This window comes from Agelaius phoeniceus, chromosome 5 (assembly GCF_051311805.1).
Source record: "Agelaius phoeniceus isolate bAgePho1 chromosome 5, bAgePho1.hap1, whole genome shotgun sequence".
NCBI lineage: Eukaryota > Metazoa > Chordata > Aves > Passeriformes > Icteridae > Agelaius > Agelaius phoeniceus.
Genome location: NC_135269.1, coordinates 43,801,373 through 44,052,780, shown reverse-complemented (window position 1 = coordinate 44,052,780; position 251,408 = coordinate 43,801,373). Strand labels below are relative to the sequence as shown.

Genomic DNA, 251,408 nt, shown 5'->3' with positions numbered 1-251,408 from the left:
CACTAGAAATCTTTTCCATCCCCTTCAAATATTCAAACAGAAGCAGCAAGTCCCTGTTTCCAAATGTTTACAAACAGTTACCAGCTTCCAGATGACTCCTGGGTGAGTAGCTCTTCTGGGTAACTAGGTTTTAACACCATCATAATTCCCTCCTAACACTTCCTCTGCATGGGGGATGTCAGCAGCTTTTCACTCTTTGGGGGAATGGAGTAGTTTTCTGAAAAGGAAGTGGGAAAGAAATTGTAAGGGAGATGCTCTGTGAGGCTGGTACTCCCCACAGCAAACTCCTTGGAGAAAGGAAAAGCATGAATCCAGCTGCTTTGCAAAGAGGACTGAAGTAGCAAAATCAAATCCTTTCAGGAATATATCTTATATCAGCAGCACAGTCACAGAGATGCTTCTAATCTCATGCTTTTCCTTTAATGTGTAGCAGTTGGGGGGTGCATAAGAGCAGCTTATCTGATTCCGGCAGGCAGGTTATAGACCCAGCTCTCATGCTGTTTGCGACATCTGCAACACTTCTCTTCGTATTGAATTTCTTCTTATCTTCATTTTTCTCTCGTTTTTCCCGCTAAAAGTCCATTTCATTTCATTCCTCTGTTTTTATTTCCAATAAACTTTTATTGTTAGTGACCTAGACGGCGAGTTACCCTCCAAAGGCCCAAAATTGCTGTTATTGATTTGGTACCATCTGTATCCCTCTCCCTCCCCTTCAATAGGGATCAACATCGATGGTGACTGCTCTGAGACACTGCATGCCTTGCTGACCTTTCCTTTGAGAGTTCTGCAGGCACATAAAGGCACTTGATGTGCTGGTGGCTACTAGGTCATTTGGTCAGCAAAACACATAGTCAGACATGGTTAGAGTTTCAGTATTTAATTGTTCACAGAATCACTTGCTGAAAGCAGGTATAGCTTGAACCACCAACAGCTCGAATTAGAATATTCCAAAACTGCAGTGGCTCCAGCTGCTCCAGATGTTTGAGGACTTTTGCAAGGTTCATTCCCTGTCGGCTGTGGCAGCATTGCTGAGGATGCATGTGTGGCTTAACTTTAGTGTCATCTAATGATAGCACAAGTAGAGATAATTTCCAGTGATCATTGTTTCCATGTTTCCATGGTTACTGGATCATTTTCTATTTTTGCTTCATGAAGCTATAAAAAAAACAGAATGTCTTCCAAATCTTTGCAAGGTTAAAGTTAAATCATGAGTAGACAATCTAGCCATTTTTCCTTCATCTGTGCAACCTTCTTACTCCCTTTTCACCCTTTCCATCAATTTTGACCTGCTGATCCACAGCAAAGCTACTCTTCAAAAATAATCCCAAAGGGGACAACAATCAAATTCTTTCCTATGCAGTCCTGGAGAGACTTCAGACATCATTCATTCAAATAAAAAAAAAAAAAAAAAAAAGAAAAAAATATTGATTCTAAGGTCTAAGGAGGTTTGTATTCGTATAAAAAACAGTTAAAGCAGATGCAAAAAAGTCAGCAGTAACCTCCTGCTCCATTTCAATATCAATTGGCCCCCCTATTATAATTATATTATAATAGGCCTCCCCTCCATAATTATATTGCCCTCCCTACAAGGGCATGAACCTGTCAGCTACAGGTACATTTAGGGTGCAGTATTTAATGAAACTTCCATAGAAATACGTGTTGTTGCACTTAAAAAATTCAGTGGGTTTTTTTCAGTTTTCAGTCCCAGGGGATAAGAGAGCACAGTGATAGGTCCTTAGTTAGCACCCAGTCTGTACCAATAGGTTCTTCCACTCAAAGACAGAGGCTCAGATCTGTGTGAGCTATATGGCTATTTTAGGTCACTGCTCCTGAACAGTGTAGCCCTGTTGCTCTGGGGAGTGTCACAAAGGCACAGTGTAATACTGATCTGACTAGACTTCAAAGGTGTCTGCTCATTTGGATGTACTTTAGTGCCTTTCAAAGTGCACATGGAGGAATAAATACATATAGCCCAAATGTCCCTCCTGGCGTTTTAAAGGTTTCAGCTTCACATCACAGAAATACTCACCAACTTTTTGGAGACATTAACTATGAAGTTTACTAGACTAGAGATTTCTCCCCATTCCTAGAGATTTCTCCCCATCTTCTGTGGTCACTGGAAACTGCATTTTACTAAAACTCCCCAGTCATTGTATTGCACCACTATTGCATGTAAGTCTCAGAAAAATACAGCTACAGAGATTGGAAAGAGACTGCTTGAAGATTTTGCAATGCAAAAGAAATGTAAAAGTAAAGAAAATTAAAAGGCTGAGACATTAAATTATTCACTCAATTTCATACATGTCAGGTATCCCCTGCTTGCATATTTTATTAGGACTTTAGTCTTTCTAGTTTGTTGCTGTCAAATGTTTTCTTTGCTTCATATGATTCACATATACATGGACATGGCATGAAATATCCTAGGAACAGAATTAGGCATATTCCACCCTTGCATAAATTTCTGCTGGAGAAATTAGGTTTTTGAAATCAGAAGGCAGTTTTGTTAGCATCATATCCCCACTGTCTCATGCCATGAAACTGCCTCAGGGTAACTGCACTGGAAGTGTAAATTCCTCATTTCTTCCTCAACTGCCTTTTGGAGTTTCCTTCAGAAGAAACCAGTCTGCTTTCAGATACTGTGATTTGGAAAACAGACTTCAACAGGGCTTCAAGTAACAGCGAGTAGCATGCAAAGGACTTACAAAGCCACTCTTTTATGCCCTCAAATGGTGACATCCTATTGTTCCTTTGCAAACAGGAAGTAGTTAAATTCCTTTTCATAGTAATAGAAAAGACTGACAGCATTTTTGTGATGAAAACTTCAAATTTTATACTGGATTGTGTTTTCCTTCAACTCTATCAAGTGTCACTGAGGAGCAATGCTGGGAGTTCAAAAGACAAGCAACAAAAAGTATGCTGCTAACATGTTCCTGTCATGTACACTGTGAATACATTAATTTTTTCTTAAATGATGAAACAGAGAGACCTGTAAAGCAACAATCTATTTGTAATGGGATTCTGCACCCAGAGTCCTGGTACACAGTCTTGTCTGAGACTGAAAGTCTGCCAGTATCAGACTGAGACAAGATGAGGGGAAACATTTGCCCAGTGAGAGCACAGGTGAGCAGCAGAAAGTGACAAGTACTCTGCTACATCTCTGCCTGCACACAGCAAGGCTGGAGAGTTTTGCCAGTCAAGGTCAATCTGTGCAGATGGAGGGAATGGTGAAAGGCAGCTGGTGGGATAAGCACTTTTAAACACATGTATCTGCTGGCAGCTTTATCAGAATTAAGATTTAAGATTTTCTTTCTCCTAGTTTCTTGAGCCAAAACTTTACTTTGAATAATATTGGGGAATGTGAGACTGCTAGAATTTTGTCCTACTGACTGAATCTTTCTGGAGATCAATTCAAAGATGCCTTGAGTTTAAATAATATAAATTGGATATTCTTGTTGGGAGAAAAGTCTGGATATTTTTTCCTCACAGCTAGGGAGGAAAAGCAACAGATAGCATAGCACATTTTAAGAGTTCTAACTCTGAAGAAAAAAAGTGCTTAAAACAATCTAAAAGGGAGGAAACTAAAACATATCAGCCTCTTAGATAACTGTAATATTAAAAAAGTCATGTTCTCTATTCTGACAGTTTGTAGAAACCTGAGGCACTTACATCATAAAGAACAAAGTTATTTCAGCATTGTTCTTATTTTTGTAGAAGGAATGACTTTGAACTGTGAGCAGATTCACAATTTAATTTTGAAAGAAATGAATTTCCCCTCCCAGAATGATCTGCAGCTGGGACTGGTGTAAGTGGTCTGGTTTGCAGCCCCAGCACAGTCTGGGGATTTACAGAAAAAGAAGAAATTTCTCAATTCTCGCTGCAGGTGTGGCCTGAGAAGTCAGCTTTGTGTGCAGAGCTTATGTAGGTCCTGTGGTGTAAAAGGATTTTCAGATACTGATTGCATTCTATGTACAGCTTTGATCACACTTTCTCTGACTTGTTTTGCATCACCTCTTTGAACTGTGCCTGCTGTCTAATCAATGATTAACTTCCTGCACATACCATTGGACTCTGGAGGATGGTGGCCTTAAGCAATGTCCCTGAATTCACCCTAGATACAAAGGTGCATTTGTGTTCCCTGACTCCCTTTGACTTAGGGATGTGAGCCCCATTACACAGAAGCATCTCCTCACAAACCCCCTGAAACCACACCACAGAATTGATTGCACCATAGAAAGTTTCTGAGCAGCTGTGTGGATCAGAGGGTGATCCCAGGAGTTATCTCCCAGAGGCACCACACAGAGGCTTGGTTTTCAGCAGCACTGGGAACTTCACTGGAAAAATTAAGTTAATTGCAGATAATTGAATGCGTTTCCTAATTCAAAAAGTGTTGCACCTTGTACAGCCCATCAAGGGAGATGATGGCTGCAGCCATGGGGAAAGTGCAAAGAGAAGGCTGGTAGGAGTGACTTGAGGGGCAACCTTTCTATGAAGCACATGAGGGATTTCCTGGGGTGTCACTGATGCTGCACAGCACTGCTTGGAGAGTTTCAAACTGCCCACAGTGCGGGGAGCTCCCACTTCTGAGGGAGGTTTCTGAGAGGTTTCTCCTGGTCATGAGATTGATTTTCCCTGGTAGTACTGAAACTCTTCCTTTTCTGGATCTAATTAGCCTACAGATGTTACCAGTTATATTCCAGGACTTCCAGGAGTCAGTTCCTTGAGCAGTCTTTATCTCACAGACAGACCAGACTGAATTTCTTGTGCAGTGTCATGGCTTACCAGGATTAAAAAGTAATATGTCAGCAGGCACCTGCATGCAAGCATATACCCCTCTTAGAGAGACATCAGATGTGACACAAGTAGGGCGTGTAGGAGGATCAAACACCAGACAGTAACAGGCTACCAAGAGAATTTCAGCAGCTGAGTGTCTAAAGCAGCAATCTGTTCAAACAGCAGTGAGGGACACTGAGTATTCGGGGTAAGAAGGGTCAGATCTGTAATTTCTTTAATGTTTTAAAATGGCTTTCTTGGACTTTTTAGAGCACTTCTACAGGCAAGTAAGATGTAATTCAATGCTGGAAATGGAGGAAAAGGACTGAGTTACAGTAGTCAAAATCTGTTATAAAAGTGTACTGCATTGGCATGTCTTGATGGATGTGGGTTCTCAACCCTTTTGAGAGCATGAATATATATGTAGGTGGCAAAATACAGATTTGAACCTTAACTGAAAAGATTGTGAACGGAGATATTTTACAGGTACCTGTTCTTCTAATGAAAAAAATGATTTTTCCAACTCAGCCTTTCTCCCTCTTTTCTGTCAGAATTTTGATATCTGGTAGGCTACAGGAAGCATCAGCATGCTGCAGTACCTCAAGGCTAAGACCCTAATGCATGTGTAAGGGGTAAATGACCTTGGGATGAGGTAGAGCTTCCAAGTCAGAGAAGAAATGAAGTCTGACCACTGCAGGTTTTAGCTCAAAAGTTTCCACATATTGGCACAATCTAACTTCAGTACTAAACGAGACTAGGGTAGCAACCACTTATGACCCGCAGACTGAATTGCAGGATTCCCAGTAGACCATATGTCATTCCCCAGTCCACTCAACAGGTTCAGGGAAAGGTAGTTTGATTCACTCTGGGTGATATGCAGGAAAACCAGCAAAATTCTCAGGAGGCTCAACAACAAACTTTTATTTGAAAACTTTAGGCCATTAAGGTAGAATAAGGTACCTGGCAAATTTTAAAACAGCATCCAGACTATGTAAGGCACTTCTCAAACTTTAACTCAGCAAACTTAAACATAACCAACTTTAACCTTACTCAGACACAAGGAATTGACTGGAGCTTTTTTTAGTCTGGTTTACAATATTTTGAGAAGTTAGGAGAAGAAAGAGAGAAGGAAAGAGAAAGAAAGGAAAGAAAGAAAGAGAAAGAAAGGATAAGAATAGAAAGATGTTACCACTCATGGATCCAGTGATGAGGATTGATTGTTGAAATTTAGATGTCCCTTCTTCAAAGCAATGGTTGCAGTCTTGATAGAATTGAGGTTGGGGGTAGGGGGAAGCCTGTGAAACACAAAGTTCAGTGGGTTTTCAGGTATAGGTGGGAGTATGTGTTCGGGTATAGGTGGGAATGCCCACATACCTCCCTTGTGGGGGGAGTTTTACACTGTCTGATGCAACACGGTGGATCGTGACAGGCCTCTGATGGAAGGCCCCAAAAAATGAGTCTGTGGGTGCTTCAGGGGTCTTTGGTTGTTTATGACTCCTTCTAAGACATGACAGCTGCCTCTTACAACAGTATTTTTAGCCAGTTAAGCCTCCTCAAAAGGGATTAATACCTTCAGGCCTATGTGTAAATGTCCCAGTACTTCCCCAGAGGGAACTTTTCATACCTGAGCCAGTTGTGTAAGGGAGAACATGATAAAAAAGCATTATTCCACCTGGTAGGATCTGCTTCTTATTGGCCTCTTCCCTTATCTGGCTCAAAACCCAGATTTTTGCTAGACAAAATTTGATTTGTCATGGTCATCCTCTGGTGCTTATCCTCTCTGCACCTGGGCTATTACCTTGCACATTGACAGCAAAGCACCCCTGCTTTTGAAAGTGGTCAACTGTTTGAGCCATTAACCATTACATTTCAGTCTCTCACACCCTAAAAAACAGAAGCTGAGAAAGCAGAGTGGACGTTCTAGGAGGCTTCTGTTTGCTTTAAGCCTCTCCTGGAATAACGCACTGTCTTACGCCCCACTGGTTGTTACATCCCACTGACATCACTCTTTTTATTGGATTTGTACATTTTCATAGTTGGCTCTGCATTTATGTGTAAGCATACTGGGTTGTACAGTATCTGAAGGGAAGGTGCAAAGATGATAGAATTAGGCTCTCCTCAACGGCAAGATGAGATAATAAGAACAAATTGAAACACAGGAGGTTCCCTCTGAATATCAGGAAACAGTTTTTCACTGTGTAACAGGTTGCTCAGAAAGGTTGTAGAGTCTCTTTCCTTCGAGAAATTTAAAAGCCATCTGGATATGATCCTAGGCAACAGGTTTTACATAGCCATGCTTGAGCAGGGGAGTTGAACCAGAAGACCTGCAACTAACCTAACCACTTTGTGATTCTGCAATTCAGTGAAATGATCCCACTTTTATAGGTGTTTTCAGTGTTCGTCTCACATTTTTCTTGTCTCTCAGTACAGATACAGAAGCAACTCTAATAATGCCTTTACTATATTTGCAAATAAAACAAATCTCATATACCTGGTGGATACTGACTGAGGTGTTGGTCAAGAACACCAAAGGCAAGAATTTTGGATGACCAAAGAATGTTTCAGTGATCTGCTTTTGACTGAAGTTTCCTACCTGCTCCTAGAAAGGTTGTTATAGATTTGTGGGCAACAAATGTTCACTTCATATATACTGCTTGTGGGGAGCTAGTCACTCTCAGATGCTGCTTTCTGTACAACACGACTGATAATTGCAAAGCTCTGGTTTTCCATATGATGTATGTGAAAAGGTAAATGGGACAAAAACAGAGCACATGGACACTGGCAAAGGGAGGCTTTCTCCACACTGGAAAAATTCTGACTTCACATCTCCTAGTCCAGTGCAAAGCTGCTGCTTGGTTAGCCAGCGCTTCATTCCCATGTTTCACCCTCTATGGGGAAATTCCTAGCTCTGGAGATGTAGACAGCCTGGTTCATGCAAACCCTACTCTTGTCATAGTCCAGCTCAGGATTCCCCTGCTGAAGCCACCCCAGGAAACCTCTTCCCTATAAGTCCAACCTCATGACATAGTCCATCTGGGTACTCGTGATGTTCAGAACCAGTTGGCCGTCTGTGCTGGAGACAGCTAAATGCTCCTCAGTCTCAGAGAGCCCAGGTTAGCTACTCTCACTGTCAATATAAGGGAAGAGTGGAAGCTGGTGCTGCTGGTGCACAGTGAGAGTCACTGAGTGACTCTCTCCACAGTGAGAACACACCCCCAGATCCCCCACACAGCCCACAGTGCCCATGGATGTCACCATGCTAGTTCCACACAGCTGGCTCACATCATCTGAGCAGGCTGCTGCTGGCAGTATTGATCTCACTCACCAATGCAGCATGTTTGCCAAGATTTATTGTAATGTAGGAGGCTTTGGTGAACATAACTAAAGGCAAGGGATTGAGATGAAGCTCAGCCCACTTTGTCTCCTGAGCTCCACTTTGTCATATCAGAGTGATTCCAGCTAGCTGGAGCTGCTGCAGCTTGATCATAATGTTAAAGGGGAAGACATATTCCTTAAAAAACCCACCCCAAAACACTGTAAGAGTGATTTGAGATAGACCTGCACAGAATAAGTGTGCCATGCTTGGGCCTAGATAGATGTAGGAAAGGAAGAAAAAGGATGCAGCATAGGAGATGGAAAAGACATCTTCAGCCAGGGGAGCAGGGATAAAGACAGCTCCAGTGAGGGCTGCAGTGAGGATCATGCCTGCAGCTCATGCCAGGTGACATCTGTGAGCAACTGATGAGTTGAGAGTCCAGAGGGAAAGCACTGGCACATGCTCTGATCAGGATGGCCAACAGTTTGGGAAAAAAGTCAAAAAATCACAATGAGGTTTAGTTATTTCCTCCTCCTTGCTAATTAGTCACATGTTACAAGGCTGTCAAGGTTCTCTTTCACAGCCTCTTTACCCCATCCTCACTTACAGTGTTCTCAGATGTTTCTTCTTTTAAGGAAATAAAGAATTGAATTAACGCTGACTGCAAACTGTCACTCAGACTCAATTCTTGGCTGTTGTGTCTCATTCTCAGAATCTCTTGCCTTGCCTTGTTGAAAGATAAACTCTTCAGGAAAAGAACTGTTCAGTGCCCTGGGCTGTAGTGAAAAGAAAGAGTTTTTCAGCTGGGTACAGAATTACCAATAACAAAAATATCCTTTTTCTTATTTATGCTTGACAATTTTCAGGAGTCATTGTCTTGTGTACAAGTTGTGTGGTTATGGGTGAAAAAAATAGCTTATAGCTACTTGCATGAGTGATGATGCATTGTCAAATAAAAAACCCTATAATTAGTGATAATATATGAATTGAATGCTAGACTCCCATGGTTTGGTACTCAGACACTGATTTATGATTTACAAAAATAGCTTATAGCTATGATCTCCATGCTGCCATTACACCAAACCAATATTTCATCTCTATCTGTACATCTCCTGGGAATTTGAAGCACAATCAGAGCATGCAATCATCCAGAAAAGGAGGAAACATTGCTTTTATGTCATGGTTTATTTTCCTTTCTTAACTCTGATTTCTACCTTGAAGTTAGACTGGCTAAAAATGTACAAAAGTTGTTTCTTTGCACTTTGTGATATCTTTGACAAAATGATCTTTAAATTTCATTTCCAGAAGAATGATACAGTTTATGTTTAAGAGAAGTAAGCTTCAAAAAGCATAGTAGGGAACATTATATTCTCTTTGCTTGTGTTGAGGTATGGTGTCATTGATTTTGAGCTTTCAACTGATATCAGACAAAAAAGAGCCTTTCTTCTGAATCAGCTGCACTTCAGAAGTTGCAATTGGAAAGAAAATGGATCCATACCTCACTATATTTAATTCCTCAAACCTAAGCCTGAATCCCATAACTTTCTCTCAGTCATTTAAGAATCTTTATGCAGTCCCACTGTGTTTCATAGTTTTGTGCAGCCATCAGAGAAGACTGTGACATTGTTTGCTCCTGGTTTCATTCTCTGAGAGTCACAGGAACATTGCTTTGGGTTTGAGCTTCCTGGTCTCACTTTAAAATTTTGGACCTACAAACTCAGTGGGAAATGAAGGGTAATACCTGTGATCTTACAGAGTTGCACTGCAATACAGCACACAATGCAGGGCTGTGTTGACACGGCCCTGGAGTGACCAGGCCTAGCCCAGGGGGGCTGTTGTCACTCTGGGCCTGGACATGGGCTGGCTTCCCCAGACATCTCCAGGCCCAAGGGGACTGGATGTGGCAAAGCAGAGGGAAGAACCAGACTGGGGTTCTATTTTCATCACAGGACAGGGACTGGTGGCGTTTTAAGAGGATTAATGTAAAAGTATTTCACAGGTCTGGTTTGTATTCTGCTGCTTTCCACCAGTCTGTGCAGGGTCTGAATTTGCACACAAATTCCCTTTGTGAGTTGAGCTGCCTCTCTAGCTCTCCTGAGGGTGACATGTGGAAAATGGAGTACCTGCATTTGAATTTTAAATTTCTTGTATTACATGGGAATTACCATTAGTATTACTATACTGATAGTGCTTTAGATTCACTAAATGCCAGCACTGACTTTCTTGAAGCCAGCTTTACAACCATCTCATATGCAGTGACATAACTGTGAAGAAACTGTTGTGGAGAACTTTGCGTGCACTCAGCCACTGTTAATAGAGAGAGAAAATAATTCCAGGGGTTTTATTTTGACAAGCAGTGTCTCTGTAGAAAAAATAATGTGTAATAAGCACTGTGTGTAGGATCGCCAGCCAGAGTTAAATGGATAATTCTTATTTGATATTCACATACAGTGCATAATTCACTTGGCAATCCCAAGGTCTGTTTATCTTTTAATACTCTCATTTGGATGTGATTATGAGATATTGTGCATAAAAGTAAAAAAAACAATGCTTTCACTAGAAATGTTTTAGATTTAGTCAATGCATTTCAAAATAGAACTTTTTTCATCTGTCTTCTAAGTTTGAAAATACTCTTTATATTAGTATTAGTATTGTCCCAAGTTGTGGTATAAAAAAATTACCCTTTATGTCAATGTGTACCATGACATCCACAGAGCAGAAAAACAAACTTTTCCTACTGCCAGTTGGTTCTAAACCAACTTGTTTTGCAACAGATATAAAGAGCTGTGCCACACAGCCGTGCAGGGAAACTAATTTCATCAGCAGGCATGGCAGTGTGCTTGCCAGCATTTTGTAAGCCAAAATCTCCTGACAGCTTTTTTTGGAAGGATCAGCATAAGTCAGGCTGACCGTAAATTCAGAACACTTCCTTTACTATGTGGCTGATCTCAACATTTAGTGAGCACATGCAATAGTAACCACTTTAAGGATTTATAGCTGTACTTGGTAAGTGAGGAGGTATAAGATATACTGCCGAGCCAGCAAGACTGCAAAGTTCTACTGTGATAGATCTTACTGAGAGGAAGTACTGCAAAGCTGTCAATAGCTGCTTGTAAACAGTAGGGCTCAAAATAGGGAAAACGTGTTTTTTCCCCTGTCAGAATGGCACAAAGGCTTGGCTGAAGCCCTTGCCTGGCCTATCCATCTGGCTGATGTGAGAAATGAGATATCGATTTTTCTGATACCATACGATTAGAAACTAAGAGGAGCCACAAGGCTAGCAAACAACACACAGTTTATTACACTCTCAATGAGATGTTGGAAAACTTTTACAACACGTATCTTTTTATTTACTAAATAAAACTTGGTTCACATTATTAACAAAAGAAATGTAGAACACACACCTCTAGATTTGTTTCTGGTGAGAATTGATATAGTTAGGAACTGGCTTGCTGCAGCTTCCCATGCTACAGAGGATTTGTTCCTGAAAGGAAATAATTCCTTTTTTAAAAATCAGCTGTAAGTTTGAAATGTTTTAGAATCACTCCATTAGATTAGAAACACATTTGCTGCTCATCTCAAGGAAATGTGTGCAGCCAAACCCATTCTGCATCCTTGAAACTCTCAATCTAAGCACCCAGAATGATCTCTTATCTAGAAAATAGTGAACAAGAGGAAATCAGAGTGGAAAATATGATTTATATTATATTATATTATATTATAATATATAATGAAATCACAGGGTAAAGTCAAAAGTATCTGTAGGTACTAACAAGAAATTAAAATATCAATATACAAGAACATTAGATACTTCATTCTTTCTACTCAAAGTCATGTAGCTATAAGAATCAAAACATAGTAGTTTGAAGATCCAGAAAGAACAGTGGGAATGAGAACAACATGCTCCTGGAATCAGTAGCAAGTTTGCATTATTTTATCTCTGCTAGAGAGGCATGGTAGCTCAAAACTTTCTTAATAAGCCAAAAAGTCCCAGAGGGCTGCAGTTTCCCATAGGAAAAACATATTTTAATCATAGACCATATCTTTTAATGATAGTCCAGCATTCATGTCCTAAGCATCTGTTCTGCTGACTGCCATTACTTTAAATAGCCACGGCATCAGTCTGTCTGCATCTAAATGAGCAAGGGGATAAACAGGCATTTTTCAGTTTCCTAAAGTGTTGCCAGTGAGGAGGACAAAGGCCCAGCAGGACGGCCCCAGTGAAAGGCACAGATCCCCACAGCAGGCAGGCAGGCAGGGAGCCGCTCTGCTCAGAGCACCCTGGAGAACACCATGCTCCTCCTGACAAAAATTTTCCTAGGAGTTGCTTTGGAGCAAGCCAGTTCAAAAGAAGGAGTTGAATATTCCTCAATATTTCTCAAAAAAGACCACCGTAAATGCAAAGTGATCCTGACCATGCAATCATATGGGAGGAGATAAAACATGAAAAAACAAGTCCAGCAATTTGCATAAACAACCCTCACAATGAAACAAGCCTCATCATCTGTACATGTATCTAATTTGAAGAAAACATGTGAGACATGGAGTCCAACCTTGACTAGCACTAAGCTGAGAACATGGAGTGGGTGAAACTCCCTTCTTTGTGCCCTTTGTTTTTATTCAGGGTTCTGTACCCCATCCTGGGGCATATGCTAGCTAGCCAGGGGCTGTGGGTACCCCCTGGGCACAGCATGCACATCCCCTGTAACAAGGTCAAAAATTCCACCACCTTCCCGTGCAGGTCTCCTGCAGGTTCAAATTGGGTCTGAGCTCCATGAAGGCATGTGGGGACTGCCTGTGCCCATGTCACCCTGGGAATGCCTACTCAACTCATCAGTGGTTTGCAGACAGGCATTGGGGAGGAGGTTCTTCTTAGCTGGACTGTACAGTCGGGGTTTTTTTCTTTGTAAGTGGATCCTTCCAAAGCCAATGAGACTGAGGGCTCTCCCTAAGATAGAATAGATCTGCTGCATTTTTTATCTGGAATACTGTGTCCAAAACACTATGTCCCTACTTTGATGAATAGCCCTTCTACTCTATTTTGCTGTTCAGGAGAGAAGAGCTGTTTAGCTACAACCTGTTCTGTCCTGGAGAGCTTCACAGGACCTGACACTTGCTTCCTTCTATGGAAACATGTTCATTCTTCTTTAAAAATTCATTATATCTATGAAAGGTTCATAAGAATTTCTTCTCTGGTTCATTTTCAGTGGCATTCTTTGGCATTACAGAGTTTATTACAACTGACTTCTGATGAGAGAATTTTGATCCAGAATCCCATATGGCTTATAGCCATATAAGATCCAACTGTAAGTCCCTCTGAGCCAACAGTCATCTGGTGGGCCCTTGGCTAGGGGAGGATAGGGAGTGTGGGGTTACATGACAACAGCTGCACGCACACTCCCAAAGAGCACCACAGCTCGGGAAACACCAGTACCTCCCTGGCCAACTCATCCTGGTATCACAGGCCCATGCAGGGCTATACCTGCAGACCCAAGAGCACAATGCCTGAGTGCCAGGGGTGAGCCAGCACGGGGCACAGTGAGGGTGTGCTGCCAGTGCTTGACCCTGACCAGCACCAAGATGGAACAGCTGTTAATGGAGCCACCTGGTCTGGGGGCCAAGGGGAATGGCTCTGGGAGTGGGGCATATGGTGAATTCATGGTCTGAAGGCATGGCAGGTTCCCCACCCCGGGGCCACCAGACTCAGCACTCTCTAACAGGAATGGTTTACTCCAACCCTTGCTTTTGAGAAATTCTCACAGCCATCTTGCGAGCATATACATCAGGTCAGATGTATATACTGACAAGATGCTTGTTTTGACTCCCATCAAGGCTTCAGAAGGAGCTAGATGCTCAGCTGTCTAGCACATCTAGTCTGACAAGTTAAAGCCACCCTATTTGCTTGGGAGAATGCATGTGTTTGTGTGTGTCTCAGCTGTACTTCCAAATAGAATATCAAGAAGTATATCAGGACGGTATAGTTTCAAATGACCACTTCAAACAGTGTAAAGAAAGCCAGATGCTTTAGGTACCCCATGACTTGCTGTCCAGCAAAGGCATTCTAGGAGAACTTCTCTCTATTTTTCAGTCTGGTGTTGTCCATTTTGAATTAGTTGCTATACCTTTTTTTTCCCCTTTTAGCTTCCAGATTCAAGCCTAGAAGTGTATTTGTTCAAAGTGGTTATCATAAATAATTGAATTACACTAAGAAGTGGAAGTTTTCTTTGGCTGATTTGTACAGTTGGGAGAGCAAAGTGGTTGTGACCTTCTGGCTCTATCTTTGACAAGCATATAATTGGAAGGCAAGAGGGAAGCTCAAAAGCATGCTACGACATGGAAAATGAGCCACTTTTGCTTATGAAGATAAGACATTGTTCTTCTAAATGGCTTCTCATTTATGCACTGCACAGTCTCTTTTAACAGCTCTGTTGATTTTTCCAGATATTCTTCAGTGGCTTGTTTGGTTAGGTATGGCTTGGTTTTAGTGGTCAGAGAACCTGAAAGCAATGCAAGACAAATGAGTGAAAACATTGTGCACACAGTTCCAGGAACCTCAGCAGATAAACCTCAGGAACACAGAAAAACAAGAGCAGGGAAAGGAAAAGGAGGAGGAAAAATGTCCCAGATGAATTATTGTGGTTTTTTTCTGTCCCACTAATCGTCCTCAAAGAAAGGTGAAAACTCCTTCACATAGAAGTGAAGGGAATGACTTCCTTTGTTTTTTAATCATGAAGCAGAATTGGTCCCTTATTGGTCACTTGAAATGCCTGTGAGCTCATGTCCTCTGCAGTTCATTCACTGGCTTTAAATCTTTCATGTCAATGTAAATAACTTGTGATCACAAAGAGAGGATCAGGTTCCTTACCTACCTGTCACCACTTAAACATGGGAGGGACTTTAGAAAAAACACCATGATGCCATTGATTCTGCTCATCTGCACTGCCCTAGTGTTTTCAAATGGTTTATTATTTATGGAGACAATTTTAGGCATAGTGTTAAATACATTGTTCTTCTTGAAAAACCAAACCATACTATATTAAGCATGAATTTTATAGAATTTTTTATATTGTTAGCTCTTGATGCATACTAGGAAATGCACTTTGCAACAGTCCTTGTAGTCTCAGTGTCAATTTTTTATTAATGCTTTTCCTGTAATTCTGAATTTGTCTCTAATGTAGGTTGGGAGTAAACTGAAAGCTCTCCAGTGACTAATACGGCATTTTTGAAGTTTCATGGATGTTAACAAAAGACTGTGCAGTCCAGTGAATGAAGGCTACTCAGTAATTTATAAATTACACTAAGATTATATCCCATGTATATATTTTTAAACTAAAAATTATTTACTAAAAGGTTGTGACTGTAAAACAGTATTTTTAAAAGAATTTAGCAGTCCATGAATGAAAATGGCAAGTGCATGATCAGCTGCCATTCTGCTATTTGATTTTCTCTAAATCTCTGTGCATTGGCAGTGCTGAAAAACTCTTGACATTGGGCCCTTGGTCTGTGGAATTCAGCTTGCTGTTTCCTCAGAGGCATTCACTAAAGGGCATTTGAAAGTCCCAGGTGCAGGGCTTGGGGGTGCACACTGATGGAAGGTCCTCTCATCCACCACATGTCTTGCAGCAATTGGAGATACAGGAATGCAAGTGTTTTGGGCAAAAAGGAGACTGAGCTCAGTTCTAGGCTATGGCACTTAGCTGGGAGGAGAGACGGCTTTTTTTTTTTTTTAATCAGATTAAAAAGAAGCATTGGAAAAAGGTGGGAATGGGACCAGAAACGTGCAGGAGGTTATGGCTGGGCATTTACTTCCTGGGCAACTGAGGAAGGAAACAGAGAAGGGTCTTGCACTCCAGTCTGCTCCATCCCAGAAGAGCACTGAGAAATGCAACTGCAACACAGCTCAGCTGCATACAGCTCCTTTTTAGGTGAGTGATTCTAGATCTTCCCAAGGAGCCCTTGAAATCAAACATTCACCTGATTCATTACTGCCATTTCAGAGACTGCTCTCTGAAAATTTACAGTGCTGAAGCAAATATTTCAGAAAAAAATTCTCTATTTCTATTCATTTCTTCAGGCTAAAAATTTTCTGATATATACCTTACAAATTCAGGTAGTGATAAATAGAGTTCTTTAAAGACAGGCTTTGGTTTGACAAATTATGTCATTGTCCCATATCAATAACATTGCCGGTTCTAACAACACACATTATCCAGTGAGCTTATATATCTATTTTCTTTAAATACATTGAAAAAATGTTTGCTGCTTTAATGGGGTACATATGTATAATTATAGCATAGGCCTTGTAGGAAAGAATATAGATTTGAGGAACTACTACTGTACTGTAGAGATAAAGGTACACATGATTAAGAAGAAAAAATTATATTCAGAGTTCAAAAGAAGTTTTGCCCCAGAATAAATGTAAATGACTTTTCTGCTGTTTCAGGGTTTGGGGTTTCTTTCTGGGTTTGAAGTTATTATTCTGACCATACAGGAGGGAAAGTATATGCAGCCATACAAATAAGATCAAAAATTTTGTCCATTTGAACTTTGGCCTATCAACTAAAAAGGATGTGAATTAACTGAGGCTGTGTAACTAAGCAGAGCTAGGAAATGTCAGCTATGTTAATGAGCAAGCAGACATTTATCAGGCAACCACTGTGAAAGTAATCTTGCTAAGCCATTGAAGATAAACCAACAGGTTGCATCTGTAATTAGGGATACCAAGGCACACAACTTGATGTGGACCCATGCTTTTCCCAGCCATGGTGTTTCAGTCACATGTCTGCAAGTCTTTCTTGTTTTTTCTGTCTGTAATTTTTTGCATCGCTGCCCCTAATTGTGCACTCTTTGGAAAGCTGCCCCATATCAAATGGATCCTTTTTTTAGGACACTTCAAGAGACACAGACAGGGCCTTCCTGACATTGCCACCCAAGTTTCCCCTCAGAAACCAGAATACATTAAAGATACATTTGACTTATTTTATTTTTGCCTCAGTCAAACAAAATAGGTCAAATTTATTTCTCATTGTCATAAGTTTCACATTTTTATATATTTATAGCTTCTTTGAACTTCATCCTGATGGAGAAAGTGATGGAAGAGAACATCTGCACTATGCTGGATATGATATGTAAGTGCTCCAACCATACTAAAAACAATGGGCTGGTGACACTCTTTCATTTAGCATGTGAATAAATATTTCAGGGCCTGGCTCTGTGAGAGACTGAATGTCTTCCACCAGAGGACTGCACATGATCCCCAGCGTTTCAAAAGACAGTGTAAATCTAACCCACTCTGGGGGAGGTACCAGATGCTCCCACATACACCTGAACATACATTAACTTGTTGAACCCCATGTTTCATGGGACCCCCACGACCAAGAAGACCAGAGAGAACCAACAGGACACCTTCTGGATCCATGGGTTGTGATACCTTTCTACTTAATCTGTTTCTCTGTCACTCTTTTTCTCTACACCCCCTGCTTTTTTTCATATTTCTTTCTATCTCTGTCTCACATTTATTATTAAATAAAATCCTTGCTATAGACTTCAGCATATGGTCAGTTTGCACCTTAATTCAGGGGGCACATTCCTGGGAGATCCTTCCTTTCTTATTAGAGAGGTATCTCTCTAATAAACAAAATAATCAGATCTTAACACAGGTCCTTACATGAGGGAAAATCTCCAAAGGCTTCTCTGGGTCTTGGATCAACTTCCTGAAGTCTGTTGGTGTCTCCTTGGCAGAGGTCATTGGTTCTCAAGACAGCAAGCTACCAGTTGCCAGCATCTGCAGCAGCTCTCCTTCTGCTGCCAGGTCTCCATGGCAGGAGGCTCCTGTCAGAACCAGGTGCTTTTGACCCAAACCAGCACAAAGGATGTGGCCACACAGCCAGAAGCAGTGCCCACCTCCTGAGGACCTTGAGCCACAGCAGTGCAGCTTCATGTGCTCGCCCAGCCCCACTGCAGAGGAGTCAGCTGTACCTGAGCAAAGAAGGGGACAGCAGCATCCCTCAACTGCTCTTCCACCATCCCCTGACCATGTTCAGCTGCCTTTCATCAGTTGTGCAACATGTCTAAAGCTCAGCACCAGGAGTTGTTCAGTCAAAGACACTTTTTTACCCTGAGGAAGTTTTTTAACCACTGACCAGTATCTGCACTATTCAGTCAGTGCCATCTCAGGATTTTCTGGTGTAGACCAGTATACAGTACTCAGCAAAGACACTGTAACTTCACCTCCAGTTTTTCCCTGATCTTACTCTCAAAATCTGGAAAAAATTTATTACCAAATTCACTTGAAACCATTCCATATATTTATTTTTGAACACGAAAAGCATTTTGGTGACAGTGAACTCTCTGCTTCTCTATTTTCTCATAAATGTCCATGTGTCTTATGTTTTGATTCACACCAGGCAGGCAATGGCTGCAGTTGACCTTGTAGTGATTGATTGTTCAGAATCCAGGTTTATACTTATAAAGTAGATTAATGCAAACCTGCCAGAACACAGCTGAAGAACACAATAAAACACAGAAACTATTTCAAATACTAGATCAAACACAGTTTTGCCTTCATTATTATGTGTATTGGGCAAAATTCATCTCTCTATAATATTTACTTTTGCTGACCAGGTGTATATATTTCAGGAATATATTTCATATATGAACCTTAAATTCTAATAGCTAAAAAAATTCAAATTCAACAGCTGAGAAGCTTTATGTGCAAAAGGATATTACCCACAAGAAGTCATTCAAATACATGAAGCATGCAAAAATCCCTTGAAAGATACACAAATGACAAAAACTTGCTATATAAGAAACAAAAAGATCACTTAAACGGGCCATATAATGTCTGAATATCTGTAGCTTTTCTGGGAATTGATGAAGCATTTTAAATTTCAGTATAGGGATTAAGAAATTAGACCTATGATTGTGAGGGTGCAAACTGGCCTTCTGAGCTGCAGATTTTGGAAACTGCTTCTTTTAACACATAAGTGGATTCTTGGTTTGCTTTATTCATTCAAAAAGAAAACAAAGTTAATTAGAATTTCAGCAACCACTTACTCAGTTTGATTCAATTTCCAGAGCAATAGAAAACACAGATGAACCTGAAATGTGAAAACTGGGACTAAGGTAAGAACTTGACTCCAATATTTATCCAAATTCATTGGCTTTAATTGTACAGTATATTAGGAATATATGCACAGTGGGAATCCATATATTTGAGTTTTTCTAAAGGGATGGTTAACACTGCCTAAAACCTCTGAACCAACATGAGTGATCTCTAGCCCAAGGAGTGACAAATTCCATGTAAGAAAGTTTGAAAAGGTGGGAGAATAAAACCACCTGTTATGGAAGCCATGCAGAGAGAGGCCAACACTGAAAGTGATCTGCCAGGTACTGACACTGGAGCCACAGAGGAGATGAGGGTGGGAACAGCACCAGATAATTCCCATTTGTGAACATCCCATTGTGAACATCCCATTGTGACAGTGATGTTAAAAGAAAGTGCTCTTGCTGCTGAGGCTGGAGGCTGCCCAGAGCAAGCAGCCAGTGTCACTCACAGTGCTCAGTGTGGGTTTCTGCTCAGTGGTGGGGGTGTCACAGGCTCCATGGGCTGCGCTTCTCTTTCCTTTGAGCGCAACAGCAGCCAAACAACCTCTCAAGCTTACCAAGAGAGGAAAGAATAATTTCTTCCTCACCTGCTGTGTTCTTCAAAGGAGCATCAGGGCCCATCAAATGTAATAATTACCCAATGGAAATTTAAAATTAAAGAAGAGACTGATTTTTAAAAGATCATTGAAGTAATATCAGTGTTATCCCCTCAGCTTGTCACCAGCACTGTCTACAAGGCCAAATTTTAACACCTTCTTCATTAACTGACTTTGACATCTGTAACCACGGTATTTTCTGAAAAATCCCTTCGCCAGGATTTCTTCTCCTGGGAAGCTGAGAGGCCTGAGAAAAGAATGAAAACAATAATTTTCTGGTTGCTTGGGAATGTGGTCTGGAGATCGTTTACCAACAGGTGCATCTTTGATTGGGTCCATGTGAATTGCTTTTAATTAATGACCAATCACCATCAGCTGTGTTGAACTCTGAGGAGTCAGTCACAAGCTTTCATTATCATTCTTTTCAAGCCTGCTGATGAATCCTTTCTCTTTCTTTAGTATAGTTTTAGTATATAATTTCTAATATCATATCATATCATATCATATCATCATAATAAATAAACATGGAGTCAAATTCTCATCTCTCACCTCATCCTGGGGACCTCACAACACCACAGACATCCATTTGTCACCAGACTGACCCATCTGGGCTGTGGTGTGCACATGTTAGGGTGATATGGGAGCTCTTGGGACAGCACCAATCCCACCCCTGCATCTCTTTGCACTGACAAACCATGTGACTTGCAAAATCCACATACAGCGACCAAAAGGGGAGGCTTTGCCTTGCTTGCAAGGTTGCAAGAGGAATCAGTATGAGCTGGGTCATGCTGGTCACTGCTCATGGAGCACCCAGCTACATATTGCTGATAAAACCAGCAGGATTACACCTTTGGGTAGGGTGGTGGTGGTGCCTACAACTGTCTTGGGCAGGATGCTCCAGCTGTGATACAGTGCCTGCTTCAAAGGGGGCCACGCCCATCCTGCATTGGCCTTTCCAGGCATTTTTTACATTTTTAACAAAGGCACTAAGAAAATAAATAGGAAAATGCTGTGGTTCAGCCAGTCAGATGAAATATTCAAAAGCAGCATCAGCTAAGGAGCTTCTTGTAAAAACTAAGGTAACTATGCATAAGGCTGCATCCCACTTCTTGTTCAGAGCAGCAGTCATTAAAAGAGGACAGGACCAAGTTAACACCAGTGGGATTGGTTTTTTTGCTTTGTTCCCTCTTCCTCTCCATGAAATTTCTTTCCCCACCATGAAATTGCAGTGGAGTCTACTTTGTTGTTCTATTTAGATGGAAGCTCTCTATGTGTAGTGATGCAATTCTAGTTATTCTGGTTTTCATATATGACTCAGTCCTAAAATAAGCCCTTAAATGATTTTATTTTATAATTCCAAGCAATACTGCTGATACACATATGACATACTGAGAGTTATATTTGAATGGTAACATGAGATTACTGTGAAAACAATAACTATGCTTCATCTGAAATTTTGAGTTTGGCTGTCCTATGGACAAAAATTATGCAATCAATAGATTTTTATGATTTAAACTTGGAAGTTTAACTTGGAAGTTATAGAAACAATCTATGAAGAGATTAGTAGGATATAGGGATGTAGATCTCCTGCTATAGTAAACAATGCCTGTTTGGTATTTTATAGACTATATAATTTCTGACAATAAGAAAATACTGGTTAGTGCAGACCTAGATGAGTAAGTGATTTCAATAGCTGATTTTTTTTTTATTTTTATCATTCTGCATTAGCACCTTACTGTCAAAAAGAAAAAAAAGTGAAATACACTGACATGCTAGTGGCCATTCACAAGGCTGATAAACGGCCAGAGAGAGATGGAAAATAGGTTTCAACACCACCTTTTTCTTTTCAAGCCCTCTCTAAAATGCTTCTCCTTACTCAAAACTCCAGTAGTACACTTTGTCTTTTCTTCCAGGACAGAGGTTTGGCCAAATCAACAAGAAGCTTTTAATTTTTAATTGGAAATTAAAACAGCAACAGGAGACATAGCCAGCATTGTGGCTTAGTGAATATGACTGTGACTTGGGTAGAAGACACAACTGCAGTGGGCTTTTTACTGGTGCACTGAAGAGGAGACACAGGCCACCCACTCAGGAGATGCCAGAGCTGCTCTAGCCTTCTTACTTGTACTAGTCTGAAACATTTTCTTTTTAGAGTTGGCAAAAGCTAGCTAGCGATTTTTAGCTTAAATTATTAACTGCTTTGGGGACAAGCTAAACTGCATTTGCCTGTGAGTAAGTTACATTATTAAAAAATAACTAGCAGAGCCCTACTTTAAAGCTGCTGCTATTTTTATCTGTGAAACCAAGGGAGTTCCCTCCTATTGAGAGGGCATGTGAGCTCAGCACTGCCATTTGCTGCACTTTGGGGAATCTGTGGAGGGGGAGATCCTACTGCATGCACATCCTGCATTTGAAGCCAGCTCAAATGTGGCTCATGAGATTGAGGTGACCCAGGATGAACTTGCTGTAGGCCAGTGGAGCTAATGGTAAGATCCTATGCTGGAAATGAAGGAAGGCACTTTTACAGCCCTCCCTGCACAAACACCCACTTTTAGGCATCCTATAAAAATGCAACGGCTAGTATTGACCCTAGTAAATTTGTATGTACCAGAAATTTACAGATGCACAGTTAGGTCCCTTTTCAACAGTTTTACAATGCTGCTGAATTTTGTCAACTTGTTTCACCATAGCACAGAATTCAGCATTGTAACTGAAGATATCTCTGCCATTATATCTATAAGTCTATTAACTTAGGGCAATTACTCTGCAGAGAGGTGACAATTCCTTTATGGAAGTTATTGAATTTTTGGTACTGCAAACAGTGCATCAATAACGAAAGGCCAGTAAGACAGCACAATGACCCTGCATCATTCAGAATTGTTTTGGGGTTTTTTTATTGACTATATTGTCTAACAGATAATTTAGGCTTAGAAATTAGGCATCAATTTTTCATCATATTTAAATTTACTTTTCAAGGAAAATTAAAAGCACAAGGTACTAATTACTGGCTGGGCTGAACAGGAGGGAGATGGGGCTGGGGGGGGGGGGGAAGAGGGGGTGAAAAGGAATGAAAATGAGGGTCACCAATATGCCTTCTTGGAGTTTTCTGACCTTTAGAAGAACTCCCAACTGATTAGTAACCTTAAGCATTGATAAATTAGACAATATTCACTGAGCCCATTCTCATTTTTTATTTAGTAGAGACTTCCAGCTTTGTTCAGTAGTATGACTTCTGCTCTTTACATACATGCAACACCGAGTGTCTCTCCAAGGATCAGATTCAAGTTTTTACCTTATGTCTCAGTTTTTGGATTTTTGGCCTATTAGTGTACAGGCCTGTGCTTCACAAACCCACAATAGTAGAAAGATCCTCCAACACTCAGGTCATGGTAAGTGACAATGAAAATGGATGGTGTTTTGTCATCTATACACCATTTCAGTTTTGATTAAAAGCTCGTACTAAACACCAGTATTTATTAGAAAAAAGATTGAGGAAATATTTTGGAGAAACTTTTCCTTAGAGTTCTCATATTTGTCATAGCTCTGAAACCAAAGTCAGAGGATGCACAGAACCAGATTAAAGACATAGACACCTGCCTCACCTGCAACTTTTCTATTCACTGCCAAAACAGGGATGCTTACAATGTTACTTACAATGTTCTATGGATATCTACTCTACCAGCTCCAGCAGTTCTCTTCAGAGCTTTGTACAGCTACTCACAGAGCTCAAAGATTCTGCCCTTGAAAAATGTTCATTCTTTAAAAAACCCTCTGGTCTTCATGCATTTTCTATGTCTATCTTGTACCTATTCTTGAATTAAATTGAAGCGCAGTTCTCAGAGGGTATACAACTTCTGCTAAACCTTCTCTCAGAAACAGGCAAGCAGCAGCTCATGAAATCCACTGGAGATGTGCCTCAGAGTCTGAGGCAAAAACCTGACCTCCTGACAATTACTAGCAGGCAAGAAAACATTGCAGAGAAAGCATCCTTTTTGGAAGGGAGCTAACTCTCCTCTTTAAAAATAGTGATTGCAGATTGCCAGGGATAGGACAAAACAGAAAAAAACCCTGTGAATACCTGTTATTTGTGGACTAGACAAGGAAAAGGTTTTATTTGCTCTGGACATCTTCATAACTTTATTTTTTTCAATGTAAAATATCTATTTCAGTATTTTTCCCTCCAATTTTTAGTTTCTTGGACTTGTTTAGACTATTAGCATTTTGTGGCCTAGCATCCCTTGTATCCCATAATCCAAAGTCATCCAGATTCTAGGGAATACCTACTGGATACATGCAATTGCATGACTTTCCTTTGATCTCCTGCAGTACATGAAACTGAAGTAATATCTGTTTGCAGGAAATAATTCTGTTTTGTAAAACCACATACCTGGACCTCCCTTAAACTTCATATCACACAGGAGCAATATTATTGGAAGTTTTGCCTGTCCAGGTTTCATGACCATCTACTGAACTTGTAAGAGAGATGGTGAAGAGCAGCAAGGCACTTTGAAAAGAAGATGAGTACTAAAGTAGCATTTAAAGAATGCTGTCATCTTGGGCATCTTCCTCCTCTCCTCTTTTGTCTCCACTGTTTGTGATGCATTCTTTACAAATTCAGCCTTTTCAGTCTGCAATTTGTAAGCATTGCTTTATTCTTTATTTCTCTTTGAGAATAACACAGGTTTGGTCACGTACCCTCCTTTATTTACTGTCCCAACAGAGCAGTAGTGACAAAAGGGTTTGCATTTTGCAGTAATCCTCACGCATTAAGATCCTTCACACAAACAACAAAAACAGCTGCAGAGCTTATGGAAGACAAACCAACCCTTGGCAGCTGGGGAGAGGAGGAATTTGGAGAAGATCCCCTGCAAATCTGAACAGATCCAAGTCACACACAAATGGTCTCTACTGACTCTGCCAACACCCCACTGGCACACAGGGGATCTTTAGGAATGTGAATTTGCTATTTAATCCACTGTAATGACAAATTACTTATGTGTATCTTAACAAAGATAAGACATGATAGGCATAAGGCTGTGCTGGGCCTAAGCTCCCACACTTACAGGAGCTACACAGGCAACACTTCACCTGTATTGTCCAGATTCCCAGGAATACTGGCAAAGAAGTAACAGCATACATGAAAATTAAGTCCTTGAAAAGGAAAGATGGCACAAACAGAAATTTAAGGTAAGAGAAATATTTATTTAAATTTGCACAATAACGAGCTTATACTGAACAAAGTCAATCAAGAAATAATAGTAAGTGCAGTAAAACAAGGAAATATCGATGACTTTTCCCATCAGAAAACATTAAGAAGCCATGCCTGTGCATCACGGGTTTTCTTTATTTTTTTTTGGATTTTTTCTTGTTTTCTTTTTATTTTTTACAGTAACTTCTATCTTTTTTTTTTCAGCGCACATACTGTACATATCACATCTTAGCTGCTAGGTTCATTATTCCTGAAGGCTTCATCCCTTTACTCAAACATCTGCTAAGTTCTGCAGTAAGCAATCAAACACATTTGTGCAGTTCCAAATATGATTAGGTAAATCTGCTGCATCTGGTCAAGCGTTGGACTCTCAAAGCTTCAGAAGACCCTGTAAGAGCTCCTAGTTGATTTTAGATCTTGACATCATTATGTACAGCATTACAATGTGTCACTTTACACTAACCTAAACATTCTGCACAAGGATGCCAGACAGACAAATAGCCAGAAGATTTGGGCTTAACCTCATACAAAGGTTTACACATCTGAGCTTGTCTTGAGTTCCATAAATTTCACTCTGATTCAGGTAACTGAGTTCATCACATATCTGCACTTCAGATAGACAAAACCAACCTAATTTTAGTTTTAATTTTGAACAATTTTTGGTCTAAAGGTCTATTTCTGTGAAGGAAAATTCTTTATCCAGAAACTGCTTGTGAGAGATAGTTGTTGGTGTCACAGTTCCTGAAGGCACTGTGGATCCACTGAGCAACAGACATGGCCATTCTAAAGGATGGAAAAACAGAAAGAAGAATTGAAACAATTTGCATTTTGTACAAAACAAGTAAATTTAACAGCTCAGCTGCTTGCAAATACCCATCAGATTTGAACATACAGATTTGTAAAATACAAAAGATGTACAGACTTGGATCAGATTCACAACATTGTCCTCATGTCCTTATGTTGCCTGAGGGAACAGGCTATTATGATTCCTCTAATTGCTTAGCTTGCTGTGGTCTGTGTCCCAGAGCTACAACACTCAAACTGAAAGAAGCTGGGATCAGTGGAAGGAATGCTCCCCACATAAAGGTATCAGGCATCTGCTCAAATACCTAAAGCTGTTGAACAAGACAAGGCACTTGGGAGTTTTATTCATATGAGGTAGAAGAGATTCTGGGTTTTATTTAGCCCTGAATGCTTCAACTTCATGCATCCTGGCTGTAACACCAGCAAACATTAATCCACAAACTTTTTCCAAATAGTCCAGATATTCTTATGAGAATACTAAGGGCAATTAAGGGAACAGATTGCCTATGGACATCATTAAATACTGGAGAAATAATTTCTGCATCTCTACTACTTCTTAAGTCTGATTCTTAAAATGCAGATAAAAGTGACTATTATTTATAAATTAGTCCAAATACATTCAATTGACTAAACCAACAGGACTTATTAAAACCAAGGTCTGAATAATTCAAGCATTTTCTTTCACTCCTGTTACAGGAAGTTATAATCCTACTCTCCCCATTCTTAACTTGTGATTAGAATTGTTTTTGTGGCTAAGTCTGCTTTAGCTGATGCCCAGGTTTCTAAATTCTTAAAGGATTTGTGTAAACCTATTTTGCTATAGCTTGTTTAGAGAGGCTTAGACTGGAGCTTTGACCTTCCATGAGACGCTTTACAGAGAAGAGTGGGGTGACACAGGATGAATGAGAAGGAACACTATACAAACTGGGCACACCATACCCTGATCTGGAGGGAGTGGGCTGCTTGCCTGCAGAACTGCAATATTAAAATGCTGGCAACATGAGCAGATAATGTATTTCAAAATCAACACTGCTCTGTAAGGAGAACTGAATAAAATTTGGGCTTGTTTAGGAACTAAGTGGTACCTAACTAAGTGTTAGGCAATCACACCTTAGACATTAAAATTATGGAGTTTGGCAGAGTACCTGTTTTAATCCTCACTATGTCCACACGGCAGCAACGGATTTGATAAGTCTGTGTATGTGTTTATACTGAATACCAATTAGTCAGTGCTTAAGGTTCAGTCTTTGTTTAACACAAAAGGCCAGATGGGAGCAGCACTTAGGTGGCCATGTCAGAACTGATACATGCCTTCTGCATTGCCACTGATTAGGAGCACAACAAGAGCACATTTCCCAGCACCGAGTCTCAAAAGTGCTTCAGGGAAGAACCACACACAATAATTTCTTTTACAGATGGGGAACAGATGCATAAGAATCTTAGCAACTTGCCTGAGCAAAAAGTAACTTCTGGCATTGAAACTGGTGTAAAGCACCAGCTATTGACCTCAAAAGTACAGGTTTTTAACATCTTCTGAGCAACAGCTGGCTTTCTAACCATTAGCCAGTCTGTCAGATCACAGCATTTTCTTCTAACCACTGACCCATTCTGACATCAGGACAAATGCTGACACTTACTTGGTGCATACCACTGCCATTGGAAAAGGACTGTGCCTCAACAGCAGCACCTATTGCACCCAGTATTGCATCAGAAAAAGCAGAGGAAGGAAGTGATACTTGACAGCTTCTGCTGCCTGATCACACAGAATTCTCACAGAAGGAGGTGTTGAAGATAGATTTTTTTTTTTTTTTTATGAGCAACTTTTCAAGTAGTTAATTGTCCCATGTACTGGAGTTTGGGAAGCACCTTGCTTGAGAAGAACAGAGAATAAAGCATAAAATCAACTGTGAATTTCAGTAGTAATTAAGAAACTGGGCATGAATCTTGCTCTCTCTCCTTGGCTGCTGTGGAAACACGTATTGTCACTATTCAGTATTGAGTGGCAAAAACCAAAATTAACTTTATGATCTTATTTTGAATAGAAACACTTTTGTTAAGCCCTTTTTCTTTTTCATCCGCAAAAAGAAATGCCACAATTCACATATGCCTGTAGCCATTAATTTTTGTCCTCAATCAATTTCTTTGAGTACAAAACCAGTAAATGTTCTAAACACATTGATTAAAGTACAAAATCTATGTAATCATATAACTAGTCCTTTTTTTCAGAAAACAATTACTATTCTCAGAAAGCAATTCAATCAGTTCCAGTAACACTATAATATCACACTGAACAAATTTCTTGTGCAAAGTCTAGGCTCACAGAGCCATACTTGCACGTTTCCAAGACAGCATGGAGCTTGGAGCTCCATGTTTAAATTCGAATTGAGCTATCCCGGTGGAAAAGTGAAGGCCAGTACCTTGTCCACATCACTCTGCAGCATGGGTTGTCCTGCTCCTGATCTGCTAGCATGTCAAACTGTGCTTCTAGCACTTGCAAGAGTACAGTTAACTAAGCTGAACACTTTTACTGTCACCTCTGCTGCTTTAAAACAAGCGTAGACACCAACTGTTCCCTGACCAGACTCAGTGCCACATTAATATTTATGTGCCACAGAACAAGCTGGGAAGAAGCATCTCAGCCCCATCTTTATAACCTTGATTACCTTGCACTGGCAGAGGGTGCACTCTGTGCCATGCTTTATCCAGGAGGATCCAGTGAAGCGAATGACGTTGGTTTCATCCAGACACGTTTTGGTGATGTCGTTGCGAATGGTGTCGGCTTGGCAGGGGTCGGTGACACAGCGGGGGCAGCACTCGTTCTCAGGGAGCACACTGAACTCACAGTCCACCTCTGGGCATGGCAAGGGCCAGCAGTCAACCTCTCCTTGCTGTTTTCAGAGAGAACAAGATATTATTATTAGCTTTTATTCTGTTCCTCATCCATTCCTCTGAATCAGCATTATGTTTCCTAGCTGGCTACTCTTTCCCATCTGGTGCTGTTCAGAATTCAGCACAGAAAACATTGATATTCATTGACCGTGGGACGCACGGTGATTTTTTCAGGTGCTTTTTTCTGCATGCCATTCAGACAGTAGATGAGATTTAACTTGGTTCAGTAGACTCTCCATCAAGCTGCAGGTGAAAATTCACCACAAAATTATGCAATACAGGATTGTGGCCCAGCTTCTGCGAGGGAGAGAAGTTGTAACATGACTGCAACTGCAAAAATGTGCCAAAATTTTCAGGGCTTTTTTTCAATTTTTCGGTATTCTTTTTTTTTTCCCCCAATGTAATAGGGAACACCACCATATTTTCAATGAGAGGATCTCCACCCACTCCACTCTCCATCCACTTAGGATATTATAAGCAGAATACCTGAAGTTCCAAGCTTTATCACACCTTCTGCATGGTGGATTTAGCACAGACAAGGTAAGAAAAGGTCTGGGCAGAGACTTGTGTTGGGCCAGCATATCCTTATGGGAACTTACTTTATGCCTGAACACAAATCTAAAGATGTTTAATAAATCATATCAGTTACGAGAAGCTGAAATCAGCTTCCCATCACTCTGGACAAAGGCAAAAGTTACAGATCTATTGGTCAAAGAAAAGACTTCACAGAAGTCAATAATATCCTTTTTTTTTTTTTTTAAGCAGATCTCTGACTTCCAATTTATTCAGCTCATTTGAGCACAGATTTAACAGTCTGGACTTAAGGGGGGCAAAAATAACAGCATTTAGCCCTAGGAAATTGGTTTATTCACAAAATATATATTTAATTCTTTGGGAATGAGGAGTTTGCTATCTCCAAAGCAGAAGCTGAAAAAAAATCACAGACACTTGTAACAACCCCAGATTTCCTCCACTTGTTGCAGAAAGTATTGCAAAGTTAGTCTTTTAAAAAAATCTCATCTGGGTCAATCTTCTTCTTTTGAATTGTGTGATGGTAAGACTGAAAGCAATTTTTTAATCCAGTCACTGATCTTGATACTTCAATCTATTTTTTGCAGTGATGGACAGTACAGGGAGTAGACATTACTTTGTCACCCCAAAAAGTCCATGGTCACTGAAAGAAAGCAGACTTTTGCTACAGAAGTAGCATCTTGAAAACAAAAGAAACATCTATTGAGAACCTAAATTGTAGGTTGGTTATTTTTTCATTTTTAAGATATTTAATGAAGCACATGGTTATCTATTTCACTGAATTTTGGCAGTGGTAGCACTGTAAGCACAGTCTACAGAAATGGGCTTCTGGCTGTTATTCATGATACCCTGACAAGCCAAAGCTGCTACATGGACCAGCCTTTATACTTGGAAATAACTTATGATAAAAGCTAGTTGCTTTTATCCTGCAATTTTCTCTGTCACAGAAACTTCATGAGCAGTATTTTGCAGAATACTTTTTGCTTAGAGTCCAAAATACATGCCTAGGAAAAAGGTGACAAGCTTTAACAGATTTTTTCAAACTTCATTTCACTCTTTTGAAAAATGCAAGAAGTCTTATTATTTTTCTATTACTTGAAATGTCTGAATGAATAAATAAGTTTAAGTTTACCAGCATCCTTGAAAATATCAGCTGTGATAATAAATACGTATTTAGAATTTCCTTATAGAGCTTCATCAGTCTCTGAATAAGTGAGCGTGAGTGTTGCTGTGTAGGTGCCATATCCAAATGACCTCCACTATGCTGAAACCACCTTCATGATTAAGTAATTTATATTATGTCTATTGTGTCAAAGCACATTTTTGACAGAAACAGAAAATACTGACAAAAATCGAGGAAAACCAGATTTTAATTATACATGACCTTCAGGGAAAATTAAGTGGATGTTAATGCATGAAAATGAAACTATTCACAGATCAGAATATCTCATATCATTTTCCCTCCTGTCTGTGCAGCTGTAATCAGGGACCTTACCAGACAGCGGCACTGCTGACAGTTCTGTATCCAGGAATCACCACTGTTATAGGAAAACTCCCCACTCTGATGTAAACATTGACTGCTGAGCCTTGGGTCACACTCAGGACAGCAGAAGAGGTCAACGGTGGGATTTTGGCAGTCACAGACCATTCGCCGGCACATCACATATCCATTCTGGTATTAGAAGAGACACACACAGGGATGGCAGAAATTTGCACAACTAGCCAAACTCCAGCCAAAATTTTGTATTTTACCATGATTCTAAGCCATTAACAGCTCACAAGTTTTTCACCACACAGTATCTTTGCCAAAATACAATTCAAACCAAGCCAGAAATCCCCATACACACTCACTAACAACTGTAAAATTCCCCTGTTGTCTTACGCACATCCTTCATACAACTGATCTCCAGGCAGTGCTCCCCTGAGGTGGTGAAACCCAAGGACATCTTCCCCAAGGGTTAGACTTTAATGGAGTGCACTAAGTTTTTAATTCTCATATAGATGCTTGATGAATCTTGCTTTAAACTTCTTAGAATATCACGGTTTCATAGAAAACCAGATTGGAGGGTGTCAAGGAAGATCAATGCCTCTGCTCTGTAATTATTCACATAGGAAGACGATAGGTGATTTGAAACAAAACCATGTATGCTAAAGTTGAGCTGCTGAAATGCTCAGGACACTGTCAGCAGTGTTTTGGCCCTTTATTCTCCATCAGCACTTCGCTTGGGACCATACTTCCCACAGCAAACATTTGAGGAAGTTAGCTGAATTATCCTGCAGACACAGAACCTACTTCTATTTATAGTCATCTGCTTGAGATACTGGCATCAGACTCCAGCCCCAATAGGTGTCTAGACAGTTAATTTGCATGAAAATGCTGCTACTCTCACCCAGAGAACACAGGTGGCATCTCTGCTAACAAAACAGCACTGTCATCCTTCTCCCAGTACCACATAAGAAACTTCCAATGAATGTTTTGCTCATGCAGGTTGGAAAGAGAAAATATCTCCAAAACCCTATGTAATACATGATTTTATTTCTGTAGCTCCACGCATGCACCTGAGAAGGCAGCTGAAACAGGAATTTCACTTGTATCCTGATGCTCTGCCCTTCATCCCTACCAGCACCTTGCAGCAGCAGCTACTTGCATTTGTACTGACCTGGCACGAGCAGACAGAGCATCTGTCATTCTCCAGCACCCAAATCTGACCATTGTGCTTGATTTTGCCTTCATGGATACAGTCTCCTGTGCAGTTCTTGCCATGGGGACACCGACAGTCATACCCGCCGTCCAAGTTAAAGCACACAGTGTCATTGGCACAGCTATGCCTTCCAGTTCCACATTCATCAATGTCTGCAAAAACATGCCATGGAATGCTCTCAGACCACATCCAATTAACAAAAGTTTTCTTGTGGCAGTCAATACAAATGATTCTTAGCCATTAAGACCTTCAGCTGAAAATTAATTTGTAGTTCACCAGAATGGGGAGATCTTAAAAACGAACAAAAAATTCTTTACAAGTCACATCAGTTCTTTTGGATCATGTTTTAACCTGATATTTTGAGTTTTGCTATACATATTTCTAAGTCAATGCTATTGAGTACAGTAGATAGAATGAAGAAACCACAAGAAACTTGAGAGAAATAATAATAATTAGCTCCCTAAAAAGCCTTAGTTTGTGGCAACCATACATGAGACATGTTCTGTGAAACAAGAACAGCTTCAGAATCGTGTTCTTAAAGCCTTTTTCTGGCTCTGTCTAGAACATTGGAGTTCACTTGATGAGAATTTAATGTGAAAGGTGATGTCTGACCTGCAAGCTCATTTAAATAAGCACAACATGCTTTAAATTTCACCATTGATTAGAATGTAAAAACTAGAATATTTTAAATATTCAAGTTGCAGTGACAACCATAGCCCTTCTGTCTAGAATAGAAAATAAAGAAAAAAATCCTGTCTCCAGTGAATAAAAATAAATTACTTCAAAACAAATATTTCTCAAAGAATTAAAAAGTACTTTAAAGGCCTACTTCATCAAGGTACACACAACTATTTTGCAAAGGCAAGCTAGCAGCACACACTGCCTTCTACTCAAATAGTCTTTATTTAGTTTTTACAGCTGTTTAAATGGAGAAAAATGATCCTGGAAAGAAGCTTCAAAGGGGCATGAAGTAAATGGATATATGCAATAAAAAGTGGAAAACAGAGTAAAGACTAGAACTACAGTGATTGTAAATATTGAGATATTGAGTTCAACTGTAAACACAATTTCTCAGCAGTATAGTCCAAGTTTGATTAAAGTTCATTAAAATTAGTGATGTTATAATTAAATGTCCACCAGAGGAGTGAGATAAAATAAGCAATATGGTCATGCATGTATCTTTCACCACCAGCATAAAACCCTAAAAAATAAAACACTCAGCTTTGGGTTCAACAATGGAAATGAAACGTCCAATCCACCTCAAGCACACTCAGTTTAAAGCAAAATAATTCAATTACCATTTTAATTCTAAGCGTGGCTATGGTCAAAAAACCAAAAAAGTTAACAAGTTGCTAACGTGAATATGAATTGGGATGAAAAACAGCAGGGAAATTATTAGAACTCCATTGTACAAATCAGCAGCATAGCGGGTTTCCTTCAAATCCTTTGTGCAGTAACAGTGGCATAATCTTAAAAAGAATTGCAAAATTACTAGGGCTTATGGGAAGATTGGGGGAAATATCATTTGAGAAAAAATAAAAAGACGTGGATTGCTCATGGATTGCTCATCTCTAAAAGAAAACGAGCAAGAGGAGATATACCAAAAAAATAAAAAAAAGACTACTCCAAAGAAGACATGTTGAGAGCTTTTCTCTCCATACTGGCTAACATACTAGATAAGGGACAGTGAATGGAACTGAAAGACAACAAATTTATGCCTGATAAAAGCAAATAACTTTTCATACAATGCATAAACAAACTACGACACTCACTGCTACAGAATCCTAGGAGGCAAAAAACAATTGCATAGGCAAAAGTGTATAAAGCCAGCCAGAATATTCAATTTTCAGTGGTAACAGATTTTTGGAGAGATTGTGATTTTTGGATACATTTCATGTGTTAGGGCCCATGGTACACATATTTATGTAACAGATAATCCAGAACAGGCAAATCATCTCAGATCTCTACATCTTCTACCTCCCTGCCTTCTGAGGCATCTGGAGGCAGTCACTGCTGCAACAGGGCAGGAGATAACTGGGACCATGAACCTAAGTCAGTGTGTCTGAAACATGACTGGCCCATCAGACACCCCAACAGTCAGGATACATAACCAGTGGAACAGTGGCCCTGCAGAGGCTGTCCAGAATATCAGCCTGAAGGTTTTTAGAAAAGTAGAGAACAGGAATGGTTTGAATGATGCCAGTTTGGGCAGAGCAGGGATGGAAGAGCTACTCTTTCCTTGCTATATTTTCTCTTAAATCCAGCCAGAAAGTAATATAACCTGGCAATTTAAAATTAAGGTATAGCTGTTCTTAAGTCATGTAATAACAAGAACAGACACAAATTCAGTTTAAATGTAATGATTTGGATTAACAGCAAGATTATCTTTATTATCAAAGTAATTTTTGATAAATTACTTTCCAAAACTTGTATTCATTTGTTTAGGACACTCTTTTGTACATAATTTTCACACAGCTGTCATAAATTAATAATGTCACTTCTCAGCAACCTATCTACTTAACAGAAGGCAGACATACTTAATGAAGTAACTGGACAGAGTTCAGCTGTCATGTAAATAAGAAAGCTTTCCTTTAAACAACAAATGGTAATCCTATAAACACTGACTCTGCTTTCGGCACTCAAACACAAGTCTATTTCACAACTTTCCCATGAGAAAAAGGCTTCTGAGATTTATTTTTCAACACAGTCACAGTAAGTGAAAATAATGGAGGTTTCATCATTGACTCTGGTATTGAGCCGAGCTTATCTGGCTTTGAGAACTTCTGAAAATTCCCAAACTTGTTTTTTTCAGTTGTTTGATTTATGAAAATAAATGTTCTGGATAGGACAATTTAAATATCCCTAGTCACAGCAGGAGCTATTTACATTTTGATTCTAACCTAATCAGAAACAGCAGTGTGTTTATGATGCAGCAAGAGAAACAACAATTTTTCATGCATGAAACTCTCATCTGCATTATTCATCCACATCAAACTTCAGGCATTATCAGCAAAGAACTTGCACACATATCATCCATACCAAGCAAAACTTCGTTCAGTTATTTTTATTTTAGACTTTTAATAGATGGTGAATCATGTTACTGAAATTGTGCTTACAGCCATAACCAGCTATGGACAAGGGACACTGGGTGCTGCATCTTTTGTGTTTGAAAAGGGAAGATGGTAAGATTACAGATTGCATATTCCACTCTATCCAGCCACAAAGCATTTTATGACTTCTTCCATGCTGTTAACAAAACACACAATCAAACAACCTCCAGCCCTCTCCCAAAAGAAACTAAAACAAAAAATCCCCAAAAGAGTCCCCCACAAACAACTCAAGAACAAATAGTTCACTTCAGGCTATTTACAACACACTGCTTAAGAACCAAGCAGCTTGAATGTTAGGACATTAGAACATTATGTCTCAAAAGACTTGGAGGTTTGCCTCAATAAAAAAACCCGACAGAAATGAAATGTAACTAGTTATCCAGAGCTAAACTGAGAATCAGTTCTTATTTATCAAACCTACATGAAAAATTACAGCAGCTTTCATCTGTCTCATTTTTAAGGATTTTCCTTTTCTTACATCATCTCTTACAACCTAATGTTGCAATAACAAAGGCATATCATGGGAGAAGAAGTAGTGATACATGTTACAGAAAACCAGGAGTTAATTCTATTACAAATAATTTACTGCCCACACAGGAAAAATACCGGACCAAAGCCATACAATATGGTGACAGTAGTTAGAATGACTAAACTCCTTCTGCAGTATTTGGGAGACTGCAGACATAGAAAACTCCATAAAAATGGGAATTTCAATTGCTCCAGGTTGTGACCCAAGGTTGTATTTAAGAGATTCACTGACTGTTTCTTGGAAGAGGTAGTCAAAGAAACACAGAGGAACAAAGCACCATTTCATTTGGCCCTGAGCAGCAAGCAGCCTCTAATTCAGAATGTCTCATTGTTCTGATATTGGTTAGACTCACTTTTTTAAAGAAAAGTGAACATTTGTATCACTGAGAAATATTGGAAGAGAGGACTCGGGAGGGTGGACAGCTCCTTTGCTCTGAAGCCACTGAAGTTTCTCAGTTACCTTTGCTCTGAGGAATAGCATTAGCTCAGCAAGGTGAAAGTACCAGGATACCTGAGTACCTTTTGCTTAAGGCAAAAAGGAAGGAGTGCATTTGCTAGGGAACCCAAGCTCATCTGAACAGAAAGCTCTATTTCTGTTCTTTTCTGTCCTGAGTAGATCTATTGACTGGTGTAATCATTCTTCAAAAAGCAAGTGAATTGTGAATAATTTATTTCTGAGTTCATGTAAGCCACCTGTGAGAGTGCATACCAGATGTGGAAGATGAAGAGCTGAGACTTCAGATGTTGGTAACATCAGCTTGACAGAAATGTCATTTCCTTCTACAGTAAATGTGTTCAAATTGCTGTCTTATAAAATATAGCGGTCAAGTTTCTGTTTTATCAGTCCTTTTATAAAAGACGAGAAAATCTGGAAATTTTGTTTTCTTTCCACACTCCAGAATATTGAAATACTAATGTGTCTCCATATCTACCTTCTGTTTGGTGATGCTTAAGGTGGGTTCACAAATTTAATACTGAAGCCTTAATGCCTATAGCTCTATTTGGGATAAATGGAAAAAAGAAAGAAGTCACTTTATTTGCTGACCTTTAGTGATCATGAATAAAAGCAAAAGGATTTTGATGGAGCTTTGTGAGTGCTAGTAAGGTTTCCTGCTGAAGAGTAATGATTTTTTATTTCCTGTTTCACTTAATTGCTGTCAAAAACAAAGCTTCTGATAAACCTAAGTGTAGGACTCCAAACTGACAGTGGTTTTAACTTCAAGAAATCTCATGTACTAGTTAAAATGCCAGATGCGGTGTGAGATAAATTGAGACATCCCGACAGCCAGCAATTCCTCTGCCTTCCAGATCCAGAGACATAGATGCTAGAGTTACCATTTTGGACTTTGCTCACTCAGTAATGCTGGGGAGCATACTGAGGCTTATAATATGCCTCCATCCCTCATTATCCTGGATTGTTGAAAACAGACTTCAAATGGAGCCTCAGCCTCTGTGCTGTCAGGCTGGCTGCTCTGTCACACAGAGATTCTAATTCTGGAACAGGATGGCAGAAAAAACCCATAAGATACTTCAGAACAGAAAATCCAAATGGGACTTCACATATGGATAAACCCTTACAACCAAAAAAAGATTCTTTTATGAATTGGACATTCTGGATTGATCTAGCCAAACCTTTCATTTGCATCTGTCTCATTTAAAGAATGTAGTACCTGCTGAGAGTGAAGGTACATTGATCTCACATTCTATACTAACAACAGCTGGTACCTGACGGATACTCTTGGTAAGTCCTAAGGGGCTGCCTTAATTAGGTGAGCTTTCTTTGGATGTGGATGTGTGCCAAACGTCCAACAACTGCTGAGGCATAACCTGCACTATTCTGGTACAAACCAATATAGCCTCTCTCTTCAACTGATTATGGAAGCTTTTAGACATTGCAAAGGACAAATTCAAAGGAATAAGGATGTTACACAGAACTGCAGGGCAAACATTAATGGGGCCTGAACTTTCTTATTTTAGGATTTTGCCCTCAGTTGTTCTAGTTTTTTTTACTGCAATGAAGCCTGAGGATGCAATATCTACTCCCTTAGCCCAGCTTTCTTTATGAAATGGTACATAAGAGACAACCTTCAGTACCAATAAGACTGTTTAAAGAAACTATAAAGAAAAGCTGTCAGAGGCAAAGAGGAAGATACAAGTTAATATACCATACTGAGTGCTATATTTACATATATAAAATTTAAGACTTCGCAAAGCCATACAATCTCAAGAACTACATGGCTGATATTCACTTTTCTGGAAATATAACAAGGCATAACATAATTTTATTTCCAAGGGAAAAACAGCAAGTGCTGCTAAGAGGTTGAAGCCCTACAGCTGCATTTCCCATAATTTCTCTCAGTAATTTTTAGAGACACCATAGGTCTACCTGAGGGTATAATGTGAATCAAAACTATTAGCAAAGAGATCTCTAGGTCTTCCATTGCCTGTAGGTACAATAAAATGGGATCATGAATTTTTGCATTCAAGTACATTAGTCAAAATATTCAATATTCTCAGTATGCCGAAGAAGCAGCAGTAGTCAAGGTCAATAGATGTGTAAAATAGGCAATTCAGTGTCTATTATTTTATTATCAAGCATGGACAAAGTCTAGTGCTACCAAGGAGCCCAGCTCTAGGTAGGAATATTTAGTATGATGTCCAAAAAGAGATAGGTGCACCATTGGAATTCTGTTAAAATAAGGCTTTTAAGGAAATGCTCCTGTGCATCTGTGATTTTAACAGAGGTGTTTCCACATGGATTTTTAAAATTGGAGTCTTTGCTGAAGGAAACAAAGAACTGATTACACTGATCACTGAAACGCTTTGTGCAGTATTATCAGCACATGTGCAGGGGACACAAAGAGACCCAGCTTTGAGGAAGATGATGTAGAACAATCAAGAAAGAAAACCTCCCTTGGCTTTTAAAGGTTTTTTCCTCTAGAAGAAGGAACTTACTTCAAGGCAACTCTAAAACTTACAAAAGATGAGTCAAGTCAAGCCTATTATGCGCTCTATACAAAACAATACTTTGAAGTAGTTTGCACTGTTCCTTCTACAGCTCTGCAAGCTGAAGCACTTGCACAAGATAGAAAGTTTCAGAGGATGCTGGTCCTGGATAGAGTTGAACATGAGAATTGGAGAACTGTGATTCGAAATTAGAGATTAGTATAGCCTGGAAGCTGCTGCCCCATTAAAGTGACTGTCTAAAAGACCATCCACCAACAGCTCAATCTAATCACATCTAACTAGGGGTTACTGAAGAACTATCAAAAGCAATCCATTTTCTTTTGTCTGTAAACCCAATAGGGAAATTTCTTACAGGGGAAAGATCTGACAGCAGAGAAGACAATTGGTTCTGCACTACGGTGTTGTGCTCCTGCAAGTTCAACTTCCCACACTGCAATGGATTTTAGGTTGTCTCTTCATGCCCCTTCTGGTTTTATTTTTATCTGAGACAACATGTCACAAGCTCCAATCCAATAAAAAATGATGTGGTAAAACTAATCAAATATCTAACCCTCCTTCCCATTAAAGCAGGGCTGGAGCAACCTGGTCTAGGGAGATGTGTCCCTGCCCAGGGGGGTTGGAACTACGTGATCTTTAAGGTACCTTCCAATCCAAGACGTTCTATAATTCTGTGATCTCAAGTTGCTAAGGATCCCAAATGTTTGGAGCTGCAATCAATCAAACTGAAAGTGTTCCACTGTTAGTCACTAGGGTTGTCAGCAATGAAGATAGTTTTCTGGCATCTGTGATTTAATTCTAATTACTTGTTATCCTCTGTGTACGTTTAATAAAGAGCTTCTGGCTCTTTGTAGAAAAGGTCAAAACAGTCTAATAATTGGAGCTTCTGTACACATGTAGCAATCCCCACATTTCTTTTCGCTTGGCTTTTCATTTGTTTAGAATTTGCTGCTTAATTGATACCGGTTTGAACACATTGTAACACAGCCACTTTATATCTTGTATCTCTCTTGAGATAGCATGTGCCAAACCACTATCTTCAACCCACCAGGTAAGCCCTATACTGACACTGAAGATAAAACTTGGGATATTGAGAATATTTCCATAAATGCCTGGGTGGACTATTTATTTCCTGTGCCACGAGTGACAGAAGTGCAATGTTATAATCAGAGGGATCACAACTTATTCTTTGCACCTTCCTGTCCTAACTCCTGGCCAGCTAACACTGACATTTAGTTAGTTCTTGACAAAGAAAGCTCAACTTATGAAAGCAGTGGTTGCCTTAAATTGCTGATTCCTCCTGGGAATACAGGCTTTCAGCTGTGATGAAAATGTGTTGAAATAAAGTATTGATGATGGGTATACCAGAAAGGTCATTCTCACTCCTGGAGAACTGTCTGTGTGTCTGCCTTAGAGAAATTAATTCAATTGCTTCCCTTTGGGACTGATGCAGCCCACCAGTGTGAGTTTAAATAGCAATAAGAAAGCTTACACTGTGAGCACTGAATATTTCAGTACTCAGAGAAAGAAGGGAGTAAGGGTGATAATTTTTCCCTGAGAAGTGCATCACATAAAAAGACTGGCTTGCTCTGTTATTTAAGAGCAGCAGCATGAAATATCTTAAGATATCTTAATGAATAACATTATAAGATGTTATTAAGATTAAGATATCTTAATGAATAGCATTCCATACTAAGAGATCTGCATCCTAAAGTAATTGTGTTCTTATTAATCTGCTGTTCTCTCTAACGTCATTCATGAACACAAAAAACCTTTCCATCTCCTTGTCACCCTTGTCACTCTCTTGTCCCCTACACCTTGAGCCAGCCCTACATCCACTGAGCTCCCTAGTTTGTAATGCAGGTCTGCAAATTGCTGCCTTCTAGAAGCACTTAGCCATTACACAGGAGAAACACCACAGTATATCCAAGGTATAGGTAAGGGTCTCAGGGATACATAATCATTTTCTGTAGTGGGAAATATTTTTATCAAGAATTATTTCAGTGTACGAGGAAAACAAAGTGGAAGAAATTAGGTCTGGATTGAGGCCCATTTCCTATACACAAAGAATCTGACATACAAACAGATTACTGTGGAGTGACAGATTACAGTGCATGCTACCAGCCCACGGGAAATCACTTATGCAAGGGACAAGCACAGAAGCAGATGTAGGGCCAGAGAAATTGCATTTCAATCACCATGCCTGACTTTATATATTATGTTAGTAAAACACAGAAATGCTCCACTAATGCTCCACATTCTAGGAATATTCATATTTTTATTCTTTTGCCTTTGATGATGATGCTTATTTAGACTGTAATTCTTTTGGGTCAAGGTTTAAATTTCACTGCAGTTTTCAAGACAATGCTTGACCAGTACAATCTGAAACACTAGGCATTTTCTGTACATTTTCATGTGAACCATAAGAGTACCCCACCTTTTTTAGACACTGACCTTCACAGGATTCTCCACTTGGTGAAAACATCCCATTGTCATGGTAGCCATCTCTGCATTCGCAGTGGTACCAGCCGGGCAGGTTAATGCAGTTAGCACGGCTGTCGCACTGAACAAAGCCATCCGAGCACTCATCAATGTCTGTTTATTAACAACAACAAAACAGAGGAAAATTCACACAGAGAAAATTGCTGTATTCATTCAAGGAAAGAATGATATCCCTGGTGTTTCTAGGTTTCACAGAATTATTTTCATTACTGACACTTGAATTTGCAGAATTAATGGCAATGAAGTTTTGAATTGTTTCCATAAAAATACTTGGCTAATGATTTTGGGCCTAACAGCAGCAGAGGTAGTGCTTATCCCAATTTACTGCCTACATAGTAACAACTCATTTTGTCACAAAACATGACAGGTAATCTGACATCAGTTTAAACCGCCCCTAATATGAAGAAAATAATTAGGTCCCAGTTCATATAATAAGATCTTAACCCTTTGAGTAGTGCAGGCTGCCTGATAAAAGATATTTCTTTTTCTACGGGTATATAAAAACATTAAATATTTACTCCGGTCCTTGCTTATGCTTTTGGTGACACCAATTTTAGGTTAGAAGGCCTTCCCTATCCTGTGGAGTTCCTGTTGATTTATTGATTTATTGATTATCCTGTTGGTCCTTATTGACCAGCACCTCTGAATCTCAACATAACCGACTGCAGGCTCCTCTCTAATCATCAAAGAAAAGAACTAGGTTTCCAAGCAAATGGTTAAATCATGAGGATGAAACACAGCACATTCTCCTTCTCCTGGAAATTCCTTTGGGAAGTGTGTCTCTTAAACCAGCAACTTCCACTGACTAAACTTTACAATAGCAATTTATCATAGAATGGATTTTTTTTTAAATGCACTCACTAGATTCAAAATCCACCAAAGAATGTTCTAAAGACCTGTACTCATGGACTTAGCAGAGATGCAGAGAAGTTTGTGACATGTTCACTTCCAGTGCCTTCAGGTACACACTAAGCTGTACTAAAGAATAGGTCCCAGAGTATGAATGCTGTTAACAGGAATACTGGAGTATGGAGTCAAACAGGAGTAAAACTGAGCTGTTCCCCCATCAGATCACTGCCTTATCACTGCGTTTTATAGCAGAAGTAGCATACCTATCTGAGCATCAAGCTGACTGAGAGGTGCCTACAGAACCAACACTAAGGGAGGCAAAACATGTGCAAATTGCCTTGAGAAACAAAAAGCTCTAATCACCCTCCACCATGAGTTTGAACAATGAATAAACTCTCAGTGTACTGGCCACTCAGGCCAAAGCAAGGATTAAACCTTTCTTCAAAGGTTGAATCTTTAAAACGAAAAGCTGAAGTAATAAATTAAGACTCAAACTCTTGAAGTACATCAGCAGTTGACCTAGCATCCTCTAGGACACAGATATGAAGGAGAGTTGTGATGTGACCACTGAGATACATGTGAAATACCTCAAAATTCTGCCCACAGTTACCTCCCATTTTTATGTCATTTGCTATTTTCATAGGAGGAAGTGTAAACTGGCTAAGAAAATAAACTGTCAGCTACAATAAAGTAAGGAATCAGAATAATAATGTGTGGCTAGATAGACATACTCTTACCAAAAATTTTGTGAAACCTATTCAAAGACAAACTTTTTAAAACCCTGAGACTTCCTCATCCATTGAGAACACTTTGTTCCACATTTCAAGGTGATAAAAATATTAGTGTGTGGGGAACACCTGCATCAACTACAAGGTAAAGCGCAGTCACCCACATTTGGTTTTGAGTTGTGTTTTTCTTATACATGACGGGGGTATCTGGGATGCACTCTGGGTATTTTATTTTCATGCTAAATAATTGTTTTAAAAATGTCTTTGAAATAACTGTACAACTGTATAATGAGCATATTGGTTTTTAAAAGCTTTACAGATCTTTGACAAAACCTCATTAGAAATTTTTGCTATGATGAATCAATCTGATTTTCTATCAACAGTAGCTCTGAACAGGCATCCCTGATGCACATTATCAGTATTTATGATGATAAAAACAACCAATACTCCTGCTGCAATATTGCAGCAAGTGTACATTTTGCTGCTTTGTGCACCACAAATCAAGCCGTAAGTCTCTACTGGTTTAAAAAAAATTTCAACTCCACTATGAATTCCAAGATAATCATCTGAGTATTTGTGCTGCAGGACTGAGAAATGCCAAACCTTTACAATCTTCCACTGCTCAGTGTGTTTCTTTCTAAATCAGTATAAACTCTGGCCTTTTTCTTGTGAGCAGCCAGGAGCCAGTGGGACCTCAGAGGTGTTTGAGAGATCAGAGGAAGATCAATGAAAATTATGTTACAGTACTGAGAAAAGGTTGGCTTGCAGTCTGTGTCTTATCTACTGCTACTCACTCAGAAAGCCACAGATAACTCATGAAAAAGGAAAAGAAAAGAAGAAAGGACTGCAACCTGGAAGTTCCCTTACCACAGGGGAATATGCTGCCTGGCTGCCAGCTGGCCAGGCAGAGCAGAAGTGACCCTGCTGAACACTTGGGATCACCTGGCCAGTGCAACAGAACTTGTGGTTGGCTAAAGCTGCAAACCCCAGAGAACCAATAGTGCATGCCCACTCAGAGGCTGAAGGAGAAGAGCTGCTGTCAAGATTTGATGTTAATCCTCATACTGGCTACTAAAAAACGTCGCATTAAGATGCTGGATGGCATATACTTCTTTGGGAAAGTGGAATGCATTTATCGGTGATGAGCTGGAGAAACAAGTGTCATTCAGGTCGAAGTAACAGATATGAATTAAAGAAAGAGGAGTCTGTGCTCCTCTTTTCTGAAAATTTTATTTGTGAATCTATAAGCCTTACAAGTGTAAGAGCAATATCACTAGCACAAGTGGAATGCATTCAGATGAACTCCTTGATTATTCAGGAAAAACAAGCCATGAACGTCACATCAGTATTGGTAAAGCGACAACAAAAGCAACTTCTCTGTATTTATTTGCAAACTAGCTGATGAATCTGTAACACAAGAAACATTACTTGGAATGAAATGCTTTATCTGATGTCAATAAACAAAGATATACATTCTTCTGGTTTTGTTGTGACTGCATGCAAAATTGGAGTGGAGTTACATAAGAGAGCCTCATCGTAAGCATGTATGGAAGCACACTCTTGAAGAATGTCTTACTCCTCACAGACTGCATGCATTGGAACCATTGCTGCATCCATGCTGAATAAGCCATTACTCCTTTCAGGATTTTGCAGCAAAGAAAGGAAATCCAAAACACTTCTCACCACTAATTTTTAGGCAAATGACATCTTAAGCACCTGCCAGTCGGTCTCAGAATATAGATGTTTTTTATGCATAGAATTTTGTTTTCATTCTCACAGCTAATGCTGATTATTAATTCACATAGAAACGTGCTCTGTAATGGGACAAAGTGTGACTGTTGCAACTCTGTTAAACAGGAAACCACAGCAGAAATGTGTCTTACAAAGCAAAAGTACTGATTTAATGGAAAAATTTCTTGACATTTGGATAAAAAGATTTCTGTTTTCAAATAGGCATAGCATGGTTCAGGAAGTGCTGCAAAAGTATCTACAACTGAAATTATCTTATTAGTATGGGAAAGGCAGACAGAAATAATTTTCCCCTGTCCTATAGTGAAACCTTCTTGGATGAGTCATCTTGCAGCTGCTCAGTCAGAGGTGTAAGCTGACAAGAGAAGAAAAACTGATTGAAGTTTTGCTTGGCCAGTGGCTATGGTCTATCAGTGGGCTATATGGAATATTAACAGTGATAATGAAGTCCTGTTTGATGCTGTACTAGAAAAGCATGGAAAATGAAATATTACCCTATAAAAGAAAGTTAGCAAAAGGCTTTATATTTTCACTTATGCCAGTCAGCCTTCTTATTTCCATATTTTGTTACCCATTTTTCAACTCAAAATTTTAAACTTTTTTTGCTGAAGCCTCATTCTAATAAAGTAGACACAAAATCAGAGGCATTTTAAAAGTAAGATATGCCTAGCTCCCCTTGACATGACATTTGCTCTCCCAGATACCTTCCTTGTACCTTGGGATCACTCATTTCCTTAACTGTGCCAACAGTTTCAACTATTATACCCTTTTCTTTTGGGAACACTGAGAAAACTCTGCTCCCTGAAGAGTAAAGTAAGATCATTAGCAAATTATCCACTGGTACAAAAAGAAGAAAAGGAGAACTAGCTGTCTGATTCATATTATTAGAGAATTTCTGTATAATAGGACTTTTTGAAGACTGAAAGTGGTATAAAATTGCCAATTAGAAAGATAGCAGTTCTCTTGCATCCAGCAACAGGACCAAGCTCTAATGTAGTCAAGCTGCACTCAACAGAGCCATGGTGTGGGGGAGGGGTGTTGCTACCATTGTATTTTACTCACTTCAAGACTTAAATGTTAATCATCAAATCCTCCTCTTAGAAAAGCCTGCATTCACAAACTTAGAGGGACACAGAGCAAAACACAGTCCATAAATATTTTCTGTCATAAACTGCTTTATCCAAGTCAATACAAACCAAAGTCCTTGCTTGTCAAAAAGTCAACACCACAGATTGGAAGCTGTGTATATTTAGAACTTAGCTGTCTCCACACTGGAAGGTTTTCTGCAACAGAATAATATCTAGCACCTAGCTAAGATTGCCAATTAATAGAGATTCCCAATTGCAATAATCTGTCCCAGTGCTAACTGGGTTTTGTCACTGGGTATGGCTACAGAGATTAATGAGCAGCCAACATCTTCCAAAATGTTCAGTCATTCCTGACTCAGCCTAAATTTGAGATCCCATTTCAATGGCAACAGCCTTTCCAGCCTCATGCTAACCTCCCAAGCCATCCACATCCCAGCCCCATATACAGTATAAATAAAGTGCAAACAAACAACTGAAAGAAAAAATAATTTCAGCCACAGATCACTGAATAAGTGCTTTAGGAGACTTGGAAGCTGCTTAAACAGACAAATCTTCAATATTTGGGTTTTTTTCATGGGTACATTTGGAACAGTCAGACTCCAATATGCCTTTGCATATGTCAATACAATTTCAAGGATATTATGTCTGACTTGTATGTAAAAAGGTCATGTTTCAACTATTCAGATTTATGCTCAGATAACAGAATATACAGCAGTATTAAGATGATGTCTGGGTTATCTAATTTTAGTAAATACATATGAAAGAAGGAAAAGGCCTTATTCAATAGGACTAAATAAAAGTTCACTGTACTACATGAAGTATTTGCTATCAAGGACTCAATTTTCTGGACTAGCCTTGAAAAGGGTTCATCTCTGCTGCAAATTCTAAAGTCCCATGTCTTGCATTTAAGAACCAAAAAGTGTTTGTTTTGGATTTCATGTGACAACAGATTACTTCAATATACTGGAGCAGTATACTGGAGTAGTTCAATATACTGGAGCTATCTTTGTTAAAACAAAACAGTAAGGATTTTGGGATTTCTATTCCACTACATTCTCATATACCAATATACCATATGCATATAAATATCATAAAGAGGAATAAACCCCCCAAGAATATAGTGGCTAAGAATGCTGACATGATCCAGGAAGATATCAGTTATACCAGAAAACTTAAGTTGTTTGGAATTACTTTTAAATCTATTTTGTAAAGTTTGATCAGCTCCTTTTTTTTTTTTTGTAACACTGCACCTGACTTCAAAAAGAACTTTCTCCCTCTGTCAATCACAGTCCTAGAGCCTGCTTTTTGTTTACAGTCTCACTCTGATTTGTCATGTTTGAGGAACTCTTTAAAGATATGATATCATATCTTGATTACTAGAACATTCTTTTCACTGTATGGGTTCTCACATCAAAGTTGTCATTAAACCATAGAATATTCTTGATTTTAATTACAATTTCATCCCAACATTTTATTCAGTTACAAGTTTAAATCATAAACAGCAAGATTACAGATGGCCCATGGGACACAGCAGGGAGAAGAGTCACCCACAATTCTACCCTACCATAACACAGCTCCATGAGCAGAAGAACTTTCTCTACACAGCACTAGAAACACCAGTTATCTCAGATACAGCCTTCAGAGAAAAGTAAAGACTGTGGCACTTCCTCTCCCTGCTCCCCTGGATAATGAATAAAGCCTATCTTGGGGGAAAAAAAAAATATTTGGAATGTCTTTGGAATTGCTGCTTCCATCTCAACACCTCCCAGATCTAGCAGAACTTCTGGTTAAGTCATCTTAAAATTGCTTTGACAGGTGGAGCCAGTGCTGCAGATGATATGTTCTTCACTAAAAATTTCCAACTGTCATGTTGCATGAAAAAATAGCTACTATTATAACAGGTCTTTTTTTTTTCATTTTAATCCCAGCAAGACCATGATTGCAGTTTATAAAGTACCCTGTCCATGGAAAACTAATTTAGTTACATTAATGAAAAGGAAGCGAAATGTGATTGAGAATGTAATACAGAATTATAGTTCATTAATTCTTCAAGTATGCAATTTTCCAGACTCCTGATCCCCCATTGATTTCTGCACACCCCCATAGGTCCTGCTAAATGCCAGGAAAAAAGAAATTCAATCGTGTTGGTATTTCATGTGTGGCAGTGGCAGTGCTCCAAAATTAGACTGAAATGTTATCAAAGGGAATTTTCCACTGACTGCTTCACCATGTGGCCCTGCTAACAATTCTTTGTTGTGAAAAATTGATCAATCACAGATCACACCAATAATTGAAACTATGCCTCCCATTGCACACTCAATGTCATCAAAGGAACTGTATTTGTAGCAAATAAAAATTGAAATTCAGAGCACCTAATTGGCCATGAACTAGGTGCTTTCATGAATACTGTAAAATAAAAATAATTTATTTTTCAGCTCTATTGTGTGACACTGATTATGCCAATCCTCATTAGAAAGACTAATTAAGAGGAATTGGGCCTCTATTTGTAGTTGTTGACAAATAGGTGGTTTTGCTTTCACTGAGTTCATCATTCTCAGTACAGCATCTCATGTTAACTCTAACACATGCTTCTGTTTGCTCATTAGCCCTATCTTGAAAAAGAAAAGTACTTCTTTTCTCCAAGATAGCAAAATTACTTTTATACCTTGACATACCTGTTTCAGATACCTACTAGTATCTGAAAGTCACATCACTCCATCTGCACAAGAGAAACAGGACTAACAAACACACTAGTGGCCAGCTGCTAAAGATGGGGAAGGGTAGCTGAGTTCTAAGCAAAAGGGAACTAATTTGAAAAGAGAACTAGTTTTGCCAAATGTTACCTCTTTTCCAGTGGGTGTGAAGGAAGCCTTCACTTGCACAGTGTACTGACAAAAGGTCTTGGGTTTCCTCAAGTGAGGAGTCAAGACAGTCATAACCATGAGTTAGGATGTCTACACATGAAAGGCTGATGCAACCAGCATATTCTCAGCCTTGTAAAAGGTTGTTTCAGATCAGCTCTGTTAAGAATTGCAGTAAATTCCCAAGCATTTAGTTCAGAGGTAAATTATGGAAAACAAACAAAAGAGCCCTCAAAGCAACTCAAACACAGCTTGGGGAACTAGGAATTGTTTTTGACACCCTGATTTTGAGCTTGGTCTCCTGCCACAGTCCTCTACTCTTTGGTCAGGTTATTGCACATAGTATATGTGTGCTAAAGTTTAAGAAATTCTTACATACATGTTCTTATCAGTGGTTTCTTACCAGGACTCTTAGTCCACAGACAACTAATTTGCATTGCTACTCCTGAACTGTCAAATCACATAGAGATTGTATAAAACTGCTGAAGCACAAAAAAAGGAAAAAAACCACACACATCATTCTTTCATGCTATAGCTGACAACAACTCATCAAGAAAACAATAAATACTCTCAATATAAATATGAAAAAGCTGTAGAAACAGCTTAAAACTAAATCACTATTCCTTTGCTTGGGCTATAAACATATCATTGGCATGATACGTACAGAGACTGCAGACATCCTCATGTTGACAGCAAAAGGAAGAGCTCCATAGGGATACAGGACAATGACTGGCAGTGTTATAGATTTTAATTCCACTAATAGTTGAATGACTCATAATTTATGAGAGAGCTTACAGTGAGTGATGAAGGTCATCCCCATCTCCCTTATATAACAGAAGAAAATTCTATTATAATGCTGCCCAGCTGAACTATTCACATTCTATTTATAGCCCACTGTATTTTAAGAATGTAGTTGAAACTTTAGTTTTCATGTTTAATAAAGGACTTTTTTCCCCATAGCAAATAATAGCTAAGTAGTGGATGCATTTAGATTTTTTTAGAAATAACATGAAAATCCTGTCTCCTTAGAGCTCTTTTGTAGTATTCTCTCTTCCCTGGTTTCTTTCTCCCCATTTTTTTTTTCTTAAGGTGCTACATATATGATTGGAGTTTTGCAACAAGCTAAAGGAAGATATGAAGAGAAAAAGGTAAGTATCCGTACATGACTCTTCAGCAAAGAAAAAATCTTCTGTGATTTAAAACTGTTGACACTGAGGAAGGAAAGAAATCATATGCACACAAGAAGATGTGTCAGGCAAGGAATATGGAGAAAAAGACACAGAAGGATGAAGCAGCAAGGCATCTTTAGTTATAAAACTGAAAGGATGAGGTAAGCAGGGTTCATGCCTAAATCTAGAATGCACATTAAATTCAATATAGGCATTTTTTGTTTAAATTCTGTCAAAGATTTTCTTTGTGAATAGTTATAAATAAAAATGAAAGCAAAGTAAAGCAAGTAAACATTCTAAGCTTCTAAAGTAGTCTCACTGCCATTTTTGAGCTTGTTTTTCCTATCTGAGAAAAATTCAGGTGAGAACAGGGAGCCTGATCTTCCTTTCAAACATTTCAAGCTGGCAAAAGTATCTGATCTGCAGAACCCTGGCTTACCTCTTTGCTTGCTGCAGATCTCATTGTTTACTCTCAAAGGCAAGTTTTAAACCTTTTTTTCTTTTTCTCTATATAATGAGATAGCCAGTTTTGAAAATGCCCTCCGTGAAGGTCAAAGGGGTTTTTTTTAGGTTTTACAAATTCACTGTACTTCCCACTGACAAACAATATGCTATAAACCCCACCATGTTTTCTCTCAGCTATTGACATATTTAACAGAGGGGCAAGGGGAGAAGAAATGAGATTACCTGCTACTGTCCTCTTATGGAAATTTTGTCACCTATTCAATTTTCCCTGTGTGGCTTGATCCCAAATCTGTAAAATGAGGAGAAAGTGGGGTACCATCTACCCCTTGCCCTTTCTCTCCCTCCTGCTTTATTTGGTAGTACAGATAGAGCACAGAAGTCACAAGGACACTCACTGATAGTAATTGTCCATATTGGGGCTGATGTTATTTAATGCCTTCATTAATGCCATGGATGAAGGGATCGAGTGCACCCTCAGCACGTTTGCAGTGACACTGAGCTGAGTGGTGCAGTTGACACACCTGGAGCACAGGATGCCATCCAGAGGGACCTGGACAGGCCTGAGCAGTGGGTCCATGGGAATCTCATGGGGTTTGACGAGACCAAGGGCAGGGTGCTGCACCTGGGTTGGGGCAAACCCTGGTATGAGCACAGGCTGCGGATGGACAGATGGAGAGCAGCCCTGCTGAGAAGGGCTGGGGGTGCTGAGGGAGGAGAGGCTGCACATGACCCAGAGAGCCAAAGCTGGGCATGGTCCAGTAAGCTAAACACATCCTGGGCTGCATCAAAAGAGACAGGATTAGACAGTTGAGGGAGGTGATTCTGCCCCTCCTCTGCCCCTCCTCTGCCCCTCTACTCCACTCTGGAGAGACCTCACCCACAGTGCTACAGCCAGCTATGGGGTCCCCACCACAGGGAGCTCATGGACCTGCTGGGGTGAGTCCAGAGGAGATCCAACAAGATCATTAGAGGGATGAAGCACTTCTCCTATGAGGAAAGGCTGAGAGAATTTGAATTGTTCAGCCAGGAAAAGAGAAGACTTCAGGGTAACCTAATTGTGGCCTTCCAGCACCTGAAGGGAGCTTAAGGGAAAGATTGGATGAGACTATTTACAAAGAGCATGTAGTGACAGAACAAAGGGGAATGGCTTGAAAACCGAGAGTAGGTCTAAATCAGATGTTAGGAAGAAGTTATTTACTATGAGGGTGGTGCAGCTGGAAGAGGTTGCCCAGAGACGCTGTGGATGCCCATTCCTGAAGGTGTTCAAGGCTGGGTTGGACAGAGCTCTGAGCAACCTGGAACAGGGAAAAGGGTCCCTGCCAACAGCAAAGGGGCTGGAACTAGATGCTCCTAAAGGTCCCTTCTAATCTCAATCATTCTATGTTTTTGTGATACTATGATTGAAGTCTTGCATTATTTTTTTCAGACAGATCTCACAATGTAGACCACAAATGTTTTTGTAGAAATATAATAGCCCCCATACAGTTCTGCTGCTCTCTAAGGATGTTTGATTTTTACAGATACTTGAAATACTAGTCTGATATAGCACCAGCACCCAGTCATTAACTTCATATTGTTATACATTCTCAAGGAAAATATTTGGAAAAAGGGAAGAGCAGGAAGTTGTTTTGTACACAAACACGAGTTTCAGAATCTCACAAACAGCTTATCTACACCATTTATGCCAAGTTTGCAACCCATCCATTGGCTGCACGTGTCTATCTTTCTGTAGCCTTAATTAACACTTGGAACATTGTTAACATAGAGTATTCCTTGCAGGAATGGCACATTCTCCAGGGGTTAGCTGAACACAGTTTCTGAGATTGCCAATCATGTTTTCTTTTTCTGTTTTAAACTTCCTCTTAATAGTAAATACAAAGACTTGGCTTTTATGGGAGCATAGTTAGCTGAAGTTTGCTGAAATTGTTAATTATAATAACAATTGAAATGTCAATAATTTATTATTTGCTAGATTCTTATCAGTATTGAGGAATATACAGTATTCTCTTTTGAGCAACACTCCTTTCTGAATCTAAACTTGAACTGTAAACATCACAGACTCAGGTTTCTATGCTTATTTCTGAATAAAAACCTACAAATTTTTCAATCTTTTCCATGAGGAAAAAAATCTTATGGAGAAGAGTTTCAGCAGAAACTCTGTGCTGTAGTTTCTGGTACTCTCTGTAAATGATCTTCCAAATTATTTTGAGCTGGAGAATAAACTTTAACCACTTTATGCCCTTCACACAAATGAATGGAGAATCTTCAGGCAAGACAAAGGGAACACAGATGCTATGTTGAGTTTGCATGGTCAGGTTTTCTAAGGCAGAGAGGCTACAGCAGTGGCTGCTGTGAGAAGTTGTCTGAAGCTTTCCCCATGTCCAAGAGAGCCAACACCAGCCCCCTCCAAGTCGGACCTGCCACTGGCCAAGCCCAAGCTGGGATAGTGTATTTAAGAAGGAGAAAAAGGTACAACACAGTTAGCTACTGTAGAGTTTATCAACAGAAGAGAAGCTGGAAAGATGATGGTTCCTAACCTCATGATTTATGTAAGGCTTATCAAGAGGACTACAAGAACAAAAATACAGGAACCAAAAGCACTCTCTGCTCCAGAGCAGCCAAATGAGATTTTTCAGAAACGTTCTAGGAATATCAGATTTGACAGTACAAATTAGGCCTGTCTGCCTGGAACAGTCACGCTCTGTGAGTGGGGTTATTTCTCCCTATTTATCTCCAGTCAGAAGCAGATACAGATATTGTGCCCTATGCAGTACATCAGGAAACTACATTAACCAGAAGCATGTAAGCAGTGCAGAAGTCCAAATTCCTAGGATTACTGTTCTGAGAAACTATTTCTCTGAAACTGAGGCAAGTAAAAAAAATATTAAAAAAAAATAAATTTCCAAGTTCTGAAAGGACTTGGTGACACCACCAAGATATTGGATTTGATAGTTCATGGGAACCCAGTTCAGTATTTGAGTGAGTCATTGCTCTTATGCACATACAGTGCCTAAGTAGCTACTACATACAGTCGCTCAGAAGGTAAAATTTAATTTGTTTTCACCCTGGGCAACATGAAAAGTATAGTAAAGTGACTGTGCAAATTACTGTGTTGATTTTAGCCTACTCCTTACGAGTTCGTGTTTGCATTTCAAAAGTCACCTTATATTTTGAAAGCATTAAAAATTTTTATAGCCACAAGGAAAGCAGCAATGTTATCCCTCAGATGACTGGTATATTTATATGGCTTTGTAAGGATATACCTCATACAGCCATATCCTGCTAACCTCTCCTCAAGTCACCAAAAAAATTCTACCTGAGGATGCTTATTTCAAATTGCATAACTGTAGTTCAGTGATACGACTGCAGAACACAAATTATACATTCAAAATTCATTATTAAGGTTCCTGGAAATTTATCATAGCGACATATGAGTGTAAGTAAGAACTAGCCACTATGCTTAAAGAAGACACAGAAGCTGGTGTTATAGGATTCTTCCCATAAGTTTGCTCATGATTGTACTATCTGCTTTTCCTATGGACAACACTAAACACACTAGCTATGTGCATTGCCCCAGTAAACCAAGGCTAGCTCAAACACTGTTCTAGCTTCTGAAATGAGTAGCTGACATGCAACATAGCCATCTTTGAGAATGGCAAGACTGTAATGCAGACCACTCGTTACTCACCCTGTGCAAGCTGAGGAATGACTTTATGTAGCAGAGATGCAATTTATAAAGCATGTTTCAACATCCTCAGCAAAATCATTACATTATTTTTAGCAGCTGGCCCTGTCTCTTTCTGCTGAAATGGAAACCACAGAAGATATTATTAAATGAAGCGTAATTCAAAAGTGTTTCCATTTCAGAGATTCAGCTCCCAAGGATAAAAAGCACACCCTGTTAAAATTTAAGTTAAGCCTGTTTAAATAGGACATTGAGATCTCTGTATTTTCATCTACATTCAAGCTATGGCTGGAAAGCTGAAACCTCTGAACCCAACATGCCACATATCCAAATTTCAACAGGGCAGGAAGCTAGGAGACTTGCCAAGGAAATGGAGAGCACTTGGAAGTACTCAAAGAAGAAAAATGGCAATGATTCCCCAAGGCTATGGCAACAAAGTCCAGCAATGAGCTGGACATGTAGTAAACTGGATCTCAACTACTTGCAAGGCACAATTGAGTTTCTTTGGGCTCTGTTCAGGGCGATTTTTAAAGGTTTTTTTGGTTGTTTTTTTTTTTTTTTTTTGCATGCACCAAAGGAAAAGCTTGTATTAGCTCACAAACTTTGAAAATTACTGTCATTGAAATGCAAGACTTTCAGTGACTCCAAAGGCCTGACTTTCAGAACATAATGAATTCCTATGGAACACTGGCCTCTACTAAAATGTTTTATGCTGCAAATCATGCTTAAGAACTATTTGTTTGCAGAAGTTTTTTCCAGACTCTATAGAGTAGCTCAACTTCCTCTTATTTCCACGAATTCAAGTCAGATCTTAATGCAAATAAAATATTCCCTGACAAAAGTATCCTCTAACTTCTAAGTTTCAAACTTAGGAGCCCAAAACCGGGAACCTGAATACTCAAGACACCAAATTCCAAACAAGTCCAGTGGACTGTGAAAACAAATAAAACCGGGGAGGTGTCCCTTCTTACTCTTGCTTTGGACAGTCCATGCCTGTGTTCCCTTTATGTTTATTCCACTTCTCTTGCTCTCTTCTTCTGTTTGTTCCTTCACTAAACCCCCCAGCAATCCTTTAAGGATTTCAGAGAATGAAAATATTAGCCCTAATGTGCTTTCTGCTCAAAGAGTCTCTTGTTATACTCATCTACCCCAGGACACAACTGGCTTCCCCTGCTAGACTATGAAGGGCACACATCTTACTCCAGCTTTATGCAGGACCTTGCACACTTACACCACAAATTTCAGCCTCTTGGTATTATTGTTATAAATCCCAATCTGCTATCAGTAACTTAAAACAGAGCAAATGGCAGATTCCTGAGTTGCTCAGAAAGTTTTGACTGTGATACTCTCACAGCTTACAGATAGTGCAGCCAAGAATTCTTAAGAATTCTGCCAAAAGTCATTTTGGTTCTTAAAGCCTTGGTTCAAACTCTATAGGCTTCAAATACCATTTGTGTCACAGCTTTACCTTCAGAGCCTACCTGGCCACAAGATGATGGTGGTTGTTTGAACTGAACACAAGGGATCAAGAGCTTAAATGGAAGCCATTCTCTTGTCATGCTAAAAGTAATAAAACACTTCATTTTTGCAAACTCATCCAAATTAACAAGCTCTCTGGTTACTTTGACAAAGTCTTCTTTTCCAATACAAATAAAACATTTTCCCTAATAACTGGGAAATCATAATTAGAAGATTTTCACAAGCTTTCTTTGAAACAGAAGTAAAAACAGCCTTTAATACCCTGAGGTCTATTAGGGTCAGTGCACATGAAAAAACTTATGTGGATTTGCTGAGAAGAGTAATAGTTATGCATATTAATTATTTAGCTTATATAGATTATTTAGCTTATATAGAAAGTAGCACAAAACTGACAAGGTCTGATCTACAAAAATTATTTATCAAAACCACTTGTCTGGGTCATATTTCAGCATGCTGAACCACAAATGTTGCAAGAATCTGTTTTAGCAACATCCCTTAAGGGGGAAGTTTTCCATACATGGAAAAGAAAAAGGAGAAAAAATGCAGAGATCCAAATAATATCTTTTACTTGTCTTTGGCTATTTCTGATAAGAGCTCAGATGAGAGAGGGTCATCTCACCCTCATCTCACACTCACCACTTTTTTTCCATAAATTCAGTTACACCTTTAATTAAGCCAAATGCTAGTAATAATGTATGGCTGAATTAATGTAGAATCTCTAAGCTAAAATTTTTCTCAATTGTTGCTTTCAAAGGTAACAGCTTTGTCTGACAGTTTATTTTCAGCAGCTTGAACGTGGATTGTTTAGTAACAGGTGGACATGATTCCTGCAATAACCAAGGAAAATTCATTAGCAGGAAATTCAAATAGCAGAAAATCATCCAAAAACTTGCAGCCACCTGTTAACAAAATCTACATCAAAACACTACTAGTAGCACACTCTGCTTTTTTTATCTCATGCATAATTAAAAGCTGTCCACAAGAATACTCAAAGCACAAAACAAGTGTGGAAACTCAAAAAAGAAGCTGACAAGCAGCAAAAATGCAGTAATCTTGTATGCATACACTAGCAGATAAGCATATATAGTAGGAGAACAGGTTCACTCTTAAAGCTCTGTCACCAGATTAATGGAGAGTTGCAGTAACATCAAGCAAATCTAACAAAGTAATCCTGTTCTGAGTTCTAAATCTAACAAACTTCAAATACCATTTAAGACAGAGCTTAAAAATGCCAATTGAAGAATTCAAAATTTTGCAATCAAAGAAGACAGTATTAAATCAGGTATTTTGAAAAAGTTTACCAGGCACAAATACATTTGGATTTACTTGGTAGTCTCATCTCTACACTGCAGAAAGCTGCTCTACTTGATAAACTGCTGGTGTGCCTTATAAAACTTTAAATTTTTTTAATATATAAACCCCACTTCCCTAAGCCAATGAATGTATCTCCAACATTAATAATGTCTCAATCTGTATCCTTTGGGAGGAGACACAGAAATTCTCCCACTCATTTTTGTGACTTGATGACTTTTAGCCTAGATTTTATGGCTTAATACCATTTTTTTAAAAAGGTGGTATAGGCTGATATATCTGCATATAATTCTTCCATCTGCTGCCTCATTCCACTGGTCCATTTCCACATAACACAGGTCATGATTATTCTAAAAGGCTCCCAACAGATCATTCAAAGGTGTTGTAACAGCTCTGTGTGCTCTGTTAACTGCAAGACAGTCCACAGTGAATACAGCATACTGAAATAGCCAACCAGCAGTAACAGCTGGTTCTCCTTCTTGTGTTTCCAACAGAAATGAGACTCCTGCTGATGCCCCAGAAGCACCATTTTGGAAGCAAAAAATGGTATGAAACTCTTCTTACTTACATAGGACTTCACTTCTCTTTACAAATCCTGCAGAATTTAGGCTGCACAGGCAGGACCTAAGCATGGACAGCATCATCCCTCTCAGGCTTTGGGAGAAATATAGATACTGATTGAGTATGCAAAGATGGGTTTTGGAAAGGAAATTCTAAACAGTGAGATGCTCAATGCCTCCTTTTTTGGTCTTTTTAGGTAAGATTTGCCTTCAGGTGTCCCAGGTCACCAAGACCAGTGGAAAATTCTGTCTGAAGCAAGAAAAATCTACCCATGGTGGAGAAGGATCAATATCTAAATAAACTGGAAAAAAAAAACCAGGTCAATCAAACCTGACTGGATGCACCCAGGAATGCTGAGGAAGCTGGATCATGTCACACTTGAGGCCAACCTGAATTGTCTTTGAAAGGTCAGGGTGACTGAAAGAAGCTGCTCAGAAATGGAAGAAAGAAAATACCCTTCCTATCTTTGAACAAGGCAAGGATCCAGGGAACTATAGATTAGTCAGCCTTACCTCCACCCCGGGAAGATTATGGTATCCTCTAAACAGGATTAAGGACAAGAAAGTAATTTGGAACAGTCAACACTGATTTATGAAGAGGAATAAAGATGACTAGGTTTGGTGAAAGGGAGAAGAGCAATACATGCTGGTTACCTTAGTAAAATTTTTGATACTCACATAACATCCTGAGACAAGCTAAAAAGTGCAGGCTAAATAAATAGACAGAGAGATAGACAGAAAACCTGCAGAGTTCCCAGTGTCAGAGAGCTCTGATCAGCTGTACAACATCCATTTGGAGACTAGTCACTTATCAAACATACACCAAGGTAAACACCAGGCGCTGGGCCAGGACTGTTTAACATCTGCTCAATAAGGCAGAGAGCACCCTCAGCACATTTTCAGATTACTGGAAATTTGGAGGAGAAGTTGCTACACCAGATTTAGCGATAGTGACATTCAGAGGGACCTCCACAGGCTGGAGAAACTGGCCACTGGGAATTTCTTCAACTTCAGAGGGAAATGCAAAGTCCTACAACAATTAAGAAACAACCTCAGGCACCAGAAGGGCAGTGGAAAAGCTACTTGACAGAAACCAACCTGGAGGTTGGTGCACATGAGCTGAATATGAGGCAGCATTGTGCACTTGTAGCAAAGGTGGCCAACAGCCTGCAGAGTTGCATTAGGATGAGTACTGCCAGCAGGTCACGGGACACGATCGTGCCCCCCTATTTCATGCTGCTAGATCCTCTCTGCAGTGCTGGATCTTGCACTGTTTTCCCTAGTACAGGAGAGACATGGAGCAAACCCAGTGCAGTGCAGTGAAGATGATTTATGGATTAGAGCACCTGTCATACCAGGAGAGGCTAATAGAGCTGAGATGTTCAGCCTGGAAATCAAAAGGCTGAAGGGAAACTTGTAACCATGTAAAAATATCTAACAGGGTTGGAAGAAGCTAGAAACTCTCAGTCATGTCCAGAAAAGGGACTAGGAACATGGCAAATTTTATGTGAACATAATTAAAATAATTTTTTTGTACTCTGAGGGTGATTGAACACTGGAATTGGTTGCCCAGAGAATTTGTGGAGTCTCCAACCCTAAAAACACTCCAAATCGAACAGGGCACAGTCCTGTATGCCAGCTGTAGAAGCCAGTTGTATTTGACCCTGCTCTGAGCAGGGGGGTGAGACAAGATGATCTCCAGAAGTCCCTTCCAACTTCATCCTTTCTTTTCTATGATTTTGAGAAATGATTTAAACAGAACTCTTAAACCACCTTTTACAGAAGGAAACAATAAGAACTGATGATTGCATTTTCTAGGTTATTGTTGGGGTGTGGATTCAATCTCCCGATAATTAATTCATAGGTTCAGCAGCTGCCGACAATGTCTACATAACTGAATATTTTAAGTTTAAAATCCCAGGATTCTTCAATAAGCAGTTTTAAAATATGTGTAGCATAAACAGAAATAAGTGATGTGCAATTTTAAAACAAATTTGGCACCTTTACATGAATCCTCCCCCTTCTCTGTATGCGACAGCAATGGAAGACATCTGCCTAGAGAAGATTGCATCACCTTTGCAGACACAGAGACTGTTCAAAGGGAGGCTTCCAGCATAAATTATTTGTAGTACGAACATCTTGAAACATTTCAAGCCTAACGAGGAGTACCTTCAGCAAAACTCAGCTACATTCACGATGAGTGAATGTGTACTGTTTGAAGCTCCAGTTTTCTTTTAAGGCTATATACAGCACCCTCTTTCTTACAGTGCAGTCTCAAAAAAAATCAGCTTTTACTCTTTACCCACCAGATACTTCATCCATTTGCCACTCTCACCGTATTTCAGACTGCATGTTCCAAAGCCATGCACAAGTAGATGATGATCCTACTCTGCATATTAGTCTCCACATGAGGTCACCAGACCTATGCTCCTGTTGCCAACCTCTAGCATTATTTATTTCTACAGCAGGAAAAAAATACCATGTTCAACAGAAATTAAACAGGAGAGAGGGTCTTCTCCTCAGAAAACTAAGCTATGAAATTGGTTTGGGGCTGGCAATTGGCTCCACATCATAGCAACATTATCACTAGCTATGTGATATCCGGTCACCACCATACTAACTTGATATTAAACACTGAGATCAGGTATTCAGAAAGGCACAATATGTGCTCCAAGCCTCTGCCTGCCTCCCTATATGTTTCCTGAAGGGCAGGGAGGATGGAAGTTAGGCCAGCAGTTCAGATTCTTTTGAAAGACATTTGGGGCTGAATGCAGTTAATCTAACTTAAGTCAGCTTAAGGTACTTGAATTTACTGGACTGGGGACTGAGTGTCCCTGGTTTGTCCTATAAAGAAGGGAGTATAGGCAGGACTTCCAGGGTCAATTCTAAAAAGCCAGTAAGATCTCTCTTTGATAGTGGCTATTAATATTGACTATAGAAGGAAACTAAGGAGAATATGCTTCCAGTCTACACACTTCAGATAGGAGTACAAAGCTGCAGGAGATGATTATGCACTTTGAAACTATACATGTTATATTTAGTTGAAACCAGGAGAGCAGTTCAAGGAGCATATAAGACAGCCATCACTAAAACAAATTAACTGCTTTAATACTTCAGCAATATCTTAGCATACAATTTATTCCAAGCAGTGTTACAATGAAGAGACCTTGGTACCCTGTACTATGGTATGTACAGTCTGTAAAATAGTGAGCAATATTTGAAAACTTGTTCTTTTAACATTGTTTTAGAAATACATGAGCAATTAGGATGCTGCTTTTCACACAGCAGCCCTTGTTTGTTCTGTGGGGATATCTGATCAAATACAGAAGAATGAAAACAACCACATTTCTCACCTCTCAAATAGACCAGATAATACAGAATTCAGACTGGTCTGTGTTTTTCATTAAACAAGATATGTTTACAAGTCAAATGAAAGCAATACTTGCTCAAATGACCTCCTTTCTACTGTTTGGAAGATTTATTGAAGGCAATATAGAACAGCAACAATAGTCAATCATAGGTGGCAGACTGCCCTTTTATTAGGCATACTGAAGCCAATTAATCTAAGAAAGCTTTCTCCCTTTACCTCCTGGAGGCAAGTATGCTTAGAATGCACTTAAAAATTCTGCAGCAATAAAGGTGCTGAAGCTATTAATTTGAACTTTGAAAAATTATTTACAGGCACTTGAGATGCTATGAATTAACATTCTCCATACTCTACTGGGCAATATAATTTGATTAGATCTAAGACTTAAAAAATAAAGTTCTAAAACAAAGCCTTGTGATACTGCCATCCTCAGGGGTAGCAGGAGAAGATAAAGGAATGCTTGTGAAAGGAGGTAAAAGTAGTAGGAACACTGAAACCTGCCTTAACACTGAGTAAAATAAGCTGGGTTAATCACAAGTCTTCAAATAAGGTTGCAAATGAAGGTGGGTTACTGAACTGGGAACACATATACAGCACAAAAGTAATCAGTTACTTAAATTTATTTCCAGATGTCAGATTATCTGTTATTTATATGAGACACCAAAGGCCATTTGAGGTGAAAAGCAAGTCCGTAATAATCTTATTAATTATGAAACATCAAAACCCAAGATGTCTTAATTCATGTCCTAATTTTTGCAGTCCATGTGCTTCTAATTAGAATTGCTGTAATATATTCTCTTGGGAAGCATATAAGAAAAGTGAGTAACGTTTTAGTGGCAGCTTCCTCTTTTAGGGCAGAACCTTAAATTCTCCTTTATTCTTGGATTACTTGAAACATCCTCCTTGGATTATCTTCATTGTAAATTAAGTTATAATCTTACCAGTTTCACAGCTGGGCCCAGTGAAGCCTTGTGGGCAGGCACACACATTGGAAGCAATGCAGGCTCCTCCGTTCCTGCACCCGTCTTTGCAAAATGCTGCAAGATGCAAAAGCACAGTGTAAGGGTAAGAGAATCCCACTCAGCAGCCCTGCAGGTGGGCACAGTCTGCCAGCAGGCTGGCACAGAACGCCGCCCGTGCGGCACAGAGTGCAGACACTGCCTCCTCCCAAGGATAGAGGTCACAAAGAGATGGTTTATGGCCCCCCTGCCTCACTGGCCAGATGGGCTGACAAGCTACAGAAGGAGATTAGAGTAAATCATCTGAAGACAACAGCTCCCATATGTGCTCCTTCACATGCACTGGGAAGCAGTGAAAGACAACATCTTCCCTTGGAACAGACTCTCCTAGGGCAGTGCTGGTCTGTTCTGCTGCCCAAATAAAGGCCTGAACATAACAGGCACAACTGAATATTAAAGTGTCTGGCTACCTCAGTCCTTTATTAAGTAATTTAATAGAAACAATAAAAATACTAATTTTGTCTCAAGGGATTCTGAAGAACTTTGAAACTTTTAGCATTTACAGCTTAAAGTCAATCCTTGGGTTTGTTCTTTGGCATGCTGTGCTTACATATTTTTGGTGTAGCATTCTCCAGGAGTGTGTGCTTTTAAGAGCCACTTCTGTAGACCCAGAAATGCAACCAACTCTGCTTGAAAACACAGTAGCTGTTAGTTGTTCTGATAGCATCTGCAAAATGCTCTGGCCAGAAGAAACTGTAGGTGAAACTAGGCATCTGGAAGTTATAGCCAACACAAAGAGCTGCTTCGGGGCACTGGTCTAGCCCTGCCAGAGGTAACCAGCCAGAGGTGCCAGGCTTTGGTTTGCAGCTGCTCTGTGTAACTGCAGCACTGATGAGCTCTTATGGCTCAGGGAAAACTGTTATAGATTTGAGCTACCCAGCTCTCAGTTTTGAGACACCAGCCCTGTGGTGAGGGAGCATTTCCACTGAGACACGTAAGCTTCCCGATCCAGGGGTGCATCGTGCACAGGACTGCAGCTGGCAGCACAGTGCATGGAAAGCTGCCAAAGACATGGGGGCAAGAGGCATATCCAGGTCTCTCTGATGGACACTGGCATCCCAGCCAGGGCTGCGGAGAAGTACATGTTTCAGATTTCAATACACAGTCTTAGAGCCTTCTCTTGCATACTGTCTTCTCAATATTGAGGAGGGAGGGCAGGTATATACTTTTCTTTCACAGTGGGGCCAGGTGCCCTCTGAATTGTCAGATCTACAGTCAGAGCCCTTACTCAGAAGAGCTGAACACAGTGCTACAGGGTTATGCACCTTCTCTTTGATCCAAAGAACCTTTTAGTAGCTGACTCCCCTCCAGCAGAAGAATTTGGGACTACTACCAAGCACAGGGAAGGAATGAGCTGTGTTCTTCTGAAAGAAGTTGCTTTGGGTTTAAACCTCATCAGGGTAAGACTTTCTTCTTATTCCCCAGAGAGCCCAGCACAAAAGGACATATTTGCTGACACATGTCCCTCTACCCATGTGTTTGACTGGAAGTGAACCAGGGTGCGATGTTTTACAAAGAGCTTGTCTTTGGTAATATAGAAAAATTGTACTGTTAATCAGGTGATGGAATAACTAGTGCTAAGATCTTAATCAGACTTAGCAATTAAAGAAATTCTGGGTTGCTTAGATTTGGCAATAGACAGCAGCAGAAGGCATCTATGTGACATTACCAATGTTAGCTCTGGACTTTTAGATTCTAAGAGATCAAGAGCACCAAGGCCCAACCTCAGGAACACTGGCTGTGATATTGCTTCATCTGTCCCACTTCTCACATCTGAGCTTATTCCCCTACAGCTACAATACTTTTATTTTCAAGCACTCTCTATATCCTGTGGTCAGAGCTTGAGAAATTCCAAGGATTTGGGCCCAGCTACCAAGTATAATTTCTTCTGATGTGAAATGCAACAGGAATAAAAGCAGTCTTGTACCTCTGGAAAAGCATCTTTTTAAGACTAGAAATTTAAGTTCTAATATTTAGCAGTGAATCAGAATGTTAGAATACACATTAGAAAACACTGCCTCACTTGTAGTGGAAGTTTTGTATGCCCATGTCTACTGCTTTTCTCACTTAGGATAACAAGACATACCAAACAATTTTTAGTTCATCCAAGTAAAACAGCAAGTCACTGACCACGGACAATGTAAATCTGACGATGTTTTCACAGACTAAGTTTTTTGGTAACTGCAGGCCTCCTTGAATGCTGTACCATATATAGAAACTGCTGACACAAAAAAATGAAACATAACTACTTCAAATTTTAGAGCCTACTACCTCTGTATGCATCATCTTCAAATTACTGCAGACTGCCAATGCAAAGTCAGTGTATATAAGCCTGTGAAGATCATATAGGTGAAGGACCCAAGTGCCTAGCTTGGCATTTTGTCTCTCTTGTTCAAGGCAAACGACCAGAACTGCATCAACAATGACAGAGCATCTCATTCAGGTTTCCAGCAGCTTACCTTTGCAGATGGTGCCATTTCCCGTGTACCCCGGCTTGCAGACGCAGTTGTGCCCACCCACGGTGTTAAAGCAGAGTGCATTCTCATCACAGTTGTGCTGGTTTGTTACACATTCGTCATGCTCTGAAAAGGGAAGCAAGAATGGTCCTGAATTTTTAAAAACCACAACAAAATAGGAGATTTGTATAGGTTTCCAGATTAAAAAAGAGAAACACAGTAGTATTTACTGGCAATGTATCCTATGTGAACATGTAACCATGGGACAGGCAGGGTATCTATTTTTATCCCATACTAGTATGTAGTAACTGCACTGCAGCATAATTCCACCTTCATTAACAGGGAGCCACCATCATTACACTTTCTATGTGGGCTACAGTATTCTCTTAAACATTTGCCGAAGAGCTGGCTAGCATACTGAAAAACCATATGCTACTTCTACTGTGTAATTTATTCATGCAGGTTGATCTTATGTGGGATTCTTTGGGTTTCCTTCAGAAAGCTGACTAACGGTGTGAGACGCACGCTCCAATCTGCAAACGCCGTGGTTAGCAGAAGGCAGGTCTTCAAAGTGCAGCCCATGTTTTCCTTCCCCTCAGCCCATACAAAGCACTTTATTTAGATGAAATAAATAACCTGGAAACAGAGGTCTGCCTGCTTTTCAAGGGGCTTCTAGCATGGTATGTCTTAGCACCGGAGTGTGATGGATGAGACTCCTCAGTCTGGTGACTAGGACATGCTAGGAAATATCCCTTTTGGGAATAAATTAACAGTCTGGAGAATGCGATTTTGTGTTGGCTTCCAGTGCACTACTTAATCTGGAAAAAAAGAGCATTGCTTAAGTATTTAGGGTACAGAACTTTTTAATGTTTTAGCTTGTGATTTTTAAGAAATGGTAAATGGAATCTTAAAATAAGATGCCCTAAAGCGTCATTTCAAAATGATACATGAAAAGCTCTATTATTTTCAAAATGCAGTATCTTAGTCTGTAGGTGTCAAAATAAAATGCTTCGATCTTCTGGAAATACTCCTTGCATTTTTTGTTAAATCAACAGTATTCATCTATCCACATATAATTTCAGAGCCCTGAAATTTAAATTTCAGGAAAACCAGCTGTTTGGGGAACATAAAGACATCTAATTTTAATCAGCACACATGGGCTAACCTGCATGTGAAGTTTTCATAGCTATCATTCTGGCCAGGTTTTAGTGAATTTTATTAGTGCAGCTTAGACCAGTTCTGCCTTTTTAGCCTAAGTCTTAAATCTGGAATCAGATGCTCTTTCTTCCCCCATTTTGAGGGGGAAGACTGCTCTGAATCTTCCTCTTTATAAATAATGACTGCACATATCCCACTGAGTTGTCAAGAAAATTAATTTCTTAACATTTGCAAATCACTATGGAAATTTTCAACGTGCTATTTCAATAGTGGCCATAAACTGTAGGAGTATAAAACTGGCAGAATGACACATATCCAATCCATCAGTAGAGGCAAATTTTCCTCTAGTAATGGCAAGGACCTGTTATTTAAAAGGAGGAAACATTTACCTTAATATAACTAATAAATTTTAAATGCTACACAAGTTTAGTTTTATTTTTGTGGGTTTGCTGTTGTTAAGTGTTTATTTGTTTGGTTTTTAATAACATTAACCTAATATCCCTCTTCTAAACAAGGAGTTGTGTCTGTTGTATCACCAATCATGCTCTCTTCAACCCTCCCTGGGTGCAGCAGAGCACAGGCTGCAGGCCTCTGCCCTACAGCATGAGATTTAATTACTTTGCTCTCAGCACGAATAACCAAAATTGTTATTGTTCACCAAATGATCCAGCCCCTCTAAAATCCACTTAACAATATTTGACTCTGACCTCCTAACATAGTGAAATCACTTATGCTGGCTGGAACAGAAGTTATGTGAAACCACTCCATAATACAAAAATAAAGTAATGGTCATGCAAATTTGGTTTAAAAGTATAATCTATATTGTAACAGTACCCTGGCTTTCTTATTTTATGTTAATATTATGATATTATTTAAATATGGGGTTTTATTTAAATATTAATTATTTTGTATTTTTTAAATAACACACAAGAAGTAAATTATTATGAGAATATGTGAAACTTATTCAGCAGGCCAAAATACCCTGCAAAGACATTATCTTGGTATCTTAAGAGAAGGAATACGTCACACTGGTAAACTCAGCTTAAATAACTACATTTGACAAATTAAGTATCATGCTCAAAGAGGAAGCATAGCCATCCATCTTATGCCTTAGGAATGCAGAAGCACCCCTGGCATGTACAGCAGCTCTTAACGAGGGAAAAGAGTATATTAGAGAGCAGCAGGTGATTGCAGACTGCCACAGCAGGAGGAAGGGCTCTATGTGTGTGGCTGGAGCAGCTCTGGAAGCCCACCAAGGTTTGCAGGAGCAGAGCCTTGAAGATCATTTGCACAGGTGAGTGTCCTTCATATAAAGAGATGACTGCCACATTTGAGTGTGCCTTCCTAACACTTGCTTTTCGGGGGTAAGAAAAACTACTGAGTCTTTGAAGATGGAATTTTTTTTTTTCTTAAAGCATACAAGATCAATAAAATTAACTTTCCATGGGCTAAATAGCAGGACTTGGATGCAAAGGTAATATGCCTGGTATCCTACTCTACGTAAGCTTTGGGGTTCCTTATCCTCATGCAAGAAAGTTCATGGAGTATGCTTCTGCACAAACTGTATTGAAACAGCCATCACTTCTTCTGTGGTTACCTGCTCAAACTTCAGATCTATTTTTATTGAAATCACATATTACTGACTAATAAAAAATTCATGTTTTAATAAATTATTCCTGGATTGAAGTTTACATGTCATTTTTAGGTGGAAAATGTTTCAGAGTTAGGAGAAAATCTGTGATCCAATTAAAGGAGATTTTAATATGATTGGAATACAAAAAAATTGGCAAAGAAAAGAGGATCAGTGGGTTTTACAATCCATCTAAATTTGTTTCTCTGCATCATCTGATCTTAGCTTCAATAACACAAAATCATCTAAAGACAGTGCTGCTTCATACTGCTTTCTACAGTGACACCTAACAGAGCAGACAGCTTAAACTTCAGGAGTGGCTCTTTTATGGACTGCTTACATGGCTAAACTACACCTGAAAAAATCCTGTACAGAAACCATGTCACTACATCTTCTCTTTCAGCACTTGGCACACTATCCACACCAATTTAGAGCCCACCAGAAACAGGTTTATCACTAGTGATAACAAGACAGATTGTTCAGCTTTATTAAAACAGAAATACTTATTCTTAACAAAAAGGGTGGTGCTCTGTTCATAATTCTTCCTTAGTTCATGCCTTACACTTTGGTTTCTTTTTTTAATCAAACACTTGGAAAGTCACCTTAAAAGAAAAAGGAGAAAATTGCAGTTCCTGAGTTGAGCAACCTTAAATACCAAATCAGAAACTGCAGAAGCAGATAGGACCATGCATTATAAAGAAGCAAAAAAGCAATTTATAAAAGAATCATTAAAACAGATGCTACAATCTGGTTTTTAATTTCAAAAACCAGTCTTGAAACATTATTTGCCTGATTTAGAAATGCTAAAATTTTATTTCTCGAGGCCATTTATTTCAAAACTCTTTAGAAATCATGTCACATTAAATGAATGTTCCATACTTATTTCACTGCACACTATAATGAAGATAGGGACAGGCTGGAGACAATAGTATTACAGAGGCAAAGAAATTAAAATTATTTTTGCAGAGAAATTTCAATGAAATTTTAATGAAATTTTAATGATTTCCCAACCTGAACTTGCATAAACAAAGACCAAATGCACTGGTTTCAATGAATCCTAAAGCTTTATTACCTAGTATATCTGAAATCCATTTTGCACTGTCCAGGACTTAAGCTCAACACTGTTGAATTTCATAACAGCTCTGTTCTGGGAATCAAATGAAGTCTTAAATACTCTATTTATATTGACTAAACTACCTCTGGAATGAGATCTTTCTAGATAGAGAAAAAATTTTAACTCAAAATTTGCTATTGCCTTATGGTAAGAATAACAGTAAAAGTAAGTGCTTATGTATGTCTCTTTAAATAATTCTTAGGATGCAGACAACAAGGCAAAAATTATGTGATGATGCAATTTATTTACTTTTGCATATTTGTGTGTGCAAATACATTATGCACACAAAAATATATATACATATATATATATACATGTATGTGTATAATATATACATGCATGTATATATGTGTACATCTATACATACACATATATATGTATATATATACATATACAGGATATATGTGAAGAATATAGTAAAGGTTAAGAATTTTATTTTAATTTGACTTATTGTGAAATACTGTTTAAGAATATCCCACATTGCTTGTTTGAGAAAAACTTTACTTCAGCAGGGTATCTAGGGTGAAGCATTGCCCCCTACAAAGTGAGACTGGTGGAATAAACTGATCCAGACCTACTAGATGCTGTGATGCATCTCAATGCAGTGACAGCTGGGGACCTGTCTTTCCAAATTTGTTATCTGTGCAGAGATTCTTGCTGAACTTAGTAAAATTTAATATGTTGTCCACAAGGTGTGGCACCTGCCTCCTCATTCACACTATGCAACGTCAGCCCCTATCCTTCCTACTGCAGATTTTATGATTAAAAATAAATGTCTGTATAAAATTTCCTACATGCACACTGTGAGTCTTCCCAATATATGCCTTGTGTATCCAGATTCTGAAAAGGTCTAAGAAAAAAATATAATCATAATCCAATCCAATAGCAAATAGGAATGACAACTGAGTTGAATCCCTTACTTAGGGATGGAAAATATGCTGGCAGTTTTCATGAATCATCCATTAACAACACTGGAAAATATGGGCTGAGATAATTTTTAAGGTGCAGAAATGCATAAAAGTTCCCAAAAATTTAAATAGAATACATCCCTGCAACTGTAATCTTGAAACATGATGCAACAGATATTCACTGCTCCGTGAAGAACTTGTGAACCCAGATGAAATTAAAATAATTTAAATAATAAGAATGTATTAGGTATTTTTCCCTTTTGATCTCTCTGCATTCAAAAATTAAAATTACTTCGGCCTTCTGTCTCCTTTGCATTGATTTGGTATAGAACCACAGAACCATGGTGACCAGCTGGATATTTGATGTGGCAGTGACAACAGATGAGATTTACTTGAATTATCAATAGCCAACACACTTAAATGCGCACTTAGAGTTTATCTTAATTACAAGGGGTTTTTCTCCCACCTATAGTTCCTGTACAAGACAAAAATTAGTAGCAATTATATATGTAATATGGAAGACTTATTCCATTAAGATCATTTGAGAAATGACAGATGGTTAATCTCTTTTAAGACTTCATATTAACTCATTTAAACTCTAATTGGCAGAGTTAATTTAAATTGCAGTATATGTACACTATTTTTAAAGAGCAAATGCTGTAAATTTATTGATCTATTTGCGGGAAAGTGTCCAAAGAAGGGCACTGAAACTGGTAAAGGGACCAGAGAACAAGTCTTATGAGGAGTGTCTCAGGGAACTGGGATTGTTTAGCCTGAAAAAAAGGAGGCCAAGGAGGACCTTCCCCACAACCAGCTGACAGGAGGTTGTACACAGGTGAGGGCTCAGTCTCATCTCCAAAGCAGCAGGCAACAGGACAAGAGAATTGACGTCAAATTGTGCTTGGCAGTTTAGATTGGATACTAGAAATACATTCTTCACTGTAAGGGCTGTCAAGCACTGGAACAGGCTGCCCAGTGAAGGGTTTGAGTAACCATCCCTGGAGGCATTTAAAAGACATTTGTATGTTGCACTTTGGGACATAGTTTGGTGGTGGACTTGGCAGTGATGGGTTGGACTTCATGATCTTAAAGGACTTTTCCAACCCAAAAGAGTCAATGATTTTATATTTTCCATATATTTATGTTAAAATTTTTGATTTATATTCCCCAATCATTTTTTTCTATAGACATTTCTTAATTTAAAAGCAAAATAAAACCTGTGTTTTAATTACACATAGAGTTATAATCACACAGTTTACCCTTAGTTAATGCTTGAGTCATTAATGACCACCAGCTGGGGACACCAAAAGCTGGGGACACCAAAAGCCAGGTCTACAAGAGTTTGTTCCCTATTATCCTGTTGCTTGACTGATTTTTGTCTTCATATATCCCTGTATATATATTCTTGTCTTCATATATTCCCATATATCCATGCTATTCTCGGTCCTCATTTTCTAATTCTTTCTTCAGTGCAGTCATAAATGACAATTTCTGTAGAGCAGCTTCTTGCTCCCACCCACAGCAGGATCAGGGAGATAATTAGAAGGGGAAAAGCCATAAAACTCGTGGTTTGAGACAAAAAAGACAAGTTGATGGATAAAATGCATATTTTGTGGCAGGCCTACCCTTATTCCCTCCATCTTCCTCTACAGCTCTTCATTTAATGCCTTCGACTTTGTTAAACCCACCTAAGATTCATCTTCTTCAAAATGTGTTTTGTAATTTCCAATTTCATGGAAAAATACACAAATTTTTACAAAATACACTCCTCTCATGAAGGCTTCTATTGCAACATTAATCAGTGTTACTCCATGTAACATCCTGTAATTTTTATACTTTTCAACCAGTTAGGCAGAGTAAATATATTAAAGAATATTTTGCCTGACAGCTGAAGTTAAAAAAAGCTTTAATTAAACTCCACTTTCTTTCAAGTCTGCCATTTTCTATATTCCCTCTTCAACAGAAAAGTTTAAGAGAAGGATTTTCTAAAGCATTTAGCAGAGACCCAACTGTTTCCCCTAAAGGAATGTCTGTAATTCCTACTGATTACAATGGCAGGATTGTAGCATAAATGCAAAATTATTCTGAAATCCTACTTTAAGAGATTTCAGTCTAGATCTTGACATGGACCTTGTCACCCACTTCTTTTTGCCTTAATTCAAACTGATCTCTTAGAATCTTTCACCAGTGACATTTTAAAATGAGGTTTCCAGCTTTTAAAAGGTATTTCATTGAGTACACTTTCCAGACTTTCTTCACAGATTAATTTTTTTTTTTAAATCTAGCCAGATGCACTATTTATTCCCAGGTAAATCTTACTTAATTCCAACTTCTTTGTATACAAAAACTCCCAGACACTTATGATAAACTGATGCTTTCAATATCTTCTATTATGTGGTCAAAAGTGGTGATAGTAAATTCTGCATCTCCAGTGGTGCTCCCTACTTTATTGCTAGTAGAACAGTCAGACTCGAGCTGCAAGTACAATTTCCTCAGCCAACTGAAAACTGTATATTTTAATTTTTCTAATTCCAACCCTTTTATTTACAGCTTCCTTACTAAAAGGCTCCATGTTATTACAAGTCTGCCACTAGCAATAGATACCCGCTGGATATTTGGCCTCCCTCCCACACATATTTCAGCTACACAAATAAAAGCTGTAAAGTAACCTGACTGCTGTTGAGGCTGGCAACTTGCTGCCTGTTCTCATATTTCCTTAGTACCAACTTTGAGATTACTCACATGACCAGAAGGCTCAATAAAAACACCTCTGAACACTTTCTCAGCACAAAGTTAACAGAAGGTGGATATGCAAAAGTGATAGAAGGAAGATGTCTCAGCAATCAAAACTGCCAGAGAACAGTAATGTTCTCAAAACTCTCTAGAAACAGCTGGTGCTGCTTCTTTTCTTTTTGGAATAGCACTGTGGCCAGGGTTTGTCAACACATTTCAGGGGCTCCTGGAAAATCAGTTATAACATCACAGCACCATTACCTAAGTCAGCACTTGTCTGGCAAGGCACCACAGTGGTGGATGAAATGCTGCTGTTGCTTTGATCCTGCTCTTGTCTGCAGGAACCTGGAGCAACTTACCTAACCATAAATGTTGGGAAACAAATGGGCTTTTTTTCTTTCTTCTCATGCAACAGAGAATTCTTAATCCATTAAGTAGCTCCTCTCATTTCCCTGGCAGTGCTGTGACTCAGACACTCAGATCACTCACTGTCTATAAAGAACAGCACTATTTTTGATAAGACAAGATGCTTGAGCTCCCAAGGGAGAGAAGGCCTTCTTTCAGTGTTGCTCACCTGATGTTAAAGAGAGTTCTCTACTCAAAAACAGGGACAAAGTTATACTTCAGTGATGGTAAGGTAAGGCAATATTGCTGCTTTTCCCTTTGGTCAGCCTTGATGCCATCTCCAGTGATACAGCCAATTTTCCCTAGCATACATCCTCCCTGGTGGTTTACAGAGGCACACCAAAACAGCACAGCAGATGTATCCTTCATGAACAGTGCATGCCAGCTGCCTCCCCTGGCCACAAAAGCACCTGGGGAGAACGGCACAGCCAGTGCTCAGCACTGCACAGGATCAGGGAGGAGCTAACCCACACACCCGGCCTTGAGAGCCATGAAGTGCTCCTGCCTGCTGCAGTTCAGATAGAGCCCTTGGTGCCAGAAGATAACCTGCCTGAACTGATTCTAACAAAAAGCTGCACGGCACAGTAAAGGAGATGCAATGAATGTGCTCTCACCTTCCTTCCCCCACCACTGTAATGGTATGAAACTTGACACTGGCTAGCTTGTTTCATGGGTAGATTTTCCAGACCATGTGCTTTGGTTGCCACAGTTCAATTGCTACTGTCTATCAAGCTTACAAATAATTACTTCTGTACTTACATGCATCATAAAATCATTAAGGTTGGAATACCTATAAGATACTTACGTGTATTTTATATTGATAAATAAATACTTGCATAAGCACATCTTAGGAAACTGCATATATCTGAAAAATCCTGCCATCAAATTTGCTGCCTTTTTTAAGGACACCATGAATTGTTCTAACATGCAAAACCACAGATATGAAATCTACAGTATTTTTCAGGTCTCAAGAAGTCAAAATATTAATTTAGAATTGATCAAGTTAAGACAAAAGTAAACTTTGACCAGATATTCCATTTTGCTACTATTACTATCATCCCAGAATGACTTCACCTCTGTAACCCTACTTCCTTCACGAGTCTGCTCTTTGGAAAAGTTACGATTTAAGCAGAGATGCTGTGAACAACTCTGGAGTACTTAAATTTAAGATGAAGCCCATCCTATGGAAGGTGAATTAAGGTAAACCCCGGGTATTCAAAGCAGACTGTAATATCTGTTCAGACTACCACCAACAATAACTTTATTTACTTCTCAGGCATTAAAATGATGCAGAATTTAAGTGCACCCAATTTCACCTTCTGAAGGGTTAGGAACAAGGTAACAAACTTTTCTTTCCAAATATTTGCACACTCCAAAATTTCAAAAACACTTGAACAAATTAGAACAGATACTCTTGATGAGTGCTCACCTTTCTAGAAATCAATCTTATCTTGAGTAACACTGCCATTTATCCCTGCTTTGAGCAGTGTGAAACCTTTAGTTTTGTTTCTTTAAATGCACTGTCATTAAAAGACTCTACTACAGGTTTCCAAATCCTAAACATCAAAGTTAACACAGTGTGACAGCTGGTGTGTTCCAAACTCATCACATTTACGCATCTGTAACAGGATAAATGACACAATTACCTGCTGTAATTACTCTTGCTGACAATATATTTTTCCTGGTGATTGGTCTGTGAGACTCAGAGCTACTTGTCTTTGTCAGTCCAGTCCAAATCTACATTTCCATGTGACTTGGACATTAACTTACAAAGTATTTACAAATTAGTTCAAATATCTGTCAAGACAGATATTTGGGATAGTATAAATTCATCTTTTATTGCGTGATTAAGCAGTATACCACTCTAATATTATTTTGCATTAGAAAATAACTATGCATGATTAAATTCTGTGCCCCATTCAAAGTAAATTGGAAAGAAGACACACTCAAACAAGTGAGTATAATGAAGAAATAAAATCTAAATAAATAAGGACATTGATTTTTTTTAAATGTTTATTCCTAAAGCAAAACCTGAATTAAAAAACAAAAGGATAAAACATTTAGATATTTAATTCTAAATGCTTTCTTGTGACAATTTTAAAGAACAGCTACAGAAGACAGCAGTGACTTTTTATTTTGAGCAGTGGGAGTTACAGGCTAATCAAGCTAGCTTATGGCATGTGTTTTCTCTGGAATACCTTTTACTTTGAAAATATGAAATAGATACAATTCCTTGCACCATTTCTCCAAATAAAATATTTTGGAGGATGTGAAAAGACTGCAGCATATAACAACAGAAATAAGCAAATACTGTCTTTTTGAGATTATTTGGAAGCTTGTCAGGATGAAAAAATACTCCCACAAAAACTCCTGTGAACCATTTAGTTGGAGCAGCTTCCTATTTTATTGCTAAGCTTGTTGAGAGAGCTCTTGGTCCTTGATACAAACATTGATATATTCAAAGGTTTTTTTGTTATTTGATGAGATGGGGGTATGTCAATTTTTGCACAACTGACTACATGAAGAGTAAAGGGCATGGTTTCAAGAAGGTGAATGGAATACCGTTCCTGAAATAATTTTGATTTTCAGTTTTCTAGATCAGTCTTGAAGATGCCACAAACCCACTAGCGTTTTCTTAAAAAAAAACAAGACAGAACAGTTTTGTGAGTTTTGTGTATTGATAATACCAGGAAAATATCAAGTATCTTTAATAGACACAGTACTTTCAGAAACATTACCTCACAAAATGCAATTTCACTAAAAGGGAAATTTCAACCAAACCCCTTAGGATTATATTGTACAGCAGCACAACACAGACAACAATGCTCCCCTTTGTATCAATGTGATTTTTTCAAGTTACTGATGATGATTTCACTGGTCTTCCTTGGGGCATTAGCAGATCACAACCCTAAGGATGGCCAACATATTATCTCAGTGTTTGTGCCTTCTTGTTGAGCCGCTCTTTTTGAGTGCTGTGAAGAGGCCTTGCCAAAGACTCTGTTGACTTTATCCATTTACACGAGCTGGCAAACACTGACAGAGCAAATACAGGAACTGAAACTAGTTTTAGACAAAATCAGAAGGGCAGAGGAAATGAGAATTTAACCTGCACACTATGCAAATATGCATGACCAACCACAACCTGGCTGCAGTATCATCAGCACATTTCAGTGTGAACCAGAAGTTAACATGCAAAACTTAAAACATAAACCATTCTTTGGGACTCCACATAGGCATGCAGACACTGGGTGAGTCAGTGAAGTGGATAAATCCAGTATGTTTACTTTAAGCATTTCAAGGTAGACTTCATCATAATTCTGTGTGCAAAGAAGGACTAGGAAGGATGCAACTCCTGCTGTGGTCAAGGGGTCTCTACTGCAAGAAAGCAGTTTGGTATGGTGAAGTACAAGGTTTTCTAAGTTGATAATCATCAGTCCAAAAGACTGACAAAAGGTAGCAAATATTGATAGAGAACAATTGCAGAGACAAACTGTCACAGAAGATGACATACTTAATTGCAATGACTGACACTATAAAACAGGAATTAAGGAAATAGTCTTCCATTATCATAAAGCACATTAATCTCTCATAAGCATTTCATGAAAAACAAAGGACACTTCTAAGTTGTTTCAGGAGTCAGTGATTATAAGTTGTGCCATTTGGCATGCACTTGGAATCAAACTGTAAAAATTAAAGGTTCCCATGCCCATAGATTGTCTGAACTGAAATAATTCAGAAATTCCTATCTATCAAAACAGACATCTTCCATATTCATTCAAAGAAAAAATTGCAACTATAATATTAAAAGAAAAGGCTTCTGAAGCCCTGGAAAATATTAAAAAATATTATGTCTCCCCTTAACAGTATTGGAAGTTAGCTTTCTCACCCTCTGTCTTCTCTAAAAACTGTGTTGTCTTAGATTAGAAATGTTTTTTTGACAGTAGAATACCAAAAGACAGACATGATGCCCATATACTGCCAGTAGTATCCACTACCCTGAAACCCCAGTTAAATGGTATCATGGCTATAGACAACTTACTGTGAATGTGTAGAAAACCACTGACTCCAATACAGTATGATCACATAACCTTAAATAACCCCACTGTTCCTTTTTTTAAAAACTGTCTTGCTTCATGCAGTAGCTCCAGTCTCTCAGTGACCTTGGCTGGAGTCCCTCTGAGAGCAGGCAACACTCTCCCAGCATGAGGCAATCACCAGCTGGCTCAGACATGATAGATGTGAGCCATCCAACTTCCCTCACTTCTGGCTTGCTCAGTGAGACAGCAGCAGATTCCCATCTCCTGAGCCAGAAAGATCCTTATGACTTCAAACAAACTGTCCTCAAGGCTGCCTACTGTGTTTCCTGATCTGTACAGTCTATCTGTCACAGCCTGTGATCATCCACAGGAGGACAGGCCAGGGGACGTCCAGCTGTGAAGAGATGTCCCGCTGCAATGAATCAAGGTCTTGGGTTGGATCTGCTAATCCTATCATGATGATTGCCTCCAATCTGTCAATAGATAACTGAGTTGGGTCCAGCTGAATTCTTGACCTCTGTTGATTAGAATGTAAGTTTAGACAAAAGAGATGTACATTAGAGTGTCTTAACTGCAAACTAAATGCCACCTTCTGATTCAATGTCAGCAAAATTCTAACATAAAGGGTCAATGTAATTACCTCAGGAATTAATAATTCATTTAGTGCTGCATGATTTGTCAGATTTTCTATTTTTTACAATATACTGTGTTAATTTTGCTATACTCCTACACTTCTACGTTCCAATCATATTGTACTGACACAGCACATAACTGCACTGTAGAAGCTGACAAGGGATGCTGAGTGATTGAAAAGCTGTAGAGTGCTTCAGAACACTGAGAAAAATGAGGTACACTGGATGTCTGTCCTGATGCTGTGATATAAATATTAAGAAACATCAATGCTTGAAAATATTGTAATTTCAATTTTTTACATTTAAAAAAAAAGGTTTCGCTTTTTTCTGAGTTAGTTGTAAGCTGAGTATATTCTCACTTCTATCCTAGAAGTCCTTTAATATATTGAAAAATTCCTCACTGCAGGAAGAATGCAAAATAAATTATTCCTTGTAGAACAAAATAATCAATTCTGATGTATGCTTCTGCAGAAAGATAAATTTTAAACTGAATACAGAAATTGTAGAAATGCAAAATTGAGACTGCTTTTGATATAATACCATTTACCAACCTTTGCTCCCAAGGCCAATAGGCAATCCATGTTATATAGTGCATTGACAGACACATAGATAAGCACATACACACACACATATATCAAATAAATATGTAAATAATAAATATGAATAAATATTTGGTAAAAAATTATTTATGTAAAAGAATTAAGTATTTAGTACTGAAAATCATGCATTCACATCTTTGTCAAGGGAATACACTTTCTGTTTAACAACCCAAATCATGTTCTTCCAAGGACCCTTTAAAAATGCGTTGGATTTTGATTAGCTGAGAAATCCATCCTGCTATAATTGCATAGCCAGATGAACAGTTGTCATGAACTGGGTCAGTAACCAAGGAGAAGATGGGACCTAAAAATTATCCTCTAGGAAAAAAAAAGTTCTCATTCCAAGTTGAAACAGACTCCAAACTAAGTTGCCAAGGATAACCTGATTCAATCCAAATAAAGCATAATTGAGTTCAGTTGTATAAGATACAGCAGATATATAAAAATTACTTGTGTTGTTATCTTAGTAATGTGGTTGCATAGCAACAAGCTCAGTCTGAGCGATCATTCCTTTATTAGCTTTGTGAATTATCGTACCGCTAGGAAGTGGATATTGGAGAGAATTTATCCTCAAAGAAGATTGAGAGCTTTGTGTAGGCTGACATACTATAAAGCAGAATGGAAACTGGGCCAAGTAATAGAAACCAGAATCAAACAGGCTTTGAGTTAAAAAGGCTCCATGCACACAAGCTGACTTCTACAGTGCTTATGACTAACAGCAACCCTGGCAGTATAGCTGGACGCCATTGCCTCTGAGGAGTTTGCATTGCTCTGTGTGATAATGCATGTACACATTACTTCTAACATAACTGGGGTGGGGGTGTAACCAAAATTGGAGATGGGGAGACAGATGGTTCATTTGCCCACATCATATATTCTCCAGTGGTTTGCTGACTAAAACATTTCCTTAGTCAAGCTGTGGTATGCCAGTACAGTGATGTTACAACCAGCCCCTGTCAGTATGCTTGTTTATTGCTCTGTCCCTTGCACCATACTGAGCAATTATTCTCCTTTTATCTAAGCACTGTCAATGAACTCAGCTCCTCTATAAGCTGCAGAACTTGAGGAAAACTTGAATGTTGCTGAATTAATCAAAAATAAGTCAAGGGAAATAAACAGGAAGAAATTAGCTTTTTTATTGTTATTTCTCACATTGCAGCATTTTCATGTACCCAAGTTGGGACACTATAAGCCTATGACTCCTCTGAGGTAACATTCTACTTTTTTTAACTTCTTTGCAACAGTGAGGGGTAAAGGGCATACATAGTGCTGAATGAAGTTGAGGCCATATTTAGTCACTTAGTAAAATGTGGTCTCATTTATCGAAGTACTAAGCACTATGAGTTCTTATTACCTTCAGGACAACTTATGGATACACTTGTGTGTCTGAAAAAGCAGGCAAATTTTATACTTTAACTTAGGACAAGCATGCAGCTTTAAACAGAAGATGGATGATTTCATTCAACTCCGGATTACTTCAGTCTTACCCTAGCTTTTTTCCATGGAAACTCAGATAACTACATTACTCTTAGAAGAGATTAGTGTTGGTGCTAAAACACAGCATACACGCCTCACATGTAAGCTAGATTTATAATTTTAAATACATAAAGGTATTCCTTTTCAGTTTTCAAAACTCATTTTTGGGATCTGAAATGTTGAGTTGGAAAAAAAAAAAAAAAAGCTAGCAATACATGATATTGGAAAATACCCACACTTCACAGGTAGCTGAAATCCTACCAATGGGTAGGACCATTTTGTACCAACTGGTACAAAATCATTTTCCACCTCACATCAGAACCCAGAAATTAACTTTTTCTGAACATGTGAATTGGTATGTGCTCTAGGGAATAAAGATGGATTTTACCTTCAGCATTCTCACAAGAAACTCAACAAAACTTTTTCTCAAATCTCCCTGCCATTAACCTTCACTGCTACTGCACAGTATAGAAAAAAGTACGAGATTTCTCAGACTGTTTATGTCCCAAACAATTGATGGATTTATAAGTCAAAAATAAACCAATGAAATCTGAACAGAAGCCCAGAGGCAGATGCACTTTTATGAACTTGAGTTTCTAGATGCCAAGAGGAATCATTTTTCCAAAGTATGTCAGAGTACTATGTTAATAAAAACCCCATATGACAGGGACTGTATTTCCCCTCAAAAATAAATCTAGCTTGCAAGAAACAGAGGATAACAACTGGGCTAAAAGCTGAAGTCTTGATAATCTGGGCATCTGAATTACAAATGGTATGAGCTGTAATTCCAATGAAGTTGCACGTCCTCATAACTGGAATTTTAAAGTCCTTCCAGATACCAGACTGCTGGTTCCCAAAGTGGAGGAATCTGCTCTTAGGGGATAAAGATGGAATGCATTTGCACTGCAAAGACAGCACCTCTGTTTTCTCATAAGCACCCTAAGAAAAGTTATATTGTGAACAAAGCATTAATGAATGAAAAGGAGGCAAGCCCAAACTTTGGCTACACACTACATGAAAAAAAAGGAGGAAAATACCAAACTAAAAGGTATTATTCTTAAGCATGGACATCACTAGTGGCATTAGCTGAACTCCAAGCGGATGTGTAGGTTGTTTATAAGTCACAGATAGCTAGAAGAATAGGGCCAAACAGGAGAGCTTAGGAAAGACACAGTTTTGATTGCTATGGGCAAAGCAAATGTAAAATAAATCCCACTGATGTAGCCAGTTGGAAAACATTAATGGCTGCATGGGAAAAATGGCAGAAAGGTGGACAAAAAACTATCAGACACATAAGAGTTGAATAGGCTAAGCATGGCAATCAGTTCTCTATGCATTATGTCAAGGGGAATTTTTCCAGTCATCCCACAGGATCATTAGAGAGTAAAGACTATGGGTCAGACTTGAAAAACTAATGTCAAAAGGCAATGGCCACGTATCTGCAGGCCAGTACTTTCCCCTACATTTCCCTCTTACTATTGAAACCTCCCAAATAATTATTAATTAGTATTAATGTTATCATAATCCCTACTTTATGCACATTCATCATTGTTATGCAGCTAAATGTGTAGTTTTCTCCTTAAATCTTTTCCATATGTCAAATCAATCTCCCCAGCCTCTTAATTATTTTAATGTTGATCTTGGAATTCCTTCCAATTTGCAACAGATTTGTGATTTAATTTGATTTGCAAAATACGCAGAGCTGCCAGTATGCCCAAGAATTAACGTTTCAGGTGTCACTCAACTTACTACAACCATGTTTCTTGGTAATTTATGTGAAAACTATTATTAGACTTCAGTTTACTGTGAGAGGCTATCGCAGAAAATAAATGCTGCTGAATGCATTGACACCATTTTCAGAAAAATGTTGTTAGGAAAATCTCTGAGACTCAGAAAGACACATAGGCTGGGGCAGAGGAGGAGGGAGGTCCAGCTGGATGCAGTTAGCTATTGCCTGGCGAATTCAAAATACTCCTCATTGCTTTGAGTAGTTTTTTGCCATATGACCAAGTCAAAAAGGCCAAAGACCAAAGCTGTGGGCTTTGAGCAACCTGATCTAGTGGAAACTGTCCCTTCCCACGGCAGAAGGGTGGAACTAAATGGTCTTCTAAGTCATTTCCAACCCAAACCATTCTATGATTCCATGATTCTAAAGAACCACCTAATCTCTTCTATTTTGACTCTGAAGAAAAACAACCCCAAATGTACCCCACATAGTGATGAGATGTTATATGAAAATCCTTCACCATTTTCTTTAGAAGTCAGAAAACAAACCGAGGAGCACAAACGTGATGGTACCAGGCTATAATGTACAATAATGGTCTCAGACTTAAAATCTCCACTTGGCATGCCAAATTTTCTGGCAAAAAAATCAGCACGACTTGGCTAAAGTTAAAATTAAAAGGAAAGACAAAATAATCTGAAATGGATTGATGAAAGTGGTTATGAAAAAACATTATATGGTCTGCAGACACTTAAAACATGTATGTGAGCATCCAGCTCCACATGTGGCAGTGGTCGCACACAGCTCAAATAGAAATCATTGCTAATTTGGCCAGAGCATGCTTGGAAGAAGTAGCCCACAATTCCTGGTGTGCTTTCAATAATTAGTCAGTTAAGAATTCACATGTATTTTCTGCTAAAGTACAGCATAATTGCAAAGTCTCACTACTGGTGTCTGGGTACAAAGTTGTAGATTACTCACTTCTCTCAAAAAAAACCCAAAACTAAACCCTAAAAAACCACAAAACACAAACAGAAAAAAAAAAACTACGAGAAATATGTAATGCATAATTTCATAAACTCCAGAAAACAGCATGTGCAAACATTAATTCAGAGATTCTGGCTCCTATACTAACACTTCAAACGACTGACTGGAAGAAGAGCATATATCATCTTGCCCAGACCTCAGGCACAGGGAGAACTGAATATACTGTCCTGAAGAGCACCCACACTTGCCCCTTCAGTGCTACCAAATGTGAAACATGAGACCTCAGGAGGTCTCTGAGAGGGCCACATCAGCTGCATTACCTCACCCACATCATCTCAGTGACTCCAAACCCCAGAAGAGGCAGAGCACACTACCAGCACTTCCATCAGAGCAACTTCCCCCTTTTATGCCAAATGGAAAGCAAAAAAATAAATAAAAGGTGGTCCATGATTTTGCACATAAACAGAGCCTTAAAAGCCATCTGAGGCTCAGAAGATCCATGGCTTCTCCAGATCAGGGAATGCACCTTCCTCTGCCTTAATACAGTCTCCAGAGGAGGCACTAAGTCTCACAGGGTCTTGCATCTTCTCTTCAATTCTTATTGGATTACTCAGTTAGGTGAGCGGTCCCAATGGAGACAACTAAAGACAATTGTTGAGACTAAACATGATTGACCATTCACTGTGCTATGAGCCACAGTGTGAAAAAGAGAGCTCCCACCTCTCATTTCCTAACCTCTCCCATAATAAATTGTGGAGGAAAAGACATTCACTATGCTGCTCAGAGCAATGCTACCAGCTGCAAATTACAAAGCAGCCTGAAAGACTGGAGGTGACACTGTGTTCTTCCTTGTTTCCAGAAGGAAAACTTTCTTTTTTAAAGCCAAGAAACAGTACATGCATTTCTGTAATCCCATGCAAAGTAAAGATGTGAATATTATTATTTCAGAAAATAATTAAAGCATCCTGATCTGATCCCAGCTAACAGTGACAGTACAGCAGCACACTAGTGCACATATAAAACTACCCCAGCAGAGACTCATGCCGTTATCTACCTTCCTTCCCCTGGCACAACATCATTACATTCCAGCTTCTGGAAAGCAAAGTGGAAGGGGAATGAGACGTTATCATTGTAGGATACCAAAGCATGGTAGCCCAGGGCATATTTTTATGACTTTAATTTGCAGTTTGTGCACCCATTTGGCATATGGGTGTAACTTAGAAGTTGTCTGTCCTTCTCATAGCTATGATTGATTTCTGAACATAAAAATCAGTCATGAACAACAGATTTCTGTGTAAACACGGTTGTGACTAACTCAATCTAACCCTGAGAATCTTAGTTCCACTATGAATACAAATAACACTACCTGAAATTGATGTCTTCGTTACATCTTTTGTTGTGAAAATAAAAACGTAATTCAAATCTATTGCAAAACTTGCAATAAACAAAAGAAACTGGAGCTGTTTTGGAAGCAGCTATGGGTTGGCTAAATCAGTCTTTTGTGTGGACGACTCTGACAGAGATAGATAGCACAGATTTCTTTTCAAATGTCTCGTACAGGAGAAAAACCCTTCAATGTCACTGATTTTATGGCTCTTTTCTCTTTTGATCAATGACTGCTAAATTATATGTATGTTCACAGGATAGAACAATAAGGTATGTTAGTCTGCCAGCAAGTTGTGGACATCAGTTACATCATAACCTGCCTAATCAAGGTCCACACATAATTTTTCAACATCTTTTTCAGGGATTCAGCTATCCTGTGCAAACAATGACATATTAATGCCAAGTTACAGAACATTTTTTTTCCTGCTCAGTAATATTCCAAAGGATGTGTTACCAGAGCTGCCTCTCCAGTTTATAGTGGCAGCTATTTTACGCACAACTACAGTTCCATAACTGAATTAAATTACACGGCATTACAAGAAACTGTGACCTGAAATATATTTTAAAAATTTTAACACTTAGTAACACAAAGGGTAAATTGTTGCTTGTTTGCCCTATTCTTGTTATTCCTGAACTGGACTTAAAAACAGCCTCCTCCTCAGTTTCTTTGATATTTCAGTTGGCAAGTTAAACCTAGAATTGCCAATAAGGCAAATAGAGACTTGCTAAGAACTTTAAACTCTGCAGAGGGAAAAAGAGGGTTGAATAACTAATACATTTATCGCAAACATTGACAAAATTCAAAGTGCACTGGGCTTTGTACACAAGTACTGAGAGATTTAGACAGAAGTGCATACTATACAACCCCACCAACATAGTCCTGAATACATATTAACTTAATGACCCAGTGCCTCCACAGTGAAGGTGCTCACACAATAGCTGTGGAACCAGAAAAAATAATGCAGTTATTTTGTGACATATACACTTTATGATGTTAGGTTGCCATTCATTGAAATTCCATCATCCAGCAGGGACTGTATCCTCATGGTTGCCTGTGCCCAAAACCCAATATGTAAAATTTAACTTCAAAAAAACTCCAGGTCCCAAATAATAGTAAGTGGCATTGCTCATACACATAGAGTCTTTGACGTGCATACACAGCATGACTTACAGCTCAGATGGCCTAGCAGGTCTTATGATTTGAAATCTTACAAAATTTTTTCATCTAATTCCTTTTTTTAGCATTGACTTTTCCCAGCTTGATCGACAAAGGTGGAAAATAAATAATTCATTTTGTCACCCATCAGGCTGATTTCACAGGAAACTATGATTTACAAATGTGGAACTACATTCAGTTTGGAGTGTTGGATCTAAAACGGATTTCTAACACCTTTTACAGAAGTTTGACTGCCTAGAGCTCTTAACTACTCTGTATTTCATAACAGTTATGTTTCAGCAAGTATGAGGAATGCAATATGAGGACCCTCAAGAACTACCTTTATTATACTTATAGGCACCCAATGCCCCAGCAAAGTTGGTGATGCTTTACCATTTGCAAAGTTCAATCAGAACAGAAAGTTAAGGGAAGCCAAGCAGAAAAAGCATCCCACAGATTTAGATACAGTTGGTCCTAAAATAATCCCAATATTCACACTCAGGAGATAGTGAAACAATTTCTTTACTCAGTGGAGAGTGTGGAAAATGTAAGACAATGATCAGAAACATACTGGCTGCTTCAGGAAGGACCTCCTGTGGGCAAGCTTTATAACTTGGGCCTTCAAGAAGTGGGTTTACTGCAGTAAAACAGTGCTTGCCAATGTATGAGAGGAATGACAAGTATAGGTAAGACAGCATTCACAAAAATCACATGGATGTGATTTGAAATCCATGTCCCTGAGTGTTGTGCAAGTTCAGGCAAGGAAATCATGCGAGATCATAAGAAGCTGTTTCTGTACCAAGACATATCATCGATGCTAAAAATCCAAGACACAATGGACAGAAAAAAAATCAGAAATGAATTTCACAGTGCTGCCTTCACATTCCAAATACTCTCATACATTTATAGCAAATTTCTGTTAGATAATACAAACTTCAAGAACGCTTTACTGAAAAAATGAAGCCTTTTATAGAAAAAGCTGATTTGTTACCCTGTGCATGCCAAATAGGGATTCTATTTTTTTCACTGAGTAAACATGTCACATCATCAATTCATATTTTCTTTATCTATGTTGTAGGAAAAGATACATGAACACTTAGAGTGGGTCTGATACAGAAGGTTTTTTCGGATGTCCCATGTTCGTTCATCCCATAACCCTAAATTATCTTGCAATAAAAGAAGAGTAGAAGAGAGAAAGTCACTATGAAGCAAACATGTCCCCTGGCAGTAGAGCAAAAAGGGAAGATACAGAGGTGAGACTGACCATGTTGTCCAGTGGTTCAAGGCAAGCAGAACTCCTGCCCTCTGAACCTGGGAGAACTGAGCCTGAAGAGTCCAGAATGAGGACACAGCCACTCTTAATATGTACCAAATTTAAATCCATCCAAAGTTTGCAGAAGAGTTGCTATAACCCAAGAGAAGCTGTACTGGTGTGGAACATGAAAACCATGTAAAACAGCACTATTTTTGCTCACTTATTTTCTGCTTCAGTCTCCTACCTTCACCTTTTTCATCAGCACCCAAAACGGTGCAGACCCATAAGACAATCCAGCCTACTTTACAATTTCAGGAAAACAATATGACCTACACATAATCTGTAAAATTCATTAGATTTCTGTATCACATTATGGTGTTTATTCTGTTTAACATGTCATTTAGATGTTCTGTGACTCCAACAAAGAATAACTTCAGAAGAATCATATCAGTATTCCTAAATACCACCATCCTGCTATTTCCTTGCAGAAACACACAGCCCTTACCTGTACATGAATAATCATCAATGCGGATGTATCCAGTTTTGCAGACACACATGAAGGATCCTGGTGTATTCACACACATGGTGTTCTCACGACAGTAGTGCCGTCCTTCTGCACACTCATCAATATCTGTCAACAAGGCAAAGAGGAACACAAGTCAAACTCAGCAGTTATTTTTTGCAATCTCTCAATACATTGCTGTTCACTTCCATCAGAAGTGGGCTAGACTAAAGAGTTACTTAAATGCCAGTGCATTTTGGAAGCTTTTTGGCTTTCTCCTTTTAAAAAACCTGCTTGAAATATTCAAACAAGGGAAGCACCATGAGTTTCTGTGAACAGCTGTTAGTGGAGTTACAAAGAAGATTACACCGGCTTACATCTTTCCTTTTGAAGTACCTCTGATGTTATTCCTATCATTTAAATAGAACAGGGGAAAAAAAAACATAGTCCCCAACCACTGAGCAATGACCTCAGCACTGCAATGGCATCCATCACTGCACTCTGTGCAGTCACCTCGGTCACCAGCACACAAAACACACAGCTATATGCACACTACATGCCTTTGATCTAATGGGAACTGTTGTTTGGAAAGTAACTGTAAGGAACAGGGTAAGATCTGAAAAGACCCTGAAACTTAGTATAAATTTCTCTTAAAACAATAAAATAGTCAATCAGTATTTTTAATATATTTAAACACATGCATCTGTACCTGCAAATATCTACATACGTATGTACATAGATACATATGCACACTGTACCTGAAAGGAACCTGTGAGACTCTCACTCATATAAAGATCTGCTCTGACAGAACAAAATGCAACTTGATAAAATACTTGCTGGGGCAGAACACCTGTTGCAGTATAAGTTCCTAGAGCAAACTCCCAACATAAATGACTGTAGGCATGGAATTCAAAACTTAATTTGTTTTGGTACTCTCTTGGGTTTCAAAATCAGACATATTTCTTTTATCAGGTTACAATTCAATGGTAAGACAGAGAAAGCACTACGAATAACAAAAAACCTTCTGCATAGTATTATTATACTGTAAAAAAGAAAAGCTATATTAATTTGGAAGTGGTCAGTAGCACACTGTTCCTGTAACAGTAATGATAAAGACATCATTACTGAGATGCTCAGTACAGCTATTTCTATTGCCATGCAATGTGTCACTGAACCTTGCTACCAAAGTATGCTAAAAATCAAATGGGTGGATTGTTGGCCCGGTTTCCTTCCTGCTCATCAGTTTAGATTTCTTTCTTGTTTTCAATTATGTTTATAGCTTTCAGTGTTGAAAATAAAATCTCTGTATGGAAAAGCACTGTGTTGCAGAGTCTAATGATAACTCAAGATAAAAGACTGTATATACAAACTCAAATCAGGGTTGATTTCTCAATGCTGTGATGCTAAATGTCAACATTATTAACTCCTGCATTTTGCTCCTGCTTAGGTTGTATGCTTATCCTCCATTTCTTCTTATCCTCCCTGTATCTTTAAATCAAAAGGAATTTACCAACTGCACTCATTAACTGCTCTTTTCTTCCCCCCTTTGCATTCTTAGAAGATAATCTGCCTTCCTGTACAAACAGCGTGACACACTGAATATTACTGATTCTGTAGTAAGTTCCTAATTTCATCCAGTTTTGGAAAAAGAACTTTCCACAGGTCCTCTGCCCACAGGACTCTGCTGGAGAGGCTGGGGGCAGTTCACTACCTAACACGAAGGCGTCCACTGCAAAAGAATTTCATGGCTAATGTACTTTGGCTGGTTTCCTTCCCTTTACCTTGTAAATTCTGCAGGCATGAGAGAATCATAGGTGTATTAAGGTGCTAGTTTGGAAAAGTTAATATCACAATTTTTATGTACATGTGTACTTGCACAAATGAGCATGTATTTACAGTGAACACAGTGAGCACACTAAGGCTCCAAACACATTCTGTGAACTTCATCTAAGAACACCAAAAAAAAGTGAAGCTATCATAAGACCACTACAGCTGGTTTTGCACAGAGAGTGGAATGGGGCACAGATCTCCCAACTTACAGATGTTCTACAGAAACACAAGTGTGCTGTTCAGAAAAGCAGCCAACAGTTACAACATATGACTCAGCCTCTACAACAAATGATGCAACTTGTGTCTTTCATAATTCCAGCTAACAACTCCATATTAAATTAATTGTGTTGATTTATACTTAAGTAACAACATTAGTCTTCGCGTAATTAGAGGTCTTATGTTCTCAGTATCAACAGACTGCCTAGAAGCCAGCTCTGGCACTCTCAGAAAATTCTACTTAAAAATCCAGTGCCTCAGAACCATTAAATAGAGCTTTCTGAAAACTATAATAATGATTGCTTTGGAAGGTGAATAGCCACAGGAGATCCAAAATGCCAACAGTTTTTATTTTGCAGGGAAAAACTTAAAGTCACTCCTTTGATTCAAATCTCCTAATTCAGAAGTGCTCTAAATAAAAGCTTTCACTTTGCCAGCATACCACATATTAAGATTTTAAAAAATGTTTTATTTATAATCATCTTTTTTTCACAAACCTTGCTTGTTCAACTGATTAAAAAAAAGGGAAGAAAACTCAACCCACATCTGTTCAGGTTAATTCTGAAGTGTTCATTTGGACAAATCTGATGTACTGTTTTTTTCAAACTGATTTGCAAAGGAATTGCTCATATTTTTTAAATGCTCACTAGAACTCAGAACTCCCACCTAACCCTCTGTTATTGCTACTAGCACAAGTTTATTTTACATTGGCACCTGAACACCCTCTATACCATGGACACACAGCAGGTAAGAAGATACTTTTACAAACAATTTACAACTTTAATACTAGATAAAGATAATTAATACAAAAAAGGGTAAAATAACAGTCAAATGACAACTAGTCACATAGAGATTGACCATACTAAAAGCCTGCAATTCCATTCCCCCTTTGGCACTCCATATGGGAGCTTAGGTTAAGGTATTACAGATCAAGGAGTACTGAACTAGGGCAGGGAATGAGCCCAACATCTGTTGTCTTTCAAAGCTACCAAAATAAAAGCCTCTTCATCCTGTTCACTGGTTGAAAACACCAGTGTAGCCAGTCATGGTGTGAGCCCAGTCAGCAGCCAAGCCCCAGGCAGCCACTTGCTTACTCTCCAAACAGTGGGATCAAGGAGAGAATCAGAAGGATAAAAGATAGAAAACTTGTGGATTGAAATATAGACTAGGAAAAGCAAAGGCTGCACACACAAGCAAAGCAAAACCAGGGGTTAATTCACTGCTTTGCAATGGCAGGCAGGTGCTCAGCCATCTCCAGGAGAGCAGGGCCCCATCACATCTAAAGGTGCCTTGAGAAGACAAACTCTATCAGTCCAAAAATCCTCCCTTCCTCCTCCTTTCCCCCAGTGCATACACTGAGCACGATGGCACATGGTCTGGGATCTCCCTGGGGCCACTTTGGGTCACCTGTCCTGGCTGTGTCTCCTCCCAACCCCCCAGGCACCCCCAGTCTCCTCCCCAGTGTGGCAGCAAAACAAGTATGAAAGGCCTTGGCTCTGTGTAAGCTCTGCTCAACAAAAACATCTCTATTATCACTGTGTTCAGCAAAATCCTAAAATACAGCCCCACACCAGCCACTGTGAAGAAAATTAACCCTACCTAGGCCAAAACAAGCATGCCACCTTTAGACAGAAATGCACAACAGAAAATCTTATGCATTTCCATATCTAAGAAATCCTACAACATCTATCTTAATTTCCTTTTGCCAAAAAGCCTCGTTAGCATATTAATGCATATTCAGGTTTTACTGTTCAGCCAGTAAGATACTGAAGTCAGTTCAATAGGATGAATGCACCACTCCAATGGCTCTACACATTCAACAATAAAGACTTGTGTGCTTGAAGTCTGTGATGTGATACTGAGCCACCAGCTGTGATGTACTGACAACAGTGTAGTCATGGAGATCATCAACCTGCTCTGTTCCCAGTGGAACAGATAAAAGGGGCACCTCTGGGAAAACTGGTTAGTGCAAAAGTGTTTGGAATCTGCACTTCAATGATTTATTTATACTTGCAAAAACATCAAAAACAGAAAAAAAACCCTGAAAAACCTGCCTTTCTTGATTCCCCCAAGCACTCAAACAAAATTAATGCAAAATATATAACCGAAGAAAAGTTTCCCTGTATCCCTTTCTCCTGCACCCTAATGAGTTTGCTTCCCCAGAGTAAAATTCCCAGTTATATTTTACAATCCCATTAATAAGAACAGAACTTGACCTGCAATCTATAAATCATTGTTGACTAAAACCTCACAGTAACAAACAAAGCCTCTCCTTAGGCCTCCCTATATACATCACTGTCTTGATCTAGCACAAAAGCCTTCCAGAACAAATGAGTCTGGTCATTATCACTAAGTCAGTAATTATCAGCTGTTATGAGAAGAGGCTACTCCCAGAACTGAGTATCCTTTATGGATAGTGTCCTGCCTCCAGATAGTTCCCTTAAAACTCAATAGTGTCTAACACCAGTGATCCCTGGTCACCCTTAAAGAGGTATACGGCAGCCAGGGAGATCACTGGTGTTAGACACTATCCAGTTTTAATGGAAGGGCTAAAACTCTTGCAGGATTTTTTGCAACAAGTAACATTAACTACCCAAGAAGAAAGGGAACAGGGACATGAAAAGCCTTATTTATTAAAAAATTATTTAATAAACACATTAAAAATTACCCTGAACACAAGAGCGGAGTAGATTAGACCTACAATTTAAAATAAAACAAATAAAACCCCTATGGGTTTTATCTTAATAAAACAATATGTTTTCACAGCCTATAAATATCAAGCACCACCTTTACCTGCTCAAGAGGCTAATGTTTTTTCATCACTCACACAACTCCATCCTGATCTGAGGAGATCTGCTCTTACTCTGCTGGTAAGAGCAAGGGCATCACCACTCTCTACTCCTGTGAATCCCAGGATTCTCTCCCCGCTGAGAATCCCAAGGATGGATACCAGTTACTATGATCCCAACATAGGCCTTTCAGGCCCTTAGCTTTATCACTACCAACCTGACTCATACAGAGAGACAAGCAGGGAAAGATTGAGACTCTTCTCTTGGTCCTGACCTAGAAAAAGGGCATCATAAAATCAGCAGGTGCTACTCAACAATTAAGGTACTATGAAAATGAACAGTGACCATTCACAGCAACCAATAATACCATTGAAAAGGTAAATGAGGATTTAAAACCTTTACAGCAAACATAACCTGTTCTGCACCTGGAACAGGATCACAGAGGAAAAGAAGTTCTGCCCATTTACTTTCTCTTTGTCATCCCTCCACCAACAAGTCCTACCTTTCTCACTTTCTACCTCTGACATCAAGCTTCTCTGCTGTTTTCCTCCTGCAACCACTTTCTACCTACATTTAGTCCTGTCTTCAGATTTTGCTCACTTTGTCTCTCCTCCTGTACTCAACCCATCAGCTCTTATTCCTTAAAAGAAAAAGAACAGAGCATAACTTTGAAGTAAGATCCCACCAGCTTACCCATCTGTGAAAGTATTCGGCTTTTGTATTTCCACCACCAAACACACTACCTTCCCAACTGCTCAAATGTTTAGTATGCTAAAACTTCCTCATTGCTCTAATAAAAATATTCCCAGTAGGGTCTCTCCTACTCCCGTGATCTTATTTCCAAGCTCCTACTCTCTTCAGCTTCCCTCCATTTTCACCTACTGCCTAGTTTCAAAATCTTGTGTGTTTTGGTTTCCATAACACTATCTTCTACATGTCTCTTTTCGTATAAACCCTTTCTCACTTGCCATCTAAGATGAAAAAATATCTTGGGGCTCTGGCACAGCCCTTCCTCCTCCTCCTCCCACTACTATTTCTAAACTCTCCATCACCTGTCAAGCCTATGGTTTGACTATTGCTGTTGCCTCCAGTCAGTTACAAAACAATCATTGCACTTTTATTTTGCTTTGCTCTATCAAATCCACTGCAGCAGTTTTTACAACTGACATATCCCACAAAGGATGTAACCATCAACTTCAATCAAAATTGTGTATTTTTTCACATTATTTATTCCAGCTGACAGCACCACCATAGTTGTTATCACTCCTACCCTCTTTAGATAATTTTCAACTTTTTCTTCTCTTTAAACCCTGTGCTTTTGCTGCTACCAACAGCCAGTGAAAAGCCTGGCCCCTACAGCAAAATTAGCAAGAGGTAACATGTATACAATCTACGTCCAAAATTGTTTTTTGCTCTTGGGGAGTTTTATTACTTTTATTTTTGTCTACCTTTCTAGACCTGTGTGTCTCTCCTCCCCCAAAGAGAAAAGCACTAGAACCTAAGGAATCACAATTAATCTAGCCCTGTGAATCAACTATAAGAACATACTCCTCATGCTGAGTTAAAGCATACAAAAATTACCTCAAGCATACACAAAGACCAAGAAGAAAAGGGTAAAATAACCTTCCATTATTCCCACCATGCTGGTCCCAAAAAAGAACTTGGCTGCTAACAACTCATGCAGCAGTGCATAGGGAGGGTAAGAAGAATTGGGCAGTTACTAGTGTATATTGATTTTATTGAATTATTAACAGATCTGTAGAGAAACTGGGTGAGGTGGATTCTAAGTGTTAGCACTCTGTAAGTAATCTAAGAAGATGTTATTGATGAAATTGATAAAGCATTAATTAGACTAAAAATAAATTCTAACTGCTGCTTCTTCACATAGGGCATATTATTTCCTAGCCCCTAACTAAACTGCACAGTTAACACATATATATTGTACACATGCTGGTTCTTTTCCCTTCACGCTCTTTTAAATCTCTGATCTTTGCTTAAGTTCATGATTTCTCTGTTCATCTCCTGCAGCCTCTGAAGAGGCCACCAGGACAAAAAAATACTTGAAATAAAAGCAAAGTCACTCAAGGTCTACGTTCCTTGACTCAAGTTCTATATAGCTTTGCAAGGACACAATGCAACAATACAGCATTTCAGAAATATCATTTTTAACAGTACAAAGAGTTGTTTTTATTTCAACTTGCCCCAGTTTTTGGAAAGGAAGACAGGCTGTAGAGATAAAACTGTCCTTGTTAAGACATGCAGTAGGAGATATTGCTCAGCAGCTACTTGTGAATGTGAGACTCTTGGAAGAAATGGAGGTCTTTATCTCAGTCTTGTGAAAACATTACTGGACTCCACACTTATGTAGTTTTAAAAATATGTATCACATGAAAATTTTGAAAACAAATACTGTCTGCCATCATGGAATATTTTACTTGTCAAACTGCATCTTCCTACAATTTAATACCTTATAATTAATTCATATAGTAGTATACATGTGATGAAACAAGTACCTATATATAGCTATTTGTCAGACATGAAAGCATCCCAGGAGGCCTTTCGTTAGGCTCCAAATAACTGGTCTGATACAGTTGCATACTGAGAATAAAAAGGATGTTGTATATGACTAATTAGTCAATTCTGAAAATCAGAACAACTTACTGGAACTCCAGGTCATGATCCAACGCCCTTCAGCACTGGACTGACTTAGGATTACATCTTTAAATCTGAATTGCAAAATAATATTCTTCTTTTCTTAGTTAAGTATGACAACTTATCATTTTGAACTGTGAATGTCAAGAATTTCAAATACTTGCCACTCATCGTGTTTTGGTTTTCCCCTATTTTAAAAGGGTAATGAGGAACATTAATATTTTTATACAGAGACTACAAATATCTATTGGGTTCTTCTCAGGAAGACAAGGCACAGATTGTACTGAAGCAATGTACTTTAAAGCTCCCTCTTGGAAGACAGCAAAGACAGCACCTGTGAGCAGTGGTAAGGCCCCCATGAGTGGGTTAAACTGTCTTTGGGTCTAAACCATGCAGCATATTCTTGTGAGCTACCTGGTAGATCACTGCCTCTTCTACAGAAAAGTGCTGATACCACAACTCAGCCGTCCCTCAAACTGTGCCAAACTAGTTACAGGTACCAGAACAGATACAAACACTGTGGCTGCTATTGCTCTGCACTCTTCATGAAAGAACGTTTGTTTTAAATTCAGTTTGCCCTAACGTAAGGCATTTCTCTGTCCTTTTTACAACTCTTGGGAATCCAGCCTTTATGTATTGTTGCACTTTTAGACTGAGAAATGTTGCACTTTTAGACTGAAGTTTTAAAAGTTACAAAAGAAACCCGACCATTTGGCTGTGGGTACTTTTCACATAGTCAAAACACCTAATTTTTTCAGTAGTCACCTCCCAGCTAACAGTGAAAACTGAACCGAAAGTAAAACAAGAACAAAACTAAGGCTTTATTTTCTTTTCTCTTTTGCTTGCAGATCTACTTAATTTGTATGGAAACTCTCACCTTCTCATCTGAAGACAAATCACATCATATGTTTATATTGCAAGTGGAAAAGGGCTGCTCTCAGGGCAATAAAACCTCTCCTTACCAGATAGTAGTAGCAGAGTTTAAAAAAGTTTTCAAGAAGCTCCCTTCATATGATTAGTTTCAGCTGCTTGTTTTTTTCTTAATTGTAGTAACATCTTTCTCAACCCTGGCTATGGCTGGATGATAGAATCATTCCAAACATAGTTTGTATATGTACAAATTTTAGGATGTATTCAGTGTTACTTGATTTTGTTTACTTCTGCATTAATTATCTCACTGCTACAAGTGATGACACAATCTGTACCTCGGTGGGAACCACAGTCTATGAACTGGCGTCAGGGATACTGCTTCTGCACTTTAAGTTAGGAATAAACTTTACTATTTTCCTTAACTAAGGCTATATCAGACAAGAAGGATTGGTCCCACTCCACCACACTGACACATTAAAACTGCTTTTCTAATTCCACATATTAAGATTTCTCACTAACATAATGATGGAAATAAGATGACAGTGCTTTTGATGAGAAAAATATTAATAATTGATAATACATTAATGCTATTTAATATTAACATTTCATTTTAATATTAATACAATTTAATTAGTTTTTTATAGAAATTTGGAAATAAAATTCCTCCCTCCTAGAGTGAAAGTTTTTCTTTCTGCTTGATTGGTTTCCCAACCCCACTCAAAATGACTAGGTAGTGACTCAAACAAACTGCCAGCTGATGGAGATGGAAATCTTTATTTCTTATCTACATGTGATACTATTGACACTTTTCACTTCCAAAAAATACTTTTTCTCAGAAGAGGGAAGTGTGAGTCCCAGGTTCACAAGTCCCAGGTTCACAAAGCTGACAGTACTGCAGAGCTTTTAAGTAGGACTCTTACTCAAAAAAAATGGTGCATACCATGAAGACAGCAAAGCTATCAAATAGCTCAGTACTGTCTATTAAAGACCCAGAAGACTTGATAGAATATATTATAATACTTTGAGGGTTATCTCTATTATGGAAGTCTCTTGCTTACACTCTCCCAATATTACACTTAATTTAAGAAAAAGTATGTTCTTTATAACTCTTCTTGGCCAATATGATGCAACACATATCCTACTGCAATTTGATTGTAACTACTTATCCTTTGTAGGAATCTTCTCTTCACTACAATCTGTGGAAGTCAAATTAATTTTGAAAATGTACTTTATTTTTGTAATCCAGTAGTTAAAACCAACAAGATTAACAAGAAGATTAACAACAGATTGTACTAATTAAGTAAGTGAAGAAGTGAAATATTCCTATTTTTGGGGAAGAGGGTTAATAGTATTTTTAAGCATACACAGGGATAAATTAGTAAATCTTTCCAAACAGAATAGTAACATACAACTGTGAGCTAAGGGACACCTGATAAGGTCTAACCAAGTGTCTTTCTGACGTGCTCCAGAAATCTCTGGAACGAGGCAATTTCTCCTCTAAGACTGCTTACTTCCCTCCACTGGCAATGATTCAGATCAAGCCAGCTTATTCAAAAGCATATTTCTCAACTGAAAACCATCTCCCCTCAAGGGACAATCATCAGTGAAGCTGATGTAATTCTCAAATCCAGACAAAGTCATTCAGTCTTTGGTCTAATTTCATCTGCTACACTTGAAACTGGGACAAACATGACAACAGCAGAGAAACTAGAAGAGTTAGTGAGGAGAAAGAATAAATTAGAATATAAATTGAAAATTGTTTCACAAAAAATCGTTTTAAGTTAACTATGTTGTATACTGTGTAAATAGTACAACTAAATTTCCAAATATCAAAAAATAAACATCATGTCCACACACCCATAACATAAATTTGTCACATGTAGAGGGCTGACCCTGGTCAACAATTTGGCACCCAGCAGTTCCTTTCTTGCTCAACCCCTCAGTGGGATGGAGGGATTAGCAAAAAGAGTGAAAGTGAGAAAACACTCATGAGTTGATATAAATGAAATATTTTTGATATCATAAAATAACTGAAGGGGATAGGAAAAAAAAAGGACTCAAAGGTAACCACTCTCCAGCTACCACCAGCAGACTGATGCTTGACCAATCTCTGAGAAACAGCAACACTGTACTCCTGTTTTCACTACTGACAATGGCATCACAAACCTAAACCACAGCACCACACAGGCTGCTGTGAGGAAATTTAACTCTATCACAGCCAAGATAAATATGCGATGTAAAGTAGCCTCTGCATCAGGCAAAATCCTCTTGGTAAAGAAGTAATGCAGTTTTCTCAGGTCATGTTCTGTCTTGGTCTCCACAAAAATTATTGTATTTTCTTGTCTTCTTTCTCAAGCTTCCTCTGTCCTCTATTTAATCAGCAATCCTTGGCAGTACTTCTGAACTGAAACCATATTTTGCAGAGAGATAGTTGAAATATGCTCCTCTAGATGCATCAGATTACCTTGGCAGCCAAGAGTCACAACCTTTATCCTGAAAAGCCTTTTCAGCATAACTCCACCATCATAAAAGCAGGGGGTATTGAAAATTATTTGAAATATATTCCAGAGGGTAATCTTCAATTTGAGAGTACTGCACATGTAGCTTCAGAAAAACTAATTACACTTTACCAGAACACCTGTTTTAGTAAGCTATTATTGTTAGGTAGGATGCTGTATTAAAAGCACCTACACCTGGGCAGCAGAGCATAATCCATACACAACCTGCTCACAAAGTATCTCAAACTGCATAATAGCCTGAGGCAGAAAATAGATTTAAAAGTATTTGGAATAAGGCTTCCAGCATGTAAATTAAGAAATACCAATTCTTTAAGTACTGCTTTATGCAGTACTCTGAAGGAAAGCTAAATGGGATGTAAATATTAACAAATATTATTATAATATAACAACACCATAGAAGTATCTAGAGACAGCACACAGCTTTGGAAAAGCACTGGTTCATTCTAGGACAGAAGCCAAACTCTTCCATCATTCAGGTGAAATTTATGCAGCTTTTTCAGACCCACACTGAAACCAGTTTTGAGGTTTTTATTTTTGTTTTTCTCCTTAAGGAGTAGTTCTGCAAATGGGAGCATCATTACTTCTGTTTATTCTTTCCATTTTGATAGTGCTAGAGCACAAATCAGGATTGTATTTAGTGAAACTTGGCTCTAACACAGAACCAATGACATCCAATTTTGCAGTATATCTGAAGTTTGTGCAGTGCAAACACAGAAAGATCTGTGGGCTCTAGGCATTACAAAAAGCCTTCTATGAAAGGCTTTGTGTTAACTCTACAGTTCTATACCTGGCACTGCTTGCAATTAAACACCGAATAATAGCAGAGTGAAGAAAGGGTATCCACTGAGAAAGGGAGGTTGGGACATTTCAGCCTTTCAAGATGAGGCCCAGGACTCTGAAAAGACTTGGTGTTACACTACTGCCATTGTGCCTTTTGCTGTTTGTTAGTTTAGTATATAAAGTAAGAGTCTCTCTCCAGAAATAAAATCCCCTGCTCAAAGAGACACTTGAACTGAAAAAGGGATACAATAATAAAAGCACAACTCTGAAGAAACATGGGTATTTCAGTCCCCTGCTCCTTCCATAAAACAATCCTGAAGTTTTGATTTGTGGCCTTATCTCCCATCCTTCCAGCACACAACCCCACAGTCATTCAGGGATGGGCAGTCAAGGGCAGGTCTGGACCCCAGCACCAACTGTGCATGGCTCAAGTGTGGCGCCAACACCACAGCTACAGAACAGAACCAGAAGCAAAGCCAGGATGGTTTGCCTGTTGAGGCAGCTTCACCTCTGGCAGGGAGAACCTCTAGGGAAGTGAGCCAACTCCTGAGCTTTGCTCATGTGGGCACATCTTCCTAATGTAACTTACTCCCATCACCTTCAACATGGGCAAGTGTTCCTGGACCAGGAACGTTTTTAGGTTACAATTTAATGCCTATACCTGTAATAAGCAAAATTATTATTTTTATGTAAATAACATGTCCCAATCTTTTATTCACTTATGCATGTTCTCTGAAAGAAGTTAAGCAGATTCATAATTACCACCCAGAACCAATGTCATTTTCCCATACAGAAACAATTGGGTCAAGAAATCTTCTCAAAAGATCATCATATTGAAATCAGGTACTGCACAAACTGGTAAATCCTCTTATAATAAGAATGCATCAGCCTCACATATGATAATCTACTGTGCCCTCATCAAACATTTCACCCTCAATGCTGATTAAAAAGTTTCTTTTCTTTTTTTGCTTATGGCATGCCTGGCAAGTTACACACAAAACAACAAACTCTAATGTGAGAGACATGGAGATCACCAAGAAAGTGCAATTTGTTTTTTTGCTTTCATTTGGCAGAGTAACAATAGAGCTGCACGTAAAAAAACCTCTTAAAGCCCCTAAATTCACCAAAACTCCATTGCTCCAGTGACTCCCTAAAACAGGGAATGGCTGATGAGTTCCCAGGAACACAGATCCACAGCCTAAACCACAGCAGTCTCCAGGGACTCTGGTATAAAAAGCAATTGATGCTACAAGTTACACAGCAGGTCCTGGTGTCAGATACCTCCTGGAACATGATGGGGGGCAAGGGATTTGGTTCTGGAAGATTTTTAGTTCTGCTTCTCAAAATCAGCTTACATCAGAAGGCTTACCATAAAAAATAAGTAGAGATGTATATAAAGCTGCCTTAATTATATGCTCCTTTCCCAAAAACAGCCACAAATTCTCAAATGTAAGTCTACAAATGAGCATCCCCACTGACGTTAATGCAGCTACTAACTCAAGCAAGCACTGGGCATTAACTTCAGCAGAGTTCAGCCAAAGGAACAATCTTAAAAGGCCTCAATTTATCCCATTTATTGTGCATCACCAGAGAATAATGCAGGTATTAGGTGGGACTGCAGACTACCTTAAACTACATCTCCTCATAAATGCTTGACTTTCAATTTAATCTGAACAGAACTGCTTACTAGTCAAAGCCCATTCTGCTGCCAACACTTAAGCTTTATGGTGAGAAGGGCCTGACAGCACGCTGGTATTGTGTTTACAGAATCAGGGTTTTCATGAGGCAGAGCAACAGTTAGCACCAACACTGGGAGACTCTGCAGAGGACTTTGGCTTTCACTGCTGGAGTGCGGATGAGTTCCTTTCATCTGATGATGCTACATTGTACAGAAACACAATGTTTCTGTACTGATTAAATTTCTCTTCTGATTAAGTAGCTTGTTGCTTCCTGATAACAATAGAGCAACACAAATAATGAATCTTTACTCAGTAAAGATTAACAATGTGATTAACAATACTAGAATCTATAGCATTTCTTGCTTCCTGAGGAGAGAAAATAGGAACATGCAGCACTCAGAACAGAAACTAAATGTCACACTAGTAAGTTTTTCAAATGGTTGAATTTAGATTGCCTAAGTATCTGAATACCTTGGAAAACAAAGGAAAACTCTCCTATGGAAGCACGTTTCTAATTCAAGATCTCAGCCATATTAAGTGCTTACCTCCATGCTGATCAGATTTTTTTAGTTTTCTTTTAATGAACTTATTTGAAGAGATTATTTTAACTGATCAACATCTAATTCACTGTATTGAATATGTCAATCCCTTTGACAGCTTATGAATCAATGGACTCATCCCACAGTAATTTACAGAGAAGTGCCAAGCCTGTGCACAGGGCATCACCTTCACAGTAGGCATTGTCCTCTCGAAGGGCTCGGAAGCCGTCCCGGCAGCTACAGACAGCTCTGTCCTCCAGGTTCCGGCACACAGAATGCTCCATGCAGTTATGTCCTTCAGTGCAAAAGTCATGGCCTGTACAGAAACAAGCATGATTGAGGGTTAAAAAGAATCCAGGGATTACAAAACATACCTGTCAAAGACAGTGCAATCTTTTTCTCGGCTCTTTTTCTCAGTTAGGTCAAAGAATACCTTTCTATTGTCTGTGAGATACAGAAAAATAAATTGTACCAAGCATGAAATGGATGAGAGCAGTAGTAAAGGCCACCAGAGCGGACTGTCTCTAGGTCTTCAATTCAATTTCAGGTTATAGCACTGATCTGAAGCAGCTGGATAGGAGGCTTGCTCAAATCCCCTTACTGTCTCCTTGTCATTGTTAATTACTTTCACAGGACATGTCTTAATTATATAGTTCTTGTCATTTTCTTTTTTTGTGTGTTTGTTTGTTTGCACATTTATAAAAGACCTTAACAGCTTAGACATTCAGCATCTCATTTACTAGTGATATTACTTTTAGCACTTTTAGTTCCCAGGTGTATTTGCAAAATCCTTCTATATTTAACCAAAAGTCTTTGATTAACATTGACTTGTTTTGCTTTGCTCTTATCTCTTCCCTTCCTCCACTAACTGAATACTCTTTCCTTATTACATCATTCTTTCCATTACAGAGAATTTTATTTTTAAATCTCACCTGTTAGCCATCCCTGTTTCCTATTTTCTTATTTTTTTTCTTTTCTTTTTTTCCTGAGTGTGGCCATTTTACATTGTACCTTAATTATACATTTTTAAGATTATGAAGTTCTTTTCCAGGCAGGAAAATTTAGATTGAACCTTTCAACTCAGTAGGTTTCTTTTTAAATTTCTTCTGTTTGCTCTCATGAAATCTAATGATTTAACGCTGTTGAACAACATGAACTGGTTCTAGAAACTGACTTGAAGCTTTCACAGTTTCCAGATCTGTAGATAAAGGTGTAGAGCTTGTCTCCTTCCCTGTTTTCTCATTAATTTTATTTGTTTCAAGTTTCCTTCTTTCACTGAAGCATTAATTGATCAAGCAGCAGCAGTGTTTTCCAATAATTACTTTCTTCTCTGAAGACCACAGGAGACCTTGGGAGTATAGGCTAAGCTCAGGGGACAAGGACTGGTGTAACAGCAACAGCTCCAGAATGCAAGCTGGCATCAGGCTGCAACACAAGCCTCTTGCAAAATAGCAAAAAAATATTTTTGGCAGAAAAGATTATTAGTGTTATCATTCCACCTGGTTTCTGCTTCATATTTTGCTGTGAAAGAGCTTCTAACCCTAACCTCACAGAAGCTTAGTTAAACAAGGACCCCAAGCAGGACAGTGGCAGCAGAGATGCTTGGAGGTCAGGTCAAAGAAGTCTTTTGCACCTAAACAGCTCAGGAACAGTGTAAAACAACAGGAATGAAGCCGAAGAAGAAAAGGAAGCAGAAGATCCCATAAAGACAAAATGTTTTAGTACTGAGACCGAGTGACATGGTTATGACAGGAACAATCACAGACCTACTGTGATATGACAGGCCAATGCTTTTCTTCCTCCTGCTGCGAGTTGTTCCTCTAAACCAAAGGCATGCTTAGGTAATGCTACCCAGACATCATCATCCACCACAGCCACCACAGTGATGGGATCTAACACAGAACATTATGGAGCAAAACATTCTACAGTTTAATTGTGCCAGAGGGTCTGCAATACTCCTTGACGACAGCAGCAGCAGGTGCGTCAGGAGCAGCCTCTGGCCATGGCAACATCTCCTTTTTGCCTTTTTGCTGCCCTCCTCACTGAATCCTGAGTTCATGGAAAAGCAAGAGGCTTATTTCTGGATTGTATTGGATTGCATCAGATTTTGACATTAACTATGAAGATACATGTCATCCAGAAAGTATGAGGGCTTTCATACTGATTATTATTAAGATTCTCAACATTCATATAGCAGCTGCATTAATAAACAAAATGCATGCTACTGAATAATAGCCTACAGCAGCTTCTCATTTAAAGAATAAGCTCCTCGCCTCATGAGAAGCCAAGCTAGCATAGCTCAGGGAGGATTGAAACTATTCAGAAAGCACTCAACCAACATATATTAAAATTTTCTAGCTATACCAGCCATAAGAAACATAGACTCCTTTTCTCTAAGCTACTGAAGATTTTATAGAAAATTATCATTAAAAAAATCCTTTTGGACTGTGACAGACTTGAAGACCTGTCTTCTCTTAACTTCTTCTACTTCCTTATCCTTCTGCTTGATGTCATTAATCATGTTCTTCATGTTTGCGCTGAGTAGCACAGAAATAGCCATAGCTGCAATCTTTGCTGATGTATACCTAAAATCAGGCCAAGAGCCTAACACATTCCTTCATGCCAGGTTTCAATTTATCTTATTTAGTTATAGAAGAAACAGATGTAGCCACTTGAAGATGCAAATGCTAATAGCTTTGAAGATACCAGTGTTAGTCCAGATCAAAAGGGTGGGCCAAGGACTCAGAGCACTTCCTACATCACTCTCCTTTGGTAAGGATCAGACTGGGTGTAGCACACAAAGGTGCACAGCAGACAAAAATATTTCCCAGAGTTTCTGCTTATAGATGTAGACTACAACCCTAGAGAGGTGAACAGGTTACCCAAGTACTTGAACAACTGCTTAGCACAAATGGTCCTCTGAAAGAGATATCTCAAAGCACCCCAGAAAGATGCTGGGAAACATGAATATTTCTCCAGTCTATTTCATTTGGACACTGGAGTGGGTGAAGGGAAGAAAAATCAGTAATTATATACATGATTTCTTAGACTCTCCACCCATTTTTGGCTGGAATAAAACACAAAAACTTGTTTCACAGAATTTACATTACTAAACATTTTACAAACAACTTTCAGATGTCACAGTGCAGTTGTTACCTATTCAGCTTCCCAAGATCTACAGTGATCATCATGCATAGGAGTGTCTTATTCAAAATTATCAGAAAAAAAAAATCCATTTGCAATCTATAAGAATGAAAAATTACACTGAGCTTATATATATCCTGCTACTACCTTACCTTTACAGACTTTGCAGCAACTGTGGGATAAGGGGATCTGTTGAGATTCTGGGCAGTTCAAAGCTGGACAGATGTCTTTTGGAATTCGCTGCATTTTGTGGTCCTGTTAAATTGAGGTAATTGATCAATACTGCGAGATAGGAAATAAAGGAAGTTGTAACTTTAGTGGAGTTTCACCATTATAATGTACACAAAGCCAAGCCTAGGCCAAACTCCAGGTACCTTCAAAAACCATTTGAGAGGACAACATAGCACAACAAAAGCATCAGGAACTGTCCTATACTCAAACCTTTTCAAGCAAGCAGAAGTGTGGCAACAACTCTCATTCTTCTCTTATCATAGCTGTCAAGTAACTTGTCTCAGAAGTTTCTCTTAGCATTATGCCTGTAAGAGTTACAAGTATTTCTCAAAAACTGAGGCAGCAGATTCCAGAGTCAAGGGTCCCCATAATGAATACTCTAAAAGAAGCTTGTTATATATACAGCAAGTAAAATCAAACTTGAGCATCTCTGATCTCACTGCTTTCAGTGGCAGTAACACTGAAAGAAACTGGCACTGAGTCCCTATTAGGAAAGTAAGGTTTTTATTAGGCATCTGGAAGTGTACAACACCACAAGAAGGTGCACAAGTATGTTCAGGCACTCAGTGCAGGTCACCTGAAATTGCTGCAGTATGGCCACACAAAATGCTTGCCTTAGCAACCGGGCTACCATGGGTGTACCTCCTTTAGGCTCCCTCAGGCCATAAAGAATGTGTCTTGATGCACTCTAGTCATGATAGGGGCAAAGAAAGAAAATAAGGCAAACAATAGCATGTTCCTCAGAGGCATCTGCCATAAAATAAGTGATGTGGTTAAAATAAGATTTCAATGAACTCAGCACTATGCATTTCTGCATGCAAGAAAAACATCTACAATAATGCATCTACCCTTGTATGTGTGTGTATCATTATTATTATTATTATTAGTCTAGCATTTAATTTTAAATCCTCTTTAAGCATGAAATATAAAGATGAACATGTCCACAATGGCCAATATCAAAATGACTGCTCAAACTTTACCTTAAACAATCTTGACAGAGAGACCAGCCCTAATCTTATAATACAATAAAGCAAATCAGACAGACATGTGCTGTACACCAGAACAAACAAAACCCAACAATCCCATAAGCTAAATTAACCTTTGATAGAAATAACATCAATTAAGGTAGTCTGGATTTTATTTTAATCTTTTATAATTCTAATTTGGAAGATAATCTTTCATTCACTTATTTATAATATTCAAACAGAGAAGTGCACACCTATAGCATACACAATTGCAGCAGCCAATCAAAACAAAACATGAGGCTTTTAATTACATCCAGACAAAATGAAAAATTTCCATACATTGCCTTGATAACATCATTATAATCTTTCAAGCATGAAACCAGTACCTGTGCCATTCCTATTAATACCTCTTGACCTGAAGTCATTAATTATATCCTTTTATGAGAACTCTGGTAGAAATAAAATAATTCCCATCTATGAATTCCTAACTGACCAACAAAGTTTACAGATTTTATGCTCTCTGAATTATCATTCACGAGGCTGTTCAGCAGAAACTGTGCATACTTCAATCCTTGAAAAAGCAACATTTCAATCCAAGCCAAAGTTGCTGCTTACTATTTCTACCAAGACAGTGAGGCAGCCTACCAGAAAACGAGTCTAATCAACAAAACACAGACTAGCCCAGACAACAGAGGCATTTTTTTTTCATACAGTATCACAATTGCCAGCTGCAAGGAATACAAGGCAATGTCACATAACTTTTGATCATTGTTAATTATATCCATTGACTAATCATAGAATTCATGTCTTGGGTGCCATGTTGAAAATACAAGCTCATAGCCCCAAAAAAGCCTACAGCTGAATCCAAAATTATTTCTGGTCAGCTTCTTCTTGCCATTCTCAAAAGGATGTGAAAGGCCCTACTGCAGCAATTAAGCTCATAAGGATTAAAATCAACAGCAGTTAGAAAAGAATTCCCAGTTCTTCTTTGTAAGATACACTTTTTAACAACTGTATGAAAATGTTTGAGATTTCCAGAAACTGGTCTGATAGGCTGCTGCATGATGAGAAGGGAGAGGAAAATTGCTCGCCTCTTTTTCTCTGCTGAGAAATGTGTGTTCAGGTTTTCAACTCCAGCCCACAGCCTGCAGCTCTCTAAACAGACAGGATTTTCCCCCATCCCTCCTCTAGAGAGACAACACACAACTCACTGCAGCAGTTTGTGTAATTCTTAACCCACAGCTGTCCCTGAGGTATATTTTACCCTTAAAGTATATTTTTGCCCTGAAGAGCAGCTGTATTCATGCAGCAGGGCAAGACTGACTCAGCATCAGGTATATTCTGTTTACAAATAAAAACACCAAGCCTATCCCATTTCCATCACTAGAAATACCAGATACCTGGTGTACCAGCTCTTTTTCTTCTTTTCCCCCTAGCTTTTCCTCTGAAGAATGATCCTGAATTCCAAACTATGCCCCCATTACATCTGTGTATCTCTTACCCCTGAGCACATAATTTTGAACAATAACACCGCAGATGGAAACATAAGGTAAGCTGTTGATGTTTCATTACTGACGGTGGGGACGATACCTAGGGAAGAAAGAATGCTGCCTGATTGTCAAGCTGTATCATCAAAGCTCACAGGTATACAAAATAAATTTATTTGCAAAAATTTGACGTGGAACTCAGACAACATAAACACAGGACCTATTGGATGCCTTTTCTGTCACTTCCTAAGGTAGACCTACCTATATTTCAAAAGCGTGACTTTGATATTTCTAACATGCAAGAATTTTTATTCCATCAAGAGTATTCTTACCTTGCACTCAAAAAGAACACAGTCCCCTGAGCCTGAATACACAGTTTCTCTTTGTCCTTCAAAGTAGGTTCTGCCTTCAAATACACACACCGCTTCAGAGAGAAAAAACAAAACAAAACAACACAATGATTTTTGTATAAACATGTTGGCATGCTGCTTATAGAATAGATATATTTTCTTGAAGAGAATTGCATTTCAGAATAAAAAGACTGATTCAGCTGCAAGAATATTCTAAACCCATCTACACAACTCTAGGATATCATAAGAAAAAAATTTAGAGGAGAATAAGTCCCCACAAAGTCCCCAAAGGCACATGTAAGTAGAAAGGTGAAAGATGTTGAAGCAATATGGAGTAGAGATAGCTACTGAGAAGGCAGAAGAGACATGTCTCAGGTGACAACAAGAAAGGTGACTGCCTTTAACACAGCTCACGGCTGCACAGGAAAATGGAGTGTGAGAGCAGAGGCAGTGGCATTAATATATAATTAGTTTCTTGAGAGGAATGTTGCATGATGAAGGGTGATCACTGAAGCCACATGTTTATTTGTTATCACAGTCCTTTGATGTTTCCTCACCCCACACATTATGTTATTTAAATATTATGGATTTGTATCTTCAATGTCCCCATTCTTTATCATTACTGCTAAGGCATATTAAAGTATATGAATTTTATTGTACAGTAACTATTTTTGTGACTGTCTTTTTCTTATCCCCCAACAAAAACAGGATCAAGTCTCCAATGATCAAATGACAGACGGATGTCACCAAGATTGGTGTTTGTCATAGCATGGCCTTGGTGCCATTCCTGCACCCCAGCAGCACCAGGTTTTACAGCAGCATGCTGACACAGCTCGTACTGGATTGCTCACTAAAACTCCTATTCAGTATTTAAGACTTACATAAAACATCTTCACAGCAAACTGTCTTGCCTTTTTTTTTTTTAATGGGTCCATTACTGCAATTACATTATGCAAAGTATAAAGGCTGAGTAACATAACTGCTAGGTACAGAAAATCAGATGTCTGTCTCTGTTGCTTAGGACACAGTCAAGGCTCATCAAGTTAGCATAATCATGAAATAACAGGAATAGGTTACAACTTTCAAGTTCCAGATTACATAGTTAGGGGTCTAATTTGCTAACCATTGATTTGAAGATGCAAATCAATTATACTTTCACAGAAGGATTTCTCTATTATGTTTAAATAGACTGCATTTTTTAGACAATTTTAAAATATCTAAAAGTACAAGACTTCTTGTTTTATTCATTTTTTACTTTGAATGACCTATATTAATTAGCATTATTTCTGCTATTTTCATTTCTTCTTTACTTTTGTTTTTTAACTTGCAGCTCTTTCTTACTGCTTCATCAGCATGAAAAAATTGAAGTTTTGGAACTGATGATGAAAAATAAGTGATGAGTATAGCAACAAAAATGGGTTTTTTGAAAATCAAAAATATTGGTTATAATTACATGATAAAATATATATTATCCTGTGTGATATAAGCATCCAAAGTGCTCTCCCAGGCCTTATCTCAACTCACTAATCTTTTGTTACATTTTCTCTTTCCTATACAGCTATGGAGGGGAGTGGGAGAGCGGCCTTGGGAGGTGCCTGGAGTCCAGCCAGGGTCAACCCACTACATGCAGAGTGTGTGACTCACAAAGACTCATAAAAACTCAATACTGTGTCTCCTTCCTCTCCCCTTCTCCCCAGACTTCCTTCTCCTAGAAGGAAGTATATTAAATTATTCTATAAAAATCTTTACCACAAACTAGCAGATTTTGAATCTAGGCTAGACAAGACAATCACCCAGTCATACATATCACCTCCTATGCATTACATGCTATGACACTAAACTGAAATATTCAAAATATTAAGCCCTTTCCCTTGTCCCATACATTTCAGTTTCTAAGAACAACTAAATGTGACAGGAAAAAATACAGTGCAGCATTGCCTGAGGATAACACAATGGCAATGAACTGTTAATTTAACACATCCTCATGTTCCAACAGGAAGACTATGACTGTTCACAGAAAAGACAGAAGACATCAAAATCACTGTCATTCTATCTTAGAAGAAAATATGCTCCTGAAGCCAAAATACTCTGAACATATGAGTGAGACTAGCCAGGCATCTTAAAAAAAGTAAAACAAAGTTAAAAAAAAAAAAGTAAAACAAAAAAACACCTCAAAATATAGTCCACTGAATCCAGTCTCCTTATTAATGGCAACAAACCTGATTCTTCAAAGAAACATAGAAAATAACACGTACAGAAGAACCATCAAAAGAAAACATCCACCCTAGTGTGAAATCATAAAGCTATTTTTTATTTCACCAACAGTCTTTGGAAGTCTTTGCATATGAAGCCATTCTAATGCAGTGACACAGTATTAAAAACACTTGCTTTCAACAAGAAAATCAGCTCTTCTCCATAAAGTCTTGGAAACAAGAAAAACTTAGAAATTCTGAGTCTGTGAGAGATGGCTCTGCCCAGATGGCCCTTGACCCTTTCCCATGTATCTTCATGCACCCAAGGATTGTTTCTCAAAGGTTAGAACACGGCAGCAGAGTGCATGATTCAAGCCTGTGTGGTTGCCAGAAATTTCAAGCAGAGCTTACATGCCCACCTGCACCATCACAACACTTGGCCACCATGCAGCTAAGAAAATTATATCTCATCCATTGAACTCTCCTAAATAAACAATGCAAGCATTTTGCTGTAGTTTTTCCAGCAAGGTTATAATGTCTCCAGGAATCAGGGACCTGCCTATATAGAATGACCAAACTATGTCTGATAAAAGAGAGAAAACCCAACAAACAATAAATGCCCAATTTAGAAGAACTAATGGAAACTGAATTGTAAACCTGCTAAGCTGAATAATCTAAGCACAAGCTTAAGCATGTCTTCTTATGGACTGCTGCTCTCACTGACAACATTCGAAAGGGGTATTTCTTCTTAAAACCATGGCTCCATGTTTAGTTATCATGACAGACACTGGTGGGTTTTGTGATGGTGTAAGTTTGCTAGTGAATACTGTCCTTTCTTTTCCCAATGCTGCCACAAATGCCTCTTTTTCCCGTTTCTTGCCAGTCCACTCCTCTTCCACTGCCCACTGAAAGGCATCCTGACAAACAGTAAAGGGCAGATTTACATCAGGCTACCTCGAAGCTTCTAAAAACTTTAAAATAATCTGGTTAGGTGAGTATTAAGCACAAACAGAAAGATTTCTAGAAAGACAAATCTACTAACATTTTTCTGCATCCTTTTCATCCTAAGACATTGGCACCCACACCCCAGGTAGTGTGGAACAGAATGTTCCTCCTGCCTCCTGACAGCAACTGTCACAATCAGTAAACATCCCATGATGCTGGTAACTCCTGTCTTTATTTTCCTTCAGAAATAAAGATGTTTCAGCAACATGAACATCTGGACTAGAACTGTGTAAATGGAAAAGTCCGGTGAAGATTTAATTTCTGCTTGGCTAGCTGCTTCCCAGGATACTCTGATTAGTTTGTGATTGGTATCTCTCTGGGGAAGCATATCATCCTTCATCTTCCGAAGTCCTTTCATTCAATAGACTGAGTCACAGTCAAGACATTACCTGATGATTAGCTGTTCCAGATCTTGATAGTTATTGCCTATGTAGGATTTCATCTACAGCTGAAATACATCAACCATTTCTCTTGCCATCAAATTTCCACATTCCCCTAGTACCTAAAAATAATATATATTGTTCAAAGCAGAGGTTTCTAAGATGAAACAGGAAACCTACAAAACCTGCTTAGAAGTTTGACTACTCTTTATCTATTTGTATGCAGACAGTGATCAAATATTACACTGGTAAGCATCTGTGTACAGGGTCTAAAAAATTATTAGCAAGGTCTGCTTACATTTACGCAGCTGTATTAATAATGCAACTATCCTTTAGTATTATCTAAAGGATATTATCACATTGTGATGACATGGAATCTTCTCCTTGTTCTTCCAGCAAAAAGAATCTTTCAGGAGCCCCCTTGCTGTTGTGTCTGTTCAATTAATTATTAATAGTTTGTGAAATCATCCCTTCTCTTCCACAATCCTTCTTCCCACTGGCCTCCAAATGACACTTTCCTTTTGAATTATTTGAAATGTCCATGCAAGATCCATGACCCAGCAAACTCCTGCCATCCGTTCACTGAGTTCTCAGAATGTCAAGTAGAACATTTTCTCATTTCTGCATTCTGCACCTTCACTGTCTACATTGGGCATGCCTTCCCCTGAGGAATGCACATACACTTCCCTGTGGTATCTCAGCTAGTTTGGATTCAGACTTATCACCAAGGGAAAGCAGGAAGTTCAGCACGTTGGTCAACTCCTCAAACCACTTTAATTTCTTGTATTCACAACTGCCCAATGAGTGGCAGATAGGACTTGCAGTTTTGTGAAATTTGTCAGTAACTATGAATGGACAACCTAAAAACTGGTAATTAAGTCTATCTTGGCTCATTCTTTGTTCACTTATGTTCGTTGGTTGGCAGGGAGGAAACACATCCCAAATTATCTCACACAGAAAAACCCCCAAACCTGTCTCATTCACTTGTTTTTCCTACCTCCTCCCTGGAATCTCTTTGATCACATTTTCTACTGTTCAGAGATGAAGGCCTAGGCATTGTGTAAGTCCCATTAATCCTACTTTGCAAGCTTACATAGCGCAAAACCACAGTGTGGCTCTATCCTTACAAGTACAGAGATAATCACTACCTCCCTGAATTTCTTTCTCTTGACAGCCACATCATTACTAGGCATGGCTCTCACCCCTTTCTCATTTATCTTTGGGATTTGGGCATTATTTCTTCTTTGCTTATTTTCTGGAAAGCACAAACTCCTCTGTTGCTGCAGTCAGTGAGGCTGCAGACTTACTTCATTTCATGCCATCTCCCTCAACAATTCAAAATTATTCCAAATTTCAAGCTGAAAAATATATTGCAAATTTTTCCAGTCAATCACTGCTGAAAAGCTGCATATATCTGCTTCTGCTTCCTCAGCTGAAAAAAAAAAGTATTTGAAATTTTATCATGACAAGGAACCAATTACTATTTGTGTCTTATGTCTTATTAGCTGGAAAGGCTAAATGTTTCTCTTGCATTTAAAACACAAAGTCGCTGTTCGATATCCATCTTAGAATCACTCGAGAGTATCTACAGTGTGAGAGACACCTCCAACACTAACACGCTGTTTAGTCACAGTGGCAAGGAGTCAATCTGAAATCCTGAATTCCTTCCCCTACTTCTCATATTTCCTATATTTCCATCAACTGCTACCAGGAAATTACATAATTCATCTACCCAATGTGGTGTTGTTGAGAAGCTTTCTATAGAAATCATTTCAATCCTGGAATACAGGCTCCTTGAGTCATTCTTAAAGACTAAACAGGTAATCCAAGCTCTGAAAAAGCAGCAAAAACATGACTAAAAACTCTATTGACAGCAGTTCAGCTGAGGTAAATAGACCTAACAGCTGAGTAAAACTTTTAAAGTAGGCTGCCAGGCAGGGGAGTCTGGGAAAGAGGCTGCAGCCAATCAAAGCCAATGGACACTAATTGCACAAATGGAGGTGTATCTTGGTAAGCAAAGATCCAGTCGGGACAATGTGTTTGATGCCAGCTTCCCTTAAAAAGGGCATTACTGCTATTCACCCTGCAACTGCAGCTTGGTTAAACAGAGCAGCCAAAACGGTTCTACTGAATGACAGGCAAAACTTTGGCTTTAGTGCAATGGACCATATTCTGCTTGTTAAAGAGAACTGGAGTATTTTGGACTATATACATAGCATTTTCAAAACTTGGACATGCCTAATGTGAACAAAATGCCCACCCATTTTATAACAAATTCACTATATTCAGGTTTGTTGTCAATCCAGTACCCAAACAACTTTCAGAGCAAAATGTCAAACTATAAAATCAAATACCTTAGACAAAAGCCTTAGAGGGTGTCAAGAGAGGAAAAGCAATTGAGGTTAATATTAATTAAATGACAACTGTATTACAATTATCTTAAAGGTTTATAAATAGCATAAGAATCTGACAGACAAAAAGAACTCCAAGGCAAATATTCAAATACAGGCCTGCTTAATCCCTACAAAGATGGGATTTGACATTATCTGATCAATTCCTTATGTCAGCTATCCACAACACCAGTGACATAGCTATATTTAGTGAAGGTGCTAATAGATATTTTATCAAATGCTGACAGGGAAATTTGTACTTTGGTCCACCTTTTCTCAGCTGGACTGCTGGCTAGTTGTAAAAGATACTTTTCTGAAAATTTTGTTAAGAGAAAAATAGCAGAGTTTAGAAAACTAGACACCTTCCTAGAGCACCTTATGCTTCAAGACATGCTTAAATTCACCCATACACCCACCGGAATGCCTCAAGTCACAGGTATTCACATGGAAGATGAAATTGAATAAACTGATTCAGATTGAGTATTGAGAATTTATGAAATTAATGAAAAACTGCTTAAGACTTGCACACTTTTGAGTCAGTATTTTGAAATCTATGAGAGCTAAACAGGTATCACCAATCAGCATTAATTTATTACATAGAAAGAGGCTTGTGTTCTCCATTGTAAGTTAAAACCATCCATGGACATGACATGGGTGGGAAGACACACACCTACTGCAGCTGTGCTCACAAGATTTAACTCTGCTCCCCAGATACTTCCAACAGGTGGCAGAGGAAAAATCAAGTAATGTATTTCGTTCATTAGGATATTTTGCCCAGATTTGCCACTAAGAAAAAGAGTGCTCCAACTATGCGTAATTTTAAAAGACATACTTTTGCACATGACAACTGAGATGGTGGCTTTCTGCAGCTTTGTGGACACAAATGATGTGAACATGTTCAGTAAAAGGCAAGTGCCTCTCTGAGCAGCACCGTTTTCCCAGATTCTGACAGTTTCATTTGACAGCATTAAAAAGATCCTATGCAAGCTACAAAACTACAAGCTCCACCACCTTATAGTAAAGCTGGCATTTATTAGGGTGAAGAAAACTTGGAAGTGATGTTTCCATGCTTCCAAGTTAAAGGAAGGTTCCACACAGCTTCTGCTCCAAAAATTTACAGCAACCTTCAACAGTCATGGAGGATTTTGACCGACAGCTTGTCATATTATTTAAGTACTTACAGACTACACTTATATTTAAGCAACTATCAGGGACCCTACAGATGCTTTTATTCTCAACCAGAATATCCTTGGTCCAGAACAGTTTCCACAGATGTTTTAGCTAGAAATTCTGCACTATCACTTTGCTGCACACACCTCCCTAGTGAAGGCACAGCATGTGTGACCTGGCATCCATCTCACTGTATTTATTTTCCTCTCAGATCCAAGTTCTTTCACTTCTCCTAGGAACCGCAGCCCCTGGTTAAGCTGGCTGTTACAGCAATACTCACGTTTGCCTTCTTGGTGCAGGCCAGTCTGATGTGCTCAGACATTCTCAGGAGTCGAGCACCACATCCACTGCTGTTGTTAGATCTTTCTTTCAAAGCACCTGCATCTAGCTCTGTACAGCAACTGACAGGGTTTCATGCTCCCTACTCTTCTTCCACCCACTTCTGTTCCCACATAAGGAATCTGCCAATCCTTCCATCCCTCCCTTCAGCCAGAATGACAGGATTAGCTGGCATAATCCCAAACACTCCAGATAACTGCGTTTAACATTCTTAAGCTAAGTCCTTAGCATTAGGTCAGCAAAAGGTTTTTAACACAGACAGCAGCGTAAACGCATTTTTGGAAATCTTGATTAAAATTGGTTACCGAACTGGCTTTTTCAATTTTTTATATACTCAATCCCAACCTTCATTATCTAATAATATTTAACCAAAAATTAACATTAAAAAATCAGGTATTAACAATAGTTTTAGAAATTTTCAAAAGACAGTTTTTAAAAGAAACCTATGTGCATCTAACATGCTGTTTCCCAAGGCTCCTAGAAGTGACTATCATCCATTGTGCATTCCCAAACAATATAATACTTCATGTCTGAAGTCAGTTCAGGATTTGAAATAATTAAAAATTTAGAAGTAGCTGGAGCAGATGTTCACAGATTCTGCTATGTCACAGCTAATTTCTCCCAAATGTATCTGTCGATACTCCGATTCATCACGGAAAAACAGTAAACTGGAGTTCATAGCAGCTGTTAATGTAACTACTCCTTTTTTTCCTTGGGAACATTAGTGAAAGAAAGCTTTATAGTTGCTGATAATTTTTAAAAAATCATATCTGTAAATACTCCTATTGTCCTTAGGAGGACCTTTCTAAACATCAGGCAGAATTCACACACTGTGCAGTTAAGTCTGTTTATCTAGATGCAGCTGTATTCAACTCCAACTGAGCTCTGGCTGCAGCACTTTTCTCCCTACAGTGGCAAGCAGCATCTCTATATTCCTCCTATGTCCCCTGACCTTGCTTCCACTGGGCATATACCTTCCTTTTTGGCTTTAGCTCCATCCAAAAGGTCCCTTTTCAGTCAAGCTCCCCTACTGTCTTACCTGCTTGACTTCCAGCATTTTGGAATTGCCTGCTCCTCTTAAACACCTCTTAAAAAAGGGTGTTTAAGAAGTGACCAGCACAGACAGAACCAGTGATTCCCCAAGGATGTGATTTATTAATTTATATGTCTATTTTAACTTTCTACTGTATTCATCTATTCCCATGTTTCTTCACGGCAACTCACCAACAGAATACTACAAAGTTAATAAAATGAAAAACGTGTGCTTAGGGGCTCACATTGTACTCCCACCACTGTTCATAAAGAGTTACAGAAGACAATGGACAACATTTAAGCATCCCATAGTCATATGCTACTACTGTTAAGAAGCCTGTCTGAGAAATTCACAACAACCATACCCAAAACTCTTATCTCTTCTATGCTATACTCAGATTTCATTTCTCCTTTACATGCCTTGAAGATCTACAAGGTTTCTAGATAAAGCATGATGAAAACATCTACAAAACTAAATTCCCCTTTACAAGACTGTAAAATTAGCCTAGAGAGAAACACTGCACCTTAGTCAATATGGATATAACTTAGTGTGACATCTAAAGGAAATAATACCTGAATTTACATGTCTTTGTCAAAATAACAACAACATAGAGACAAGCATGCCTGTTCATCTTACCTACCTTCAAAGTACCTGACGTGCCTGCTTACTAGACAAAACAGGTTATGTGCCTATTTTCCAGATGATTCAAGCATATTTACTTGCTTTGATTTCAGGATGGGGGGGAAAATCTTACAACTGAAACCAGGTGTTTTCTGAACCGATTTATTGCATCAAACAATAATGTCACTGTAATTCTAACACTACTATGTGTGTAGTACATACATAGATATCAGAAACAAAAGGATACTTTGTTGGACAACAGGAAAAAAAAAAAGGAAACCGACTAATATAGTCAAATTTTTTCATCTGTTAGGAAAAGAAAAAAATTGTAGATGTAGAATAATGTTAAGGGATTTTGAGAAAATGTCACAAATTAAAATGAAATCAGGAAAACAGTCAAAATTATACTTGAAAATAATTTAAAGCAAGAAGAGGAACACCCAGAATTTTCACTTACAATCAGAATTTTACACAAATAATTTCAACAAGCAGAAGGTGAAAATAAACTAGTCAGCTACCCTGTAGAGAAAGGCTTAGGATAATCAGCCATCCTCCAAAACAAATGAACAGGGCTTTCTTCTTAATAGAAACTGGTAACAAATCAAAACACCCAAAAAGGCAAAACTTAGTAAAAATTCTCTATATTGGCAGAACAGAGTTACAGAAACACCAGAGTCCTGTGACTGGTACAGTGACAAAAGCAAACTGCAGAAACTCTGCAAATAAAGAGGATTGCAATGACCTTTTTGAAGGCAACAGATGAGGAAAGCAGGATAAAGGTCTGCTACATCATATCAGACAAGATTTTCATTTTAAAGTTGTGTCTCACATGGGACTAAGTGACCATTATTTGAAGCTGAATATATTTTATGAGCTGACAGATGTAGAAACAGTGATCAATAACAGCCTGGAGGTCTATACATCACACTTCAGATATCTGCAAGCAGTAGTTAAGAGAAGTATACCAAGCAGTAGATGGTTTAATTCAGTACATGTTTCCACTGAAAAAATGTCAAACTTTTGCAGTCCAAAAGACAGAAAGCCATGGGTTTAAATCATTATCTTCACAAAAAGACAAATAAAGGGTAACAGTGTACATCATTTTATATTAATCTCACTGAACGAACTTCATTCATATTTTACCATCCTTTCCACGGGAAATAAGATCACATTATTGACAGTTTTGTGGTGAGTTTTCTTCCAATAATTTATTTATTGAGTTTCAGCCTTGACAACCTTCCATTTTTTCATTCCACAGACATAGGCAATATCAAAAAACTGTATGTATGCCTTCTTGTACACTCCCATATCTCCTTCCAGTGTCTCCCCTAGGCCAGCTTTCCATCTAAACAATCCTTATCAATGTGGCAATCCTGTTCTGAACAGGAGTATGTCAAGTGCAGACTGGTCTTTGCAAAATTGTGCAAGCCAAGAATCCCATTTGGTTGGTTGGATGGGTTTTGCAAAGCCTTTACTCCATCAGTACTCTCTGACTCCAACTTCTCACACTTCTGTGACCTCGTCCAAAACCTTTAGTTCTGGGGGTTTCAGCTAAGGCTTTTCTCTTTTTTTTCCACAGCACATACCCATTGAAGACATTTGCTACTGATACTATAGGTATTTCCAAGATCTAGAGAGTAAAAGGTCCAGGCAAAACCAGAACATGAGCTACAAGCTGCTGATTTGGCAACGTGCTTCTGGTTATGGGACCAAAAAAAAAAATCCCCAACAACTCCCCACACAAAAACCCTGAAATAAAGCAAAAAAAAAAATAAAAAACAAAGCCCACCACCACAACCTCCCAAAAAAACCCAAATCAAACAAAAAGAACCTCATAGATCAATGATACACATATAGTGACATAAGCACATCACTGCTGAGAACAAACATATTGAAATCAACACACAGGCATGTGAATGTTTACATATCCTAGATTATTTTTATAATTATAATTAGAAACTTTTTTTTAAATTATTATTTCATAGCTACCTAAGAAATTCTGCTGAAATCAGCATTACTAAAGTTAGGGTACCAACTTATTAGAAGCTGGAACACTGCCAATCTGTCCACTCCCAGCTGTCTGAAAGCAAATATATTCATATCTAGCATCTGTTAATGCTTTATTTGCACTGGAAATTAACTAAAATAATAATACACTGCAGGTATTTTATATTTTATGAACTCCCTGGTAAGAATATAATGAAAAAGGAATGGAAAATATTAGCTCTTTTCCCACACAACCTCAACAAAATAGGTTATAAGGAAAGCATAGCATGGCCTACAGCAAAATTCTCCGTGTAAAAAAAATATTTTTAATTCTCTACCAATAAAGTTACCAATATTATGTTTCCATTTTCTTCTTTAGTGCAGATTGCTACATATGCAGTGTAATGTATTTTAATGAATAAGGATTTTCTTAAGCATACTTTATTTTAGTATTAACTCCTCAGGCATACAGTAAAACTACATGATTTTACCATTAACTGGAGTTCTCCTTGTATACTGATACACTGCCTCCAGATCTAGAGTCTTCTGGTGGAGCTCCATTATGCATGGGGTCCAGAGTAGCTAAAAGGCCACTCACCTAGGAGGAAGCCACACTTCAAGGCATGAAAAGTCTAAGACAGGCACAGGCACTGACTCCCCCCAGTCCTTTGGTAACAAGGAAAAACAAAATTCAAAGAACACAGGGAAGTAGGAAAGGAAACCAAGTAGGAAAGGAAACAAGACATTTTGAGAGGTCCAAAATTTCAATATGCTGTAAGCTATATTTTAATTTATAGAGAACAAAAGACATACAAGGAATGGGTTTCCTGCTCAGAGGGGAATTGCAAGTCAAAAAAGATTCTCTGTTTTCCTTCTGATGAGGAATACTGCCCTTACAAGGCTTACAAAGAACAAAGGTCACCTGAGACTTCATGCTCAGCAGCAAAAATCCCCTAACAATTCTGTCATGGGCTATTTAACAGAGATAAACCAACTATTGCTGTAGTGTAAGAGTAGTTTGAAAATTTCTATAGCTTTACAATAGAAAATACAGCAGAGACTGAGCACCTTGGGTCATGGGTTAGACTGGCCCTGCCCACCAAAGCCAAGGGGATTCCTTCCACTGTCTTCAGCTGGCTTTGAGCTCAGGAAAGGCCCCAAGACATTCTTAGAGTGTCTCAACTTCCTGAGATGTTACACATCCCAGAGAAGTGAAGTCTCTGAGGAGATCTTCCCAAAGTGTGTAAACTCCTGCTGGAAAGGACTGAAGAAGAGAAAGACAGGCTGCTCTCAGTGGTGCCCAGTAACAGGACAGGAGGCAATGGGCACAGACCAGACACACAAAAATCCATTTGGAGAGCAGAAAATACTTTGTTACTGCAAGGGTGACTGAGCACTGGCACAGGTTGCCCAGGAGGATGTGGGGTCTCCATCTGTGTAGATATTGAAAAGCTGTGTGGCCACAGCCCTGGGCAGCCTGCTCCACACAGCCCTGCTTGAGCAGGAGGGTGGGACCAGGAGGCCTCCAGAGCTCCCTTCCAACCTCAGCCCTCTGGTGAGACTGACACTGTAGGAGCTATGCTGGATTCGCACATGACAGGTGCAGCTAGTGCGCTTTTCTATTGCAGCTTTGTAAATCTAAAACATCTCCACTGATCTTATTGACCTACCTGAGTTCAAGGACGTGTTTTTTCCTCTTGCAAAAGTATTTAATTAGAAAAAAAATATTTTTGTCCTATTTTCTAAATGAATATGGATACTGGCTTTCTTTTGAAATCACAAAAAGTAATAAAATGGTTTAAACAGTTGGTAAAGTACAGTATAATTCATCTCAGTAGTACAAACGGTACAACACAGTACAAGTACAATAAAAATGCTTTTTATTTGTCATTCCAGTGTGGTACTATCATTATATGTAATTCAAAAGCCTGAAAAATAAGGTTGATGTGAATCATTTCAGCACAGAAAATCCAGAAAGTAGAGGCTAAATGGACACTATTCTGCTAAATAACATTCAGAAGTTCTGCATGCTGACTATGGGAGGTTATAGTAAATATTACAGCTCTACGAAACAATCTAGTGCTGGCTATAGTCAAGATATCTTTTAATACTATTTTGAAGTGAGTTAATTTAACTGAATTTTCATGTTAAAAAGAAACCTCAGAAGAACAGAATTTATGCTCTGTATGCACTTATATTCTGTAAATATAAGTATTTAAAATCAAATAAGTATTTAAAATCAAAAAGCAACTATTTGTTTTTATTAACCAGAATGTTGCTTCTCCTTTATATTCTAAAGTGTGCATTTTTTAAAGAACTATGATAAATGAGAAATCATTGTTTTACTGCTAAAAACTGCCTTTTCTTCCTGCAGTACTGATGCCTGCTCTGCCACCCCAAGCCTGCTGGCTGCCCACAGCCCTCAGACTCATGCCATGTTCCAGCCAGCCTGCTGGAGCTGCTCTTCCATTTCCCTTCTTCTGATTTACTTCAAGGATGAGATGACCTGTTCAGTCAGTGACTAATCATTTCTCCAAGCTGCAGCCTCTTCTCTGTGCCACACTGAATGCAGAAACTTCTCCAGCACTTGGCTGAACAAGGCAGGGGCTGGCACCCCACTTGGCTACTGATGGAAGTCACCTCAGGCTAGAGGATGAAAGCCCAGGGGAAAAAGTGGCAATTTTGTAAAAATATGGAACTTGGTAAACAGCACAGGCCTAAGTCCACAACGCTTGAAACTACCTGGATTAATTATGAATTTCAGAGTAAATTTAACCCATATTCCTTAAGTTTCTAGATTAAAATTTTGCACTCTTGCTGATGCTTAATTGCTGCTGCAAAGAAGAAGCAGATGGGCTTTCACAGCTCCTTCTCTCTGTGTCAGTAGACCACAAGCGCTGGAGTTTGCAGAAGAGTTTGGGGGAAAAAATGGGTAAATTATGAAAAGCAAGATGAGAAATCCCTTTAATTTTAATCATAAAATTAAAAGTTTCTGCAAGATAGCAAGACAGATCACTGCACCAGAAACCCATGCATGTTATTAAGAGCTACAATGTCGATATTTGCTTTAATTATTTTATTAAAAATCCAAGTTATAGAACCCCTTTACACACACTCTCTCTCCACACCTGCTAACACCAGAACTGTGACCTGATCCAATACAACACTAATGTTTCTCAAAGTTGCTTAAAATACTTGTGTTAGACTGAGAACTTGGCTACAATGCACCAGAAACCCATCAAGTATCCTGTCTCAAAAAAAAACCAAAACAAACAGCTATAAGGAAAAATCACAGCCTGCAGATTTGAGCATAATGGCTCAGATTTTAACCTCTACTGGAGTCTATTGGGATGGATTTAAATAGTTTGCTGTTAGGTTAATAAGTATCTGCAGTGTCACTGTGAGGAAGAGAGTGATGAGAAGAGAGCAATTGCTTCCTGTAAATCAGTCTTTGGTGATGGGAATTATTACTGCACCAGATATTGGCACAAATATCACTTCTGGTATTATAATAACAAAAATTACTTAGTTTGTTTAACATACACTAGTTCCATTTTAAAAAGAATGCATATAGCTTTTGGAGGTGATGCATTGGTGTTAATACACTGACTAATGAAAACATTACCATAATAGGATCTGCTGACCAAGCACCAATTCTCTCAGCTGCTAAGACATTGGCAGTCCTTCCACAATTCACTTAAAATAAATGAACTTGTCCTTGTACTTCTTAAGCCAAGCCTGTGGTCTAAAGCAATATTTATAGGTTCAGTAGGAAAGCTTAATCTCTCCTCAATTTGTACTGGTACCCATCACCACACAAAGCATTTGTCTCCACAGAGGACAAAAAAAATTAATGATCTTTTGCACATACCTTCTCAGAATTCTTTAAAATTGCATTGAGCATAGAAAAAAGTAGTCTCTTCCTTCCAGCTCCAAACAATTCTCCACAGGAAGCTCCCATTGACCTAAGATGTATGCTATGGCAGCTGGACTGAGTTTTGCATTGTCTACAGCTGAAACATACATCCAACACAATGGCCCATTCATCTGCCCCAGAAGATTGCTGCTTCTTTGAGCCCATTACAGCTAATAGAAAACACAGTGATAATTTGCATTCATTGCCATTCCCCATGCTACCAGCATCGACCTTCACACAAGACAAAACAGTACAAGTTGTCTGAATGGCCTGAAACAAAGGTATGGAGTTAAGAGAGAAGATCAGGGTTTGTGTTTTTGTTTGCTTTGCAGCTTTTTTCCTTTGGCTTACAAAAAGAACAAAAGTCAAAGTAACATTGGTTTTTAAAAAAATATCTAAACCATTACTTACTAAGTGTTCTTCCCTGAACTAAACATTTAAGAAAAACATGAATAGACAATTGTGCTGAAATTTCCACAGTGTTGAAAATGTCATCGAACAAGACAAAACAAAGCTTTGCTGTCCAAAATGTAAATGGGCTGAAATTTAATTCCTAGGATTTGGCAGCATGGGAAAGTCTCTTAGCACAACAGTTTAATGCCAGAATCAAGCTTAAAAATCCAGCACTTTCCATTCCTATCTTACACACCTGATATGCATCACAGTAACTGATGTAAGATTAGTCTCACGACTTCAGCTGTCTAAAAGTTCAGTATCTGATCTAATCACCTGGGCTCTGTATACAAAGCCATGGAAGGAGCTGTCCACTTCCAGAAGGCAATTAATCCCATCCCTTCCAGCCCCTCTCAGCACCAAGTGCCTTCTGGAGGAGCCAGTCCCTGCAGCTTGTTATCAAGAGAGCCAAACTGGTGATGTCCACAACTAGTAAATGAAACCCATCAGGTAAATGAAACAGCAAATGGCAGCAGGCTTGAAAATGCTTGGTTATGGTGTGTAACTCTCTCTGCAGTCTGAGTGTTAGCACACATCATGGCATCGTGTCACACTGTACCAGCCAAGATGCTCTGAAGCAGTGCCAAGCACAAGCTTGGGGCACAGCCCTGATCAGAGGCCATTCCCAGCCAACCATCTGGATGCAGATAATCTGCTGGGGGGGAAAGGGGAAGAGACTTCAGCCATGTGAGCCACAAGTGCCACAGGACTGTGCCTGCCCTATTTCATTTACTAGTATAAGTGAAGCCACTTCAGATTGTATTCCCAAATTCTACATGCCTAATACCATGCAGAATGACTCCATCCTCTGTCACTGAGGGGAAAAATAAAACCAACCAAAAAACCCCAACCAGGAAAAAAAAAAGAAACAAAAATCCCAGAAAGCCTGCTTGCTGGTCACTGAAGCAGCCAGAAGTGCTGTACTCTTAACTCTTCTCTGCCAGCTGTCATTAAATCCAACATCACTCTTTTGATTTTTGGTGGCTTTGTTTTAACACCAGCAGAAGAAAGGAAGTGTGGAGGGAAGCACTCAGCCCTGGGGGAGTGAGACACAGCCAAAGGTTCCAGCAGCTGTCACTGCCTGGGCACTTCTACTCAAACAGCCTGGCAGAAACAGCCCATCATCTGGTATGAGATGATAAATACCAGGGGAAGCATCAATATCCATACATGTTCTGTCTTGAAACAAATACTAAATCCAGCTAAAGAACAGTCTATCAGGCATCATTTTTTCTCAGCACTTATGATTGCTTATCCAAAACCAAGGCTATGGCTCCATGAGCAACACTCCCTAACTGGGGGTAACCCCCTAAGCTGTTTTCCCAATTATAAGCCATCTGTGTTCACTCTATATTATCCAGTCAGAAGCTACATCTCTTATTGTTGTTCTGAGCACTGCAAACAATTAAGTTATTCTCAGAACCTGTCCAAATGGAGCCACTGAGCTTTGAACCCCTCCAGCAAAACCAAGTTCAACAAGCACACTGACCTCAATCAGCTCAGACCCTGACCCAAAGACATGAAGACAGAATACAGCTGGCATATGTATATGAACTCAGAAACAACTTAGCATTTCCACCAATCTGGCCTGGAGAATAAGTGAGAGTCATGCAGCCTCCATTGCCTCTAACTTCCACTGTTTCACTGGAACTTAACTACCCTGTCAATGAGACTCCAATTCACATTCTCTGTCCTTTGGTTCCAGGAATCCAGCCACTGTAAAAATTGTGTGATTTTTATTTTTTTAAAGTCACTTTAAATAATCTAGATGAAATTAGGAAAAAAATGTCAAAAGCAATTTTTATTTATGTTTTCTGATCTAATTATTTTTCTGGTAGTTTGTCAAGAAAGTGGTATGTTTTCATGTTAGCTATAAATTGAATTATGTCCTGGCATCAAATTAGCAACACTCAAAGCTAAGACACTTTGATAATATTAAGAATATCAAACAGGAAATTTCAGACATCAGTGTGCTGTACCAGAACTGCATCTTAATTCAAAGAAGTATCAATGCTCTCTGACAAGGTCAGTGTCCATATGCTCATTCACATTTCTTGACTTTTGTCAAGACTTACAATAAAAACAACTTTGGAAGAAGTCATATGATGTGAGTGCTTCCCCACTAACACCCGAATAGAGAATTCCCAACTCAATTTACAGGCAGTACATTACAAAAACAAACTTCAGAGGATCAGGTTTTCAAATTCTGCCAACATGGTCAGAGATTCAGATAGCCTCAACAAGAGGCTTGAATGCCACACGTATCACATTCCTGAATTACCAATTACCCTGAGTTATCTAATATGCATGGAAATTCTGTGTAGCTGGTTAAAAAAAGTATTTGAATTTTTATTTCCTCTTAATTAGAATTAATCTACTTGAGTAAGTTAATAAGGTTTCATAAAAAGGGATGGTTTGTGTAACTTCTAACACAATTAAATATTAATAAACTCCTGTGGGAGCTAGATCAATGGAGTACAAAACGTCTTCCTGAGTTTTATCTTAAAACATGTCATTTTAACCAGTTATGTATTTCTCTACACTCTGTAAGAAGTTTTATACAGCAGCAGAACAGTGATGAAACCACACAGAAAAATCTCAACATTTACAGAATAAAGAAGTGTGTGCATCTCATTCTTAATTTTAAGAATGGATTTCACCATTCTGAAATAACTAGCTATCACATATGGAATACACATACATAATCAATCTGAAATACTATATATAGACCATCTAGATAGTGATTAACCTGAAATTCCCCTTCTCTGGCTCTACTCGCAACAAAACCAGAATACCATAAAACCTAAAGTTAATAATGTGTCCAATCCTAAAATACAAAATAAATCACCTTTTTCCATTTTTTCCTTTAATTCTTTAATGACCTTTTGTGAAATAGCACCCCTAGGTGTCTGGGTTTTGCTGGTTTCTTCTTTTCTCTTAACTAAGGAAGAAGAATCAAAAAATCTGAACCTCCATTTCTAAGCTCAATAACATAAGGTTGGTAGTACACTCTTCATGTGATAAAGGTGTTGGAGACCCTGGTCAAACATCAGGCAATTGTTCCTGAATTTGTAGCAGCTTGGTCTAAAGCATAGATAATGGAAGTCTGCAGAAAGCTTTGTAAGCAAATATTTTTTTCTTTTTAAATTTTGAAAATAAATATGTGTTCTAAATAAAAACAACACAACTAAACTGAAACAAAATATCCCACATGAAATATTAAGACCTTCTGGTTATCAGTTCCCCAGAACACTTGAAAGTTTGAAGTCTAAGTTCCCTGACTCCTCAACCCAACTATTTAATGACCAGTTCTTTCACTGACATACTTACAGAAAGGTTCATATTATTTAAGATTTCAAAGCATTCATTAGCAAGAGGCACAACAGTGAAACTTACACTGACATTCCTTGCAGCACTTGCCATCCACGTAGGCCAGGGCAGAGTTCGGAGGACAGTCAGCGAGGGGGCAAACCAGAGCCTCGCACTGCACAGTGCCGTTCTAGGAGAACAAAAGGTGCTTAGCTGGGGGTTTTATTTAGCAGTAGCAGAGATGTTCTCAAACACAGGAACTTGAAAATCTATTTTTAAACACAATGAACTTTCTAACAACGTCCAAAAAAAGATAGTTTAATGTGGGTCTTTTAATAACTGCAAGAACAGAAACCATACCTTCAGAATGTCACACATATAATCTTTTAACATGAATGATGTGCTCACTGAGATGATAATGATTAATTTTTTTTTTCAGAGGCAAACCTATTTGGAGGCAAAACATTCTGCCAATCAGGAAAAATCTGACAGATTACTGTGAAATGACAACTGCACAGAACAATACTCTGTGTCTGATTTTTTGTTAGAGAGAATGTATGTCTAAAAGCTAACAATATTATAGCAGTGAGAAAAATCCAAGACAAAAATATGCAATGAATTTAACTCTAAATTCAAAGAATTTTAAACATTTATCAGTCAGATCTGATGCTATAAAATACTAAAAGCAAAATGAAAAAATGAAAACCCATCCAGAAATATAAAGGTAAAAAAAAATATTAAGCTTAAAGAGACCCATTTAGCCAATTATAGATAGCAGTAAATCAATCTAAGGTGCAGTACACACAACAACCACCTTTTCACTGGCTTCTAATGGCCTTTGGATTAAGGACTTAATGAGTTCAAATGGAATTAAAGAGTTTTATATGAATGGACAGCAATACAGACACCCTAGCTTAGTATTTGGAAGGATACTTGCAATCAGATATGGAGTTGTGATACTGGGGAATCTTCCATCCACCAAATCTTTTTCATTGGTAATATAACAAAGCTTGCATATGACCCTGACATTTTACTTTTTATTACTTATTGAGAGGTAACCAAAGGCAACCAAAGGAAATCGGGCACAAGGGATCTATTAAATCATTTGCTAAGAAAAAGGCTGTGTTTTTAGAGACAAAAAGCAAGGAATTAAAATTCCAGAGAAACTGTTTGCAACTCAGTGCAATGGAATAACATGAAATCTAAGTATATTCCCTAGCACCTGCGTATTTATTAATACTATTCCTTAGATTTGGAACAGATTTTTAACTTCTTTGTTGCTAGTACCTAGCATACATCTGGAAGTTCTCAATAAACCTATTCAGAGGAAACACTGGTGTTCCTGACTCTCCACTCAAACCATAGCCATACCATGCAAGTGCAGTTCTTACAGCCATCCGTCCAGGATTCAAACTCTCTGTAGGTTGTGCCCTTCATTGTGCAGGTTCTCTCACAGTAGCACTGATCCAACTTGTTCATCCTCTGCTCAGCTTGAGACAACTGTATTTACAGTTCACAAAAATGGTTTTGAATTTTTAAGTGGCCTCCAAATTAGTAAAAACACAATTCAAACTGTCCCCAGTACACAGATGAGAGAATACATTTAGGAAAACACAATCAGACATAATAAAACAATTTAATCATGTTGTATTGTTAAATAAAACATGATTAAACCACCAGCCATTCAGAGACGGAAATTGAGAAGTGAGACACAATGAATTTCATCTTTCTTATCAACCTGACATCAGGGACATCATAAAACAAAATGAGCAGGTCAAGATGGGTACAGCTCCTCATTTCTCATCTTTGTATGGGCACACTGATCAGGAATCTTGCTCCACATAAAGTACTCGCAGACAGAGGGGCCAAATAAGCTCAGAACCGACATTAGTAATTTTTTCTGCTCTTCAGCCAAGGCATTTCTAACGTTAGTGTATCAAAGCAGCTAGGTAACAGCATTCCAGCAGATATCTAAAGAACTGACATTTAAAATCACAGCAGTCTATTTTCACCTGAACACATGAATGTTTTTGGTGTAATATTCTACAGGAAAGAAAGAAGAAAGTCCTGGTTTGGTTCCTGATTCTTAGTTCCTTGTCTTGCATATATTTTGTCTGAACACACCTTTGGCAGCTCAGGTCTTAAAAAGTCTTGGTAAGTCTTGCTGTAATAAACACAGTTACCTATTTCATTCTAGGTTTGATTGATTTATTAGCCTTATAGGTAGAGTTTGGATATCTATGAGCCCTTTCCTTGCTCAGGGATTTGGATGCTCTTTACTATTAAAATTCATGATTCTATAAAAATATTAAAACACAAGAAAACTCTCTGAACTGAGAATCTGTATGTATAAATTAGGCAGAGATATATAAAGACGCAAACATACCATGCAGGGATGTTCTGCACACAGCCATACAAGCATGAATAATCTAAAAATACAGCAAATAAAGACTGGCAATCCCAATTTCTTCTATGAATAGAGTCCTAGTAAACATTACCTTAGCTGATGTTTTTGCTAAAATGTCTTGCAGTTCCATAATTTTCTGCACAAGTCCATGGAAGTCATTACAAGTTGGGCATGCTGGAATAATACAATACATGTTAATAAATTAATTCACAATAGGTTCAATCATGCCAAAGTTGACAAACAATACACTTAAATCCAAGGTTTTAAGAAAGCTTGTAGGACAGAAAGAAGGTAAAAAGCACACCTTTCATTTTATGATACAAGAATTAATAGACTTACTGCGATTAAGATCTGGGCACTGAGAAATAAATCCTTGAGGCATGACAAGTAATTGCACATCTTGCATTATGCCCTATGTGTTAGTGGAGAGAAAACAAAAGGATACATTCTTTTTACCTGTCAAAATTATGTTTTTTCATTCACCATGTAAAACATTAAAGCCCACAAAGAAAAATTACCTGATTTAAAAAAAATACTTATGAATAAACAGATTTGTGTCTGGACCCAATTCAGTGATAGAAGAATAAGTAGAAATAAAAATAGATAGATGTACAGGCGTATTGAATAATTTTTAGAGACATAAGATTAAATGTCAAGATATAATTATGTGGCAAGAGTTTGGTGGGTTTGAATTCATTGTTATTTTTAGTTAGTCACTGCAGAAAAGCTTGCAAATGACCTTTAAAAAGTAATTTGAAAACAGCTGCAGTTTCAGTTACTTAGAAATACTCTTTTAAATAAAATGCAAATTTTTTACAAGCTATAACTCTTAAATATATTTGAAGACTAAAGAAACTAGAGTCAAGAAAAATATATTAATGCAAACCCTTAATGAGTTTGTGCTGGTTTTGGCTGGAGTAGAAGTAATTTTCTTCACAGAAAAGTAGCTGGCATGAGGTTGTGTTTTGGATTTGTGCTGGAAACATTGCTGATAACACTGGGATGCTACAGAAATTACACAACAGCAAGGCCTTTTCTGCTTCTCCTACCACCCTACCAGAGAGGAGGCTGGGGATGCACAAGGATTTGGGAGAGACACAGCCAGGACAGCTGCCCCAGCTGACCAAAGAAGGGGTCATATCTGAGACCATAGGGCATCAGGCACAGCATTTAAAGCTGGGGCAAGAAGGAAGCGGGGAACGTTTGGAGTGGTGGCATTTGCCTTCCCAAGTAACCATTACAGAGCCCTGCTTTCCTGGGGATGGCTGAACACCTGCTTGCCTATGGAAAGTGGTGAATGAATTCCTTGTTTTGCTTTGCTTTACCTATTAAACTCTGTCTCAAACCACGAATTTTTTAGCTTTTACCCTTCCAATTCCCTTCCCCATCCCACCAGGGAGGGAAGTGAGCAAGTGGCTAGGTAGTGCCAGCTGGGGTTAGACCACAACAAATTCTGATGGGGATCCTTCCACAAAGCTTGCAAAATGCTGAGAAACTACATGTCTGTTACAGAGGTGCAGAGCTGCATGTTGTTAAGAACTCAGGGAGATTTCAGCATGAAATTCAACTATGGTGTCTGGAAAGGGATGATTTCACCCAGAAGAATAGATCCCATGCTTGCTGGCAGATTTTACATGCTTAGTTAAGATATAATTAGTAGCCAGTACGCTGCTCTCCAATAGCAAAGGCCAAAGAGCAATTTCAAAGCAATCCAAGAGCTGCATTATGATTACAGAAGCACAAACTGACTGAGCACAAACAGATGACCTCCTGAGGGCATCTGCTCCAACTTCCCTGCTCAAGCAGGACCAGCTACAGCAGATTGCCTAGGACTGTGTCCAAGGAGCTTCTGACTATCTCCATAGTCGTCCTTCTTTGACAAGTCTCACAGTAGAATTGTTTTCTGATGTGGAGGTGTTTCAGGTTTTGCCCATTGCTTCTTGGCCTGTCAGTGGGCCCTAGTGAGATAAGTCTGGATTCCTTATCTTCATTTCCCTCACATTTATCCACACTGATGAGATCCTCCTGAGCCTTCTCTTCTCCAGGCTGAACAATTCCAAATCTCTCAGCCTCTCATCATATGAAAGATGATTCAATCCCTTTAATAATTTATTTCACTTTATCTTTCAGGGAATGCATACCTTAAAATAACCATGTGCAGTATTCCTCTGTCCCAGCCAAAAGGTTGTACCCAAAGGTAAGTCCATGAAAGGCTTCTCCACAACTCTTTCATAAATTCTGAAAAGGAACAGGAAAATACAATCCCAGGTTGTTATCATTTAATTTACTCAGAGCTCAAATATTTCAAATGTGACAACTTCTTATAAAACAGCACTCTTTACTTACTTATTGCAGTCCACATGTAAGATCAAGTGAGAGGCACTGATTGCTAAGGAAAGTCTGTGCCATTTATCATCTGCCAAAATGTATGGGAACACTTCTGTGTGGGAGCGATGACTGCCTGAACGATAATGCAACCTGATTTCATTTCGATGACCGCTGCTTTCCAGCTCCAGGTACCTGTACCATAAATGCATCATCATGTCATGAACCATTCTTTTCAGCACAGCAACATTTTACATAAGACATCTTCTCATCATCATGCAAGAACTATTTAAAAAAAGGAAGAAAAACATGCAGATACAAAGGCAAAAGTAGACCCTTTTCAGATTTCCACTGCATCTCACTTCTCAGCTACAAATAATAGCAGGTTCAAACTTTCATGTAACTACACAAGATTCCAAGCCAAATATGTTTTCCTCTAACAAAATCATTTTCCATAACATGATCTGAATTACACTATTATAAATAATTGCCTGATACAATGAAAGCACAGTAGGAATACTCTGAAGGTCTGAATGCACAAAAGACAATCCCAAGTTCTGCAGTAGCCACATCATTAGTAATTACCAAGGGAAGTAAAGACTGAGACTGAACACTGCTTTGTTGGCTTTTATATGAACTGTTACATCTTCTTTCATTTTCTGTAATAAAATTTCTCCAAAAATATATAAAATCAAGAAATGCTAACTCCTCAGAACAATTTATATATGTGTATTTATTTGCTTTGTTAAATTAGTATGTGTATTTGCAGGGTGGGTGTACACACACATATATACACATCTATATATGTATACACATATATATGTAAATATGGATATATATTCAGCAAAAAGCCAGCAGTGCAGCTGTGCTACGTGCATCTAGCAGATTGCAAATACAAGCTTTGATGGTGAAATTCCAGCTGTTCAATTTAAAAAGCACTCCACAACCAAACTCAGTTCTTAGACAGGCTGTCTCACATGTCGGACATCTTCTGGGAAAAAGCCTGACTAACTGTTTGTCTTTTTAAAGTACTAAGTTTCTCATTTTAAAATTCCCCAAGAAAATTATTTTTACACAGGAAAGAGAAACAGAAATAGAGATTCTCTAACAATCATTTGCAACCTAAAGTTAAAGAGCAAGGAGAATAACAGATGGGGTAAGATACACAACAACTGGGAGAATGGACAATTCCTTTTTGTCTATTTTTGTGGCTACATCTGCAATCAGACATGGCAGTGGCTTGTAAGCTGAGTGCATGTCATGGGTGGTGCCATTTACTTTAACAGACTATCTATATTAAGGAATAGAAAAAGACAATGATTGTGGTTTTGAAGAGTAAAAATGAGACCAAATCAAAACTATCCTGTACAATCATCATCCCTAGGAGAAGGCTGGGCTTACTGCACATTCTTGCTTCCTTCAGGGTGTTCCACAGTGGAACATACCTAGCAACAGCACAAAAACAACTAGTTTTTTGCAAAACCAGCAAAGGACAATTTCTTCTTCCTCCCCAGTATTAAGAAAGCAGTTAACTAGAGTCAGATATAAATTTTATAATCAATTTACCTCCTCATCACCCAAAAATAATTTTTGCATTGGCAAGAAGTGGAAACTAATTGAAGGCCTGGCTGGAAAAATTGCACAACAGTAGCAGGACATCAGTCAACTTAATAACCTCCTTCATAACTCAAGCTTCAAGGATAAAAATAAGGTTACTCTCAACCCAAAAGAGAAGGGGAACATTAGAGAACTTGACTCCTCCAGCAACTTTTAAAGGTCTCCACCCAGCTGCAGAAAATAAATGGAAAACAAAAGGCATGGATATGTTGAAGCATTCATTACCTGCTGGTAGCACTAAGAGCTCTCCTTCATTCCAAGTCAATAGCAGAACTGATGGCAGCACACAAAGATGCAGGCAGGGAAGAAACTACACTACTAGACATACAGTCACCACAGAAGGTATAAAACAAACATTTGTGTTGCCCTTATGCATGTAAGATAATGAAATCTCTGCAGATGAACCATGGATTTTCCAATAGAAACAAGACATTGCTGTATAAATTTCATGAATTAAGAACTGCTGAGAGAGGATGCTGGCAATCAATGATGCTGTAATAAGCAAGAAAATTTTCCTACACAAAGCTGCACAGAAACTGTGGACACTTTTGTGGTTTTGTTTTAATGGTGATTAACACACTGTTTTGATATTCACAGACAATATCTTTTGTTCTTCCATTTGGTAAACTAACAAATATAACTACCTTTGAAATGAGAAAACATGCATCAAAATGAAAAAGAAAATAACAGCCATTAGGAGAATTATTAGGAGAATCATTTATGGTTTATTAATAATCTGTAGAGGCAGCAGCAAAACACAATTAGAAAAGCAAGTAAAATGACAGCCAAAGCAATACTGCTTTCAGCTTGAACAAATGCCATGATGCTGAAATACAGACGTGAAAGTGAATCATTTCTACTCAATTTTTTTACAAAATGCTGTGCTTGCTATTCCCCTTTTCTACATTTGTTTAACTGCCTGGACTTACCCAGTTCTGTCTCATGAGTTTCAGGAGATAGAACAAGACTCAGCAGTGACAAACATATATGAGTGAAAGTGCAAAGTCTGCCCACAGTGAGGCTTCTTGTTCCATCCATGAGGCTCTAACACTTGGATACATGGTTTCCAAAGGTTTGGAAGAATCTTTCAGAAAATATGATAAGGATTAACAAACAGACCTGGATTTTAGAAATTCATGTCTGGTGACAAAACCACTCTATACTTCTCAGTACAGTCCAGATTACTCATCATTTGAGAGAAAAAGGAGGGTGCTCTCAACTCCTGAAGGACTTGCTCCCAAAAGAAAGAGTAACTGCATTGTACTGCAGTCTTCTCCTGGCCAAGAATCTCATTACTGAAAAGCTTCAGGGGAACCTCATCAGCTGAATCACCAGCTCCTTGTCCACATCAGCCTAGCCCAGCCCAGTCATTGCAGTAAGAGCAGCAGCCAAAGATATCCCATTTTAAACATCACTGTTGCTTCTCCCAACAGCTCCAAGGTCTTCTATGCTGCAGAAGGCAAATGACTATTGGGAATGAAAAATAAACCACAATGAGAAACCCAACACAACAGCAGAACCTGCACCTCTCTTTCTAAAATCTGTTGTTTAATCAATACCAGCCTACCTGATTTTAAGTCCCCCCAAACAACCACACCCACCTTGGTGTTAAACTTGGATTTAACTTCACAGGGAGATGATATGTGCTTATGTTTTGCTATGTTCAACATGCAGAGAAGAAAATGCCAACCTGGAAAAAAAGGTTGCTACATCTCTGTAGATCACTCTGTGTGTGCACAATCACTGCAAAGGCAACAGCCAAGGCCACAGCATCAGATCAGCTGCTCTGCCTGGAAACCAGCCAGCCAGTGATCCCTAATGTACTGACTGTCTTTGTAAGAGGAAGAAATTTGTTTTGAATGCCCTGGAGGAATCTGAGACAGAAAACAGTGATGCTTGCTCTGCTGCTCAGCACTGATCTATTGTAACTTCTAGGTAAGAGCTGGGACTCGGCAGATCTGCTCAGCTGTGGAGCTCTAATGACCATCCCCACAGGGCATGCGGTCACTCCAGCCTAGGCACCACCTGCTCTTTGGGAGGTGACAGAGGAGCACAAGGGAGACTCTGAAGTAAAAGTCAGGATGTACAGCAAAAAGTTAGAGATTCAGGGGGTGAAACACCAGCTGGTCTCAGTGCCCACAGCAGCAGTCTTTGCGAAGAGGGAGCTATGGCCATTCCAGCTAACAGGCAGTGTTGGCAACGCCAGGTCTTGGATGGCTCACTTGTTCATTTGGCATCCTTTCTCACACAACAAATGCACACACTTACTCCACACAACTAATAATTTCAACTTGCATTTACACCATGTAGACAAGTACTTCAGAAGCTAAAGGCAAAATATCATGTCTGCTGCTTATGAATTTATAACAGGGTGGTGGGGTTTCTTAACTTTTCCTACTCACATTTATAGGTATAATGCTAAAATATTTCTTCATGGCTCTTTGGCCTATACTGAAAAAAAGGCAAATAAATAAAATTAAAGAGCAATATGTACTTAAGAAAAAAAAATTAAAATCCTTATCTCCATTACCTATAAAAAAAATCTTTATCTGAAGATTTTTGCTATCAAAGTTGTGCCTTTTTTTTGTTGTTTATTAAAAAAGAAAAAGGAGATCCTACAAAGTAGGCCTCATTGCACAATAGCAGCAAGCAATCCTGCTAGGAGTAGATTATGAAGATATAAAAGCAACTCATGCAGCACTACCACATTCAGCAATGCATTATTTGCTATTTTTTGTGGTATCATGACTGGGTGGTCAGGAGCGTGAGTTTTATTCTTCTATCTTTCAGAACACTTAATTTGGAAGTAACACTAAGTGTTATGAAACACTAAGTACAAGTTTTTATTGCTTAGTGCATCCCCTAGAACAACATGGCACCAAAATATCCCCAGACAGATTATAATTTTTTCAACCGAAATGATTCTATGGCTATATGAAAAGTCAATTGGTAGCTTCATTTTAGCTGTAAGAATAGTTCCCACCTCTCACTCACATTACTGTTTGATCTTACTGGTTTTATCCTTTTCCATCTAGAGCTCTACCTAGACAAGAGAAGACTAGCATTTTTATCAGGGAATTATTAGTTAAAAATTTTTCTTTGCTTTTCTGGATAAGTTGTAGCCCTTAGTGCAAGTGCACAATGGGCAGGAATGCCACCAATTAAATTTCTCACCCTTCCTTTTGCTGAATGTAGTTTTAAAGGCAGACTGTCATTTTCTGATTTAGGGCATTTTTGTTCAAAAACATTGATCCATTCATTAAAACCAAATCTTTTGACAGAAATAAACATTCTCACAGCAAAACTTGTGGGGCCTAGGATGTCATCCTTGCTAAAATGGGAGAAAGAGAGAGAGCAAATATAAGATTCTCTGGAAGACTTTCTCAAATATCTTTAATGCCATGATTATTACCTATATGAAAGCAGAAATCCCAAGTGACGAGAGCTCAAAAATTAGAAGATCCATATCGACACAGATTATATAAACAGCAGAACAGCAAAACCATTCTCTCAAATTTCTATTATAAAACTGGCGCTCCACTTCAACTCATATCCATCTTGATGATCTCTCACACTTTTTCCCTGAAACTGGTGGGCTTTTCCACACTGACTGGTGGAAACAGGCCTGGGCCAATGCTGCTTCACAGACTGCCCTGACATCATCTGCAAGGGTACTAACTGCAGGAGACAAAAGCATGCCAAGGAAGATGCTAACAATTATGCAAAATGGACAGCAGCAAGCCAGTGCTCCAGCCTGGGCACCGTTTGGTTTACTAGCAAGCCCTTGGCAGGCACTGCCAACAAATCTGCATCAGCACTGCATCAACTGGAGAGAAAAAAAAAGGAGAATGTCAATCCTCAGGGCACTTGTCTAAGGTGGAAAAAAAAAAAAATACAAGTTCCTGCTCCAAACCAGGCAGAGCAGAAATTAACCTTGTGAGGAAAATGCCTCTGAAACACCCCAGTCAGACACCAACTGATCATTCTGGCATTTACATCTCTCTTGTTTATTTTCTTCCACCACAAAAACACTCATGCACTTCAGCTTTGTTCCAGCACAGCACTGCTCCTTGTACTGGACAGATATGGAGAACAGCTGTGGAGGAGGAAGGTGCATGCACGATGTGCTCAGGTGATGGAGCCAGCACTGGGACGTGCATGGAGGAACACCCTCCCTGTTGGGATGTTCATGGGAGAGAACAGCCAGGCAAGAGATAACAGCAGGGCAGAGAGGCATCATCCACACACATGCACCTGCACAAGCTACTGCTGCACAGCTTCTCTCCACACAGAAAGCACAAGGTAGCAGCTAGAAGTGAGACTGCAGTACCCTGATGTGGAAGTGGAAGTTAGGAAACAAGCACGTGAGGCTGTTCAAATCCTTTCCAAAACTGTGCCACTCAGTGTCTGTGCCTGATTCAAACTAATAAAGCAGGCAGGGAAAAAAACGTGTGTCAGTAAGATATTGCTCTTATCAACTCCTTGCAGCCCCTCATCTGATTTCATTGGGACTGCTGTGGTCTGGAAGCCTTTGAAGTCAAGACCCTGCCTCTCACCTGAGAGACCTCTTTGCTTACCTCCCAAATTTTGAGGTCAACCAAATCAGGGAGGCAAAATCTTGCCTTACCCCCACTGCAGTGTTCATAGCTTCTGCTGGGTTTAGTGCTATGATCCAAGAGCCCATGGCCATCGCAAAAGCAAGATCCTCCAGCCCATCCAATGCTACTGCTGATGACAAGGCAAGGCTCCCAGCTGGCCTTTCCACAGCCCTTATGGGAGCTCAGAAGGAGCCAGAAGCAAGAACTGAGGTCTCACCAAGCTTTTCAAAGCACTCCAAGGAAAGCTGTTCTTGCAAAAGGTGTGGGCTTGGTCTTGGAAAAATTCAACCCCAATATTACAGCACATTGCCCATGCCATTCTTATTTGGGCCATGCATATGAAATCAAATTCCCAAATTTAAGAAATAATTCTGAAACACTATTTCATGTCTTTGAGCAATTGCTCTCATTCCTCTCATTTCTCTCACTAGTTTCATTTATCAATATATAATATATATTCCATTTTGTTCTCACTAATATATATTCACATTCCCAGGAATATGACTCTTGCCTGCCTGAAGCTTCCTCTTCTACTAAAAATCAACAAGGGAAGAACTTTCTCAACTCAATCACTGTAAAAACAAATGGCATAAACCATGACTCTCATTCCCTTTTCTTGACAGATTTTCTCCAAGGAGAGCAAGAGGACTGTAAATACAATAAAGAACTTTCTAGTAGATGTATTAGTAAAAGAAAAAGGCAGTTTCAACATAACTGTTTCTACTTCCGACCCCAAAAGAATACAGATTTCTCCGTTATTTGTTTGCTCATAGAAAGCCTTATAAACAACATAGGAAGAAAACAAAATCTGTCAAAACTCACATTTCAGCTATTTCAGTGCCAGTTTTCAACATCACAGGAAGAAACAAATCTTCTGTCTCTTATTCAAGAAGGCCTGTCACTAATCTCAATTCAAAAGGTTCCACATGCATATAAGCATTCTGTAAGATGTTCTCAGGCTATTCACCCTGGATTAGCTGGCACTGCAATGATTTACACTGGACAGGCTGGCCTCACTTGATTTAACAAAAAGTTATGGAACAGTTAGGTGCATGAACTACAGAAACTTACATCCTACTGCCAATTATTTTTCTTTTTCTTTGGTCAAGAGTATAAGCTAAACTGAAGCAAAAAACGTCATATCCAAGCAAGAGTGACATGGCATCAACCAATTTTATGATAATCTTTGTAGCCAACACTCAAAGAAACACATCATCCCTAACACCACGAAGGCATTAAACAGAGTGTAACACAAAATAGCTGCTTTACAAATATTTCCATCTAACACCATGCTCAGGGATAGAAGTTAAATCTCCCAAACCAACGCAAACAAGGAACTTTTTTCTTTTGGGATAAAGAGCCTGGTCAAGCTGTCAGTGTCTATAGAGAGAATCCTTTGTCCCACAGAATCTTCTCACGCACTGGAAAAGCAGTGAATGAATGAATGAATGAATGAATGAATGAATGAATGAAAATACCTTTTTTTGACACCTTTGATGAAACATGCAAACTGCATCAAAAGAATAGAAGACTGACACCAGAGAAGTTTAAAATCACTACAGGAATTCAAAAGCTGTTACAAATAAATTCCAGTGTGTTCATAATTATTATCAGACCAGCAAGAAACAGAAACTAAGATTTAATACCAAATAAGCAAAATACAGAACACTACCTTCTCTCTTCCAACAAAGAACATCATGGCGTGTTCTAAAAGCAGAAATAAGCTACTGCCTCTTTTGGCACAGGGAACAGCCATATACAGCTTTAACGTTTGAAAATTAATCCCATATTACCTAACATCTGCTCTGCAGTTATTGGCTTAAGTGGTGAATATTGGCTTAAGCGGTAAATACTGAAAGCTTTTCTCAGTGTAAGAGTTTTGCAGCAGATTTTGTGGTGTCAGAGAGGACACTTCACACTGCAGTCCAGAAATACTGACACTCATACATCAAAAGCAGGGAACGTACAGTTCCACCTCTATTTTAATACAATGGTCAAATGAGAGAACAAAATTCATGCATCGGGAATTCACCTCTGGCAACTTATCTCCTTGTAGCATAAATCAGTATGAGAGAAAATGTCACAGATAAGTTCCTCCTACATACTGAAAGAGGTTTGAAATGGTTGTACAGTACAGCCCATTTGACTGCAGATAATCACAAGACACCAACTGCTGTGAAAACAAATGCTAAGGAAGGCAGAAATTGAATAAATTAGTAGAGATACAAATTAAGTGTAGGAAATGCCTGTCCATAACATACTATTGATTTCAGATCTCTGTTGCAGGATATAAAAAGCAGTAACCAAAGGAAAGAATCTTTAAACTACAACCCAGCAGCTTCATCCTTTAAGGGCTTAATATGAAGTATCTCAAGAGATATGAATGCAAGATTAGTTACATAAAGCCATCTAACCACAAAAGGAGGAAAAAGCTTTATTATCATCAGCTCCACTGTTGATGATTAAATGAAAATATATGACGGAATAGCAAGACCAAACATATATTACAACCCCACCACAGAGTAAAATCATCTCTCTGCTGGCTCTTCCATCAAGAAGAAGGTGAGACAAATTCAGAACTGAGGAGGATAATACAGCCTTAACTGCAAGATGAAACACAGAGCAATCAGTGTTTAACAGTGATTCTACTCAGATTTTAGGTATCCCTTCATTAACACAATTGAAAATATTTACCTTGCTACCATGAAGTACAACACATTTTAGGCAGGGCACTCTCTCTGGTCAAGGTAAAGCCCTGAAGCCAAGAAGACATTTATAACTTCTATCTTTCAGGCATATGTCATATAAATCTGCCATATATAAAAGATGTGTTCAGCTGCTTGAAATTCATCTGAACTATTACTGATGTGTAATTTGAATTCCCTGACACCACAAGAATTTTTTCTGAAATTATCACCTCCACACTGTGCCCAAAACTACCACTGCCTGAACTCCTTGGCTGCTCTAATCAGTGGGGAAAACGCAATGTCTGTGGAAATGTATGGGCAAGTTAGGAAAGGACAGTTACAGGTATTGTTTCAGATTCTTTAAGACTAATTTTAAAATATTTTAATACATTAAATACTACAGAAATGCATTATCATTGTAAGAGAGGAAGTCAGCTTTGATACTCAATTAGGAAAAGAACAAAGCATTTAAGTGAGTATGAAAAGGTTACTATATTTTCAGTAGAACATTTCAGGAGCATCTTTTTGTGATGACAGCAACAGCCCAGCCTCAGCAAATGCCCAAGCCTGAGACTTACACAGAGAACTTCTGTATCTCTCTGAAAGCCCAAGGACAGCATTCAACACATGACATTAGAAGGGAAACTGTGAGACCAGCCCTGTTAACTTCTTAAGACACAAAGCCTTAAATAGCTGCATGACCATGTCTCAGTGGAAGTACTCATTTTTGATGATTCTCAAAAGGGAGCCAGCAAAAAGGAACAAAAATAAAAACTTCATAAAACTAGACAACACAGACTGAATCACTCAACTCAGTCAACTCTGAATCACATAAACGATTTTAAGTTTATAAACAAAATTACACATTTAAAAAACCCCTACAATTTAGGAAATGCCAGAGCTAGTACTGACCTCTGTAAACTGAACTGCAAGGCAGCAGTTCAATGCTAGTGCAACTTTTTTTCACATCAGTGTGATAAAAGGCTGAGGCTAGTGCAAAGCTAGTGCCAGTCAGGTCTGGCATTACTACTTTTCCCACTAACTACAATAACTGCTGTGACAGAGACTTCACAAAAAGTTAAGAACTAAAAGAGCTGTTATAGCCAAGTCCCTGGTCAGAGGTGGGCAAGGTCAGAGGTGGAGATCCAGCACTGAAGAAGCAGCTGTTGAATATAAGCCATCCAAATGCTTCCTTTTAACATCTACTTTCTCTTGTATTTATTGTCATTCATCATAAAAGAACATTAAAACCATAAAAGAAACTACACAAGGTGCTTGTCTGGTTGCAGTACTACCCACACCTAGGCCAGCCCTCATTTCAGCACAGTTAAACTGAACAAACACTACTCTGGCACACACACAACTCTCCATACAACCCTAGCACAGAAGAGACCTGAACTTGTTTATTAAAAGCCTAAGGGCACATCTAATGCCATCCATGAGACATTTAACTACTCCTTTACAAGTATGAAAATCCTGTTATAAACTTGGCATAATGATCCTTGGGAGTGTTGTCCTTCTTGTTTGTTTTGTGGTTTGTGTTTTGGTTGGTCTTTTTGTTTGTTTTTTTACAAACAGCTAAATTGCAGAAGATGAGGCCTCTTCTGCAGAAATTGACTGGAGCATCTTCCAGCACAAAATAATTGTCACCATGCCTCCTAATGAAAACTTGTACCCTTATGTAAAAGAAACAGACATTTTGCTGTGCTTGAACATGTCTTTTTTGTTGTTGTTATTTTGTAGTGACACTGTCAAGAAAGAATTATGGGATGGTACACAAGAAAATAAAAATAGCTAGGAACCTAAAGCAGAGCTCACCTGTTTCTTGTGCTAATGACTGTTTAGAAAGTGCACATTTGAAAACTCCTTTTTATTCTGTCAGAGAATGATAGGGCAGTTATCTTTAATAGCTATTACTCAAGCATATATATATAAAGTATCTTATTTCTCTAGCAGTCTTGATTCTATTGAAAGGATAATCCTTAAATCCTATGTGTCATTCACTTTAGTTTTTTAAGGTTGACAACATTTTGAGTAAAGTGCTTTGCCATTCATGGGAAGATGGAAACCCATAACTGGAGGATTTTTTTTTTCTTTTTTAAGGACTGCTTGCATTGTCAAAAACAATGAAGAGGTGGACTTACAGGGCCAGGCTTTGTCAGTCAGTGTAGGTATAGTGACATACATAGTGACAGTTTTACACCAGCTGAGAATCAGCTCTTTGTGGTTATGAACAACAATGGAGAACTAGCTTGCCATGCCCTTGGTGGTAAGAGACATGTCAAGAAAAACCCCTCCCGACCTTCCCCTGTGACTTTTGACAAATCTGCACAATGTACCTATCCAAGCACTATAAATAGTTACAAGTTATCTGCTACACAAAAATTTTGTTCTAACTTATGTTCAATTTTTTATGCATGAATTCATATACTTGCATTAGCCAGCAGACAGGTATCAGTACTTACCTGTGATCTAAATGGTGAATAGAGAGAATAACCCCTGAATTCAAATGGGCTTGTTTTAAGGTCACCAGGATTGTGAATTCACATTTATTTCTTAACTTCTGAAAAAAGATTTCAGCTGTTTCTGGAGATGCCTTCACATTTCTTGAAGTACCTAAAATAAACATGGGAGGAAAAAACACTCAGTATAAAATCTTACTTTACTTTACATTCTCATTCAAATAGCTTACAAAATAACAGGCTATTTCTGAGAAGCACAATTGAACAGGCAAAAGCAGGGATCAAAGTATTTAAAACATTAGCTTTGCATACAGTGGAAGCCATTTAAATGAAAGAGAACACATTTTCTATGACACCTGTTCTGTTCTGGGGAGGGGTGGTATTTTGTTTTGATCCAGGGTCATAACCCTTACTTTCTTCAGGGGTGGCCAGATGGTACCTTTAATATCCCATCCAAAGCTTGAGCTCACTAGCAGTGAAGCACAGTGACAACACCAGGCATGAGCCTAAACCCTGACATGTGACCTGATCAACTTTTTAACAACTTCTAAAAGATGTTATGCCTAATAGCATAAATACATAAATAAATAAACTAATTTTAAAAACAATGAACAATTTACTCAGCTTGAACTAATAGTTTAAATATTCACCAAATTTCAAAATATTTTATCACTAATTAATTGCTCTATACTCCATTTGGGTAGTATCTTCCTGCTGCTTCTTGCACAGGATGTCATGAACATTTATTGTATACATATGCCACTACTCTAACAAAAACTTTTAAAAACCCACACAAAGCCTAGACTGATGCAATATTTCTGCTGAATTTGCACATAACATGCATAGAAAATAAAAAAGGCCCAAGCTTAAAACCTCTAGAGAGATAATTTACAAATAAGATGTCAAATGCTAGAAAAATAATTCCCAATCTCCAGAATACATTATACCAGAAAAAAAATTAATATACATTTTTAATGCACAAAATCAATTCATTAGCATGTGTAATCAACTGTTTAAGAGCTAAATAAGTCCACAAGCTTCTTGTCACAGCAATTTGACCATTCTGGTCTACTTGGGACACTAACTCAGGAACAGCTGTCAAGAGTGGACAGCAACAGAACTGGTGATTTTCTTTCAGCAGCACTGGAGCTGAGCTCTCAAGTACACCACTTCCAGCTTACATTATTCTTAAAACAGTTTTACTCTTTAAGCTGGACCTATGAAGATGCTGGTCTCCATTAACAGAAACAGTTTATTGTGGTTTATGGATCAGGAATATTTAAATATCTGTTCAGGAAACGCAACAACCTGTGCAACTGTGAAGTCCTAACCAAGCTCCTGAACAGTGTCACACCCAGTCGAATTTCATTTGTTTTACACAAAGGGGAACCCAAAAGAAAGAAAAAAAAGGAAGAAGTTAATTTCTACCAAATTCCTATGATAGTCTCATAAGCAACTGATGAAAAAATATATGCTTAACACCCTTACCCTTAAAGAAGGCCAGTCCATAGATTTATAACTATCCCCGATCCCACAGGCCCTTTTATTCTAACTGGAGCTATTGGGATGCAAACACTGCACTACAGCTGGCCTGTGCTCTAGCAAAGAAACAAACCCTCACTATCACATGGATGTCTCCAGAACCACCTCAGTCCTCATTGCTGTGTGAGAGGCAGGGGAAACACAGAGCTGCCACAACACCCACAAGGCAGGAATAATTTATGAGGTATCTTCATGTCACCCTGAATCATTACCTGATCACTACAGCGGATGAGAATTTTCCATCCTTTATTCTATAAAACCTTATCTGGGTACCCTATAATCATCCATTGTGACCTCAGACAACCTTCTCGTATACAGACAACAGCAGCAAGACCTGATTGATCATGCTGGCAGCCTAAATACTAAGGTTACCATCACACTAAGTGCTGGAGTCTTATATTGCCAAAACACATGGCCATTCAGTTTTGGTATTGCAAATAGGTCAGATTATACTTGCTGCTCAAAAAAGCTACACAGCCTTTTGAATTACTACTACTCTTATGAAGCACAACATTCTTTGCTCAGGGCAGGTACCAGGTGGATTTCTTAAAAGCAAGATGACTGAAAGGTCCTTGATCTGTCAGATCCATTCTTTTCACACTAACACAAGAGTGCAAATCCCTCCTTCCAATTGCCTTTGAACACTAGCAGTAGGTGTTTGATAGATCACCAGCTGTGCTCAATAAATATTGCTTCAGGCTTCTTCTTGATATTTGTCTCCTAGTAATCAGTTTAAGACCCAACAAAAATACTTCACTGGAACTGGGCTTCTTCCATAATAGCTTGGAAAAATCAAACTGGTATATCTCAGTCAATAATTTGCAGTTTCTCAATAGTTACATAAAAACCTCATACTGCAAACATTTCTAATACACAAAATCAGAGGCATATTTTTTTCAACTTAAGAGTGCAAAAATAAGGAGACAATTTTTAGTTTGAACAAGAAATTTGTCTCTAACCACAATATGTATATTTTGGGTTTATTTTCCTAGAATATTGCGTGTGTTTGGTTTGACCACAGCAATTCACAAATCTATAGTGTCATCACTCCATCTTTAACTTACAGAAACATGAAAGTGACAATTAAAGAAACAAAAAATCCAAACTCAAAGCATGTCTCACTCCTTGCTCAGGCTAGATCCTTTAAGAGTTAACATTGCAAAGCAGCCTGAAAGCCCAGTGAGGAAAACCACTGACCATAAGACCTGCAGGAACTCAGCTCTTCAGAAGACAAGCTCAGCAGCTGCCTGTGCTCCCAAAAGCCCCCGCTATTAGGATACATTTCCCCCTCAGAGACAATCTGCAATCAGAGCTCTGCAGCAAACACCCACATCACACTGGCGTCTCCTGGAGGTGTCAAGAGCAGACAGTGTCATTGCAGTCATGCTCATGAGATAATCATTACTGCACTTTACCAAAGACAGCAAGTAACTTTCACCAGGACTTGCTCCACAAGTCCAAAGGACTTCCACCAGTCCAAACAGGTAGTGGAGAAAGAAGCAGTTTTACCCTCTGCAGTCATGCTCTCATCTTCCCTGTGGTGACAACTGCATTCATAAAAACTTATGAGGAACTATTACAGGCAACTGATCCAGTCTTAACTGATCCAGCCATGCCTCCTCACAACAAACAAAAAACCAAAACAAAACAAAACCAAAAAAAAAAAAAAAAGGTGCTGGAAGTAGCCACCAACAAGTTATGGGCAGTAAGCAGGAAAATTTCCATACACAGCACCAGCAAGATACTAAATCATACTAAACCACAAGCCATTGACTACCATCATTCATTTCCAGACCACAATGAAAGAAAACAGTTATTAAATGGAATGAGTACCTTTTCCGAGTAAAGAGTGTGCTCTCAAATTTTTGAGGAGCATCTAAAAGTACACATACAGTATGAACTGAATCATAAAACTAATTCCGGCAGAATAGTCTTTGAAGGAGGCATTCTAACTAATTGAGCTCACAGTTTGCTTTATGTGCACATAATCAGCTTCTAATAGCAGCATCTATAAATCAATTCTGCATCTGACTGTAGCTCTGCTGAACTATCAAAATTAAATTCTAGTGGCTTGTGAGAAGAAGGAGGGCTGAAGGCTAAAATGAGGCTGAAAAATATAATTGGCTCAATTTTGTTTCAATTTCCTACACTAGGAGGGATGAGTGTCACAAGCATATATTCACATCCTGTCATGCTCCCATACTCAAATTGTTGGTTAATATTTTTGTAACTGGGGATTTCACACAGCCTTCAAAGGGCAAGTGTTTACTTTATATGGTTCTTTTATTTAGATAACAAATATAAACTAGGCTGCACCCAGTCAACCGGGCAGCATTCAAAGCCAATTCAATAGCAAAATCTTCACAAGGCTGACAGTACAGCAGGATTTTAAGGGGAGCACAGTGCATTCAAATTCAGGTGTTGCATTCCTCTAATGAAAAATGAAGATATAAAGAAGTAAAACAACCTTTATTAGACCAAAGCCGTGCTAGATGTGATATGCATTAAATTCTTCAGTAGAAAGGCTGGTTGTTTTGCTATTTAAACTGCTATAAGATCAGCTCATAAAACATTTTGAACTACTTTACCTATAAATTTTTCTGTTCCCTTCTCAAAGATTCCCAGTTATTTTAGAGAGAACAGCAAAAAAAGCAGCTGTTGTTTTCCAACCTACATGAACCTGAGTTGGATTCTCCAAGGCTGTAGCAAGGAGTTCTCCAAGAGTCTGGGGGAAGGTGCTGCAGTTTCAGCTGAAGTTTAAAAGACTACAAGATACAGCGTAAACACTAACCCTGTAAGACTCCCACTGGGGCCATTCCCAAAGGGTGTGCCTACACTACAGGGCCAGGAGCACTGCCCAGCTCCCAAACCTGGGTGAACTCTAGGACTACAATCGAAACGTACATCAGGATACAGCCAGGTACATCCAGACCTCTATGCACTCAAGTGCCCCCCATAAACTGAATCCAACCTGGTCTCCCCAGAACAAACATTCACAAATGCCAGGAACAAGGACTCTAGTAATTACTTTCCCAAGTGGCATGATCAGGAGCTTGGGGTACCCCACAGACTGTTTAGGGACACAGCCCACAAACTGCCCTTGTAGTTTTGACACCCCCATGGTGTGGCATTTCTGCCTTCGTATTTCCACTAAAGAAATGCTTCAGCAAGGACGCATGCAGATAGAAATGCAGTAGGTGAGAAGGAGAAAAGGAAGAGGGCAAAATGCTCTTCAGCCGAGACGAAACAATCGAAACAAAAACTGACTTGAAGCCAAATCATTAAATCAAATAAAAACAAGGGGGAAAATGTCACAGTTTGTTCTTGCAGCATTTGGGGAGGTTCCAACTGCCTTTGCTTTGTAGCTTCCTCTGTTCTGAATGTCAGCTACAGCTTTGGTGTGTCATCCAGCAAGGGCTTTCCTCCAGCTCAAACCATATGCGAAGTCCCACAAGTCACAATGGGCTGACACTAAAGACCAGAAGACCTGTTTCTGAAAACATTTTTCCCCCAATTACATTGGATGTTCATACTTATGTCCTTCAAAAACAGTAATCATATCACACCTGGACAAAACTCTGGCTAACCTATATGCTACATACTTTGATGTTTAAAGTCATTTTGGCACAGCTGAGAACAAATCCACTGTGGGACAAGAGGAGGGAAAGGTACTGAGAGCCTGGACAAGTGGGCTTGAATCAGGACAACTAGGATAGACTTTGCAAATCCATGACTGTCCGTGGAAGACGACAGCCATAATATAATACATATTCCCTGTGAACTGACAATATTACCACTGAAATCTGCCTAGAAGCATTCTGCAAGAGATGATACAAAACAAGTTTGGGGGTGATGATACTAGTGGCTGGGTTAAGCCTCTGAGCTGATATACCAACCAGCTGCTTCTAGAAAACAAGGCAAGTCAGATGGGACCAAATCGTTCTGCAATGGGTTCAGTACCATTGCTCTCTATCTTAGTCTTAACCTGCACAATGCTAAGACACTTAGACATCTTTCATCTTTCCTTGGGCTGTTATCCCTTCAGCAAAGAGGGAATTTATACCAGGATTACAAGTGGGAATAATTTCCTGTAATGTAAAACAGCCCAGCTGCACCACAAAAAGTCAGGCATGCTCTTCCAAAAATGTCAGGTCCATGAACAAGGATATCATGACTTTTGGACTCAGCAGGCAAAAAGTAAATAAAAGATAAATAGTTACAGAACAGGTTCTAGTGACTGTATCTGCAATAGCATATTTCTGACAGTTTTTCAAACCTTTTGCAAATGACAGGATAAAAAATCTAATTGCAGGCAAACCAGAACTTTGAACAAATAGGACTGCAGATTAGAAGTCTGTATTCGCAGCACAGGAGGCTGAAACAGCTGATTTGTTAACAAGCAATACAGATCCTGCCACACTGGATTGTTAATAAACAACTCCTATCAAACTGCCACAGAAAATGAGAATGTGCTCTCCTGAACACTTCTGAAAGGAATTTTAGAAATGTATAGATCAACACACAGGGAAGCAGCACACACAGAAAAGTACTATCAGGAATTTTTCAAGGCATACATGATACAGAAAACTTCTGTTCCTTGTACCCCAGAAATACTATCTCTTTCCCAGCAACTGTCATCATGCAAGATACTATCACCAGGAGAGAAGGTGCTACTCAGTGGGGACCTATGACAAGACAGCAAAATAATGAAGATGAAAGACTTCTGTTCTTGTTACTGAAATTCCACTCCTAGGAAATTAAAATGTGTGCTGCACAGTATGCTCTGCACCATGTATTTATCATTGTAATGCTTTCTGGTGATTTATAGGTTACAGGTTATCAATTTTAAGTCGCAATAGCTTTTTTGATTACCAGTTTTTCCTAGCCTATACTTCAACACTATTCTTAAACCCCTTTTAAGTTTTGAAGATGTTTTGTACCTGCTCCCTCATAGGTAGAATCACATACTGCTACTTAGAATTATGTTGTTTAGGTTTTGCACAGCCAATACCACTATAAAACCTACTATGTTTGAACAAGGACACGATGTAGCACAGAGTGGGATTTCTTTTGTTTCTTCATTTTGATGGAGATTCCAGCTATATTTAAAAGGTTACAGCTACTATAGCTTTATAAATATACATGTGTATATAAACATGAACTCCCTTTAGGCACAAAACAGCTTTCTAGAAGCTGCTTTGAGAACACCTTGAAACCTGTGGAGAAAATCAAGCCTGCCTTGTTTTCCTTGCAGCTGCCATCTGTGGCATATGCACCTAGTTATGCTTGGTTGCATACTGTCACATGAGCACTTTGTGTCAAAGTGACCTAACAACAAACAAAAGGATCACACCAAGAAATGCTGTTAACACTGGGACGTTGAAGAGCAGAAGAAAAACAATGCATCTTCTTCCAGCCCTACTAGTACTGTAATAAGGGCATGACACACATGAGAACTGCTACAAGACTGATTTTATTTTCATTGTATAACATGGCCAGGATTTTAACAGCTATTCAATTCACAGCAAAAGGGGAGGACAGGAGGAGGAGAAGGAGATAGTGTTGTCAGCCTTTTCCAAATGAAAGGCATGCTACCAAAGGTAAACAAAGCCCAATCAATTAACAACAATAAAGTACAAATTTAATGGCAATAATAAATCATGCAAGCAGATTATGCTAGTTGTAGATCAAGCTGCATCACATGCCCTACCCTTCTCTCTGAAGCTATGATGCAGCTCAAATTCCCAAATATATCCTATTCCAGTGGTGAACTATCATACAAGACAGACTGTATGAGATCAGCACCCACCACAGCACCTCTGAATTAGGATCATGCTTGGTGTAGGCAATCCAATCCCCTCTCAGCAACACACCATGTCTCCCCCTCACTTGGTTCTCACTGTGCAAGTCTCAGTTGGACTTACTCATGCTCTCTGCTCAGTCATGTTCTCTCAAAACCTCCTTTTATTGTGACAAGTATGCTGTTCCTGAGGACCTACCTCCTCACGCCTGCGTTTCATAGATTCATTTAGACTGGAAAGGGCCTCTTGAGATCACCCAGCCCAACTGTAATCATTTGTGGATGACCTAGAAGGTTTACCTTTTTTCTTCATGAAGAACCTGTTTCTCCCTCTTGGTAGTGATTTGGATCTCTCATCCTAATTTTCCTTCATCCCTGGCTTTCTAGGGTATAACTGGTTTTTGCCCACATTAGGGTTAACTGCCTTCAGCTAACAAAAACTCTATCTTTTAAGAATTTAAGTGCTGATTTCTTTTCACACAACACAATGGTAAGCTTAAGAAAGCATTAATATGAGATCATTTTGTAGATGACCACCACAACCATGAAGTCAGCATGAAAGATTAACTTCTGACACAAGAGAATGGCCAACAGCCACTAACAGATAAAAAGCACCAGAAAACTTAAACCTGTATCCTAACAGCAAAAATAGAGCAAGCAGGGCAGGGGGAGGGAGGCCACCAGTGAAAAAATTGTATCTGAACACATCCAACACCTCTGTTGTTAGCCACAGGTCTCCAGCAGCAGACTGAGCAAACAGCAGCAGATGGGGGGAGAAGGCTGAACTGTACTGAACTGTAAACAGAATTCAAGCACTAGCAGAAACAGGAAGTGGCAGAGAGACCACACCTGAGGGTAGAGGTAGGACACCAATGCCACCAACCATACTGGCATGCTTGGAAAAATCTCTACTCACAGAGTATCTATTTTGATGCCAGAAAAAGGAAAGAAAAAGACTTTGAATTGAGAACATCAAAGAGGAGAGATACCAAGGAATACCATACACACAACTCAGCTGTAAGCAGGGCAGACAGGTAGAAAATATATGGAAGGCTCAAGTCAACCTTTACCAGACATTTCAAGAAAGCTGGGAAAGACCAGAGTTCAGGCTTTTCAGAAGTTCTTATTTAAACCAGGTATTAACAGAGTCCATTCTTCCGTGAATGTGCTCACTAGCCCTGAATCAGCTACAGGCTTAAACTCATGCTCAATGTATAAGCTCATATGAGTTAAAATTATAAAATGCATCCAGGCTCTAATTTGCTATTGTAGGCTTACTTTAGCCCAGCATCATCAAAATATATGTAAGTGCACCACAGAACAAGTTTGGGGAGAATACAAAGGCGCTGGTTTGATAATTGTGTACTAAGTGTTTGATGCTACTTTGTGTCTTTGAAAAACTCTCCCTATCCTGATCAATTTCACCAACACTCCCACTCTCCAGAGTACAGAAAGACTTGAAGGGTCATCCACTCAGTTCTTAGCCTATTACCTGACAACTATGTACAATAACTACAGCATAGCTAATGCTTCCTAGATATTTTATTTCAGGCTATCTTCTAAAAACATCAAAAGTATGGAGATTTCCACCACTTCTTTTCAGCAGCTATTCCACAATCTAAACTAGTTCACTGTGAAAGTCTTCTTTTATCTTAAATCCTCTCCATTTGCAGTACCATTACATTACTCTTACCTCTAGCTCTTTGAATGCTAAATAATTCCTTCATTTTAAACCACTAAGAATCTTCTAATACTAGACACTTATCATACAACACTTTTGTCATTTCTTGGACAAGCTGTACATGCTCAAGTTCTTTCAAAAGCTTTCTTACTAAGCCAGACCTTTTGTTATTGTATAATCAGGTTTGCTGTTTTTCTCTTCAGTCCCTGCAATTCATTGATATTTTTCTGAAATGCAGAAACCCAGAGTGAATGCAATAACCCAGACGCAAATTTTTTACAAAATTCAACCTCCCAGATCCCTTACTCCCATATGCTTTCCTTATGCTAATGATGTGTGCAAGGATTCTTAATAAGAGCAACACTGAACAGGGTACACAAGGTTTTCCTCAAGTCAACCCTCTTCCTTGAATGAGAGCTGAGCAAACCTAGGGACTATTTCAAGTTCAAGGCATATTAATGTTACAGAAAATCTTAAGACTGTCTTTGGAACAGCTGGGGCACAATATGCAAATGCATGCTTAGGGAGCTATTAAAACACAGATTATTGACCTCAAAACTAGAAAATATCCTTTGGAACCCTTCTGGATCATTTCACAGCTGTATCTAAAGACTGATGGATATCCAGACAGAGTCAAGGCTGGTGCATGTCATCTTTGCTTTTAGAATAAACACTATGGACGTAACCACCATCTAATTATACTTAAATAAGCATTTATGCTGGGGAAATTGCATAAACATTGCTCTAACAGAGTATAAACATTGCTCTAACTCTACAACTGGAGGTCTTTTTGTTATTATACTCCATGTTTTCAGAGAAGGAAATAGCCACTCAAATTCCACTAACAGAGTTCTCAGTTATGGATCGCTAGCAATATTGATTGTAATGGCTCCCTTGGAAACATTACAGTCTATCATAGCAATTTTGGTGCTGCAGCAAATATGTTAATCTGCTAAAAGCCTTTTGAACATTGTGTCTTTGGAAGACTCTTTCAGTCTGCTGGTTCTTTTAAACCATGCCCATTGCTTTAGCACCTTGCAAGAGCCCAGAACTGTGAGCAGCCACTCATGAGATGACTCAAGCTAAAAGTCAGCTAGTTCTAAGTTTTTCCCTGTTTGTCTCTCTGAAGTCATCAGCATCACACACACCTCCCAAAATCAAAGCAAGCACCAAAAAACCAAAAGCAAATAAAACATTAACAAATAAGAATTTTTTGCTGTGGAATTCTTCCATGTTGAAAATGGCTACAGAAATTTTTTTCAATCTGAAATGTCTAAGTGAGCATTCATAGTAGGTGTTTATTGTGGAAAAAATGTCCAGGCTAAAAAAATTTAAAAACCAGAGTACCCTTTCTTATATTTCTCCTCAGATTATCCTGAGAGGAAATGATTTGGACAATGCCAAGATGGAAAAAAATAGCATGTCTTAAACATTGAGACAAAATATAGAGGAGTTTAGGCAAAAACAGATGGACAGTAAAAAAGAATCCAACAGTGAAAAATCCTTTTTCACCCCTTATTCAGCTGTGTATTAGTAGCACAGGTAGGAAAATACAGATGCTCAGTGGATCTGCACCTTGGCACAAAACCAAATGGGACAAAATATAGGGAAGAGTCACTACAAATTACAGATTTCTGTGACAGCTATATAAAATTTCCAGCCCTTACCAATGGTTTTAAATAACTTATGAACTCAGTGCTGTACATCCCTTAAGACTCAGTGGAAGCAGTGAAGTTAACCATACCTGGAGCTATTTTCCAAGGTAGCACCTGTATACCCTGGAGGATACAGACTAGAAGAACATAAGCTGGGGAGGAGGGGAGAGTAGAAAACCTATTTCCCACATCTTATAAGCAAAAAGTAGAGGGAAAATAGACATTGTGATTGATCTAGAAGGGATGTGTAGGAAATGCTGCTATCCTTTGTGGCATCTGACTGAAGAATGAGCCATGCTGCAGTGGGGGAAGAAACCATTAAAAAAAAAAAAAAGATTAACCTAGCAAGTCTCAGGCACACTTTGTGACTACAGAACTATGCCACAGCAAAAGTAATTATATAAGGGTAGCAAGACCTCATTTTCCCCCATCACTTCCTCTTGCTAATGCATTCCTCCCTCAGCAATATGGAAAGATGCACTTGACAGCTACCTAGAAGGGCCACTGTCCTCTCTCTCAGAGCACATGTGCTGGGTTCTCTGTGGCACACAGGACAGAAGCTGTCCTGCTGTCAACATCACATCTTTTAACCTCAGCAAACACCACTGCCCAGAGAGGCTGCCAGGTGAGCAGCCATCTGCACCTGCCTGCCCTTCACAGGGATATCAACATGGAGAGAGGCTCTTTGGCCCCACTCCTCCAACCATCAGGTCCCTTCTCACAGCACCAACCATGGCTCTGCCCCACATCCCCACACAGACACCATTGTAATGTATTCCCCTTCCATACGTGCCTTAGAGCTGTACATAATACTCATCTTCAGCTTTCCAACAAAATGCCAGCTGGAGCCCTGAGATAATACAAGCCCCAACAAGGATTTTGTACTTGCAATATTCTAGAAGAGGTGTCATTGTAAAGGCACAAAGAAGCAAATGCAATTCTGTTTCCCTTTAGTCAGTATGAATCGTTTGGGGCAATACTGAATATATAAACAATACATGGTTATTTGCATTAACTTGAAAAAACCAGACACTCATTAAAAAAAATTTTAGAGATTCATCATCATCCCAGTAGAAAACAGACCCCCAGGGACTTCAATTTATTGCAGGTATCAGATACAACTTTGCTGTGAAAAGCACAGGTTCAAGTCCACAAGAACACAGTAAAACACAACATTGCTTTAAATTGAGTCACACCCTGCTGATAAATAAATGCAGGTATTAATTCACTCTAAAGGCTGAAGTATCAGAGACTGGAGATGTTAGCTGTCATACCAAGCCCAGGCAAAGCCACCAAAGTCATGCTGGAATTTAACAGACTGAAAGGTGACAAGAGCCCGTATCAAGACACATGGAAAGAGGCGGGAGTAGAAAAAAAAACAGGGAAGGAAACCCAAAACCAATCAAACAAAACCCCAACAAAACAAAAACAACAAAAAAAGCCCACAAGCAACAAACAACAACAAAAAAACCAACCCTAAATGATTTAAATGGAATATTTAATCTCTGAGATTATTACCTCGCCCTCCCCAGAAAAAGCCCACTGCAGAAAACCAAAAGAAAACTAAACAAAAAAAAAGGACAACAAAATAACACTTTGTGTAAAACACCTTTCCTTGGGATGAATAATGACAATGTTTAGACCTGAACATAAAACAACTTTGTTGCTTAACACTTATACTTCTGTGATAGTAATGTCAAATACACACTCTCAACAACAATATTTATTAGAAACTTTCAGCATAAAACAGATGCAATCACCAAATGCCACAGGCCAGGCCAAGTTTTATGCCATTCCTTAACATTATTTGTGTCAATTCTGAACTAATGACTACATTCAGAGATTACAAGCTTTTCTTCTCTCAGTTTCTGTATCTGCAATACTTCAGGTTCCTGTTCACTTTCCATTTCTCAGCCTTACCCTCTACTGTACCATTACAAGCATCAATCAGAAGCTCAAGATATTTAAGTCTTTCTTCCATAACTTTTTCCTCTTTATTTTACAGATAAACCAGCACAACCAGTTAGCAAGCAACACAGTCTCCAGTTCTGGGCATATTGATGAATATTCAGTAGGGATAAGTGTATCATAGTTCTCCATGCATTAAAATTCATGGTTTAGGATGGAAAATTGATGCAGGACCCTCACATGCTATCTCCTTTTATGGGCGGGGTTCTCAAGCAGCAGACAGTTCGCAAACACCTCCTCTTGCTACAACTGCTCCCCCTGCCCAGAAGAGGTTGAGTTCTTCTGGAGCAAGGGTATGTCTCAGAGGAGCAGCTTGACCAGCAAAGGCAGCCCAGCTTTTCAGGGCTCTCCTGCTCTCCCTCAGCACCCAGCCTGGCTCCCCAGCAGCATTAATCACAGTCCTGGCAGTGCCCTACCACAATGGTTACTGTTTGCACAGGTGCAGAGGCGACTTTAGAAAGTTCTAGAAGTGAAAGGCAGCAAAGGGAAAGCTTATGCTGTTATTCCAGATACACCAAAACCTTTCTGGCTACCACATTGTCAGAGAGCAATTGCTTACAGGAGGCATTTCTAACATCAAAAAACATGCCAGTGCCTACTGAAATTGAACTTTGATTAAAATTTCTGTTATCTACAGATGATCTCTGTGATGCAGGTCCCACATTTTGAGGATTCAGTGCTTCTGAGTGAAAACAGTTTGCATGCAAGACAAAAAAAAGCTGCAGTAAGTATTCACTCTGCAGTCAGCTAAGACAGTTGGCAACATTAACATCCTCATTCCCAGCTGTCTGTTACCACTCCTTTGGGAGATGGATACAGCTGGAGAAAGGGGATTTTACAGGACTGTAATCCATGTCACTGCAGTCAGCCAGGTTTGCTCCTGAAGCTGGCTGATTTTGCCATCAGCAGACACGGGAACACTCGGATAATCTCTTGCTTTGGAGGAGTTGTGGGGACAGTAACCTCTAGCTTCTGGGCAGTGATGAGCAGCTGGGAACAGAAATATTTTCAGCAGGCTCAGCTGGAACCTGGAGAAAGCATCTGCCCACAGTTTCAATGACAGGTGGCAAGGAAAAAGCAGTGTGCGTTGTAAAGTGCACAGGCAATGTAAATCCTATTTCTGTGACAAAGTTTACTCATCTCTGCTTTTAAGGCTTTTTTTAGCTTCCTTATTTAGTAAGTGTCCAGAGATGACATCATGAGACAAAACAGAGTGAACTTTCCAAAGGGTTATAAGATAGAGTAATATTTTCTTGCTAGCATTTTAAAATAACACACTAACGATCCACTCATACAACAACAGATAACACATCACTTATACCAAGAAGCCTGGTTTAGGGGTGCTTTTCTTTTCTGCCAGCATTTTGTGCCAGCCAGCACCAATTCAAACAACAGTACTGCCGAGTCCTTTCATTCATCCCACTGACAGATTAAATTATTTTCTGGTGTTTCATAGCACATCTTGATCCCCATCAGAATATAGCATATTTTGCCTCTAAAATTGCCCCTCCTCTGAATAGATTCCAAATTCTGCATTGAGATACATAATCTCTCACATTTTCATGACTGACACGTCCTTTTTATCTTTTACTTAAATGCATGTCTCTGTGTTTGTAGCCATCTGACTGCACTCTTCTGTCCACCTTTTAGCCTTCCCTTTGAAGAGAATATACACCCTTTGATGGGCATATACTGTCCTCACACATCACCTGGCTTTCATTTGTGCTGCCTCTCATCCCCTGATTTACAGTGTACCTTCCACCCCTCTCCACTGGTGCTGGAGGCAGTTGGAAGGTGTCTCCATTACTACACACACACACTCTCTTTGGACAAAGACAGTCTGATGAACAGTATCTGCTCTCGACAAGAGAGACCCAGAATGACTACTGAAATACTCTATCTATAAAATATATATAATACAGAATTTAAAGGGAGGGTGACAAAATGTTATTGCCTAGTGAAATGCCAGAGAGCAAGTTACTCTTGCAGCCCCTCTTTAGAGTGTCACATCTCAGAACACCATTTCCTACTGCCAGTTGAAATATCTGGCTTTACTGGGACCTTGCATGAGCTTCATGCTGTATCTCCTAGTACAGACTTCAGTCATGCAAAACCTTCCTCATCCTTCAGCCTCTGTTGTTGTGGTTTTGTCTGCTTCTTCAAACTCCCCTGCAGTTACATATGCAATAAGTCCTCTTGAAGCAATATGATTTCCATATTTACATAGGAAAGTAGCTACATTGGACTTTCATCTTCACCTATCTCCTCAAATCGCATTAATGCAGTATCCTTACAAAAAAGAACTATAAGAATGACAATGTGTATTTCTCCAAAAGCCTTTTTAACAACATTAATTACACTTCAGTCCACCCATCTGGTTTGGGCTTTACACAAGTGTCATCCCTGTTTTGCAAAGGGAGGAACAAAGGTGTTGAAAATTTCACTGACTTACATAAACAGTTGCCAACAGAGAGACATTAGTGACACAGATATCCTGACTTCTGCTGCTCTGACCAGCAGAGGAATAATTTTCCTCTCAACATATTTTGACATAATAATATCTGCTGTTGGCTAGAAAGTGCTGGCAGATGTTCACATACAGCAACACTAACATTTTTGAAGACTTCCTCCTGTTTTCTATTCATAATTGTATCTTCCCACAAGCTACACTGGAACATTTTACAATTACTTTGCAAATCAAATTTCCAGAAAAAGAAGTCCCTGCAGCTAACTAGACATAGATTACAGTAGCATTCTGTTGCTACCATTCATGACAACCAAGGAGCACCAGACACCTAAAAAGCTTTAGAATCCAGCACCTAAATCTGCTGAAGTCAAGTACACACACAAACACAAAAAAAGTCCAAGTAACAGCAGATTTCAAATGGCTAACATTATTTTTAAATCACGGCATGACACAAGACTGTATGAGTATAATCTAAATTATCTTGACTGGACAGTACCAGACTAAAATTACCTTTAAAGAGTAACTGCTTACTGTCTTATATGACCTAGAAATACAAGTACCTTTGAAAAGTCACTTACACAAGGGAGAATTTGCCAGAACAGCCAATCAGATGCTAAACTCCTATATTGAAAATTGATGCTACATCTAATTAAGCAGTCAAAACTGACTTTTTGCCTAGAAACTAAAGAGACTATTCTGCTTTAACTATATATATAATTTTCCCATCATACATCTTTAATTGTCTATTACCTGTTGGCAGTTCAACATGCCACATTCATAATTTCCTTCTAAAATAGAGAACAGCATTTAGGACTTCTGAATGCTTTAAGCTCATGTAAAGTAAGGCTTTAGAGAATGTGGTCTATCAAAAAGGCAGCATACTAAAGTGTTGTAAATACCTATATGATACGAGAAAAGATTCGTGTCTGAAGAAACTGAAAGGCAAAGAAAGGATGGATCACAAGTTGGAGTTTCCAGAGTAAGTTCACAGATCATTTAAAGTAATTTGCATCATTCCCACAAAATCTTTTCTGTATCTAGGACTAAGGCTTCAGCTGGAATAAGGAAAAAACCCACACAGACAAACCAAATTTCAAGGCAACACACACACGTTATTTGAAATTCACACACTGCAAATACATACATTAAGAGGCACACATTGCAGCAATGTTCCCAAAGTGCGAGTTCTAAGAGCAGAACAAAAATGACTAAGTGGACCCAGTGGTCTGATCAAGGAAGGAAATTTCTCTATTTCTAAATGCAAGCTCAAAAATTAAAATCTCTCTGCTCAGTAAGGACCCAATTTACTATAAGAAAATCAGTAGTCATCTTATGCAGTAGCAGGGAAAATTATCTCCAGTCCTGCAGGGCATTGAAGACTTCCTAAGGGACACTGAGTGACTTCAACCACCATTTAGACACAAGTATTTTCATCCTTGTTATTCCTCCAATTGTTCTCAACAAAATAAAAACGCTGCTGGGAAAATTTAAAACTCCTGTCTTCTTTTGTTACAAATAAACTGCTAACCCATTTGGGAACTATGTACACTTGTAATTGCAAAGAACGAAGGAAAAACTTGAAAAAAAGTAATTCTTTAGTAACCCAGTAATTTTTTGTCCTGACACTGGGAGAATATACCAGCAGGTCTTATTCTTCCAAACCTCAAATCCTGCAACCACTGAAGACAAAGTGAGTTTTAACTTCCCCCCACTCCTTCACCCCAATCCACTGTAGCACAATGGGGCTTCAACTCAGAACTTAAAAATTACACCTATTTTAGGACACAACACCAATCCCACTGGCACACAAATGCATTTACATGCTAAGCAGCAGACCCCTTCACAGAGGTCTCTGCTCTGCAGCCAAAAGCTCATCACAGATGTTTAAAGCCAGCTTGTGCCAGTGCTTCTTAAGGCATATGCCCATGTGTCTCCACATTCATGTCCATAGTGACACATGCTGGCAGCTCCAGGGAAGAGCACCACTAGAGAGGTCACCTTAAAAAAAAAATCCTTTGGCAACTATTAGCTTCCTGATAAATTATCTCATTAATGCAAACATGAAAAAGAAATTCCCTTTCTAGATCTTATCTCCCTTGGATGTTAACTCTCCTGTATGTGAAACACAGCCTCTTGTCTGTTGCACTAGAAATCTCTTCAGATCCAAGCTAAACTCCTGGCATGACACAAGACACCAACAATGAAGTTCCCCTACCTTGAAAGTGCAAGCTGAGGTGGAGATGTACTTGTTTTTCATCAGATATTGAGCCACACTCCTTCTTCTTGCTTAGTCATAGATTATAAGGAGCATTTAATCATCTTTCAGAGAAGAGACTTGCTTCTAAAGGCCAGTTTTAGGCTTTCTTTTTGTTTAAATAAGATAGACTTGGGGTTTTTTTTCCTAAAAATATTTTTGATTCCAGCTTCATTTAACGTATTAGTATGTTATTAAAGTGTAATTTCAAAAACACACTGACAATGAGCAAGTGTATGGAAAGTAACCAATGCCAATATATTCAACAAGATATTGAGAGTTATTTCACAGTCTTTTACGAATTACAATATAAGAAAGCTTAATAGTTTTTAATAATCTCGAATAAAACTCCTAAATGTATTTTTGGAAGAGCAAAGACTACTATTTTATTTCTATTCCCACTATTAACAAAGAAACAATCACAAGCACTAAAAGAGACCAAAACTCATTCATGGTTTCTCAGGAGGGGTATGTCACAGAAGCGCCAAAGGGCCACTTTCCTTTGGCAAAAAAAAGGTTGCTCTTATTTCAAGCCATCTGCCTCCCTCCTCCGGGGCACTTCATTTCAACATTTTGCTCGACTCACATAAAACTTTCAGTGAGGTTTTCCTTAGCTGGAACTGGGATATGTTTAGCGTTTCCCAAGTAAAGCGGTAGAGTGGGTGGTGCTATTATTCATCACCGCACCCCACGACTCACAAACATGCCATCTGCCATCCCCGTTCCTGCTGTACTTTAATTAAGCGTCTACCAGTCAAAGAAAAAAAAATGGGGTGAGAGAAAAAAAATTTATGAAATAATGGGAGGGGAGCGGTAAAGAAGAGTGCAAGAAAAGCGAGCAGGAAGGGAAGGTACGGAATCCGGAGGTCTCAAAGCGAGCAAGCCTCTGGCGGTGGGGGGACCTGGGGGGCCGTGCCCGTGCGCGGCGCCGGGGCCCGACGGCCACGGCCGGGGCTGCGGGGCCGGGGCGGCCGTACCTGTGAAGAGGAAGGCTTTGCTCCCGTTGTGCAGCCCCGGCACCTGGCGCACGCCCTCCGAGGAGCCTCCCAGCTGTAGCTCGGACAGCACGTCGATCTGCAGCGAGGGGTCCACGCCAAAGCCTGAAACTGACCGGAAAGTGCCGTCACCCACCCGCCGACACCGCAACTTCCCGAGCACCCCCCCAGCCCCTCCGCCGCTCTCCGCACCTGCGGCTGCCCAGGGGCCAGAGCATCGCCGCTGCGAAGCTCCGCCGGCCCCGCTCCCGGGCGCTCTCCCGGCGGGTCCAGCATCCGCCTACCTGGCCCCAGGCAGAGGAGAAGGCAGAGCGTGCTCAAGCGGATGCCCGACTCCATGGTACAGCGATGCGCTCAGTCCATAGTCCCCCCCTCCGGCTGCTGCGAGCGAAAAGCCTCCGGGGCACGGGCTGGGTCCCTCCCCGCCTCACCGAGCGGCGCGGACCCCGCGCCGCCCCGCAGCGCGCATCACGGCGGGCGCCGCGCCGCCCCGCGCCGGCCGGAGCACACAAAGGCGAGGGTGGGAGACGTGCGGGCAGCGCAGCCCTCCGCCCGCGGGCAGACAATGGGGGAGCCCGGCGGAGCCTCCCGCCGCCGTGCGAGCGAGCGAGGCCGCGGCAGCCGCAGGCGGCGCGCCCGTGCCCCGCAGCTCCCGGCCCGCCGCCGCCAGGCGAGCCCCTCCGCTGGAGAGCAGCCGCAGCCTCCGCCCGGACCCCAGGGCAGCGCCGCTCTCCTCCCCGCCGTCCAGCGGGGACAGCGGCGGCGACGGGAGGGGCCGCCGGTTTATGCCACGGCCACAGGAGCCGCCCACCGCCTCCGCCGGGCCGGGCAGGGCTGGGCAGGGCTGGGCAGGGCCGGGGGAGGCGCCGCCGCGCCGCCCCGTCCGCCGGGGGAGCGGGAGCCGCTGTGGGGGGCTCCGCTGGGAACTTTGAGGGGAGCGGCGGGGAGGGCCCGTGTGCCCCCGGAGGCCGCGGCTGGCAGCGCCCGATCGGCGCTGGCCGTGACCCTCGGGGCGCTCTCCTGCCTGTCGGCAGTTCTCGTCTGCCTGTGCTGAAGTCACCGCTTGGTTCCCGTCCCGAGGTGGTGCCGTCCAGGGTCTGGCGAAGCCTCCGGTCTTTGAGCACGAATAAAAATAATTTGGGAAAGGTGGGGGGGAAGGGAAGAAATCAGGACGTTTGCAGTAGCTGACTGAGATGGGAATGTGCAGAGCTGGCGCCGGGCTGACAGCGGCAGGTTCGTTTGCCCTGTCGTAAAGGACGATTCCACACAGCGGTCCTGTCCTCTTTAACAAACCCTCCTCCCGCCCCAGCAAGTGACATTTCTGTGCCGTACTTTGTGTGCTTATAAAGGGGGCTAAGAATAGCCTTATTCTTCCCTTCCCTTTCACAGACTCCCAATGTGCAGGGCAGAAATCTCTTGTTGCCAGTTTGTCAAATTCTGCAGGATGAAGGACTGGGTTTTTGGTTTTTTTCTCCCTAATTTCATATGCATGTCAGTAAGACCCTGACGTCACCTGGTGATTCCAGTATTGTATATTGACCTCCCCCAAGTTCATCTTCTATGGTCCTTGCAAATTATAAAATCTTTACAAGTAATCTTTCACATCTTTCTCAACAATAACTATGAAGGCTGAAAGAGAAAGCGGTTCTTTTCCTCGGGGTTTTTTTTCTTCCCCCCAAGATAACCATGAGAGTCCATGGTAAATCTCCTTTGTGGACTAAATTAACCAACTGAGATACTAAGCACCATACTATGTAAACACCCTTTTCCTTATAAGAAAGGAAAAAAAGAGAGAGAGAGTGTCTATACATGAAAGTGGGAAATGCAATTCATCCCTCAACCCAAATCCAGAGTATAGGCATTAGAGCTCAGTTCCAGTGTGCCCAACATGCACGTCACCCTCAGAAGAGCTACAGGCTTCATCTCCATTGGTGAAGCCATTACAGCCATTACATTGCAACTGGTCTAAAAACAAACAAAAAATAAAGGAGCCCTGCTGCTGGTACCACCCATGTAACTGGTCACACAGCATCCCTGATGTTGTATGTTGCACAGTCATCAGTGAGATCCCGCCCCATGCCAATCAGCCTAGCATCTCTTCTGCAACAAAGCTTTGTCTCCAGCCTGTTGCCAACATGGAACTGTGCTTCCAAACTCATGAAGTCCACTGGCTGCCAAAGCAGTCATAATAAAGTTTTCCTTGGGAGAGTTAACAGGAGACAGCCACATATCACTGATTGTTTTCATGCTATTTCAATCACATTGGTTACAGATAAGTCAGCCAGAAGCAATTAATTTGTGAAGAAGTAGGTTCAATGTCTAGAACAATAATGGTGCATAATGAGCCCCGCTGCCAGTTGGATCAGGCATACAAGTGAACAAAGCAAAAGAGGCAAACATCTGCCCGAAGTCCTTTGCAGCTGCCAGCAGACAGTGACATTCTCCATTTGCTGGGGCTGCCAAAGCAACAGGAGCATGTAAATCAGGGGAAACCCATCCCTTTAATAATCTGCTTCTTTCTCAAAAGATCTCCAAGGAGTGGCCACTCATATTCACATATATGAAAAATCACTCGAAACACCATCCAAGCTGCTTTACCTATTCCCCCAGATCTATGTGGAGCCCAGGGCAGACCTTATACACATTACATGGAGCCGTGTTTCTGCTATGTTAAATGTCAATAGTGACAATATTCAGCTAACCAAGAAGTGAGAAGAAATAGATCTCTACTAACACAAGGAATTATTGATGATTAAATGTTTCAAATGCATGCCTAGCCATGGAATCACTTTCTGATCACTCTAAAACCACAGTTTCACAGTTTTTTGGAGGCATGTCCCTTCTTAAATTTGAATAGTATGGAAATACCTGAAAGAAAATGGGTTTTATACTTTTAGATAGCAGGAATGCTGTTCCTTTTGATGGAAACTATGTGTTTTAGCCAAGAGAACTACAAACACTTCAAACTGAGGCTCACCATAACCTAGTCCACACATGGAAAGGTGGACAAACCTAAGAAAATGGTGCAGCATATGTCTCTAATAACCATGCATCAGTGAAAGTGTTTTCTATGTTAAGCAAAGTTTCTGTCTAAAGAAGCGCATTTCAGATCCTAACCTTTACATGTCTCAGCAATTTTCAAGGCTCTCCAAAGACTAGATGTCTTAGAGGTAGTTTGGGTTTTATTTGGTTTTGGGAGATTTTTGGTTGATTGATAAGGCTTTTTTTGAGTTGGTTTGGGATTTTTTGTTGGTTTGGTTGGTTTGGTTTTTGATGAGCTAAGATGGTTTTTACCCATGCTCAAGGTGAGATTACTCAAGGAAACATCCGTAGAAGACAAGAGTAATCTTCAGCACTTTTTATTCTTGTCCTGGGGCTTTCTTTGAAATGCCACCTGGTCACAGGTATTACTACATGTACATTAAAACACCTTCTCTTAAACTTCTCTTTACAAAACCTCTTGGATGAAATGGCATCCTGTAATCCCACAGCGATGGACATGTCAACAATAACACAAACACATTTTTTCCAAGTGCAAGCAAAAAGGCTTCTTGAGGAGACAACCCTGGAATCAGTCACCATAATCTTATATTTACAGCAATTTTCATATTAAATGAAGAAATAAGGCATGTGTTGCAATCCTCAAATTCATGAATGGTTTCATTTTAAAAGGGAATTTCATATTTATTATGCACATATTAATTGCAATCATATTAATTAGACTCATATTAATTACACTCATATTAATTATAGGTAATCAGCTGGACCAAGTAGAGCTCTTAAAGCATGCAGAAGCCAATCCAACACCAGAAAAGCATTACCTCTCTTACTGCAGCTTATGTGGGTCTATTTATTTTTAAAGAAAAACATGAATATTTTATTCACAGTAGTTTTATCCATGTATTTCTATGCTGGAATTGGGATAGTCCATGTGAATTTAAGAAATACATAAGGAATTGTCACTGACCTACTTATAAAACACTGATGCAACTTTTTTCTGAGAGTATATTGCAAAACACAGAGTTGTTTACTCAACACTATAATAGTGCTTTAATGCAGCATTTATACAAAAAATATTTGTAAAACATGATGTTCCATAATTAATACCTTTTGAAGTGGAACAAGAATAGTCTGTTGTCACAGAGAAGCAGCTTTTTAATTGAGTAAATTTGATACTGCTGGGCTTGAGGACTTTTTATTAGTTACAGTTAGGGAAAATGCAAGAGGCAAATTATGTTGCAGCACTTTCTGTCAATACCCTTCAATGTGGACTTCTGTCTTCATTATATCATTATGATCCTCGTTTTCTGTCTATGAAAACTGTCATATGTAAAAATGGTACAATTGTTGGGTGATGTGTAAAATGCCATGAGGGACTAAAGTGAGACCACCATACCCATTTTCACTTGTTTTCTAAATGATGGCTTCAACAGTGACGAACAAACTTAGATGCTGTTTTTGAAGAAACCCCAGTTGTTTTATCAGATAGTTTTTTTCTTGCCAGCTTCCTGACCAGATCTGTGAACTTCTTTTGTGGTACTCTCTCCCTTCAGCACATATCCCCTTATATTTTATCTGTAAAGCACAGAAGACTGTGCAGTCTTTTTTTCCCAATTCCCCAGATACTTTCCGTCCTTTAGCAAAGTCCTCTCGCACAGGTGCTCTCTATTTCCCTCCTTCTCAAACACAAACTTGCGTGCACAGCAACTCTTTTGCTCATCTTCTTGCAATTTTTTAGTCTTGCAGCCCCCCTGAGGCAAGAGCTAGTACCAGTATTAGCATCCTGCACACTGCAGGCTACACTCTGCCTTTCTGACCAGGAGAACTTGACATTTAAATCCAGCACTTGGCAAAGCCCCAGCAGAGACTGACAAACTGAGTAAGCTACACACCCAATGATGACAGCACCAGCCCTGCTAAAAAGCTTTGGCATCAAAGGCATCCCTCTCAAGCATGCATCAGCTGAGGAGGCATCACCCAATTTTAGCTGCAGTTATGAATGTTTCATACTGATTTGATATCGCCCCACTTGTAATTGCAAAATTTACTTGCTATCAAAAATAGAGCTGTGAAACAAAGACTATAGCTATTTGAGGAACACACCTTAAGTCTCAGAATGCTTCATGCCTTCCTGGGGTTTTATACCATCTTCACTTGATTATGCTTCACACCCTGAGCCTAAGGTTGCAGCTTTGGTGAGTGGACCAGTGCAGTCAGCAGTGGAGAAGCAGCACTAGGCAGGGTGGAAACGACATGGTTGTTGTACAGCTGCATTCTTCTGAGTGCAGAAAGAGAAATGGAGGCAATTACATTAATGAGAGGTAGACATAAAGGTATTTTTCAGAGTTTTCCCAAAGATTCTTGTTTGATTCAAGGGCAAGCAAGAAAGTCTGCAAGTGTTGGTTGTGCTGCCTTTTTCCTAAATTTGAACTTAGACACTTCCGAGTTGCAAGGTCCCCACATTAACCTTCCTTGCTAAAGTCTTGTTTTTTATACTAGCTTTATTTTCTTCCTCCAAGAGAGTGCACATCCCTTTGATGTAAGGTAGAAGTGATAGACTGCCCTGCTGTCAGCCTTCACACATTATGATGCCTAAAAATGTCTTTTCATCGAAAATGTCAGCTAGGATTGCTGGCATTGTATTTGGCACATGGAACCATATGAAAGAGAAGAGGACAGTTCATGATCAAGATTTAATTATCTCAGTTCTGTCTGTCCAGATCACAATAACAACTAGGCAAGATTAGAGTTAAATTACCTTGACCTAACTGTGCTCCGTGCTTTGATTATTTTCTCATCTGAAGTATTATTCCCTATTAAAAAATGAATCTGCATATCCATCAGAGATATTTATGATAACAAAGCTGGCATGAAAAGACTTTAATATTGTATGTTTTATTTCTGTAATAGAGAAAAATATCTATGCAGTCCTCACTACAGCCAGACATGGGTTGGAGTACGAGTCCCTAAAAGAAGGTGGGTGTAATTTCATTCCACCACCTAATATAATAAGATAATTCTATCTACAGGTACTAAAATTGGGAGAGAATTCCTGGTAATAGAAGACTTTCTGTAGAAAGCAAAGGGAAAACACCATCTAGTATCTGAGAATCAAATTAGAACAAATTCATATTTGACAGCAGAATTTTTAATGACCGGCAAGAGGCTCAAGGAATCCTCAAGGCATTCTCTCTTTTATTGCCATTAAAAGAAGATGCCATTTTAGAGAACACAGGTTTGTGTTAGGCATATACACACTGGAGAAATTTTTTACAGCTTTAAGTCATGGTCAGAGTCAGTGGAGAGATTTCAGACAACTTTGGATCAGGGGCCAAATCCAGACCCTGTCCCGAGACCTCAACCCCATCCCCAGACCCCACTCACTCAGAAAGAACAAGAGACACTTGTGATGCTGGGCCCTCCTTTGCTTTCCATGTGCTCAAGCTGCCACATGAACAAATTTGCCAAACCTAACACTGATAGCTTAAAAACATCCAGTCCTGGGTGGGACTACTGTGGAACAGTCATGATCCATTAAGTTTTCAGTTGAGCTAAGCTAGATTTTGGCTCTTGCATGTAGAGAGAGGAAAAAAATAGTTTAAAACATGGTTGTGACCTCAAAGGTACAAATTTTACATCTCCTAGTATAGTCTAATTGCTTCTGCAGTACTGGGAGAGAAAGTATCACAGGATCTCTTAAACTGCCTGACAAATAATAGGCTTTTCAAACTTGATTTGTACAGTTTTCTCACCCAAAGTTATATATAGTAGGCAAATGGAAATAGTTTCAATGATTCTATCAGTCTATCAAATAATTAAGAAGGCCTTCAAATAATTTAGAGGGCCTGGTGTAGTATTGTGTATTAGTAGTAACAGTATCAAACTCCAATTCTTAAAGGACTTTGGATTTCTCCTGCCTAAAGAGAAAAATGTAGAAGAGAGGGACCAGCCTGGGTAGTGGAGGAGGTGTTTACACACTGGTGCAGACACCTGGCCCCATCTGGCTGTCCTGCTAGGAGAGCTCTGAAGCCATATCAGCTCAGGCCCTGCAGTGCTGGGACATTCAGGGTGGCTACCAGACACCCAGAGGTACTTTAGGAGAGCACTGCACTCTGGCAGTGCCTGGACTGGAGATTCCTGAACCCTGTGTCACTGCAGAGACTAAACATGCCCAGTCCCAGTCTCACCAAATCTCCCTGCAGCCAAAGGGAACCCTGACTTGCATTGCTAGGAAGAGAAAATGCACGCTATACCTCAGGCCACACTTCCTGGGTTAGTCCTACAGGGATGAAAGAAGCTCCAATTCCAAAGAGCCAGAACAGTCTGATAAATCATTACTGAATATGATACTAAGTAAATTCCATTGTTTAAATTTTTGAATAAACAAGAGGAAAAGAAAGATTTCTACCTGTTTGTTTTTAAAAATTATCATTCATAGACGCATATTTTAGATCCCATTCCTTGTGCCCTGAATAGCAAAAATGTATGTAGGGCTAGGATGACCACGTTCAAGTACCTGCTTCATCTGATTACAACTTATTCTTCATCCTGGTTTGTCTCGACTGCTAGTGAGAACCTAACTCTTGAGTTATTTCTAGCAGAAAATTATTTCATCATAAAACACTTGATTAGTCCTAATCTAAGTGGTCTGTTTTTCAAAAGTCTGAGCACTAGGCATTTCTCATGAACATCACCTGTAGTTTTACTCATTACTTATTCAAGCACATATAACTTTGAGGTTCTGTATTTTAACAGGCTTGGGTATGGGAGGCAGACTGTTAATCGGGACAGATGGTGGTCAATGTCTTTGGTACATAACCACTGATGGAAAAGCAACTTCAGATGCTGGAAATTCCTTGCCTTCTTGTGTCTGAGTGCTAATAACTGTGTAATCTTGAGAAATAAATTAGACATGTAAAATAACATCTTCTTGAATGAGGGGAGGAGGATTCATCACAGGTGTGCAAATAACAAATGTTACAGAGATACAGAAGGGAAGGGTCACAGATGATTGAGAAACCAGTACTAAGTTGGGAAGAAATGAAGCAACTGTGATAAAGAAACTCTTATTATAAGGGAATATCAAAAGATGTTCAATGATTAGTTTGTTTAGAGGAAGATAAAGGCAAGAGTTAAAATGTGCTACCTAAACCACTGAACAGAATTCAACATGTGTAGGAGAAACTGACTCTGAGCACACAAATTCTAGATCTGAAAAAAAACAAATCCAGTGCTGTAAACACAGCACATGCCATGAATCAAAATGAGTAAGCATGAAGAAATACTACATGTAATGGAGTTCATTAACTACTGGATTTGTTTCAGAGAGTATGGTCCCAAGTACAATAATTACTATGAAAATAATTATGATTGATTTACATGAATATTTACCTTGAAGCTGATAGAATTACCAGCCTGGGTGAATGAACTCATATTCAAGATCAATAACTTGAGCAAAATATCAGCATTTTAAGATAAAATATCAGCATTTTAAGATAAAATATCAGCATTTAAACCAGGTATTTTTCTCCCAGAGAAATAATAATTTTTTTAAATGTTATGAATGACTTTAGAGTGGAAGCTATTTATAACCTGTGCTTTAACAGATCTCCATAGTTCAGAACAAAGAAACAAAGGAAGGCATAGGATAATTAAATGGTAAAATTCCAGGAACAATTTTTATCCCCAAAGCATCTTTCAGGAAAGGATACTCAAAGCATAGCAAATAAAATGGAAGATTTGACAGGCAAAGTACAACTCATACATCAAGTTGAACCTCAGAAAATATGCAAAACCAGTCAAGGCATGATGACAAAGAAGCAATGCAAGTAAATCAGATATGGAAAGCTACGTAGGTTTACTGGACTGCTAAGTGTAAAGAATTAAATCACAGGGTGAGGAAGGATTGCAGTGAAGGTAAATGATTCATTTGGGAGTCAGAAAAGAAGGGCTTGAGAGTGAATATTTACTCTGAAGTTACATGCAATGATGTGAAATCCCTATTGGGTAAAAGATATCAAAATTATCAGTGGTGTAATAACTTCAAAAATATATGTTCCAATAACTCATAGAACCAAATGGAATTTATCGGAGACTGAGGAAATCCTAAGAATGGAGCACAATTTCAGCCTACCATAATTTATCATTAAAGATATGTAATTCATCATTAAAACAGCCACTCTTCTGGGTAACTGGAAAATGGCCAACACTGTAGCAATCTTTAAAATAGCTCTAAAGAATGACCCTCAAAACAGAAATCTGAAAAACCTTAATTCGTTAATGGACAAAATAGCTGAGAAAATAATTTAAAATACTTATAAAACACCTACAGGTGGTATGTAGGAGAGAGGGAAAAAATCAGGATGAATAAATTGCAAGTCAGCACTGCTCAGCAGAGATAAATTGATATACTTATCAGTGAGGATAAACTGTGCTTTTCTAACCTGTTCAAATGTTACAAAGTGGTGGCAAAATATTGACTAAAAGAGAATCACAAGATATGCATTTACAGAGACATTTGATAGTATCATTCACCACAAGGCTTTTAAGGAAACTCAGTAGCTCTGGGGTAGGAGATAAGAGTTTTTATGGGTTAAAAGAGAGAGAAAAAGATGGCGATAAATGGCAGATAACTGGGATGAAAAGGTGGTAAGAGTGTGATGCCACAGAAACTGTGCCAGAGGATCACTGCTGGGATTAATTCCACTCTTTCTCCAGCCCCATCTATTTATTAATGACCAGGAAGAGACAGAATACAATGAGATGGCAAAACTGCTGACAACACAAAGCTGTTAAATTAGATAAAACTAAGGTGTCTGTAAATAACTCTTGTGACTTGTTGCAAAGCTAGCAACAGGAAAGGAAATTATGTTCAGCATAAGCAACTGCACAGATATGGCCATTAAACAAACTACTTAAACTGCTTATACTCATTAATAGGGTCTGAACGAATTATGGGAGAGCCTTGCTGAATTGCATTTAAGAGAGAACTACTATATTTTCTTTCTTATTTACAACTAAATAAGAAACTATTTTACAGGGACTATTTTACAGTAGAAAATAATACAAAAAAATCTCCTGCTTGTCTATATAAATAGTTTGGATTTCATTTTATCTGAACCTTTCCTACCCTCTGAGTGGTACTCCATACTCACAGTGACATACCACCACTGAGAAGGGCAGTGTCTGCCTCTCTCTTCATAGTTGAGAAACCTTGGCAAGCAGATGGTTCTGTGCAGTGGGGCCAGCTAAGCAGTCTGTCATAGCCTCCTTCCATCACCCAGTCTCAGAGCCAGAGGACTCCTGCTGTGGGAGTTTTTATATCTCTTCATAAAAAACACCGACGACATGCTAAAGATAGCCTCTGCTAACGTGGGGCAAGCCAAACTGTGCACAGAGGGAAAAAAATGAACAGCCTTTCCATATGGCAAGATATTTTTCACACATTACGGTGCTGTTGGAAGGGGCTTTGCTGGAAGCTCCTCTTGGCCAATCCATGGAAGAATTTGCTTCCCTTTTTCTGACCCCAAGTGACTCCAGAATATATGAAAGGGGGAAGAGGAGGAAAATTCCAGAGGTGCACTTGCACGGAAAACCTTTTGCTGGGTTTAAGCCGCTTTTCCTTGCACTAATGTAAATATGGAGTCACACCACAGAATCCAGCAATAGGGCTGGGAGAGAGAGCAGCATGTGGAAGGACCAGCACTTGGTCCTGAGCTGTCATTGCCGGCACCTAGCCCCACATCATGGATGGATGCTGCTGGCATGTCCATCTGTCCTGCTCAAACTTGTTCAATCCTGAGCAGAAAGAGGATACAGCTGACAGGGATGGACTGATTTCCCAGGACTATAAGAAGACTCTACGGTCCTGCCGAATGTCCTACTGTCGCCATGCTTTAACGAATTAAATAAAGGTAAACATTTCCTCACCCCATCATGAAGTTATCAGCAGTGGAAAGGAGAATTATTCACTTCTTTGCCTGTTGACTGAAATATTCCTTAGGGGATGGGAATAACTCAATAGGGAAAACATTAACCCAGAGCAGCAAACCTTTTATGAAAGCTTGTGGGGAGGGAGGAGAATAAAGGGCACACAACACAGAAATGATAATCACTGCTACCCCGTCTGACCTTTCCTGCTTGTACATACCTGCATTTCCCTGCATTTATTACAGTTTAAAGTATCTTTGCAACACAGATGAGCAGAAATGCATATGATCTGAACTTAATACCTTTTCCATGATAATAATTCCTTCACAACTCTGCTGCATATTCTCACCAGGTACGTGTTGGAGCATCATCTTTAGCTGTTTCTCATAGCCATATAGCATGGGGGAGCTTATGGGCATCCTATGGTCAATCAGCTTGTTCAGCTCTCCTTCCTCCAGTTCAGGAACCCCTTTTCTACAGCAGAAGTTCTGGTGATTAGTCTTCAAGGGCATGATTTTGCACTTTGGATTATTAAATTTCATGCTGTTTCTGTTCTGCTGTTCCACAAGGTCATCTAATTTTTCCTGCATAATAATCAAGTCTTTCTCTGGACTGTATTAGCTGTACATACCAGCTTTGTGTCATCGGCAGATTTTGTAAGCGCATGTCTAGTTCTTACACCAAGGTCACAAAGGAAAACAATGAGCCAGGCTGGCCCCAAGGCTGCCCTCACATGCAACATAACTTTTGCTCTGCAATCCTGTTGTCCAGCAGCCTCCTCAGCTCTACAAGGTCAGAATTAATCTCCTGTCATTTCTTACTCAAATATTAGTTCCTGTGAAGCACACCCAGTATCAATGTTTTTCTTAAGGCTAGAGAGATTCACTCCACTTTTTATTTGCTTTTATCTTCCATATTTCTTCCCTAAGATCTTCTCTGGTGTTCAAATAGGATTTGTGATTATCTCCCTCAAACACTCCTTCCTTTTTTCTTTTACTCTTGTCACGAAGCAGCATGTTTCTCTCTAGGGATGGCACCAGCAGAGGACAAGAACTCTGCCACCATCTCCTGGGGAGAAAAGAAGCTCCTGATCAGGTGAAGTGTCAGGACAGATAGAAGTAACATTTGAGCCATCACCCAATCCTACTTTTGTGAGTTTGTTTTGTTTTATTTTTTTTTTTCTTTTTCACTAAATCTTTAATAGGTTTAACAAACATGCACGTTCAATATTATTGGGGGCATTTCTTTCAAAGGACCTGAGACTCTTACTGAAGGAAAAGAGCATTCAGGAAAAGCTCCCTGTACTGGCAAGGACTCCTTGCAGCTTTTCCAAAATGAAAGAATGCTGGGGCATAGAGGGGAAGATGCTTGGGAAAGGCAGGGCTGAAGGCCAGGCCATGCAGAAAGCAGGATGAAACTGCAGCCTGATGACTTAGAGAACAGAGAGGGAAGAGAGGAGAGGACTGCTAAGCAATGACAAAAGATATGCTCATCCACCAAAAAATGAGCAGGAGGAGTTCAAAGGGACCATCTCCCACATCCACCAGCTCCTCAGCTGGATGTGGGAGTCAGTTGGGTTGCCTTTCAGATGCATGTGCAGGGCTCTGACAGCTCAGGACTTGTTCAGTTTTTTTTTAATATATATGAAGCTGCCTTAGTTTGTATAGATTAGGGGAGCATCAACTCTCCAAGCCTCTCACTGCCCCAATATCATTATCAACCTGGCAGCCAGCTAACCCTTCTCGCCTCACCCAGCACAGCAGTGGAGACAATGTAGTCAGGATTAGTGCCAGCAAATTGTTTTAAATGTTTGCCCTGCCCATGGCAGATTGCTCAGGTTTCCCCTTTCAATATGTTCAAACCCTACAATAAAATTTCTGTTTGCTCAAGGCCATCTGCCTAACTTAGAGTCTGGGGGTGGGGAAGTGTCACTTGCTTCTTGCCTGGGCTGGAACTAAGTTTCCCACATTTCCAAGTGGGTGCTGAAGCCAGCTTTACTTCGGGTTTTCACTAAGGATGGCTCAAAATGGGATGGAGCCTCTCAAGCTGCCAGGCAGTGAGTGCTGGGTGGAGGGGCTGCATGAGAGCAAGGTTTACTTTTCTGCAGCCACACTGGTGCAACCCAGCAGAGCCCACTTCACAGCTGCCTTCCACCTGGCCAAGCCACAGCAGCAGCAGAGCTGCTTCTCACCTGATGGCAGCATATTGTGTCAATGTGCCATCTGTTTGCTTTGCCTCAGGAAGGGATGACTTCCACCACCCTGCCATCCTCATTCACATCCCAGTGCTATCTCTAGCCAGATCCTGGGAATGGGATTCATTTACTGTTTGGCCATACCTGGGATTAATCTTTCATTTCTATCTGTCAGCCAGCAGCTCTTCTTGTTCTCTTTTTGTTTAACAAAATATAGCATCTCCTGCTATTTTTTTCCTTTGGTATTTTTCACAAGGTACAGCTCAGCAAGGCTTTTGAATGTTTTTGGTTTAGCTCTGCATTTTCTGACCTTTGGGACCCAGCAATCCCAGCTTTCAGTTTCTTTTCCATTAGAGGCAGGTTTTTTCCCTTAAATTGGGCCAGTGCTTATTTTTGCCCGGTGGGTCAACTTTCCTTTCCTACCATTTTCCCCTTGTGCCTGCAATATGCAAGAAAACTCTTAAATAATACACTGGCTTAAATTAACTCCAAGCCTTCACATTAAAATTTTTGAGCTCTTAACTCCACTGAGCCTTATTTCACACACACAAAAATTGTCATTCTGAATCTTACTTGTTGACCTGTTTCAATTGATTTGCAATCACTGATCAAAGATGATTTTTGACAGCCAGTTCCTTTGTAACTCTGTAAGATTCTGAGTTTAAAGCAGGATCACCTCTGGTAGATATAGTGACCTTATAGCAGAACATGCAGACCTTCTCATCCAAAAATACCAGGACTTCACAATTTCTGGTAGCATAACTTCCCAGACTATATGTACAAGTCAAAAATTCCTACCAACAGATAATTCTTCCATCATCTTACAGAGATCTCCACCCATATCCACAGCTGAGCTTGAGGAGATCCACAACAGATGGCTCTGACAGAAACATATTTTCTTCTCTGTGCCTTCTGTTCATCACAAAGCTTCTGTTCCTGTACCTTATTCCGACCATAAAGCCCTGAATAACGTAGTAGTACCTTTTCTTGCCCTTCATAATTATACAGTTTCCCCATTAAAAAAAAAGCCATTTAAAAAGCAGGGAAGTTTTGATGGCTGTCTCAGCAGTGCTCATATTTTACTTCAACTCTTGGGATGTTTGCTGTTTTTTTGAAGGCCACAGCTAACAGCAAGTGATTGCATGAGACTCTTAACTTTCATTAAAGAAAAAATTTTTAAAATTAAAAAAAAAGTGGTTTTCATTTATATTTGTAGATAAAAGCTTGAAAATATTACTAAGATGCAGCTGAAAACTTTGAAGCAAGAAATGAAATGAGGAGACCCCTGAAATTATTTTTTCTTAAAGGCCAGCATAAGAAATGTCAAAAGATTTGGAGTCTGAGCTGAGGTTTTAGAGAATTGAACCTGAGGGCAATACCGTGATAAATAGAGGGAGAGACAACTGAAGGCAGCTCAATGCTTGTATGCACTGCAGAAAAGGAGAGGTGAACCTGTGCACAGGAGTGACCTGAAGGATCACAGTCCTTGTATTAAAATTACAAATTATCTTCTATCATTGGCACCAGGAATCATGAGGTGAAGTAGATTTCATGACAATGAAGTCTTTTAAAGAAGCCAGGAAAGTGGTACAGAACATAGTTTCACATGTAATAGACTTTGAAATATTTTATTACAGGTGCAGTGATGTTGAAAATGGTTTAATCAACTACTGTGTGCTCCTTTCCTAGGGTAAGTTTACCATACTGTTAAGATACTTCAAATAAGAACATAGATCATGGAGCACTCCAGTATATGAAGAAAATACATAGAAGCAAAACCTTTCTTCCCTTGATCTCAAAGCTCTCTGTGGTACAATGTGCTTGGAACCAGTAAGGGCAATACAAATTTTGCAGTGTGCATTTTTGTGTGTATTAAATGACTGAATAAAATCAATTGGAAAAGACACATTAGCATACAATAGGTGTTACAAGGGAAGTGCATAAACTTCTGACAATTCCATGAATTACACAACTAGATTTTAAACCTGGACAACTAAGAAAGAGCTCATCCAAAAACACAGTAACAAGAGTCTTCCTTTAATTTCTCACCTAAATCATACTTTCTCTTCTTTTCTCCTACTTTTTATTGTTTTTTCCTCCCTTGGGTATTAATAATACGTTTGTGTCATTTTTCAGCTGGAGGTAAAGACCATGTGGATGCCATCTTACCTTAATGTTCACAAGGTTATCGTAAATAAAAGAACACAGAACATTAATAAGTAGCAGAATAACATGTAATGCCATTTTGAAGAATTCTCACTACTGTTATTCATCTTCTGTGACCATTTAATAGAGGAAGTGTCTGAAAGGACAGATGGGAATTGAAAGCAATGGGCTCAGAAGAAAATGGAGATTACAACTATGCCTCCAATAATTTGAAACTGATTCTCAAGCGTCTTCAAAAATAAATGCAGAGCTCAAGGTCAGAAAATACATTACTTAGAATCAACCATTAGAATGTAGAACAGCCCCACAGCAGATTTTGGTGTCTGCAGATATCCTACATTTGTCTTCATCAGCAGTGAAGTATCCAAGTTACTGCGACTGTCATGGAATACTGGGATCAAGTAGTTTATTGATTGCAATATACAAGCTGTGCAATAGTAGCAAAACTGCAGATACCCAGTATCTGCAAAGTCACAGACTAAATGAACTCAACAAACTCTAATAGGGATGATCTGCTCCTAAGTAAATATTGTCTGTATGTAAATATATATGTATATGTATATGTGTGTATGTGTGTGTATATATGTATCTATATATTTATCTATATATTTAATCTCAGAGGACTGGAAGTGTGATGACGGTTAGCTCCAACATATTGGAAAGCCTGGAACCTGGCATGACAAAAATATTATGGAATAACAGCTGGATACTGTTCTGGTTTTGGCTGGGATAGAGTTAGTCAATTTTCTCCCAAGTAGCTGGTACAATGCTGTGTTTTGGATTTAGTATGAAAATAATGTTGATAACACATTGATGTTTTAACTTTTCCTAAATAGTGTTTAGCCTAAGTCAAAAACTTTGCTGTTTTCCATGCTCTGCCAGTGAGGAGCTGCACAAGAAGCTATGAGGGAGCATGGCCAGGACCTAAACCAGCCAAAGGGATATTCCATACCAAGTCTATAAACTTGAGGGAAGTTGGCTGGTAGCTGCCCACCACTACTTGGGATGGGCTGGGCACTGGTCACTGAGTGGTGAGCATTTATATTGCACATCACTTGTTTTTCTTGGGTTTTATTCCCTCCTCTCTTTCTCTCTCACCCCCTGCTCCTTTTCATTACTGATATTATTATAGGATTTATTATATTATTTTACTTTATTTCAGTTGTAAAACTGTTTTTATTTCAACACACAAATTTTAACTTTTTCCAGTTCTCCTCCATTGCACCAAGGTGGGCAGCTGGGTAGCAGCTGCATGGTACCTAGTTGCTGTCTGGGATTAAACCATGACACTGGGTCACATGTGCCAGTGCTGATGGATTCTGACACTATTTGGTAAGCCACATCTGTCAGTGCTGGGCAACAATACAGTGGAGAAATGTTTCCATGACAATGAGTACTACTTCTTTCTCTCCCCTCCCCTCCTACTTCTTCCTTCCTCCTCCTGACTTGCATTCATAATTGCTCTGCAAAAACTCAGTGGCTTGCTGTAGATGCTTTTGGACACCAGCCCGTGAGAAATGGTAGCTCTGCTCTCTGGGTGGCATGCTGTGGGGGAGGTATGCAACATGGAGAATCTCTAGTCCTGTTGGAGCAGGTAACCAAGATGAAGCTACTGTAGTGACTGAGCTCAGAAAAGTGAGGAATTAACTTCTAGGTCTCCAATTCAAAATTACCCCATACTTCAATATCATTCAAAATATAATTTTTGAACAGCTTACTATACATTCTTGATTTCTTCAGAATCATTATTGCAATCTTGTTTTAGGAAAGAAATTTCTCTTCCTTTAAATTGCTTAGCATGTTTCTATCTTGTAGTGGTCTGTCTCCTCTGGGTTTGACCTGCAGTAGTCAGTTTCTTAGAGATCTGCAGAAGCAGATGGCAAATATAAAGTTTTAGCTGCCCTCAAATAGTACCACTTCCTGTGGGAGATGTATAGACTGGAACAGAATTTGCATTCCCACTGCTGTTGGTTTTACAAAGCTAGCAGCATCTTCCTTTGTAGAGGATCCCTCCTAGCAGTGAGAGAACCCAACACCAAATGTAGAAATTGAGATAGGCAGCAACAGGAGCTTTTCTGGCCCTACGTCTGCCTTTTAACAAAATGCAACACTGTGCATTGACCAGATACAGTAGGAAAAGGCAAAGGTCAGGGATGCATTTGGCTCAGTGTCTATCCCCACATGCTCTGCACCAGCTGTGCTGAATCCCTCTCTCCTCCCTTCCCTGCAGTGTCACTGCCTCTCAGCTCAGTCCATTTGCTGTTGATTGTGCTGGGGATACAGGGAGGCAGCATCAGTACTGGGACATTTAGCACAGCAGCTCCAGTAGAATGCAAAGGGAAGGGAGGGAGAGACTGTACCCTGTGTCTCCAGCAAGGAGAAGACAGATCCTGTATGGCCTCCTTAAGTAAATCACAGAACCACTCCTCTGTGATTAAGCAAAGCAACCAGGTGGGTTGCCAAGACTCTGCTGTTGCTTGATCCAGAGTACTTCTCTGCCCAGTTCCAGCCTTCTCTCATGCCCTGGGCAGTGCCTTTACTCGTCAGACAGGGTTTTGAAGGGAAAAGTGGCCAGATTTCATGTCAAGCACGTCACTACTTCCAGTGCTGCTGGTTGCAATCATGTCATGACTGTAGTGGCCTGCTGAGCCACCAAGGTGAAGAGGAACGTCTAGATTAGTAGAGTAGACTGGAGTCCCATGAAAAGACTGCAAAAGGTGAGTTCTTGAGGATCCCAAGCTGCTACAGGGGCATTTAAATCACTTTATGGTTCTAGTCCCAGTTTTCTTCTGTGTAATCAAGGACTCACTTCCTGTAGTCTGGTGGGATGAGTGCCAAAGGATGCAACTGAGCTCCAGCTTTTTTGTGGATCTCCAACTCCAACTGATGTGCAGCAGCTTCTCTGAATGTGAAGGGTTCTTCTTCCTTTTCTTCTTTGTCTTCCTTCTTATTCTTATTTTGCTTCTTATTGGTCATATTCTCTCACCTTCTGAGTGAGCTTTAAAATTCAGTCTTGGTTTGCCAGTGCTTTATCAGAGTAGCTCTGTCAATCATGTGTCTTTCTAAACATGGGGTATTGCAAGACCTCTAGAAAGAAGGAGTCAAACTAGAATAGGCAAGTAAAAATCAAAAAGAAAAAAGAGTGTCCCAGGAGGTACTGAGCAGAATAGCAGCAGACCCCAATACCAAGGAAAACAAATATTGAGTTGGGTTTGGAAGGCATCCCTAACTTACACATTTCTTGCAACTTTACTAAATAGCTCATGCTGTAAGAAAACAAAAATCAAGTTGTTCTCCCAGAAACTAGTGGGTGGGAGGAGCAGAGCCCTACTGTCATTCAGTGTAGCAGTTACACTGAAAAAATCTGTTAATGAAATAAATATGGGGCCATATCCTGCTTCTCTTATTTATTTTGGCAGTCTCATGAAAGTTGGTGGTTCATGTAAATACATGAGAAGGATTTAGCTTGAGGTGACAGCAGGTGAGCCCTCAAGCAATGAGGGAACGGAAGTGAGACTGTCCAAGATTAGAAATCTAATGCTCTCCCTAGATTAATTTAATAGGGAAGACTGAAGCTGTGTGGTGTTCAGCCTACTGTACAGCAATCCATCATTAAAAATGGAAGAGGCGGAGAAGAAAAATGAGAAAAAAAATAAGATTTCTCTGCAGATAGACAGTTTTCTAAAAGGTACATCTCTCTAAAAAAAAAGGCTGCAAGGGTTGTATTTGCATATTTAATCATTGCTTTTAAAGATCTTTTCACTTTGAAATTTCAAAGCATAAGGAATTTATTAGTAAAATGACATTTTGTATTGAATTTGAATATATTATAGCTTAGATGATAACCTTTATACAACAAGAAATATTTTTAAATAGTCTCATTTAAAATTGATAGATATACATTCTGTGCAGCCAAATGTTTAATTTGCTACAAGTACTGCCACCATTTTTATTTCTTGTAAAAGGTCTTCAGAACTATGCAGACACAGCATGGCCACTTTGGTTAATCTTTTCATAAACAAGCAGTTTTCTTTCATGTAAATGTGTTAAAGGAAATTTGCTTTTGTGCTATGAGTATTTGAGGGAGGAAATGGAATCTTGAAAAGCTTTGAATTCACTGGTCCACACCAGTACTTTTATAATACATGTGAAAATCTGTAAAGCGACATGTGATTTTCCTGTAATGAGTTCACTACATTGCAAGTACAATATTTAGGGATGCTGTTCTATAAAAGGTATGGGAACTAGTTTTAGATACCTTCTGGTACCTTTACATGAGCCGCCTTGTAGCATGTCAGGTTCATTTCAGATATGTACAGTGTAAATCATACTTTTCCCTTTTGCACTCCATCCCCTGTAGTTATGGCAGGAACAGCTTGCACCAAAACTGTCAGTTTTATAGCAAAAATCTCTCAACGTGCAATGCATATTCTGAGCAAAAATGTCAGGATGCATTTTCCTGATGTGCGTGTCATGCATTGTTTTCATCAATCTTTTAGGAGAGCAGGAAAAAAAGGCCTGTTTTCCTTTGCAGATGAGAAAAAAAAAGGAAGAAAAATAATTTAGTTAACTTTCCACATTACTTCTATTTTCTTCAGGAAGATGGAGCTGTATTTCATCTTCTAGCATATACTCTACATGCTGCACACTTGTTTCTAAAAATATTAAGAAAACCAAATCACAGTATCAACTGATGGTCCAGAGTTTTGCATTTTAGATCTCCTGTCTGACAGCTAAGTGTCTCTGCAATTATCCATTGTTTGTGCCAGCTCTCTACCTGCTTAGACTTCTGTGTCATACAAATGCTGCTTGTGAGAAAAGAGAATAAGTGCGTGCCTTGAAACATGACACAGAACTGATTAAAAACCTGTGGGGGAGAGTTAGTATTTTGGGGAAGATTATAATACTTCATATCAGATTATAATCATTGCATGCATTGGGGTGTCAGGTAGCAGAGTGCCACAGTGGGACACTTTGGAATATGAGACAGGTAGATTCACATTTCTTTTGTATGAGTTTGGGGTGAATAGGTTACATATAAAGGCAAGTGGGTAACAGACATTGTGCCTTCCTCAAAAGAAGGAGTATTTCCCCCCCTGCAATTGATAAACAGCACACTGTGTTTTTATAGCAGCTCTCATTTGCATTGACTTTCCATTGACGAGCGTAACACAGGTATGGATTTATTAGATGGAAAGAAGGGAATGTTCAAAGGGGCTGTAACCACCCTTCTCCACTGTCAGCATGACCTGCTACTGCATATACATCTCTCATCCCAGGGCACAAGGCCTTGTGGTATAACACAACCTTCCTGTTTGCATTTGATTGGGTTGCAGCTTTAGCTTTCTGTGGAGGAAAACATTAAATTATTTTTTCAATATTTATCTTGTGACAGAAGAGCTGATAAATTGAATAATTTTTTGTTAATGTGGATCATCATTAAGAATGCAACAAAACATTGTTCAAGATAAGCTGTATCATGATCATTGCAGAAAATTATTTGATATAACTGCAATTTGAGCACTCTAGGGAATTAAGATCTTATCCATGACCATCAATCTCAAACAGACAGTCTAGGAAACATGACCTAATAGAACTAAAGAAATCAGAAAGAAATTAAGGATTGAATTCTAGAGAAAACTTCTCAGCCTTCTACAGGACAACCCAGGAAAAACGGTAGATAGGTATATTCATTTCACCTAACCTGAGACCTTTGCAATACAAATGCTTCCATCTGAGCTTATAACACTAAATACCCTTCATCTGGAGGAGGCACTTCTAGGTCTTGAGTCATCTGACCCACTTTAGATGTTGGCTTCAGTGTGAGATGATAATAGCACAGGAGACCCAATTTCTCTTTATAAAGGAAGTCTAGATGACCAGCGGTGCTGGGTTTGGCTGGGCTAGAATGAATTGTCTTCAAAGTGGCTGGTACTAGGCTGTGTTTTGGATTTTTACTGACCACAGGGTTGATAATACAGAGATGTTTTTGTTATTGCTGAGCAGAGCTTACACAGAGCCAAGGCCTTTCCTGCATTTCTTACTGAGACACTGGGAAGGAGACTGGGGGTGCCTGGGGGTTTGGGAGGAAACACAGCCAGGACAGGTGACCCAAAGTGGCCACAGGGAGATCCCAGACCATGTGCCATCGTGCTCAGTGTATGCACTGGGGGAAAGGAGGAGGGAGAGGGGGACATTTGGAGTGATGGCATTTGTCTTCTCCAGTAACCATTACATGTGATGGGGCCCTGCTCTCCTGGACATGTCTGAACCTCTGACTGCCCATGGGAAGTAGTTTTGTTTTGTTTTGCTTATGTGCAGCTTTTGCTTTTCCCATTCTTTATCTCAACCCACGAGTTTCTAGCTTATACCCTCCCAGTTCTCTCCCCAGTCTGCTGGTGGGGAAGTGAGCAAGCAGCTGTGTGGGGCTTGGCTGATGGCTGGGGTTGAACCACAACACCAGCTCAGACCTAGATGTGTACCAATCCATCATCAGGCAGAGCAAGTTTTTACAGCATAAAGCAAGTTATAAAATGGATCCAAGTTCTGCCACCACCTTTGTTTTATGCAGTGAGATATCTGTACTTGCCAGGGATGTTTGGGTCTCTTCTGAAAGACTGAGTCATTTTAAAGGTCTTAACTGGAGCTGTTATCAACCACACTGCGTTATCTTAAGAAATGGTGTTTCCTTAAACTGAGGTGAACAAGAAGTATATGCTACTAACTCCAGTTTCCAAGTATCAACTTTGGCTCTCTCTGAAGTTCAACTAAAAAGTGATAATTCAAAAAGATACTGTAGGAGAACTTACTCTGTTCAGTTTTGCCCATGATCTGGATAGCCAACTGCTGCAGCCCAGAAGTTACCTCAGTGAAACAAATTTTTTTTGTCTTTCTTACCATAAAATTTCCCAAGGCAAATAATTTCCAGGCAAACTAAATTATTAAAATCTCTAAATCTCTAGAGAAGATAAAGCAAATCCAGTTTTCTCTTACTAGACACTGATGAATCTCCAAAAGCTCAACATTTCTGAAGTCCTCCAAGGAAAAAAATAAGAAATCATATCTGGCAAAGGGTATGTCAGAGATGAAATGACAGCAGAGGAGGTGAGAAAATAGAATGTTGAGTATACTCAAGATTCACACCACATTTTAAAGAAAGGTCATTTGAACACCTCACTTTCTTCCAACCCTGCCTGCTGAAGTCTCAGCCAGAGCCTGCAGCTTCTTTTAGTCCTGTGTAGTGATTCACTGATGAGCCTTTTGGGCCACAGACCAACAGGGAGGTTGTGCACTCTGCTGCTGATAGGGAAGGGGTTTGCTAAACCTTCTTTTAATGTGATTTATAAACAACCTCCCACAAACTGTTTGCTTTTTTTGAGGCTGCACAGCATATGTTCACCTTGGAAGGAGGTTGCTGCAGCAGAGAGAGCAACTTCTCCAACAGTCCTTCAGGCTTACACCCACTAGCCCCTGCTTTTTGCCACTCTCCATGATCCCTTCCCCCACACCAGCTATTTTTATTCTAGTGAAAATATCAGCTGTGCACTAACTAAACTTATTTTCAGATCTCCCTTCCCTTAGAAATGGTAACAAATACTGTACCCAAACACTTACACTTCAGTCTATGAAGGGCTTTCAGCTGCAATGGTGAAATGTCCCAAATCACATGTCAGCTGAATTCACATCATTATTTCTAATATGCTTTTTGAATTTTTTCTTTATAGTGTACTTACTTTGACTGTTTTGTCCTCTTGCAGCTGCATTTTCTTTCTATACTTGTGCTCATTTCAGTCATTTTGTGTTTTATGGGGTTTTTTAATATCTTTCCCAATATATCACAAATGTTGATGAAGGAAGAGAGTGGTTGAAGAAAAGAAAGTGAAGTGGTACAGAAAAGGAAAAGGAAAGTGATCAGCCTTTGGCTTAAATCATTCCAATGGTTAACCATGAACCTAGTTTTGTTCTGCTGCCCTGATGTTGGGGGAGGGCTCATAGATTTGGGGGTTGGGTTTTTTCAACCATCTTCAGCAAAACAAAGCAGAATTTGGTATGTGTTTCTTCATTATGCTGGTGAATATGTTCAATACACCTTCTTTACAATTCCCTCCTATTAAAAAAATATTGTATAATCAACAGGGATTTTGTGGCTTTGTTTTCCAGGCTTTTATTACCATGAGAGACTGCAGCCAGTGCAGCAGTAGCATAATTACTTTTGTTCAGAAAGGAAAAATGCAATTCCTCAGAATTTAATTGGCTACACTGAATTAATGACCTTCCTGGTCCTAATCAGAAACAATACAAGGAAAAATTAAACCAAGAATTATCCATTTCCTGCAAAATCTCTCCAAATTATGTCAATGCAGCCATTAATTGCTGAATCCATTTTATGACTGGGTGCACAATAAAACAGTCTAGCAATTTTAGAAACCTTTACTAACTCTCTGCATATTTGTATCATAGCACTAGAAGTTCCTGTAAAAAAGTTCATCAGCTAGTGTGGAACATGCTCACAGGTGAGAGAAACAGTAACAACCTAAGTCACTAAATGTGAAATTTCAGCTGCTAGACATAATAACTTTGTTTAATGTAGGCTTAGGGTTTAGAAACTGTGGGTTGGGGGTTTTTTAAGTAGATTTTGACAAAAACCAAAACAGAGTGAGAGCTTTGCAGATGTCTCTTAACCTGCGTGGCTTGGCTGGCACAGAGCCTTGTTCAAGGACAATGTTGTTTGACAAGTGGCATCAGACTGGGCTGGCCAGTGAAGGGGAAGACAAAAGCCCAGGAAAGAGTAAAGATCACCACAGCAGGTGCATGGGGGTGGTCTGGGTCCTGGTGAACCTTTCTGCTTAGTAAGCATTTCGTAGAAGCATAAGGGAAGTCATTAGTGGAAACTAATGCACATAATTTAAATCTAATACTCTTCTCTGTGGGTGTTTTCATGCACAAACACAAAACATAAACAGGTATTTTCAAATCCCTGAATAGTATATTTCTGAATATGACAGCTCTTTACTCCTACGTAGACTTGATCCTCTGCACACAGGGTGGTTTCTAGAAAAATCACAGAGCAATCTGAGGAGAGCTATATTTGGAATGCCTGGATATTTATTCAAGTGCCTGACAAGGACTTTGGGTTAGTTGAGGGGGTGAGAAGTCCAGCTAAACATCCATGGGCAGTTCATATGCATCCTGCACTGCTCTGTGCATTTGACAAATCCTGCAGAAGAAAATGTCAGAAAGGGGAAACAAGACTGAGAGAACACAGGAAGCACCATCTTGCAGTGATTTGTATCAATACTTCAGGAGCAGAAAAATCAGAGTACCTGCAGAGAGTGAGGAAACATGGAGAGCGTTACAAATATGAGGCAGAAAAAAACATTAACAACCTCATGCCTTTAGGCCAGACTCTTGGAGCTTGGATGCAATATTTTCCTCTTCTGTTGGGTCTGATGATGACTGGGGTCACTAGAGAACAAAGTTTCTAGTTCCAATAGGGCCAGGATGTGTTTCATGAAGTAAGCTAGATAAAAATTAAGGTTATTGGAGGACTTCTTTATGCCCCAGCCAAAACATAAGGCAGATTCTGGAGTGGAAGCTGCTGGTCAGAGTGCTAAGCAAAAGCTAAAGCTAAGAGCTTTTGCTTTAAACTTTTCAGAACCAGTGGGTACATTTTCTTTACATTTTCAGGCTGATTCCTCTTCATTTGAGGAATAGTATCCTGATTACCCCATGTCCCATCTCATGGGACTTTTGTGAAGATTGTTTTGCATATATGGGATGTTTTAATGTGATAATAAAAATCAAGATGGAAATGAAAATTTATTGTCTGAGAGGGTTCAGAGTGTGTAGGAAAGTAGACCTCATCCAAATGTATGTACTTCTCTCTCCCTGATTAATAATTCTTTCCCTAATCTAAAAAACCCTTCCTTTGGAGTCTGGTATATATGTTCTTGTTTTAAGAAAAATACAAGAGGCAAATAAGCATTGTGCAATGAAGTTTTGTACATTATAAAATCAATAACAAGCTTTGGGTGACATACTAAAGATCTTTGCTGTCAGTCTTAAGATTCTCTTTCCAGTACAGAGGGCTATGTGATCTTCCTTGACCATTTCCTCCAAATTTGCTCCTTACTTATTGCTGCCCTATCCTGAGGCTATTTCTTCTCCAGCTCTTGACTAACAAGTGCAAGTGCTTTTGCTACTTCTGTAGCTCTAATTTTCTCTCACCTTCGTCAATCTCTTTCCTCTCCATTCAGTACAATTGTGCTTTTTTTTTAATAGGAAATCTGTATTTCTACATCTCAAGTTTCTTATCTCAGTGCTAGTTTTACTTACAGAAGAATTTATTCTTCTCTTCAATCTCTCTCCAATCTGTCTCTTCCTGTGAAGAAATACCCCGTCTTAGTATTCATGTTAGAATCATGATGTCCTTGCTTACTCCCTAGTCTCTGGTCTCCTTCCCCATACTGGTGGGCAAAACAATCTCTTTCTCAGTGACTGGCTAGGCTGCTTAGCCAAACCTGTTAAAATAATTTTGCTGAGAGGCTATAATCTCAGGATAGAGAATTTCAAACAGAACAGACTTTAACTTGGTCATAAAAATTGGTTAAAATGGTCTCTTACAATCAGATAGGTTCTGTGCTACAGGCCCCAGGTATACTGAAGAGTCGTTTCTCTAAGATAACTGAAGCAAAGTAATCTATTGAAAGTGATATACTGCACCAGATACACTTATTCCAATTTATAAAACAGAAAGTTTCATGGCCAATATTAATTTTCTTTTGCTGCAATACATGGTTTTATTTCATGCTCCATTAACAAGTGTAGGTGTACTTGACACTAACTCAGCTCTTTCTAATTAGGTCTCATGCATTCATGCTCTTCCTCCTACAGTGCAAAAAGGGGGACAAGGTAATGTTAAGAAAAAAAATGACTTATTACTCATAGGCCTGAGAACTTTTAGTTTCTATGTACAAACTATTCCCAGCTTAGCAATTCCCTTAAGATGAAGGTGGTCAGCGACCGACTGACCAAACAACTAATCCAGCCTGTCCAGCACTGTCGTGGTTACAGGAGAAAGAGTGTCAATATGGGAGCAACCAAACTATGTCTTCTACACCCATCTACCTTATTCCTGGTGAACTGTTCATGGTGGGTAATTTGCAACAGCTGCCCGGCCCCTCAGGCTACCAGCTGGGTGTTTTGCGAGATAAGGTTAAAGAGGCAACCCTTCTAGGCACGATAATGTTTCTTTTTCTTCACACCAATGACTCATCCCCATTGTGAAGCTCCCTGCCCTGGGGGAGGTACGGAACATTCCTGTCTGGGTTTGGGGATATATAATCTGGGGACTGGGACCACTACCACCACTGGACATCCAGAGAAGGACACGAACTTCCACAGGAGGACCAGACCTTCCACAGGACCACTGCCTTTGACAAGACTGCAACCACCACTTCGGCAGGACTGCAACCACTGCTTAACTGGCCCATGCCCACCACCCTGACTGACAGGGGCCAGGTTGTAGTCTGACTTGGTGTATTTAAGCCATTTTTTCTGTATTGTTGCATTTATTGTAATCTTTCTATTAAATTGTAATTTCCATCGTGAAATCTCTTGCAAAGTATTTGTGTGGGGTTAATTTTTCTTCCACTGGTTTACCTTCAAACCCTCACAAGCACCTACACCCCTCCTTCTTCCAGACCCTCCTTGAATGCTCCCCAGCAGCTGTCCCAGAGTAAACACTTCATTCTGAGGTGGCACTGGGTCACTGTTTCCCCTGAGGCTTGGCTGCTCCGTATCTTGTCTATCTCCTGGTGTGTCATGTGGTCCCCAGGAAGGTGCAGCTGAACCATCCCATGGCCCTGATCTGCCCAAAGCAGCAGACTGGGGAAGGCTGGGAAGGAATTCTGTGATTATTTTGTAACTAATAGGACACTGCTGTCTGCCTCTTTTGCCAGGGTCAGCCTCATGGCAGCAGCAGGGGTTTATCTGCACACGCACGCAGTGGATGCAGGAGCAGTGAATGCTGCACAGGACCGCTGTAGATTGTCCTGTAGAATGTGGCTCTGAGGGCTATGGTCTAGATGACAAAGTGGTGACCAGTCCTAGGCTGGACTCAATGATCTTGGAGCCTTTTCCAACCTAAATGGCTCTGTATGTCCAGGAGATGGAGGCAGACCATGGGGCAGGGACTGTGGTACCTGGTCCTTACCAGCCACTAAAGGAAGCTTTGTGGCCTGCTTGCCTAGAATGGTTTAAACTAGAAGATAAATGTGCCTCTCATGTATCAACAGTGTGCTGTTTTTATGAACAGGGATAAACTTTATGAAAGCAATTCCCAAAAGCTGAACTGTTTTATCAATTATAGTGCAAGTAGTAGACTAAAATCCTCCATGCAGGTCAGCGTATCTCCTGTTAACCTCGCTTACACCTGTCCTGACTGTCAATAGTAATTCAGCTAAATAAGATGCCTGTTTGTAACATTTCATACTGCCAGGAAAATGTGCTGTTGTTAGAAGAAAATGGCGAACTGAGGTCTTCTGAGAGGAAAAAAATCCTCATATCAGCAAGCACCTAAGTAAGGACACTGTATAACACTGAACTAATATAATAAATCCATTTATTTGAGAAAATGTCTTCTCTAACACAAGATTGCTAAGTCATATCCAATTTTGCTTCTTACAATGATGGTGCATTTAATTACAATGTTAGCAGTATCATCATACTGCTGGAAGATGCAATTTAGCTGAGTTAATTTTGCAAAAGTACAGAAAAAATAGCATTTAAAGCACTCATGTTCAAAATAGGTGAGATACCCAGATGAGAAAGAAGGGATGAATTGTAATTCTCCTTTCAGAGATGAGGACTGACACACTGAGAGAAGAACCACTCTCCCTGTTTTTCTCTTCATCTCCTTGACACCAAGGTCACAGGGAATCATGGCAGTGAGCAGAATTGCTTTCAGCTGCTTTAGAGTGCCAAGCCCAGGCTTCAACCATACCCTACCTAAAGAAGATTTTGCAAATCAATGCAACAACAAAATTAGACATTTTGACATATCTTATTATACTTAATTAGATAGAATTGTGTCTCCTTAATTGCCTTTATTATATGCCGATTATATGCTGATGACAGGCATTGTGTTTTAAATTCTTAGGAAGAAAGCAGGTTTTTAAGCTCACCTTTCAAACTATCTTTTGTGGCTTTGGCTGTCTGTAAAAAGTATGGAAAGTTCCTTCATGGAACTTTAAATCTATACAGTTTACCACAGCTCTATGAAGGAAGCATTTGAAAGACTGCACTGTGGTTCTGGACTCATTTTGTTACCTTGCTGCTTTTGGATAATTTCCTGAGCTGTGATTCTTTTTTTTTTTTTTTTCCCAGAGCTGATCCCAGCTGGTATCTAGAAGGAAACTTCTGGGTCATTGACAAAAGAAAAATAAAACCCAACAATGTCTTGCAGTTATTTTTAAATTGCAGCAGGGAGGCTGGGGAAGCTAAGGAACTGCCAGATGTCAAGCTTTAAAGTGGTCTTGTATCTTGATTCTACAAAATAGTTAGGCATACTCTGAGATCCAACTTTCTTCCAGGCAGCAGGAGATTGCATTTAGGTACATGCAAAAAAATGTACTATAATAAGCCATCCATATATTGCAACCATCTGGGATGCATATAAAGTGTACAACCACAAAATCCTCCTTTTGCTGTACAAATCTATTTAATGGAACTAGTTTTATTTGTCCAGTAGTTAAACAGCAGTGGTGCCTGTTCAGGTGAATTATTTTGGCCAGAATTATTAATACCACCAGTTAAAGCAACTACCATGCCCTTTTTCCTTAAACTATAAAATCTCCTGGAAACAGTCTCTTCAAAGTGTTGTTTTGTTCTGAAAGTTTGTCTCTAGAAAATGAAGTTTGCTGCACTCCCGTGTTGTTTCTAAAGTATTGCATTGCCATCTTGTGGCAAGAAAAGCAATTTAAAACGGGTACTGATTCTGGCTGAGACAGAAATTAAGCAAAAAGCCTAAAAACTTAAACAAAGGAAATGAATTAAGGAATAAGTATCCTGAGGCAGAGGTTTTATTAAGAAGGGGTAGAAAATAATAATTTCTCTACTCTTCATCATATTTCCTCCAAGGGTTTCCCAAGTGGTTAGATGCGGTCTCTGCTTGGCAAGAGTTTCTTCCATTGAGTTGTTACATCAAACCCATCAATAAAGGGTCTTCAATACTTTAAACAGTGGAAAAACACAAAATTCTTGACAATATCGGCAGTTTGAGGTACCATCCTCTAAACAAGCTGCCCCAGCTTCACATCTTCAGGGTGCTTTTGGCATACACTGCACTGCCTGGCTACTTTCAGAGACCCATAAGCAATGCTGTACGTGTCCTACACTTGATACCTCTCCTTCCCATCAGCCCAGAAATCCCCCTTTTCTGTGTAATGATCCCAACACCATCTTGTCCTCACAACTTCACCACATCCTTTCCATATCTTTCTTTCTCACACAGATGTGAGTACGTGCAATGGTTTCACAGAATAAGCTGAGTTGAAAAGGACCCAAAAGGATCATCAAGTCCCACTCCTGCTCCTGCACAGGACACCCCAAGAGTCCCACCATGTGCCTGACAGCAATGTCCAAATTTGTGGACTGCCAGACTTGGTGCTGTGACCACTTCCCTGGGGACCTGTTCCAGTGTCCAACCACCTTCTGATACCAGGTAACAAAATGATGTGAAAATTAAATGTAACATTTGATGACTGGAGTAATATGGACTGGGAGAGAGGATAAAATTTCTGATACCTTACAACAGTCATAACTATTTTCTTGGGAGACATAGGATATATCATCTGGTCATGGAACAGAAGTACAGTTTTATTAATGAATGCCTTGACTACATCAGAATTAAATGATCAGCAATTCAGAAAACCTATTAGAGACAAAACAGTTCTAAAAAGAAAAAAAAGGACGGTAAAACCAAAATTTTTGAAAAGAACAGGTATATAAACAAATTAATAACAAGGTTGAGAGTTCTCCCAAGTTTTCTTTCACTGTACATTTTGTCATAACCAACACCTGTCTTAAGAATTGAGCTTTTATATCCAGGGTTCCAACAGAAATCAAAGATATTGAGTAAAGCTCCAGCCATTTAAATACTTATGTATATCCCTAATACTTTGCATGATTCAAGGAGACAACTAGCAGACCAAAGTAAATAAAACTGAATGTTGTCATGTAAATGCAACTTTTTTTGAGGGAAAAAAACCCCTCTGCTCTAAATTTTCTGGAGGGCTTTTTCGCCAAATTAAAAAAAAAATAACCTTTCTCCTGGTTTTTGGGGTTTTTTTTGTTGTTGTTGATTTTTGGGGTTTTTTTGTTGTTTTTTTTTTTTTGTCTGTTTGTTTGGTTTTTTTTGAGGAGGAAGGAGAGAAAAGGGAAATTAAGTTCAAACTCTTCAGTACCAGTCTTGGCAAAGAAAAAAAGATGCAACATTTAAAAACTAAAAGGGTTTTCTTGTTTGGGAGACTAGGATTTTTTTTCTTTATCCGGATTTACATTGTCCTTTTGCCAATCCTCTGTTAACTATCTACCTGTATTTACAGTCAGGAGGCATAAATCTGCAAGGAAGTTACTCCTGAAGTCATGACCCTTTTCCCATCAACCATTTTGCTTTAACTGCTGTAGCTAGGTCTGAATCTCAAATTCTCCTTTGCCTTTCTGTCTTTAAAAATCTATTATCACGCTAGACATGTAGGTCAATTTCTAAAGAGCCCTCACCAGGACCTCTGAATTCATGTCTCAATAAAAAACAGTATGCTGACATTTAGCTCCTTGATTGCAAACACAAGTGTTGCCTGTCACCTCAATGCAGAGTTAGATATCAAAATGCTCTTTCTTTTGCCATTTGTCTGAAAGAAAACAAGACTGTTGGACTGTTTGAGAATTTTTTTCTCTAGAAACATTTCACTCAATTTACAGCTTGTAATAACAAATGCTTTAATATTCTTGTTATTTTCTGTATTACATACACTGCTACCCTCAAAAACTAACATAGAGGTTTGAGGGTAGAAAAGCTACCCTCAAAACCTAACATTTTCCAGTAAATGACAGATGATATAATTGATAAGGGAAGAAAATGTGGACTTTGGTGAAGTTTTTAGGAAGCTGCAAAATGTTGTCTTCTGTTATGCCCTTATGGCATTATATATTTTATAATATATATTTTATTGATTTTATATATTATTCATAATTGAATAAATGCTAAACTCTTTTAATAATGAAAGTGTTTGTTTAGATGCAATTCTTCCCCTTCTTACCTTTTACATTTCTGTATAAGGAAATATATATACACATTAAATCAAAACATGTCCAAGTATCATGGAGCCCTGGCAGGTTTGCATTCAATTGAGAAAATACTGTTTGAATGGCTTTTTGCTTTGGCCAGATGGATATTTGGTTGTGTAGAAATCATACTGACCGATTCTTTCCTTTGCACCTGGAAACTACCACTTTTATTTGGGTTTGATTTATCCTTCCCAGAAGGACTGAAAAATTAATCTTCTTTCAGCTGTTGAATTCCATGTAATTTCAGTTGCCTTTTCACTTGTGCTAAAATGTTATGCAACTTTTATCAAAGCAGGTGGCCTACTGACTTCAGCAAGACAAAGTAAACATTGTTTGTCCATCTCTCATAATTCTGCCACCAGGGACCCACTCTGCTCATAAGTGAGACAACCCTCTACTCCTCCATTTAAAAATGCTCTTCTCTCCAACCTGGTCAACAAATACCCTAATAAATTGACTGAATGTCTCATTTTTCCCCTTTGCATTTCCATCGTATTGTGTCACTTCCAACTGCTTCCCAGAGACCCTGCTGAGGATATCTGTACTCCTATCCTGTGTCAGGGTATCCTGATAGTTGACAATGCCACAGGGCAGACAGTCACACTGCTCCTCAGGGCTGGTTATGTTTTACCATCCCTCCTTCCCATTCACACTAGTTTTTTTCATCTCTTTATTCTTGTTCCTCTTAATGCTGTGTTTCATCAGCTTCAGTGTCACTGTATTCATTATGTTACCCAGTACTAGTTCCTGATTCACAAGGGACACTTTGCCATCACCTCCAGACTTGACATCCTGGTCATTGATCCTCCTTAGGGTCTTCAAACTGAGTGTAAAATGCTGTGCCATCACTCTTTGACCCAAGTCAGAGGCTCACTAGGATGTGGGTAAAGGCTGCTGTAAAGGATCACAGCTAAAGATTAGCTGCTGTCTAATATCCAGCCTTGCTCTGCTTCTGCTGTCCAACACCCAGCTCTCAGTTCACTGGTCTCCTGGATTTTCTCTCTTCAGAAGTGTTTTGGAGTAGTTATCTGTAGGAGAGAAAAAGAAACTTTAATCCACAAGACAAATTATCAAATCTTCCTGTCAGAGTTGGAAGATCCACTGCTATTAAGCAAACAGAGCCCCATGGAGGTCAGTGGTGCTGTGTCAAATTACAATGATAAAAACTGGACAGTAAAGGCAAGACATACCATGTGTAACAGATAAGAAACATGTTGGCTGTTGGAAAAAAATCTAGTTACAAGATAAACTACTACTGCTCTACCATCTTTGGATTTATTGCTTATGATTGACTTGAGTTTAGTGGCCTTTGGTAGCCTTTAGTTCACATCAACTTCATTTTGTCATGTAACTGACAAATTCCACAAATTACAACAAACACAGAAAGGCCAACATCCAATGACAAAACATGACTAAAAATTAATTGAGTATAAAACCAAAATTCCCTATTGCCTAACTAGAGGCTACTTCTACAGGTCAAAGTTAAGGTAAATTTATAGAATAATGGAGAAAAACCTTTGCTGTGACCTCCTTCCCTTCAAGACAGTGTAAGCTCTGGTCAAGATCATCCTCAATTAACCTTGCATTGTGAAGTGACTCATTCAATGTCTCCTAATCACTGAAAATCTACCACATGATAAGGACACCAGACAAAAATTAGTTCCACATGTGCTCATGCTTGAAGCACACTTATAATGATTTGAATTGTATGAGTCAAATATTTGCTAATGGGCAAAGACAAAATATTAACTTGTTAAACAATAGACTGAGTTTCTCAGACAATATTTATACATTACCTAAAAAACATTAAATTAAAGATAACATTTTCAAGGACCCTGACTTCAGCTCCAATGACTTTCCCATCTCTTTTCTGTTATCTTTTTTTGTTCCTTTGAAGAATCACCTGATAAATATCAGGCTACTTAGATAACAATGTGACTCCAAAGAAGAGTTCTCTCCCATTAAATGATATACAATGCACATTACAGAGAAAATTGGAAATCAACCTGTTCACTATCACTGTAGACTTCAAAATACCTCATTCTAATTTATATCATTTGTCACATCACTAGTATTATTAATAGTCTTTATTTCAAATTAAGAATTTGTTTAAAATCTTGCCTGGAGTTAGTTTTGCATTAGCACTGGATGTGAATGAGAATCCCAAGTACAATGGCAAATCTCAACTCAGAGTATTTAATTTCAGCTTCCATCTTCTAAAATATCAGAGGTGGCTCTGCAGGACTTCGTTGCTGCTGTCTGTTCCTCAGACCACCCTGTTGGGCCTGGATCACCCTATTGGGCCTGGATTCTCCACAAATGCAGAAGGTCTTACCTGGATGTAGCCCTTAAGACTTCAGGCTTGAACTCCAAGAGCTACTCAGGAGTAGCTTGAAGTAATCCTGCAGCTGTCAGACTGATCAGTTCAGCTAGCAGACATTCATAGCCATACATATATTCTCATACTCTGCAGAGCTGATGTCTTTATATTCATTTGCTTTGACACTTTTTCCCTTCTAAAGACATACTCTGCCACTGACAAAGAAACAGACAACCATGCCATTTTAATTAAATAGCAAATAGTTGTTATTCAAGCAAATAGTTACTATAACTTAGTATGGCTACTTAATGTCATACTTAGTGACTTGTATATTTACATACATTTACATGACAGACTCAACAGTGGGAGAAGAGAGGAAAATATTTCTGTCATGTCAGGAGTGAAGAATGAGGAAATATCTATAGTTCAAAATCTATACACATTAAAAACCTACCAGAACTGTTCTTGCTAAGCCTTAGGCTTTTTAGCATGATGATTAATGGCCCCAAATAAATAAGAAAGATGGTGTGACGACATACTTCCCTATAAAAATCTCACAGCCTTTGGTTCAGTAATTCTAAATCAAATATATTCTTGGTAATTAAATTTCACTGTCAACATATTCTGTCTGTAGTTTAAAGAAAGGAGCATTTGCTAATGAATCTGTCTGTGATGGTTCCTTCGGGGGTCACATTTTTCACTATGAAGTCTAGAACAAGTTTTCACTGATAGAAATTGTCATTTCCTAAAGATCATTAACATCTGGCGATGCACAATTATAATTTATTTCTTAATGCCAGACACAGTTTTCCATTTGACCATGTGATGGCTCATTCATTTTTGTACAAACATCAACTAAAACACCTGCATACCTAAGAACAGCTGCAAAGTCCAATAACACATCCATAAGATAACACTGAGAAAAATACAGTGTTACATTTTCTTCATTTTATTTATCATATAATTTTATTTCCTACAGATTTTTTCCACTGACATTCCAAAAAAATCCCCAACACTATTAACAGTACCTTGTCAAGTAGATGGGAAACTTAAATCAGAAGGGATGGGAACACAAAGGTTTCTCTAGCCTGTGTCAGAGGTGAAGAAAAGTTTGCTCATTCTTCTCATTTGCTGAGTGACAGAGCAGCCTGGGCAGTGAGCTTGAAATGCTGAACATTTTTGGCCACCTGGGATCTTCCTCCTTTCGCCAGGTTTTCTAACCTCAAACTGGCTTCCCTTCCTATTCTCCCATTCTTTCCAAGCTTCACATCTGAGCTGGTTATTGCAGGGAAAGGCAATTAGATATATTTTTTGCAAGAATAGATGTTAGTTTCTTCTGGCTGGCCTTATGTTTTTTGTTAGCACTGTTTACTTTTTCCTTCTCAGATTTTCTCTTAGCACAAGCCAATTTTTTTCCAGAAATTTTCTTCTATTTTTTTTCCTTTTTCAATACCATAGACTTTACCTTGTTGGATTTACCAACAAGAAAAGAGCTGCATGTTACAAGGATGTGTCTTAGGGCTAGTGAACAGCCAGTCACCTACACCTTAGACAGATTTATGAATTCCTGGGAAAGGGATAAAAATGAATGGGGCAGTTCAACCTCATGCCACACCACAAGACTGGTTAGGCTTGGAGTCTTAAAACATCATGGATTTAATCAGAAACACAAACCCTTTTGCTCCATAGCAGGCCTTTCCATGGTCCTTTTTTCTCAACTCATGTTTTTACTTCTATTCCATCTTGTGGTCAGGGTGATCAGAGAGGAGTCAAGGGGAGCAGAAGTCTCTGTAACAGAGTTGCTCTTGGCTTTGGTGTGCTTAAAGCTTCAATTTCCCACTCTTCTGACAGGCTCTACCCTGCCTACTGGCAGCTGGAACAACCCATCCCTGGCTGCAGATATGCACTAAGAGGTGGTAGGGTGTCTGGTATATAAATCAGGAACATCATGAGGCATTTTCAGAAACACAGTCAGGGTAAGGACTCTTCCCATTACTTGTGATTTAGACTCTGCCATTGAAACAGCACTGCCTCCTGACAGGACTGACCACACAGATAGGCACAGAGCCACAGCACCCATGGAGCATGAGGACCAGCAGATGAGGACCAGTGCACAAGAAAGAGCTGTGCTTGGCCTCCAGCTTCCTTTGCTCCTGGACTCAGCTGGAGTAAGAAGGGCTGCTCCAAACAGCTGTGGAGATCTTGGCAAGTGACACACTAGTCCTTGCAGCAAAGTCCAAGAAAACCCTGCAGTTCCATGGGTCCTACAGTTCCAGCATGGAATTTATGTCTTTCTTTTCTCAGAAAGATGAGGAGATGAGGAGAGCTGACTGGAAGAGTCTTGTACTCCTGGCTGGTTATGCCTGGTTCAGAATTTTTATTTCTCTGCACTTCTTTCACACAAAGGTCAGTTAGAGCACATACACAGGGGAAAGTAAATTTTAATTTGCATGACTGCTTCTCCCTTTTGAAAGCATATTCTGGACACTCATTTTAAATAATTCCTGTCCTGGGAACAATAAGGATTATTAGAAAATGCTGGAATGAAGCCTTAAGTTACATTACAGTAATTTGTTATTTAATTATTTCCTTTGGCAAGAGTTAGATGTCAACATATGAGCATGATAATTATATATATACGCACACATTACTCATTCCAATTAGTTTTATTTTAAGTATGTCATATTTCATCCTTGTCAACTCTGACACACAACAGGACCAGTGGGTTCTTAACATTTGGTAGTAGGTTTATTTTTTCCAAGGAGTTTGACAGAGACACGTGAAAGACAGACACACATTCCATGTGACAGTAAACAAATTTAGAGTCAGCAGCCTCTATAAATAATCTATGTTCATCATCTTACATAAGAAAGTGGAAGGTTAGGCACTTATTCCAATCTATTAAATGGTTTGCAGCAGTTTAGTAAGAAAACCTGCAGGGTTTCTTGCTATCGCTATGCTGTCACATGGCTGCAGTCAGATGACACAAGAATAAAGTCCATAAACATGTGAATATAAATGGAAGTACAAGTCAGTGATTTGGAAAGACACACACACACACACAAAAACCCTCTAGAGAACACGAAGGAGCAATTTTTCTTTTCTGATTCTAAATAATTTGTCACTTTATACAATATTTATTGTAACATAAATGTCAAAAGCATGTGCACTAGTCTTTTCGCAGCATGGAGCATCCAGTCTGTCCAGGGAAGGATTCCTGAGGTTAGAGCACTGGAACTGAAAGGCATGGGGGTTTTTCCCAGCCAGGAGGACCCCTTGCACCATCTTGGAGGAGTCACTTTTCCACTCAGTGCTTCTTCCATCTGTAAATAATTGAAACGCACATCTACTAACCCACTTACAGGTGAGATAGTATGCACTATCCAACCCCTAAGCAGGGTAGTGTATACTGTTAGTACCTCCTAGGAGTATGAGATCTGGTTCTCTGCCTCCCCCAACCCCTGGGTACAGTAGGTGGGGTGGGCAGGGACTAGAAAAGTCTATAAGGAATCAGGATTTGTTCCACAGAAGCCATGCACAACTCAACTGTAAACTATAAGCTCAGATATGTATTTTCTATTCTTGTGCAAATTCACCCTCTTATTGTCAATTTGTAACCTTTTGGAAAAGGAAAACACTCTGCATACGGGCAATATAACCTTCTTAGTATTAGCGGGAAACTTTCTAACCAATTCCCCCTCCACTCAACTCCTTCATCCCAGAGATAATGCAGCTTTAAACTACCAGGGGATAAAAGATCTTGGCTATGATCAGAGTATGCACCATCCCATCTGCATTGCCTCTGTTTCTATGCTGCTCTCTGAAATCCTGAAAGAAGAATATGCCTGACTCAAACACAGAGAGGATGTGTACCAGTCCCATGCAGAGCAGTTTGGGAAGCACAGGTAGAGGAGAGCAGGGCCTGAATTTTTCCTTCCAAGCTTCAGGTACATTCTGTCAATCTTCAGGCCTGACTAGTGAGAAAGCAAATAGAATGGTGCAAAAATTCTGGTGCAAGGAAGAGAAGGAATATTAGGTTTAAAGGAGGCAGACAGGATAACTAGAAGCTCAGTCTGAGGAGAAAGACTCGTAAAAGATGTAGGAAAAAGTGTGCAACAGGTTGAATAGGTATCTCAAAACAAGAAGCAGGGGAGAACTGGAGAAAATATCCATGTAGTAGGAATATTTGGTGAAGGGAATACCTACCATGTATCAATGTCTCAGTACTGGAGAAAAGACTGACAGTTCTGTCTAATTACAGCACAGGCCCTCTACAGCTTGAGAGGGAACAAAATGTTCCCAGGTCTCACTTAGTGCAACCTTAGTGTCAGCAAGTATCTTCCCAGATATACCCAAATATACCCTTTCCCCGGAGATAATAACTTACCACTGCTATCAACTTCTTGCCTTAGAAGAAAAATGAAAATAGACCTCAGTGGTCCAAGCAGAGGTGGGTGAAACTACCTATATTTTTGCCAGTGGTTGTGGTGAGGGAAGCATCTTCAGAAGAGCAGAGCTGGGACCTAAACAAAAGACTTTTATATCTGAGTTCAGTAAAGATATTACTTATATATGAAGCTTTTCATATATGATGTGAGGCTTTTCTTCAAGTACTATTCATATCCTTTGAATGGCAAATTGACTATCCAAATGAATACATAATTTCACTGTGATTTTTCACTTATCTATAAAATGGGCATGATAGCATCCATCCACCTCAGGAATATGCTGGGATAATAAATTAACTAATGTGTGTGAACAGACATATATTTGAGAGCAACAGAGAGATTCCAAAAGGAAAATGATTATGTATTCAGAATGGGTTGGAACAGTGGGTAGTAAAGAAGGCATGAGAGCATACAGTGATCATTAGGAGAAAACCAAAATTCAATAGCCACTTATTCAGTTGAATAAGCCAAAGTAGAAACCATGAGAAAAAATACCATTCAGTCATGTCATTAAACATATTAGCTTTTATGCACAAAGAGGGCAAAGAAAGATTCTATAGCATAGTTAGTATTTCCAGCCTCAGCAAGGAGCAATCAAATGCCTTGATAATATTTCAAAATATAAAAAGAATGTAGCAGAAACTACAAAGCATTTTTAAAAATTGAGGATCTATATATTTATGTCATTTTTCCTGTGATTCCTGCTGTGAACAAAGCAAAGCTTCAGATATTGCCAACTCCTCTATGCTGTAAAATATTATTATGTCAGTGGGGAGGGCACACCTTGGCAACACCTGACACTAGACAGATGTTAAATTAACTGCAGTTAGGTTATGTCCATACTACACTGATAAAAACCCTGGATCTTTGGTACCTCTGACAAGATTCTGTTCTAAATGATGACTTCAATATGATGGCAGACAGGAAGGTACAATTTTAATGAAGCATAATTTCAAATCTGTAGACAGTCATAGTGTCTTCTTCCCTACTTCACTAAATGCTCTAAATAACTTGATTTCCTAAACAAAGGACATAGCATGTATTCTTTCTAGATGGATATTAGAATTAACCCTGGGGATTGCAGTTCATTTTCAACTGCAAATGCATATCAATAATATAAAGTCAGGACCCAAAACTTGTCTTTGTGACATCAGAGAACCAAAAGCAAATACAGCAAAGTTAGTGAAGCTACACCAGCATGATGTTCTAACCCAGTGTTTGTTGAAGTCAGCCAAACCTGATTTGAGTGGGCCCTGGGACATGGCCTTGAAACTGCCACCGTTGTGTGACAGAGATATCTGTATTTCCTTAAAATTCTCAGAATTGAGGTAATGACTTTGCCTGAAATTTATCTCCATGCAATTTCAGATTATGAGCTAAAGAACGCATTTTTGCTTGACGCACTTACATAATTTATGTATGCAAATAATAAATACATAAATTTATTTTCCTCTACAAAAAAAGACTGTTGAAATACAAACTCATCTCCTCTAAAGTTTAACACATCTTTTTATTATGTTACTACTGATCCTCTTGACACAACAGTGACACACTTCATATCAGGAGAAATACTTGAAATACTTAATGTTATTACAGCACATAGGAGACACAGTATAGACTATCCTATATGGACACTGTAAGAAGTAGAAAGTATGATGATGATGATAATGCACCTTTATAGGTAGGGTGCAGCTTCTTTTGAATACCCTAAGTATCTCATATCTTCCCCTCCAAGTTTAGTCTTCCTCCTTGACTTTTTCCCCTGCTTTTGCAACATCTGTGAGCTTAGTTTTGGCGTGTTTTAGTTTTTTGCACCGCTCTGATAGAATTCCTGTCCATTTTTTAATAGTCACAAAATTGCCCAAATTTCCCAATTTTCTTTTTTTTTTCCTCCAATTGCAATTCCTTTGATGCTATCTCCTTTCCAGCGTGTTTCTAAGTCCTTCTTCTGTCTTTTGGCCTTCAGCGGGGATCCATTTTGGCAAGCTTTGCTGCATCTGCCTGCACTTGATAGCATATGGGAAACTTTTTTTTTTTTTTAAAGCATCCATGCCATGTCTATTACATATGCCCCTCCAAGATTCGTCTTCCTCCTTGACTTTTTCCCCTGCTTTTGCAACGTCTCTGAGCTTAGATTTGGCATGTATAGTAGAGGAAATGTATTGTATTTGAATATCTGTATAGAGGCTTTGCCCCAGAGGTCCCGGTTGCCCTTGATGGGCTGCAGCTGTGACCAATGGGCTTAATTGGTCTGCAGCTGTGACCAATGAAGATAACTGGGATAAAAGGGGGCGGGTTAGCCAGTCAGGGAGAGCCTTGGAGGAGCCTGGAGCTGAGAGAAAACATCATGTGGAAGAAGGAGGCTGTGCTGTGAAGATCTGTGGCCATGCGACTACAGCAAAGTGGTATGGACTTTAGATGTCTGATAATATCATTATGGGGCTCTAGAGAAATAATAGAATAACAACAATTGGTGACTCTGATGTGATAGTCAGCAGAAGATACGACAGCCAAGAGCTGTGACAGAACACAGCCTTTGGGTCAAGGAGCTGTGAAAGAGTATGGCCTTTGAACAAGGAGCTATGTCTGTTGTACGTGGCCTGTGAGACACGGGGAAATGTGTGTGTTGTACTTGAACATTGTCCAACTCTTAAGAAAAAGAAAAGGGGGGCATGTAGTAGAGGAAGTGTATTGTATTTGAATATCTGTACAGATAGTTTGCCCCAGAGGTCCTGGTTGCCCTTGCTGGGCTGCAGCTGTGATGTCCTTAATTTGTCTGCAGCTGTGAGCAATGAAGATAGCAGGGATAAAAGGGGGCAGGTTAGCCAGTCAGGGAGAACCTTGAAGAAGCCCTTAGATGAGAGAGAAAAGAGGTAGAAAAAGGAGTCTCTGCTGTGAAGATCTGCAGCCAAGAAAATACACCAAACAGGTATGAATTTTAGAAGAATAATATTGTCATTACGGGAGTCTAGATAAATAAAAGAACAACAGGCATGTTTTGGTTTCTTGCTCTCCTGTGATAGAATCCCAGTCACTTTTCTCACAGTCACAAAATGGTCCAAATTTCCCAGTTTTCTTTTTTTTCTCCTCCAATTGCAATTCCTTTGATGCTATCTCCTTTCCAGCGTGTTTCTAAGTCCTTCTTCTGTCTTTTGGCCTTCAGCGGGGATCCATTTTGGCAAGCTTTGCTGCATCTGCCTGCACTTGATAGCATATGGGAATTTTTTTTTTTTTTTTTAAATAAGCACCCATGCCATGTCTATTCTATTTTCCCCTCCAAGTTTTGTCTTCCTCCTTGACTTTTTCCCCTGCTTTTGCAACGTCTCTGAGCTTAGTTTTGGCATGTTTTGGTCCTTTGCAATGCAGCTGATTTCCTCCCAGACCATTTCTTGAAGACACTAAAACTCCCAATTTTCTGTTTTTTTGCGGATTTTTTCAATTGCATTTCATTTGATCCTATCTCCTTTCCAGAGTGTTTGTAAGCCTTTCTTTACGGATTTGCAAGATTCCGTTTCCTTCCCGAAAGGAAATGAAATTTCCTTTCGGGAAGGGAAACGGAATCTTGCGATTTCAATGGGCACTAAGAGAGGAATCTTTGGTGCATGTCCCTGGACTTGATGACATGCCATGCCTTTTGATGCCTTGAACTTTTTAAAACGTTTTTTTCTTTTTTTTCTAGTTTTTTTTAAGAGTCCATGCTAGGTCCCTCATATCTTCCCCTCCAAGTTTAGTCTTCCTCCTTGACTTTTTCCCCTGCTTTTGCAACGTCTCTGAGCTTAGTTTTGGCATGTTTTAGTTTTTTGCACTGCTCTGATAGAATTCCTGTCCATTTTTTAGTAGTCACAAAATGGCCCAAATTTCCCAGTTTTCTTTTTTTTCTCCTCCAATTGCAATTCCTTTGATGCTATCTCCTTTCCAGCGTGTTTCTAAGTCCTTCTTCTGTCTTTTGGCCTTCAGCGGGGATCCATTTTGGCAAGCTTTGCTGCATCTGCCTGCACTTGATAGCATATGGGAATTTTTTTTTTTTTTTTAAATAAGCACCCATGCCATGTCTATTCTATTTTCCCCTCCAAGTTTTGTCTTCCTCCTTGACTTTTTCCCCTGCTTTTGCAACGTCTCTGAGCTTAGTTTTGGCATGTTTTGGTCCTTTGCAATGCAGCTGATTTCCTCCCAGACCATTTCTTGAAGACACTAAAACTCCCAATTTTCTGGTTTTTTGCGGATTTTTTCAATTGCATTTCATTTGATCCTATCTCCTTTCCAGAGTGTTTGTAAGCCTTTCTTTACGGATTTGCAAGATTCCGTTTCCTTCCCGAAAGGAAATGAAATTTCCTTTCGGGAAGGGAAACGGAATCTTGCGATTTCAATGGGCACTAAGAGAGGAATCTTTGGTGCATGTCCCTGGACTTGATGACATGCCATGCCTTTTGATGCCTTGAACTTTTTAAAATGTTTTTTTCTTTTTTTTCTAGTTTTTTTTAAGAGTCCATGCTAGGTCCCTCATATCTTCCCCTCCAAGTTTAGTCTTCCTCCTTGACTTTTTCCCCTGCTTTTGCAACGTCTCTGAGCTTAGTTTTGGCATGTTTTAGTTTTTTGCACTGCTCTGATAGAATTCCTGTCCATTTTTTAGTAGTCACAAAATGGCCCAAATTTCCCAGTTTTCTTTTTTTTCTCCTCCAATTGCAATTCCTTTGATGCTATCTCCTTTCCAGCGTGTTTCTAAGTCCTTCTTCTGTCTTTTGGCCTTCAGCGGGGATCCATTTTGGCAAGCTTTGCTGCATCTGCCTGCACTTGATAGCATATGGGAATTTTTTTTTTTTTTTTTTAAATAAGCACCCATGCCATGTCTATTCTATTTTCCCCTCCAAGTTTTGTCTTCCTCCTTGACTTTTTCCCCTGCTTTTGCAACGTCTCTGAGCTTAGTTTTGGCATGTTTTGGTCCTTTGCAATGCAGCTGATTTCCTCCCAGACCATTTCTTGAAGACACCAAAACTCCCAATTTTCTGTTTTTTTGCGGATTTTTTCAATTGCATTTCATTTGATCCTATCTCCTTTCCAGAGTGTTTGTAAGCCTTTCTTTACGGATTCGCAAGATTCCGTTTCCTTCCCGAAAGGAAATGAAATTTCCTTTCGGGAAGGGAAACGGAATCTTGCGATTTCAATGGGCACTAAGAGAGGAATCTTTGGTGCATGTCCCTGGACTTGATGACATGCCATGCCTTTTGATGCCTTGAACTTTTTAAAACGTTTTTTTCTTTTTTTTCTAGTTTTTTTTAAGAGTCCATGCTAGGTCCCTCATATCTTCCCCTCCAAGTTTAGTCTTCCTCCTTGACTTTTTCCCCTGCTTTTGCAACGTCTCTGAGCTTAGTTTTGGCATGTTTTAGTTTTTTGCACTGCTCTGATAGAATTCCTGTCCATTTTTTAGTAGTCACAAAATGGCCCAAATTTCCCAGTTTTCTTTTTTTTTCTCCTCCAATTGCAATTCCTTTGATGCTATCTCCTTTCCAGCGTGTTTCTAAGTCCTTCTTCTGTCTTTTGGCCTTCAGCGGGGATCCATTTTGGCAAGCTTTGCTGCATCTGCCTGCACTTGATAGCATATGGGAATTTTTTTTATTTTTTTTTTTTTTTAAATAAGCACCCATGCCATGTCTATTCTATTTTCCCCTCCAAGTTTTGTCTTCCTCCTTGACTTTTTCCCCTGCTTTTGCAACGTCTCTGAGCTTAGTTTTGGCCTGTTTTAGTTTTTTGCACTGCTCTGATAGAATTCCTGTCCATTTTTTAGTAGTCACAAAATGGCCCAAATTTCCCAGTTTTCTTTTTTTTCTCCTCCAATTGCAATTCCTTTGATGCTATCTCCTTTCCAGCGTGTTTCTAAGTCCTTCTTCTGTCTTTTGGCCTTCAGCGGGGATCCATTTTGGCAAGCTTTGCTGCATCTGCCTGCACTTGATAGCATATGGGAATTTTTTTTTTTTTTTTTTTAAATAAGCACCCATGCCATGTCTATTCTATTTTCCCCTCCAAGTTTTGTCTTCCTCCTTGACTTTTTCCCCCGCTTTTGCAACGTCTCTGAGCTTAGTTTTGGCATGTTTTAGTTTTTTGCACTGCTCTGATAGAATTCCTGTCCATTTTTTAGTAGTCACAAAATGGCCCAAATTTCCCAGTTTTCTTTTTTTTCTCCTCCAATTGCAATTCCTTTGATGCTATCTCCTTTCCAGCGTGTTTCTAAGTCCTTCTTCTGTCTTTTGGCCTTCAGCGGGGATCCATTTTGGCAAGCTTTGCTGCATCTGCCTGCACTTGATAGCATATGGGAATTTTTTTTTTTTTTTTTTTTAAATAAGCACCCATGCCATGTCTATTCTATTTTCCCCTCCAAGTTTTGTCTTCCTCCTTGACTTTTTCCCCTGCTTTTGCAACGTCTCTGAGCTTAGTTTTGGCATGTTTTGGTCCTTTGCAATGCAGCTGATTTCCTCCCAGACCATTTCTTGAAGACACCAAAACTCCCAATTTTCTGGTTTTTTGCGGATTTTTTCAATTGCATTTCATTTGATCCTATCTCCTTTCCAGAGTGTTTGTAAGCCTTTCTTTACGGATTCGCAAGATTCCGTTTCCTTCCCGAAAGGAAATGAAATTTCCTTTCGGGAAGGGAAACGGAATCTTGCGATTTCAATGGGCACTAAGAGAGGTATCTTTGGTGCATGTCCCTGGACTTGATGACATGCCATGCCTTTTGATGCCTTGAACTTTTTAAAACGTTTTTTTCTTTTTTTTCTAGTTTTTTTTAAGAGTCCATGCTAGGTCCCTCATATCTTCCCCTCCAAGTTTTGTCTTCCTCCTTGACTTTTTCCCCTGCTTTTGCAACATCTGTGAGCTTAGTTTTGGCATGTTTTAGTTTTTTGCACTGCTCTGATAGAATTCCTGTCCATTTTTTAGTAGTCACAAAATGGCCCAAATTTCCCAGTTTTCTTTTTTTTCTCCTCCAATTGCAATTCCTTTGATGCTATCTCCTTTCCAGCGTGTTTCTAAGTCCTTCTTCTGTCTTTTGGCCTTCAGCGGGGATCCATTTTGGCAAGCTTTGCTGCATCTGCCTGCACTTGATAGCATATGGGAATTTTTTTTTTTTTTTTTTTTAAATAAGCACCCATGCCATGTCTATTCTATTTTCCCCTCCAAGTTTTGTCTTCCTCCTTGACTTTTTCCCCTGCTTTTGCAACGTCTCTGAGCTTAGTTTTGGCATGTTTTGGTCCTTTGCAATGCAGCTGATTTCCTCCCAGACCATTTCTTGAAGACACCAAAACTCCCAATTTTCTGGTTTTTTGCGGATTTTTTCAATTGCATTTCATTTGATCCTATCTCCTTTCCAGAGTGTTTGTAAGCCTTTCTTTACGGATTCGCAAGATTCCGTTTCCTTCCCGAAAGGAAATGGAATCTTGCGATTTCAATGGGCACTAAGAGAGGAATCTTTGGTGCATGTCCCTGGACTTGATGACATGCCATGCCTTTTGATGCCTTGAACTTTTTAAAACGTTTTTTTCTTTTTTTTCTAGTTTTTTTTAAGAGTCCATGCTAGGTCCCTCATATCTTCCCCTCCAAGTTTAGTCTTCCTCCTTGACTTTTTCCCCTGCTTTTGCAACATCTGTGAGCTTAGTTTTGGCATGTTTTAGTTTTTTGCACTGCTCTGATAGAATTCCTGTCCATTTTTTAGTAGTCACAAAATGGCCCAAATTTCCCAGTTTTCTTTTTTTTTCTCCTCCAATTGCAATTCCTTTGATGCTATCTCCTTTCCAGCGTGTTTCTAAGTCCTTCTTCTGTCTTTTGGCCTTCAGCGGGGATCCATTTTGGCAAGCTTTGCTGCATCTGCCTGCACTTGATAGCATATGGGAATTTTTTTTTTTTTTTTTTTTTTAATAAGCACCCATGCCATGTCTATTCTATTTTCCCCTCCAAGTTTTGTCTTCCTCCTTGACTTTTTCCCCTGCTTTTGCAACGTCTCTGAGCTTAGTTTTGGCCTGTTTTAGTTTTTTGCACTGCTCTGATAGAATTCCTGTCCATTTTTTAGTAGTCACAAAATGGCCCAAATTTCCCAGTTTTCTTTTTTTTCTCCTCCAATTGCAATTCCTTTGATGCTATCTCCTTTCCAGCGTGTTTCTAAGTCCTTCTTCTCTCTTTTGGCCTTCAGCGGGGATCCATTTTGGCAAGCTTTGCTGCATCTGCCTGCCCTTGATAGCATATGGGAAATTTTTTTTTTTTTTTTTTTTTTTTTTAAAATAAGCACCCATGCCATGTCTATTCTATTTTCCCCTCCAAGTTTTGTCTTCCTCCTTGACTTTTTCCCCTGCTTTTGCAACGTCTCTGAGCTTAGTTTTGGCATGTTTTGGTCCTTTGCAATGCAGCTGATTTCCTCCCAGACCATTTCTTGAAGACACCAAAACTCCCAATTTTCTGGTTTTTTGCGGATTTTTTCAATTGCATTTCATTTGATCCTATCTCCTTTCCAGAGTGTTTGTAAGCCTTTCTTTACGGATTCGCAAGATTCCGTTTCCTTCCCTTTCGGGGATGTCTATTCTATTTTCCCCTCCAAGTTTTGTCTTCCTCCTTGACTTTTTCCCCTGCTTTTGCAACGTCTCTGAGCTTAGTTTTGGCATGTTTTAGTTTTTTGCACTGCTCTGATAGAATTCCTGTCCATTTTTTAGTAGTCACAAAATGGCCCAAATTTCCCAGTTTTCTTTTTTTTCTCCTCCAATTGCAATTCCTTTGATGCTATCTCCTTTCCAGCGTGTTTCTAAGTCCTTCTTCTCTCTTTTGGCCTTCAGCGGGGATCCATTTTGGCAAGCTTTGCTGCATCTGCCTGCCCTTGATAGCATATGGGAATTTTTTTTTTTTTTTTTTTTTTAATAAAGCACCCATGCCATGTCTATTCTATTTTCCCCTCCAAGTTTTGTCTTCCTCCTTGACTTTTTCCCCTGCTTTTGCAACGTCTCTGAGCTTAGTTTTGGCATGTTTTGGTCCTTTGCAATGCAGCTGATTTCCTCCCAGACCATTTCTTGAAGGCACCAAAACTCCCAATTTTCTGTTTTTTTGCGGATTTTTTCAATTGCATTTCATTTGATCCTATCTCCTTTCCAGAGTGTTTGTAAGCCTTTCTTTACGGATTCGCAAGATTCCGTTTCCTTCCCGAAAGGAAATGAAATTTCCTTTCGGGAAGGGAAACGGAATCTTGCGATTTCAATGGGCACTAAGAGAGGAATCTTTGGTGCATGTCCCTGGACTTGATGACATGCCATGCCTTTTGATGCCTTGAACTTTTTAAAACGTTTTTTTCTTTTTTTTCTAGTTTTTTTTAAGAGTCCATGCTAGGTCCCTCATATCTTCCCCTCCAAGTTTAGTCTTCCTCCTTGACTTTTTCCCCTGCTTTTGCAACGTCTGTGAGCTTAGTTTTGGCATGTTTTAGTTTTTTGCACTGCTCTGATAGAATTCCTGTCCATTTTTTAGTAGTCACAAAATTGCCCAAATTTCCCAGTTTTCTTTTTTTTCTCCTCCAATTGCAATTCCTTTGATGCTATCTCCTTTCCAGCGTGTTTCTAAGTCCTTCTTCTGTCTTTTGGCCTTCAGCGGGGATCCATTTTGGCAAGCTTTGCTGCATCTGCCTGCCCTTGATAGCATATGGGAATTTTTTTTTTTTTTTTTTTTTAAATAAGCACCCATGCCATGTCTATTCTATTTTCCCCTCCAAGTTTTGTCTTCCTCCTTGACTTTTTCCCCTGCTTTTGCAACGTCTCTGAGCTTAGTTTTGGCATGTTTTAGTTTTTTGCACTGCTCTGATAGAATTCCTGTCCATTTTTTAGTAGTCACATAATGGCCCAAATTTCCCAGTTTTCTTTTTTTTCTCCTCCAATTGCAATTCCTTTGATGCTATCTCCTTTCCAGCGTGTTTCTAAGTCCTTCTTCTGTCTTTTGGCCTTCAGCGGGGATCCATTTTGGCAAGCTTTGCTGCATCTGCCTGCCCTTGATAGCATATGGGAAATTTTTTTTTTTTTTTTTTTTTTTTTTTAAAATAAGCACCCATGCCATGTCTATTCTATTTTCCCCTCCAAGTTTTGTCTTCCTCCTTGACTTTTTCCCCTGCTTTTGCAACGTCTCTGAGCTTAGTTTTGGCATGTTTTGGTCCTTTGCAATGCAGCTGATTTCCTCCCAGACCATTTCTTGAAGACACCAAAACTCCCAATTTTCTGGTTTTTTGCGGATTTTTTCAATTGCATTTCATTTGATCCTATCTCCTTTCCAGAGTGTTTGTAAGCCTTTCTTTACGGATTCGCAAGATTCCGTTTCCTTCCCGAAAGGAAATGAAATTTCCTTTCGGGAAGGGAAACGGAATCTTGCGATTTCAATGGGCACTAAGAGAGGAATCTTTGGTGCATGTCCCTGGACTTGATGACATGCCATGCCTTTTGATGCCTTGAACTTTTTAAAACGTTTTTTTCTTTTTTTTCTAGTTTTTTTTAAGAGTCCATGCTAGGTCCCTCATATCTTCCCCTCCAAGTTTAGTCTTCCTCCTTGACTTTTTCCCCTGCTTTTGCAACGTCTCTGAGCTTAGTTTTGGCATGTTTTAGTTTTTTGCACTGCTCTGATAGAATTCCTGTCCTTTTTTTAGTAGTCACATAATGGCCCAAATTTCCCAGTTTTCTTTTTTTTCTCCTCCAATTGCAATTCCTTTGATGCTATCTCCTTTCCAGCGTGTTTCTAAGTCCTTCTTCTGTCTTTTGGCCTTCAGCGGGGATCCATTTTGGCAAGCTTTGCTGCATCTGCCTGCCCTTGATAGCATATGGGAAATTTTTTTTTTTTTTTTTTTTTTTTTTAAAATAAGCACCCATGCCATGTCTATTCTATTTTCCCCTCCAAGTTTTGTCTTCCTCCTTGACTTTTTCCCCTGCTTTTGCAACGTCTCTGAGCTTAGTTTTGGCATGTTTTGGTCCTTTGCAATGCAGCTGATTTCCTCCCAGACCATTTCTTGAAGACACCAAAACTCCCAATTTTCTGGTTTTTTGCGGATTTTTTCAATTGCATTTCATTTGATCCTATCTCCTTTCCAGAGTGTTTGTAAGCCTTTCTTTACGGATTCGCAAGATTCCGTTTCCTTCCCGAAAGGAAATGAAATTTCCTTTCGGGAAGGGAAACGGAATCTTGCGATTTCAATGGGCACTAAGAGAGGAATCTTTGGTGCATGTCCCTGGACTTGATGACATGCCATGCCTTTTGATGCCTTGAACTTTTTAAAACGTTTTTTTCTTTTTTTTCTAGTTTTTTTTAAGAGTCCATGCTAGGTCCCTCATATCTTCCCCTCCAAGTTTTGTCTTCCTCCTTGACTTTTTCCCCTGCTTTTGCAACGTCTCTGAGCTTAGTTTTGGCATGTTTTAGTTTTTTGCACTGCTCTGATAGAATTCCTGTCCATTTTTTAGTAGTCACATAATGGCCCAAATTTCCCAGTTTTCTTTTTTTTCTCCTCCAATTGCAATTCCTTTGATGCTATCTCCTTTCCAGCGTGTTTCTAAGTCCTTCTTCTGTCTTTTGGCCTTCAGCGGGGATCCATTTTGGCAAGCTTTGCTGCATCTGCCTGCACTTGATAGCATATGGGAATTTTTTTTTTTTTTTTTTTAAATAAGCACCCATGCCATGTCTATTCTATTTTCCCCTCCAAGTTTTGTCTTCCTCCTTGACTTTTTCCCCTGCTTTTGCAACGTCTCTGAGCTTAGTTTTGGCATGTTTTGGTCCTTTGCAATGCAGCTGATTTCCTCCCAGACCATTTCTTGAAGACACCAAAACTCCCAATTTTCTGTTTTTTTGCGGATTTTTTCAATTGCATTTCATTTGATCCTATCTCCTTTCCAGAGTGTTTGTAAGCCTTTCTTTACGGATTCGCAAGATTCCGTTTCCTTCCCGAAAGGAAATGAAATTTCCTTTCGGGAAGGGAAACGGAATCTTGCGATTTCAATGGGCACTAAGAGAGGAATCTTTGGTGCATGTCCCTGGACTTGATGACATGCCATGCCTTTTGATGCCTTGAACTTTTTAAAACGTTTTTTTCTTTTTTTTCTAGTTTTTTTTAAGAGTCCATGCTAGGTCCCTCATATCTTCCCCTCCAAGTTTTGTCTTCCTCCTTGACTTTTTCCCCTGCTTTTGCAACATCTGTGAGCTTAGTTTTGGCATGTTTTAGTTTTTTGCACTGCTCTGATAGAATTCCTGTCCATTTTTTAGTAGTCACAAAATTGCCCAAATTTCCCAGTTTTCTTTTTTTTCTCCTCCAATTGCAATTCCTTTGATGCTATCTCCTTTCCAGCGTGTTTCTAAGTCCTTCTTCTGTCTTTTGGCCTTCAGCGGGGATCCATTTTGGCAAGCTTTGCTGCATCTGCCTGCACTTGATAGCATATGGGAAATTTTTTTTTTTTTTTTTTTTTTAATAAGCACCCATGCCATGTCTATTCTATTTTCCCCTCCAAGTTTTGTCTTCCTCCTTGACTTTTTCCCCTGCTTTTGCAACGTCTCTGAGCTTAGTTTTGGCATGTTTTAGTTTTTTGCACTGCTCTGATAGAATTCCTGTCCATTTTTTAGTAGTCACAAAATGGCCCAAATTTCCCAGTTTTCTTTTTTTTCTCCTCCAATTGCAATTCCTTTGATGCTATCTCCTTTCCAGCGTGTTTCTAAGTCCTTCTTCTCTCTTTTGGCCTTCAGCGGGGATCCATTTTGGCAAGCTTTGCTGCATCTGCCTGCACTTGATAGCATATGGGATTTTTTTTTTTTTTTTTTTTAAATAAGCACCCATGCCATGTCTATTCTATTTTCCCCTCCAAGTTTTGTCTTCCTCCTTGACTTTTTCCCCTGCTTTTGCAACGTCTCTGAGCTTAGTTTTGGCATGTTTTAGCTTTTTGCACTGCTCTGATAGAATTCCTGTCCATTTTTTAGTAGTCACAAAATGGCCCAAATTTCCCAGTTTTCTTTTTTTTCTCCTCCAATTGCAATTCCTTTGATGCTATCTCCTTTCCAGCGTGTTTCTAAGTCCTTCTTCTCTCTTTTGGCCTTCAGCGGGGATCCATTTTGGCAAGCTTTGCTGCATCTGCCTGCCCTTGATAGCATATGGGAAATTTTTTTTTTTTTTTTTTTTTTAATAAAGCACCCATGCCATGTCTATTCTATTTTCCCCTCCAAGTTTTGTCTTCCTCCTTGACTTTTTCCCCTGCTTTTGCAACGTCTCTGAGCTTAGTTTTGGCATGTTTTGGTCCTTTGCAATGCAGCTGATTTCCTCCCAGACCATTTCTTGAAGACACCAAAACTCCCAATTTTCTGTTTTTTTGCGGATTTTTTCAATTGCATTTCATTTGATCCTATCTCCTTTCCAGAGTGTTTGTAAGCCTTTCTTTACGGATTCGCAAGATTCCGTTTCCTTCCCGAAAGGAAATGAAATTTCCTTTCGGGAAGGGAAACGGAATCTTGCGATTTCAATGGGCACTAAGAGAGGAATCTTTGGTGCATGTCCCTGGACTTGATGACATGCCATGCCTTTTGATGCCTTGAACTTTTTAAAACGTTTTTTTCTTTTTTTTCTAGTTTTTTTTAAGAGTCCATGCTAGGTCCCTCATATCTTCCCCTCCAAGTTTAGTCTTCCTCCTTGACTTTTTCCCCTGCTTTTGCAACATCTGTGAGCTTAGTTTTGGCATGTTTTAGTTTTTTGCACTGCTCTGATAGAATTCCTGTCCATTTTTTAGTAGTCACATAATGGCCCAAATTTCCCAGTTTTCTTTTTTTTCTCCTCCAATTGCAATTCCTTTGATGCTATCTCCTTTCCAGCGTGTTTCTAAGTCCTTCTTCTGTCTTTTGGCCTTCAGCGGGGATCCATTTTGGCAAGCTTTGCTGCATCTGCCTGCACTTGATAGCATATGGGAATTTTTTTTTTTTTTTTTTTTTTTAAATAAGCACCCATGCCATGTCTATTCTATTTTCCCCTCCAAGTTTTGTCTTCCTCCTTGACTTTTTCCCCTGCTTTTGCAACGTCTCTGAGCTTAGTTTTGGCATGTTTTGGTCCTTTGCAATGCAGCTGATTTCCTCCCAGACCATTTCTTGAAGACACCAAAACTCCCAATTTTCTGGTTTTTTGCGGATTTTTTCAATTGCATTTCATTTGATCCTATCTCCTTTCCAGAGTGTTTGTAAGCCTTTCTTTACGGATTCGCAAGATTCCGTTTCCTTCCCGAAAGGAAATGAAATTTCCTTTCGGGAAGGGAAACGGAATCTTGCGATTTCAATGGGCACTAAGAGAGGAATCTTTGGTGCATGTCCCTGGACTTGATGACATGCCATGCCTTTTGATGCCTTGAACTTTTTAAAACGTTTTTTTCTTTTTTTTCTAGTTTTTTTTAAGAGTCCATGCTAGGTCCCTCATATCTTCCCCTTCAAGTTTAATCTTCCTCCTTGACTTTTTCCCCTGCTTTTGCAACATCTGTGAGCTTAGTTTTGGCATGTTTTAGTTTTTTGCACTGCTCTGATAGAATTCCTGTCCATTTTTTAGTAGTCACAAAATGGCCCAAATTTCCCAGTTTTCTTTTTTTTCTCCTCCAATTGCAATTCCTTTGATGCTATCTCCTTTCCAGCGTGTTTCTAAGTCCTTCTTCTGTCTTTTGGCCTTCAGCGGGGATCCATTTTGGCAAGCTTTGCTGCATCTGCCTGCACTTGATAGCATATGGGAAATTTTTTTTTTTTTTTTTTTTTTAATAAGCACCCATGCCATGTCTATTCTATTTTCCCCTCCAAGTTTTGTCTTCCTCCTTGACTTTTTCCCCTGCTTTTGCAACGTCTCTGAGCTTAGTTTTGGCATGTTTTAGTTTTTTGCACTGCTCTGATAGAATTCCTGTCCATTTTTTAGTAGTCACATAATGGCCCAAATTTCCCAGTTTTCTTTTTTTTCTCCTCCAATTGCAATTCCTTTGATGCTATCTCCTTTCCAGCGTGTTTCTAAGTCCTTCTTCTGTCTTTTGGCCTTCAGCGGGGATCCATTTTGGCAAGCTTTGCTGCATCTGCCTGCACTTGATAGCATATGGGAATTTTTTTTTTTTTTTTTTTTTTTTAAATAAGCACCCATGCCATGTCTATTCTATTTTCCCCTCCAAGTTTTGTCTTCCTCCTTGACTTTTTCCCCTGCTTTTGCAACGTCTCTGAGCTTAGTTTTGGCATGTTTTGGTCCTTTGCAATGCAGCTGATTTCCTCCCAGACCATTTCTTGAAGACACCAAAACTCCCAATTTTCTGGTTTTTTGCGGATTTTTTCAATTGCATTTCATTTGATCCTATCTCCTTTCCAGAGTGTTTGTAAGCCTTTCTTTACGGATTCGCAAGATTCCGTTTCCTTCCCGAAAGGAAATGAAATTTCCTTTCGGGAAGGGAAACGGAATCTTGCGATTTCAATGGGCACTAAGAGAGGAATCTTTGGTGCATGTCCCTGGACTTGATGACATGCCATGCCTTTTGATGCCTTGAACTTTTTAAAACGTTTTTTTCTTTTTTTTCTAGTTTTTTTTAAGAGTCCATGCTAGGTCCCTCATATCTTCCCCTTCAAGTTTAATCTTCCTCCTTGACTTTTTCCCCTGCTTTTGCAACATCTGTGAGCTTAGTTTTGGCATGTTTTAGTTTTTTGCACTGCTCTGATAGAATTCCTGTCCATTTTTTAGTAGTCACAAAATGGCCCAAATTTCCCAGTTTTCTTTTTTTTCTCCTCCAATTGCAATTCCTTTGATGCTATCTCCTTTCCAGCGTGTTTCTAAGTCCTTCTTCTGTCTTTTGGCCTTCAGCGGGGATCCATTTTGGCAAGCTTTGCTGCATCTGCCTGCACTTGATAGCATATGGGAAATTTTTTTTTTTTTTTTTTTTTTAATAAGCACCCATGCCATGTCTATTCTATTTTCCCCTCCAAGTTTTGTCTTCCTCCTTGACTTTTTCCCCTGCTTTTGCAACGTCTCTGAGCTTAGTTTTGGCATGTTTTAGTTTTTTGCACTGCTCTGATAGAATTCCTGTCCATTTTTTAGTAGTCACATAATGGCCCAAATTTCCCAGTTTTCTTTTTTTTCTCCTCCAATTGCAATTCCTTTGATGCTATCTCCTTTCCAGCGTGTTTCTAAGTCCTTCTTCTGTCTTTTGGCCTTCAGCGGGGATCCATTTTGGCAAGCTTTGCTGCATCTGCCTGCACTTGATAGCATATGGGAATTTTTTTTTTTTTTTTTTTTTTTAAATAAGCACCCATGCCATGTCTATTCTATTTTCCCCTCCAAGTTTTGTCTTCCTCCTTGACTTTTTCCCCTGCTTTTGCAACGTCTCTGAGCTTAGTTTTGGCATGTTTTAGTTTTTTGCACTGCTCTGATAGAATTCCTGTCCATTTTTTAGTAGTCACAAAATGGCCCAAATTTCCCAGTTTTCTTTTTTTTCTCCTCCAATTGCAATTCCTTTGATGCTATCTCCTTTCCAGCGTGTTTCTAAGTCCTTCTTCTGTCTTTTGGCCTTCAGCGGGGATCCATTTTGGCAAGCTTTGCTGCATCTGCCTGCCCTTGATAGCATATGGGAATTTTTTTTTTTTTTTTTTTTTTTAAATAAGCACCCATGCCATGTCTATTCTATTTTCCCCTCAGAGTTTTGTCTTCCTCCTTGACTTTTTCCCCTGCTTTTGCAACGTCTCTGAGCTTAGTTTTGGCATGTTTTGGTCCTTTGCAATGCAGCTGATTTCCTCCCAGACCATTTCTTGAAGACACCAAAACTCCCAATTTTCTGGTTTTTTGCGGATTTTTTCAATTGCATTTCATTTGATCCTATCTCCTTTCCAGAGTGTTTGTAAGCCTTTCTTTACGGATTCGCAAGATTCCGTTTCCTTCCCGAAAGGAAATGAAATTTCCTTTCGGGAAGGGAAACGGAATCTTGCGATTTCAATGGGCACTAAGAGAGGAATCTTTGGTGCATGTCCCTGGACTTGATGACATGCCATGCCTTTTGATGCCTTGAACTTTTTAAAACGTTTTTTTCTTTTTTTTCTAGTTTTTTTTAAGAGTCCATGCTAGGTCCCTCATATCTTCCCCTTCAAGTTTAATCTTCCTCCTTGACTTTTTCCCCTGCTTTTGCAACATCTGTGAGCTTAGTTTTGGCATGTTTTAGTTTTTTGCACTGCTCTGATAGAATTCCTGTCCATTTTTTAGTAGTCACAAAATGGCCCAAATTTCCCAGTTTTCTTTTTTTTCTCCTCCAATTGCAATTCCTTTGATGCTATCTCCTTTCCAGCGTGTTTCTAAGTCCTTCTTCTGTCTTTTGGCCTTCAGCGGGGATCCATTTTGGCAAGCTTTGCTGCATCTGCCTGCACTTGATAGCATATGGGAAATTTTTTTTTTTTTTTTTTTTTTTAATAAGCACCCATGCCATGTCTATTCTATTTTCCCCTCCAAGTTTTGTCTTCCTCCTTGACTTTTTCCCCTGCTTTTGCAACGTCTCTGAGCTTAGTTTTGGCATGTTTTAGTTTTTTGCACTGCTCTGATAGAATTCCTGTCCATTTTTTAGTAGTCACATAATGGCCCAAATTTCCCAGTTTTCTTTTTTTTCTCCTCCAATTGCAATTCCTTTGATGCTATCTCCTTTCCAGCGTGTTTCTAAGTCCTTCTTCTGTCTTTTGGCCTTCAGCGGGGATCCATTTTGGCAAGCTTTGCTGCATCTGCCTGCACTTGATAGCATATGGGAATTTTTTTTTTTTTTTTTTTTTTTAAATAAGCACCCATGCCATGTCTATTCTATTTTCCCCTCCAAGTTTTGTCTTCCTCCTTGACTTTTTCCCCTGCTTTTGCAACGTCTCTGAGCTTAGTTTTGGCATGTTTTAGTTTTTTGCACTGCTCTGATAGAATTCCTGTCCATTTTTTAGTAGTCACAAAATGGCCCAAATTTCCCAGTTTTCTTTTTTTTCTCCTCCAATTGCAATTCCTTTGATGCTATCTCCTTTCCAGCGTGTTTCTAAGTCCTTCTTCTGTCTTTTGGCCTTCAGCGGGGATCCATTTTGGCAAGCTTTGCTGCATCTGCCTGCCCTTGATAGCATATGGGAATTTTTTTTTTTTTTTTTTTTTTTAAATAAGCACCCATGCCATGTCTATTCTATTTTCCCCTCAGAGTTTTGTCTTCCTCCTTGACTTTTTCCCCTGCTTTTGCAACGTCTCTGAGCTTAGTTTTGGCATGTTTTGGTCCTTTGCAATGCAGCTGATTTCCTCCCAGACCATTTCTTGAAGACACCAAAACTCCCAATTTTCTGTTTTTTTGCGGATTTTTTCAATTGCATTTCATTTGATCCTATCTCCTTTCCAGAGTGTTTGTAAGCCTTTCTTTACGGATTCGCAAGATTCCGTTTCCCTTCCCGAAAGGAAATGAAATTTCCTTTCGGGAAGGGAAACGGAATCTTGCGATTTCAATGGGCACTAAGAGAGGAATCTTTGGTGCATGTCCCTGGACTTGATGACATGCCATGCCTTTTGATGCCTTGAACTTTTTAAAACGTTTTTTTCTTTTTTTTCTAGTTTTTTTTAAGAGTCCATGCTAGGTCCCTCATATCTTCCCCTCCAAGTTTTGTCTTCCTCCTTGACTTTTTCCCCTGCTTTTGCAACGTCTCTGAGCTTAGTTTTGGCATGTTTTAGTTTTTTGCACTGCTCTGATAGAATTCCTGTCCATTTTTTAGTAGTCACATAATGGCCCAAATTTCCCAGTTTTCTTTTTTTTCTCCTCCAATTGCAATTCCTTTGATGCTATCTCCTTTCCAGCGTGTTTCTAAGTCCTTCTTCTGTCTTTTGGCCTTCAGCGGGGATCCATTTTGGCAAGCTTTGCTGCATCTGCCTGCACTTGATAGCATATGGGAATTTTTTTTTTTTTTTTTTTTTTTAAATAAGCACCCATGCCATGTCTATTCTATTTTCCCCTCCAAGTTTTGTCTTCCTCCTTGACTTTTTCCCCTGCTTTTGCAACGTCTCTGAGCTTAGTTTTGGCATGTTTTGGTCCTTTGCAATGCAGCTGATTTCCTCCCAGACCATTTCTTGAAGACACCAAAACTCCCAATTTTCTGGTTTTTTGCGGATTTTTTCAATTGCATTTCATTTGATCCTATCTCCTTTCCAGAGTGTTTGTAAGCCTTTCTTTACGGATTCGCAAGATTCCGTTTCCTTCCCGAAAGGAAATGAAATTTCCTTTCGGGAAGGGAAACGGAATCTTGCGATTTCAATGGGCACTAAGAGAGGAATCTTTGGTGCATGTCCCTGGACTTGATGACATGCCATGCCTTTTGATGCCTTGAACTTTTTAAAACGTTTTTTTCTTTTTTTTCTAGTTTTTTTTAAGAGTCCATGCTAGGTCCCTCATATCTTCCCCTCCAAGTTTAATCTTCCTCCTTGACTTTTTCCCCTGCTTTTGCAACATCTGTGAGCTTAGTTTTGGCATGTTTTAGTTTTTTGCACTGCTCTGATAGAATTCCTGTCCATTTTTTAGTAGTCACAAAATGGCCCAAATTTCCCAGTTTTCTTTTTTTTCTCCTCCAATTGCAATTCCTTTGATGCTATCTCCTTTCCAGCGTGTTTCTAAGTCCTTCTTCTGTCTTTTGGCCTTCAGCGGGGATCCATTTTGGCAAGCTTTGCTGCATCTGCCTGCACTTGATAGCATATGGGAAATTTTTTTTTTTTTTTTTTTTTTTAATAAGCACCCATGCCATGTCTATTCTATTTTCCCCTCCAAGTTTTGTCTTCCTCCTTGACTTTTTCCCCTGCTTTTGCAACGTCTCTGAGCTTAGTTTTGGCATGTTTTAGTTTTTTGCACTGCTCTGATAGAATTCCTGTCCATTTTTTAGTAGTCACAAAATGGCCCAAATTTCCCAGTTTTCTTTTTTTTCTCCTCCAATTGCAATTCCTTTGATGCTATCTCCTTTCCAGCGTGTTTCTAAGTCCTTCTTCTGTCTTTTGGCCTTCAGCGGGGATCCATTTTGGCAAGCTTTGCTGCATCTGCCTGCCCTTGATAGCATATGGGAATTTTTTTTTTTTTTTTTTTTTTTAAATAAGCACCCATGCCATGTCTATTCTATTTTCCCCTCAGAGTTTTGTCTTCCTCCTTGACTTTTTCCCCTGCTTTTGCAACGTCTCTGAGCTTAGTTTTGGCATGTTTTGGTCCTTTGCAATGCAGCTGATTTCCTCCCAGACCATTTCTTGAAGACACCAAAACTCCCAATTTTCTGGTTTTTTGCGGATTTTTTCAATTGCATTTCATTTGATCCTATCTCCTTTCCAGAGTGTTTGTAAGCCTTTCTTTACGGATTCGCAAGATTCCGTTTCCTTCCCGAAAGGAAACTTCATTTCCTTTCGGGAAGGGAAACGGAATCTTGCGATTTCAATGGGCACTAAGAGAGGAATCTTTGGTGCATGTCCCTGGACTTGATGACATGCCATGCCTTTTGATGCCTTGAACTTTTTAAAACGTTTTTTTCTTTTTTTTCTAGTTTTTTTTAAGAGTCCATGCTAGGTCCCTCATATCTTGCCCTCCAAGTTTTGTCTTCCTCCTTGACTTTTTCCCCTGCTTTTGCAACATCTGTGAGCTTAGTTTTGGCATGTTTTAGTTTTTTGCACTGCTCTGATAGAATTCCTGTCCATTTTTTAGTAGTCACAAAATTGCCCAAATTTCCCAGTTTTCTTTTTTTTCTCCTCCAATTGCAATTCCTTTGATGCTATCTCCTTTCCAGCGTGTTTCTAAGTCCTTCTTCTGTCTTTTGGCCTTCAGCGGGGATCCATTTTGGCAAGCTTTGCTGCATCTGCCTGCACTTGATAGCATATGGGAATTTTTTTTTTTTTTTTTTTTTTTAATAAAGCACCCATGCCATGTCTATTCTATTTTCCCCTCCAAGTTTTGTCTTCCTCCTTGACTTTTTCCCCTGCTTTTGCAACGTCTCTGAGCTTAGTTTTGGCATGTTTTAGTTTTTTGCACTGCTCTGATAGAATTCCTGTCCATTTTTTAGTAGTCACAAAATGGCCCAAATTTCCCAGTTTTCTTTTTTTTCTCCTCCAATTGCAATTCCTTTGATGCTATCTCCTTTCCAGCGTGTTTCTAAGTCCTTCTTCTCTCTTTTGGCCTTCAGCGGGGATCCATTTTGGCAAGCTTTGCTGCATCTGCCTGCCCTTGATAGCATATGGGAATTTTTTTTTTTTTTTTAAATAAGCACCCATGCCATGTCTATTCTATTTTCCCCTCCAAGTTTTGTCTTCCTCCTTGACTTTTTCCCCTGCTTTTGCAACGTCTCTGAGCTTAGTTTTGGCATGTTTTGGTCCTTTGCAATGCAGCTGATTTCCTCCCAGACCATTTCTTGAAGACACTAAAACTCCCAATTTTCTGGTTTTTTGCGGATTTTTTCAATTGCATTTCATTTGATCCTATCTCCTTTCCAGAGTGTTTGTAAGCCTTTCTTTACGGATTTGCAAGATTCCGTTTCCTTCCCGAAAGGAAATGAAATTTCCTTTCGGGAAGGGAAACGGAATCTTGCGATTTCAATGGGCACTAAGAGAGGAATCTTTGGTGCATGTCCCTGGACTTGATGACATGCCATGCCTTTTGATGCCTTGAACTTTTTAAAACGTTTTTTTCTTTTTTTTCTAGTTTTTTTTAAGAGTCCATGCTAGGTCCCTCATATCTTCCCCTCCAAGTTTAGTCTTCCTCCTTGACTTTTTCCCCTGCTTTTGCAACGTCTCTGAGCTTAGTTTTGGCATGTTTTAGTTTTTTGCACTGCTCTGATAGAATTCCTGTCCATTTTTTAGTAGTCACAAAATGGCCCAAATTTCCCAGTTTTCTTTTTTTTCTCCTCCAATTGCAATTCCTTTGATGCTATCTCCTTTCCAGCGTGTTTCTAAGTCCTTCTTCTGTCTTTTGGCCTTCAGCGGGGATCCATTTTGGCAAGCTTTGCTGCATCTGCCTGCACTTGATAGCATATGGGAATTTTTTTTTTTTTTTTTTAAATAAGCACCCATGCCATGTCTATTCTATTTTCCCCTCCAAGTTTTGTCTTCCTCCTTGACTTTTTCCCCTGCTTTTGCAACGTCTCTGAGCTTAGTTTTGGCATGTTTTGGTCCTTTGCAATGCAGCTGATTTCCTCCCAGACCATTTCTTGAAGACACCAAAACTCCCAATTTTCTGTTTTTTTGCGGATTTTTTCAATTGCATTTCATTTGATCCTATCTCCTTTCCAGAGTGTTTGTAAGCCTTTCTTTACGGATTCGCAAGATTCCGTTTCCTTCCCGAAAGGAAATGAAATTTCCTTTCGGGAAGGGAAACGGAATCTTGCGATTTCAATGGGCACTAAGAGAGGAATCTTTGGTGCATGTCCCTGGACTTGATGACATGCCATGCCTTTTGATGCCTTGAACTTTTTAAAACGTTTTTTTCTTTTTTTTCTAGTTTTTTTTAAGAGTCCATGCTAGGTCCCTCATATCTTCCCCTCCAAGTTTAGTCTTCCTCCTTGACTTTTTCCCCTGCTTTTGCAACGTCTCTGAGCTTAGTTTTGGCATGTTTTAGTTTTTTGCACTGCTCTGATAGAATTCCTGTCCATTTTTTAGTAGTCACAAAATGGCCCAAATTTCCCAGTTTTCTTTTTTTTCTCCTCCAATTGCAATTCCTTTGATGCTATCTCCTTTCCAGCGTGTTTCTAAGTCCTTCTTCTGTCTTTTGGCCTTCAGCGGGGATCCATTTTGGCAAGCTTTGATGCATCTGCCTGCACTTGATAGCATATGGGAATTTTTTTTTTTTTTTTTTTTAAATAAGCACCCATGCCATGTCTATTCTATTTTCCCCTCCAAGTTTTGTCTTCCTCCTTGACTTTTTCCCCCGCTTTTGCAACGTCTCTGAGCTTAGTTTTGGCATGTTTTAGTTTTTTGCACTGCTCTGATAGAATTCCTGTCCATTTTTTAGTAGTCACAAAATGGCCCAAATTTCCCAGTTTTCTTTTTTTTCTCCTCCAATTGCAATTCCTTTGATGCTATCTCCTTTCCAGCGTGTTTCTAAGTCCTTCTTCTGTCTTTTGGCCTTCAGCGGGGATCCATTTTGGCAAGCTTTGCTGCATCTGCCTGCACTTGATAGCATATGGGAATTTTTTTTTTTTTTTTTTTTTTAAATAAGCACCCATGCCATGTCTATTCTATTTTCCCCTCCAAGTTTTGTCTTCCTCCTTGACTTTTTCCCCTGCTTTTGCAACGTCTCTGAGCTTAGTTTTGGCATGTTTTAGTTTTTTGCACTGCTCTGATAGAATTCCTGTCCATTTTTTAGTAGTCACAAAATGGCCCAAATTTCCCAGTTTTCTTTTTTTTCTCCTCCAATTGCAATTCCTTTGATGCTATCTCCTTTCCAGCGTGTTTCTAAGTCCTTCTTCTCTCTTTTGGCCTTCAGCGGGGATCCATTTTGGCAAGCTTTGCTGCATCTGCCTGCACTTGATAGCATATGGGAATTTTTTTTTTTTTTTTTTTTTTAAATAAGCACCCATGCCATGTCTATTCTATTTTCCCCTCCAAGTTTTGTCTTCCTCCTTGACTTTTTCCCCTGCTTTTGCAACGTCTCTGAGCTTAGTTTTGGCATGTTTTAGTTTTTTGCACTGCGCTGATAGAATTCCTGTCCATTTTTTAGTAGTCACAAAATGGCCCAAATTTCCCAGTTTTCTTTTTTTTCTCCTCCAATTGCAATTCCTTTGATGCTATCTCCTTTCCAGCGTGTTTCTAAGTCCTTCTTCTGTCTTTTGGCCTTCAGCGGGGATCCATTTTGGCAAGCTTTGCTGCATCTGCCTGCACTTGATAGCATATGGGAATTTTTTTTTTTTTTTTTTTTAAATAAGCACCCATGCCATGTCTATTCTATTTTCCCCTCCAAGTTTTGTCTTCCTCCTTGACTTTTTCCCCTGCTTTTGCAACGTCTCTGAGCTTAGTTTTGGCATGTTTTGGTCCTTTGCAATGCAGCTGATTTCCTCCCAGACCATTTCTTGAAGACACCAAAACTCCCAATTTTCTGTTTTTTTGCGGATTTTTTCAATTGCATTTCATTTGATCCTATCTCCTTTCCAGAGTGTTTGTAAGCCTTTCTTTACGGATTCGCAAGATTCCGTTTCCTTCCCGAAAGGAAATGAAATTTCCTTTCGGGAAGGGAAACGGAATCTTGCGATTTCAATGGGCACTAAGAGAGGAATCTTTGGTGCATGTCCCTGGACTTGATGACATGCCATGCCTTTTGATGCCTTGAACTTTTTAAAACGTTTTTTTCTTTTTTTTCTAGTTTTTTTAAGAGTCCATGCTAGGTCCCTCATATCTTCCCCTCCAAGTTTTGTCTTCCTCCTTGACTTTTTCCCCTGCTTTTGCAACGTCTCTGAGCTTAGTTTTGGCATGTTTTAGGTTTTTGCACTGCTCTGATAGAATTCCTGTCCATTTTTTAGTAGTCACAAAATGGCCCAAATTTCCCAGTTTTCTTTTTTTTCTCCTCCAATTGCAATTCCTTTGATGCTATCTCCTTTCCAGCGTGTTTCTAAGTCCTTCTTCTGTCTTTTGGCCTTCAGCGGGGATCCATTTTGGCAAGCTTTGCTGCATCTGCCTGCACTTGATAGCATATGGGAATTTTTTTTTTTTTTTTTTTTTTTTTTTAAATAAGCACCCATGCCATGTCTATTCTATTTTCCCCTCCAAGTTTTGTCTTCCTCCTTGACTTTTTCCCCTGCTTTTGCAACGTCTCTGAGCTTAGTTTTGGCATGTTTTGGTCCTTTGCAATGCAGCTGATTTCCTCCCAGACCATTTCTTGAAGACACCAAAACTCCCAATTTTCTGGTTTTTTGCGGATTTTTTCAATTGCATTTCATTTGATCCTATCTCCTTTCCAGAGTGTTTGTAAGCCTTTCTTTACGGATTCGCAAGATTCCGTTTCCTTCCCGAAAGGAAATGAAATTTCCTTTCGGGAAGGGAAACGGAATCTTGCGATTTCAATGGGCACTAAGAGAGGAATCTTTGGTGCATGTCCCTGGACTTGATGACATGCCATGCCTTTTGATGCCTTGAACTTTTTAAAACGTTTTTTTCTTTTTTTTCTAGTTTTTTTTAAGAGTCCATGCTAGGTCCCTCATATCTTCCCCTCCAAGTTTAGTCTTCCTCCTTGACTTTTTCCCCTGCTTTTGCAACATCTGTGAGCTTAGTTTTGGCATGTTTTAGTTTTTTGCACTGCTCTGATAGAATTCCTGTCCATTTTTTAGTAGTCACAAAATGGCCCAAATTTCCCAGTTTTCTTTTTTTTCTCCTCCAATTGCAATTCCTTTGATGCTATCTCCTTTCCAGCGTGTTTCTAAGTCCTTCTTCTGTCTTTTGGCCTTCAGCGGGGATCCATTTTGGCAAGCTTTGCTGCATCTGCCTGCACTTGATAGCATATGGGAATTTTTTTTTTTTTTTTTTTTTAAATAAGCACCCATGCCATGTCTATTCTATTTTCCCCTCCAAGTTTAGTCTTCCTCCTTGACTTTTTCCCCTGCTTTTGCAACGTCTCTGAGCTTAGTTTTGGCATGTTTTAGTTTTTTGCACTGCTCTGATAGAATTCCTGTCCATTTTTTAGTAGTCACAAAATGGCCCAAATTTCCCAGTTTTCTTTTTTTTCTCCTCCAATTGCAATTCCTTTGATGCTATCTCCTTTCCAGCGTGTTTCTAAGTCCTTCTTCTGTCTTTTGGCCTTCAGCGGGGATCCATTTTGGCAAGCTTTGCTGCATCTGCCTGCCCTTGATAGCATATGGGAAATTTTTTTTTTTTTTTTTTTTTTTAAATAAGCACCCATGCCATGTCTATTCTATTTTCCCCTCCAAGTTTTGTCTTCCTCCTTGACTTTTTCCCCTGCTTTTGCAACGTCTCTGAGCTTAGTTTTGGCATGTTTTGGTCCTTTGCAATGCAGCTGATTTCCTCCCAGACCATTTCTTGAAGACACCAAAACTCCCAATTTTCTGGTTTTTTGCGGATTTTTTCAATTGCATTTCATTTGATCCTATCTCCTTTCCAGAGTGTTTGTAAGCCTTTCTTTACGGATTCGCAAGATTCCGTTTCCTTCCCGAAAGGAAATGAAATTTCCTTTCGGGAAGGGAAACGGAATCTTGCGATTTCAATGGGCACTAAGAGAGGAATCTTTGGTGCATGTCCCTGGACTTGATGACATGCCATGCCTTTTGATGCCTTGAACTTTTTAAAACGTTTTTTTCTTTTTTTTCTAGTTTTTTTTAAGAGTCCATGCTAGGTCCCTCATATCTTCCCCTCCAAGTTTAGTCTTCCTCCTTGACTTTTTCCCCTGCTTTTGCAACATCTGTGAGCTTAGTTTTGGCATGTTTTAGTTTTTTGCACTGCTCTGATAGAATTCCTGTCCATTTTTTAGTAGTCACAAAATGGCCCAAATTTCCCAGTTTTCTTTTTTTTCTCCTCCAATTGCAATTCCTTTGATGCTATCTCCTTTCCAGCGTGTTTCTAAGTCCTTCTTCTGTCTTTTGGCCTTCAGCGGGGATCCATTTTGGCAAGCTTTGCTGCATCTGCCTGCACTTGATAGCATATGGGAATTTTTTTTTTTTTTTTTTTTTTTTAAATAAGCACCCATGCCATGTCTATTCTATTTTCCCCTCCAAGTTTTGTCTTCCTCCTTGACTTTTTCCCCTGCTTTTGCAACGTCTCTGAGCTTAGTTTTGGCATGTTTTAGTTTTTTGCACTGCTCTGATAGAATTCCTGTCCATTTTTTAGTAGTCACAAAATTGCCCAAATTTCCCAGTTTTCTTTTTTTTCTCCTCCAATTGCAATTCCTTTGATGCTATCTCCTTTCCAGCGTGTTTCTAAGTCCTTCTTCTGTCTTTTGGCCTTCAGCGGGGATCCATTTTGGCAAGCTTTGCTGCATCTGCCTGCACTTGATAGCATATGGGAATTTTTTTTTTTTTTTTTTTTTTTTTAAATAAGCACCCATGCCATGTCTATTCTATTTTCCCCTCCAAGTTTTGTCTTCCTCCTTGACTTTTTCCCCTGCTTTTGCAACGTCTCTGAGCTTAGTTTTGGCATGTTTTAGTTTTTTGCACTGCTCTGATAGAATTCCTGTCCATTTTTTAGTAGTCACAAAATGGCCCAAATTTCCCAGTTTTCTTTTTTTTCTCCTCCAATTGCAATTCCTTTGATGCTATCTCCTTTCCAGCGTGTTTCTAAGTCCTTCTTCTGTCTTTTGGCCTTCAGCGGGGATCCATTTTGGCAAGCTTTGCTGCATCTGCCTGCCCTTGATAGCATATGGGAAATTTTTTTTTTTTTTTTTTTTTTTTTTAAATAAGCACCCATGCCATGTCTATTCTATTTTCCCCTCCAAGTTTTGTCTTCCTCCTTGACTTTTTCCCCTGCTTTTGCAACGTCTCTGAGCTTAGTTTTGGCATGTTTTGGTCCTTTGCAATGCAGCTGATTTCTTCCCAGACCATTTCTTGAAGACACCAAAACTCCCAATTTTCTGGTTTTTTGCGGATTTTTTCAATTGCATTTCATTTGATCCTATCTCCTTTCCAGAGTGTTTGTAAGCCTTTCTTTACGGATTCGCAAGATTCCGTTTCCTTCCCGAAAGGAAATGAAATTTCCTTTCGGGAAGGGAAACGGAATCTTGCGATTTCAATGGGCACTAAGAGAGGAATCTTTGGTTCATGTCCCTGGACTTGATGACATGCCATGCCTTTTGATGCCTTGAACTTTTTAAAACGTTTTTTTCTTTTTTTTCTAGTTTTTTTTAAGAGTCCATGCTAGGTCCCTCATATCTTCCCCTCCAAGTTTAGTCTTCCTCCTTGACTTTTTCCCCTGCTTTTGCAACGTCTCTGAGCTTAGTTTTGGCATGTTTTAGTTTTTTGCACTGCTCTGATAGAATTCCTGTCCATTTTTTAGTAGTCACAAAATGGCCCAAATTTCCCAGTTTTCTTTTTTTTCTCCTCCAATTGCAATTCCTTTGATGCTATCTCCTTTCCAGCGTGTTTCTAAGTCCTTCTTCTGTCTTTTGGCCTTCAGCGGGGATCCATTTTGGCAAGCTTTGCTGCATCTGCCTGCACTTGATAGCATATGGGAATTTTTTTTTTTTTTTTTTTTTTTTTTTTTAAATAAGCACCCATGCCATGTCTATTCTATTTTCCCCTCCAAGTTTTGTCTTCCTCCTTGACTTTTTCCCCTGCTTTTGCAACGTCTCTGAGCTTAGTTTTGGCATGTTTTAGTTTTTTGCACTGCTCTGATAGAATTCCTGTCCATTTTTTAGTAGTCACAAAATGGCCCAAATTTCCCAGTTTTCTTTTTTTTCTCCTCCAATTGCAATTCCTTTGATGCTATCTCCTTTCCAGCGTGTTTCTAAGTCCTTCTTCTCTCTTTTGGCCTTCAGCGGGGATCCATTTTGGCAAGCTTTGCTGCATCTGCCTGCCCTTGATAGCATATGGGAAATTTTTTTTTTTTTTTTTTTTTTAATAAAGCACCCATGCCATGTCTATTCTATTTTCCCCTCCAAGTTTTGTCTTCCTCCTTGACTTTTTCCCCTGCTTTTGCAACGTCTCTGAGCTTAGTTTTGGCATGTTTTGGTCCTTTGCAATGCAGCTGATTTCCTCCCAGACCATTTCTTGAAGACACCAAAACTCCCAATTTTCTGGTTTTTTGCGGATTTTTTCAATTGCATTTCATTTGATCCTATCTCCTTTCCAGAGTGTTTGTAAGCCTTTCTTTACGGATTCGCAAGATTCCGTTTCCTTCCCGAAAGGAAATGAAATTTCCTTTCGGGAAGGGAAACGGAATCTTGCGATTTCAATGGGCACTAAGAGAGGAATCTTTGGTGCATGTCCCTGGACTTGATGACATGCCATGCCTTTTGATGCCTTGAACTTTTTAAAACGTTTTTTTCTTTTTTTTCTAGTTTTTTTTAAGAGTCCATGCTAGGTCCCTCATATCTTCCCCTCCAAGTTTAGTCTTCCTCCTTGACTTTTTCCCCTGCTTTTGCAACATCTGTGAGCTTAGTTTTGGCATGTTTTAGTTTTTTGCACTGCTCTGATAGAATTCCTGTCCATTTTTTAGTAGTCACAAAATGGCCCAAATTTCCCAGTTTTCTTTTTTTTCTCCTCCAATTGCAATTCCTTTGATGCTATCTCCTTTCCAGCGTGTTTCTAAGTCCTTCTTCTGTCTTTTGGCCTTCAGCGGGGATCCATTTTGGCAAGCTTTGCTGCATCTGCCTGCCCTTGATAGCATATGGGAATTTTTTTTTTTTTTTTTTTTTTAAATAAGCACCCATGCCATGTCTATTCTATTTTCCCCTCCAAGTTTTGTCTTCCTCCTTGACTTTTTCCCCTGCTTTTGCAACGTCTCTGAGCTTAGTTTTGGCATGTTTTAGTTTTTTGCACTGCTCTGATAGAATTCCTGTCCATTTTTTAGTAGTCACATAATGGCCCAAATTTCCCAGTTTTCTTTTTTTTCTCCTCCAATTGCAATTCCTTTGATGCTATCTCCTTTCCAGCGTGTTTCTAAGTCCTTCTTCTGTCTTTTGGCCTTCAGCGGGGATCCATTTTGGCAAGCTTTGCTGCATCTGCCTGCACTTGATAGCATATGGGAATTTTTTTTTTTTTTTTTTTTTTTAAAATAAGCACCCATGCCATGTCTATTCTATTTTCCCCTCCAAGTTTTGTCTTCCTCCTTGACTTTTTCCCCTGCTTTTGCAACGTCTCTGAGCTTAGTTTTGGCATGTTTTGGTCCTTTGCAATGCAGCTGATTTCCTCCCAGACCATTTCTTGAAGACACCAAAACTCCCAATTTTCTGGTTTTTTGCGGATTTTTTCAATTGCATTTCATTTGATCCTATCTCCTTTCCAGAGTGTTTGTAAGCCTTTCTTTACGGATTCGCAAGATTCCGTTTCCTTCCCGAAAGGAAATGAAATTTCCTTTCGGGAAGGGAAACGGAATCTTGCGATTTCAATGGGCACTAAGAGAGGAATCTTTGGTGCATGTCCCTGGACTTGATGACATGCCATGCCTTTTGATGCCTTGAACTTTTTAAAACGTTTTTTTCTTTTTTTTCTAGTTTTTTTTAAGAGTCCATGCTAGGTCCCTCATATCTTCCCCTCCAAGTTTAATCTTCCTCCTTGACTTTTTCCCCTGCTTTTGCAACATCTGTGAGCTTAGTTTTGGCATGTTTTAGTTTTTTGCACTGCTCTGATAGAATTCCTGTCCATTTTTTAGTAGTCACAAAATGGCCCAAATTTCCCAGTTTTCTTTTTTTTCTCCTCCAATTGCAATTCCTTTGATGCTATCTCCTTTCCAGCGTGTTTCTAAGTCCTTCTTCTGTCTTTTGGCCTTCAGCGGGGATCCATTTTGGCAAGCTTTGCTGCATCTGCCTGCACTTGATAGCATATGGGAAATTTTTTTTTTTTTTTTTTTTTTAATAAGCACCCATGCCATGTCTATTCTATTTTCCCCTCCAAGTTTTGTCTTCCTCCTTGACTTTTTCCCCTGCTTTTGCAACGTCTCTGAGCTTAGTTTTGGCATGTTTTAGTTTTTTGCACTGCTCTGATAGAATTCCTGTCCATTTTTTAGTAGTCACAAAATGGCCCAAATTTCCCAGTTTTCTTTTTTTTCTCCTCCAATTGCAATTCCTTTGATGCTATCTCCTTTCCAGCGTGTTTCTAAGTCCTTCTTCTCTCTTTTGGCCTTCAGCGGGGATCCATTTTGGCAAGCTTTGCTGCATCTGCCTGCCCTTGATAGCATATGGGAAATTTTTTTTTTTTTTTTTTTTTTAATAAAGCACCCATGCCATGTCTATTCTATTTTCCCCTCCAAGTTTTGTCTTCCTCCTTGACTTTTTCCCCTGCTTTTGCAACGTCTCTGAGCTTAGTTTTGGCATGTTTTGGTCCTTTGCAATGCAGCTGATTTCCTCCCAGACCATTTCTTGAAGGCACCAAAACTCCCAATTTTCTGTTTTTTTGCGGATTTTTTCAATTGCATTTCATTTGATCCTATCTCCTTTCCAGAGTGTTTGTAAGCCTTTCTTTACGGATTCGCAAGATTCCGTTTCCTTCCCGAAAGGAAATGAAATTTCCTTTCGGGAAGGGAAACGGAATCTTGCGATTTCAATGGGCACTAAGAGAGGAATCTTTGGTGCATGTCCCTGGACTTGATGACATGCCATGCCTTTTGATGCCTTGAACTTTTTAAAACGTTTTTTTCTTTTTTTTCTAGTTTTTTTTAAGAGTCCATGCTAGGTCCCTCATATCTTCCCCTCCAAGTTTAGTCTTCCTCCTTGACTTTTTCCCCTGCTTTTGCAACATCTGTGAGCTTAGTTTTGGCATGTTTTAGTTTTTTGCACTGCTCTGATAGAATTCCTGTCCATTTTTTAGTAGTCACAAAATGGCCCAAATTTCCCAGTTTTCTTTTTTTTCTCCTCCAATTGCAATTCCTTTGATGCTATCTCCTTTCCAGCGTGTTTCTAAGTCCTTCTTCTGTCTTTTGGCCTTCAGCGGGGATCCATTTTGGCAAGCTTTGCTGCATCTGCCTGCCCTTGATAGCATATGGGAATTTTTTTTTTTTTTTTTTTTAAATAAGCACCCATGCCATGTCTATTCTATTTTCCCCTCCAAGTTTTGTCTTCCTCCTTGACTTTTTCCCCTGCTTTTGCAACGTCTCTGAGCTTAGTTTTGGCATGTTTTAGTTTTTTGCACTGCTCTGATAGAATTCCTGTCCATTTTTTAGTAGTCACAAAATGGCCCAAATTTCCCAGTTTTCTTTTTTTTCTCCTCCAATTGCAATTCCTTTGATGCTATCTCCTTTCCAGCGTGTTTCTAAGTCCTTCTTCTGTCTTTTGGCCTTCAGCGGGGATCCATTTTGGCAAGCTTTGCTGCATCTGCCTGCACTTGATAGCATATGGGAATTTTTTTTTTTTTTTTTTTTTTTTTTTTAAATAAGCACCCATGCCATGTCTATTCTATTTTCCCCTCCAAGTTTTGTCTTCCTCCTTGACTTTTTCCCCTGCTTTTGCAACGTCTCTGAGCTTAGTTTTGGCATGTTTTGGTCCTTTGCAATTCAGCTGATTTCCTCCCAGACCATTTCTTGAAGACACCAAAACTCCCAATTTTCTGGTTTTTTGCGGATTTTTTCAATTGCATTTCATTTGATCCTATCTCCTTTCCAGAGTGTTTGTAAGCCTTTCTTTACGGATTCGCAAGATTCCGTTTCCTTCCCGAAAGGAAATGAAATTTCCTTTCGGGAAGGGAAACGGAATCTTGCGATTTCAATGGGCACTAAGAGAGGAATCTTTGGTGCATGTCCCTGGACTTGATGACATGCCATGCCTTTTGATGCCTTGAACTTTTTAAAACGTTTTTTTCTTTTTTTTCTAGTTTTTTTTAAGAGTCCATGCTAGGTCCCTCATATCTTCCCCTCCAAGTTTTGTCTTCCTCCTTGACTTTTTCCCCTGCTTTTGCAACGTCTCTGAGCTTAGTTTTGGCATGTTTTAGTTTTTTGCACTGCTCTGATAGAATTCCTGTCCATTTTTTAGTAGTCACAAAATGGCCCAAATTTCCCAGTTTTCTTTTTTTTCTCCTCCAATTGCAATTCCTTTGATGCTATCTCCTTTCCAGCGTGTTTCTAAGTCCTTCTTCTGTCTTTTGGCCTTCAGCGGGGATCCATTTTGGCAAGCTTTGCTGCATCTGCCTGCACTTGATAGCATATGGGAATTTTTTTTTTTTTTTTTTTTTTTAATAAAGCACCCATGCCATGTCTATTCTATTTTCCCCTCCAAGTTTTGTCTTCCTCCTTGACTTTTTCCCCTGCTTTTGCAACGTCTCTGAGCTTAGTTTTGGCATGTTTTAGTTTTTTGCACTGCTCTGATAGAATTCCTGTCCATTTTTTAGTAGTCACAAAATGGCCCAAATTTCCCAGTTTTCTTTTTTTTCTCCTCCAATTGCAATTCCTTTGATGCTATCTCCTTTCCAGCGTGTTTCTAAGTCCTTCTTCTCTCTTTTGGCCTTCAGCGGGGATCCATTTTGGCAAGCTTTGCTGCATCTGCCTGCCCTTGATAGCATATGGGAATTTTTTTTTTTTTTTTTTTTTTTTTTAAAATAAGCACCCATGCCATGTCTATTCTATTTTCCCCTCCAAGTTTTGTCTTCCTCCTTGACTTTTTCCCCTGCTTTTGCAACGTCTCTGAGCTTAGTTTTGGCATGTTTTAGTTTTTTGCACTGCTCTGATAGAATTCCTGTCCATTTTTTAGTAGTCACAAAATGGCCCAAATTTCCCAGTTTTCTTTTTTTTCTCCTCCAATTGCAATTCCTTTGATGCTATCTCCTTTCCAGCGTGTTTCTAAGTCCTTCTTCTCTCTTTTGGCCTTCAGCGGGGATCCATTTTGGCAAGCTTTGCTGCATCTGCCTGCCCTTGATAGCATATGGGAATTTTTTTTTTTTTTTTTTTTTTTTAAAATAAGCACCCATGCCATGTCTATTCTATTTTCCCCTCCAAGTTTTGTCTCCCTCCTTGACTTTTTCCCCTGCTTTTGCAACGTCTCTGAGCTTAGTTTTGGCATGTTTTGGTCCTTTGCAATGCAGCTGATTTCCTCCCAGACCATTTCTTGAAGACACCAAAACTCCCAATTTTCTGGTTTTTTGCGGATTTTTTCAATTGCATTTCATTTGATCCTATCTCCTTTCCAGAGTGTTTGTAAGCCTTTCTTTACGGATTCGCAAGATTCCGTTTCCTTCCCGAAAGGAAATGAAATTTCCTTTCGGGAAGGGAAACGGAATCTTGCGATTTCAATGGGCACTAAGAGAGGAATCTTTGGTGCATGTCCCTGGACTTGATGACATGCCATGCCTTTTGATGCCTTGAACTTTTTAAAACGTTTTTTTCTTTTTTTTCTAGTTTTTTTAAGAGTCCATGCTAGGTCCCTCATATCTTCCCCTCCAAGTTTTGTCTTCCTCCTTGACTTTTTCCCCTGCTTTTGCAACGTCTCTGAGCTTAGTTTTGGCATGTTTTAGTTTTTTGCACTGCTCTGATAGAATTCCTGTCCATTTTTTAGTAGTCACATAATGGCCCAAATTTCCCAGTTTTCTTTTTTTTCTCCTCCAATTGCAATTCCTTTGATGCTATCTCCTTTCCAGCGTGTTTCTAAGTCCTTCTTCTGTCTTTTGGCCTTCAGCGGGGATCCATTTTGGCAAGCTTTGCTGCATCTGCCTGCACTTGATAGCATATGGGAATTTTTTTTTTTTTTTTTTTTTTTTAAATAAGCACCCATGCCATGTCTATTCTATTTTCCCCTCAGAGTTTTGTCTTCCTCCTTGACTTTTTCCCCTGCTTTTGCAACGTCTCTGAGCTTAGTTTTGGCATGTTTTGGTCCTTTGCAATGCAGCTGATTTCCTCCCAGACCATTTCTTGAAGACACCAAAACTCCCAATTTTCTGGTTTTTTGCGGATTTTTTCAATTGCATTTCATTTGATCCTATCTCCTTTCCAGAGTGTTTGTAAGCCTTTCTTTACGGATTCGCAAGATTCCGTTTCCTTCCCGAAAGGAAATGAAATTTCCTTTCGGGAAGGGAAACGGAATCTTGCGATTTCAATGGGCACTAAGAGAGGAATCTTTGGTGCATGTCCCTGGACTTGATGACATGCCATGCCTTTTGATGCCTTGAACTTTTTAAAACGTTTTTTTCTTTTTTTTCTAGTTTTTTTTAAGAGTCCATGCTAGGTCCCTCATATCTTCCCCTTCAAGTTTAATCTTCCTCCTTGACTTTTTCCCCTGCTTTTGCAACATCTGTGAGCTTAGTTTTGGCATGTTTTAGTTTTTTGCACTGCTCTGATAGAATTCCTGTCCATTTTTTAGTAGTCACAAAATGGCCCAAATTTCCCAGTTTTCTTTTTTTTCTCCTCCAATTGCAATTCCTTTGATGCTATCTCCTTTCCAGCGTGTTTCTAAGTCCTTCTTCTGTCTTTTGGCCTTCAGCGGGGATCCATTTTGGCAAGCTTTGCTGCATCTGCCTGCACTTGATAGCATATGGGAAATTTTTTTTTTTTTTTTTTTTTTAATAAGCACCCATGCCATGTCTATTCTATTTTCCCCTCCAAGTTTTGTCTTCCTCCTTGACTTTTTCCCCTGCTTTTGCAACGTCTCTGAGCTTAGTTTTGGCATGTTTTAGTTTTTTGCACTGCTCTGATAGAATTCCTGTCCATTTTTTAGTAGTCACATAATGGCCCAAATTTCCCAGTTTTCTTTTTTTTCTCCTCCAATTGCAATTCCTTTGATGCTATCTCCTTTCCAGCGTGTTTCTAAGTCCTTCTTCTGTCTTTTGGCCTTCAGCGGGGATCCATTTTGGCAAGCTTTGCTGCATCTGCCTGCACTTGATAGCATATGGGAATTTTTTTTTTTTTTTTTTTTTTTAAATAAGCACCCATGCCATGTCTATTCTATTTTCCCCTCCAAGTTTTGTCTTCCTCCTTGACTTTTTCCCCTGCTTTTGCAACGTCTCTGAGCTTAGTTTTGGCATGTTTTAGTTTTTTGCACTGCTCTGATAGAATTCCTGTCCATTTTTTAGTAGTCACAAAATGGCCCAAATTTCCCAGTTTTCTTTTTTTTCTCCTCCAATTGCAATTCCTTTGATGCTATCTCCTTTCCAGCGTGTTTCTAAGTCCTTCTTCTGTCTTTTGGCCTTCAGCGGGGATCCATTTTGGCAAGCTTTGCTGCATCTGCCTGCCCTTGATAGCATATGGGAATTTTTTTTTTTTTTTTTTTTTTTAAATAAGCACCCATGCCATGTCTATTCTATTTTCCCCTCAGAGTTTTGTCTTCCTCCTTGACTTTTTCCCCTGCTTTTGCAACGTCTCTGAGCTTAGTTTTGGCATGTTTTGGTCCTTTGCAATGCAGCTGATTTCCTCCCAGACCATTTCTTGAAGACACCAAAACTCCCAATTTTCTGGTTTTTTGCGGATTTTTTCAATTGCATTTCATTTGATCCTATCTCCTTTCCAGAGTGTTTGTAAGCCTTTCTTTACGGATTCGCAAGATTCCGTTTCCTTCCCGAAAGGAAATGAAATTTCCTTTCGGGAAGGGAAACGGAATCTTGCGATTTCAATGGGCACTAAGAGAGGAATCTTTGGTGCATGTCCCTGGACTTGATGACATGCCATGCCTTTTGATGCCTTGAACTTTTTAAAACGTTTTTTTCTTTTTTTTCTAGTTTTTTTTAAGAGTCCATGCTAGGTCCCTCATATCTTCCCCTCCAAGTTTAGTCTTCCTCCTTGACTTTTTCCCCTGCTTTTGCAACATCTGTGAGCTTAGTTTTGGCATGTTTTAGTTTTTTGCACTGCTCTGATAGAATTCCTGTCCATTTTTTAGTAGTCACAAAATGGCCCAAATTTCCCAGTTTTCTCTTTTTTTCTCCTCCAATTGCAATTCCTTTGATGCTATCTCCTTTCCAGCGTGTTTCTAAGTCCTTCTTCTGTCTTTTGGCCTTCAGCGGGGATCCATTTTGGCAAGCTTTGCTGCATCTGCCTGCACTTGATAGCATATGGGAATTTTTTTTTTTTTTTTTTTTTTTTTAATAAAGCACCCATGCCATGTCTATTCTATTTTCCCCTCCAAGTTTTGTCTTCCTCCTTGACTTTTTCCCCTGCTTTTGCAACGTCTCTGAGCTTAGTTTTGGCATGTTTTGGTCCTTTGCAATGCAGCTGATTTCCTCCCAGACCATTTCTTGAAGACACCAAAACTCCCAATTTTCTGGTTTTTTGCGGATTTTTTCAATTGCATTTCATTTGATCCTATCTCCTTTCCAGAGTGTTTGTAAGCCTTTCTTTACGGATTCGCAAGATTCCGTTTCCTTCCCGAAAGGAAATGAAATTTCCTTTCGGGAAGGGAAACGGAATCTTGCGATTTCAATGGGCACTAAGAGAGGAATCTTTGGTGCATGTCCCTGGACTTGATGACATGCCATGCCTTTTGATGCCTTGAACTTTTTAAAACGTTTTTTTCTTTTTTTTCTAGTTTTTTTTAAGAGTCCATGCTAGGTCCCTCATATCTTGCCCTCCAAGTTTTGTCTTCCTCCTTGACTTTTTCCCCTGCTTTTGCAACATCTGTGAGCTTAGTTTTGGCATGTTTTAGTTTTTTGCACTGCTCTGATAGAATTCCTGTCCATTTTTTAGTAGTCACAAAATTGCCCAAATTTCCCAGTTTTCTTTTTTTTCTCCTCCAATTGCAATTCCTTTGATGCTATCTCCTTTCCAGCGTGTTTCTAAGTCCTTCTTCTGTCTTTTGGCCTTCAGCGGGGATCCATTTTGGCAAGCTTTGCTGCATCTGCCTGCACTTGATAGCATATGGGAATTTTTTTTTTTTTTTTTTTTTTTTAATAAGCACCCATGCCATGTCTATTCTATTTTCCCCTCCAAGTTTTGTCTTCGTCCTTGACTTTTTCCCCTGCTTTTGCAACGTCTCTGAGCTTAGTTTTGGCATGTTTTAGTTTTTTGCACTGCTCTGATAGAATTCCTGTCCATTTTTTAGTAGTCACAAAATGGCCCAAATTTCCCAGTTTTCTTTTTTTTCTCCTCCAATTGCAATTCCTTTGATGCTATCTCCTTTCCAGCGTGTTTCTAAGTCCTTCTTCTGTCTTTTGGCCTTCAGCGGGGATCCATTTTGGCAAGCTTTGCTGCATCTGCCTGCCCTTGATAGCATATGGGAAATTTTTTTTTTTTTTTTTTTTTTTTTTTAAATAAGCACCCATGCCATGTCTATTCTATTTTCCCCTCCAAGTTTTGTCTTCCTCCTTGACTTTTTCCCCTGCTTTTGCAACCTCTCTGAGCTTAGTTTTGGCATGTTTTGGTCCTTTGCAATGCAGCTGATTTCCTCCCAGACCATTTCTTGAAGACACCAAAACTCCCAATTTTCTGGTTTTTTGCGGATTTTTTCAATTGCATTTCATTTGATCCTATCTCCTTTCCAGAGTGTTTGTAAGCCTTTCTTTACGGATTCGCAAGATTCCGTTTCCTTCCCGAAAGGAAATGAAATTTCCTTTCGGGAAGGGAAACGGAATCTTGCGATTTCAATGGGCACTAAGAGAGGAATCTTTGGTGCATGTCCCTGGACTTGATGACATGCCATGCCTTTTGATGCCTTGAACTTTTTAAAACGTTTTTTTCTTTTTTTTCTAGTTTTTTTTAAGAGTCCATGCTAGGTCCCTCATATCTTCCCCTCCAAGTTTAATCTTCCTCCTTGACTTTTTCCCCTGCTTTTGCAACATCTGTGAGCTTAGTTTTGGCATGTTTTAGTTTTTTGCACTGCTCTGATAGAATTCCTGTCCATTTTTTAGTAGTCACAAAATTGCCCAAATTTCCCAGTTTTCTTTTTTTTCTCCTCCAATTGCAATTCCTTTGATGCTATCTCCTTTCCAGCGTGTTTCTAAGTCCTTCTTCTGTCTTTTGGCCTTCAGCGGGGATCCATTTTGGCAAGCTTTGCTGCATCTGCCTGCACTTGATAGCATATGGGAATTTTTTTTTTTTTTTTTTTTTTTTTTAATAAAGCACCCATGCCATGTCTATTCTATTTTCCCCTCCAAGTTTTGTCTTCCTCCTTGACTTTTTCCCCTGCTTTTGCAACGTCTCTGAGCTTAGTTTTGGCATGTTTTGGTCCTTTGCAATGCAGCTGATTTCCTCCCAGACCATTTCTTGAAGACACCAAAACTCCCAATTTTCTGTTTTTTTGCGGATTTTTTCAATTGCATTTCATTTGATCCTATCTCCTTTCCAGAGTGTTTGTAAGCCTTTCTTTACGGATTCGCAAGATTCCGTTTCCTTCCCGAAAGGAAATGAAATTTCCTTTCGGGAAGGGAAACGGAATCTTGCGATTTCAATGGGCACTAAGAGAGGAATCTTTGGTGCATGTCCCTGGACTTGATGACATGCCATGCCTTTTGCTGCCTTGAACTTTTTAAAACGTTTTTTTCTTTTTTTTCTAGTTTTTTTTAAGAGTCCATGCTAGGTCCCTCATATCTTGCCCTCCAAGTTTTGTCTTCCTCCTTGACTTTTTCCCCTGCTTTTGCAACATCTGTGAGCTTAGTTTTGGCATGTTTTAGTTTTTTGCACTGCTCTGATAGAATTCCTGTCCATTTTTTAGTAGTCACAAAATGGCCCAAATTTCCCAGTTTTCTTTTTTTTCTCCTCCAATTGCAATTCCTTTGATGCTATCTCCTTTCCAGCGTGTTTCTAAGTCCTTCTTCTGTCTTTTGGCCTTCAGCGGGGATCCATTTTGGCAAGCTTTGCTGCATCTGCCTGCACTTGATAGCATATGGGAAATTTTTTTTTTTTTTTTTTTTTTTTTAATAAGCACCCATGCCATGTCTATTCTATTTTCCCCTCCAAGTTTTGTCTTCCTCCTTGACTTTTTCCCCTGCTTTTGCAACGTCTCTGAGCTTAGTTTTGGCATGTTTTAGTTTTTTGCACTGCTCTGATAGAATTCCTGTCCATTTTTTAGTAGTCACAAAATGGCCCAAATTTCCCAGTTTTCTTTTTTTTCTCCTCCAATTGCAATTCCTTTGATGCTATCTCCTTTCCAGCGTGTTTCTAAGTCCTTCTTCTGTCTTTTGGCCTTCAGCGGGGATCCATTTTGGCAAGCTTTGCTGCATCTGCCTGCACTTGATAGCATATGGGAATTTTTTTTTTTTTTTTTTTTTTTTAAATAAGCACCCATGCCATGTCTATTCTATTTTCCCCTCCAAGTTTTGTCTTCCTCCTTGACTTTTTCCCCTGCTTTTGCAACGTCTCTGAGCTTAGTTTTGGCATGTTTTGGTCCTTTGCAATGCAGCTGATTTCCTCCCAGACCATTTCTTGAAGACACCAAAACTCCCAATTTTCTGGTTTTTTGCGGATTTTTTCAATTGCATTTCATTTGATCCTATCTCCTTTCCAGAGTGTTTGTAAGCCTTTCTTTACGGATTCGCAAGATTCCGTTTCCTTCCCGAAAGGAAATGAAATTTCCTTTCGGGAAGGGAAACGGAATCTTGCGATTTCAATGGGCACTAAGAGAGGAATCTTTGGTGCATGTCCCTGGACTTGATGACATGCCATGCCTTTTGATGCCTTGAACTTTTTAAAACGTTTTTTTCTTTTTTTTCTAGTTTTTTTTAAGAGTCCATGCTAGGTCCCTCATATCTTCCCCTCCAAGTTTAATCTTCCTCCTTGACTTTTTCCCCTGCTTTTGCAACATCTGTGAGCTTAGTTTTGGCATGTTTTAGTTTTTTGCACTGCTCTGATAGAATTCCTGTCCATTTTTTAGTAGTCACAAAATGGCCCAAATTTCCCAGTTTTCTTTTTTTTCTCCTCCAATTGCAATTCCTTTGATGCTATCTCCTTTCCAGCGTGTTTCTAAGTCCTTCTTCTGTCTTTTGGCCTTCAGCGGGGATCCATTTTGGCAAGCTTTGCTGCATCTGCCTGCACTTGATAGCATATGGGAATTTTTTTTTTTTTTTTTTTTTTTTTTTTTAAATAAGCACCCATGCCATGTCTATTCTATTTTCCCCTCCAAGTTTTGTCTTCCTCCTTGACTTTTTCCCCTGCTTTTGCAACCTCTCTGAGCTTAGTTTTGGCATGTTTTGGTCCTTTGCAATGCAGCTGATTTCCTCCCAGACCATTTCTTGAAGACACCAAAACTCCCAATTTTCTGGTTTTTTGCGGATTTTTTCAATTGCATTTCATTTGATCCTATCTCCTTTCCAGAGTGTTTGTAAGCCTTTCTTTACGGATTCGCAAGATTCCGTTTCCTTCCCGAAAGGAAACTTCATTTCCTTTCGGGAAGGGAAACGGAATCTTGCGATTTCAATGGGCACTAAGAGAGGAATCTTTGGTGCATGTCCCTGGACTTGATGACATGCCATGCCTTTTGATGCCTTGAACTTTTTAAAACGTTTTTTTCTTTTTTTTCTAGTTTTTTTTAAGAGTCCATGCTAGGTCCCTCATATCTTCCCCTCCAAGTTTAGTCTTCCTCCTTGACTTTTTCCCCTGCTTTTGCAACATCTGTGAGCTTAGTTTTGGCATGTTTTAGTTTTTTGCACTGCTCTGATAGAATTCCTGTCCATTTTTTAGTAGTCACAAAATTGCCCAAATTTCCCAGTTTTCTTTTTTTTCTTCTCCAATTGCAATTCCTTTGATGCTATCTCCTTTCCAGCGTGTTTCTAAGTCCTTCTTCTGTCTTTTGGCCTTCAGCGGGGATCCATTTTGGCAAGCTTTGCTGCATCTGCCTGCCCTTGATAGCATATGGGAATTTTTTTTTTTTTTTTTTTTTTAAATAAGCACCCATGCCATGTCTATTCTATTTTCCCCTCCAAGTTTTGTCTTCCTCCTTGACTTTTTCCCCTGCTTTTGCAACGTCTCTGAGCTTAGTTTTGGCATGTTTTAGTTTTTTGCACTGCTCTGATAGAATTCCTGTCCATTTTTTAGTAGTCACATAATGGCCCAAATTTCCCAGTTTTCTTTTTTTTCTCCTCCAATTGCAATTCCTTTGATGCTATCTCCTTTCCAGCGTGTTTCTAAGTCCTTCTTCTGTCTTTTGGCCTTCAGCGGGGATCCATTTTGGCAAGCTTTGCTGCATCTGCCTGCACTTGATAGCATATGGGAATTTTTTTTTTTTTTTTTTTTTTTAAATAAGCACCCATGCCATGTCTATTCTATTTTCCCCTCCAAGTTTTGTCTTCCTCCTTGACTTTTTCCCCTGCTTTTGCAACGTCTCTGAGCTTAGTTTTGGCATGTTTTAGTTTTTTGCACTGCTCTGATAGAATTCCTGTCCATTTTTTAGTAGTCACAAAATGGCCCAAATTTCCCAGTTTTCTTTTTTTTCTCCTCCAATTGCAATTCCTTTGATGCTATCTCCTTTCCAGCGTGTTTCTAAGTCCTTCTTCTGTCTTTTGGCCTTCAGCGGGGATCCATTTTGGCAAGCTTTGCTGCATCTGCCTGCCCTTGATAGCATATGGGAAATTTTTTTTTTTTTTTTTTTTTTTTTTTAAATAAGCACCCATGCCATGTCTATTCTATTTTCCCCTCCAAGTTTTGTCTTCCTCCTTGACTTTTTCCCCTGCTTTTGCAACGTCTCTGAGCTTAGTTTTGGCATGTTTTGGTCCTTTGCAATGCAGCTGATTTCCTCCCAGACCATTTCTTGAAGACACCAAAACTCCCAATTTTCTGGTTTTTTGCGGATTTTTTCAATTGCATTTCATTTGATCCTATCTCCTTTCCAGAGTGTTTGTAAGCCTTTCTTTACGGATTCGCAAGATTCCGTTTCCTTCCCGAAAGGAAATGAAATTTCCTTTCGGGAAGGGAAACGGAATCTTGCGATTTCAATGGGCACTAAGAGAGGAATCTTTGGTGCATGTCCCTGGACTTGATGACATGCCATGCCTTTTGATGCCTTGAACTTTTTAAAACGTTTTTTTCTTTTTTTTCTAGTTTTTTTTAAGAGTCCATGCTAGGTCCCTCATATCTTCCCCTCCAAGTTTAATCTTCCTCCTTGACTTTTTCCCCTGCTTTTGCAACATCTGTGAGCTTAGTTTTGGCATGTTTTAGTTTTTTGCACTGCTCTGATAGAATTCCTGTCCATTTTTTAGTAGTCACAAAATGGCCCAAATTTCCCAGTTTTCTTTTTTTTCTCCTCCAATTGCAATTCCTTTGATGCTATCTCCTTTCCAGCGTGTTTCTAAGTCCTTCTTCTCTCTTTTGGCCTTCAGCGGGGATCCATTTTGGCAAGCTTTGCTGCATCTGCATGCCCTTGATAGCATATGGGAATTTTTTTTTTTTTTTTTTTTTTTTTAAAATAAGCACCCATGCCATGTCTATTCTATTTTCCCCTCCAAGTTTTGTCTTCCTCCTTGACTTTTTCCCCTGCTTTTGCAACGTCTCTGAGCTTAGTTTTGGCATGTTTTAGTTTTTTGCACTGCTCTGATAGAATTCCTGTCCATTTTTTAGTAGTCACAAAATGGCCCAAATTTCCCAGTTTTCTTTTTTTTCTCCTCCAATTGCAATTCCTTTGATGCTATCTCCTTTCCAGCGTGTTTCTAAGTCCTTCTTCTCTCTTTTGGCCTTCAGCGGGGATCCATTTTGGCAAGCTTTGCTGCATCTGCCTGCCCTTGATAGCATATGGGAATTTTTTTTTTTTTTTTTTTTTTTTTTAAAATAAGCACCCATGCCATGTCTATTCTATTTTCCCCTCCAAGTTTTGTCTTCCTCCTTGACTTTTTCCCCTGCTTTTGCAACGTCTCTGAGCTTAGTTTTGGCATGTTTTGGTCCTTTGCAATGCAGCTGATTTCCTCCCAGACCATTTCTTGAAGACACCAAAACTCCCAATTTTCTGGTTTTTTGCGGATTTTTTCAATTGCATTTCATTTGATCCTATCTCCTTTCCAGAGTGTTTGTAAGCCTTTCTTTACGGATTCGCAAGATTCCGTTTCCTTCCCGAAAGGAAATGAAATTTCCTTTCGGGAAGGGAAACGGAATCTTGCGATTTCAATGGGCACTAAGAGAGGAATCTTTGGTGCATGTCCCTGGACTTGATGACATGCCATGCCTTTTGATGCCTTGAACTTTTTAAAACGTTTTTTTCTTTTTTTTCTAGTTTTTTTTAAGAGTCCATGCTAGGTCCCTCATATCTTCCCCTCCAAGTTTTGTCTTCCTCCTTGACTTTTTCCCCTGCTTTTGCAACGTCTCTGAGCTTAGTTTTGGCATGTTTTAGTTTTTTGCACTGCTCTGATAGAATTCCTGTCCATTTTTTAGTAGTCACATAATGGCCCAAATTTCCCAGTTTTCTTTTTTTTCTCCTCCAATTGCAATTCCTTTGATGCTATCTCCTTTCCAGCGTGTTTCTAAGTCCTTCTTCTGTCTTTTGGCCTTCAGCGGGGATCCATTTTGGCAAGCTTTGCTGCATCTGCCTGCACTTGATAGCATATGGGAATTTTTTTTTTTTTTTTTTTTTTTAAATAAGCACCCATGCCATGTCTATTCTATTTTCCCCTCAGAGTTTTGTCTTCCTCCTTGACTTTTTCCCCTGCTTTTGCAACGTCTCTGAGCTTAGTTTTGGCATGTTTTAGTTTTTTGCACTGCTCTGATAGAATTCCTGTCCATTTTTTAGTAGTCACAAAATGGCCCAAATTTCCCAGTTTTCTTTTTTTTCTCCTCCAATTGCAATTCCTTTGATGCTATCTCCTTTCCAGCGTGTTTCTAAGTCCTTCTTCTGTCTTTTGGCCTTCAGCGGGGATCCATTTTGGCAAGCTTTGCTGCATCTGCCTGCCCTTGATAGCATATGGGAAATTTTTTTTTTTTTTTTTTTTTTTTTTTAAATAAGCACCCATGCCATGTCTATTCTATTTTCCCCTCCAAGTTTTGTCTTCCTCCTTGACTTTTTCCCCTGCTTTTGCAACGTCTCTGAGCTTAGTTTTGGCATGTTTTGGTCCTTTGCAATGCAGCTGATTTCCTCCCAGACCATTTCTTGAAGACACCAAAACTCCCAATTTTCTGGTTTTTTGCGGATTTTTTCAATTGCATTTCATTTGATCCTATCTCCTTTCCAGAGTGTTTGTAAGCCTTTCTTTACGGATTCGCAAGATTCCGTTTCCTTCCCGAAAGGAAATGAAATTTCCTTTCGGGAAGGGAAACGGAATCTTGCGATTTCAATGGGCACTAAGAGAGGAATCTTTGGTGCATGTCCCTGGACTTGATGACATGCCATGCCTTTTGATGCCTTGAACTTTTTAAAACGTTTTTTTCTTTTTTTTCTAGTTTTTTTTAAGAGTCCATGCTAGGTCCCTCATATCTTCCCCTCCAAGTTTAATCTTCCTCCTTGACTTTTTCCCCTGCTTTTGCAACATCTGTGAGCTTAGTTTTGGCATGTTTTAGTTTTTTGCACTGCTCTGATAGAATTCCTGTCCATTTTTTAGTAGTCACAAAATGGCCCAAATTTCCCAGTTTTCTTTTTTTTCTCCTCCAATTGCAATTCCTTTGATGCTATCTCCTTTCCAGCGTGTTTCTAAGTCCTTCTTCTCTCTTTTGGCCTTCAGCGGGGATCCATTTTGGCAAGCTTTGCTGCATCTGCATGCCCTTGATAGCATATGGGAATTTTTTTTTTTTTTTTTTTTTTTTTAAAATAAGCACCCATGCCATGTCTATTCTATTTTCCCCTCCAAGTTTTGTCTTCCTCCTTGACTTTTTCCCCTGCTTTTGCAACGTCTCTGAGCTTAGTTTTGGCATGTTTTAGTTTTTTGCACTGCTCTGATAGAATTCCTGTCCATTTTTTAGTAGTCACAAAATGGCCCAAATTTCCCAGTTTTCTTTTTTTTCTCCTCCAATTGCAATTCCTTTGATGCTATCTCCTTTCCAGCGTGTTTCTAAGTCCTTCTTCTCTCTTTTGGCCTTCAGCGGGGATCCATTTTGGCAAGCTTTGCTGCATCTGCCTGCCCTTGATAGCATATGGGAATTTTTTTTTTTTTTTTTTTTTTTTTTAAAATAAGCACCCATGCCATGTCTATTCTATTTTCCCCTCCAAGTTTTGTCTTCCTCCTTGACTTTTTCCCCTGCTTTTGCAACGTCTCTGAGCTTAGTTTTGGCATGTTTTGGTCCTTTGCAATGCAGCTGATTTCCTCCCAGACCATTTCTTGAAGACACCAAAACTCCCAATTTTCTGGTTTTTTGCGGATTTTTTCAATTGCATTTCATTTGATCCTATCTCCTTTCCAGAGTGTTTGTAAGCCTTTCTTTACGGATTCGCAAGATTCCGTTTCCTTCCCGAAAGGAAATGAAATTTCCTTTCGGGAAGGGAAACGGAATCTTGCGATTTCAATGGGCACTAAGAGAGGAATCTTTGGTGCATGTCCCTGGACTTGATGACATGCCATGCCTTTTGATGCCTTGAACTTTTTAAAACGTTTTTTTCTTTTTTTTCTAGTTTTTTTTAAGAGTCCATGCTAGGTCCCTCATATCTTCCCCTCCAAGTTTTGTCTTCCTCCTTGACTTTTTCCCCTGCTTTTGCAACGTCTCTGAGCTTAGTTTTGGCATGTTTTAGTTTTTTGCACTGCTCTGATAGAATTCCTGTCCATTTTTTAGTAGTCACATAATGGCCCAAATTTCCCAGTTTTCTTTTTTTTCTCCTCCAATTGCAATTCCTTTGATGCTATCTCCTTTCCAGCGTGTTTCTAAGTCCTTCTTCTGTCTTTTGGCCTTCAGCGGGGATCCATTTTGGCAAGCTTTGCTGCATCTGCCTGCACTTGATAGCATATGGGAATTTTTTTTTTTTTTTTTTTTTTAAATAAGCACCCATGCCATGTCTATTCTATTTTCCCCTCAGAGTTTTGTCTTCCTCCTTGACTTTTTCCCCTGCTTTTGCAACGTCTCTGAGCTTAGTTTTGGCATGTTTTGGTCCTTTGCAATGCAGCTGATTTCCTCCCAGACCATTTCTTGAAGACACCAAAACTCCCAATTTTCTGGTTTTTTGCGGATTTTTTCAATTGCATTTCATTTGATCCTATCTCCTTTCCAGAGTGTTTGTAAGCCTTTCTTTACGGATTCGCAAGATTCCGTTTCCTTCCCGAAAGGAAATGAAATTTCCTTTCGGGAAGGGAAACGGAATCTTGCGATTTCAATGGGCACTAAGAGAGGAATCTTTGGTGCATGTCCCTGGACTTGATGACATGCCATGCCTTTTGATGCCTTGAACTTTTTAAAACGTTTTTTTCTTTTTTTTCTAGTTTTTTTTAAGAGTCCATGCTAGGTCCCTCATATCTTCCCCTTCAAGTTTAATCTTCCTCCTTGACTTTTTCCCCTGCTTTTGCAACATCTGTGAGCTTAGTTTTGGCATGTTTTAGTTTTTTGCACTGCTCTGATAGAATTCCTGTCCATTTTTTAGTAGTCACAAAATGGCCCAAATTTCCCAGTTTTCTTTTTTTTCTCCTCCAATTGCAATTCCTTTGATGCTATCTCCTTTCCAGCGTGTTTCTAAGTCCTTCTTCTGTCTTTTGGCCTTCAGCGGGGATCCATTTTGGCAAGCTTTGCTGCATCTGCCTGCACTTGATAGCATATGGGAAATTTTTTTTTTTTTTTTTTTTTTAATAAGCACCCATGCCATGTCTATTCTATTTTCCCCTCCAAGTTTTGTCTTCCTCCTTGACTTTTTCCCCTGCTTTTGCAACGTCTCTGAGCTTAGTTTTGGCATGTTTTAGTTTTTTGCACTGCTCTGATAGAATTCCTGTCCATTTTTTAGTAGTCACATAATGGCCCAAATTTCCCAGTTTTCTTTTTTTTCTCCTCCAATTGCAATTCCTTTGATGCTATCTCCTTTCCAGCCTGTTTCTAAGTCCTTCTTCTGTCTTTTGGCCTTCAGCGGGGATCCATTTTGGCAAGCTTTGCTGCATCTGCCTGCACTTGATAGCATATGGGAATTTTTTTTTTTTTTTTTTTTTTAAATAAGCACCCATGCCATGTCTATTCTATTTTCCCCTCCAAGTTTTGTCTTCCTCCTTGACTTTTTCCCCTGCTTTTGCAACGTCTCTGAGCTTAGTTTTGGCATGTTTTAGTTTTTTGCACTGCTCTGATAGAATTCCTGTCCATTTTTTAGTAGTCACAAAATGGCCCAAATTTCCCAGTTTTCTTTTTTTTCTCCTCCAATTGCAATTCCTTTGATGCTATCTCCTTTCCAGCGTGTTTCTAAGTCCTTCTTCTGTCTTTTGGCCTTCAGCGGGGATCCATTTTGGCAAGCTTTGCTGCATCTGCCTGCCCTTGATAGCATATGGGAATTTTTTTTTTTTTTTTTTTTTTTAAATAAGCACCCATGCCATGTCTATTCTATTTTCCCCTCAGAGTTTTGTCTTCCTCCTTGACTTTTTCCCCTGCTTTTGCAACGTCTCTGAGCTTAGTTTTGGCATGTTTTGGTCCTTTGCAATGCAGCTGATTTCCTCCCAGACCATTTCTTGAAGACACCAAAACTCCCAATTTTCTGGTTTTTTGCGGATTTTTTCAATTGCATTTCATTTGATCCTATCTCCTTTCCAGAGTGTTTGTAAGCCTTTCTTTACGGATTCGCAAGATTCCGTTTCCTTCCCGAAAGGAAACTTCATTTCCTTTCGGGAAGGGAAACGGAATCTTGCGATTTCAATGGGCACTAAGAGAGGAATCTTTGGTGCATGTCCCTGGACTTGATGACATGCCATGCCTTTTGATGCCTTGAACTTTTTAAAACGTTTTTTTCTTTTTTTTCTAGTTTTTTTTAAGAGTCCATGCTAGGTCCCTCATATCTTCCCCTCCAAGTTTAGTCTTCCTCCTTGACTTTTTCCCCTGCTTTTGCAACATCTGTGAGCTTAGTTTTGGCATGTTTTAGTTTTTTGCACTGCTCTGATAGAATTCCTGTCCATTTTTTAGTAGTCACAAAATGGCCCAAATTTCCCAGTTTTCTCTTTTTTTCTCCTCCAATTGCAATTCCTTTGATGCTATCTCCTTTCCAGCGTGTTTCTAAGTCCTTCTTCTGTCTTTTGGCCTTCAGCGGGGATCCATTTTGGCAAGCTTTGCTGCATCTGCCTGCACTTGATAGCATATGGGAATTTTTTTTTTTTTTTTTTTTTTTTTAATAAAGCACCCATGCCATGTCTATTCTATTTTCCCCTCCAAGTTTTGTCTTCCTCCTTGACTTTTTCCCCTGCTTTTGCAACGTCTCTGAGCTTAGTTTTGGCATGTTTTGGTCCTTTGCAATGCAGCTGATTTCCTCCCAGACCATTTCTTGAAGACACCAAAACTCCCAATTTTCTGGTTTTTTGCGGATTTTTTCAATTGCATTTCATTTGATCCTATCTCCTTTCCAGAGTGTTTGTAAGCCTTTCTTTACGGATTCGCAAGATTCCGTTTCCTTCCCGAAAGGAAATGAAATTTCCTTTCGGGAAGGGAAACGGAATCTTGCGATTTCAATGGGCACTAAGAGAGGAATCTTTGGTGCATGTCCCTGGACTTGATGACATGCCATGCCTTTTGATGCCTTGAACTTTTTAAAACGTTTTTTTCTTTTTTTTCTAGTTTTTTTTAAGAGTCCATGCTAGGTCCCTCATATCTTGCCCTCCAAGTTTTGTCTTCCTCCTTGACTTTTTCCCCTGCTTTTGCAACATCTGTGAGCTTAGTTTTGGCATGTTTTAGTTTTTTGCACTGCTCTGATAGAATTCCTGTCCATTTTTTAGTAGTCACAAAATTGCCCAAATTTCCCAGTTTTCTTTTTTTTCTCCTCCAATTGCAATTCCTTTGATGCTATCTCCTTTCCAGCGTGTTTCTAAGTCCTTCTTCTGTCTTTTGGCCTTCAGCGGGGATCCATTTTGGCAAGCTTTGCTGCATCTGCCTGCACTTGATAGCATATGGGAATTTTTTTTTTTTTTTTTTTTTTTTAATAAGCACCCATGCCATGTCTATTCTATTTTCCCCTCCAAGTTTTGTCTTCGTCCTTGACTTTTTCCCCTGCTTTTGCAACGTCTCTGAGCTTAGTTTTGGCATGTTTTAGTTTTTTGCACTGCTCTGATAGAATTCCTGTCCATTTTTTAGTAGTCACAAAATGGCCCAAATTTCCCAGTTTTCTTTTTTTTCTCCTCCAATTGCAATTCCTTTGATGCTATCTCCTTTCCAGCGTGTTTCTAAGTCCTTCTTCTGTCTTTTGGCCTTCAGCGGGGATCCATTTTGGCAAGCTTTGCTGCATCTGCCTGCCCTTGATAGCATATGGGAAATTTTTTTTTTTTTTTTTTTTTTTTTTTAAATAAGCACCCATGCCATGTCTATTCTATTTTCCCCTCCAAGTTTTGTCTTCCTCCTTGACTTTTTCCCCTGCTTTTGCAACGTCTCTGAGCTTAGTTTTGGCATGTTTTGGTCCTTTGCAATGCAGCTGATTTCCTCCCAGACCATTTCTTGAAGACACCAAAACTCCCAATTTTCTGGTTTTTTGCGGATTTTTTCAATTGCATTTCATTTGATCCTATCTCCTTTCCAGAGTGTTTGTAAGCCTTTCTTTACGGATTCGCAAGATTCCGTTTCCTTCCCGAAAGGAAATGAAATTTCCTTTCGGGAAGGGAAACGGAATCTTGCGATTTCAATGGGCACTAAGAGAGGAATCTTTGGTGCATGTCCCTGGACTTGATGACATGCCATGCCTTTTGATGCCTTGAACTTTTTAAAACGTTTTTTTCTTTTTTTTCTAGTTTTTTTTAAGAGTCCATGCTAGGTCCCTCATATCTTCCCCTCCAAGTTTAATCTTCCTCCTTGACTTTTTCCCCTGCTTTTGCAACATCTGTGAGCTTAGTTTTGGCATGTTTTAGTTTTTTGCACTGCTCTGATAGAATTCCTGTCCATTTTTTAGTAGTCACAAAATTGCCCAAATTTCCCAGTTTTCTTTTTTTTCTCCTCCAATTGCAATTCCTTTGATGCTATCTCCTTTCCAGCGTGTTTCTAAGTCCTTCTTCTGTCTTTTGGCCTTCAGCGGGGATCCATTTTGGCAAGCTTTGCTGCATCTGCCTGCACTTGATAGCATATGGGAATTTTTTTTTTTTTTTTTTTTTTTTTTAATAAAGCACCCATGCCATGTCTATTCTATTTTCCCCTCCAAGTTTTGTCTTCCTCCTTGACTTTTTCCCCTGCTTTTGCAACGTCTCTGAGCTTAGTTTTGGCATGTTTTGGTCCTTTGCAATGCAGCTGATTTCCTCCCAGACCATTTCTTGAAGACACCAAAACTCCCAATTTTCTGGTTTTTTGCGGATTTTTTCAATTGCATTTCATTTGATCCTATCTCCTTTCCAGAGTGTTTGTAAGCCTTTCTTTACGGATTCGCAAGATTCCGTTTCCTTCCCGAAAGGAAATGAAATTTCCTTTCGGGAAGGGAAACGGAATCTTGCGATTTCAATGGGCACTAAGAGAGGAATCTTTGGTGCATGTCCCTGGACTTGATGACATGCCATGCCTTTTGATGCCTTGAACTTTTTAAAACGTTTTTTTCTTTTTTTTCTAGTTTTTTTTAAGAGTCCATGCTAGGTCCCTCATATCTTCCCCTCCAAGTTTAATCTTCCTCCTTGACTTTTTCCCCTGCTTTTGCAACATCTGTGAGCTTAGTTTTGGCATGTTTTAGTTTTTTGCACTGCTCTGATAGAATTCCTGTCCATTTTTTAGTAGTCACAAAATGGCCCAAATTTCCCAGTTTTCTTTTTTTTCTCCTCCAATTGCAATTCCTTTGATGCTATCTCCTTTCCAGCGTGTTTCTAAGTCCCTCATCTCTCTTTTGGCCTTCAGCGGGGATCCATTTTGGCAAGCTTTGCTGCATCTGCCTGCACTTGATAGCATATGGGAATTTTTTTTTTTTTTTTTTTTTTTTTTTTAAATAAGCACCCATGCCATGTCTATTCTATTTTCCCCTCCAAGTTTTGTCTTCCTCCTTGACTTTTTCCCCTGCTTTTGCAACCTCTCTGAGCTTAGTTTTGGCATGTTTTGGTCCTTTGCAATGCAGCTGATTTCCTCCCAGACCATTTCTTGAAGACACCAAAACTCCCAATTTTCTGGTTTTTTGCGGATTTTTTCAATTGCATTTCATTTGATCCTATCTCCTTTCCAGAGTGTTTGTAAGCCTTTCTTTACGGATTCGCAAGATTCCGTTTCCTTCCCGAAAGGAAATGAAATTTCCTTTCGGGAAGGGAAACGGAATCTTGCGATTTCAATGGGCACTAAGAGAGGAATCTTTGGTGCATGTCCCTGGACTTGATGACATGCCATGCCTTTTGATGCCTTGAACTTTTTAAAACGTTTTTTTCTTTTTTTTCTAGTTTTTTTTAAGAGTCCATGCTAGGTCCCTCATATCTTCCCCTCCAAGTTTAGTCTTCCTCCTTGACTTTTTCCCCTGCTTTTGCAACATCTGTGAGCTTAGTTTTGGCATGTTTTAGTTTTTTGCACTGCTCTGATAGAATTCCTGTCCATTTTTTAGTAGTCACAAAATGGCCCAAATTTCCCAGTTTTCTCTTTTTTTCTCCTCCAATTGCAATTCCTTTGATGCTATCTCCTTTCCAGCGTGTTTCTAAGTCCTTCTTCTGTCTTTTGGCCTTCAGCGGGGATCCATTTTGGCAAGCTTTGCTGCATCTGCCTGCACTTGATAGCATATGGGAATTTTTTTTTTTTTTTTTTTTTTTTTAATAAAGCACCCATGCCATGTCTATTCTATTTTCCCCTCCAAGTTTTGTCTTCCTCCTTGACTTTTTCCCCTGCTTTTGCAACGTCTCTGAGCTTAGTTTTGGCATGTTTTGGTCCTTTGCAATGCAGCTGATTTCCTCCCAGACCATTTCTTGAAGACACCAAAACTCCCAATTTTCTGTTTTTTTGCGGATTTTTTCAATTGCATTTCATTTGATCCTATCTCCTTTCCAGAGTGTTTGTAAGCCTTTCTTTACGGATTCGCAAGATTCCGTTTCCTTCCCGAAAGGAAATGAAATTTCCTTTCGGGAAGGGAAACGGAATCTTGCGATTTCAATGGGCACTAAGAGAGGAATCTTTGGTGCATGTCCCTGGACTTGATGACATGCCGTGCCTTTTGATGCCTTGAACTTTTTAAAACGTTTTTTTCTTTTTTTTCTAGTTTTTTTTAAGAGTCCATGCTAGGTCCCTCATATCTTCCCCTCCAAGTTTTGTCTTCCTCCTTGACTTTTTCCCCTGCTTTTGCAACGTCTCTGAGCTTAGTTTTGGCATGTTTTAGTTTTTTGCACTGCTCTGATAGAATTCCTGTCCATTTTTTAGTAGTCACAAAATGGCCCAAATTTCCCAGTTTTCTTTTTTTTCTCCTCCAATTGCAATTCCTTTGATGCTATCTCCTTTCCAGCGTGTTTCTAAGTCCTTCTTCTGTCTTTTGGCCTTCAGCGGGGATCCATTTTGGCAAGCTTTGCTGCATCTGCCTGCACTTGATAGCATATGGGAAATTTTTTTTTTTTTTTTTTTTTTTTAAATAAGCACCCATGCCATGTCTATTCTATTTTCCCCTCCAAGTTTTGTCTTCCTCCTTGACTTTTTCCCCTGCTTTTGCAACGTCTCTGAGCTTAGTTTTGGCATGTTTTAGTTTTTTGCACTGCTCTGATAGAATTCCTGTCCATTTTTTAGTAGTCACAAAATGGCCCAAATTTCCCAGTTTTCTTTTTTTTCTCCTCCAATTGCAATTCCTTTGATGCTATCTCCTTTCCAGCGTGTTTCTAAGTCCTTCTTCTGTCTTTTGGCCTTCAGCGGGGATCCATTTTGGCAAGCTTTGCTGCATCTGCCTGCACTTGATAGCATATGGGAAATTTTTTTTTTTTTTTTTTTTTTTTTAATAAGCACCCATGCCATGTCTATTCTATTTTCCCCTCCAAGTTTTGTCTTCCTCCTTGACTTTTTCCCCTGCTTTTGCAACATCTGTGAGCTTAGTTTTGGCATGTTTTTGTTTTTTGCCATGCCGCTTATTTCCTCACAGACCACCTTTATATATGTTTAGAGGGAAATGAAGTTCCGTCATAGGATTTCCCAAAATCTGCAGGTGGTAAAATATGACACCTCACCCCTCTCAGTAATATTAAGACAGTAAGAACATCTGTTAATTTTCAAGTTGTAGGATTCAACCATGTCTCTGTCTTTTTCAATTTTTTTTGAAATATTTTTTAGAAATATTTTCATTTATAAGTGAGAGCAGTCATCAATGGAATTGATCATCCCAGAATGCAGTATATTTTTCCCCCAAGGTTTCATTGTCTAAATAGTATTAAACATTTTAATTATATATTCTACCTTTCCTGCTGAAATCCAATTTGTTTATCCAGGCTACATTCAAGACCAATTGCAGAACTGAAATATACAAGATTTTTTATCTAATATATTACGTCAATTTGATATAATTAAATTTCACAAACAAAAATTTTTGTAGAAAAGGATCTACAATTCCCATTTTAGATTTCATAGGGTGTATTACCCTTTCAAGTGTCTGTGAGGATGAAAGTTTTCACCTATTTCTCCTGTGATTCGATCTGTCCTCCCGAATCAATATTACGGAAATCTTCGATCAGATAGATCTAAATTGACACATATAAGTAAGCCCACTGAAGCCAACAGGGATGAGAACAGAAATGTTCTCATCTTAAAAAA

General features: G+C 39.3%; 1 protein-coding gene across 2 annotated transcripts; it reads right to left on the bottom strand.

Moving 5' to 3' along the window:
* Nucleotides 1-24,969: 24,969 nt before the first annotated feature.
* On the bottom strand, nucleotides 24,970-159,576 carry NELL2 (neural EGFL like 2). Of its 2 annotated transcripts, none has more exons than XM_077178886.1 (20): nucleotides 159,102-159,576; nucleotides 158,800-158,922; nucleotides 140,459-140,609; nucleotides 129,113-129,286; nucleotides 128,908-129,004; nucleotides 127,106-127,178; nucleotides 126,858-126,940; nucleotides 125,731-125,859; nucleotides 124,447-124,549; nucleotides 105,548-105,639; nucleotides 102,685-102,787; nucleotides 99,576-99,704; nucleotides 85,518-85,643; nucleotides 63,817-63,939; nucleotides 61,280-61,375; nucleotides 40,980-41,120; nucleotides 31,882-32,075; nucleotides 30,717-30,893; nucleotides 28,465-28,689; nucleotides 24,970-25,780 (listed from the first exon to the last, which is right to left on the bottom strand). In XM_077178886.1, exons 1-20 carry the CDS (start codon nucleotides 159,154-159,156, stop codon nucleotides 25,730-25,732), a joined length of 2,445 nt encoding a protein of 814 aa, XP_077035001.1. In that variant the 5' UTR covers nucleotides 159,157-159,576; the 3' UTR covers nucleotides 24,970-25,729. The 2 variants fall into 2 exon arrangements, with proteins under 2 accessions (XP_077035001.1, XP_054487307.2); XM_054631332.2 differs by having other exon boundaries at nucleotides 158,800-158,928; nucleotides 159,102-159,384.
* Between the last annotated feature and the right edge of the window lie 91,832 nt (nucleotides 159,577-251,408).

What these genes read in the sequence shown, in the direction of transcription:
- NELL2 (XM_054631332.2), bottom strand. Translation starts at nt 159,156, where the DNA reads ATGGAGTCGGGCATCCGCTTGAGCACGCTCTGCCTTCTCCTCTGCCTG. An exon ending in CAAAGCCTTCCTCTTCACAG is followed by an intron (nt 140,610 to 158,799) that starts GTACGGCCGCCC and finishes TGTTTATTTTAG; the next exon opens with GTACTTCAAGAAATGTGAAG. An exon ending in TGATGATTATTCATGTACAG is followed by an intron (nt 63,940 to 85,517) that starts GTAAGGGCTGTG and finishes TTCCCTTTTCAG; the next exon opens with AGCATGACGAATGTGTAACA.